General features: G+C 41.0%; 1 protein-coding gene across 1 annotated transcript; it reads right to left on the bottom strand.

Annotated features, from left to right (window-relative positions):
- Positions 1-29,601: 29,601 nt before the first annotated feature.
- Positions 29,602-160,827, bottom strand: mboat2b (membrane bound O-acyltransferase domain containing 2b). The gene is made up of 13 exons (XM_060853228.1): positions 160,689-160,827; positions 105,709-105,854; positions 95,053-95,130; positions 84,794-84,889; positions 83,453-83,508; positions 60,901-60,955; positions 53,861-54,044; positions 51,965-52,157; positions 49,491-49,594; positions 48,614-48,678; positions 44,203-44,335; positions 43,145-43,296; positions 29,602-35,432 (listed from the first exon to the last, which is right to left on the bottom strand). The coding sequence occupies exons 1-13, from the start codon at positions 160,767-160,769 to the stop codon at positions 35,246-35,248; spliced, it is 1,530 nt and encodes a 509-aa protein (XP_060709211.1). The 5' UTR covers positions 160,770-160,827; the 3' UTR covers positions 29,602-35,245.
- Positions 160,828-243,378: the final 82,551 nt, after the last annotated feature.

Here is a 243,378-nt window from a genome sequence, read left to right as displayed (position 1 = left end):
AATGACCTCTTGCTGGCCCCTCTCCCCCATGGGAATATTTTGCACCCTCTCTGAGACATGCTTGATCCTGGCACCAGGGAAACAACACAACATTATGCTTTTTTGCTCCTGGCCACAGAAATGTCTGTACCTTGGACTGTGGAATCCCCTAACACAATTGATCTCCTGGAAGCCGACATACCCCTCATTGCATTAGAGCCAGTATTTAGTACCAGAAACTTGGCTGTTCGTGCCTCTACATTTTCTAAACAGCATTCCTATTTGAAATGGGTATATCCACAAAAGACTCCTGCACTAGCTGCTTACCTCTCTTACCTCTCCTGGTATTAACCCAACTATGTGACTGTATCTGAGACTTCTCTCCCCTTCCTATAACATCACATACTGTTGCTGTTGCAAATTCCTCATTGCTTCTAACTGTCTCTCCAACTGATCCATTCGATCTGATAAGACTCGCATCCAACAGCATTTATGGCAGATGTAATCCGCAGTAACCCTTAAATTCTCTTTAAGCTCCCACATCTGACAAGAAGTACATATCACTCTATTAAAACAATTTTTACTCCTTCATAATCTACAGACCCAGAAAATAACACCATCTTATTCCTCTACAAACACTGCCCCAGGTTAAATTAATAGTTATGGCTTAAATTTTAAGTGTAATCAAGGGACATATCTCCAAAAACATATAATCAAGAAAGAATCCACTCACTCACTACTGCAGATTCCCTGTAGGCCACACTTAAAATAATGATTAACTTACCTGATTCTGTGCTTTGAACTTTGCCCAACAGTTCCTCCAAGATCAGTTTTGAATTTCACTGTTTGTTAATTTTCCCAGATGCGCTCCAATATCCAGCGATACATGAATTCAAACAGCAAAGGCAGTAACTGTGCAGGTTCTCTCTCTCTCTCTCTCTCTCTCTCTCTTGCAATGACCTCACCATATGTTTCTTTTGTCTGTTCTTCTCCCTTTTAAAACTACTGTTGTTTTGACTTTTTTTTCTCCAAAGTTCCAAAACAATGCAACAGCATATAAAACAGTCATTGCTGCTCCTGGAATTCAAGGAAATCAACTCCAGCACCTAAAATACTTCAAAAAAGGAGCAACTATTACACCCAGAAATTTTTCCCGTCCTCTGTCTTCGATTACCCAGAATTTACCTGTGTTTGGCCTATAACCCCCCCACTTCTATCCATGTACTTGTCCAAATGTTTTTTAAATGTTGTGATTATATCACCTCCTCTGGCAGCTCCTTCTTACCCGCACCATCCTGTGTGTGAAAAAGCTGCCCTTCAGATTTCTTTTAAATCTTTCTCGTCTCACCGTACACGTATGCCTCCTAGTTTTGAACTCCCTTACCCTGGGGAGGAGACCTTGGCTATTCACCTCATCAATGCCCCTCATGACTTTATAAACTTCTACAATGTAATGCCTCAGGCTCTCATGCTGCAGGGAAAAATATTACCAGTCTATCCAGCCTCTCCATCTATGTCAAACCGTCCAGTCTTGATAACATTCTTCCAAATCTTCTTTGCACCTTTTAATCCTGTTTAATAACATCCTTCCTATAACAGCGACCAGCATTGTAAGCAGTACTCCAAATGCGGTCTTGTTTTTTTACAGCTGTAACATGACATTCCAACTCCTATAATCAATGCTCTGACGGATGAAGGCAAGTGTGCCAAATGCCTTCCTCACAACCCTATCTACCTGTGATGTCACTTTCAAGAAACAACGTACCTGCAGCCTAGGTACTTCTGTTCAACAACACTCCCCAGGGCCCTACCATTAACCGTGGAGTCCATTGATCATCTTACCAAAATGCAACACCTCGCATTTATATAAATTAAACTCCATCTACCATTCCTCCACCCACTGGTCCAGTTGATCAAGATCCCATTGTATTTTAGATAATCTTCACTGTCCACTATACCATCAATTTTAGTGTAATCCACAAGTTTAGATTAGATTAGACTTTTTTTAGATTAGATTAGACTTACAGTGTGGAAACAGGCCCTTCGGCCCAACAAGTCCACACCGACCCGCCGAAGCGCAACCCACCCATACCCGTACATTTACCCCTTACCTAATACTACGGGCAATTTAGCTTGGCCAATTCACCTGACCCGCACATCTTTGTGATTGTGGGAGGAAACCGGAGCACCCGGAGGAAACCCACGCAGACACGGGGAGAACATGCAAACTCCACACAGTCAGTCGCCTGAGTCGGGAATTGAACCCGGGTCTACAGGCGCTGTGAGGCAGCAGTGCTAACCACTGTGCCACCGTGTTTTACTCACCTTCTATATTCTCATCCAAATCATTCAAATAAATGATGACTGACAGTGGAGTCAGCACCGATCCTACGGAATACCACTGGTCTCAGGCCTCCAGTCTGAACCACAACGCACTACAATCATATTCTGTCACTGACCATCAATCCAATTTTGTATACAACTGGTTACCTCTCCCTTCATCCCATGTGATATAACTTTGCCAACCAGTCTATCATGAAGAACCTCGTCAAAGGCCTTGCTAAAGTCAATGCAGACAATGTCTACCATTCTGCCTTCATCTACTTGGTCACCTCTTCAAAAAACCTCAGTCAAGTTTGTGAGACACTTTTCCCATGCACAAAGCCATTGATTATCCCTAATCAGTCTTCGCCTTTCCAAATGCATATGGATCCTGTCTCTTAGAATCCCCTCCAACACTCACCAGTCTGTAGTTCCCTGATTTTTCCTCGTAGCCTTTCTTAAATAATGGCAGAACATTTGTCACTCTCCAGATAGGAGCAAATTACTGCAGATACTGGAACCTGTACTGCAAACAACAAATCCTGGTGATCACAGCAGATCAGACAGCATCCAGGGACAGAGAGCAAGCTAACGGTCCATGTCTTGCTGATCAGAGCTGAAGTGAAGCTCAGATGAAAATTATAGTCACCCTCCAGTTTTCCACTATCTCACCCATAGCTGCAGGTGATAAAATGTTTCTGCAAGGGGCCTCTGCAATTTCTTCCCTAAAATGTCCTGGGATACAACTGATCAGGTCCCAGAGATTTATCTACCATTGTGTTTTCATAGAGTCATAGAGATGTACAGCACAGAAACTGACCCTTCGGTCCAACTCATCCATGCCGACCAGATATCCAACCCAATCTAGTCCCACCTGCCAGCACCCACTCCATATTCCTCCAAACCCTTAATATATATATAAAATATACCTATCCAGATGCCTTTTAAATGCTGTAATTGTACTAGCCTCCACCACTTCCTCTGGCACCTCATTCCATACACATACCATCCCCTACGTGAAAACATTGCCCCTTCGGTCTCTTTTATATCTTTCTCCTCTCACCCTAAACCTATGCCCTCTAGTTCTGGACTCCCCAACTCTAGGGAAAAGACATTGTCTATTTATCCTATCCTTGCCCCTCATGATTTTATAAACCTCTATAAAGTCCTGGGGGACTTTCCAATACCCAGCTTGTTAAAATGTTTTTCCTTGCACAAAAGGTGAGGATAGTAAACATTTTCTTCCTGTATGCATCTAGAGAAGGAAGATTTGGAAAGCTCAAAAGGAGAGACACTGGATCCAACCCAATCTCCATTCCCAAAATCTTTGCCAAGGCATTCACTACACTGTCCCAGTATCTACGAATCTTATGGCATGTCCACAAACAACGAGTGAGAGTAACAACTTCTATTTTACTTTTAGGGCACATTGGGGACACTCCTGCCTTAAACTTTGCAAGCCGCTATGGTGCTATATGAGCCCTATGAATTAACTTCAATTGAATAGATGGGTCCTAGTACAGATAGTGATCTTCCTGGCATTTTCCCAGATAAAAATAAGGGGTAGGCCTTTTAGAACAGAGTTGAGGAGAAACCTCTTCACCCAAAGAGTGGTGGGTGTGTGGAATGCTCTGCCTCAGAAGGCTGTGGAGGCCAAGTCTCTGGATACTTTCAAGAAAGAGTTGGATAGAGCTCTTAAGTATAGTGGAATCAAGGGCTATGGGGATAAGGCAGGAACAGGATACTGATTAAGGATGATCAGCCATGATCATAATGAATGGTGGTGCTGGCTCGAAGGGCAGAATGGCCTACTCCTGCACCTATTGTCTATGGCCTCCCACATCTCTAAGGAGACTTCCATCCCTAATTCTTGAGTCCAGGTTTTATATAGCCATTCCGTGTCCTTTGATACCTTATTACCTAGCGAGTGGTAGAGGGTGCTGACCGAGGGTACATCCATCGCCGAAGTACCCTCCTTTCCATATTTGATTTGTTAGGATTAGTCATCAACGTGGTCTTTTTTTGTACGAAGTCTTGTACTTGAAAATATTAAAAGAGATCTTTGCTAGGCAACCCGCACCTCTGACGCAACTGTTCGAAGGACATCATGACTTCCCCATCGAACAGATCTCCCAAGCAGGAGATTCCCAAATTTTAAATCCAGCATCGGTCAAGCCTGGCTGAAATCCCAACATTCCCACTATAGGAGTAAAAGGGAAAGTTTTTTTGTAAATTATCCTCACCCTGTCATATCATCGTCCATGCTCTGATAGTGTTTAGTACAATCCGGTTTTTACAATGATCTGTGATAATTCTCATCTTATCCATAAATAATAGATCGATGAGGGGGCATTTTGCTTGGGAAGCCTCGATAACCAGCCAAATTGATTGTGGATCACAAGAGACCCAATCAGCCACACGTAATAACAGGGAACTCAGTTGGTATTTCCTAAAATCCAGAAAATATAGACCCCTTACTTGTGGGAGTTGCAACTTTTCTAATTTAATAAGAGGCTGTCTATGATTCCAAATAAAAAAACCAAGCCAACCATAAAGCGTACGCAGTACGTGTCTCAGCAACATCAAAGGAAACATTCTCATGGGGTATAATAGGCGAGGGATAATATTCATCTTGACCAAAGCTATTCTTCCTAACCAAGATATCGGGAGATCTTCCCAACATTGGAGGTCCTGCCTTATTTTCTCTAATAAGTGAGTATAATTAGCTTTATATACCTGACCAAATACCGGGGTAATAAAAATATCTAAATAGAGAAAACCTCCCAGTGACCACCGAAAGGGGAAACGGGATCCATTCGCAAAATTGGATGTGCTGGTAAGACCTTCTACTGGCATGGCATCTGATTTCGTAAAAGTAATTTTGTACCCTGAAAACATACCAAATAAATTAACCACTTGAATGAAGTGGGGCACAGATGTCGATGGATCATTTAAGAAAAGAAGGATATCATCTGCATAAAGAGTAATTTTGTGTTTGCCCGATCCTACCTCCGGGGTCGTTATATCGGGGTCAGTCCAGATAGCTTCCTCCAGCGGTTCGATCACTATGGTAAATAGTAGTGGCGAGAGAGGGCATCCTTGATGACAACCTCTGCCAACACTAAAACTATCCGATCTTATGTCGTTGGTAATCACCGCTGTTTCTGGGTCGTTGTATAGCACTGTGACCCATTTGATAAAAACCTCTCCAATGCCAAACCTCTCCATAGTATAAAAAAAGGTATGGCCATTCCACCCAGTTGAATGCTCTCTCTGCATCTAGGGAGACAACTAATCTTGGTATTGCTCTTTGATGGCAGAGTTGTACCATATTTAACATTCTTCTGATATTATTAGTAGATCTGTGACCCTTAATAAACCCCGTCTGATCCTCGTTTATAATAAATAGGAAAACCCTCACCAATCTTAATGCCAGCACTTTTGAAAGGATTTTAAAGTCCACATTCAATAAGAATATATGTCTGTACGAAGTATAGTCATCTGGGGCTTTTCCTTTCTTAAGAATGAGAGAGAGATTTGCTTCTCTCAGAGAGGGCGGGATACTACCCTGACTATATGAATAGTTATACATATCTGTAAGTGGTCTGGCCAACTCGTTAATAAACTCTTTATAAAACTCACCCTGAAATCCATCTGGCCTGGGCGCTTTACCACTCTGGAGCTGCCTCACCACCTCCTGCACTTCCTGAGTTGTCGGGTGACGGGGGGGGGAGATTGGGGAGCCTTTTTCTTTCTGGAAAGGTGTGCTAGGTACCTGCCCGGCTTATCACCATGCTCATATAATCTCTGCTTCGCAAATAGTATCTCCCTCTTTGCTGTTTGAGTTAGTACAGTATTCAAAATAGCCCTGTGGGCTGTAACCTGCTGCAATTTAATAATGGATGGCCTACCAACATACACTGCCTCAGCTGCCTTCATGCGAGCCTCAAGCAGACGCTGTTGTTCTCCCTTTTGTCTTTTCCGTGTCGCAGAATATGAGATAATCAAGCCACGGCATATGCCTTCGCAGACTCCCACATCATCAATGGGTTACTGGCCGTACCTGAGTTAATGCCCCAGAACGCTTTAAATTCCTGTGAGAAGCAGTCTATGAACTTACTATCCTTCAACAGGAAAGCGTCCATACGTCAATGCCAGAAGCTCATCTTGTCACCACTAGCCTTGACCTCCATATACACTGCTGCTTGGTCGGAAATAGCTATATTCCCTATTTTACAAGGTATTATCGAAAGGTCAAGGGGACAAAAAAAATATCGATTCTGGCATGGCACTTGTGCGGGTTAGAATAAAAAGTAAAATCTCTACCCTCAGGGTGAAGACACCTCCACACATCTACCAGTCCCAACTCCCTATTCAGATCAGCCAACTGCTTCGATCTCAGAGATATACCTGCAAAGCTCCTAGGTACCCTGTCCACCTCGAATCAATAATACAATTAAAATCTCCCCATACAATCATGTGACGTACCCTGAGGGCCATCAACTTGGAGAGTGCATCTCTTACAAATTTAAAAGGATGTGCCGGAGGGGGGCAATATGCATTCAAAACCCCATACCCCTCTCCATATATTAGAGCTTTAAATATTACAACTGTCTAGACTCATCTTTTATGTGGCTTAACATTTGGAACGGAAGATTCTTCTGGATAAGAATGGCCACTGTCCTACTTTTCAAATAGAAAGATGAAAAGAACACCTGACCAAATCCTCGCTGCTGCAGCTTTAAATGCTCCTTATCAAATAGATGTGTCTCCTGTAAAAGGGCTACATTAACCCTCTCTTTTTTAAGAGTTGATATGCCTTTTTCCTTTTAATTGACGAGTGGATCCCTTTAACATTCCAGGTGCACCTTTTAAACGACTGGCTAGCCATGATCGTTCAAGAAAGTCTGAGAACACCCAAGCAGAAGAACCCCACTCAAAAAGCATCGAGTAGAGATCGTAAACAGTTCACATAAATTTAAAAATGCAACCTTTGAAACAGTTAAATTAAAACTACTAAGAACTACTCCTAAGAAATAATAAGACATCATTAAAAGGAGACTTTTCCCCTTTTGTCCACAGAGGGCACTCCTATCATCCAATAATCCCACCATAACTCCTTCGAGCTCGAGCCATGCCCTCGGCCCAGACATCGCAAAGTAAGAAACAAATACCAATGTCTTATAATGCAGAAATCAAAAGTGGGCAACCAACCTGCCGCCCACCCCCTCCATATTATTACCCTAGGCATTCTTAACAAAGTAGCAACATGAAATAAAATATATAAAATTACAATCCCAGCAAATATAAAAGGAAAACTCAAAAACAACCCCAAACAACCAGATAAACCAAGCAAGTTATAAATATGAGTTAAAAGAAAGATCCCCCCCGCCCAAAAGAAGGATGAAAAAGAGAAAGGGGGAAGGAGAAGGAAAAGAGTGGTAAAATAAAATTATTGTCCATATAATTCAAATCCTGCTGTCTATTTGAGAGAATCCAAAAATTCTTTTGATTTTTCCAGCAATCCAAAGTTATACACAGACCCTCTGTGACTGCAGTGCAGTGCTGCCGGGTATCTCATGGAGTACTCAATATTTAAATCCCTCAGATGCTTCTTTACCTCGTCAAACACCTTCCCCTTGCGAACCACAACTGGAGAGAAATCCTGGAACAGCATTATTTTGGATCCCTCGTATCCCATAGCTTGGGGATCCTTCAGCAACATTTGCTTTTCCCTGTAGTGATGGAGTCACACTAGGACTGGGCGGGGACGTTGCTCCGACCTGGGCTTGTGCACAGCAACCCAGTGGGCCCGCTTACTCCGTAGCTGGCCTAACTCAGACTCCAGCTTCAGCAGTTGTGGGAGCCATTGCTCCAAAAAGTCAACAAGCTGGTCTTCCTCCTCCCATTCGGGAAGGCCCAGCAACTGGATGTTCTGACAACCTCGATTTTCAAGGTCGTCGATCTGCTCTTCTAAGGTCCGGATTCAGCATTCCAGAGCCCAGACTTGACCCACAGAAGATTCAGCAGTCTCGGAAGCCGCGGCTTGTTGTTCTGACCCTCCAACACACTGCCTGAGTTTCTCGATCTCTCATCAGTCTCGCTCCTCAATCGAAGCGTCGATCTTCTCTCGGAGCTTGACAAACTCTGCGATCAGGGTCACCTCTGCAGTTAAGTCTCCTGAAGTGGCTGTGGACGCATTTGTTGCTGCTTGGAGGTCTCTGCCTGTTGTGAACTCAGGTGATTCTTTACCTTTAGTCATTTTATAATGTACCAAACCGCTAAAGTTTGGTGCAAAATGACTATAGCAACTAGGAAAAAACTAATTTCAACAGTTTAAAAAGTGAGGGGAGAGTAGGTACCCCACTTTGTCTGGGTCCTGAGCAGAGCTCAGCAGACTCCAATCTACTGGGTCACCACCATCTTGAATCCCCCCGATCCTTCCTTCATTGGACACTCAAATATCTTTCTAAATGTTCTAAATCTCTATAGGGATCACAATACCTGATTGAAATTCATTCTCACCTGGAAATTACTTTACTCTGAATTGCTTCTTGACTGTTTCAATGACTAACCAAAAACTTCTCCTATGATCACTGTCCTCTAAATGTTACTAGGTATTTTCTAATCAACCTGCTCAGAGATGTCATCACACACTCCTTGACCAGGTAGGACTTGAACTTGGGCCTCTCACTCAAGAGGAAGGGCACCACAAGAGCACCTCATCCAGTTCTGATGAAGGGCAACTGGACCCAAAATGTGGACTTGTTTTTCTACAGATGCTGCTAGGTCTGATGAGTACCTCCAGCAATTTCTGTTTTTGTTTCAGTCCTTCATTCACTCTGCCTTTTACATTATTAGGATAATTAAGATTCCTCAATCAAACTATAATTTTAGCACTTCTGCATAGTTTCCTTGAAAATGTTTCTCTACACAAATTGATCATCTATAGAATACACCCAGCAGTGTTATGGTAGTATTGTTTTATTTGGCCAAACCAAATCAGTGGTGTTCCTGACTCTGTGACACTCTCTGTCACCTTTCTTTCTTTCCTTCTCTGTCTTTTTGAATACAGATATTTTAATCAACCTGTTCAGGGATGTTATGACATATTTCTGGAGCATATGGGACTGGAACCCAGGCCACCTGGCTCAGAGGCATTGGACATTGTATCCAGGAACATTTAGTACCCCGCACTGTCCTTCTTTGAGCTAAGTACCCATAACAACATAATCTCCATTGAAGATCACCATGCTCCATGCATTTTTTATTAATAGATTATACACCGAATTTAGGCTGTATGGTATTCACTGCTACTCTGACCCCATCTAATCCTTTATTGTTTCTTATAGTAGGGTTGTCGGTCTCTCCTGCTTCTTTGTAATTTTAGTTCTCCTCTCTAACGTTGCCTCCCAGTTCCCATGCCTCAGCCAAGTTAGATTAAATTCTTCCTATTACCAGTTTATCCCATGAGTGCAGCATATCAGGTATCAGTAGATGAGCTGATGGCATCATCAGTAATTACATCAGTTTCCTGACATTCAGTGGAGAACACATACTCAAAGATGGTCATACAAGAAATCATCCCGACTCATCAGTAAAATGTTCTGGTTAACAAGATCTGCTCCATTTCCATCACTGAGCATACTTATGATAGTGAGCATATTGATCATGGCACTGTTGACGCACAACTTGTAAGTCTGAATTAGACTGTAAAGTTTCAATAAAGAAAAATGAAAGTGTAGTCCACGCTATATAAACTTTGGACAAGAAGATCCTTCTTCAAAGGGGCCAAACATTTGTGTAAAGATAGTGCCATTTCTGTATTCCTCGGAGTTATTCTAGCTAGCCCGAGAATACAATCTTGATGAAGGGCTTATGCCCGAAATGTCGAATTTCCTGTTCCTTGGATGCTGCCTGACCTGCTGTGCTTTAACCAGCAACGCATTTTCAACCGAGAATACAATCTTCCTACATACGCTTGAAATAAATGACTGAAAGTGTGTTCTCCTGTGATCGAGTATTAGAAGTAACCACAACAAACTCATTTGTTAGAATTGGTCCAAGGCACTGGAAATCTAAAGCTGTTCCAGCATGTATTCATTTGCTAAACCTTCTCATTTCCACTCACCAGCATGTGGCACCAGGAGTAACCCAGAGATTACTACTTACTAGCTGCTTGCTAGTCACTTCTCTCACTCATTAAAATATGCCCTGCAGAACCTCATCTCTCTTCCAACTATATTATTGGGATTAAAATGGGCCATGTCCACTAGCTAGTCACACTCCGCCTTCATCAGGTGCTCTGTAGTTACATCAAAAGTAGAACCTTCAGATGCTGAAAATATGAAATAAATGAAATACTCAGGATTTGTAGAGAAAGCAGAGTAAAAGTTCCAGGTTAATGATCTTTCACATGCTTGCCTGTTTGCCTTAACTATGGAATCCTCATTATTATTTGCTCACTCTTCCCCTACCCCCTCTCCCATCACCTTATCCCCATTCCTTTTAAATCTAAACTAGTTATGGTGCCATGAAGTGGATTCTGATTGAACTCACTGGAAGAACAATCACTGACCAGTATTCAGCTTTGAATACTCATTGCAGAATGAGGTACATTCAGGGGAATCTTGGCTATCAGCACGATCCTTCTTGGCTGCCTGCACACCCTCAACTTGTGGGGTTCCTACAGCAAAAACACATGCTATCCATGTGGCCCTCATCCTTGTGAAAGTACTGCAGTGACATTAAGCTGCCACTCAATCTTGCTCCAGCTGATAACTTTTCCTGCAAATATGGTGTTCAGGTCTAAAATAATGTCCTAGACTTCCCACATGTTACAGGATGTGCATTCTACAGAACTGAGGAACCATGTTATACTTTTGCCTAGTAGAGGATCAAATTGAGCAAAAATAAAAATGCTTATTGGGCCCTCCGTTTTGTTGAAAAATCTTAAATATTTTTTTCAACTTGTTCTCTGACACTCACGAATTCTGCCACTCTGCCCATAAAATCCTTCAGAAACATGGTCTGCAAAGATCAGACCCCATACCTAAATTACAGGATAGCAAGCACCAGAAATGTTCATGATGTTACAAGCGTGGTCCACTCAATATTCAATATAATTTTAACATAGCCTCTCTGTTTTTCAATGCTATCCATCTAACTTAATGTATCAGAATGCTTTGGTTGATTTTTTAAATGGCCTTACAAGTCTTTATAACTAATGTTAGTGATATGTAAATCAGTATCCTGATCCCTCTGATCTTCCATCCCACATATAGTGTTAAACTTTTAATGGGGGAGGGGGAGGAAGAGGAGGAGAAGGAGAAGTCACTGCAGACCTTTAAAAATTTGAACAACACAGAGATGCAGAATTGCCACCCCTTTTTCTTACAGATCTCATTTGACAGTAGAGGAAAGGTCGCAGGCTATGAATCTGGTCAAACTCTACAGATCATTTGAGCTCAGTGCTGAATTTAAACAGATCATATTTTCTCTATTGTAAGTTAGAACTGCTGTGTTGAAGTCTTAAATCTATTGAATGAATGTTCTTGAAGGACTGAGGCAAGGCCTTTTTAGGGATAGTTGACATAGCTTTGTGCATAGGAAATCATGTTTCATGGGCTTGATTGAGTTTTCTTTGAGGATGTGACTGATGGATGAGGACAGAGCAGTAGACGTTGTCAATGTGATCATTAGCAAAGCCTTTAACAAGAGTCCGTATGGTACAGGGTTGGTAAAGTTAGATCATGTGGAATTCAGGAAGAGCTTGCTAATTGGATACAAAACAGACCTGAAGGTAGAAGACAGAGGGTGGTGGTGAGGGATGTTTTTCTGACTGGAGACCTGTGACCAGCAGTGTTCCGCAAGGATTTGTGCTAGATCCATTGTTGTTTGTCATTTATATAAATGATTTGGGTGAAAATATAGGAAGCATGGTCAGTATTTTTGTAGATGGCACTGAAATATTTAATTTCAAGATAGCACTGGAAAATGGCAACATTTGATGAGCTGTCTACAACAAATCTTATTCTTAGATACATATAATTGTTCAGTTCTTCTAACTCTCAATTGTAAGTCTATTAAAATGACTAACAATGTTCTTATAAATCTACTTTCAGGTTTAAAATTTCTATGACTGATGAGACTTGAATACTGACACACAGAACAGCAAGGCCAGGGGAACTAAGGGCCTACCAACTTCCTGCAAGTCCAACCTCTTTGTGGAAACCCAGAACCGAGGCCTGAACAGCACATGAAGAAGATGTGATCCCACGGTGACCCGACATTGAGGAGGCCCCACTGAACCGGCCACAAGACCCCCTGGAATGTTCAAGGCTGTGGCCAGTGCCCAGGACCCCATTGGGAGCACACACTTACCTCTCAGAGCAGCAGCTTCCCTCATTGATACCTAGGGATCAGTTAGGAGCAGCCACCCACCCAGGGAGCATGGGAGCTGTGCTGGACTTGATCTGAGAATGAAACTTCAGGATTTCAAGTACCCCCTTCCTAGCACATTCCTGACGAACAGCTTATGCATGAAACATTGACTCTCCTGCTCCTCAGATGCTGCCTGATTGGCTGTGCTTTTCCAGTGCTACACTTTTTGACTCTGCTCTCCAGCATCTTCAGTCTTCACCTTCTCCCACTTCTGACAAATATCCAAGCCACTGAGAACAAAATGAATGAACTTAAAGCTAGATACACCTACCAAAGGGAATTGAGAGATTGCGGTGCACTCTGTTTTGGAGACATGGCCCACTCCTGCTACACCTGATTGTGCCTCACAACCTGAGGGTTTCTTAGTTCACTGAATGCACTGCTTGGTGTCCTTGGGCAAGGCAAGGGGTACTGGGGTCTGCCTCCTAATCAACATCTCCTGATGCTCAGACAGGGCGACCCAGGCACGTTACTACTCCATGGACCTCAAATATCTTACAGGAAAGTGCCGTCCTTACTACCTGCCTCGTGAGTTCACCTCTGCTATTCTGACAGCAGTCTATATTCCATCCTATGTCGAAGTGACGAGTGTGCTTGATGAAGTATACAATACCATAAACAGTCTTGAGACAGAATAACCTGAAGTCTAGTTCATCATAGCTGGTGACTTTAACCAGGTCAACCTTAAGAATGTGCTATCAAAATAGCATCAGCACATCTCCTGTTCAACCAGAGGTTTGATCATCCTTACACCATTACCATGCAACCAAAGATGTCTGCCACTCCATTGCCTGTCTGCATTTTGAATAATCAGATCACAAAGCTGTGCTCCTTCTCCTGACTTACAGCGTGACAACCCTACAAAAAGCAGTGCAGTATTGATCTGAGGCAACATAAAGGCTTCTATGGGACTGCTTAGAGCCATTGGGGTTGGCTAAATATTCAAAACTCAGCAACCAACCTAAACAAGTATGCAGTTACTGTCACAGACTTCATTAGTAACTGTGTAGCTGAAGAAGTTAATCCGATTGCTCCCTAAACAGTAACCATAGATGAACCAGGAGATCCATTCCCTACTGAAGGCTGGGTCTGTGATGTACAAGTTGGGCAATCATGATCTATATAGGAAACCCAGGCACAACCTTTGTAAGGAAATCAGAGATGCCAGGAGACAATACCAAGCTTAGCTCGAGACCCAGACCAACAACACAGACACCCGTCATTTTTGGCAAGGCTTACACAATGTAATGGGCTACAAAGTGAAGTTAGACAGAATTGCGGGCAACAAAACGTCCCTACCTGTTTGAATTGATGTATTGCTGGACACCAGAGTGCGTCTGGGAAAATTAACAAAGTGAAATTCACAATTGATCTTGGAGGAACTGCTTGGATGAAATCACAGCACAGAAACAGATAAGTGAATAGTTTAAATGTGGCCTACAAAAGGTCTGCAGTGGTGAATAGAGTGGGTTCTTTCTTGATTATATGTTTTTTGAGATATATCTCTTGATTGAACTTAAAATATAAGCCATAACTTTTATTTAACCTGGAGCAGTGTTTTGCAGAGGAATAAGACGGTGTTCTTTTCTGAGTCTGTAGATTGTGAAGGAGCAAAAATGGCCTTTAGTAGAGTGATATGTGCTTCTTGTCAGAGGTGGAAGCTTAAGCAGAGTTTACAGTTTACTGTGGATTATATTTGCAACAATTGCTGTTGGTTGCGAATCCTATCAGAGGCAATGAGGAATTTGCAACAGCAATGGTATGTGATGAATGACAGTTATAGGAAGGGAGAAAAGTTGCAGATACAATCACATAGATGGGTTAGCTCCAGGAAAGGCAAGAGAGGTAAGGCAGGTGTCTTCTGTGGCTATCCCCATTTCAACTAAGTATGCCGTTTTGGAAAATGTAGGGGGTGATTGATTCACAGGGGAACGTAGCACGAACAGCCAAGTTCTGGTACTGAGACTGGCTCTAACGCAATGGGGGGGGTATGTCAGGTTCCAAGAGATCAGTTGTGTTAGTGGACTCTCTAGTCCAAGATACAGACAGACGTTTCTGTGGCTAGCAGCGAAAAATCAAAACGGTGTGTTGCTTCCCTGGTACCAGGATCAAGGTTGTCTCAGAGAGGGTGCAGAATGTTCTCAAGGGGGAGAGGGCCCAGTAGGAGGTCATTATACACATTGCAATCAATGACATAGGAAGGGAAAAGGTTGAGATTCTGAATGGAGCTTATAGAGAGTTAGGCAGGAATTTAAAAAGGAGGTCCTCGAGAGTAGTAATATCTGGATTACACCCGATGCTACAAGCTAGTGAGAGCAGGAATAGGAGGTAAGATTAATGCATGGATGAGGAGCTGTGCATGGGAGAAGGATTCACATTTTTGGATCATTGGAATCTCTTTTGGGATTTGCTAGAGCTGCTTGGGAGGATTTAAACAAGTGAGTGGTCGGGGGGAGCCCAGGGAGATAGTGAGGAAAGAGATCAATCTGAGACTGGTACAGTTGAGAAGAGAAGCAATTCAACAGTCAGGGCAGGCAGGGACAAGGTAGGACTAATAAATTAAACTGCATTTATTTCAATGCAAGGGGCCTAACAGGGAAGGCAGATGAACTCAGGGAATGGTTAGGAACATGGGACTGGGATATCATAGCAATTACAGAAACATGGCTCAGGGATGAACAGGACTGGCAGCTTAATGTTCCAGGATACAAATGCTACAGGAAGGATAGAAAGGGAGGCAAGAGAGGAGGGGGAGTGGCGTTTTTGATAAGGGATAGAATTACAGCTATACTAAGGGAGGATATTCCCGGAAATACATCCAAGGAAGTTATTTGGATGGGACTGAGAAATAATAAAGGGATGATCACCTTATTAGGATTGTATTATAGATCCCCTAATGGTCCGCAAGAAATTGAGAAACAAACTTGTAAGGGGATCTCAGCTATCTGTAAGAATAATAGGGTGGTTATGGTCGGGGATTTTAACTTTACAAACATCGACTGGGACTGCCATAATGTTAAGGGTTTAGATGGAAGGGAATATGTTAAGTGTGTACAAGAAGATTTCCTGATTCAGTATGTGGATGTACCCACTAGAGAAGGTGCAAACCTGGGTTGAAAAGTGTGGTGCTGGAAAAACGCAGCAGGCCAGGCAGCATCTGACGAGCAGGAGAATCGACGTTTCAGGCATAAGCCCTTCTTCAGGAATGAGGCTGGTGTGCCAAGCGGGCTGAGATAAAAGGTGGTAGGGGGTGTGTGTGTGGAATTTGGGGGAGGGGCGCTGGGAATACGATAGGTGGAAGGAGGTGAGGGTGATAGTCCGGAGAGGGGGTGTGGGCGGAGAAGTCAGGAAGAAGATTGCAGGTCAAGGGGGCGGTGCTGAATCTGGGGGTTGGGACTGAGATAAGGTGGGGGGAGGGGAAATGATTTCATTTCCACCGCATCCAAACAGACCCCACCACCAGGGATATATTTCCCTCCCCACCCCTATCAGCGTTCCGGAGAGACCACTCCCTCCGTGACTCCCTCGTCAGGTCCACACTCCCCACCAACCCAACCTCCATTCCCAGCACCTTCCCCTGCAACCGCAAGAAGTGCAAAACTTGCACCCACACCTCCCCCCTCACTTCCCTCCAAGGCCCCAATGGATCCTTCCATATCCGTCACAAATTCACCTGCATCTCCACACACATCATTTACTGCACCCGATGTGGTCTCCTCTACATTGGGGAGACAGGCCGCCTACTTGTGGAACGTTTCAGAGAACACCTCTGGGACACCCGCACCAACCAACCCAACCGCCCCGTGGCTGAACACTTTAACTCCCCCTCCCACTCCCCCAAGGACATGCAGATCCTTGGCCTCCTCCATCACCAAACCCTGGCCACACGATGCCTGGAGGAAGAGCGGCCTCATCTTCCGCCTACGAACCCTCCAACTACACGGGATGAATGTAGATTTCTCCAGCTTCCTCATTTCCTCTCCCCCCTACCTTATCTCAGATGTTCGCAGGTAAAGGGACAGCTGGAAAATGGGAAGCCTTCAGAATGAGATAACGAGAATCCAGAGAAAGTATATTCCTGTTAGGGTGAAAGGAAAGGCTGGTAGGTATAGGGAATGCTGGATGACTAAAGAGATTGAAGGTTTGGTTCAGAAAAAAAAGGAAGCATATGTAAGGTATAGACAGGTATAGATTGAGTGAATCCTTAGAAGAGTGTAAAGGCAGTACAAGTATACTTAAGAGGGAAATCAGGAGGGCAAAAAGGGGAAATAGAATTAAGGAAAATCCAAAGAGTCTTTACAAATACATAAAGGACAAAAGGGTAACTAGGGAGAGAATAGGCCCCCTCAAACATCAGCAAGACAGCCTTTGTGTGGAGCGCAGGAGACGGGGGAGATACTAACAGAATATTTTGCATCAGTATTTACTGAGGAAAAGGATATGAAGAATATGGAATGTAGGGAAATAGATGGTGATGTCTTGAAAAATGTCCATATTACAGAGGAGGAAGTGCTGGATGTCTTGAAATGCATAAAGGTGGATAAATCCCCAGGACCTGATCAAGTGTACCCTAGAACTCCGTGGGATGCTAGAGAAGTGATTGCTGGGCCTTTTGCTGAGATATTTGTGTAATCGATATTCACAGGTGAGATGCCAGAAGACTGGAAGTTGGCTAACGTGATGCCACTGTTTAAGAAAGGTGGTAAGGACAAGCCAGGGAACTATAGGCCTGTGAGCCTGACGTCAGTGGTGGGCAAGTTGTTGGAGGGAATCCTGAGGGACAGGATGTATATGTATTTGGACAGGCTAGGACTGATTGGGGATAGTCAACACGGCTTTATGCCTTGGGAAATCATGTCTCACAAACTTTCAAACTGAGTTTTTTGAAGAGGTAACACAGAGGATTGATGAGGGCAGAGTGATAGATGTGATCGATATGGATTTCATTAAGGCATTCGACAAGGTTCCCCATGGGGGACTGGTTAGCAAGGTTAGAACTCATGGAATACAGGGAGAACTAACCATTTGGATACAGAACTGGCTCAAAGGTAGAAGACAGAGGGTGGTGGTGGAGGGTTGTTTTTCAGACTGGACGCCTATGACCAATGGAGTGATACAAGGATTGGTGCTGAGTCTACTACTTTTTGTCATTTATATAAATGATTTGGATGTGGGCATAAGAGGTATAGTTAATAAGTTTGCAGATGGTACCAAAATTAGAGATGTAGTGGACAACGAAGAAGGTTACCTCAGATTACAACAGGATCTTGATCAGATGGGCCAATGGGCTGAGAAGTGGCAGATGGAGTTTATTTCAGATAAATGCTGCATTTTGGGAAAGCAAATCTTTGCAGGACTTATACACTTAATGGTAAGGTCCTCTGGAGTTGCTGAACAAAGAGACCTTGAAGTGCAGGTTCATAGCTCCTTGAAAGTGGAGATGCTGGTAGATAGGACAGTGAAGAAGGCATTTGGTATGCTTTCCTTTATTGGTCAGAGTATTGAGTACAGGAGTTGGGAGGGCATATTGCAGCTGTACAGGACATTGGTTCGGCCGCTGTTGGAATACTGCGTGCAATTCTGGTCTCCTTCCTATCGGAAAGATGTTGTGAAACTTGAAAGGGTTCAGAAAAGATTTACAAGGATGTTGCCAGGGTTGGAGGATCTGATCTATAGGGACAGTCTGAACAGGCTGGATCTGTTTTCCCTGGAGCGTCGGAGACTGAGGGGTGACCTTATAGAGGTTTACAAAATTATGAGGGGCATGGACAGGATAAATAGACAAAGTCTTTTCCCTGGGGTCAGGGAGTCCAGAACTAGAGGACATAATTGTAGGGTGAGAGGGGAAAGATATAAAAGAGACCTAAGGGGCAACGTTTTCATGCAGAGGGTGCTATGTGTATGGAATGAGCTGCCAGAGGAATTGGGGGAAGCTAGTACAATTGCAACATTTAAAAGGAATTCAGATGGCTATATGAATAGGAAGGGTTTGGAGGGATATGGGCCGGGTGCTGGCAGGTGGGACTAGAGTGGGTTGGATACCTAGTTGGCATGGATGGGTTGGACCGAAGGGTCTGTTTCAATGCTGTACATCTCTATGACTATGACTATTGAGCTCAATGCATCTCTGCTCACTTTGAACACAAGGTCAGTAAAATGACAGCACTGATCCTAACAGCCTGGGATGCACCTGTACCCATGGTCGTCGCTGCAGACATTAGATCAGCCTTCTTGAGAGTGAATTCATGGATAGTGATTAGCCTGGATGGATTCCCCAGCCGTGCATACAGACTAACTGGCAGGAGTATTTACAGACATCTTCAACTTCTCCTTACTGCAATTTGAAGTCCCCACCTGCTTCAAGAAGACCACCAACATCCATAGCCAAAGAAAAACCATGCAGCGTGTACCTCAATGACAACTGCCTGGTGGCTCTGACCTCCATAATTATACAGTGCTTCCAGAGGTTAGTCATGGTTCACATCAACTCCAGCCTACCAAATACCTTGTGACCCTCTACAGTTTGCCTACCAGTGCAACAGATCCACAGCAGACCCCTCTCCCCAGCCCTACACGCATCCTTGGAACATTTGGATAAAAAGGATACTTGCATCATTGATTACTTTTTGACTACAGTTCCATTTTCAACACCATAATTCCAAAGAAATTCAGCTGTAAACTCTGAGATGGAGGCCTTGGCATCCCTCTCTGTAACTTGATCCTGAAGTTCCTTACCTATCAACCACAATCAGTAAGAATAGGCAACAACTCCTCCACTATAATCCTCCACACCAATGCCCTGCAAGGCTGTGTATTTGGGGGCTGAGTACACTTCTTATATGCTCAAATTGTGTAGCCAAATTCTGCCCAACTCCACCTACAAGTTTGCTGATGACACCACTGTTGCAGTTTGGACCTCCAAACAACAAAAAGACAGATTATGGGAAAGAGACTGAATGCTTAGCGGCATGGTGTAAAGACAACAATCTCTCCATCAATGTCAGCAAAACATAGGAACTGGTCATGGATTTCGGGATATGGAGTGGAGGGCACGCCTCTATCTGCATCAATGGTGCTGAGGTGAAGATGGTCAAAAGTATCAAGTTCCTGAAAGCAATGGGCATCAACAATCAGTCCTGGTTCCCCCACATTGATGTGACAGTCTAGAAAGCACATCTCCTTAACCTTTCTGAGGAGGTTAAGGAAATTCAGCGTGTCCAGAAATCTTTCTCATTTTTATAGATGCACCATAGAAACATCCTAACTGTATGCATAACTGTGTGGTATGGCAACTACTCTTCCCAAGACCACAAGAAACTACACAGATGTGAACACAGCCCAGTCCATCACAAACAAGCCCATCCATTGACTGCATCCATACTTCCTGCTGCCTCAGGAAAGCAACCTTCATAATCAAAGACCCCTCTCACCCCGGTTATGCTCTCTTCCATCAGGGAGAAGATATACAAGTTTGAGTACAGGTATGAATAGATTCAAGAACAGCATCTTCCCCACTGTTATCAGACTTTTGAGTGGACCTCTCAGATGTTAATTCTGATCTCTCTCTCTCTGCACCTTCTCTGCAGCTGGAACACTGTATTCTGTAGTTTGTTCTATAAATTCTGCTATAATTCTATAAATTTGTTTGTCTTATTCTCCACAACCGCCTGATGAAGGACCAGCGCTCCGAAAGCTAGTGCTTCCAAGTAAACCTGTTGGACTATGACCCGGTGTTGTGTGATTTTTAACTTTGTACACCCCAGTCCAACACCAACGTCTCCAAATCGGCACTCTATTCTGATGCACTTGAATAGTACAATCTGCCTGTATAGCGTGCAAAACAACATTTTTCATTGTTTCTCAGTATGTGGCAACTATAAATCAATCAATCAAAATTGGTGGTATAATGGACATATCTAAGTGGACAAAGGAATCTCACTCAACTAGGCCAATGAGGAGAGGAGTTAATGGTCGGGCCTGTTGTCAAACAGAGAGACCTAGAGGTTCAGGTACATAGTTCCTTGAAAGTTCTTCACCACCCTGGCTCCCTGTGATGCAAGATATTTGGCACGCTTGCCTTCATTGATCACAGCATTGAGTATGGGATTTGGGATATCATGTTGCAGTTGTACAGGATGTTGGTGAGGCCACTTTTGGAGAACTGCGTACAGTTTTGATCGCCCTGCTATAGGAAGCATATTATTAAATTGGAAAACATGCAGAAAATATTTACAGTACAAAGGAGGATTTGAGTTATAAGAGGCTAGATAAGCTGGGACTTTTTTCACTGGAACGTAGGAAGTTGAGGGGTGACCTTGTAGAGGTTTAGAAAATCATGAGGGGCATAGATAAGGTGAATAGCAAAGGTCTTTTCCCCAGGATTTGGGAGTTCAAAGCTGTAGGACATAATTTTCAGGTGAAAGGAGAACCTTTTCACACAGAGGATGGTGTACATACAACACGAACTGGCAGAGGAAGTGGTAGATGCAGGTACAGTTACAATGTTTAGAAGACATTCAGATAAATACATGGATAGGAAAGGTTGAAAGGAATTTGAGCCAGACACAGGCAAATGGGACTGTTTGGAAGCAAGATGGACTGAAGGTCTGTTTCATTTAGGAATGACCGATTGTGTTTGAAAAACTTAAATTTATCTCTGCCTTCACGTTATGATTGACAGTTTGAAGAAACTATTAAAAGATTAGGTGGAAGCACAGAAATTTGTTTTCTTAAAAACTTTTATGCTTTCAGGAATTGAAAAGTTCTTTTCTCACCATTGTGTTTGGACAGTGAAAGATGTACTGGATATTTAGAAATGTATTTCATTTTATTTCTCTATGGCTCCTGAAGTTTGGCCATGGTGAATACTGACTGAGTGATTATGGAGTTAGAAGAGTGGATATGACAAGAACTAGGGGATGGTTGTGGGGGTAAATAGATAAAGTCACAGATTTGTACAGGATGGAAACACAGATATCCTAAATAACCTAGTCCCATTTGCCAGCATTTGGCACATATCCCTCCAAACCCCTCCTTCTCATATACCCATCCAGATGCCTTTTAAATGTTAATATATCAGCCTCCATCACTTAGCTGTATTGAAGTTAAATTCCTATCACATCAATTCTTCAGCTTTATTAATGGTTTCCAATCTTTAATTGCAGTTTTTTTGTATTAATTACACTCTCTATCATTGGTAACATTGTAAAATTTTGAAATTATACTTCCAGAACCTAAACTAATTAAGTAAATGTCTATGGTACTAGGACCAATGCTGGTGGAACACCATTTCCTGACATTTGCCAAACTATGTAACAACCTTTAACACTTGCACTCAGTTTCTGTTTTGTCACCAACTTGAATGAAAATGTGGTGACAATGTAGAATTTGTTCTGGTAAAGAGCATGGATGCATTGAAGAGGAAGTCATTTGTGTGCAGGAGGGAGAAGATAGATATATTTGTTAGGCAAGCTAAAGTTTGGGAAGATCCAGCTAGTGTAGAGTATAGGCAACTTCCTTTTCCTGTTTGGTCAAATTGCTTGTTTCTATGCTTTAAAATTCGATGTAATAATGACACCAAATCAATCCTGGATTGTGACATTGGCAACATAATTAGGGTTATGATTTAGGTTAAGGTTGAGAGATTAGAGTTTAGTGTATTAGGGTTCAAACTGGGAATTAGCATAAATAATTGTGAATACAAGTCAGGACTGAGGAAGGTAGGTATTATTGTTAGCATTGGATGTTACCTTTTCACAGATATAGGGATTATTAGCACTGCATTGTGGCATATCCAAATTGTCATTTGAACAATATATTCCACGTTGTCTGTAGAAAATGAATCTATATTTATGGTTGACTTTTCATTTGCTGATGGAATGTGATCATTTATTAACCATTCCTAATTACCTTTAAGAAGGCAGCAGTGAACTGCCTTCTTGAACTGCTGCAGCTCTCTTGTTCAGGTACACACAAGGTACCATTAGGGAAAAGTTTCAAAATTTTGATCTAGAGATAGTAAAAGAATGGCAATAGTTACAAATCAGGGTTGGTTGTGACTTGGAAGAGAACTTAGTGTTTTTCCATGTATCTGTTGGCTTGACCTCCAAGATGGTACAGATTGTAGATTATCAAAGTGCAGGCAAAGAATCTTCACATATTACAGTGCAGTTACCCGCCGCTGACACTGAAGTAGTGTTGGTGTGAGTGAAAATTTAATTTTGTAGATGGTGGTTCGAATGTATATTACAATATCTTAAGGCAGAATCACTGACAAAGAGTGTATGAACAAATTTGTATTATGCTCACTGTTCCATTTTCTAACAGTGTTTAGTGTACTTGGAAGTCCTGTGGCACAGTGGATAGCTTCCTTGCCTCTAGTGAGAAGCTGTAAATACAAGTCTCACCTGAGGACTTGTTGGCCAAACCTGTTGATTACCACAAAAGCAAAGTACTGTGGATGCTAGAAATCAGAAACAAAATCAGAAGTAGTTCAAGAAACTTCACAGGTCTAGCAGCATCTGTAGAGCGAGAAAGTTTTTTTGTTTCCGAGATCAACAGGATTCTCCTTTGGATTATTAAAACACTACAAACTATTCCAACTCATGCTAATGGCAGATAGAGTGGGAGAGGTTCTTGGTCAGCCATATAAATGTAAGCCTCTGTCATCACTATCTAAAATTTCAGACTGCAACATCACGCACATGGTCCACAGCAACTTAGCTCATCACCAAAGTATATTTGGCTTCCCGAATATTGATACCAATAAATTTGGGCAATATGCTTCCCAAGGGGAGTCGTCACTTTGGCTGCTTACTTTGCTTTCACTGCTTTTTCTGCATCCCAGCATCCTTGTATCTCTGGAGTTGGAGTGGGCCATGGATTTACTGTTTTCCACATGCACCAGAAAGCCTGAAGTGTGTAACAAATTCAGGAGAAAACATAATTTAATTTGACATACTTTTTGTCATTTACATAAATGATTTGGATACGAGCATAAGAGGTACAGTTAGTAAGTTTGCAGATGACACCAAAATTGGAGATGTAGTGGACAGCGAAGAGGGTTACCTCAGATTACAACAGGATCTGGACCAGATGGGCCAATGGGCTGAGAAGTGGCAGATGGAGTTTAATTCAGATAAATGCTCGGGGCTGCATTTTGGGAAAGCAAATCTTAGCAGGACTTATACACCTAATGGTAAGGTATTAGGGAGTGTTGCTGAACAAAGAAACCTTTGAGTGCAGGTTCATAGCTCCTTGAAAGTGGAGTCGCAGGTAGATAGGATAGTGAAGAAGGCGTTTGGTATGCTTTCCTTTATTGGTCAGAGTATTGAGTACACGAGTCAGGAGGTCATGTTGCTGCTGTACAGGACATTGGTTAGGCCACTGTTGGAATATTGCGTGCAGTTCTGGTCTCCTTCCCATTGGAAAGATGTTGTGAACTTGAAAGGGTTCAGAAAAGATTTACAAGGATGTTGTCCAGGTTGGAGGATCTGAGCTATAGGGAGGAGCTGAACAGGATGGGGCTGTTTTCCCTGGCGTGTTGGAGGCTGAGGGGTGGCCTTAGAGGTTTATAAAATTATGAGGGGCATGGATAGGATAAATAGACAAAGTCTTTTCCCTGGGGTCGGTGAGTCCAGAACTAGAATGCATAGGTTTAGGGTGAGAGGGGGAAGATATAAAAAAAAGACCTAAGGGGCAACTTTTCATGCAGAGAGTGGTACGTGTATGGAATGAGCTGCCAGAGGATGTGGTGGAGGCTGGTACAATTGCAACAGTTAAGAGGCATTTGGTTGTGTATATGAATAGGAAGGGTTTGGAGGGATATGGGCCGGGTGCTGGCAGGTGGGACTAGTTTGGGTTGGGAATCTAGTCGGCGTGGACAGGTTGGACTGAAGGGTCAGTTTCCATGGTGTACATCTCTATGACTCTAAAGCTGGTAACCTTACACATCTGCTGCAGGAAATGTGGGCAAGCGCTTGACCACAGTGGGCAGGGGGGCGGCATTTTTTTTCAGAAGAATCGAGGACATCTGTTCTTAGTGTCAATGGATTAGTGTAGTGTAAATAAGGTGATACATTAGTTCACTTGTGGCAGTACTTCCTTCTCACCCCAGGGGCTGGAAGCTGTGCATATTTCACAGTTGGCTGAAGGCAAATTAAATTTCTAGTTTATGTTGACTTAACAAAACTCATAATAGAAAAATAATTTGTAATTTAGTACGCTGAGTGGAAGTTACGTGCAATAGAACAGTCTGATATATTTTTATGTATACTACACTGAGCAGAATTGAATTTATGAAGCTCAGCTTCCTCATCTTGACTGGTCTGGAATGTGAATGTCTCATAATCCCTACAAGCTAGGAAAACACACAGGTTGAAACTGATATAGAACCCTTAGGTCAGTGAATTTAATTCACAGGACAGAGACAGAGAGCACAAGACAGAGGGAGGGAGAGAGAGAGAGAGAGAGAGAGAGAGAGAGAGAGAGAGAGAGAAAAAACAAGACACAGAGTAGGCAGAGCATGAGAGAGAGGGACAGCATGAGACAGGGAAAGAGTCAGAGAGGGGAGGGAAGAGAGCACTAAAGCAAAAGACCTCATGACTTTTTCCACATAGTTTAGACTAGTCTCTCATAATGGTGTACCATAAAAAGAGGTTACCTAGCCAATGCCATTTGACCTGGCTTGATCAGGGTTCCCACATTGTGCATGTAGCTTAATTAATCAAGGGTACTCAGACCTGTCAATTAGTTTCTCTTCCTCTACAAACTTGTCATTTTATTGCTGCTTATCTGACTAAGGGCATGTGGTATTTTTGTAATTTTAATACCAATTTCTGTACAAAGACAGCTTGTGTGCAGCAATAAGTGGCCTGAGAGCGTTCTTCAAGGTAAGAGCTGGCATTGCTACTCCGCTAATGGTTTTAGAACCTTAGCTCAAGCCTGGCTTGTAGGTTTCTATTTATGGTGTAACATCGATGCCATTGGTAAATAAAGGTAATAACGGAAACTAAACTGTCTATAAGAGTTTTGTATTCCAAACTACCACATGAGTATGATCTCCAGGACAAACCAAAAGAGGCTTATATGTCGAGTCCATCAGGGATGTTCTGAGACATCTTGAATAGGTACTTTATAGATTAAAAAAAGAAGCTGTTAATGATTTGGGTTGTGTTATTTTCTTTTGCCTCTCTCAACAGGAAGGTCTTCTGTTAATTTTCTTCAATTTGATGCTCAGGTCATCAGGCAATCCTGGCACTTTAGGAACATGCTACTACAATGACACGTAAACAGCACCTTATAGTAGAAGTATCAGCTACTGAAGATAATTAATCAGAATTGGGAAAATTAACCTTACTGTTTAACTCACGACCAGGAATGTTATCTTTGAAGTTATGATTTTTCACTCCAACAGGATTTCTAACTATTTTACCTTGATCATATACATTTCAACATTTTGCCAATTCTCACTAAAAATCATTGATCTAAAATTTTTTTTTCTCTCTCTCTCGTTAGATACTGCCAGATTTGCTGAACATTTCTACCATTCTTCGTATTCCATTTCAGATTTATAGCAAAAAGTATTTTGTTTTGAACTAGTGGCTCACCTTACTTGACATACAGAATAACTTGAAACTGTGCTCGTACATTAATAGAGTCAATAGGATAACTGTTTCCACTGGCACAAGTCAGAATGAAAGAACACAGACTTAAGATAATTTATAAAAATAGTAAGATTAGACTTCCTTACACACATACAGAAATGTTCTGCCAGTAATAGTACAAGCACATCGAATAGTAAAAGAGAATGGCTAAATGCTGGAAAAGGTAACATTTGTAAGGCTGTAGGTGAAAAACAAGGTGATAGGACTAACTGGATGAGAATGTCAAAGAACTGGCAGACGTACAAGGGGCTAAATGGCCTCCTTATGACAGTAACGTTCTATGACTCTGCATTAACAACAATATTGCTTTTGGAAGTTAAAAAGTAGCTTTTCACCTTTCAGAATTCTTGAATTGAAGCCTGTGTCAAATAACAACTACCTAGCATGGAGCACATGTCTCAGAAGAAGATAATTGTTGACCTAGACACAATAAATAATTACAGTACTTGATCCATTAATATTGTAACCACCTGCCAATCAAGTTGTCACCTAGTCTTAGACAATAGGACAGAAGACAGAGGCAGACAGAGACTACTGGTGGTGATTTAACCTGATTGCCATTACACTTTAGGCAAGGGAAGAAGTTGGGAAAGAGAGTCCTTCATGGTAACCTACGCCAATGTGGGTATTGAAACCATGCTGTTGGCATCAGACTGCTTCGCAAAGCAACTGTACAGCCAACTGAGCTGAACCATTACCACCTTCCAATGTTTTATAAGTGAACACACTTTACTTTAAAACTCAAGTTGCAATTTCATTCCATGTCCAATGTTCAGAAAAATGGTCAAAAAAATCTTGAAATGGGTTACCATCCTTTAGCGCTTAAATAGTTTCCTGAACTACTCCAGCAATGAGTCCCAGGATATTGAATAGTAATAGATTCAACTGATAATGGTGATCTGGCAAGAAACATGACAGTGATTACAATCTCACATTACTGCACCTTTTCACTGGTAGGGGTTGGAGAGTAGGAGTAACAAGAATGAGCAATTACATTTCACTCAATAGATTGTACATACTGCAGTTTCAGTCTCCTTTCTGGGCGAGTGGTGGAAACAGAGCCAATGGTGATATTAATGTTATCCCCCTATTCAAAAGGGGATGAATCACAACTATAGGCCAATTTGTCTAATGTTGCTGATGGAGAAACTTTAGCAGACAATAATCCAGGATAAATCTAACTGTGACTTTGAGAAACATATTTATCGATGATGATTGGTACAACGTATTTTTAAAAGGCAGATTATATTTGATTAACATTATGAAGTGATGGGAGGGTTGACGACAGTTGTACATTCAATGTTTACATGCAATTTTAAAAAGTGTCTGACAGTGTCTGACTCCTTAGCAAAATTGAAGTCTGGTGCTTAGCCAGACAATAGATATGAAATTTTTTGTGAGGAAAAAAAAAAGTGAACAGTTGTTTTCCAGACAGAAGGGAAGTACTCCAGGGATTATTAGAACTGCTGCTGTAATGATCTGGATTTGGTACACATTGCATAATTTCAAAGTTTGAGGATGACACTAAATAATAGCTGAAAGAGTCTGGACATGTCAAGAGGGTTGTGTGGCTCAATAGATTACAGTGATAGGAGAAGCTTAGCTGTAGAAAGATTGAAAATAAAGATGAGAATTTTAAAATCCAGGCATGGTATTGCAACTTCTACAATCATCATTGACCCACACTGCATCCATTGTTTCACACACTCCTGCTCCATACTTCAACAGTTGTTCCTGGATGACTGGGATAGAAATAAACAAATAGCCACCTAAGTCAGCATTCAAAATTTTAAAGTACTTCAGCTAGAACACTGACATTCAGCAAAAAAAAATCAAGTGCTAATTAGATACCTATACACAAACTTTCTTGCATCCAGAATTAAGGTAAGGCAGGGTGTTCCAATGTATGAAGTGCATGCAGATATCTGACCTTTTGTGGGTCCTAAGGATTGGGCTTGAGCAGAGCACCCAAAATATTTCAGGCTGCAGCACTCTGACCCCTTCAGACTGCACTTGCATTTTCCTTAGTGGAGTTAGACAAAATTTAATAATGGATCAGGTCATGTCGCCTTGCCAGTGTTAACGATTTATCCATGATGTGGCCATATCCCTCTATGCCCAATTTGCAATCTACTTAATGTATCTTTCCATGAAATTTTCTACTTTTTCAATAACTTAGTGGTTAGCACTGCTGCCTCACAGCAACAGGAACCTGGATTAAATTCCAACCTTAGATGACTATCTGTAAAGTTTGCACATTTTCCCCAATTGTGGGTTTTTGTTGTCCAAAGATGTGCAAGTCAGATGGATTGGCCATGCTAGATTGCATGATAGTGTCCACTGATGTGCACGCTAGGTGGATTAACCATGGGAAATAGAGTTACAGGTTTAGGGAAGGATGCAGTTTCATGCAAGCATCCACAGATTGTTTTCTCAGTGACCTCCAGCCATTTTATTTAAAAGAAAACAAGCTTGTTGGCTTCTCTCCATCTATTGGGAGCAAACGTCTCCTTCTATTCTCTCAGATTGCAGGAGCACCTCAACTGAAGCATGAAGCCATACTTCCCTTAGCTAGATTCACTGGTTTACTTCTACTGCAATGCTTCCTCTGCTGTGTGCACAGCCTGTTTGAAGAATGCAAACAGATCTTTAAGAAAGGATTGCCAACCTACTCCTGCCAAGTACCAGTTACCTGCTGGCTGGATTCTCAAATGTCCTGCTGCTGCCCATAAGACCCACAAATGACCTCCATGTTAGGGCACTGATTATGGTAAACACTAGTTCAAATGTGTCAGATAAGCAGTCAGAAAATTAAATAACATTGGAGGAGTCAAGGGATCTGTGATATGGAGCTGGGAATTAAGCGTACATGTAAAAATTAACAATAGTTTTTGGCCATCCAAAACCCCAAAGTTCAAATCGTGAACTCTTAAAGTTCTGAAAAAGAAGGATCACTGGACTCAAAATGTGAACTTTGCTTTCTCTCCACAGATGCTGCCAGATCTGAGTTTTTCCAGCAATTTCTGTTTTCATTTCTGGTGCTTTTAGTTTTGTGAAAACATCCCATAAGAGACCTTTTTAAAAATGAATTCAACAGAATGAAACCCAACTCCAAAATTCTGTTCAAATTCTTTTGGAGACAAATTCTTAGCAATTATTTTAATCACATTTTGATAAACACACAAACAAAACAATTTATATGAAGTTACAATCACTCAAACAGCTGGCATCATATATCAAAACAATGAAAAATAGCATACATGCTATACAAAGCTGAAGAATCTTTTGAATGACATCAGTGCAGAACTTTTTCCCTGTAGTGTATCGTACAAAATATTTACACAGAGTTCAAATATTGTAATAATTTTACTAAGGATTAAAAACAGACATTGTGAAAATTGGAAAGGCATATTTTGGTGATTATAGTTTACTTCAAGCACATAATACGATTAAAAGCACACACAGTTACGAGACATTTATTTCAAAAGGGACAAAGCAGCTATAATTCCCTCTAAAGTGGTATTAATAGAAAAATAAAATTGCTTAAAAAAGTCTGCATTTAAAAAGGCTTTCTTCTCTTTGTTTAAACCATTTTTGAAACCAATCCAAGTTAGTTCGTGGCAGTCAAATCTAAAAACAAATTACAAGAGATCCAGAATTGTGTTTTCATTTTTTTCCTTCTTGAAGAGATGACCATCAGACGGAATTTAGATCATTAAGACTTTGAAGTAGAGTTGGCCATTCAACCCATCAAGTCTACAATTCAAGAAATCACGATCGATACGACAATCTTCAACTTCCCTTTCTTCTCAAAAACCCTCAATAATCCTCTAATACTTGTAGTATCTTGCCTACTGATAACTGTTTAAAAGACAAATTTTCCTATACTGATACAAATTTGTATTACTCTGAATTTTTAAATTCAATGCATTACCTTGAAAAGTTTGAACAATTTGTTTGTAACTTGTAAACTTGATACAACCAAAAAGTCATTACAGTACAAAGGTAAATGGAACAAAACTCTACCATAACTTTGCATTACATTGTCTTAATAACCATGTCACCCAGATCCAGTGCATTAAAACAAAGGCAACTGAAAAGCATGAAACACAGAACTAAGATTATGTTTGACCCTCTCAAAAGCTGTCCTTGAAACCAGTGCTAAACATAAGAAACAGATCAGATATGTCGTAAGTTTGTACAATACTGTTTATCCATATTTATAGAGAAATACAATTCTTGGCTTTTTCCACAAGGTGTCTTATTTCATTCATCAACTTCTACTTTGAACCAGACGTTCACTATTGGCCAGCCCTGTTGTGATAAATCTCAAATGTAAAGATGCTTCATGATAATTTAAATATTATTTCAAATTGAGATTAAATTTGAGGTTTATATATTTAACAAGATTTTAATATATTTAATTAATGCATAATTATGCAATTGTTCATTGTACTTTATCTGAAACGGAGAACTTATTTTAAGTGATCCTATTTATGGCCTGACAATAGTTATTTCCTGAACAAAAACTTGTGCTTAAATTTGTTTCAAATACACCACAGGTGAACGAGCTTCAATAAACTATTTCCCCATCAGAGCTGCAAACATCCAGCTTAATTAGAGGCTACCTGTGGTAGTTGACAATACTTCAATGATAAATTTAATTATTCAGGACCTGCATGCTACCAAGAGATCAAATTTTATTATGTCAGCAATATCAATTCAGAATAAATTTCCCATTTATACCAGAATAAAAATAGAGACTTCCACTTGCTCAATTAAAAAAAATTGAAAAACTTGTTTTAACATTTGAAACTAATTGACAAACATGTAAAATCTAAGGATTCAATGACAATGTTTATTTTCCAATATTTCCATATAGTTACTCAATTCTGTTAAAAATCTGAGCATCCAAAACAATTGTTCTGCTCCATTTAACCAGGTGATGCAAAACCCAAGTACAATTGGGATGACTGGGAAGGGCAACAGTCTATTCAAAGCATGAACAATCTATTCAGGAAAGACAATGCTAACTGACTGGGGCATATAATATTTGATGTGGACTTTTTTGTTTAAAGCCTGTTGCTACATTGTGTGTTATAAATAGAATTTACAAGACATTTCCCAAACTAAAGCTGAAAGTGACTGCAATAACTTCACAACTCTCTTGTATCTTTTCTAGCCTTTTCCCATAAATGTTGAACCTCTTATGAAATAGTCAATTTTGCAAATCAGTGAGAAACAAAAATACCCCACTATCCCAAACTTTTTTAAACCATAATGACTAAAAGTTCTGAAACCATTGCAGATACGTTTGCTTAAAATGTTGCTATCCTGCATTCTACTTATATTACAGATCTCACACTAATTCAATTACAGATTGCTGCTGAATGTTCAAACAATAATAAAAATGGATTAATTATTTGAGCATGGATTAAGGAATAAGTTCGTGACTGGAGAGCTGCATTCTATATCTGCTATCTCATACAGCAAGGTTCTTCTCAGCATGAATGTATGCCACAGCGTTGGAGCTAGCCAAATATTACCCAAAGAAGAAATCAGATAGCGCTAACTTGGACAACTATAAAATGAGGCGAAAGTAAGGACTGCAGATGCTGGAGATTAGGGTCAAGAGTGTGGCGTTGGAAAAGCACAGCAGGTCAGGCAGCATCCAAGGAGCAGGAAAATCGACATTTTGGTCAAAAGCCCAAATGAGTCAACACAATCTGTGAAAGGGATAGGCCAAGAGTGTTCAAGGATAAAATTGCTATGTATCTGGCTAATAGTAGTAGCTAAAACTATTAGGGATTTTAAAAAGGGATGTTAGTGCTTGACAACATTCAGAATACTGAAGAGATAACAGGTAGAAATTTGGGGAAAATCCAGTGGATGTAATGTATGTGCAGTTTGGGAAAGCTTCTGTCAAAATACTACATCTAAGCTCACTAAGTTTGAGAAGTTTGAATTATGGAACGGATAATGTGGAATAAAGATTGCTTAGCAGGATGAAAGCAGGACAGAGGGGCTTAGAGCAATGGGAAGAGATACTAATGCTGAAGATATAGCACAGATTCATTAGGATATTAGCTTAGTATGAGGAAATACAAAGACTTGAAAAATTCAGTATTTTTTCACTGGGATAATGAAAATTACAAAGTAATAAGATAAAAGTGCTTAAAATTCTTGAAGGTTGGGACCGGATGGTGAAAAACTATTACAAATTGAGAGCAATAGGTCAAAGATACAGGATTAAAACGTAAGAAATTTGGTAGATGAGGATTTATAAAGAGATGAGAGGTTGTGAAATTGACTTCTCGGATTAAATGGTTTTAACAGAATCTAAAATTCAACATTTTGAAATAGGTAAAAAAGGAAGTGAGTTGAAGAAATTAACAAGATGGATATAAACATGATTCTAGTCATTTGCTCAGAAGCATACACAGATACAGACTGGTATGCACTGTAATTTCTATGTGTCCACGTATTCCAACCAAAACACAAAAAAAAAGAGTTGCTACTCATCACATTCCCAGTTGAAACATGGCTTTTGTAAAGTTATTGAGGACAATATTGCAGAGATATTATTAGATGCAAGAAAATTCTTTATGGGAAGGGCAGACAAATTCCTCAGGTCCCTGTTTGGAAATATTTGTGTTTAAAAATAATTAAGCACAAATGATTGTTAGATTATCATCATGAAGAACGTCAGACAAATCAACAGAATAATGTGAAGCCTAGTAGGAAAAAGTGGTTACTGGAATCAGGGCAAACTATAGGCATTATTGAATAATCAGAAGTTTACATATGTGACTCCAGAATTAGTATGTGAAAATCAAATAGTATGCATTTGTGAAACAGTAATGACCTTAGTGGTCCTCCTGTATAAACTAAAACAAGCTGGACTGTTATTGATAGTATTTTTGATTTCCTGAAGAAGGGCTTATGCCCGAAACATCAATTCTCCTGCTCCTTGAATGCTGCCTGACCTGCTGCACTTTTCCAGCAACACATTTTTCTATTTTTTTTGCAATTAATTTTAGAGAGAGAAGTAACTTCTATAAAAAAGTGATTTACAAAGAAAAAGGCATCACAATGTAATTGCAGATTATTGATATGCATCCGGTTAGAATTAAAAACTAAATTTGTTGCTAACACTGCAAGTTGAAGACTGGTTTCTTACATCTTCCTGAAAACATTCCTGACAAAAATGAACCTGATAGTTAAATAGAAAGGAATTCTTAACATTTCAAGTGAAACCCTTCAATTCTCAATTTCTAAGCATGCACCTTTTAAAATGCAATGTGCAGTTTATGGTTTGGACACTAAATACAGAAAGACAAACCATGTCCCTACAAATTAAAAAAGAAACAAACCTCTCATCTAAAATTTAATTAATGAAAATTCTACACGTGTTATTCTTGGAACTAAAATTTCAATGTCCCTGTGCATGTTGCATACTGCAATTTTTACAGGAGCCTAATTTATTGCAGTGCGTAGTGCTTCATTTACTCTGAACATAGTGACATTGCTTAATGGGGTTATGCACTTACATAATTACACAAGACAATCGAAAGATTGTTACCCTGAAGTGCAATCGACATTGTATTGAATTGGATCTATCAAATAGGACAATGAAACAGATAAAACTTAAACCAATACTATCGGGTCAGGAAATCGATACTGTTAGTTTTACATTACTTTGTACCATTCAACACAATCTTTGCCAATTAGTGTATGTACCTGAAACCTAATACAATGGAAGTTCTGGGTACTGCAAATCCTATGGAGCCACAATGCTTTAAGTTCTAAACCACAATGCTACATATGTTCAGACCAGGCACTGAAAAAATAAATTTAAGAAAAATCTTGCTTTCAGATTAACCCAACAGGTTCTCATAACTATTAGCTGGTATCGAATAAGCAAGTTAATTCTCTTAAAGAGACAATCTTGCATCCTTTGCTCTGGATGTCAGTTCAGGCCCCAACTTTGGATTTGCACATCATCATGGTAACAGTTCTGTAAATACTGGGTCAGATGGCTTAAATTAGACATGGTTTTCCAAACTTTCCAAAATAAAAACTGGAAGAAGAGGGGAGATGAAATAGCTAGCTTTATTTTTAAAAGGAACTAATTAATCTTACCAAAATGTAAATTTTTAAAAATCACATAGTACACAAGATCACAGTATTTTTCAGTCAGTTGATTCATAAAAGAATACAAAGAACAAAACAGGGTCAACCAAGAAAACCTGCAAATTCCCAAGATGGAAAAAAATATGAAGCAAGTGGTTTGATCACCCCATTATATTAAAGTTATGTTAATTTTCACAGAAAGTGGTAGCTCTTTAGAATGAGTCATCGTCAGCAAGATGTATCCACCTCTAGCTATTTTAACTAGTATAAAGCGCCATATCTGGGATCACATACAATTTTGGTTTGTACAAAAGATTCTGACTGTAGATGACTTCATATAGTACAACTTCATGGCTTATCTAAAAAGTGTGGTTACAATAACCTCTCAAAGGCAACAATTCCATAAAAAGGTAAAGAAAACTGATAATCTCTAGACTGAAGTAGTGTGCATAGTAGCGATCAATTCCAACCAGTTATGGTCAGCGTCATGCAGCTGATCACATATTACATCCTTTACTCCTCCACTTTTCTTTTAGTTGCTTCTGTGCTGCCTTTCAAAAAAAAAATTTATATACTAGGTTGTTGCTTCAGAATACTTTGCATGTGTTCAACAGCACAATGCCCTCTTTAATATGCTGTCAGTAGTTAACGAAGGTAATAAGTTTAATTGCAGTCCTAACTTCCCCTTCAAATGCACTTGGTGTTCACGATGGTCTTGGTATCTGGTTCAAGTTGTTATTCATTGCAGAATGACTGTTTGGTGTCAACACATTTTCCACTTCTATCCATTTCTGCTTTGAGTGATTCTGTTCATTTTCTTTTCTTCTAGGCTTCATTGGCAATACAAATATGACCAACAGGGCAACAATATGGAGAACGTAATACCAAGATCTAGAGGGGGGGGAAATAGTCATAGTAATAGTAGGTGTGAATTAAATTGATTGAATATTCATTCAGTGGTAAGAAAGCTACCCGCCGAAGAACAATGTTTGTCATGCAAGGTATTGCAGGGCAAAATTGAGTGTCTAAAATGACCTAGAACATCAAAATGTATCCCTTCAATAACACTCCATCATGAAACACTCCATCAAGAATTGGTCAGAACAATGAACTCTTGTAGTCAGATGAAATATGTACATGTTCCACATTGCATTTAATCTTTGGTAAACATTCTTAGATTTTAATTCCTCTTTTCCTGAACCAGTTCATATTTAGAGGTCACAGAGAATTCAGTGACATTCCTGACTTATTTAAAAAGAACATATCTCTGAATAGCATCCCAGCCAATCCCTGTAATCCCGCATTTCCCATGACTAATTCAACTAGCCTCCATATCCCTGAACACTACGGGCAATTTAACATGGCTAATCCACCCAACCTGCACATCTTCGGACTGTGGGAGGAAACTGGAGTAGCCAAAGGAAACCTGTGCAAACGCAGGGAGAATGTGCAAACTGCACAGACAGTTGCCAGAGGATGGAATCAAACCTGGGTCCCTGGTGCTGTGAGCCACCATGCCACCCATCTTATAAGGCATTAACTCTTTTTCCGATGAAGAGGAATCTACAAAACTTAACTGCAGCATTAACATAAATTTAATAGGAAAATGTGATTTGCTTAAATTAATTTCATACAAAATTAAACTTTTCAAAAATGCAACTACAACTTTAGGATGAAGTTTTAACAGAATAGCTCTCTACAGGGAAGCATCCACAGAACTACCAGACAACTAGGGCAGCTACTTATTAGTTATAAAAAGTGAGAAATAAATTACATTGAGCTGCTTGTCTCAAAACGTGGTCCTAATTGAGTTGATAGGCTCCAGAAAATTGGAGAATTGCTCCAAAGAAACAACATCAATTTTAAATCCTGTGGCCATATGTTCTCAGCTTAGCTACAAAACAGATAAAGCAAGCTACATTATTAGGGCAACTCTGGAAAGCTAACAGATCCAGCTCAAAAGCTGCATTGCTATTACGTAGACAAAAGTTCGACACTTTGGTATGCCGGACGGATATTTTCAATCTCTTAGCAAACAAATGCTAGCACGTTACACAAAAGTGAAATGACATACAAACACGTTTGACTTGCAAGTGATCACTAAGTGCAATTTGGAGAAATGAACTGTACGTAGAGAGGAACGACGACTACCCGGCATTCGATTATCCAAATATTGGATTATCCAGCAAGATCACAAGGTCCCGATCCTTGGCTTAACTATGTTATCCGGCATTCAATAATCCAGATTCCGATTAACTGCTGACTGCATTGGGTGACTGCAGACACATGATCTGTACCTCTGCTGCAAGTACCTTTGTGTGCAGTCTGTAGCTACCATTAAAACACATCTGTTGAAAATGGCACTGGAACTGTTTGGATTTAAAGAGCCATAAGAGCCAACTATTGAAAAGGAGCAGCAAGGGAAAAGTAAAAACAGACTGCGACTTTGAATTACTGTGAGAATCAAAATGGTAACACCTTTTCCACACCCTACTGCACACTTGGAGGTTAAAATACAACTTGAACTGGTGCTAGTGGCATGCTGCTTGTGCTTGTGGTTCATATTCCATTGTGCTGCAGTCTGCTGTGAAAGAGCACAGCTGAGAACTTCCATTACACACAAGGTAAAAAAAGAAATGAAGTCTCTCTCTGATTGCAGTGATCAAGCTACACAGCCATGGTTGAAAGCAGTAATTGATGCAGATTTTACTACTGTGTCAAGCAAGACTAAGCAGATATCAAAGAAATGCACAGATGCTGCCAGACCTGGGGAGTTTCTCTAGCATTTTTGTTTTTATTTCAGATTTCCCGCATTTGCAGTATTTTGCCTTTGTTTGAGAAAATAATCAAGTCCAGTTCAGGGTCACTGCTTGTGTGTGAATGTACTAAATGTAGTAAATAAGATTAGGGAATTACAAGTGAAGATTGCCACGTAGAAATATGATACTGTGATGATAAGAGATTTGACTCAAGGAACAACAGAATGGATGTTAAATATTCTTTGTTCAAAAAAAAGGAAAGGAGGAGCAGGAGTGGTGATAATGGTGGAGCACAGCTTTGCTATGCTGGAGAAAGGAGGATTCAAGGACAGAATCAATTTGGCTAGAGCTAAGGAACAAGTGTGCAATTTACCCCTGGGGAGCAGCCGAGGTGTTAAACAAATACCTTGTGATCTTAACCAAGGAGGAAGAAGTGTCACATAGACTATCAGTACCTAAAAGGTTAACTACCCACAGAGACCTGATAAGTACATCCAAGAATGGGGAGGTAACAGGAGTGGAAATTGCAGGGGCACTGGCCTTAACCATTCAGTCAGCAAAGGTCATAGAATAAAATAAACGGTTTTAACAGGAAAACAAAATTGAATGAGCAACAGAAAACAGAGTGTAGCAGTCAACGTTTTTTTTAAAGCTAGAGTTCTCAGAGATTGAGACTGAACCCTTGCTTTTCCTGATATGTTAATGATCTAGAACTTGATATGCAGAGGACAGTTTCAAAGTTTGCAGATGATACACACCTTGGAAATATTGTAAATTGAGAGGGGCAGTACAGAAATTGGGGTGGTGAGCTTAACAACAATTAATGGGTCTTGATGGCATACATCTTTCTAAAATAAACAGGTAAAGAACACAAATGATCCTTTTATATTGGCAAAATGTGATAAAGCTAACCATAAACAAAGAATATTGGTGAGGCCACCTTTGGAATACTGCATTCAATTCTCGTCTCCATGCTATAGGAAAGATGACACTGTTAAACTTGAAAGGGTTCAGAAAAGACTTACAAGGATATGGCAGGGATTAGAAGGTTTGAGCTATAGGGAGAGGCTGAATAGGCCGGGGCTATTTTCTCTGAAGTGTAGTAGGCTGAGGGGTGACCTTATGGAACATAGAACATTACAGTGCAGTACAGGCACTTTGACCCTCAAATGTTGCACTGTAGAGGTTTATAAAACCATGAGGGACATGGATAGAGTGATGAGCAAAGGTCATTTTCCCTAGAGTAGAGTCCAAAACCAGAAGCCATAGCTTAATGGGGAGAAGGGAAAGATTTAAAAGGGACTGGAGGGGCAACTTTTTCATGAAGAGGAACGAGCTGCCAGAGGAAATGATGGAGGCTTTTAAAAGGCAGCTGGATGGGTACATGAATAGGAAGGGTTTAGAGGGATATGGGCCAAATGCTGGCAAAAAGGACTAGCTTAGTTTAGGATACTGGTTGGCATGCACAAGTTGGACCGATGGGTCTGTATTCATGCTGTACAACACTGACTAGGAAAGAGTAATGGAGAGGATGGGCCCATGGGCAATTGACAATTTAAGGAACCAAAATCAGTAAGTAATGGGAAGAGTGGTCATCAGATGACCATGAAACAAAATTTCACATGAAACTAATATATTATGTATCCAATCACAGACTAAGCATGAACTGTTCACACTCTGGCCAGGTAATGCATGCAACAATGAAGAGTCTGAGCATGCAATGCCTGGACCAATCAGGGTTGAGAGGTCCTTGATTATGTCATGAGTTGTAGCCTTCAAAGAGGTAATAACGCCAACCTTTCCAGCACCACTCTAATCTTGGCCCCCCTCGAAGATCAGCAAGGTAGCCTTTGTGTGGAATCACAGGAGATGGGGGAAGATACTAAACAAGTATTTTGCATCAGTATTTACGCAAAAATAAAACAGAAGAAAGCAAACAAAGTGCCCCTAGGAGAATTGAAGTCTGCAGACACGAGAGATCAGAGTTGAGAGTGTGTTGCTGGAAAAGCACAGGTCAGGCAGCATCAAAGCAGCAGGAGAATTGACATTTCGGGCCAGAGCCCTTCATCAGGAATGAGGAAGAAAGAGCCCCTAGCCCACTAAGCATCAGTATTTCATAGTCAAATGGCTGAATCCATTCAGATGTAATTTCTGTTGTACCTGTTTCGATAACAATTTATGAATTGGTGGAATTCTGCATGACTCAGGAAGGATTTGAAAGTTTTGGAGAGTATGGAACTTTTTTTTAAAACAAGAATGGTTCCAGGTATGGGAAACTTAAGTTCAAGGATAAATTAGAGCTTCGCACTGTTCGCCTTGGAGAGGAGATAGGCAAAAGATCTGAAGGTGTCAAACCATACAATGTCCGGATAGAACAGATAGAAAGAAACTGCTCCTGCTCATAAAAGGGCCAGAAAACATGATTATGATTTGAAAGTAATTTGACAATTAGCAAGTGTAATGTCATGTCTGGAAGGTACTGCCTGGAATTATGGAGGAGGAAGATTCAATTCAAACATTCTGGTGATCATTAGATAATTATTTCAATACACCGATGTGCAAGAGTATGGGGACTAGACCAGAGAATGGCAATAAGTCATAATGCTGTTTTGGGAAACTTATATCACAATGGATCGAAAGGACTCTTTCTGTACCATAGCAATTGTGATAAGAAAATACTGCTACATAATGGCCAGAGCTGAGCATTGCAGAGGTAGTCAGGGTACAAATATTCAACATGCTCAACAAAAGTCCACCCACATAGAAATTTGGGACCCATTTTTCAGCTCAGTCATGTGCAGTGAACCAAATAACCAAATGCATCACTGCAACGGTCGATATCTAATTACAACTACACCACATGCAGAGTACAGAAGAATCATCAATCCCAGGGGCCCTTCATTCTTCAGTAACAGAAATGGATCAGGGCAAAAGTTAAGACTATGGCGACAGTATTCTCAACACTACTAACAATCCTCGAAGGAACAATGTGAAGAACAAGTAGATATCAGACATCAACAACAATGCACATGTATATGATTAGGAGTCCTGCATGATGTAAACAGCTGTGTATGCAATTTGTCTGTAGTGACTGTCAAAAATGGAACTGACCGAGTTAAGGAGAATCCAAAAGGGTTTTACAAATGCATTAAAAGGACAATTAGGGAGAGAATAGGGCCTCTCAAAGATCAGCTAGGTGAAACAGAGAACTGCAGATGCTGGAGATCAGAGTCAAGATTAGAGTGGTGATCGAAAAGCACAGGTCAGGCAGCATCTGAAGAGCAGCATGAAGGGCTTTTGCCCAAAACATCAATTTTCCTGCTCCTTGGATGCTGCCTGACCTGCGGTACTTTTTCAGCACCACTCTAATCTTGGCCCCTCTCAAAGATCAGCAAGGTAGCCTTTGTGTGGAATCACAGGAGATGGGGGAGATACTAAACAAGTATTTTGCATCAGTATTTACTGTGGAAAAAGACATGGAAGATATAGAATGTAACGAAATAGATGGTGATATCTTGAAAAATGTAAATACAACAGAGGAGGAAGTGCTGGATATTTTGAAACACAAAAGTCAATAAATCCCCAGGACCTGATCTAGGTGTACCCTAGAACTCTGTGGCAAGCTAGAGAAGTGATTGTTGGCCCTTTGCTAAGATATTTGTATCATCAATAGTCACAGGTGAGATGCTGAAAGACTGGAGGTTGGCTAACGTGGTGCCACTATTGAAGAAGGTGGTAAGGACAAGGCAGGGAACTATAGACTAGTGAGTCTAATGTCAGTGGTGGGCAAGTTGTTGGAGGGAGTCCTGAGGGACAGGATGTACATGTATTTGGAAAGGCAAGGACTGATTAAGGATAGTCAACATGGCTTTGTACATGGGAAATCATGTCTTACAAACTTGATTGAGTTTTTTGAAGTAACAAAGAGGATTGATGAGGGCAGAGTGGCAGATGTTATCTATATGGACTTCAATAAGGCGTTGGACAAAGTTCCCCATGGGAGACTGGTTGGCAAAGTTAGATCTCATGGAATACTGGGAGAACTAGCCATTTGGATACAGAACTGGCTCAAATATAGAAGACAGAGGGTGGTGGTGGAAGATTGTTTTTCAGGTTGGTGGCCTGTGACCAACAGAGTGCCACAAGGATCAGTGCTGGGTTCACTACTTTTCATTATGTATATAAATGATTTGGATGTGAGCATAAGAGGTATAGTTAGTAAGTTTGCATACGACACCAAAATTGGAGGTGTAGCAGACAGCGAAGAGAGTTACCTCAGATTACAACAGGATCTTGACCAGATGGGCCAGTGGACTGAGAAGTGGTAGATGGAGTTTAATTCAGATAAATGCGAGGTGCTGCATTTTAGGAAAGTAAATCTTAGCAGGACTTATACATTTAATGGTAAGGTCAGAGGGAGTGTTGCTGAACAAAGAGACCTTGGAGTGCAGGTTCATAGCTCCTTGAAAGTGGAGTCGCAGGTAGATAGGATAGTGAAGACGATGTTTGGTATGCTTTCCTTTATTGGTCTGAGTATCGAGTACAAGAGTTGGGAGGTCATGTTGCGGCTGTACAGGATATTGGTTAGATCACTTTTGGAATATTGCCAGCAATTCTGGTCTCCTTCCTATTTGAAGGATGTTGTGAAACTTGAAAGAGTTCAGAAAAGATTTACAAGGATATTGCCAGGGTGGAGGGCATGAGCTGTAGGGAGAGGTTGAATAGGCAAGGGCTGCTTTCCCTGGAGCTTCGGAAGCTGAGGGGTGACCTTATGGAGGTTTATAAAATTATGAGGGGCATGGATAGGATAAATAGACAAAGTGGGGTGGGGGAAGTCCAGAACTGGGGGGTATAGGTGTAGGGTGAGAGGGGCAAGATATAAAAGAGACTTAAGGGACAACTTTTTCACACAGAGGGTAGTACGTGTATGGAATGAGCTGCCAGAGGAAGTGGTAGAGGCTAGTATAATTGCAACATTTAAAAGGCATCTGGATGGGTATGTGAATAGGAAGGGTTTGGAGGGATATGGGCCGGTGCTAGCAGGTGGCACTAGATTGGGTTGGGATATCTGGTTGGCATGGATGGGTTGAACCGAAGGGTCTGTTTCCGTGCTGTACATCTCTATGACAGGAGTTAGTATAGTTTTGTTAATGAATAGTAGTTTTCCTTGTGACCATGTATATTGGTAACTTGCAACTGCACATTATAGTGCATGCAATGTTGCTGCTTTTGTGAAAAGCATCTATTCTTCTATATGGAGAAATGCAATTGTACTTTGTGTACTGGCTGGCTTGCCTGCCATAGTCACATGATCGCTACCTCTTCTGCATGTGCTTGTGACTTAGCTGTGCCAACCATTAAACACATTACCTGAAACCACCCAAGTAACAACTTTAAATTGACTCAAACTGACTTTTAAAAATGTGCCAACTACCTGCCAGTTATTGGAGTAAAAAAATAGCAAAGTGATAGATTTTTAAAACATAATCAAAACCTTGAAACATATTCCCATTATTTTCTTCCCTCCTGAAGAGCTAGTTAAATTTTAAGTCTCCTCCAAGGCCTGCAAATGAGTGCAGTTAATGAAAACTCTCAATGATGAATTGAGCTTGATGGGGATCGAGTGGGCAAGAGTGGATACACACCAGAGGCTAGCCTTTCTAAATCTCTTTCGTGCATTAGTTTTTAGAAGAAAACGGTTTTTAAAAATCTGAAGAACTTTTCTAAATGCATACTTCCTGCAGTGCCATCTTTGACACTGGATGCTGCTTTCTGTCACTTACCAATGATAACTGGCTGCATACACGTGCACAATCTTTAAGAATCATACCCTTCTCAGCTTACCTGTAAAACTTTAATGATGACTCGACCGACAGCAAAACAAATGGCACAACTGTGTAACTTATTGCTATCATTGTTGCAATCCAGGTTATGACATCATAATACAATTTGACAGCTGGTGATTTGAGAAAGTAGGATCGAAAGTTGTTTCTGATCTACAAAAATACAACATTTGAGAATAATACTTCAGATTTGAGTGTCAAAGTACTGCTGTTGCTTATCGTGGGAAATGGTACTTATGAAGGTACATTACAGGAAAATCACAGATATGCACATTGATTTCTTTTCCGTTAGTGTTGGACAGAGAAGGACAGGATATGCTCCCACATTATAAAGGATGGAAGTACAGAAATGACCCCATAATACAGCAAACTTCATTTCAACTGGCATCTTACCAGCCTGCCTTCTTGGTAAACCAGCAAAAATTATATACTTCCCATATTGTGATGTCCGAGTATTTATGCTGTAATAAGGTATAACAGGTGTCTCGCCTCCACAGTACATTTCTACTACGTACTGAGTTTTTAATATTGGTTTTAGGTGGTGAGATGATGTTTTGACACTTGTTTGGATGGATGATGATGTCACAAAGCTTCACTTGGTCAGGGTTTACAGCAGTTATGCATACCGCTTGATTCTCTGGAATTTTTGACTAACTGGCACACTCCTGGTCCCATAGGTGTCCCATAAAATTTACTGTATTATTAAATGTGGCCACATGACCAGTCATAGCTTGCAAGGACTTTGAACAAAAATAAGGGTGGAATTTCTCCTCACCACCCAGCTCACATAAAACTACACCCTGCCAATTCATTAACCATGCATGTCAGTCAACTGCACGTACATGTAAATAAAAAATAGATTAAATAAGATGGTGTTGTCAAATTTATAATTTTAATTAAAGAAATTATCATTGCAGATGTTCAAGTTTCCTTTTTAATAAGAAAACTAATATCCACTGAAAGAGGTTAGCACCTCATAAGTAAAAGGACAAGCACTTGAAAATAGGTACAAGATTGCATCAATAAATACAGGGCTTAAATATGAAGTGATTAACTTACTGCACGGGCTGCTAATGTCATTGGTATTCCTGTTAAAAATGTCATGTAATATCCTGGATACACGCCATGCCACATTGCAGAGAGTACAAATGTTGCTGCTGTTGGATAATAATGGCAGCGGTCATAGCAAACTCTGAAACAAAAGGCATTTAAATTAATTCATTATTTGAAGTCAGTTCATGTATACAATTTTGCATTAAACTTGGAGTCTCCATTTGATCAACTTCTTCACAAGATTTAAAATGGCTGAAAATTAAAAGTTCCTAAGAGGGATAGTATGGGCTCAAGAAAGCAAACATGACTCTCCATATTGAGAACTTTGAAAAGCATTTCCCTTATCTAAAATTGCCCTGAGTAACAAATTTAGAATTACTGGGTATTTCTAAATGTTCAACCAAAATAAAGTAGCTGGCTTTTAGTTGTAGGTAAACAATTTCTCAAATTTGTAAAATCACACAAACTAATGAGGATTGAGGACAGAAAAAAATTCTGGCTGTAACAGCTGCTCCTTTATTGAGGTAGTTTAGGTGTTGGAGGTGATTTCCTCAAATTCCAGGAGCAGCAATTACTGTTTCATATGCTGTTGCATTGTTTTGAACTTTGGGGAAAAAAGTCAAATCAACAGCAGTTTTAAAAAGGGAGAAGAACAGACAAAGGAAGCACATGGTGAGGTCAGTGCAGGAGAGCGAGAGAGAGCGAGAGAGAAAAACTGGCACAGCAGTGAACCTGCACAGTTACTGCTTTTGCTGTTTGAATTCATGTATCTCTGGAAATCGGAGCGCGTCTGGGAAAATTAACAAACAGTGAAATCACAGCTGATCTTGGAGGAACTGTTTGGGCAAAGTACACAGCACAGAAGCAGATAAGTGTATTGTTTTTAAGTGGGAGCTACAGAAGGTCTGCAGTAGTGAGTAAAGTGGATTCTTTCTTGATTATATGTTTTTTGAGATGTGTCTCTTGATTAAACTTAAAATATAAGCCATTACTATTAATTTAACCTGAGGCAGTGTTTTGTAGAGGAGTAAGACAATGTTATTTTCTGGGTCTGTAGATTGTAAAGGAGCAAAAATGGCCTTTAGTAGAGTGATATGTACTTCTTGTCAGATGTGGGAGTTTAAGGATTACAGTTGATTGTATCTACAATAAATGCTGTTGGTTGAGAATCTCATCAGATCGAATGGATTGTTTGGAGAGACAGTTAGAAGCAATGACGGATTTGCAACAGCAACAGTATGTGATGGATGACAATTATAGGAAGGAGGGGAAGTCTCAGATACAGTCACAAAGATGGGTTAGCTCCAGGAAAGATAAGAGAGGTAGGCAGCTAGTGCAGGAGCTTTTGTGGCGATACCCATTTCAAACAAGTATGCAGTTTTGGAAAATGTAGGGGGTGATGGATTCTCAGGGGAATAAAGCACAAGCAGCCAGGTTTCTGGGATTGAGACTGGCTCTAATGCAATGAGGGTTAAGTCGGGTTCCAAGAGATCAATTGTTAGGGGACTCTCTAGTCCAAGGGACAGACAGGACATTTCTGTGGCCAGCAGTGAAAAAGCAGAATGGTGTGTTGCTTCCCTGGTGCCAGGATCAAGGATGTCTCAGAGAGGGTGCAGAATGTTCTCACGGGGGAGAGAGGCCAGCAAGAGGTCATTGTCCACATTGGAACCAACAATATAGGAAAGGAAAAGGTTGAGATTCTGAAGGGAGATTACAGAGAGTTAGGCAGGAATTTAAAAAGGAGGTCCTCGAGAGTAGTAATATCTGGATTACTCCCAGTGCTCCAAGCTAGTGAGGGCAGGAATAGGAGGTAAGAGCAGGTGAATACATGGCTGAGAAGCTGGTGTATGGGAGAAGAATTCACATTTTTGGACCATTGGAATCTCTTTTGGGGTAGAAGTGACCTGTACGAGAAGGAGAGTTTGCACCTAAATTGGAAGGGGGCTAATATACTGGCAGGGAGATTTGCTCAAACTGCTTGGGAGGATTTAAACTAGTAAGGTGGGGAGGTGGGACCAAGGGAGATAGTGAGGAAAGAGATCGATCTGAGACTGGTACAGTTGAGAAGAAAAGCGAGTCAGTCAGGGCAGGCAGGGACATGGTAGGACTAATAAATTAAACTGCATTTATTTCAATGCAAGGGGCCTAACGGGGATGGCAGATGAACTCAGGGCATGGTTAGGAACATGGTACTGGGATATCATAGCAATTACAGAAATATGGCTCAAGGATGGGCAGGACTGGCAGCTCAATGTACCAGGATATAAATGCAACTGTAAGGATAGAAAGGGAGGCAAGAGAGGAGGGGGAGCAACGTTTTTGATAAGGGATAGCATTACAGCTGTACTGAGAGAGGATACTCCCAGAAATACATTCAGGGAAGTTATTTGGGAGGAGCCAAGAAATAAGAAAGGGATTATCACCTTACTGGGATTGTATTATAGACCCCCTAATAGTCAGAGGGATATTGAGAAACAAACTTGTAAGGAGATCTCAACTATCTGTAAAAATAATAGGGTGGTTAAGATAGGGGATTTTAACTTCCCAAACATAGACTGGGACTGCCATTGTGTTAAAGATTTGGATGGAGAGGAATTTGTTAAGTGTGTACAAGAAAATTTTCTGATTCTGTACCTACTAGAGAAGGTGCAAAACCTGACCTACTCTTGGGAAATAAGGCAGGGCAAGCAACTGAGGTGTCAGTGGGGGAGCACTTTGGGGCCAGCAACCATAATTCTATTAGATTTAAATAAGTGAAGGAAAATGATAGCCCAGATCTAAAAGTTGAAGTTTAAATTGGAGAAAGGCCAATTTGGTTGGAATTACACGAGAACTTTTGAAAGCTGATTGGGGGCAGATGTTCACAGGCAAAGGGATGGCTGAAAAATGGGAAACCTTCAGAAATGAGATAATGAGAATCCAGAGAAAGGATATTCCTGTTACAGTGCAAGGAAACCCTGGTAGGTATAGGGAATGCTGGGTGACAAAGAAACTGAGGGTTTGATTAAGAAAAAGAAGGAAGCATATGTAAGGTATAGACAGGGTAGATCAAGTGAATCCTTAGAAGACTATAAAGACAGTAGGAATATACTTAAGAGGGAAATCAGGAGGGCAAAAAGGGGACATGAAATAGCTTTGGCAAAACAGGCAAGGAGAATCCAAAGAGTTTTTACAAATACATTAAGCACAAAAGGGTAACTAGGGAGAGAATAGGGCCCCGCAAACATCAGCAAGGCGGTCTTTGTGTGGAGCCACAGAAAATGGGGGAAGATACTAAACAGTATTTTGCATTATTTACTGTATAAAAGGATATGGAATACGCGTGCAATTCTCATCTCCTTCCTATTGGAAAGATGTTGTGAAACTTGAAAGGGTTCAGAAAAGATTTACAAGAATGTTGCTAGGGTTGGAGGATTTGAGCTATAGGGAGAGGCTGAACAGGCTAGGGCTGTTTTCTCTGGATCGTCGGAGGCTGAGGGGTGACGTTATAGAAGTTTACAAAACTATGAGAGGCATGGATAGGGTAAATAGGCAAAGTCTTTTCTCCGGAGTCGGGGAGTCCAAAACTAGAGGGCATAGTTTTTGGCTAAGAGGGGAAAGATATAAAAGAGACCCAACCTTTTACACACAAAGTGGTACGTGTATGGAATGAGCTGCCAGAGGAAGTCGTGGAAGCTGATCCAAATGCCTCTTAAATGTTGCAATTGTATGGGTATATAAATAGGAAGGGTCTGGAGGGATATAGGCCGGGTGCTGGCAGGTGGGACTAGATTGGGTTGGGATATCTGGTCTGCACGGCTGGGTTGGACCGAAGGGTCTGTTTCCATTCTGTATATCCCTATGGCTCTGTAACATAGTAGGCTAAAGCTAACTGATGGCTTAAACATTGACAGTGACCTTGAGAAAATAATTACTATTTTACATGCCTACATTATTTTCAAAATAGCAAAGTAAGCACGTAAAGTAGTTTGCACACCTTTGCTTAAAGCAAAACTAACTGGTTTATCCAGTGACTGGGCACTTCGTTTTGAGACATAGGCCAGCTCCCTGCATAATTTTCAGCAAAATATCTTGCCTGTCCCGGTTGCTTCTGTAAACAATCATATTTCATGAATAAACTAATAATTTAGCCCATAACAAAAAGTATCCAGTGTGATTGCAAACCAGATTTTGTCTGGAGAGTACAGGTAAGATACTTGGGAATGCTTCCAGTATAACTGAATCAGCCTCTTCCTTATGTAGCATGATGGAAGATCATCCGACGTTGCAGAACAGAAATACTACATGACCAGTATCCTCTAACTGCAGCATAGCAAACAATATGTTCTGTAGACTATCAATACATTATAAGAACCAACACAACCAAGGGTTGCTGTAGTGGTCACTCCTTAAGTAAACAGCTTGGCAAGACTTTTACCTTTTAAACCACAGCGCTGTCTGTATGTTCCAGTTGTCAATGAACATTTTAAAGCTTGTTGCAAACTGTGGGGAAAAAAACATGAAAATCGTAGAATCATAGAACCCCTTAAGTGTGGAAACAGGCCATTTGGCCAAACAAGTCCACACTGACCCACTGAACAGTATCCCACCCAGCCCCATTCCCTTGCCCTATTGCTCTGCAATTCCCATGACAATTCCGGAACACCATGGGCAATTTAGTGTGGCCAAATCACATCTTTGGACTGTGGGAGGAAAGCGAGCATTTGGAGGAAACCCACGCAGACACAGGGAGAATGTGCAAATTCCACAAATCCACTTGCCAGTGACTGGGATCGAAACCTGGTCCCTGTCGCTATGAGGGCAGCAGTGCTAGCCACTGAGCCACCATGATGGACATTATTTTTACATGTATAGGTCAAACGTGGGAATGGAAAGCCCTAAATAGGGTGGGGGACAATTCAGGTGAACAATGGAGTTTTCAATCTTGGAAATTTCTTTGCTCGAATGCATGTAAACAAAATCCAAGTTAATTTCAAATCATAGAATGTCAGCATGCTATGTCTCAAGTTGTCAAAATATATGTGTCACAGAAGATGAAGTGGAACGGACAATTATTGTATTATTCATATACATTTTTCTATTTCAAACATTGTTCCCGTCTCTTACTTTATATACTTCAGGGAGTACAAAAAGGTTGGTGAGCAACACACCCAGCCTTTTACTTACTGGAAAGAAATGTTTGTTGTGTGCGTGGGGTCAACGTGCAGTTGGTTAGTATACACATCTAACATGGGGATTGCTACAACTAAAGAATTGCCTAGTTTTAAAAAAAGGCAACTACAAAGAATTCTTACCTCAATGTTAACAATATTTAAATTTGAAATCAAGTCCCAACGAGCATTGCCTTTATCGTCATAGCCATTGAAGCCAAATCCTGCAGCATTGTTGATAGCATCAGCTGTTCAAAATAAAATTGCATGTGACAACAATAACTTGTTGTTTAAATAAGTTTTAAAAATTATTTCCAAAAGTTTTTCTTCACTATATACATACAAAAATTCCAGCAGGATGTAATTCTCTAACCTCATATTAGATTGCTTTTTTAATGTAGATATTTTGATTCAATCTTAGTGTGAGCTTCTAAGCAGACACCCTAGGTTAAACTCCAGCTAAGACATATTTTATTGCTGCTACTCTCATTAGACCACTGCTCAAAAAACTCTCCACCATTGCAGATTAATTCATTTGGGACTATATGACAAAAATATTTAAAGTTATCTTGCATGTGAAAGCCACAAACTACCAGGCAAGCCCACCTTCAGGAAATTCCAGGCTTTGTATTCAAATTATATTTAGGTTACATTAGATTAAATAAGATAACTTACAACAATGTAACAGGCCCTTCGGCCCAACAATTTCACACCGACCCTCTGAACAGCAACATTTATCCCTTCACCTAACACCACGGGCAATTTAGCATGGCCAATTCACCTAACCTGCACATTTTTTGACTGTGGGAGGAAACCGGAGAACCCAAAGGAAACCCACGCAGGCAAGTGGAGAATGTGCAAACTCCTGACAGTTGCCTGAGGTGGGAGTTGAACCCGGGTTTCTGGTGCTGTGAAGTAGCAGTGCTAACCACTGTGCCACCGTGCCCCCAGCTGTTGTGGGGGTCCGTCAGCCTAATCGTTTGAATGCATGGTGCAGAGCGATGCCAACAGCATAAGCTTAATTCCTATACCAGCTGAGATTAACACAAAGATCTCACTTTTTCAACCTCACCCCTTGCCCAAGATGTGATGACTCAGGTTAAAGTGATGATCGGTTGTGCCTCTCTAATGAGGGAGCAGTCTGATGGTACAGGTAGACTTTGATGATTTTGCCCAACTCTTGCCCAGTTGCTCCTCATGTTCTTTGAGCTCATTTTATCCAGCCTTATTGCTTGACCTCCATTCCCACTAAACTATTCACTATTCCCCTCCCCTGGCTGACCCCTTGTTAGCTGACATTAGAAATAACTTTCTATCTTCAACCTTGTTATCAAACCATCACCTCATTTCCAAGATCCCTTTCTTCTCAGTTATCCTATCCCTTCTGACAGCCATGTTAAGAATCTTGGCCATCTGCCCACTATAATGCTGCAATGGCAAAAATCAAAGTCACAGCTGACCATTTATGCAAACATCCCTTTCTCTTCCTTTTCCACCTCCTTATAATATTTCTCTAAAACTGACCATATGATATTTTCCCCAATGTCTCTCTTCTGTTATTCATAGATTTCATTCTTAACTCCCCAATAGAGGTAACACCTCCAGCAATTGCTTTTCTTTCTACCCTACTTCCTCCCAGTTTTAAAATCACTGGAACCACTGAAGACTGTCCAGAATTTTTAAAATATCACATGATTTTAGATAATTCAAACAGTTAATTTTGTGATGGACATTAATTTTATTAATAATGAATATTAATTTTATATTAGATGCAGAAAATTGGGAAAGTTGGAAACAAAGCAAAGGACTGTAAAATGTTAGACTTCCTCATATAAAGAGGCAGAAAATATTGAAAACATTTAGTCATATTTAATACCTAGCAGTGTTATCAAGTACTTCAGTAGTAGCAATAATATACTCAAGTCCTACATAAAAAGTACTAGATCAAGATTTCAAAATGTTTTTGATATTTATACAACATTCAAACCTGTTAAGTTTGAAACAAGTCAACTACTGATCAGACTTTGTTCAGAAAAGTTCTCATCTACTCATCACAACTAATTAAGATCGAAGTTAGTGGGCGGCACGGTGGCACAGTGGTTAGCACTGCTGCCTCACAGCGCCTGAAGACCCGGGTTCAATTCCCGACTCAGGCGACTGACTGTGTGGAGTTTGCACGTTCTCCCCGTGTCTGCGTGGGTTTCCTCCGGGTGCTCCGGTTTCCTCCCACAGTCCAAAGATGTGCGGGTCAGGTGAATTGGCCATGCTAAATTGCCCATAGTGTTAGGTAAGGGGTAATGTAGGGGTATGGGTGGGTTTCGCTTCGGCGGGTCGGTGTGGACTTGTTGGGCCGAAGGGCCTGTTTCCACACTGTAAGTCTAATCTAATCTAATCTAATCTAACCAATTTATGCTAAACAAGAAACCCAAAAGGATTAAAATAACAATTTATCTATTTTATGGTTGTAACCACTTGAGGTCACCATTACACTGTTCCATTCCTGTAGAGCTACACTATTCAAATATATATTCAGACTTCCACGAACAGAAAAAAGTGCTTTCAAGTATTTAAAACATTCACAATAGACAACGCCCACCAAAAGCATTTAAAAGGCTCACCAAGATTCCAAGCAAAATAATACTTTGGCCTAGCTGCTAATAATGAAAAATACAGGTAAAACACTCGACTAGTCAAGGAAGCTGTAGTCACAAAGGTTTCGTCAATATTGTATTCCACTGGAAATGCCTTAGTAACTGTCAGATGAAAGGACAAAGCAATCCCACAAACAAAGAGCTTGTACAGCACAGGTACCTGAAAGAAAACAGAAGGAAGTTCAACATTAAAAAATATTATTTAAAAGGCTATAGGAAAGGTGTTGTGATACTTGAAATGGTTCAGAAAAGATTTTAAGAATGTTGCCAGGTTTGGAGGGTTTGAGCTATAGGGAGAGGCTGAGGCTGTTTTCCCTGGAGCATTCGGAGGCTGAGGGGTGACCTTATAGAGGCTTATAAAATCATGAGGGGTATGGATAAAATAAATAGACAAGGTGTTTTCAGAGTCGGGGGTGGGGGGGTTCAAAACTAGAGAACATAGGTTTAAAGTGTGAGGCAACAGATTTAAAAGGGAACTAAGGGGCAACGTTTTCATGCAAAGGGTGGCACGTGTATGGAATGAACTGCCAGAAGAAGTGGAATAGGCAATTACACCATTTAAGAGGGATCTGGATGCTTATATGAACAGGTCGGGTTTAGAGGGATATGGGCCAAATGCTGGCAAATGGGACTGTACATATCTAGGATATCTGGTCAGCATGGACAAGTTGGACCAAAAAGTCTGTTTCCATGTTGTACATCTCTAGGACTCTAAAATCTAAGTACTGTATATCCAACAGTTTTTACAAAATTACATTTGCGGTACAGTTTCTAATCATTATTTCGAATAGTTTCAAGAGACAGAATTCTACAAGGATGGGCTAGAAGGAAAAAATGGCAGTTAGTGAACAGATTGAAAAAGCCTACAAAGCACACACTGTGCAGGCTACAGTTGGAGCAAAGTGAACCTTTCTCTCTGGTGCAGTCCCAGTTTTGGCTCTGCCCCTTCCTGTATTATAGGGGGCAGCTAGGTGGAGGGTGGAAAGGTGTTGGCCTAGCCATCTCTAATTTCTTTCCTGAAGTTGTCTAATCTGACAAACAATCCTCTTTTGTTCTTGAAAATTGAAAAAAAGGACAGATCAGCTGGTTGTTCAAGTGACCTCAATTTGGAAGTGTCCAATAAGTTATGCACATTATGCAATTTGTGGTAGAAGCTTCAATCGATAGACTCTTGTAGTGATGGGAATGTCCCTACCTTTAGGCCAAAGGTCTGGTTTAAAATCTCACCTGCTCCTGACATGGTATCTCAGAACATATTCAAACAGGTTGACTTAAAAGAGCTACAGATGCTGCAATCAGGAAACCCTAATAGAAATTGTTAAGAGATAATTAAATTGAACTTATGTAAAAGTGGAGAATTGTAAATTAAAATAATCAGAAAGTTCAATTTCTGGGCATTTGTGGCACTGTGATAGTGGCACTATTCCTCCCTCTGAGCCAGGAGAACTGGGTTCAAGCCCCATTTACTCTAGAGGTTATCAGTAACATCTCTGAAGAGGTTAATTAGAAAATATCAAGAATCTTCAACCGAACTACTCAGGCCATTTCCTGGCAAAGGGTGGGCATTTTGGATTAACAATGACATTTTAAAAATGGGCAAAGCAAATTTGTATAACAAAAGAAACACCAAGACTTTACTGAATACAGACCTATAGCAAACTTTTTAAATGTTTACATACTTACCTAGCTCTTAAACTCAAAATGTTAAATCATGCTATTATATCTAAAGCAGACTACAAAAACAGCTAACTGAACAGCAAATTAAATCAGGTGATACAAATAAATATAAAAAATAGACTAAGTTTACCAGTTTGTTGCGTTACAAGAGTGAAATTTTCTGACGAAATATCAGTTAAAACTTACCACAGGTGAAGGTTCACTTTTTCCACATTGTCCATTTACTTTTCCATTAACTTCTGTGCACTTCACATGTAATGTCCTGCCTTCAATGAAAGCCAAATAGTCTTTATATGTATATAATGGCCCTGCTAGGATACCCATGAAATTACAGTTGTAGCTTAAGTATTCCAGTAGACTTGGCATGGTTCTGAAATTCAGAATCAGGAAAAACAAAAGCTGAATAGCAGTGAGCAAACCCATATTTATCGCTACACAATACTTTCAACAACTTCAATAAAGGAAACTCAATATTTTCTTAAAGCTGAATGAATATTAAATAAGATTCTTTAAATAAAAACTGGTGGATGGAAAGAAGCATGCTGAATACAAGATTCTCAACTTGTCAGCTTTGTAAAGAATGTAAGTTTTATATTTCTAAAAATTTCAGAATTTTTCAAGTTTAATTTCAAATCAAACTAGCTTCTTTTGGGTCACATCATTTGCAGTATAACAGTTCATGCAAGCAAATTTTGTTTGGAGAATCCAAAGTGTGAACTTTGAGACTAATCAAATTGTGCCAGCAGCTACAAAAGGAGGAGATTAAGGCAGTATGAAACTTTAATGAAATTTAAAAGCAGTTAAAGAAGATACAAATTCAAATCAAGAATGTACAATGCTGGTATATAGAGGGATAATTTTTAATCTTCTCTATTAAAACCTGCTGAGGAAGAACAGTGTTTAGTATCTCAGTTACATGAGCAAGAGTCATAAATGGTCACACTAAATTTAACCATTTTACTGGTGCAGGATTGGGTATTAGCTGGAATAGGCCACTACCCCTAGAAACACAGTTTGGGTACAGAGGCAGCCGAAAACTGGCTGCTGGTTAAAAATCATTCTTCTGTTCTCCGGACATAATCCCAATTGTTTTATTCAATATTCAGACCTTGAGCTTTCACCTTTCCACCCACTCCCCGTTCATGCCAACGCTCAACAACCTATGCCATCACTTATGCCTTTTCTATCCTCCATTCCCACCACCATTGCTAAACTGCCCAAAATTTTTACTGCTATCCTTCTTGGAAAGTCATGCACCCCACCAACTTCCAATGGCCCCTCATACAAAATGCTATGATTTTCTATAGACATATGCACATTTACCCAAAATATATATACAGAACCAATGAATCCTGTAGGAACAAACGGCATGTGTGGAAAAGCTTGTCTAGTCATTTATATATTTCTTTAATCAAACTATTTCTTTTCTTATGTGTGCAGTTTCAACAGTCTAATGAAAAGCAGCTTTTCTCAGATTTTTATTTTGTCAACTACTCAGTTATTTATACAAGATAAGCAGGTAAGTAAAATGCTTGTGTAAAAAATGAGGTCTGCAGATGCTGGAGATCACAGCTGCAAATGTGTTGCTGGTCAAAGCACAGCAGGTTAGGCAGCATCTCAGGAATAGAGAATTCGACGTTTCGAGCATAAGCCCTTGCTGTGCTTTGACAAGTAAAATGCTTGTACATTCTTTTGATTTTTAAAAAAATGTCAGGTTTATTGGCACCTTTATATCATATAAAAAGCATCACACTTTTTAAGGATCCTGAAGAGTTTCTTTTTAAAGGTTTTCCACACTTGCCATTGGTTACTACAGTGGGTACATTGGTTCTACACAGGGTACATACTGGATGAATGGGCATACAAGTGCGATGAGTTGGTGTGGAGTGCATGATGGACCATTGGTGGGGGCATTGGATGGTTGGGAGATGTGGGTAAGATACTTTGAAGAATCTCTTTTTAAAAAAAAGTTCTCTTTTCAAACTATGGCTCATGATAGCTGAAGGGTGATGCACAAAGCCTTCAAATAGTTGGCCTGGTTCAACAAAACTTACAGGGAGGAATTTTGGAGAGATCTACCCCAAAATGGTGGCAATCAGATCCAGGATCAGGATGTGGGCTCAGGGAATCAGGGTGGTAATCTTTGTAATTTTAAATGTTTTCAAGTTACAGAATTCACCAACTCCATGAAAGCCCAGCACGGTGATCCTACATCAAATCTACCAAGCACAGATTCCAGGAATATCACACCAAACAAATGTATTTCAGCTGTGTTAAAGGTGTTTAAAGTTAATGTGTTTAATCTCAAACATTTGAACAGCATTAACCTCTCTTCTCTTTAACTTTTTTTTGCAGCTATCATGAAAACCTATGGAATTTCAGAGCTACTTTCAAAGCTAGGTATTGCATCTTGCGGGAAAAAAATCCAATACACTTTTACTGACTCCCTGCATGGATAGCAGGACTATTAATAGATGCTGTGGGCCAAGACATCCTTTTCCAGGGCCTTTTAGGTACTCCTTTCTCATAAAGCCAACTTCACAACGCTCAGGTACAACTTCAAATCAACCCATTCCCTTTCTTATTCTTTAGATTAAGATCGCCTAATAATTAAAAAAAAACAGACTATTCCCCTTATTGGGATATTTCTTGTTTGGGTTAGCACCACCACTGACTATTAGTCCTATCAACTTTGAAAACTGTAATTCTGGATTGTCGGAGAGCTGTCAGCTTTAACTCAAATAATAGGTTTATCACCAATGAAAAAAATGGTAACATTAAAAAGAGCTTTTCAAATATGCAAGCTACTGAAATTCAACCAGTGGAAAAAAGAAAATCAGCAGAACTAGAAATAGGAGCTGAGACACACAGACAGCTGCTGCTCTTTTTCATCAAACATTCATGATTCTTTAGCTTGACACGAATTCAGTTACAAAGAAGCAGCTACCAATATTGTAGCACAGACTAATATTGAGTTCCTAATTTTCCCAACATTCTCAAATTCTAAACAGGTGCTGATTCAGGGCTTCCATTGGCAAGGGAGGGAGATTTAGTAGTCTTGTCAATGATGCATATATGACTGGGAGAAAAGATTTGCTTAGGGATGAGTAGTTCAGCTAAAATTTTAAAAAGACAAAAAGAAATCTCGATTACTACCTGAGGCACAAGTGAACAATAATAGGATAAATAAGATTACAGTTGAATGTATGGTTCGAAAGATTGGTATAGGAAAAATGGTATCTCTGGCATCAATATTGACAAAAACTGGAGCTGTACTGTTGGGACAAACATATGAACCATACTGGGACCAATTTTCTGGTATGTTAGACATCTAGGCCATGTTCTTGACTACATCAGCACAACAGAATCTCAGGGCACGTAGGGATGTAAAATAATAAATCTGGGGTTCCTAGCTTCATCCACATCCCAAGAACAAGTTGTTGGTGGTGAAGAAATGAGAATAGCTTTGCTAACCTGGAGCTCTGAAAACCAGTCAAAAACTATTTTTCTATTTTAATTATGGTTGGTCCTTGGATGATATGCACGATTTGCTCATAATGTAGCTGTAATCACAAAACTCTGACCTAAGAAAATGAAGCACTTTTTGAACAGATTTGCACAAGAGTACACACTAGTTTATGGTAATGATTCATCCTCAAAATACAGGAAATTGCAAATTAAATTTATAATCAAGTCAATATAAAGTATCTGTTGCAACACTTAACCTTTTACTGCTAGAAAATGATATCAACATAGAAGTGTTTTTTTTAAACAGGTTGAATTCAGACAGTATTCAGGTTCAAATAAAGAGCTTCCTAATTTGTTCTTTGAGGCAAAGATGATCATCTTTATGATCAAAAATGTTGAGGAGACTTTGGTGTATATGTAGATTCGGCAAATCTGCACCAGAAAGCTCTGCCATAGGTAGGACAGGATATCACAAACAATTCTGGATGAGTTGCTGATCCTGGGTTTCTTCTCCTTGCATTTTCTCTCTGCCTTAGGTATGGTGATTGCTTGCAACAGTTCTTTCACTCCTGTGACAACACACCCCCTGACAGAAGCTTGCTATGGAAGATTTACTTTGACAATTGAGCATAAGAGTTCTTCACTACATGATCAGCCCAACTCAGTTCTGGAAGTCTCCATATGGTGTAAATTGTTAGCATGCAAGCTCATGTTTGCACTTGAGTCTGTCACTTAGTCCTTTTTTTTGAAAAAATTCATTCGTGGGAAAGACAGTATCACTGACTGGCCAGTGTTCGTAGCTCATCTCTAGTAGCCCTTGAGAAGTTGGTGGTGCACTGCCTTCTTGAACCATTGCAGTCCATGTGCTACAAGTAGATGTACAATGCTGTTAGGGAGGGGATTCTAGGACTTTGACCCAACAATTGTAAAGGAAGGACAATATATTTCCAAATTAATTGACTGGCTTGGAGGGGAACTTGTAAATAGTGGTGTTCTCATGGGTCTGTTGCTCTTGTCCTTCCAGCATTCATGAGTTTAGAAGGTCATGAGTTTAGAAGGCTCTGTCTAAGAATCTTTGATGTATTTCTGCATTGATTAGATTACTTACAGTGTGGAAACAGTCGGCCCAACAAGTCCACACCGACCCGCCGAAACGCAACCCAGCCATTCCCCTATATTTACCCCTTTTACCTCACACTACGGGCAATTTAGCATCTTTGAAACCGGAGCACCTGGAGGAAACCCACGCAGACACGGGGAGAATGTGCAAACTCCACACAGTCAGTCGCCCGAGTCGGGAATTGAACCCGGGTCTCTGGCACTGTGAGGCAGCAGTGCTAACCACTGTGCCACCGTGCCGCCCATATTGTATCTTGTAGACTATAGCAGCAGTGTGTGTTGAGTGTCAATGGTGGAGTGAGTGGATATTTTGAGGTGAGGTGCCAAAAACAAAAACGGTGCCTTGTCCTGAATGGTGTTGGAGCTGTACTCACCAAGCAATTGGGGAGTATTCCATCACACTCCTGACTTGTGCCTTGTAGATAGTGGACAGGCTTTGGGGATTCAGTGGTGAGTTACTTGCTGCACTATTCCAAACCTCTGACTTGCTCTTGTAGACAGTATATTTTATATGACGAGTCTAGTTGAGTTTCTGGTTAGTGGTAACCCCCAAGATATAGTTTGTGATGGTAACATCATTGAATGTCAAAAGGTCAATGGCACAAATGTTACTTGTCAGCCCAAGCTTGAACATTGTCCAGGTCTTAACGCATCTGAATATGGACCACTTCAGTATCTGAAGGATCATGAATGGTGTTGCACAATCAGCAAACATTCCCATTTCTGACCTTATGATAGAGAGAAAGTCAATGATGAAGCAGCTGAAGATGGTTGGGCCTAGGACACCTGATGTTCAGAAACTTCTGAAGACAGTTCAAGTACAATTCCCGTGAACAGACAAAAAAAAAAATGAGGAATGCCAAAACCTGGCTGGCTGTATAAATGGGAGGAGAGAAAGAAGAAAACAAAACCTAAAAGGCAAGATAAAAATTCTGTACCACTATCTGTACGTTGGTCTAAACTGTGAACTTATTTGTAATATATTTTTATGATTCAGTAAAGCAGAACTTGTGCATACATGAAAATATATGCAGACAACTCAGCTTTTCTTCAGTATTTGAAGAAAGTTATTAACTTAAGCAGCTGCAGTGCTAGGACAGTGAAATCATTTTAACGTATTTTAAACACGCTTATGTGACTGTTCAAATCAAATACCAATGGCATACATATTCCACCCGGACCTTAAGTTCATCTGGACCATCTCAGACACCTCCCTCCTGTTCCTGGACCTCTCCCATCTCATCAATGGTGACAGATTGACATCTTCTACAATCACACTGACTCCCATAGCTACTTGGATTACATTTCCTCCCATCCTATTCCTGTAAAAAGGCCATTCCCTTATTCCCAAATCCTCCGCCGCTGCCACATCTGTTCCCAGGAGGAACAATTCCACCACAGAACACATCAGATGGCTTCTTTCTCCAAAGACTGTGAATTCCCCTCCCAGGTGGTCAACAATGCCTTCCAGTGCATCTCATCCACTTTCTGCATCTCTGCCCTCGAACCCTAGCCCTCCAACCGCAACAAGAACAGAAAACCCCGGTCCTCACCTTCCACCCTACCAATCTCCATATACATTGCATCATCCTTCACCATTTCCAGCACCTACAAATGGACCCCACCACCAGAGATATAATTTCCCTCCCCTCCCCTATCCCCTTTCCTTTAAGACCATTCCCTCTGTGGTTCTCGTTGGGTCCACACGCCCCAACAACCCACCCTCCCAGCACCTTCCTCTGCCAGCTCAGGAATTGCAAAACCTGCATCCACATCTCCATCCAAGGCCCCAGAGGAGCCTTCCACATCCATCAGAGTTTTACCTGCACTCCCACACATTATTTACTGTATCTGTTGCTCCCAATGTGATCTCCTACTTGCAGGATGATGCAGAGAACATCCCTGGGACACCTGCACCAACGAACCCATGGCCGAACACTTCAACCCCCCCCCCCCCCCCCCACTCCCCCAAGGACATGCAGTCCTGGGCCTCCTCCATCACCACACACTAACCACCTGATTTCTGGGGAAAGAATGCCTCACCTTTCACTTGGGACCCTCCAACCACATAGTATCAACAGTTTCCTCATTTCTCCTCCTCCTACCTTATCCTATTTCCAACCTTCCAAATCGGCACCACCTCGTGACCTGTCAATCTTCCATCCCACATATCTGCCCCACCCTCCTCTCTGACCTATCACCATTACCCCCACCTCAGTCTACCTACCACACTCTCATCTATCTTCTCCCAGTCCCCACACCCCTTATTTATGCCTTCTTCCCCTCAGCTCCCTTCCTTCATTCCTGATGAAGGGCTCTTGCCCAAAACATCAATTTTCCTGCTCCTCGGATGCTGCCTGACCTGCTGTGCTTTTCCAGCACCACAGTCTAGACTTTGATCTCCAGCATCTGCAGTCCTCACTTTCTCCATATCTTATTGTACCCCTATGAATTAGAATCAATGCATAATTTCTCTTATTGGGCATTAAGTGTAAACATCACTTCCAGCAAGATATGCATAGGTTTCCTCCATGTTGTAAGAAACAGTAACTATTCTGGCAAAGGAATCATGCGTATTTCATAACCAACATTAACAATAGTTGCTCAAAACTGGAAAAACTAGTACTGCAGCCACTTACCGAACAGCTAAGGATTTTTGAACCGGTGTCAGATGCTCTTCTTTTCTTGCCATTCCTAAGACAGATGTAGATGAACTAATTAACAAAGAAACACTTGACACCCATTAATATCAGTGCATGATAGAGACAAAAGCAATCCAAGACAACTCGTGATATATTAAAGTCATATAAAATATACATTTGACCAGAATTTCATGGATCATTAGAAACAGTGACAATTGTATCAGTATTTACATCAATCTTGCTGAAAAATAACATACCCATATTCCTGCAAATGGCATTGGCATATGGAAGAACATTTTTAAAAATGTAAAACAAAACAAAATTCACATATATTCAGGGCCCAAGAAAATTGCAGAACATAGCCATCCTGCTTCTTTAAAAGCCCTCTTCATACAAAAACCATGAAAACTAAAAACGGAATCAAAAGGTCTTAGGTGCAATCAAGAACCAGGCACAATTCTCACTGCACATTGTAGTTCAAGTTAAAATTAAATTACATTTTGAATATTCACAAATTTCCCATACCCCAGCACAATGATGATGCCCAGTTTTGCTCTTCTTTACAGAGGAAAATAATGTTAGAATACAGAAATGGGAATATGGTGACATTTTATTTTAAAAGCTGGAAATAAAGAGGAGTTTTTGTTTATGAGAAAGACGAACAATACTGATCTAGTTGCTGGTTTCATTGGTATACAGTAATCAACATTTCAGGGATTTAATTTTTTTCTAAAACATGTAGAAATTTCTCAAATCTACCTTATTAACCCTACTGGTATCAACAAAAGATGACCAATTTGAAAACCTCCTCAGTAAGCAGATAGTCATAAATTTCAGACATTGCTGGAAAAACTCAGCTGGTTTTTTAGCATTTGTGGAGAGAAATCAGAATTAACATTTCAGGTCCAGTGACCCTTCTTCAGAACACCAGACCCAATTTTAGAACCCGAGTCACTGAACCTGAAACGTCAACTCTGCTTTCTCTCCACAGGAGGGAAATCTCTACAGTGGTGATTTTCAATAACTCCTGTACATACTTGAGGTTCAGGGGCTCCCAGATGAGGTTTTGAAATGAAACATCTGGGCGGCATTCAATCAACACCCAAATGCTGAATGGTAGATGGTTGCTGCAGGTTCGAAAATGTTTAAATTTTGGTGGTGATCAGTACCAGGACCAAAGCTGCATACTAAAATTCAAACAGATTTGTGTCATTAGCACAGGACCTAATTTCAAGTGATTTTTTCAAATAAGTAGCAATGAGAAAACTTAATAGTTGCAACTTATGGCTGACAAGCACTGCACCTGGGTTTTCTTCAGTGCCAGCAAGGCAATACATGGACCCAACATCTTGGCTTTCATCTGATGTGGAGTCAGGATGGAACCTTTTTAAGTTGCATAGAAAACATCAGTTTCCAATGGAGAGAACACTTCAAAAAGAATTCCTAAATGGGGACACAATCAGCAATGATGACAGGTTTGAGGAAATCCTCAACTCCCCAAAGATGATCTTGCACTTTGACCTTATGTGCCAGATGTTGAAGCTGCCATTAGACACAAAAACAACTGAAAAGCCACAGGAGTCGAAGGGATACCAGCAGAGATTTTCAAACTTGGAGAAGCACAACTTGGTTGTCATCTCCATCAACTGCTCCAGAAAATCTGGGACGAAGAAGAAATCCCTGCTCGCCATTTTCCACCATTTTCAAGAAAGGAGACAAATTGGGATGCTGTGAGAACCACTGAGGAATCTTTCTACTCTCCATCACTGCTGGGCTTTCAAGGAAAATGCCAGGAACACCAACCACTCTACACAGTCTTCAAACTGACCAAGGCTTTTGACTCAGTTAATTGGAAAGTGCTATAGAAGACCATGTCAAAGGCTGGCTGTCCAGTGAAATTCATCAATATCCTCAATCTCCTCCAATACAAGATGCTGGCAATGATCCTCACCAACAAAATGACAGAATCCTTTGAGGTCAAGCAGGGAAGTGTGTCATCAGCCCTAAGATTTCTCCTATTGTCATGTACAGAGGATGGGAGCTCCAACTGCCAAAGTTAATCATTTTTGCCCACCTCAAGGAAGGCACTTGAATGAGAGAAAGATAATAGAAGGATTTCAAAGACTCCCTAAAAACTTCCATCAAGGTATGCAACATCGGTCATTCAGAAGAAACCGACTTAGAGCAAATACCTTTACAAAAGGGACAATTCTCTGACAACACCCACCAAAAAGAGGAAATGCAGAAAAGGAACTTGAAAAAGGATTTAAGGGACAAGGACCAATCCCATTTCCTGGGATTTGTTGAACACTTATTGAATGTATGATCAGAGATGCAGCTCGAGGATTGGGCGCATCAGCAACACAAGAGCACATAAGAAACTCTGTACCACTGGTCATGGGTTCTAGGAGGACAAGCATACTCTTTAGCAAATGACTGTGCATGATCTTCTCGGACTTGAGTTTTAAACCATAAACATCCTTTCACCAAATAATCACTCCTACATGAAGGGAATCAATTGTGGACTTTTATTCCCCACAAAAGGCTAAACTGCTGATGAGAGTGAAATGTAGCTAAAGCTTATCATCTTGCATTCATCAGAACCAACAAGAACATCAAATTTCACATGACCACACAGTCATTTTTTTGAAAAGTGCAGGAGAGAAGAGGAATGTTGATTCTGATTGGTCAAAATGTTGCCCTGGAGAAAGCAACAGGGAAAAGAAGGCTCGAACATCTTCCTTCCGTTTGCAGACGACAGATTCTAGAAGATGGTTTAGGTCTCTTGTAGTGTAAACAAACCCATGTTATGAGCTACAGAATCTTAAATTGGTTTTCAGTAGAGCTATTTGTGCATTCAGACTTGTTCAGCCAGTGATGCCCAACTGAGCAATCAAATTTCACAATAAACGTTGCTTTTGATTTTGCAACCATAGGCTGCCTAACTACAGTCTCAGTAAAAAATGAGGTCTGCAGATGCTGGAGATCACAGCTGCAAATGTGTTGCTGGTCAAAGCACAGCAGGCCAGGCAGCATCTCAGGAATAGAGAATTCGACGTTTCGAGCATAAGCCCTTCATCAGGAATAAGAGAGAGAGCGCCAAGCAGGCTAAGATAAAAGGTAGGGAGGAGGGACTAGGGGGAGGGGCGATGGAGGTGGGATAGGTGGAAGGAGGTCAAGGTGAGGGTGATAGGCCGGAGTGGGGTGGGGGCGGAGAGGTCAGGAAGAGGATTGCAGGTTAGGAGGGCGGTGCTGAGTTAAGGGAACCGACTGAGACAAGGTGGGGGGAGGGGAAATGAGGAAGCTGGAGAAATCCGAATTCATACCTTGTGGTTGGAGGGTTCCCAGGCGGAAGATGAGGCGCTCCTCCTCCAGCCGTCGTGTAGTTGTGTTCTGCCGGTGGAGGAGTCCAAGGACCTGCATGTCCTCGGTGGAGTGGGAGGGAGAGTTAAAGTGTTGAGCCACGGGGTGATTGGGTTGGTTGGTTCGGGCGGCCCGGAGGTGTTCTCTGAAGCGTTCCGCAAGTAAGCGGCCTGTCTCACCAATTTAGAGGAGGCCACATCGGGTGCAGCGGATGCAATAGATGATGTGTGTGGAGGTACAGGTGAACTTGTGGCAGATATGGAAGGATCCCTTGGGGCCTTGGAGGGAAGTGAGTGTGGAGGTGTGGGCGCAAGTTTTACATTTCCTGCGGTTGCAGGGGAAGGTGCCGGGGGTGGAGGTTGGGTTGGTGGGGGGTGTGGATCTGACGAGGGAGTCACGAAGGGAGTGGTCCTTGCGGAACGCTGATAGGGGAGGGGAGGGAAATATATCCTTGGTGGTGGGGTCTCAGTCTCAGTCAAGCTCAAAATGTAGCTCACTTGTACATGTTTGAAGCAACATACATTCATACACAGGAATCCATTCTCTGCAAACAAAAGGAAAACTTTCAAATCTTGTAGCTTGGAATTATCAGAGAGCTCAGAATGTAAAGTTGCCTATTACCTTCCTGATTTGGAGGTGCCGGTGTTGGACTGGGGGTGGACAAAGTTAAAAATCACAACACCAGGTTATAGTCCAAAAGGTTTTTTTGGAAGCATTAGCTTTCGGAGCACTGCTCTTTCATCAGGTGGTTGTGGAGAACAAGACCATAAGACATACAATTTATAGCAAAAGCGTTACAGTGTCATCGAGCTGTAATGATATATTAAATACATTCAGATCAAGTCTTTGGTCTTTTAGAATGGCGTAGGTTAGTTCCAGTTCTTCAATATGTAAACCCCAGAACTCATTTTAAGTTACGTTCTCAAAATAGCTTTAGCTTCCCTAACAATAGATTAGATTACTTACAGTGTGGAAACAGGCCCTTCGGCCCAACAAGTCCACACTGACCCGCCGAAGCACAACCCATCCATACCCCTACATTTACCCCTTACCTAACACTACGGGCAATTTAGTATGGCCAATTCACCTGACCCGCACATCTTTGGACAGTGGAAGGAAACTGGAGCACCCGGAGGAAACCCACGCAGACAAGGGGAGAACGTGCAAACTCCAGTCAGTCGCCTGAGTCGGGAATTGAACCCGGGTCTCAGGCGCTGTGAGGCAGCAGTGCTAACCACTGTGCCACAGTGCCGCCCAAGGTGCCATCTCAGCCCAGAATGCCTTAAAAAGTCTATCTGTGTCCCAATGTTGAGTGAGACTGGTTCTAAAGTTGGACTTACAGAATCTTACATGCCCCTGTCCAGTTTTTGAGCAAAATAAAATGTAATTCTGCAAATATAAATTCACCCCATAAACTTCTGTGTGCGCGTGCAGGAGAGACAGTGTGAGTGAGTGAGTGTGCACATACACACATTCATATACACTCACGCGTGCAAGCTTGGTCAAGTGTGTGTGAGAATGTGATGGGTATAAGCCTGTAAGAGGGTGCATGCGTGCATGAGAGTGCAGGGGCTGCATGTGTGCTTATGGAGAGAGTGTTTGTGTGGGGTCTACATGAGTGACACAGTACGTAAGTGTGTATGCGTGCATGCACGAGAGAGAGAGCATAATGTAGTGGGGTCACCTGTAGTGAGACATGAACCCAAGATCCTGGTTGGAGGCCATACCCATGGGTATCAAACTTGGCTATCAGCCTCTGCTTGGTCACTTTGCGTTGTTGATTGTCCCAAAGTCTGCCTTGGAGAAAGATCACCCGAAGGTCCGAGACTGAACGTCCTGGACTGCTGCAGTGTTCCCTGACTAGGAGGGAACACTCCTGACTGGCGATTGTGCCGTGTCTATTCATCCATTGTTGTAGCATCTGCTTGGTCTTGCCAATGTACTATGCCTCAGAGCAACCTTGCCTGCAGTGTATGAGATAGACAATGTTGGCCAAGTCACAAGAATACCTGCTGCATACATCGTGGTTGGGGTTCCCACATGTAATGGTGGTATGCGTGTCAACACTCTGACACATCTTGCAGTGGCTGCCGTGACAGGGTTGCACGGTGTTGTGGTCCATGTTGTCCTGAAGGGTGGGCAGTTTGCTGCGAACAATGATCTGTTTAAGGTTTGGTGGTTGTTTAAAAGGAGGGAAGTGGAGGCATGGGGAAGTCCTTAGGGAGGTGCTCATCCTCATCGATAAGGTATTGCAGGCTGCGAAGAACATGGGATAGTTTTTTGGCTCCCGGGAAGTACTGGACAACGAGGGGTACCCTAAATCGGTTGCAGCCAGTGTCTGTCTCCTGAGGTCATTATGGTTTCTCACTGTGGCACATCAGAACTGGCAGTCAATGAATTGAGTGTCGCATCCTGTTCTTGAGGGCATCCTCGAGCACTTTCAGGTGTCTATCATGTTCGTCATCTGAGCAGACATTACTTTCCCAATTGCAATGCCTTGGCCAACTAGAAACAATTTGCCAACCAATCAGCACGCTCTTTCCTTTTAGGATAAGTTGTTGTAATCATTTGAAATTTGGCATTCTTGCATTTGTCAGCCTGAACTCAAGATGAAAAGCTTCAACCAAAATCTGAATATTTCAGTGTGCCACATGTTAAGATTTTGGGTCCTGGTGCTGCACAATTAGGGAAATGGAATGTCATTTCTGAACAGATACTTCATAAATGCAGTGACTTCATATTCTGTTCCTAAGTCCGTAACTGGCAGAGATTTGAGCACTATGTTTGATAAGCCAAAAAAGAAGTTTTGTCAGACCACTTCAGGGAAAAAAAAACTTATAAATGATAGAGGAAATTAATACAAACCAAAATGTCACTAAATACTAATCAGTAATAAGCAATTTCCTTTGGAACAACATAGCCTTGACCTTGTGACCATATTAGGTCAAAGATTTTCAGGAATGTCCAAGACACTGATTGGAATCAAGAGTGTGACTCTGAGTCATTATAGATTCATAGAGACGTACAACACTAAAACAGACCCTTCGGTCCAACTTGTCCCTGCTGACTAGATATCTTAAAATAATCTAGTCCCATTTGCCTGTACATGGCCCATATCCCTCTAAAGCTGAAAATGTGTTGCTGGTTAAAGCACAGCAGATTAGGCAGCATCCAAGGAATAGGAAATTCGACGTTTCAGGCATAAGCCCTTCATCAGGAATGATGGAATGCCTTATGCCCGAAACGTCGAATTTCCTATTCCTTGGATGCTGCCTAACCTGCTGTGTTTTAACCAGCAACACATTTTCAACTGTGATCTCCAGCATCTGCAGACCTCATTTTTTACCCATATCCCTCTAAACCCTTCCTATTCACATACCCACCCAGATGCCTTTGAAATGCTGCAAGTATACTAGCCTCCAATATTTCCATATACATACCACCCTCTGCATGAAAAGGTTGCTCCTTAGGTGCCTTTTAAACTTTTCCCCTCTCACCCTAAACCTATACTCACTAGCTCTGGACTCCCCCAATCCAGGGAAAAGACGTTGCTCTATTCCCATCACACTTCCCAATATAGGTACAAAAACAGAAGTTACTGGAAAAGCTCAGCAGGTCTGGCAGCATCTACGAACAGAAATCAGAGTTAACATTTCGGGTCTGGTGACCTTTCCTCCCAACTGATAGTAGCTAGGAAATATCAGTTTATATGCAGAAGATATTGGGAGGAGGGTGTGAGGAGTAAATGGTAGGTAGGGATAGAGCCCAAAGAGAGAGGAGAACAATTGGAGAAACAAGGGAGTGGATAATGATTTGATTTTGAGGGTGAATAGCTGTTAATGGAGACTGTTAGTGGCTAACAATAGGTAGTGTGAAATGGCAGACTGTGAGATAACAAAGCCTGGTGTGTGTGGTAGGGGACTTTACAGGGAGCAGGATGTGATGTATAGTCCAGGTAGCTGTGGGATTAGGTGGATTTTCAATGAATATTAGTGCCCCCCTCCCCCCATCCCACCACCACAGCTCAAATATGAGGGCCCAAACATATCTTCCACGTGAAACAGCCCTCTTCCTACATTTCACACAGCCAAATTTACTGCATTTGCTGCTCACAATGTGGTCTCCTCTACATTGGAGAAATGAAGGATAAAGTGGATGACCACTTCGTAGAACATCCCCGTTCTGCCTTCAAACAAAAAAAGGCTCTGTGTGCTTCCACTTCAACACCACCCTGTTCACTGGCCAACATCTCTGTCTGAGGCTTGCTGCAGTGTTCCAGCAAAGCTCAGCACTATCTGGAAGAACACTCGAGATGTCACTTTCCGCTTGGGGACCCTGCAGCCCTGCGGACACAATATAGTGTTCAAGAATTTTAGGGCTTGAATGCTCCCATGGCCTGGCCCTCTAGCACCGCACTGCTCCCCTCCCCCACCAACCCAAGGAGAGAACTAATAAATTAGGTTTCAGAAATAATTTAAATTTTATGAATGATTTGTAATTTAAATGCAAATATTTTCCTATCTAACTATCAAAACCAATGTTAAACATTCAAAATAATTTGCCAGAAGGGTGGATTTGGAAAATTGCCTCAATATAGCCGAGAGTGCTCATTATTTAAATTTTTCCAAGTTTTGCTTCTCAATTCTTCCAAATTACAAAGCACAACTCAATATTAAAAGCTACACTCCCACCAGGCATAGTTAACAAAGCAAAGCAATGTGAAAAATTAATGGACAAATCAAATATTTTGCATTTATGTACAAGAATGATTGCTATTAAAGAATGCACATACACCCATGTTCCCTTCCTTCTCACCATCCAAATAAACTATTTATGGCATTTATACAGAATGAATAATGCAGAAGCTTAAAACCCTTTGGGAACAAGCAAAAAACACCAATTCACTGTGGGACAATAAAAAGTTTCATTCAAAATACGTTTTTCAGAAGGGTTATTCAAGGCAAAGAGAAAAAAAATTTACAAAGTTGCAGAAAGTAGGACATAATTGGCTGAATGTTTTGCCACTTGGCAGGATAAAGAAAGGCTTGTATTTGTACAAAAATGAAAATCAACTTGTATTGATTTTTAGCACAGCAATACGTAGAGTCATAGAGATGTACAGATCCTTCGGTCCAACCTGTCCATGCCAACCAGATATCCCAACCCAATCTAGTCCCACTTGCCAGCACCTGGCCCATATCCATCCAAACCCTTCCTATTCATATACCCATCCAAATACCTCTTAAATGTTGCAATTGTACCAACCTCCACCACTTCATCTGGCAGCTTATTCTATACACGTACCACCCTCTGTGTGAAAAAGTCTCTCTTATATCTTTCCCCTCGCACACTAAACCTATGCCCTCTAGTTCTGGACTCCCTGACCCCTGGGAAAAGACTTTGCCTATTTACTATATCCATGCCCCTCATGATTTTGTAAACCTCTTTTAAGGTCACCCCCTCAGCCTCCAACGCTCCAGGGAAAACAGCCCCAGCCTTTTCAGCCTCTCCCTACAGCTCAAATCCTCCAACCCTGGTAACATCCTTGTAAATCTTTTCTGAACTTTTACAAGTTTCACAACACCCTTCCGATAGGAAGGAGACCAGAATTGCACGCAATATTCCAACAGTGGCCTAACCAATGTCCTATACAGCCGCAACATGACCTCCCGACTCCAGTACTCAATACTCCCAATAAAGAAAAGCATGCCAAATGCCTTCTTCACTATCCTATTTACCTGTGACTCCACTTTCAGGGAGCTTTGAACCTGCACTCCAAGGTCTGAAGATATTTAATAGCAATATGTCAGAAAAATAATTGACACAAGTCATCAGGAAAAAGAACCAAAGCTTCAATCAAAACATTTGCTTTTAAGGAGCATCCTGAAGAGGAGGGAAGCATAGACAAGTAGAAGTAAATTCCAGATCGTATAGGGAAGACATTTGAAAGGATGCTTGCCAATGTTGTGACGATCAGGAAAGCACAAAATACCAAAATTGAAGCAATGCAGAGATCTTGGAGACATGGATACCTGAAAGAGCTACAGTGTATATAATGTTTCTGCTGCTGTGTGAACTGGAGTTCAGCGCACTGCTGTGACTTCCCGAATCAAAAGTCACACCGATTGGTGTGCGTGAAACCTTTGAGCAGCCAAGCAGCTAAGTGGGAACACTGATACAGAGCAATTTCATGGTTGGATTTGGAAACAAGAATGAGGATCTTAAAACTCAGGGGTTGCTAGACCAGTAGGCCACTGAGCACAATGGTGACTAAGGCTTGAAAACAGCTAAGATATAGACAGAATTTTGAATGATCACAAGATTTATGCAGAGTAGAATACTGGCCAGGAATGCACTGGAATAGCTTAAGGCCTAATTGAGGGTTCAACAGAAGTGTAGCCGTTATATTAATATAAAGTGAGCAGTCTTAGTGGTGAAGCAGGTATATTGTTCTGAACTCCACTGAGGTCAAACAGAACATCAAGGTTGTGAATGGCCTGACTCAGATGCAGGCAGCTGCCATGGAGAGTTATGGAAATGGCAACCAGGAAACAAAGTCTGTGATGAAGGCAAAAACAATCCCTCCCTTGCACGTATATGAATTGTCATGCCACTTCTGCTTCTGAAAGCTGCATAGCTAAGAAAAATGCAATCTCCTAACAGATCTTGGCAGGTTAGTGCATTGTGTTTCAGTTTGGTGTACATGGACTATCATTGCAGGGTAAATCTAACTTTGTCTTGCCAATGCAAACAAATGAAGAGGTCATAATTTGGAGATGCCGGTATCGGACTGGGATGTACAAAGCTGAAAATCACACAGCACTAGGTTATAGTCCAACAGGTTTATTTGGAAGCACTAGCTTTCAAAGCGCTGCTCCTTCATCAGGTGGCTATCACAATCACCTGAAGGAGCAGCACTGCAAAAGCTAGTGCTTCCAAATGAAGAGGTGTACTAGTAACTGATGCCAATATATTACAGCACTAGATACACAGGAGTCAAATTAGCCCATCATGTGCTTGCGGAGCAGTTCAGCTAGGCCCATTCCTCTACTCATTCTCTTTCGCCCTGCATTTTTCTTTTTCAGCTGCTTCCACATAAGAAGAAATGTTATGGGGCGTGATGCCACATTCAAATCAGATATCAGAGCGATGCAAGCTAACCGGTAGCCTGGAAATAAATTGCAACCACAGAAATGACCTTCCATGCCTCCAGCAATAATGATGAGCTTTGAAACTGGGCCATCTAAAACAAAGGAACCAGAAATGTACAATTTCCACATGGAATGGGAAAATAAATTGATGTTCACAACTGTAAAAGGCAAGACATTTACATTGCATGTCTCTAATATATATTGGTAAGTTAAAAAAAAGAATTACACCATGTTGTGCAGTAAATTCATGTGAGGTTTTCTCTGAACAGTATGCTTTGGACAAAGAAAGTTGATGAGCAGAAGGCTGTTTTGAAAGCTCAGTCATTTTATCCTTAACCAACAACAAAAGGCTAAGCCTGCACTGAAGCTGGATTTCAAGTTTGGAATCTTCTGAGAAAACAAAAAAAAATTATATACAGATGGTGAACTAATCAAAGCAATAATTGTGACTGTTTTTTATTCAAAGACTAAAAGCAAAAGAAAAATGCAATCCAGAGCATGTCATTTGGCACTTCCACAGAGTCAAACATTTGTCCAAAGAATCTTTTCAGCAATTATAATCTGAATGACTGTAATGCTGCTCACTGTAGTTTGATGAATCGATTGACATGACCAATACAGCTCAGCTGATAGTCTATGAGCACAAAAACATAAATGACATAAGAACTAAAGTGGATCATATTAGGAGAATACAAAGGTGTCACTGAGGGAATAGTCCCTGTGGAACGCTGACAGCATAGGGAGGCAGCCATTTGTTCAATGCTGGCATCCCCGGAGACGGTGGAAAACAGAAGAGTATGATCTTTTAAGAGTGGAGACTAGCAAGATGGAAAGTGAGATCAAAGAAAACCCTATCTTTGTTCTGGGATGGAGGAGGAAAAAGTAGAAGAGATCAATCAGACACAGCTGAGGTCCCTGACAACCACAATACAGGAAAGAAGTCAAATCAGAAGTACATTGATGGAACTACAGATGCAAAGGTGGATAACTTGGAGAATGAGAGAACTTGTAGGAAGCAGAGTATGAGGTGGTGTATTTGAATTAGCTGTGGGATTCAGTGGCTTGTAATGGATAGTGGTGGACAGCCGATTCTAAGAAATGGAAAACAGTGAAGTCAGGAAAGGGAAAAGTCGGAAATGGACCAGATGAAGACGAGACGGATAAACATGTATCGAAAAGTACTTTAACTCAATCAAATCAAAAATTGCAAAAGTAGCTGGGAACTGGGATACGGAATAAATAATTATACTTTACAATGTGGACAGAAACAAAAAAATAAAAAGGCTGATGTTAAAAGATGCATTAATGATGTGAATTTAAAAAAAATTACAGCTTCAACACTTGTGTAAGAAAAAACAATTTACAGCTTTTACTTTTAATACAAATGATCTTAATCCTATTTAAAAAAAAGCTGCATCAACAAAACGAATGCCAACGATAAGTATCTTTCCATATGTGTATATATGAGGCTCAGACATACATGAGGCCTTGTATTGACAGATAAGCCTTGAATACCTGGTGATATTTCCTCTTTCCCATGATTGGAAGACTCATTTAAAACAAAAAAAATATAGACTGACATCTAACTTGACAAAATTAAACATGCTGTGCATTGGATTTTATTTCTTTTACGTCACAAATTTAAGTTAATACATCTATTTTTGCTCATTGTTCATTAACCACCTTCAGCCATGAACCATCTTAGCTGAATATATATGAATGATTTTTCATTTTGCTGGTGGCAACAATCATGCAAGCTTCATTCTTCAATTAACTCAGCATAGCTTCTTGCGCTCAAGTGCTGCAGAATGCTTCTACTGACAGCATAGCTGCTAAATGAAGCTTCTCAACAATTTACACATATGTAGCTCTCTTTCAAAAAGTGAATTCAAGTAGGATTGAAATCATGCACCATTCTATTTTGACATGCAACAACCACCAGCATGTCATGCATGCATAAAAAAAGCATACATTATATAATAAAACAATTAATCTAGGGTCAAAGAAAATCCATAGACTATGACAATTACCATATCGTGCTGAACTAATTCCAAATTGCTCATAAAGAGATATTATCGCTCTGCTTTGACCTTCTACTGGAAACTACAGAAAATAAGAAGGTATGTTATCACTTTAAGAAAGCCTTGTATGTAACCACATATCCATTTTATAGCAATCTAAGTTTAATTCAATAAATTATTTCCTTTAGTTACATGAAAGAAAAATGAAATGAACTCGCAAATTTTTACTGGTCAGCCTCCATAAAATATTTGACCAGTTTAGGCAACTAAATGATATTAAGCATCAATTCCCCATTACAGTGTTTGACAATCATATAATTAAGAATATTCTATTTACATTGCTAGTTCTAACAAATATAATTCCAACAAATACAATTCCCAAGACTAATTATGCTATCACAAAAAATGTCAATACTATTTTCTATTTTAAAACATAGATTTATAAAATATCCAAAGAATTGTTTCAGAATGTTTAAGGATCAGTAGCAACAAAAACACTTACTCAGACAGGCAATTGTTTTCTTGTCTTAGTGATTCGGCACACCTATTACTATCCAGGAGACAGCGCATTTCTTTGCGTTAGACACTTCCCAAAAAAATGTTCTCAGCAATCATAACAATAAATCTTTCAGATTAGCAAGAATACCTCACAAATTAACTCCAGATAGACAGAAATCCAATCTTCTCAAATCGAGAGTTTAGGGCAAGTAGTGTTAGCTGTTCTGAATGACAAATCTTGAGCTTTGGATAATAGTCTCTTTGTAAGCTGAGAGCAGTTATACACAGTGCTAACTGGCTCATAATATTTTGTTTTGAGAACATTAAGAGTGAAATTCATCCCTACTGAAAAGATTTCCTACATGGAATGGGGAAAACATCCTTTCTGCATTTGCCCTGTCAATCCCCTTAAGAACCCTATACGTTTCAAAGAGATCACCTCTTATTCTTCTGAATTCTAATATAGTCCCAACCTGTTTAACCTTTGCTTATAAGACAATCCCTCCATAGCAGGGACTATCCTACTGAACCTTATCTGAACTGCTTCCAATGCAACATCTTTCCTTAAATGAGGGGACCAAGACTGCTCCAGATGTGGTCTCACCAACATCTTGTCCAGTTGTTGTAAAACATTAATTTTCATAGCCAATTCACTTGAAATAAGGGCCAATATTCCATTAGCCTTCCTAATTACTTGCTGTACCTACGTGTACCTTTTGTGTTTCATGTACAAGTACTGCCAAGTGACTTTGCATTGTAGCTTTTCTCCCATGTAAATAGTATTCTGTTCTGTCTTCCAAAATGAACAAGTTCACTTTTTTTTTCACATTATACTTCATTTGCTAACTTATTGCTCACTTAACCAATCAATATTTCCCTGTAAACTATTTGTGTCCCAGTCGCAACTTGTCTTTTCTGCCTTTTTTGTCTGCGAATTTGGCTACAGAACATTCACTTCCATTCTCGAAGTCATCCATATGTATTGTAAACAGTTGTGGTTCCAATATTGATCCTGGAGGAGTGTCACAGGTCACCAAACTGAGGAAGAACTTCTTATCCCCATTTGGTGTTTCCTGCCCACTTTTCAATTCTCTACTTGTGCTAATATACTTCCCCCAATGCTATGGGCGCTTATCTAACAACTTAACTGTTTGAGAGGTACCTTGTGGAACACCTTCTGGAAGTCCACATACAGCGCATCCACTGGTTCTCCTCGGTCACACTGATTGACGCTAATAAATTAATTAGTTAGGCACGATTGTCCTTAAATGAAGTTATGCTGACCCTGCTTGATACAATTGTGATTTTCAAATGCTTTGCTTTTATCTCCTTAATAATTAATGGCAATACTTTTCCAACAATAGGTATTAGGCTAATTGGTCTATAGTTACGCGTTTTTCGCATCCCTCATGTTTTCTTTGAAGAGCAATGTCACATTGGCAGTTTTTTTAATCCTCTGGTACTTAAATTCATAGAGGTGTACAACATGAAACAGACCCTTTTATCCAATTCGTCCATGCTAATCAGATATCCTAAACTAATCTGGTACCATTTGCCAGTGCTTGGCCCTTATCCCTCTAAACTCTTTCTATTCTAGAATCCAAGCTTTTTGAGAAAATTACAACTGATCTAGCTATTTCTGTACCTACATCTTTTAGGATCCTATGAATCAAATCATCAGGGCAAGGGGACCTATCAGCCTTTATCCCCTCACTTTGTCTGATACTACGACTCAAGTGATGGCGATTGTAAGTAAGGTGATAGATGTAAGGGGTCTTAAGGGATGGCATGGTGGCTCAGTGGTTAGCACAGCTTCAGTGTACATGTAACTTTCCCAGCAAATGCTCCACTTAGATGGGCTGTTGGTGTGCAAGATTGAGATTTATTTAGAAGATAGGTAAAGAAAGCTTTTCACGTTGTGGTTCAAGAACTAGGAGATACAAATTTAAGGTTTGGACAAGGGACACAAGGTGAATGTAAGGAATTCTCGCCATCTTGGTAAAATTTGGGTTCCTTCAACTGAATGGTTCAAAATCTCTTTCAATGGAAAGGAAGTTATTATAACAAATGATGACAGGGCTACAAGACTAGCCCTCCTTTTCAAAATATGCTAAAGCTCCAAGACCAAACCTCTCCTAATTAAATCAGAACTCTGAAAGCATTTGCTTCCAATCAGAAGCAGATTTGGTTGTAGGAAGAGGCCAGAGTCCTAATTATTCCTCAAGAGCTAGAACTCGAAATTGGCAATAAGTTTCACGTTTTGTGACCTTCTCTCAGTCTGTTGTGGTGACCCAAGAACTTGAGAATTTAGTTAATCAAATCATCCACTATGTCCTTCTAATTATCTTTGTACAGCTTTTTATTTAGCTCTGGCTGCAAGCATCAATGTGTTATGAAATTAGACAAGCCTAAGTGACGAAATCACTTTTGTCCAACAGCTTAAAGTCTTCTGCATTAGCTGAGAGAATTTTTAAACGATAACCATATTGATATTGTCTCCAAGATCTGGTAAAGTAATTAAAATTCAGCACAAACTAGCCCTATTTAGACGTGGTAATTCCTGATGGCCTCAGGTATCATGCATCAACATGGTAAGATGTCGGCTGTAATTTTTTTCAGCTCAATCCAAATATGAAAGCATCCAAAATGATGAACAACTAGATACTCAAGTACCACTCAAGCCTTTTTTTTTTGTCTCCAAGTGTCACCTTTTTCATCGAATATACAACATTACAGCGCAGTACAGGCCCTTCGGCCCCCAAATGTTGCGCTGACTTGTCATACCAATCTGAAGCCAATCAAACCTACACTATTCCATGAACTTTCATGGAATAGGAGATCATAGGAACCAGAGGGTATAGTTTCAGAACAAAAGGAGTGCCAATTTAAGACTGAGGAGAAAATTTCTTCTTTCAGAAGAGAGTGTCCTTGGACATCCCTGCCACAGAACCGTGGGGTATGGTCCTTACATATATTTAAAGGCTGACATAGATTCTTGATCAATAGGGGAATCAAGAATTACAGGGAAAAGTCAAGAAGGAGGTCCTAAGGAATGTCAGATCAGCCATGCTCCGATTAAATGCTGAAACAGCCTTACGGAGCTGTACTTCCTTTCTTTTGAACTCTTCGCTTCCATTTATGAAGCCCAAGATCCCATGTGCTCTGCTAATCACTGTCTCAATGTCTTGCCATTTCAAAGATCTGAGCGTATATGCAGTTCCACTCTCTTTTGTCTTGCACATGTACTTACAGATTCCTATGTCCCTACGCACACTTTATCATCATTCCATTATTAAGTCTACGTTGCCTCTCAGTATGCTTTCTGTCAAAATGTATCACTCACCCATCTATGAAATGTCACCTGCCACTTGTCTGCACACTCCACTATTTCTACTTATGTCCTGTTGCAGTCAATTAGAGTTTCACACACCCCACCCATGTTTTTTGCCACACCTTTAAGTTTGGTACAAGCAGCAAATATTAAAATTTTACTCTGTTTCAATATCCAAAGTGACTTATAGTCATCAATAAAAAGACAATGATTCTAATATTGATTTTTGGGAAAGTATAAATTTTATTCTGAAAATAAAGACACTGTTTTGTCTCCTAAAGCATATTTTTGAAACCCAACTTGGCAATGATTTTCCTAAACAATGAGCCACAATTTTGTTAATAGTTTTTGTATGGATTTTCACTGCATTTCCTTCAATATTTTCTGATAATTCAATAAATTCAAACAAGATTTATCAAGCACAATCCATCTTTTAATAATCTGACCTGACTCTCTAACAAACTGCAACCTCTCCAGGTGCCCCATTGAGTATTCCCCACCCCCCACCACATTTACGGATTCTAAAACCATACTCAGCCTAACATCATTTATCTGGCTTACAGTTGATAAGACTATCCCTACACACTTTCTTATATGGAGTTGCAAATTTGCCACTCTCCAATCTCTTGCACTTCTTCCATATTCATTATTTCCAACCCCCAGATGTTCAGAAACCTGTAATGAAAACCCCCTCCAGATAAGCAACACAGCAACTCAGTGTTGATAGCATTTCCAGCCCTCCTACCTCTAAGCCTTCACCCCATCCATCACTTACAAAATATTGGAAGAAATAGAGATATTGAAAGGTTTTCTTTCCTTACTAGACATACTTTGCCCAAGAGCCCTAAAATGAGAACAATACCACTGGATCAACTAGCCAGAGACGTACTCAACAATTTAACTTTCATAAACCAGATGTAAGCTGTCCCATTGTTCTAGATTTGCCACTCTTTCAAAATCACTGGGCAGAAAACCTAGCCTAAATATTTAAATGTAACTATTCATTAAGTTTGCAACATGATGACTAAATAATTCTTAAAACTACAAGTGAAAGCCTATGCAAGACACAACCCAACTGATAATTAATGAATAATTGTACTGCCAAGGTTGAATTGCTTCACTGTTAAAAACCAATCATCTCAAAAGTGAGTCAGTATAAGTAAATGCCCAGACCACATGCTAAAATCCTGTTTTAAAAGTGCAATTTTGTTAAAATAAGAGACTTGCTAACATGCGTAATCAGAAAATGAACTACTTTTAAAAAACAAACTATGCAATTTAAGTATCTTGTGAAACACTCCACACACACCCTGTAATTAGTGCACTTTGTAATGTAATAATGCATAGAAAACTATGGCAACAAAATAGAGCCAGTGACATTTAGATTGTGAACCTTCAGTACGTACATATGAGGTGTCAAGGGTTGAGCAAAGAAATGCAACGTCAGTTTGCTACACCACCCCATCTATAAAAGTGGGGAAGATAGATAGCCTTAGTCTGTCCCTTTATATTCTCGTCTATATAAATTACTGTCAAGATTAGAGTGGTGCTGGAAAAGCACAGCAGGTCAGGCAGCATCAGAGGAGCAGGAAAATTGACTTGTCGGGCAGGAGCCCTTCATCAGGAATGCCTGAAATGTCGATTTTCCTGCTCCTCAGATACTGCCTGACCTGCTGTGCTTTTCCAGCACCACTCTAATCTTGACTCTGATCTCCAGCGTCTGCAATCCTCACTTTTGCCTATATAAATTACTGTGCCTCTTAACGGAACATCTGTAACATGGATTTTTTTCATTCATCATAAATGTAATAAACAAAAATGAACTGTAAAAACATCCACAGATATACAAAAAGGAAACACTTGGCTAAGATGAATGTGGATCCATTAAAAGCAGTCAGAATTTAGAAAGGGGAATATAGAAATAGCAGAGAAGCTAAATAATTACTTTTATTTTATTTATTTTCATAAAGAAAGGTACAAGAAATCACCAACTGTTACAGGTCCAAGTGACATGGAAGAATGAGTGGTTAAGAGGTAATCAGTATTAATAAGGCGACTGTACAGGAGACTTTAATGAAGGTTGATAAGTCTCCAGGACCTGAGTCTATATCCCAGAGTGTCCACAGAGTCTCTACAGTGCAGAAACAGGCCATTTGACCTGGTGGGTCAGCAATGACCCTCCAAACAGCATCCCAACCAACCTGCAACCCCACATTTACCATGACTAATCCACCTAGCCTATATCTCCCTGAACATTTGGGTGCAATTTATCATGGCCAATCGACATAAGATGCACATCTTTGAACTGTGGGAGGAATCCAGAGCACCTGGTTGAAATGCACACACATGGGGAGAATGTGCAAACTCCACACAGACAGCTACCCAAGGCTGGAATCAAACCTGGTCCCTGGCATGGTGAGGCAACAGTACTAATCACTAAGGCATCACTCCACCCTGGTGAAGGAGGTGTCACGTTGCTATGGTCTTTTCAGACCATAGGGGCTGCTCTCTCAGAGAGAAGTGACTAGTGGTGATTTAACCTGAGGGCCACCAGACCTCAGGCGAGGGAAAAGGTTGAGAAGGAGAGTCCTTCATGGTAACAAAGATTGGCATGACACAAAGATTGGTGGAGTAGCAGAAAGCATAAGGGACTGTCAGAGAATACAGGAGGATATAGATAGACTGGAGAGTTGAGTGGAAAAGTGGCAGATGGCTTTCAATCCAGACAAATGTGATGTGATGCATTTAGACAAGTCTAATTCTAGAGTGAATTATACAATGGATGGAAGAGCCATGGGAAAAGTTAATGGACAGGGAGATCTGGGAGCGCAGATCCATTGTACCCTGAAGGTTGCTGCACAGGTGGATAGAGTGGTCAAGAAGGCATATAGTATGCTTACCTTCATTGGATGGGTTATGAGTATAACAGCTGGCAAGTCATGTTAAAATTGTACAAGACATTGGTTGGGCCACATTTAGAATACTGTGTACAGTTCTGGTCGCCACATTACCAAAAGGATGTGGACGCTTTAGAGAGGGTGCAAAGAAGGTTTACGAGGATGTTGCCTGGTATGGAAGATGCTAGCTATGAAGAGAGGTTGAGTAGGTTAGGTTTATTTTCACTAGAAAAAAGGAGATTGAGGGGGGACCTGATTGAGGTTTACAAAATCATGAAGGGTATAGACAGGGTGGATAGAGACAAGCTTTTTCCCAGGGTGAAGGATTCAATAATGAGAGGAGGAAAGTTTAAGGGGGATACACTTGGCAAGTACTTCACACAGAGGGTGATCGTCATTTGGAACACGTTGCTAGCAGCAGGCACGGTAGATTCATTTAAGATGCGTCTGGACAGATGCATGAGTAGGTGGGGAGCAGAGGGATACAAATGCTCAGGAATTGACCTACAGGTTTAGACAGTACATCTGGATCAGCTCAGGCTTGGAGGGCCGAAAGGCCTGTTCCTGGACTATAAATTTTCTTTGCTCTTTGTAACCTCAACTGGTGAAGGGTATGACTGTGGAGATAGTCAATGTATTGATAAAATTATTCTGAAATTCCAGAAGGATTCTTGTAAATGTCACCCCACTAAGAAAGGGGCTGGGGAACAAACAGAGAATTACAGTCCCATCAGCCTTATATCAGTTATAGAGAACATGAGAGAATCTATCATAAAGGATATGATAAGTGGACATTAGAAAAACTAAACTGATCGGGCACAGCCAGGATGGATTTTCAAATGGAAAAGTCTATGTTCTGGCAACCTGGAATTTTTTTTTCAGACATTATTAGCAAAGCCAACAAGGGTGAGGGTGGCAGGATGGGGCAATGGATGTAGCATATTGAATTTTCAGAAGACTTTTAATAAGGTCTTAGCAAAATTGAAGTGCATATAGGAGATAATGTACTAACATACATAAAGTCAAGAGTGTGTTGCTGGAAAAGCACAGCAGACTAGGCAGCATCCAAGGAGCAGGAGAATCAACGTTTCAGGCATATGCCCCTTCATCAGGAATCTGACATTCTTAAATGATTGGCTAACCTCACAGCACCAAGGTCCCAGGTTCGATTCTAGCCTCGGGCAACTGTCTGTGGAGTTTGCACATTCTCCCCGTGTCTGCGTGGGTTTCCTCCGGTGCTGCGGTTTCCTCCCACAGTCCAAAGATGTGCAAGTCAGGTGAATTGGCCATGCTAAATTGCCCATAGTGTTAGTTGCATTAGTCAGAGAGGAAATGGGACTGGGTGGGTTACTCTTCGGAGGGTTGGCGGGCCTGTTTCCAAACTGTAGGGAATCTAATCCAATCTAAAAACAGGCAGAAAATTGTAAGAATAAAACGAGTTATTCTCATGTCCGTAGACCGTTACTAACAATGTTCCACCGGATCACTTCTTGGGCACCATCTGTTCACAACATAGATCAATAATTTGTCAATGGGAATTAAAAGTAGTATTTCCAAATTTGCAGAGGATACAAAGCTAAGCAGGAATGTGTTGTGAGGAAGGATTCAGGAGGATTTGTACAGACTTAGCGATTGGGCAAGGTGGAGGTAAATATAGAATGTGGAAATAAATCATGGAGGTTATACATTTCATGTTCGGAGAAACAGATGCACAGAGTATTTCTTAAATAGCAAGAGGTTAGAAAACTATGGTTGGAAAGTATTTGTCCAATCTCTTGCCATAGGCCTGTCCCGTGATCTTGGGAGCAAGTCCGGTAAACCTTCATTTGACTCCCTCTACGGCAGTAATATCTTTCCTTACATAAGGAGGCCAAAACTGTGCACAGTACTCTAGGTGTAGTCTAAGCAAGCTCCTGTATAACTGAAGCAGGCCTTCATTAGTCTTGTACTTAAATCCTTTGCAATACAGGCTAACATTTCACTAGCCTTCTAAATAACATCTTGATGCCTCTTTAGTGACTTAATAATGAGGACACCTAGGCCTCACACTTTATACAGCCATAATTTCCGATGTCTCACCATTTAAGAGATAATCCTGCAATCATCCACCTCCAAAGCCAATTACCAATCCATGTCAGAGTGTGACTTCCAGTTACGACTTCTTATTTTGTAAATAACTGTGTGAAACCTAATGAAATGCCTTTGGTGAGATCTATATGAACAACTATGTGGGGGCAATCTTAAGGTAAGGAGCAATGGTTCAGAGAGAATTTGAGGAAACACATTTCACTCAGAGGCAGTGGGAATGTGGAACTCACTGTCGAAAAAGTGTGCTAGAAATGGGAACCCTCAAGATATTGAAATAGTATTTAGATGAGCACTTGAAATGCTGTACCATACAAGATGGGTGAAGGAACTCTTTCAGTGTAGTTAAAAACTTGTCAACTCCATCACTTTATAGTTTCCTACTGTTTGTATATTAGTGACCTCCTCAAAAAACAACTAAACAGATTAATCAAGCATGAAGTACCATGCAGATGTTTTTGTGCTTTCTGAGACCAACTTATACTTCTCCAAATGCTCAGATGAACTAAACTAAGACACTAAAGTGAAACAGGAAAACCAAATTTGGATACAAACATCACTATTAATCAGAAATCAGGCAAGTGTTGACAGGTGGCATTAAGAAAATTACTCATGAACACAATCAAATGAATTATATATTTAGAAAGCTGATCAATGTAGTCAACATGTATGTGAAAACAAGTTTTGTTTAATTAACCTGGTGTAATTTTTTTGAAAAATAATTTATCAAGCTCCAGGTGAAGATCGTTGGAGATAGGACATATATTGGGATGCTTGCATCAGAACTGGCGGAAGTCCTAGATATGTGATCATACATGAGATATACTTGGAAAACGTCTGAAGTTAACACTGCTGCTAGAGACCCTCTTTGAATGTGTGTGTCCCTGGACTATTGGTGCAGATATAGTCCAAGAAATAATAGAGTCGAGGTGAGAGAGAGCAAAAGGAAAGTATCTTGAAAGAGATAAACACTGAATGTGGAGAAACTCAGCGGGTCCAGTGGCACACAGAGAAAAACAGTTAATATTTAGAGTCTGGCATGACCCTTTTTCAGAACTCTTGTTCTGAGGAGGACTTGTACCAACTCAAAGTTATACTTTAAATCTGCAAAAATAAACAAGAAACAGAAATATATAGATAGTTTAGTTTATTCAAAATGAGATTCAGTTAAACAATTTATTAAACAACTTGATATTTGCTTACCATCATGAATTTCAAAGGCCAGACTGGTTATCTTCTGTGTAATTATCATCATCGGACTACAGAACAAAGTAGCAGAAGGCGAAAAAATGTTGAGTCTTTTTTGAGTAAAACTGTTCAGAACATAATCTGCAGGCAGACTAAAATGACATTTTTCACAGGATGGAGTAATGCAGCGAGCTAAACAATGTACCTTTCTCTCGAAGCCAAGTCAAATCCTGCACAGTCTCCTCCTTCTGTCGTCAAATAAATTGGCACTTGCCACACAAGGCCATTGAAAATTTTAAATATGCTAACTTCATTTCTAATTAGTAAAAGCAAAATCCGAGCAATAGATAATAATCTTGAAATCACATCTTACTTAAGCAGTATACATGTACCACATTAATCTTTTCGTGAATTGGCTTGTAAAATGTCAGGACAGAAGCAGAGAGAAAGCAATTTTTGGTTATACTGAATGCATTACTTTCCTCATTCCAGAGTAGTGATAGTGATAGAGGTCTAAAATGGCATCATCATTGCCATATCATCGTATAAAGAGTACACCCATCTCCAATTTGACCAAATCGATCCTGTAACTTGACTGAAACTAAAGTACAAGCATGCATCGAGCAGAGGGCTGTGCTACTAGGAAAAACTTGATAAGGTGGAAATCTGGTCTTTAAAGCTATTCTTAATAAAATAAACAGATAGTTACTTGAATAACTTAGAAACTTTAAAGCCATTTGAGCAAGCTACAAAGTCAAATTAGTTAAAAACGGTAAAAGAAATTTGGACTATTAACTTCAAGACTATAGTCATGAGAGTCAAATCAAGAGGAGTTGACCTGGAAAGATTCTGCAAAGCAAAACCTCAAGTCGTGACAAAACTAAGAATTTCTGCAGCTTCTGCAGAAATCGAAACATTCACAAGCTGTCGGCAAGAGATACTAATAACAAACCACTAAGTCTGGATATGTAAACATTGAGAAGCTGCCCAGTTTTGGGGATATAAAAACAGCATGTACGCTAATTATTGATTTTAAGAAAAGGTTACCATGAAATCTATGTCCTGGGTTGTTTCACCAGAGCTCTGAACTTCTAAGTACCGTTTAGACTGAAATAAAATTATTTACGAACCTTAACTCGTGAATAATTTCCAGTGAGCAACAATTTGTATGGGAACATAAAACGAATTCAATCACAAATTTTCAGCTACATCAAAATCTCATACATTATATTAACAGCTCTAAAGTTCAGATATTAGAAAGCAGATTCTATTTTAAACATTTAGGGTCACTAGGCTGGCTTAGATTTCAAGTACTGTAATGGGTTTTCCCAAAATTACTAAGAGAAATACACTTACCCAGTAAAATCAGCTGAATACTGTCCATAGTCAAAGAGATATACTCTGCTAACTTGGCACAAAGTGAGGTATCCAAAAGCAATGACAAAACAAAACCTAAAAAAAAAAGTAGGACTTCATCACTCAAGAACCATTAGTGCACAAAGATACTTGACTACAACATGCTTAACTTTAGGAGGTTTCAGTTTGTTTCTTAATTTACCAATTTTCCCAAAGGAGAAACTATTCTCCATCAAATTGATTCCAGAGATGAGAAGTTTGTCTGAGCAGTTTAGACCTATTCTTCTAGACTCTAGAGAGTATGAGAGGAAATCCAATTGAAGTACATAAGATGTGAAAGGGGACTGACAAAGTAGATGTGGAGAGATGTTTCCTTATGTGGGGCAATCTAGAATGAGCAGTCATAGACTTAGGAGAAGGTGTAGCAGATTTAGAGAAAGGTGAAGAGAAATTACTTTCAAAAGGGTGGTGAATCTGTGAAATTCACTACCTCAGAGTATGGTGGAGACTGGCACATTTAGTGAATTTAAGGAGAGATTTTTAATTTGTGATAGGCTATTGACAGCAGGTATGAAAGCAGAATTAGGCCAGATGGAGATCAACCATGACCATAGTGAATGACAAAATAGGCAAGGGACTGAATTGCCTACCTCTACATAAGAGCGCAAGAACTAGCAGCAAAGTCAGAATATTGTTCCAAAAACATCAGCTAAAGGTAATTCTCAGATCACACTAAACATGATTTCTACTTTGTTTTTCATAAATTTTTTGATTCTTTCTTTCTTTGTTATTCTCGCCAAGGAACTCAAAACTTCAAGTACAATACAGAAGGGATGAAGTAGTGAGAATGTCTGAACACCAGTCTTAAAGACACAAGTTTAAATCTCAAATGCCAGTCATCATCATGAGTCAGTATTTTACTGGCTTCATTCACTGGCAATAGGAATCTACAAGGTGAGAAAGAAACCACCTTGAGAGTAAACTATAAGACAATTTCTCCAATTAACGTTCAGTCTATTTGAACCTATTTAAAGAATCAATTAAGTAAAAAGTTTTAACAGTGTTAACATTTTCTCCTCTTTCAATGCCTGTTTCCACATTGTAGGGAATCTAATCTAATCTTATATCCAAAGCATTGGATTGTGTCATTGGCTTTTAAGATAGTCAATATACTCAATTCAAATTGGGTTGGAGTTTATAGTTTTGGGGTATAATTTAAACTAATTGGCTGAATTCAAATTTGTGTTTTTATCTCATAGCAACTCAGCAAGTGCTGTTTGCTCTGAATCAATGTTACTTTGTAACTTCTCCAGCACTCTACGTACTTGCCAAGTCCTTCACTCTCAAAAGGTACACCCACATCTTCATAATGCTACACATCTCTATAAGATCTTTAGAATTTTCTGTTCCATTGCCAATAAGTAGTCTCTGCTTTCTTAATGTTTCATACAACTCAAGTAGTGGATTCCTGATATCATAAATCTTTATTGCATCCTTTTCAAAAAGCATTGGCAACCTAATTTAGGCTCAATGTTTAAATCATCACGTGTGTTCATATGCCTTCATGGATTAATTGCTTCCCCATTACTACGACCTTATACAGTCCAAAAGCCCCGCAAAACATTCCCGATTGGTATTTTGTTCATTCTGCAGCTTCCATGCCTTCAGAAGACTAGATCCTATACTCTAGCATGGTTAAAACATTGTTACTGAGACACCTTCTCCGCCTCGAAGGCTAAATCTCAAAATCCACTTTTTGAACTATAGCCTTTTTGTGGCTTTGATAGTTAGTCTGGTTATACTTGCTATGACATGTTATTTTTTTCCTTTTTTATAAAGGAAAGTTGTAAGAAAGAAAGTTTGTATTTGTTGTAAATTTTCTATAGACATTTTCCTTATCTACGTTCTGCATTATATTAAATGCCTATAATCTACTGACATGCATCCTCTTGCAAGTTATTTGGTTTTCATAACATTTCCACCATTAAGTTTTATCAGCTGTAAATATACCCAAATCCAAATAATGTGTACACAAAATCAATGGCTGTAACATTTGACCTCAGATCCACCATTGTGTAACTCCTTCCAAAATGCACCTGACTTTTTTTTTAATCATTTGACTAACATCTTGATGGTGCCATATTCATCAAAACCGTGGGCCTCAACTTAAAGTTAACATGTTTCAGTTCTGATCCTTTCAAAAATACCAGTGGTTGCAGGACTCCAGTCTGAAAAACGCCCTTCCACCACTGTCTGTCTTTGACTGAGCCAGTTCTATATCCATCTTATCAGCTCACCATGAATCTCATGCAACTCGATCTTTTGTATCGGCCTTCCGTGAGGGATTTTGTCAAAAGCTTTGCAGAAGTCCATATTGACAACATCTACTGCCCTCAATCTTCTTTGTCACTTCTTCAAATTAACTTTGAGACACACTACCTCCGCCACACAAAACTATGCTGCTCAAGTGCATATTTTTCCAAACATTAGGAAATCCTATTCTTAAGAATCTTCTCCAATAATTTCCCAGCACTGACACAATGGTCAAAGTATTCTCAAAGTAACAACATTGGCTATTCTCTGGTCCTCTGTTACTAAAAACAGGATACAAAAACTTTATACAAAATTTCCACTTCTGCATCCCTCAGCATTCTGGGATAGACTCCAGCACATCCTGGGGATTGGACTACCTTAAATGCTTTTCAACACCACCACCTTTTTTTATATTGACATATCCAAGAATATTAACCTACCTCCCCTGAGACTCTCTACCCACCATGTCCTACTCAGTTTTGAATGCCAGTGCAAAGTATTCATTTAAGAACCTCACCCACTTCTGGCTCTGTGCAAACATTCCCTCCTTTGTCCTTGATTGGACCTACCCTTCCACTAGCTACCCTCTTGCACCTTTTACATGTATAAAAAAAACTCGGGAATTGACTTAATCCTGTTTGTCAAACACATTTCCTGGCCCATTTTAGCCTTTGAAATACTTTGTTTGAGTTCTTTCTTGCTATCTTTGTATTCTGAGAGTTCTGTCCATCTTCAGTTTCAAATTTATGTTTGCCTTCTTTTTCTTTCTGATTACGTTCTCAATTTCTCTTACCATCCAAATCCTTCATTTTCATAGAAACATGATGGCCCTGAATTCTAAACCAACTGACCTTTAAAAGATTCCCAGATGTCAGATGTGGCTTTACCCCTCAAACAGCCACCCCAATCTGCATTCTTAGTTCCTGCCTTCCTCCAGTTAAGTATTTTTATCAGAGGACTACTCTTATTATCCATAATTAGCTTTAATTTTAGAATTATGGTCACTTTTTGCAGAAATGTTATCCCACTGAAACTTCAATCACCTGGCCAGGCTCATTCTCTAAATGGCCCCTTCCCCAGATGGGCTACTTCCATATGGTTTTGAAAAGGAAACGGTCCTGGTCACACCTATAAAATTCCTCCCAGTCCAAGCCCCTGGCACAAAGCAAGTCCCAGTCAGTCAAACTAGGGGAAGTTAACCATTTTTTAAAACATTTCCGTAATCTACACACACACACACACACACACACACACACAGTTGTGCCAAGGATTAATCCTAATCTAAAATAAAATAACCTAAGTTACTCACCCTTGAATTCACTGCTGTCCATGTGAATGTCCAGCAGTCGCTTAAATGTCCCTAATGACCCTGCTTCCACCACCCTGACTGGCAACTCATTCCATACATTCACAGCTCTCAATGTAAAGGACCTACCTCGGATGTCTCTCTATACCCTGTTCCTAACACCTTAAAGCTATGAGCCCTCGTGGCAGTCAACCCTGCCCTGGGGAAAAGTCTCTGGCTATCAACTGTATCCGTGCTTCTCATTACCTTGTACATCCCAATCAGGTAACCTCTCTTCCTCCTCTCCAGAGAGGAAAGTCCAAGCTTGGTCAACACCTCTTTGTAAGAGGAGCCCTCCAGTCCAGGCAGCATTCTGGTAAACCTTCTTTGCGCCCTCTCCAAATCTTCCGCATCTTTCCTATAATAGGGCGACCAGAACTGGACTCAATATTCCAAGTATGGTCTCACCAGGATTTTGTAAAGCTGCAGCAAAATCTCACGACTCTTAAACTCCATCCCGTTAACGAAAGCCAAAACACCATATGCTTTCTGAACAACCCTATCCACTTGGGTGGCAACTTTGAGGGATCCTATGCACTGGAACACCAAGATCCCGCTGTTCCACCCCACTGCCAAGAAGCCTGTCTTTAATCCCATATTCAGCATTAAAGTTCGACCTTCCAAAATGCATCACTTCGCATTTATCCGAGTTGAACTCCATCTGCCATTTCTCAGTCCAGCTCCGCATCCTCTCAGTGTCGCGCGGCAGACTGCAACAGCCCTCGATACTATCAACGGCACTTTCAACCTTTGTATCATCGGCAAATTTACTAACCCACCTCTCGACCTTCGCGTCAAAGTCATTTATAAAAATTACAAAGAGCAGAGGCCCAAGAACAGAGCCCTGTGGGACACCACTCACTACTGATATCCAGGCAGAACACTTTTCATCTTCAATCACTCTCTGCCTTCTGTCAGCCAGCCAATTCTGAATCCAGACAGCCAAATCTCTCTGTATCCCGTACCTCCTGACTTTAGTTCCCCATGGTAGGCTCATTCATAAAGTCCATATACACCACATCCACTGCCTGACCTTCATCAACCTGCCTTGTCACCTCCTCAGAGAACACAAAATTTGTGAGCCATGACCTGCACCTTACAAAATGTTGCTTTTAATCATGCTATGCTTTTCCAAATAATCATAAATCCTATCCCTCAGAATTCTTTCCAAAACTTTGTTGACCAAAGACGTAAGACTGGCTGGTCTGTAATTGCCAGAGATTTCCCTATTACCCTTCTTGAAAAGAGGAACATTTGCCTCCCTCCAATCCTCCAGTATGTCTCCTATGGGGAGTGAGGAAGCAAAGATCTTCACCAGCGGCTTAGTAACCTCCTTTCTCACTTCCCGGAGCAACCTAGGATAAATCTGATCTGGCCCTGCAGACTTACCAATCTTAATGTTTGCCAAAATCTCCAGCACATCAACCTCAATCTGGATTTGTTAAAGCCTGTTTTCCGGCTCTTCAAAGTTCTCATTCACAACAAAGTCCCTTTTCTTAGTGAAAATTGAAGCTCAAAACTCATTTAGGGCTTCCCCCTATCTGCTCAGACTCCATGCACAGGTTTCCTACACTCTCTCTGACTAGCCCTACCTTAGATTACTTACAGTGTGGAAACAGGCCCTTCGGCCCAACAAGTCCACACCGACCTGCTGAAGCGCAACCCACCCATACCCCTACATTAACCCCTTACCTAACACTGTGGGCAATTTAGCATGGCCAAATCACCTGACCCGCACATCTTTGGACTGTGGGAGGAAACCGGAGCACCCGGAGGAAACCCACGCAGACACGGGGAGGACATGCAAACTCCACACAGTCAGTCGCCTGAGTCGGGAATTGAACCCGGGTCTCAGGCGCTGTGAGGCAGCAGTGCTAACCACTGTGCCACCGTACCTTCTCCCTGATCATCCCCTTATTCCCCAAGTATGAGAAAAATGTCTTTGGGTTCTCCATAATCCTTCCCGCCAAGCCTTTTTCATGCCCCCTCTTGGCTCTCCTCAGTCCATTCATGAGTTCCTTTCTAGCAAGCATATAACTCTGTTGGCTGTTAGAAGACATTAAGTACACTCCCAAAGTAACTACACCCTTCCTATTTCTGAGCTCAATCCATATAGCCACGCTTGATGAGCCCTCCAAGGTGTCCTCCCTCAGTACAGCTGTGATATTCTCCCATCCCTCTTTATCTTGCTGAAAACATCTAAATCTTGGAATGTTAAGCTGCCCATCTTGGCTCTCTCTCAACCATATCTATGTAATAGACACATTGTTATACGCATTAATCTAAGCTCCACATTCATCTGCCTAACCTTCATATTCCTCCATTAAAAACAAATACACCTCAGCACATCAGGCCTGCCACCTTCAGTGATCTTTCCCTTTGCCCTTTCTCTTAGCCTTACTGGCCTTAGTCTCTGACTCCTCTTCTGGTTCCTGCTCCCTGCCACACTAAATTAAACCCTCCGAAGGGCAAAAGGAAACCTCCCTGTCAGGATATTGGTGCCCCTCCAGTAAATGCAGTCCCAGCTGCCCCAAAGACATCCCAATAATCCATAAACATGAAGCCTTTGTTCCTACACAGCTCCACAGCCACATATTTAACTACAATATTTTTCTGTTCTTCATCTCACTAGCATATGGCACAGGTAGTCCAGAGACTATGATCCTGAGGTCATGCTTTTCAACTTCTGACCCAACTCCCAAAACTTCCTGTGCAGACCTCATCTCTTTCTACCTTTCTAATTAGATCGAATATGGACCACACCCTCTGGTTGCTCATCCTCCCCTTTCAGAATATCTTTTGCCTGCTCAGAGATCTGTCCTCAGAGAGGATATCATTGCTTGTCAGCTTAGTTACACACATTCAAAAAATTGGAAAAAAGAAGGTACTGACTAGAGCACATGCACCCACTGTATTGTGTTAACTGAACAACTTTATAATTGCATTAGATTGTTTCCCTGCTTGGGTGATACCTTTAAATTACAAAGCCAGGAAGATTTTCTTTTTTAAAATCAAGACCTTCAAGTCTAACTGAAGTAGCTTCAGGCCAATCCACATCCAATAAACTGCTCTAAAAACTCTGGAAACATTGAGAGCTAACAATTTACCACATTTTTGAACAGAAAAGATCCCAGCATTAAACAAAAAAAAAACACCAACTAATGAAATCTTTAAAAAAATGCAGAATCCAAATCCTCCGAGAAAATGGATCAATTCCTCATTGGGCTGTATTTTTTTATATATAAGTTATTCATTTTGTGGGATATGGTCATCACTGGCTGGCCTGCATTTATTGCCTGTCCCTAGTTGCCCTTGATAAGGTAGTGCTGTTGCCAAGAAGTAACACAGGGCTACGTATCCCCCTCAATTCGAAATGGTGCTGAAAATAGTGTGAAAATGTCCCAATCACTTTCCAACAAAGACAAGTGATTGATCACTCCATCCATGACTGTTTTATATCTCTCACCACAGAAGAGTTGATTTTTCCACTAATCTATGAAAAATTGCATCTCATTGGTTTTAATCAAAAGTATATCCAAGTACTGTATTACATTAGGTTCTATATACCCAGAACTAATGCAGCAGTCGAAATATAACCATGCACTTACCTTCCCTCAACCCACAAAACCAGTTGCAATTTAGAAGTCATACTCAAAAGTTTAGTCAATAGCAACTAAGTTAGCTACCTTTAAGATCTCTGCTCATAACCACAAACAGAAAATAGGAACAGATGGAGGCCATTCAGCCCTTCAAGACTGATTTGCCATTCTACATAATCATGGTTGATCTTTTATTTCTACACCATACTCACTGAAAACTTTAGCTTCTGGATTTTTCTTTCCTTTAAATGTATTTGGTTACTTTGTCTCCACAGCCTTAGAGAAGTTCATCACCCTCTGACTTAAGAATTTTCTCCTTATCTCTGTTCAAAATTCAATCCTGAAACTATGACCCCTTGCTCTGGGTATTACTCCCTCTACCCCCAGACCATGGAAAACATCATGAAGGGCTTATGCCAGAAATGTCGATTCTCCTGCTCCTTGGATACTGCCTGACTTGCTGTGTTTTCCCAGCACCACACTCTCAACTCTAATCTCCAGCATCCACTGTCCTCACTTTCTCCATGAAAATCATCATCCCTACACTGAGTCAGTCAACTTTATATATTTCAATGACATTCTCAACTCCAGTGAATACAGGCCCCAACAACCCAATCTTCCCCTATGTTGCAAACCTGCTATCCCAGCAATCAGAAAATTGCTCTGCTTTCCTTCAGTGAACCTACCAGTTCACAAACAGATGCCAGTTGCAATTTCAAAGGCATTTAGACAAACACATGCTTTAAAAGTGTGCTTTAATGTTGATCTTTCCACACACTGCTCATTAAAGAAATCTTTCATAGAAGTGGACTTTGTCAATAACTGTATCTGGGAGTGGTTACTAGCACAACACAGATTTTCAGAAAAAAAAAGTTTTTTTTGAAGGAGCATATTCACTGATCAAACAGTGAATTGCAGCATGGTTCACAATAGAATTAAATGAACCTATGCACTGATTAATAAAGTTAAAAACACAAATATGGCAAACAAAAATAGACAAACAGATCTAGCAGACAACAGGAAAATAGTAGATGGGATACTAAAAAGGAAGAATATGTAGTTAAAATTATATTAAAAGGTACAAACCATACACCATCCTCATTATTACATCCACAAAAACACAAAGATTCACTAATGTCCTTTAGGGAAGGAAACTGCCAACCCCATCTGGTCTGGCCGACACATCACTCCAGACCAATGCAATGCAGTTGATCCTCAACCACCCTCTGGGCAATTAAGGATGGGCAATAAATGCTTACCCAGTAAGCAGTACCTGCATAACTTGAATTAATTTTTGAAAATAAATTTCTTCAATACTTTGAGTATTGATATCTTTCCATCCCACACGTTACCAGGTTGGGTTTAGACAAAGCTGAGTTGCCTGGATTTCTCTGGGTGTGGTGATGGCAACCAGGTGTGAAGTTGATTAGATTGTGCAAGGGAGCTCGCAAACATAGTGCAACACTTTATCCAGAGCTTCAATTCTTGTGACATGAAGGGTGTGATTGTATGACTGGTATGGCTAAAGATCATTCTAATGTAATGATGCTTGTTGTGTTTATCTGCTTGCATTTGTCTGTGTGTGTGTATAGGTGAGTTTTAGAATGGGTTAGAGCTTTAACTTGTAGAGTTATGCCCACAATTCAGAGTTGTTTACCTGCGATTAGTATTTGTAATAAAGAGTGTTATGGACCAGGCCAGACCCCCTCAAACATTTCAAGAAAAGTAGCCTAGACCCTAACTTTTTCTTATTTTAAAGGCAGATGTAAAGTTTGATGCAGCTGGTCAAACCACTCCGCTTTAAGCAAAATAGATTTTATTCAAACATTACAGTTGAAACACGAACAAAAAAACAGAATTCAGAATAACAACTATTTGAAAACCCAACCGACTCAATATCACAATTTAAATAAGCAGCTGTTCCAATTCCTGCAACGTCCCATAAACACACATTTTGGCAAAATGTAACTTCAAACTCTGGTTCTTTCAGTCAGGAGGAAACAACTTCCAAAAGAGATTTCAGAGAGAAAGTCAGTCAGGAACCATCTGCTGAAACTTGGAACCTCTGTGGACTGCAAGCAGCTTCTCACTATCACAGCTCAACTAAAAATAGAAAAAAACCTCACTGGGAGAACTGGCCACTCCCCTGCAATTGTTAAACTAGGCTCTAGCCCAGACATTTCAGTACCTCTGCCTTTACAATCTCTCTTGAAAAAAAGACAAAATAATTTTGTTAAAGTGACAACATTGTCACAATACAGTTAAACACAGAAACCTGGTCCACCTGGCACTACTACAGTGAGTCATGACACTTGAGAGCACACTTCTGCATTCTTTTGATTGGACTGATTTACACATATGCATTTCCAGTGCACCATACAGGTGACCAAGGGCCAGGTGTAGCTGGTACAGATCACAGATATGGGTAGGGATTCTGGAATGGTGAGAGATCTGAGAATAAACATTATGGGTTCTTTTTTGTAGCATACTATCCACTTAGTTAGCCAACATCAAGTCAGCCTGAACGTATATACCAAAGACTTTCAAGAAAATGCTTGGATGTAACTATCCAACTTTGTTAAAGGGCACATGCTCATGCCTACCAATGATTATTTGCATGGCAATGTTGACAGCTTCCTGAACATCACTTTGCAAACTAGAATCTGTGAATGTTGTGTCATGCAGCATTCGAAGCCAAAAGAAAGCAAGCATCATTCATAAGGAAAAGAATGGGTCTGAGCCAAGTGCCTCAACAGAAACACTGAGTTGAACACATGGAAACACAGCCAGGTTATCTGACAAAATGAGCATGGTCAGTGATATGGTCAGCAATCTATGGAATGAAAACTTCATGCCTGTTTAGCTTTACCAACTTTTTAAAGTTGCTCACATCAAGGACGAGTTTTTTTTTGAGAAGTATATTTACAGCTGTGTCACTTCAGAAATTCTGGATACAGTTAAATTAAAATGCAAGGAGGGTAGCATCCATTGAAAATACTTACTTTTGCATGTGCCCTGCTCCAACAATGATCATGATGTAGTAAGAAATTGCACTCTGCACAACAAAATGCAAGGCATACCTAGAAGAAACAGATTTAACATTAAGGTTAATGACGTTCTAAATGAAATACAGTCAGTCAGCACTAACTATAACTGCAGAGATAATTATATATGAAAACCAGATATACCACTTTCTTTTAAAAAGTATTATGGAAAAAATCAGTATGCTAAACAAAGCATTCAAACAACCTGTACATTCAACTGGGTGTGGACCATACCATCAAACATACTTTAAGCAATGGATTCTGGGTGAGAAGGGAACTCCTCTAGCCATAATACACATCATGCTTAAACAACAGACCAAAATCAACTTGCTACGACCATGTTGGGTTAATCGATCAGTTTGAGAGGAGATCACATGATGAGCCAACTAACTATTTGAAGAAATAATTGCTCTCTGGCCTGGAGAGAAATTAAGTGTGGAAAGAGGACCCTGGGTGAGCATTTATCACCCTTCTAGTTTGAGCCCTGTGTATTGTTCAACCAGCCATATCAATCAGAAATCCTTCATCAACATCTTTAAAACATCCTGATCCTGAACTCAGAATGTCTCATTGAGCCCTATCTGAAAAAAAACCTGAAAGGTACCAATCTCCTGAAGCGATATGCAACTAACTTTTGTGGGTTTTAACTGATCTTCCCATTTTATAACTTACTTGTCTGTGCACGTGTGAATCCTTGGATGTATAAGTGTGACAGTTGAAGTATTTTCATTATTCTCATTTAGATGGGGGAGGTGGGGGTAGTGTGGAGAAAATGGAGGACGGAAAGGAGGGTAGAGTGAGGAGTGACGACAGAGAGATGAGGGTTGAATGTTACACAAGTGTGTAGGTGGGCAAGGGAGGGATGTTTGGAGATAGTATGGGGAAGAAGAGATTCCTTTCCCAGATTGTAGGTCCTGCCTTCCTCTCCAAGTTCCAATTCCTTCCTCCCCTTCCCACTTGCAAATCCACCTGTATCACCTTCCTCTCCCAAGTCCTGACCACCTCCCTTCCCAAAAAACATTCCTGTTTGAGATTCTATCCATATCCTGCACCCTCGCTTCACATGTACAATTTAAAGCAGCACATCACACACATGTGCTGGGGTCAGCAAGTGCAGTCATTCGTGCGCACCAATTACTGAATTCGACAGTTAGAAAATCAAAAGGGCATATTAGCCTTTGCTGCAAGAGGGTTTGAGTATGAAGCAAGGACCTCTTATTGCAACTACCCAAAGGCCTTGGTGACATCACATCGTTAGTGCTGTGTACATTTTTGGTCTGCTTATCCAAGGAAAAATATATTTGCCACAGTGGGAGTTCAGCTAAGGTTCACTACATTCCTGTGAGGGCCGGTTTGTCATACAAGGAGAGATTGAATTAACTAGGTCTGTGCTCACTGGAGTTTAGAAGAATTTGACATTATCTTACTAACAAGTATAACATTCTGATAAGACTGGACAGAAAAAATGGGTCATGGTTTCAGGTTCGGTGGTAGCCCATTTCAGACTGAGATGAGGAGAGACTGAATTTATTGAACTCTTTCTCCACCGCCTTGTTTAAAAAGAATACGTCAAGAAATAGATGTCTAGAAACTACCGGTGCCAAGGTGCATGGACAAAGGAGTATGATATTGAGGATCGACCATCATTACCTTGAATGGCTGAGCAAGCCCAATGGGCTAAATGACCCACACCTGCTCCTAATTTCTAGCTTTCTATGTTAAGAACACGTACAACAAAGTGATACTTCTGTCATCACACACTATCACCTAATGCCTTTGGTTTTAGGAACAATTTTTAGATGAATCACTTCAAGATTCTATTAAATGGATTTCATAGGCATCATGCACAGGAGTTTTAGTGCTCCTTTCCAACAAAATGCTACCAGGAGACTAAACATGTAAATTGGTCACACTATTTAAAGTCATTTCTAATTCTGGCATTGCCTTTCAGCTCACTCACTGCTAAAGTCCTGTGATGGGTTTTGAAGGTAATCTCTTCTAGTTATCCTACTTAGTTAGGTGACAAAATTAAAAACCACACAACACCAGGTTCTCACTACCTTCATCAGGTCGTTGAAAAAGGAACGGTGCTCCGAAAGCTACTGTTTCCAAGTAAACCTGTTGGACTATAACCTGGTGTTGTATGGTTTTTCAACTTTGTCCATCCCAGTCAAACACCAGCACCTCCACATCATAGTTAGTTGACAGCACTAAGAAGGTCACATGGGTGTGTGCTGCCCTCAAGGCTGGGTGGGGAGCGGCCCAGAATATTACAGTGCTGCAAAATGTTCTATATAATCTGTTTTGCGTCATGTTTGCTCTTTGGAATCATGGTGGATAAAGCACAATGATTCACTTTGTTGACATTAAATTCATTTCAATATCATCAAAAGTTTAGAATTGATTTTTTTCTTGGCAAAACTGCTCTGATAAACTATTTATTTCATCTATAAAACAAAATTACAATGCAGACTTCAAAAATAAAAAAAAATAGCTTTAGTAACCAGTATAAAGATATACTATGGTAAAAACAATGACTGCAGATGCTGGAAACCAGATTCTGGATCAGTGGTGCTGGAAGAGCACAGCAGTTCAGGCAGCATCCAACAAGTAGCGAAATCGACGTTTTGGGCAAAAGCCCTTCACCAGGAATAAAGGCAGTGAGCCTGAAGTGTGGAGAGATAAGCTAGAGGAGGGTGGGGGTGGGGAGAAAGTAGCATAGAGTACAATGGGTAAGTGGGGGAGGAGATGAAGGTGATAGGTCAGGGAGGAGAGGGTGGAGTGGATAGGTGGAAAAGGAGCTAGGCAGGTCGGACAAGTCCGGACAAGTCATGGGGACAGTGCTGAGCTGGAAGTTTTGAACTAGGGTGAGGTGGGGGAAGGAGAAATGAGGAAGCTGTTGAAGTTCACACTGGGCGCCTCCTAGCAGAGCGCTTTAGGGAACATCTCCGAGACACCCACACCAATCAACCACACCGCCCCGTGGCCCAACATTTCAACACCCTCTCACACTCTGCCGAGGACATGGAGGTCCTGGGCCTCCTTCACCGCCGCTCCCTCACCACCAGACGCCTGGAGGAAGAACGCTTCATCTTCCGCCTCAGAACACTTCAACCCCGGGGCATCAATGTGGACTTCAACAGCTTCCTCATTTCCCCTTCGCCCACCTTATCCTAGTTTCAAACTTCCAGCTCAGCACCGTCCCCATGACTTGTCCGGACTTGTCCGACCTGCCTAGCTCCTTTTCCACCTATCCACTCCACCCTCTCCTCCCTGACCTATCACCTTCATTTCCTCCCCCAATCACACATTGTACTCTATGCTACTCTCTCCACACCCCCACCCTCCCCAAACTTATCTCTCCATGCTTCAGGCTCACTGCCTTTATTCCTGATGAAGGGCTTTTGCCCGAAACGTCGATTTCGTTGCTCGTTGGATGCTGCCTGAACTGCTGTGCTCTTCCAGCATCACTGATCCAGAAAGATATACTATAACCAGAACTTAAAGAGCTTAAACAAAATGAAAAATTTCCTACTCAAAAATTTCTTTTCCAATTTTTTTTTTACATGGAGTGTGGCTTTCAGTGGTTTTCCACCTTGCTTTTGTTTTGCTGTGCCCACATCTCACACCCAGAATCAATGAGCGCTGACTGGGATATGCTAAAGCTCTCCAACACATGAGTCAACAAATTGCTGCTGGAGATATCTCAACTTCAAAAGGAGTTACCAACTCAGCTGCAAAGGTATCAAAGTGTGAACAATACTTTCTGGGTATTTTCCACCCACCCACCCCTCTACCACTTCTGATCAAATTATCAAACAATCCCAAATCGAAAATTGAAAATCCGTTCTCGATCACAGGTCTGTGCTACTGACTCTCACTGAATCACTTAAAATTTAGGAAAATTTTCTTCTCAGCCTTGATATTATTTAGCAAACTATTCTACCAACTTGTTTGAGGGCTTCGCACAAGAGTAGCAAGTGGTCAGTTTTATGACCACCGTAGTGCTGCCATTATACTACCTCCACCAATAGTAAAATAAGCTGTCAGTGAGCTTACAACTGCCATCAACCTAAAATCTAAGTGCAAGCACCGACTGCAGCTTTCAGAGCACTATATCACTTCCACATTGTAGTTTTTTATAGCTTTGCATGAGAACAGAGTCACAATTCTCAGACAGCGACCTTAACTCCAAGGTTTCTCGAAGTGGGCATGACACACACCGGATTCTGGGAGGAGGATTAAAAAGTCCAGAGCAGCCTATTATTACCCACCGAGACTAGAGGCATCTGAACACAAGTTTAACATCGTTCCACCCTCCTATCAAGTGTAGTCCCTCGTCAGAAACACCAAGATAGGCAAAGTGCCCAGTGAATGTCAAAGTTACAATGGCACAGGAGGCAGCCCTAGTCAGCCAATTGCAACAATGTCAGTTCTACAGACTAACCCACTGACTCTCGTGACCACAATCTATTCTTGAAGGTATAATTGCTTTGGTGTCAACTTCCTTTTGAAATCTGCAATCCTCTTTGCTTCCACACCTTCACAGGTCATTACCACTCACTGCATAAAGAATTTCTTTCTTTCAGCCATCCTGCATCAGAATAGACTCCCTTTTGGAAACAGGCCATTTAGTTCAACAAGTCCACACCGACCCTCAAAAAAAGGATCCCTCTCATTTTTTCCTCCCCAATAACCCTAAATTTCCCATGACTAAAATACCTAATCAACACATTCCTGATCACTACAGGCAATTTAGCATGGCTATTTCACCTAACTTACACATCATTTACTGTAGGACAAACCTGGAGCACCCGGTGGAAACCCATGCAGATACAGGGAGAATGTGCAAACTCCATACAGACAGTTGCCATTGGGTGGAATCGAAGTCTGGTTGACACGATTTGGACAAAATCTTAAATCTATGTTCCCAACTCCTTGTCTTATCAGTTAAATTGAATCCAGCTCCTGTGTCCTTTTTAATCTAATCCTGACCTCTACCCCAATAAATCTGTCAAACACTATTTCCCTTTCTTAAAACTTGGCTAAATGTGTGCGACCATTGTGTTATAAAGCTGACTCCAGGTTTTCTAAAAGCTGTTCCTTTTCTCAAGGAGTCCGTGTCCTTAGTTTTTCTCACAGGGGTCATAAAACTCTCCTGGTTCCAATTAAACTTGTTTGGTACAGAGATTAAAGGGTATTGAGAGGCCTTTTTGTTTCTATGTAAACAGATGAGATCAGGCCAAGGTGATCATGTTTTAGAAGTAACCTGGAAATTAAAGGGGAGCAGTAAACTGAACACTTCAGTCCAGAATTAGCTGGGAGTTCAGCTGTGGACTGTGTGAACAGGCTCTCTCCTTCTTTCTGCCCTTCTAACTGCAACCCTGCAAGCATCTGTTCCATTTTTTTTTAAACTGTGTTTTAAGGGGGTTTGCTTAGTGGGATTGTTAATTATGCTGTTCCAAATATATACAAGTCGAGTTTGGATAGACTGAGGTCTGTAGGGGTTCTTTATTCTGTTCTTTGTGTTTCACTGTGTAATTTTGTGAATATATTTCTGTTTTAAAACCTGGTAGTCAATCTAACAAGCTTACTTCAGGTAATTTTCACTGTACACTTACCGAAATAAATTGCAAAGTTATGGTCTAGGTTGCCTGCTCAAGAATGTTTGAATGGTCTGGCCTAGTCCAGAACAATTGACTTTTTGATGTGCATTGCAAGACTTCTGCAATAATAGATTTGAGCACTGTCCTGACCATCAGATTAATTTTATGTTCCCGACTTTCGCTACCCGCTTTCTTAATAATACTGCTTTTCTAATGCCATCTCCTGGGATTACACTAGAATCAAGAGAACTTTCAGAAATCATAACTAGAGCATCTACTATATCTGTAGTTGCCTCAAAGAATGTAGTTGTCAGGTCCTTGGGATTTGTTGGCTCTTACCGTCTCCAGTTTCTCTTCGAATCACCTTTGGTTTGTCACTCTTATTAGGCCCTGGATTGCTCCTTCGTTTTGATACATTAGGTTCTGCGAGTTCCACAAAATATTTGTTCAATGTCCCTGCCATTTTCTCATTATAATTTCTTCTGTTCTACCTCCTAAAGCTCAAATTTTATTCTGCTATTCTCCTTTTCACTTATTTGTAAAAGTTCTTGCAATCTATTTTTTATATTCATGATAGGCTTACTTTCTTGCTTGTCCTATTCCGTTACTTTTTGATTGCGCTTTACTGGTTTCAAAAACACTCCCAAACCCTCTGGTTTGCTACCAGAATTCCCTTCAGCCTGTATGACTATACAGCCTCAAAAGGTTTCTGAAAAGGTTCTTGGCATTATCTTGCCAAGAACCAAATCAAATATGACAATCAAGAGCAAACATGCCCCTTACCATTCATTAGTTAGGTGACATGCAGATCCACCCTTGCCACACAACATCAAATGTGCCATTTCTTTTGCAGATCAGTTCAAAGAACAAAGAAATTTACAACACAGGAACAGGCCCATCGGCCCTCCAAGCCTGCACCAATCCAGATCTTCTATCTAAACCTGTTGCCTGTTTTCTAAGGATCTGTGTCCCACTGCTCCCTGCCCATATATCTGTCTAGATACATCTTCAAATGACACTATCGTGCCCACCTCTACCACCACCGCTGGCAATGTATTCCAGGCCCCCACTACCCTCTGCCTTATCTCCCTTAAACTTTTCCCCACTCACCCTGAACTCGTGACCCCTAGTAATTGAGTCCCCCACTCTAGGGAAAAAGCTTCTCATTATCCACCCTGTCTATTATTCTCATGATTTTGTAGACCTCAATCAGGTCCCCTCCTCAACCTCTCTGTTTTTACTAATGAAAATAATCCTAATCTACTCAACCTCTCTTCATAGCTAGTGCCTTCCATACCAGGTTCACCTTTCCTGGTGAACCTCCTCTACACCCTCTCCAAAGCATCCACATCCTTTTGGTAATATGGAGACCAGAACTGCATGCAGTATTCCAAATATGGCCGAATCAAAGTTTCATGCAACTGTGAAATGAACTGCCAACTCTTGTACTCAATATCCTGTCCGATGAAGAAAACCATGCCGTATGCCTCTTGACCACAATTGTCCTGCCTTGCCACCTTCAGGATACAATGGACCTAAACACCCAGATCTCTCTACACCAATTTTCCCCAGGGCTTTTCCATTTACCATATAGCTTGCTCTTAAATTGAATTGTCCTAAAATGCATCACCTCGCATTTTCCCGAATTGAACTCCATCTGCCGTTTCTCCAACCAACTCTCCAATCTATCTACACTCTGCTGCATTCTCTGACAGTCCCCTTGACTATCTATCTGCTACTCCATCAATTTTAGTGTCATCCGGAAACTTGCTAATCAGACCACCTATATCTTTCTCAAAATCATTTATGCAGATCACAAACAGTGGTCCTAACATGGATCCCTGTGGAACACCACTGGTCACAGTTCTCTATTTTGAGAAACTCCCTTCCATGACTACTGTCTCCTGCTGTGCACCCTGGACCCCATGCAACTTCACTTTCTCCATCAGCCTACCATGGGGAATCTTATCAAACATCTTAATGAAGTCCATGTATATGACATCCACAGCCCTTCCCTCAATCAGCTTTGCCACTTCCTCAAAGAATTCCATTAAGTCTGTAAGACATGGCCTTCCCTGCACAAAATCATGCTACCTATCACTGATAAGCCCATTTTCTTCCAAAATGTAGAGATCCTATCCCTCAGTATCTTCTCCAGCAGCTTCCCTCCCACTGACGTCAAGCTCACCAGTCTATAATTACCTGGATCATCCCTGCTACCTTTCTTAAACAACGGGACAACATTAGCAATTCTCCAGTCCTCAGGGACCTCACCCGTGTTCAAAGATGCTGCAAAGATATCTGTTGAAACCCCAGCTATTTCCTCTCTCTCTTCCATCAGTAACCTAGAATAGATCCCATCCGGACCTGGGTACTTGTCCACCTTAATGCCTTTTAGAATACCCAACAATCCCTCCCTCCTTATGCCAACTTGACTTAGAGTGGACTTAGAACATCTATCCCCAACGAAACATCCGTCACGTTCCTCTTCTCGGTGAATACCGATGCAAAGTACTCATTAAGAACGTCATCCATTTTCTGACTCCATGCACAACTTCCCTCCTTTGTCCTTGAGTGAGCCAATCCTTTCTCTAGTTACCCTCGTGCTCCTTATATATGAATAAAAGGCTCTGGGATTTTCCTTAACGCTATTTCGCTAAAGATATTTCATGACCCTTTTTAGCCCTCTAATACCTTGTTTCAGATCGGTCCTACTTTCCTGATATTCTTCGAAAGCTTCATCTGTTTTCAGTCACGTTGAACATATGTATGCTTCCTTTTTACTCTTAGCTAGTCTTACAATTTCACCTGTCATCCATGATTCCCTAATCTTGCCATTTCTATCCCTCATTTTCACAGGGACACGTCTGTCCTGAACTCTACTCAACTTCTTTAAAAGCCTCCCACATATCAAATGCGGATTTAACATCAAACAGCTGCTCCTAAGCCACATTCCCCAGCTCTTGCTGAATTTTGCTATAGTTGGCCTTCCCCCAATTTAGCACACTTCTTTTTGACTTGGTCTATGAGTATTCTAAGAGTTAATAAATTGTGATCACTATTCCCCAAGTAATCCCCTACTGAAACTTCAACCATATGGCTGGGCTCATTCCACATCACCAGGTCCAGTTGGGCCCCTTCCCAAGTTGGAGTATTTATGTACTGCTCTGTGAAACCCTCCTGGATGCTCCTTACAAATTCTGCTCCATCTAAGCCTCTTAACACCAAGTGAATTCCAGTCAATGTTGGGAAATTAAAATCTCCTATCACCCTTTTGCTCCTACATCTTTCCATTATCTGTTTACATAGTTCTACCTCTATCTCATGCTCATCTGTAGTATAGCCCCAATATTGTTACTGCACCCTGCCTGTTACTGAGCTCTGTCCATATTGTCTTACTGCTAGAACCCTCCATACTGCCCCTCCTTCAGCACAGCTGTGATATCCTCTGAGCAACAATGCAACTCCTCCACACCTTTTACCTCCCTCTCTACCCCACCTGAAGCATCTATTTTGTGGAATATACAGTTGCCAATCATGCCCTTCCCTCAACCAAGTTTCAATAATAGCAATATCATCATACTCCCAGGTACTAATCCAATCTCTAGATTAATCTGCCTTACCTACTACACTTGTTGCATAAAACAAATGCACCTCAGACCATCTATCCCTATCATCTGCTCCTTGCCTACACTTCCCCTTAATCATGCTGACTTCATTAGCTAGTCCCTTACAGGTTTTAGTTACTACTTCCTTACTGTCCACTAACCATCTCATTTGGTCCCTACCCCCCCGCCACATTAGTTTAAACCCTCCAGAGTTAGCAAAGCACTCCTTAAGAAATTGGTTTCAGTCAGGCCCAGGTGTCGACTGTCATATTTGTAATTGTCCCACCTCCCCAGAACCAGTCTCAATATCCCAAAAATCTGAACCCCTCCCTCCTGCATTATCTCTCATGCCACACATTCATCCTGCCTATTCTTTCATTTCTACTCTGGCTAGCACATGGCATTGGTAGCAATCCTGAGATTACTACTTCTGAGATTCTACTTTTTAAACTTGGCTCCTAACTCCCTAAATTCTGCTTGGAGGATTGCATCCCATTTCTTACCTTATATCATTGGTACCTATATGCACCACGGCAGCTGGCTGCACACCCTCCCCCTTCAGATGGTTCTGCAATCAATCTGTGACATTCCTGACCCGTGCATCTGGGAGGCAAGATACTATTTGGAAGGCTCATGTTCATCCACAGACCTGCCTATGTACTCCCCTTACAACTTAACACCCCATGACTGTAGCCCCTCCACTCTTTTTCCCACCCTTCTGTACAGCAGAGCCAGTCAAGATACCATGAACCTGGCTACTGCTGCCTTTCCTTGGTGAGTCATCTCCCCCAACAGTATCCTGTATGCAATGATTAATCTGCAATAAATTGGCAAAAGTCAGAAAGAAGCAGTCATGTTCTTTATTGGCATCAAAAAAAAAATCCTAGCCCTGCTGGAAGCTATTTAGCCCAACAAGTCCACACTGACCCTCCAAAGAATAACCCATCCAGATCTATTCCCCAAACCTACTATTCTACATTTATTCCTTCCTAATGTACCAAACTCACGCATCTCTGAACACTATAGACAATTTAGCATGGCAAATTCACCTAACCTGCACATTTTTGGATTGTGGGAGGAAATCCACACAAACACTGAGAAAATGTGCAAATAGACAGTCCACACAAACAGTCGCCAGAGGCTAGAATTGAAACTGGGTCCCTGGCATTGTGAGGCAGCAGTGCTAACCACTAAGCCACCATGGTTACATTATAATGAAAACAAGGCCAAACTGAATTACGACTCTAAACATCTAATTCAAATCAAATCAAATACTGGTCATTTTACAAGCAAACATGAGTTTTTAGATGCAAAATACCCATGAGGTTGAAGGACATCTTGCTTGACATGTAAGACTTTTTTTCCAAAAGCAAAAAAGCAAATTTCAGTGCAATACTTACCACCCAAAGCAGAACAATGCAAGGTAAAGTCCAAGAAGTGTAGCAACAGCATGCCTGACATAGCTGCTAGTTTTACTTGGGTGAAGATAAAGTCGAAACCATACACTTGCGAGCAAAGCAAACAACTGACACACTACAAAATTCACCTAGAAAAACAAAGAGCAGTTTTAGTGTTGCACACCAGAATTACAAATTATATATCACAGTCTATAATCTTAAAAATTAAGTCCTAGATATCAGATCATTTGTTAATTACACTAATTTAAGCGCATTTTGTTAAACTTAGATACCTGGACAACTAATCTATTGTGTCAATAAGTTCACTGAAGTTAACAGTTTGCTGAGGGCCCTCTTATGGCACAGTGGTTGTGTCCCGATTCCTAGACTAGAAGGCCCCGGCTCAAGTCCCACCTGATCCAGAGGTGTGAACAAGTTATTTAGAAAAATAAATAAAATTTAAAAAAATAATTTGCCAGAGGTCTCAGAAACCCATAAAAATCTAACAAGACTAAATAGGATAAATGCAGGAAGGGTGGCATGTTGGCTCAGTGGTTAGCACTGTAGCCTCACTGTACCAGGGACCTTGATTCAATTCTACTCAGGTGACGGTGCAGAATTTGCACATTTCCCCATGTCTGCATCCTTCAGGTGCTCTGGTTTCCTCCTACAGTCCAAAGATATGCAGGTTAGGTGAACTGGTCATACTAAATTGTTTGTAGCGTCCAGGGATGTGGAGGTTAGATGGACTGGCCATGGGAAATGCAGGGTGGGATGCTCTTCAGAGGGTCAGCCTGCTTCCACACTGCAGGGATTCTATGATTCTATGCCCCTATGTCCCTAATAATCAGGTAGTCCAGAACCAGGGACATTTAACTGTGCAATAAAAACAAATACAAAAAAGGAAAATGCATAGTATTCAATCTACATTAAGAATCCATAGTTATAACACAAACGAAAACACTTTGCACTGTTCCTTCATGAGTTGGTGACCATAGACAGACATGGATGTGGTACCAAGCATAAAACTGACCAAAATATTTTATACCAAATTGCCCCCAAGCATGGCAGCAAGAATTTTCCGAAAAATTACCCATTCCATCAACTGGAAAATAGATGAACCTGGGGCAAATGATACACAACTTTAATGAACAACCCACTGACTCAAAAATAAAGCAGGTCCCAGAAATTCTTTGAAGCAAATATGCCTCCAGAACACAAAAATTAGGGAAATTAAAAGAACATTTTTAACACATTGCTACTCTTCAGTCCCTACCATCTCTCCCTCAATTTTATTCTTAAAACAAAATCTTCCCAAGTATTAGAACAGCTTGAATCAACGTCACAAACAACACTCTCAAAACCACTGAGCATTCACTAACATGTATCTTTGTTACCCTATAAAGTAGAACTACTCTCACTGGGTTCCAGTGTAGGAAAAAGTGAGGACTGCAGATGCTGGAGAGTCAGTCAAAAAGGGTGGCACTGGAAAAGCACAGGTCAGACAGCATCCGGAGGAGCAGGTCAACATTTTGGGAATAAGCCCTTCATCAGGAATATCACTATAGCCCAATGAAAGAAACCACACGGGAGCAAAAATGAGCAGCGCTTTAAAATGGGAGAATGCAGAAAAAGCTCACTGCAACTTGGGAAGACAAAATAAAGCTAAATAAGGCATAGAAGACATTGTTCTTGGGAGAGTCCAGAGGATTTGGCTTGATGTATTGGGGGTTCAGGAAAGCTCTGCATGGCAACAACCCTCATGGTCCAGATGAAGCTTAAGACAGAGCTTGCAAGGGGAATGAGAACGGAAGCAAAGGAGTAATCTCCAGAAGCTGGCTGCATCAACATTTATCTCAGTTCCATTTCTCTAAAGTTGTTCAGGCTGATTCACTGTGGAATATAATTTACCTGCTCTTTCAGGGACACATAAATTAAAAGCACAAAAGAGAAAAGTAAAGCTTCTGGGTCCAATTATTCAACAAACTAAAAGACTGATCACTGCTATTCAGATAACATTAGGATTGAAGAAACAAAAAGGATCAAGAGAACAATCTGTGCAGTTTTGTACAAAAGACTGGTGATCCAGAATGGTATACTTCTCTTTATGTCTATTTGGTCTTGTCCATTTCTCCATGAGGGGGCATCTAAAAGGGATTAAAAACTTCAAAGTTGTGCAATAATAAAATTACCTAATCATTTTTTTTTCTTATCAGCAGTTACTATGATCATAAAATGAAAACTAAGAATTGCAAATGCTGGACATCTGAAAACAAAAAAAACCTTGATTAAAATAGAGTTCTTGGATTTGAAATGTTAACGCTGCTTTCTCATTCCAGATGCTGCCAGACCTGCTGAGTTTTGCCAACAGTTTTTTTTTGTTTTCAGATGTCCAGCATTTGCAATTCTTTATTTTCATTTTATGATCATAGCAACTGGTGGCAAGAAAAAAAAAGATTAGCTAATTTTATTATTGCACAACTTTGAAGCTTTTAATCCCTTTTAAATCCCTACTGGAGAAATGGACAAAGGACAAATAGCCAAAAAGAGAAGTACACCATTCTGGATCACCAGTCTTTTGCACAAAACTGCACAGATTGTTCTCTTGAGCCTGTTGCTATGCAGATATCCTTAAGATTGAAGAATCAATTATCAGCCATTTAGTTTGTTGAATGATTGGACCCAGAGTCTTTACTTTTTTTTGTAGTTTTAATTTATTTGTGAATCTGAAAGAGCAGGTAAACTATATTCCACAGTTAATCATTCCAAAGAGTCTGAACAGCCTGAAGAAAACAGAGTTAACATTTCGAATCCAATAACTCAATTATGACCAAGACTCAAAATGTTAACTCTGCTTTCTTCCCACAGAAACTACCAGATCTGCGGAGTTTCACCAGTAAAGATGATCACTTTCATTGCAGTAATATTTTTTTCATTAGCTGAAAAAACAAAAAACTTGGTGTTTTTCTTTTAGACAAGAGTTAGACGGTTAAGTAGATCGAGCATTTTTGATAGCTTAATTCAGTATTCACATTTGCAGCAACCTGAGTAGTAGGCTTGACATCAGCACTCTTCCCCCCAAGTGAATTGTGACACTATCCATAAAATAACAAATATACAGCAATTTTTTTTCTTACTCTTTGCAGGGACCAACATTATATGCTTGTATTGGGCACAGAATAACTTACTCATCTATACGCTGCCTTCGAAAATATCACCCAAAAAATTAAAAGCTCAGACAGAAGTGTATTCGAACACACACAACTCTTCACTACCTTATTTGATGGTTCCACTGCATGTGTAAAACAGACCATTTTTTTAAAAAGAAATTCAGTCATGGGGTGTGGACATAATTGGCTGGTTAACATTTCATTGGCCACTTCTAGTTGGCCTTCAGAAGGTGGTGAGCAGCTTTCTTAAAGCAAAGCAGTCCCTGATTCATAGATGGACTCTCAATGCCTGAAGGGAGGAAATTCCAGGATTTTGATCCACGAGTGAAGAAACGGACATATATTTCTAAGGCAGGATGGTGAGTGGCTCAGAAGGGAACTTGCAGGTGGTATTCCTGTTTAGTTTATCTGCTGCACTTGTCCTTCTAGATGGAAGTGGTCATGGATTTGGAAGGTGCTGTCTCAGGATCTTTCATGAATTTCTACATTGCATCTTGTAGGTAGTGCACACTGCTGAACATCAGTGGTGGAGGGAGTGGATGCTGTGCAGGTGGTACCAACCAAGCAAACTACTTTGTTCTCGATGGCGTGAAGCTTCTGTAATGTTTTTGGAACTTTACCCATTCAAGTACGTGGGGAGTATTCCATCACATTCCCAATTTGTGCCTCAGAGATGGTATACAGTCTTTAGAAAGCCAGGTGGGTAGTTACTCACCAGTATTCCTCGCCTCTGATCTGGTCTTGTAGCCAAGGTGTTTGTGATGAATCCAGTTGAGTTTCTAGTCAAGGATGTTGATAGTAGTGGATTCACCAATGATAACACCATTGAATGCCATGGCGATGGTCATAGCCTGGCATTCGTAGGGCACAAATGTTACTTACCACTTGTCAGCCCAAGCCTGGAAAATGACCATATCTTGTTGCATTTGAACATGGACAGCTTCAGTACCAAAAAGTCTGAATGGTGCTGAATACGGTGTAATCATTGGTGAACATCCCCATTTACAATGGCAGGAGAGTCACTGATGAAGCAGCTGAAGATGGGTAGGCAGAGAACATTACCTTGAGGAATGCCTGCAAGGTGTCCTGGAGCCAAGATGACTGACCTCTAACCACCATGACCGATTTTCCCAAGTGCCACTTACGACTCCAACCAGGGAAAAGTTTGGCCCAGATACCCATCGATTCCAGTTTTGCTAAGGCTCCTTGATGCCGAGGGCTCTCACTCTCACCTCACCTCCTGGAATTCAGCCCTTTTGTCCATGTTTGAACCAAGGCTATAATGAGGTCAGGAGCTGAGTAGCCCTGGCAGGAAGCAAACACTGTCAGTGAGCAGGTTACTACTGAGCAGCTACTGTTTGACAGCACTATGAATGTCACCTTCTATCACTTTACTGATTTGTTTTGAGGATGGAGGTGGTGGCTGGTTGGTGGTGGTGATTGGTCAAATTGATTTTGTTTTGCTTTGTGTACAGGAAATACCTGGGCAATTTTCCACATACATGCCAATGTTGTAACTACACTGGAACAGCTTGGCCAGGGCTGCAGCAAGTTCTGAAGCACAAGTTTTCAGTACTATTGCCAGAATGTTGTCAGGGTCTATAGCCTTTGCAGTACCTAGTGCCTCCAATCATTTCTTGATATTAATTGGAGTGAATCGAGTTGGCTGAAGACCAGTATCTGTAATGCTGAGGACCACTGGACACGCTGAGATGGATCACCCACTCGGGACTTCTGGCTGAAAATTACTGCAAAGCTTCAGCCTTATCTTTCACACTGATGTGTTTGGCTCTTCTGTTATTGAGGATGGGGATATTTGTGGAGCCTCCTCCCCCAGTAGGTTGTTTTTTTTGTCCACTACCATTCATGACTGGATGTGGCAGGACAACAGAGCTTTGATCTGATCGGTTAGGCGTGGGATCACTTAGCTGAGTGTAACACTTGCTGGTTATGCTGTTCAGCATGCAGAGTCCTGTCCTAATTGCTCAGTTAACATCAAGTCTTCATTGACTGCAATAACTTGGAAGCACAATACTAGAAAAGGTCTCACTTCAAATCCATTGCTCCATTCATCAATTACATTCCTCTTTGCTAAGTTTTAAAAGATATCTTAGAGCAGCTTACAGGGTCAATTTGATTCCTTTTGAATTAATGGCTACCCTGTTGATTTTTAAGCTTTATTTTGCAACTGTGCATTCTGGCCAAAATTAACTCCAAAGTCCATGTCAGGTCACATCACTTCAGGATCTTCGGTGCTGTTTTTAAGCACATTTCCTGGCACTTCATTGTTGCACTGATGAGAAGATGAAAGCTAGTCGATTAGAATTTGCCGTAGATTAATAAATATCAATACCTCATTGAGATAGGCATTCTCGTGCAGCCTTCAAAGCAAAACAATTAAATTTTCTATGAAACTATGAGATGGTAATAACACAGCAAGGGAACCAAGGCATGTTGCACCCTTGTGAACAGGAAAATCAACACACAATCTCCTTAAATAAAGAGTTCTAAGGATTAGAAAATAAACAGACACACAACAGGTAAATTATATATCACAACAGGAGGTGATTGGAGGGAGGGGAGGGGGGGGGGGGGGTGGAGAATGGTCTTGTAGTACCATGATAACATCTCTGTATCTGAACAAGAGACCTGAGTTTAGATCCTACTTGTTCCAGATGTTAAAAAGAAATTTAATCAACATGTTTAAAAAGTCTGGGGCAGTGGGTAGAAAGAGAGAGACTGGATTAAGAAAAACCAAACCCAGAGAACAAAACACATTTCTTTAAATTCTATCCTTTTGGCTAACACTCAAATCTCTATTAAAAATTCCTACTGCTTTCATTCAATACTGGTTCTCTGACTGCCTCTGAAGTACTCTGCTTTGCTTTTCTATTCTAAAGTGAATAGGTAAATGCAATTTGATATTTAAGTCATAAAAACAAATAAAAGGCAGCTTTAAAGTAACTGAGGGTGCAATAAATCTAGGATACTCAAAAAGAAAAATATTCAGAAAAAATTAAAATATATGTGCCTCATAGCAGAAACATTTGCAGACAACAATAATCCAGAAAACTGAAAACTTTGTGGGAGGAAAAATTAAAGTAGTTTATCCTTTTTAGTTTAGTATTCAGTTTTATTTCCTTAACTTTCAGAAATAAAATTGCAACATTGCAAAAAGAGAGAGACTGAAAATGTCTAGAAAGATATACTTTCAAGTCAGTGGGCACACAAATGACTTTAAATCCATCCACCTTGAAACTTCATTTATTCTCAGACTTTTTGAAGTATTCAGTTTGTGTGCACAATATGGAAACTTGCCAGCCTAGCAGGTTTTAATAGCATTGGTTCTAATGCAAGTACTATATGTAGACAAGCAAAAGGCTATGAATGATCATATCTTAAAAGTAGTGAGATAAACCCAGATTGACAGGAAGCATTGTGGTTCTGCATACTATTTAACTTGTGACAACTTTGGAAATAGCAGGGCATGATTTCTGGCACTCTACCTTGTTGAGGAGAGACAACTTAATTTCCAAAACTCTTAATTCTTATCTTGCAGAGAGCTTGGAATGTTAATAGCCACCATCAAGTCTTGAACATTAACTTTGGATTCTTTCAAATTATTTGCTCCCTGCCTCTTTATAATCCAAGCAGATCTCCAATTACTGCTATCATTGTAGAAGATGAATTTGCTGTCGTTCAAATTATAGGCTAAATATTCCCTTAAAGTCACTCAATTCCCAAATGCTTAGTCTTTGAGACTTCACTAAAGAACAACATTCCAATTAATTAAACCACTCATAAACCTCCACCTGATTCTCACTACAGTGTTATATATTGCACAGCTGCAAAACATCTGTCAAGGGCCATTAACATGTTGCCATCATTATAGTGGCCTGTGGGCCAACAGTTTAAAAGTTCAGTCTCGGGATCTGAGGCCTGTCCTCATTTCCCTGAAAACTGATTGAATGGTAGGGTTTGGGGCCTGGCTTTGCCATTCCTCTCCTTTGTAAAATTGCTGTTTTTCTGAATACAGGTGTTCATGTTTTGTAAACTAATCTGTTTAATAAAATAAATAAAAGCTCAGTCTCCATCTTACTGAGCTCTGTTCTCTTACAGCATGACATTGTAAGAAAACATGCTATAATACATCTAAATTGCTGAGCTTGAACCCAGACAAGGGAATACCTGTGATTATAGAATACATTTATAAAGAGTAGAAGTTCATTGAATTTTTCAGTACATGACCCAGGAATCATTTATGTTAGAATTAACGCCAGAGTCATAGTACGATAGCTGCAGATCACCTGTAGATTATGCCTTACTAATAAGAGACACTTCTGCAGGAAAGAAATTTATTTTTGCATTCTGACTTTCCAGAGCTGCAGAAGTGTTGGATGAGGATTCACAGCATTTCACCTCAAGATAGACCATCTCGTATATGGAGGCAAGAAATGTTTTAAAATAAGTATTCTTTTTGCAGGTCTGTGTATTTTGATATTTTATAAACCAACTTTGTGCTCACATTGCTTTTGGCAATCATTCTGGGAATGTAAATTAGAGGTGTAGTGAACAGCAAAGGTTACCGGAGAATAATGGGATCTTGATCAGATGGACCATTGGGCGAAGGGGTAGCAGCTGGAGTTTAATTTAGGTAAATATGAGGTGCTGCATTTTGGAAAGGCAAATTAGGGCAGGACCTACACACATAATAGTAAGGTGATGGGGAGTGAAGTGTTGCTGAACCAAGAAACCTCGGAATGCAGGTTCATAGATCCTTGAAAGTTGAGTCGCAGGTAGCTAGGATTAGTGAAAGCGGCGTTTAGTATGCTTTCCTTTATTGGTCAGAGCATTGAGTATAGGAATTGGGAGGACATGTTGTGGCTAAAAAGGACATTGGCTAGGGCACTTTTGGAATATTGCATGCAATTCTGGTCTCCTTCCTATTGGAAGGATGTTGTGAAACTTGAAAGGATTCAGAAAGATTTACAAGGATGTTGCCAGGGTTGGATGGTTGAGCTAAAGAATGGCAGAATAGGCGGAGGCTGTTTTCCTTGGAGCTTCAGACGCTGAAGAGTAGGCTTACAGAGACTACTATTCATATACCCATCACAAGGGGCATGGATAGGGTAAATAGACAAGGGATGTTCCCTTTAGGAAGTGGGTTAAAATGGGGAGCCCAGAACCAGAGGACATAGGTTAAAAGGAGAGAGGGGAAAAGATTTAAAAAGGGAATTAAGGTGCAACTAATGCATCTGGATGGGTATATGAATAGGTAGGGTTTAGAGGAACATGGGCCAAGTGCTGGCAAACGAGATTACATTAAATTTGTGATGTGTGGTCAGCACAGACTAATTGGACCAAACGGTCCGCTTCCGTGCTGTACATATCTATGACTCGATAACCCAAGCATTTTCCTACAAAAACCCATGTGAAAGCATTTTGAAAGGACACTATTTTGCTTGATGTGGTGATTTTTACGAATGTAACGACCACATTAAATCAAGGACTACTGCATTTATATGGCAGTTTCAATTCTGTTTCTCGTCAATAATAATCCTCAGGATATTGAGAGTGGGGAAATTCAGCGATGATAATGGCATTCAATGTCAAAGGGGAAAATGGTTAAATTCTCACTTGAAGCTAATCATTTGCATCAAACAAGTTACTTGCCATCTATCAACCCACAGAAAAATGCTCTTTGGAAATATCAAGAAAAAGCATTTACTGTACATACTTGTGTAAAAGTCAAATTTTTAAAACTATTATTAAAGGTTCAATTCATTGGGTCAACTAACACACAGGCACTAGTTTTGAGGGGCTGAAATTCGTGCTGCAGATCAAAATTCCATATTAGCAGAAGTTGATTTGATCACTCAACTAATTCCAGGTAAAGAAAAACTCTAGTAAAGGTAATTACTGGATAAAAGCAAGAGAAACAAGAACGGATTACAGTAAGTAAATTTTATTTATATTTACCAGTATGAAAATTTAACAAGAATCATTGAAATACTGCAAAATCATGCTGTTCAACATTGTCATGGCCTTGAATAATGGCATGCTTAAAATCAAACATTAAAATTCTGAATGTGTAAGCATTTTGAACTTGCCCGCCTCACTTTTCCATTTCCCTCCCATTTACTCTCATGTTATGAACCTCAGCAACATTAACAAATTTGTCAAAGTATTAAAGATATATGTAGCTAATATATCTCTCTTTTATTCAAATACAATGACACAAATAAAATGATTTTAACGATATTACCTTTTGGATGTATAGTGAACAAAGCGCAAGAAGGAAAAGAAAGGAGGAATGGAAAGGAAAGAAGGAAAGGAAAGGAAAGGAAAAAGGAAAAGGAAAGAAGGAAAGGAAAAAGGAAAAGGAAAGAAGGAAAGGAAAGGAAAGGAAAGGAAAGAAGGAAAGGAAAGAAGGAAAGGAAAGAAGGAAAGGAAAGGAAAGAAGGAAAGGAAAGGAGGAAAGGAAAGGAAAGGAAAGGAAAGAAGGAAAGAAGGAAAGGAAAGAAGGAAAGGAAAGGAGGAAAGGAAAGGAGGAAAGGAAAGGAAAGGAAAGGAAAGAAGGAAAGGAGGAAAGGAAAGGAAAGGAAAGGAAAGGAAAGGAAAGGAGGAAAGGAAAGAAGGAAAGAAGGAAAGGAAAGAATCAAAAGGAAGGAATCAAAACGTGCCATGGTAAACCAAATGGGCTACCGGTAAGTAGAGTTGTGAATGAATGAATAGAGATGCAACATAGTAAACAAAGACTGAAGAGTGGAGTTCCTGGTATGAACGAATGTGGTTTTAAGTGTGTTAATGGGAAGAGGTTTATAATATGATATAATAGGGTCAACTTTTTATACAAGATTTTTCTGACCAAAAGGGGTTAACATTTACATGAGACAGACTTTTACACGAGTATATTTGGTATCTCAATGTCCTGGTTAATGCTTATCCTGCAAGCACAACATTTTAATTACATCCCTATCCTATATTATGTACTCCTGCTTTCACAAATTAGCTGTAAATATTCCTTCCAGACATTACACGCAAGTATGTCAATTGAAATGGGAATAGCTTAATTGTGAAAGCTGAGTGGCATGGACAAGTTGAGCCTAAGGGCCGGTTGCCTTGCTGTAAACCTCTATGACTTTGACAATGAAGCACTCTGCAACATTCCAAGGATGAGAATGACTTTTCAAATTCCAGTACCTCCTACCTTGACCCTAGAAAAGGTCTCACTCAAGTTGTGCTTCTCTCTTCCAAGCTCATTAAAAAGTGTTCAAGACACACCTCTTATTTAGAATGAACTACTGACCGTCCATCTTCCACACCTGGCCACAATGCCAGATGACATGGCAACTGATTCACTCTCTGCAAGTCCAAATCTGTTATTTTCAGAACCTCACCAAACACTCAGATGTCTTAGTCTACGCAAACTACCACCATACAGTGACATTTCAAAACTTTAGCAAAACATTAGAGCAAATGCCTATTGAAATCTGACCAATTAGTGCTAACCAGCCACAACCAAAAAGTGACAATAACATTTCTTAGGATTGTGGTGCTTTATCCAATGTGTCTGTCATTAACCTTAGGAAATGGTTAACCACATGATATTTCTCCATTGCCCTATCTTTCCTGAGGTCCAGTTCAATGCTTCTACCGATTTCATTTTTCCAACACAAATATGGCCAGAAGCTACTGTTCCCAGACCATTTTCATCTCACTGCTCCCTTAAACTTATCTACGCACTTGCCTTTGAAGGCATCATCTGAAATCAAGAGTTAAATACCACATATGCATAAATCTGACTGTTTCACCTGTTCTCCCAATCCTTCTGATATCTCAAAACACATGAGAACTAAGAATCTTTGGGCACCCTCACTCCAATTAAAGATTAGGAAAACAAAAGCTATAACACTTGGCCCCTTCCATATACTCTAACTTTCTACTAATTCTAGTCACTTCTCCATTCCTTGTCTCAATTGTGGCTTCAGGTTCATTCTGAGACAGAGGATCACATTTCACCAAAAACAATGCTTTTGCTCTGGAGAATAGTTCTTGGATGTACCCTCAAGGTGATGGTACATGGATGGAAAAGAAAGAAATCACCAATAGGTGTTGTTAGATCTTTAACTTTTACTTTATTGCCAAGTGTGCAACCAAGCAAGATAGTCTCACAAACTTATCAATAGTGAGGAGACATTATAGAATGAGCAGGATAAGAAAAATATTAAAGATTGCACAGAGATCAATAGTCAGTGAGGAAAAAAAAGTATACTCTACCTGGGCAAAGCTCCCACTTTAAGAAGTGCAAATGACCAAACTTAAATCAGCCAAGTTAGTAAATGCAGAGAGAGATGGTGAGGGGGTTATGCAGGCAATATGATTTGCACAGCATCATCTGCAAATACTTGAAACAGGTAACTGTACTGGTTGAGTCTATTGCCAAGAACAAAAAGATGGAGAAAATTGCAAGTAGCTTGTTTATTTGTACATTAGTCTAGACCATGCAACCAGCAGGAGTCCATTTAGCTCCTTGATCATTAACTTAAAATCATATCCCTAAATATCTCAAAAAAACAAACCTCTGAATCTCCAAGATGGTGACAGAGTAGCAGGGTTGTTCGTGGGCTCTTGCCCAGAACTATTCTGCTCCCATCTGCTTTACTTCCTTTTACTTCTCTTCATCTTGTCATTTTTTTCTTTTGTTCCTCTTTTCTTTGCTGCCAACTAACCAGCCACTGCTGCAGCAAATGTGCAGAGTACCAGCAACCTCACAGCAGTCAATGGCAGCGGGCGATTGGGGACAGCAGCAGTACACTCTTCAAGATGGTGGCGCCAGCAAGACACATCTCAGAGGACAGCTGAAGTGGGACTCTTGGCATGGTGGGTGTAGGCCCAGAGTCGGGTCTCCAGGCCTGGCAGCAGAGCCAGAGATTGCTGGTTGCAACAGGCCAAGAGCAGGGACTCCTGGTGCTGATGAGGTGGCAACTGCAAGGCATTGGAGGGATGGTAGCGCAGGTGTCACTGATGAGCCAACTCATGGTGCAGATGACAGAAAGAGGACTCTTTCAGTTATACTTTTTAAACTCTTTATTCTTAAACTATTTGAAGTGGCACCAGTTTGGGATGACAATTGAAGCTCTTCACTATTATTCACTACAAAATTCAACTGACAAAACATTCAATGCAATAACACCTACCAATCTGATTTTAAAGCAAATTAAAAAACTAACTTACTCAGAGGATATCCATAACCCCAAGCTCCCCATGGAGAACATGCAATATTTGCTCCAAGTCACAATTACCATGATCACTTAATCCCATACCCCTCTTAACCCTGAAATCCTGTCATTCAACTGCCTTGCTTGGATTGTGTGTCAATCACAAGTGACAAGTATAAATCTCAAAATATTTCAATGCTCAAGTAAATTACAGAAGTATCAAAAAAGACAGACAAGGATTGGTAGCAATGGAACCAGGTTAAATGTAGTTCCTTCCCAATTCAGATTTCACATCTGTAACTATCAAAAATGGTAAGTTTTTTAAGAGAAAAAAAGTGTCCACAGCAGAACTAAGAAGCCATACCAATGAAGTGCAATCTTGAGAGCTTAAATTCCATTCTGGAATAGAAACAGCACTGATGTTCTCCAATGATCACTCACTGCCTTTAATACCATTTTACAATGCTGAGCTCTGGGATTTTAAAAACAATAGATAATCAGTTGATTCCACTACTGCAGTAAAGATGTGCATTAATTGCAGCCTTAAACTTTCACCAAACATTTTGTTGTTATTGGGCAAGCATCAGCAGCTCACATAGAAATGGGAGTAGACGGTTCAATCAGATCATAGCTGCTAATCTATCTCAATGCCACTTTCCTGCACTCTCTGCTTACACCTGGATATCTTTATTCCTCATAATCCTATCCATTTCTGAACACGTTCAGTGATTGAATTTCTATAGCTCTCTGGGACAGACTTTCATAGATTCACCACGCTGCATGAAGAAGTTTCATGTCTCAATCCTATCCCTTATTCTAAGATTGCATATCCTGGTTTTACACTCACTCAGTCAGTTAAAGGAGGATTAGTATTTTATCTAGAGCGATCTGACATGCCCTGTTGGAATTTTGTCAATTTCAATTAGGTCACCCCTTAAATCTACAAAACAGAGGTAAACAGATCCTATTTCCTCAAACGGGAGACACTGGTGTCATTCCAGAGATTGCTTTTGTGAAACTGTACTCACTCCCATGATGACAAGTATATCCATGCCTAGATGCAGGAACCAAACCTTTAGAGAACACTTGAGGTGAGGTCTCACCAAGGCTGTATTTAACTTCAGCACCACAACTTGACTCAAATCCCCTTGAAAGGAAGGTCAGCATACAATTTGCCTTCTTAACTGCTTCAGACTTTTAGTAACTCATTAACAAGAGTACCCAGATCATTGGACACTCCACTTCTCAAACACTCACCATTTAAAGAGACTTGCTGACTGTTTTCTATTTGTTCACATTATCCTGCATCTGACATGATCTAGTCCTTTCCCTTAACCTGCCAAGTCAGCTTGAAGCCTCTGTGCATTCTCAACTTGCGTTGCCATCCAGTTTGCACTACTAACAAATTTACAAATATTATTGGTTTGATAATGTCATCAATAATGCTACCAAGCAGCACTTGCTTAGAAATAATTTCACCGATGCTCCGTTTGGGTTATATCAGCTCCTGACCTCTTCACAGCAATAGCTTAAGCACAGAAAAAAAGAGCTCAATTCTAGAGTTGAGGTGAGAGCAACTGCATCTTGACAACAAGGATGCGTTTGCAGGACTGCGACATCACGAAGGCTGAAGAAAACTAGCGTCAACAAAAATCAGGATGAAAATTCTCTGCTGGTTAGAGTCATGCATTTTGGAAAAGCAAATCAAAGTAGGACTTATAGACTTAATGGTAAGGTCCTGGGGAACGTCACTAAACAGAGACGTAGGGGTGCAGATTCATGGTTCCCTGAAAGTAGAGCCGCAGGTAGATAGGATAGTGAAGAAAGTTGGTAGAAAGCGAGGACTGCAGATGCTGAAGATCAGAGTAGATGTGTGGTGCTGGGAAAGCACAGCAGATCAGGCAGCATTCAAACAGCAGGGAAATATATTTTTAAAAAATCGACGTTTCAGGCATAAGACCTTCATCTCCTACTGAAGCAAGCTTTTGGTATGTTTTGCTTTGTTGGTCAGAGCACTGAGTATAGGAGTAGGAGGTCATATTGTAGTTGTACAGGACATTAGTGAGGCCACTTTTGGATTATAGGGTGCGATTCTGGTCTCCTATCAGAAGGATGTTGTTAAACTTGAACGGATTCAAAAAAGATTTACAAGGGTGTTGCCAGGGTTAGAGGATTTGTACAATAGGGAAAGGCTGATAGGCTGGGGCTGTTTTCTCTGGAGTGGAGGCTGAGGGGTGACCTTTAAGATTTATAAAATCATGAGGGAGCATGGATAGGATAAACAGACAAGGTCTTTTCCCTGAGTGGAGGAGTCCAGAACTAGATGGCATAGGTTTAGGGTGAAAGGGAAAAGATTTAAAAGGGATCTAAGAGCTAACATTTTCCATGCATAGGGTGCTGCGTGTATGGAATAAACTGCTAGAGGAAGTGATGGACATTGGTACAACTACAGCATTTAAAAAGGGATCTGGATGGGTATATGAATAGGAAGTTTTAGGGGGATATGGGCCAAGTGAAGGCAAATGGGTCTAGATTAGTTTAGGATATCTGTTTGGCATGGACGAGTTGGACCAAAGGGTCTGTTTCCATGCTGTACATCTATGACTCTATAGGAGACTCAAGAAAAAAAAACAGCAGTGGTGGTCATGACTTCTCAGATACCGAAGCAGTCCATGCCCGTGCAGCAAGACTGGAGAATATTCAGTTTGGGCTGACCGGAAGGATCATGCTATGACATAGGAAAGGAAACTGTAGACTTGTATCTCAAGTCAACTAAGGGAGGGTACCAATAGTGCAATTGACAACTTGGTCTTTCCTTCCTTTCTTTGATCTAAAGCATACACAGCTTTACGAGAAAAAGGTGTGTGGAGTTTGCACATTCTCCCAGTGTCTGCGTGGGTTTCCTCCGGGTACTCCGGTTTCCTCCCACAATCCAAAGATGTGCAGGTCAGGTGAATTGGCCATGCTAAAGTGCCCATAGCATTAGATGCATCAGTCAGAGGGAAATGGGTCTGGGTGGGTAAGTCTTTGGAGGTTTGGTGTGGACTTGTTGGGCCAAAGAGCCTGTTTCCACACTGTAGGTAATCTAATCTAATCTAAACAAACTAAAGATTAAAATTATTCAATCTTAGTATCAAGTGATATTTTTCATTCATCCAAGATTACAAACATTCAACAAGAATATGCACACCTCCAATTGTACGTGTGCACATGGCAAAATGTACAATGCTCTACCATCTCTTCAGTCTAAAATGCTTGGTACCAAGGCATTTGAAGGTGTGAAAACTGAATTTAAATGTACCAGAGACATAAAAATAAGCAACAAAAAAAAAGTGTTAAAGAAATTGTTTTCTTTATCCAAATTTCTAGTTCACCAATGTTTCTTAAGTAGTGTCCTAAAATGATGCTGATAACATTGAGGAAATAGGGTGACCCCAGTTGATTGGGCATTAGCATTACTAACACTCAGTTACCACGACAAAACAGACCAACTTCTTTCTCAGAAAGATTAGCGATGTAATACCAGTGCAAAAGGCTTCTATTTTTGAAAGCTGATTTTTCTTCTCATCATCCATCTTGCCTTTCTCCCTCTTGTGCTGTCCTCTCACTGAAACATCTTCAGTACAGACAGTACCATTAGAAAAACAACAAGGGCCATCACAATCATTTTCATAGCTAGTTGCAGCACTGTATGTGAAAATTCCGAGAATAATGTTTCTGAATTCCCGGATCAGTGGGGTTAGTTATACTTCACTAATTGCAATTAGGATCCATTGCTTAGAGATAATAACAAAGTCATAAGTTTTCAAATCCAGTAATAAACGTCTCATTAGGAATAGGGAACAGAATTTCAGTGACATTTTCAACTTGCAGTAGAAAAACAGGAAACTTACAATGACTCTATTCAGCCTCAATTGTGGGATCATAGCTTCAGCTGAAGAAAGAACACATCTTATGCAGATATTTAAAAACTCATGAACTTCTGTCCCTCCAATTAAGACCATTTAATCAGCTGACCCTACTTCTTTCCTTCTTTTCACTAGCCCACCAGGCCAAACTTCCAAAGGTCCCTCTCATTCCCTAATCGTGAACTAATCCCATTTCCTTTCCTTTCCTTTCCCTGAGCTCATGCTGACCTAAAGATACACCCTTTCCTAATTGCTTACCATCCTTAACGTCATGTAAGGTGATTTTACAAAAGGGTTTTTTTTCAAATCTGCCATCAATAACCTCAACTTTAAAAACCTACACCTCCCAAACTTGTAAACTGTTTTATCTCCAATCTTTCACACTCCCTCTCAGTGACAGGGATACAGAAATTGGGACTATTTTTATCTCACCAAATTCATTCAGAAGATGTGGGGTTCACGGAATCCAATATTTATTGCCCATCCACAATGCTCCTTAACGCAGTGGTGAAATGCCCTTTTGAGCCACTGCAGTCCATTGGTATAGTTACACCCACAGCACTGTTAAAGAATGAGTTCCAGGATTTAGATCTGATGACAATGAAGACACTGCAACATAGACCATAAAAGACAGGAGCTGAAGTAGGCCATTCAGCCTGTCGAATCTGTTCTACCATTCAGTATTGTACTTTGCCTTTTCCACAGCAACCTTGGATTCTGTACCCAATTTTTAAAAAAGGCCTATCGCACCCTTGAATATTTTTAACAATGCACCTTTATAGCCCACTGCAGTAAAGAATTCCACAGATTCAGTCCTCCGAAGAAATTCCTCATGTCGGTCCTAACAAAGCAACTTCTTACTCTGAAATTATGTACTCTGGTCTTAGACTCTCTTACAAAGTGAAACAATGTCACCGCATCGGTGTCAAGACCCTTAAGAATCTTGCATGTTACAATAATTCTTCAAAACTGCAAACTGCAATAAGTGCAGGGCCAACCTATTCAACCTCTCCTCTTGAGAGGATTGCTCCTTACTCAGGATCAACCCAGTGAACCTTCTCTGGGCTGTCTCCAATGGGGGTCAATATATTGTTCCTTAGACAAAAAAAAGGACCAAAACTGTTCACAGTATTCTAGGTGTGGTCTAATTAATATCTCGTAGTCTTCACAAGACTTCCCTATTTTTATGTTCAATGCTTTATGCTATAACTTCTAATATTCATTTTGAAATAAAGGCTAACATTCCTTTTGCCTTCCCCATTACCTGAACTTAGTATAATGCCTTCTGCATTATATACGAGAGCTCCCAAATCCCTCTGTGCTGTAGTTATCTGCAGTCTTTCTCCATTGAGTTTTCAACTCCTCTATTCTTCCTAACAAAGTGGAGAAGCTCACATTATATAACAAACTGTTTTAAGTGGCACTTTATGAATTATACAGTAAACATCCAGTATTTAAGGTGTATTATCATGATCTCTATGACGTCCTAATAGTCAGCTGATGGAGTAACTGATGAAGTCCTCTGCCGCTAAGTTTTATTGAAGGGAAAGTTATATTCTTATTGGAGTGATTTATGCTAGAAATAAAAATGTATATCTTGAGTATTACATATGTTTTTACACTGATCAAGCAACACACTCTAAATCCCTCAGGTAGCAGTTAAAAAATTGCTACATTCCATCGAACAAGCTTTGGCCTACTCAATATAACTGTATGAATAATTTGTTTAGATCTTAGAACTGTTCAACATATATACACATTTCATTAAAAACAAAAAGGAAGAGCTTTCTGTAGCTAGCTAAACAGTTAAGAACAGCATTAAAAAGGGAAGCAGCTTACAATGTAATAAAGAATTATAGTAAAGTGGAAGATTGGAAGTGCATTAGTAATCAGTAAAAGGACAAACAAAGTTGATTTTAATAGAGGGAAACAATAGATTGAGCATTTATTGGAAAGGAATATAAAAATGGATTGTCAGATGTTATTGGCATGCATAAAAGTGGCTGAAGTAAACAGTGGTGTCTTAGAAATCTAAGAGGGGGAGGGACAAGTTTCTTGTTTTGTCCATATCAACAGCCCCAATCAGGATGCCCTGACTGACAGAAAAAAACAGGAATGTCAGACATCCTGTTCATTCAGAGCTGGATCACTGCCAGGAACTCTCCACATCGAAACAAAGGATGTCTTGGTGACAGGACACTGGCCCCTCGAGTTATTTCAAATGTCTTCACATCTTTCCAAATTATATTCCATTTTTTCATGTTCTTACTCAGTTAGCTTGTTTTGATCCCCTAGAAGCTCTTTTGCATCCTCTTCACAACTCACTTTACAATTTATTTTTGCTTCAACAAACTTGGAGTTGTTACATTTTATCCCAATGAAATCATTTATGTAAATTGTGAATAGCTGGAACCCAAGCACTCCACATATTAACCCACTACAATCTAAACTTGAAATCGACCCTCTCTCTTCAACTCAAATTTTCTTACCTATTAACCAATTCAAAATCCATGTAATATGCTTTTTGGTTTAATTTGATAACCTCTTGTGTGGGACCTCATTAAAAGCCTTCTAAAATCCAAAGTATACTACATTCACTGATTCTCTCCTGTTCATTTTACTAGCAGCATCTTGAAACAGGTTTGCCAAACATAATTTCCCTTTCAATATTTTGTTGGCTCTGCCCAATCATACTACAATTTTATTCCCATCCCCCGCCCCCCACCCCCCCAAAAGTGTCTGGAACTATTTTATTTTAGGATACCTGGTCAACAAGGACAAGGTGGACTGAAGGATCTGTTTTCATGCCTTAACACGATGTTAGCTGACACATCAATAGTTTTCTACTTTGTTTCTCCTTTCTTTCATACTGGGATTACATTTTCCCCCAATCTGATGGAACCCAGACCAAATTCTGCTCACTCTGAAGGTAACCACCATTGATCCACATTATCTTCTACCAACAAACTGACGTTCAGCAGGTCTGGGGGATCCATCAGCTTCCAATCCCACTAATTTCTCCAGAGCTGCTGACTTAATTTTTTAAAAAAGCTGTTTCCCATTCTCACTGGTCTGCTGGTTCTGGTAGATGTTATTGTATTTTCCTGTGAAATACACCAGTTTCTCAGCTATTTCCTTACTTCCTATTATAAATTCTCCTATTGAACAATCACATTATAGCAAATTTGCATTAACGAATCCTGCATTATAGCAGAATAATCTGTATAATATGCTCACTGTTTATTAGGTAAAAGATCTGTTTGCTTCCTGTCTGCCAGAGTTGAATCAGTTTTCAATCATTTCAGTACATGACTTCCAATCCCATGCATTTTAATTTTGCATATTAATCACTTATATGGGCCTTTAACAAAAGCCTTCTGAAGTTCCAAATAAACCCATCCACTGACTCCCTATCTATTCAACTAATTACATCCTCAAGATTCCAGCAAATTTGTCATGCACAACTTTTCATTCATAAATTTATGCAGACTCTCTCAGAACAAAACTGATAAAGAGAATAAACTGTTCTCAACTTTAAGGTTTGTTACTCTTTTGACAAATTTGTATACTTCTTCCTTGCATTTAATACACTATAATTTCCCTTATTTGCTATAGTCTGACCATATTTTCCCAATATTTTTTGCATCAGATTGAGATGAATAACGTTTGCAGTTAATCCAGACACTCTTTAAATGTTCATCATTGCTTACATACTGTCATCCCTTTTAATAACTTTCCCCAATTCTCATAGCTAGCTCGCACCTCATACTATCATAATTGCTTTTAAATTCAGTATCCTAAACCATGTCACTTTCCATCTTAATGAAAATTTCTATGCTTTTGTGGTTATTTGTCCCCCCCAAAGTGCACACACAACTAGAGATTGTCAGTTATCGCTTCCTCCTTACACAATATCCAATCAAAATAGCTTTTTTTTTAGTTGGTTCCTCAATATATTGATTCATAAAGTTATCCCATGTACATTCCAAGAATTGCTCCTCTACAGTATTGCTACTGATTGAGCAACTCAAGGTACATTTTTCCAAAGATGACAGCCAATTTATCCCTCATACCTTTCCAGTTTTCTTTGTTTAGAATGAAATCCCTAGGTTTGGATTCAACTACATCACTTTCAAACTTAATGATCACTAATCTCTGAAAGCTCCTTTGCAACGTGATTGTAAACTAGCCTCTTCTCATTAGGCCAAAATATTCCTAATTCTTCAGTTAGTTCGACAACCTACCATCTAAGAAAATCATCTTGTATACATTTCATGGTTTTACCTTAGAAAAACATTAAGTTTATCCAGTCGAAAATTAAACTGAAGTTACCCATGATCATCGCATGTCATAAAGATGAAGCAACTTGAAATTTCCTAATTTTGACGATGGCTGCCAACCTCATCCAAGAAGCTTTTGTGCTTCTAGACTGGACAACATCAATTTATTATTGTCCACTTTTGTGAACATGAAGTTATCTCCAATTCATTTGCTCATGCTCTAACCTGCATCTTTTCATCTATTTCTCTCTACTTGGCCTAAATTGGCTCCTGGTGCATGGTGCTACAAAATATTAACTACTATTTTTTGAATTACATTGTCCAATACAATACTTCAGACTTTAAATTGATAAAAAGGCAACTAGACATTTTCTGTAAAAAATTGGCCACTAAGACTGTCACAGCCATCACCTGACCCACACATTGGCCAGGTTACATGAAGGCAGTGGGAAAATAGAGAGGGAGAAGAAGGAAGACAGGTTTTATGAAGGCAAGTGGGAGAGATGGAAGGAAAAGAGAAACCAAGAAAGCAGTGTTGAAAAGTGGGTAACACTCAAAAGAGTAGCACCAAGTGACAATAATAAATTAAATATAAATAATTACTACCACCATGGTCTCAAGTGACTGACCAGGTCAGTGAATTGCGTACCCTGGGAATGATTTTCTTTGAAGGTTGTGATTTGAACTTTTTTCAACTGCTTAAAACTCCTTCCTCGTGCAAAAGGTTCCTTAAAATTGACTTTGGCTCAACATTTGGTCATTCACCAACACTTCTTTATGTTAATTTTTTTTTAAATAATCCTGCGAAGCACCTGGGAACACTTTACTACACAACAGTCATTATAAAAAATGTAAATTGTTCTTGTTCATCCAACTGCTTTGACTCATTGTCTGGAGCTGCATCAGAACAGGACTTTGTATTGAGGTGGCTAATGCTGCAACGGAGCATGCAAGTGACTGGTGCCCAGCGCAAGCACAGATAGTGGCAGCAGCCAGTGATACGGTGGTCAAAGCCTTGAATGCAACTGCAAAACCTGGCATGCCCAATGGAGGTCAGTGATTGGCAATGGAGGCGGCTGGCAGGTACAGGCAGGTTTTAGCCCAATGTGGGTGAAAGCATGCCTAGCACTGGCACAGCAAGCCCTCTTGGGAAAAACCCAGTTGGAGGCACCTGCAGACCCACAGCTTAAAAAGGATTGTAATGTTTGACATTTTAAAACTAACTTTATTTTCTACGCCAATCTTTATTTTTCTACTTTCTGTAACTAAGATTTTGTACTTGGGTACATTTGAACATGAGATGGTGCGGTGTGTGGAAACGTTGTACACTTTTCACTGGATTGTTGTATCTCATACTTGAGTACATGTGAAACTAAATCTAAATCATTTTATCTACTTCTTCATTCACTGGACACAGGGATAGCAGTGTTAAGTTTAAAAATCTTATACAGTCTTTTTGATTTTTCCAAATCCTACCTTGTATTTTGCAAGGACACGGAAAATACAAACACATACATAACTGTTCACTGCACAATTTCAAAACAAGCCATTGGAAAAAAATATGCTGGTGGCGCCAATCTAGTCCATTCAAGTTCCAGCCAGTGCTAGCTGGAAGTGTTACCTATGTATTACAGCATTTTTAAGTGTTCTGTTTTGAAACCTGGAGTATTCATTTCTACTTACCTGTAGAAAATTTGAGAAGAAACAATAGCCTAAATTTAACAATCACCCATAATCATAGACAAATTGAAATCACTCAATTTGAGCAAAAGGCAAGACTTAAAATCTTAAAGAAATGCCTTCTTTTGCACTCGATGCTTTTAAAAAAGTTGAACTACTATTGTTTGAAACAGAATTATGATGCATAGCAAAGTCCCATCAACCAGCAAGTATCACTCCAAGGAATAACGACATGCACAACTCCTCACATGCATGCACAATATTTGCCAAAAATGTGTTTTAACTTTGAAATGAACGTGCTCAAAAACATATCCGTCTTTGGAACGGATACACAGAGACACAGTAAAATCCAAGGTCATGGCCAATTGCTAGTCTGTTAACCTTTGTCCTCTAATCACTAGAAGAAATTAGCTAGTATCTCTTAGGTGGCAGCAATGTCTCAAGTTACTTTTGCTTAAGACTGGCTTACCTAATACCAATGTAAACAGTTGTCTTAACAATCTAATAAGTTACTTTGTATTTCAAGTTGTGCCTCTTCTATTGAAGATTTTAGTTGATAATTCTTTACCACTGAATACTAAGTGAGCCCTGTACACCAGTATTAAAAGGAGTGTGGGTAAAAGAATATCCTAGCAAAGCTAGTTACTGGCTGAGAACATCAGTAACATTGTATTTTGCTTCATAAAATGTCACATGTACAATAAGTTTGCATTGTAAACTAAGGAGTAGTTCAGACTAAGTAGTGAAGCAAAATTCATTTTATACTTAGCAAACAATTCACCATTAATACTCTTGCCATAGAAAAGTACCACCTTAAAGTGATTAGCTATTCGAATTCATAGAATCTTTGTAGTGCAGAAAAGACCATTTTGCCCATTCAGTATCCCACTCAGACCCATCCTATGCCATAACCCCCCATTTCCTATGTCTAACCCAACTAGACTGCACATTTCTGGACAAGTCCAATCCATCTAACGTGCAACGTTTGGACTGTGGGTGGATACTAGAACACCTAACAGAAACCTACACAAGCAGTCACCCAAATCTGGAAGTGAATTTGGGTCCCTGGCATGGTGAAGCATTTTTGAGATAGGAATTCTTTGAATGAATGTAATACAGCAACACTGGATTTCTCCACATGGTTTCACTTGCTTTAATTGTAGAGTAGAATACAGTTTTGACATCACACAAAACAAGTTTTAATAATTTATAATCAACGTTTATTCAGAGATAACATCTGGCACATCACACTTGGACAACTGACAAGAATACCTTGTACAATATCATTTGGGCAGATTACAGGAAGACAGACTAAAATATTGATCAAAAAAGGTGTTAAAAAGTGTGCTCAATTCAACAAATCAAAACATGTATTTATTATTATCATGGGTTGAAATGGGATCAAGTTTTTCATATTATGCATAGTTACTGCTTAAACTGTAAATACTCAAGTAAAAGTCAACATCACAAAAGTCAACCTCCTATTTTTGGCCAAAATGTCTGGAATTTTCCATTTATCTTGTGTAAAAGATCCTAGTTCTTCACAGAAAACAGATCAACATTTGCGAGTCAAGGTATTATCTGTACATAAATTGGACAAATGACAAACTCAATTTCGTTTTTCATGCTATTTTGATTTGATGTACAATTCACACCAATTCACCATGAAAGAGTCAGTTGACAACCAATCTCGTGGAATACAGTCATGTACTAGTTGATGTTTTGAAATTTATTCATGTCGTGTAAAAATACCATCCACAAAAAAAAAAGATATACAGCAGCATTTAAACTGAACGTTATTGAAGTCGCAGTGAAGATAAACAACTATGCAGTAGAGAGACAATTTGGTGTTTTGGAGAAACTGGAGAGATTGGAGCAAGATATTAAATCAACTCAGACAATGTCGAAACAAAAAAAAGTGTGCCAAAGGTAAATCTAGCAAGTGACCGCAACTGGAGAAAAAAGTCGCTGAGTAGGTACTTGAAAATTGTCAAAATGGAAAATGTGTTAGTCGTGAAGCCATCTGAATCCACGCACGAAACTAATCAAAGAAGTATGGAATTTCGGATTTTATGGCAAGTGCTGGATGGTGCACAAGGTTCATGAGAAGTCATGACTTAGTACTTTGGCAGAGAACTAAGCCAGTACAAAAGCTGCCTGCTGAACTAGATATTACAATTTTGCCAGCATGTAATCAGAAATCGGCAGTTGGAAGGCTACAAATGATCCTGCATTAGAAACATGGACAAAACACTGATTAATCTCGACAGCCAGAGAATCAGACTATGAACCAAAAAGGAGGACAAAAAAAAAAGTATTGGTGAAAACCACTGGCCATGAGAAAAGTAGGTTTACTTTAGTTCTTGCCTTTATGGCTAATGAAATTAAGTTAAAGCCAATGGCTATTTTTAAGAGAAAAACTTTGCCAAAGGAGAAATTACCAAAAAGAATTGTTGTCCATATGCATTCACAAGGCTGGATTGATGAAGGTGGATGCAGAAAATGATTAAAGGAAATTTGAAATTTACAACCTGATGGACTATGCAAGGGAGGGGAAAAAAAGTATCATCGGGGACCAGTTTAGAACACCTCTAGAGAAGAATGGATAACATCCAATCACATAGCACTGATGTGGCTGAAATTCCTGGTGGATTTACAAGGGTTTTGCAATCAACAGATGTTGACATCAAGAAGCCATTTAAAGACATGATGAGAATGAAGTGGAATAACTAGATGAGTGATGGAGAAAAAACATATGGAAGGAGGCAGTATGTGGGCTCCCTCACTATCTTTGAGTGGATTGTCGATTCATGAAAGGAAATAAAAAGTTGAGACTGTTTTCAAATCATTCAAGAAATGTGGAATTTCGAATACATCGGACGGCTGTAGAGGACGATTATCTATGGGAAGACACTGATAAAGAAGTGGATGATGTGTTACCGCTAACAAAAGACAGCAAAGATGGAGGATCCATACGGAGATATCATTCATGCTGATGAGTATGAAGCTTTTTCCAAGATCCTCAGCAACGAAGTGACATTTTGCAAGATTTTAATGAACTGTTGTATTTGACATGTTTAATTTAAGATGTAACATATAATTGTTATTTAAAGCCGTATCATGTTTATTTCATTTGTTGTATGTATAAATGAAAGCTTACTAATTCACTTGTTTCTATTTATATTTATTTGTTTAGATCAATTGGGCTTCTGCTAACAATACGGTATTTTGGACTGTAACATGAATTTCAGCCCCTCAAAAAGTAGCATCCATGTAGTAGTCAATCCCATACATTTAACCTCAAAACGTAGTCTAAAAACTTTGACTTTTACATGAGTATATACAGTATGTGTTAGTAGTCAAATTTGTTGCAACTTACAGGTAGAGGACAAATTTTATTTAAAATTGGACATCAGAGATATGGACACGTAGTGCACGGTGTCCAAATAATCAGTACATGACTCGTACAATTTTAAATTCAAGTTTAGAATAACCTGCTATGAAAATAATTTATATAACAAGAACAGCTAGTACAAGAGGTAACAGCATATAGATAACTTGTTTAGGAGAGCAGGAAATTCAACATGAAGTTGTTTGCAAATAACTCAAATTCACAGCGAGTATCATAACCTGTGCACGGTGTTGACATTCAAAGTTACAAAGATGTACAGCACTGAAAAAGACCCTTTGGTCCAATTCATCCACGCTGACCAGATATCCTAACCTAATTTAGTTCCATTTGTCAGCACTTGGCACATATCTCTCTAAACCTTTCCTATTTGTATACCCATCCAGATGTCTTTTAAAGTTTGTCATTGTACCAACCTCCACCACTTCCTCTGGCAGCTCATTCCATATATGCACCACCCTCCGCATGAAAAAAAGCTGTCCTCTACGTCCCTTTTAAATCTTTCCTCTCTCACCTTAAACTCTAGTTTTGGACTGCCCCACCCCAGGGAAAGACCTTGTCCATTTACTCTATCCATACCCTTCTGATTTTATAAACCTTCATAAAAGGTCACCTCTTAACCTCCGACACTCCCAGAAAAACAGACCCAGCCTATTCAGCCTCTCCAGACAGTTCTCACCCTGCAACCCCGGCAGCATCCAAATCTTTTCTGAACCCTTTCAAGTTACACACCATCCTTCCGATAGGAGGGAGACCGGAACTGCACAACATTCCAAAAGTGACCTAATCAATGTCTTCTATAGTCACAACATGACCTTCCAACACCTACACTCAGTGCCCTAACTAATATAGGCAAGCATACCAAACACCACCTTCACTATCCTATCTACCTGCGAGTCCACTTTCAAGGAACTATGAAACTGCACTCTAAGGTCTCTTTGTTCAGCAAAACTCCCCACGACCTTACCATTAAGTGTACAAGTCTCACCTTGATCTGCCTTTCCAAACTATAACACCTCACATTTATGTAAATTAAGCTCCATCTGCCAACTCTCAGCCCATTGGCCCATCTGGTCAAGATCCTGTTGTGCTCAGGAGATAACCTACTTCCCTGTTCAATACACCTTCAATTCTGGTGTCATCTGCAAAATTATTAACTTTACCTCCCATGTTCACATTCAAATCATTTATATAAAAATTACCAAAAAGCGCATCCAGCACCACTCCTTGTGGCACACCACTAGTCACAGGCCTCCAGTGTGAAAAACAATCCTCCACCACCATCCACTGTCTTCTACCTTAGAGACAGGTCTGTATCCAAAAGGCTAGTTCTCACTGCATTACGTGTGATTTAACTTTGCCAACCGTTTTACCATGAAGAACCTTATTAAGTACCTCACTGACTGCTATTGTTTATCTTTACCATATTGACCAGCCATATTCTACCATACTTTTTCTTCTAGAGCTGAATAAGTTCTACTCTCATGGACTGAGGCAGGAAATCTATCAGAAGATATATTCTGACTCACTCTTACTCTTGAATCATTAGCACCAAATGTAGCAATTTGCATCACATAGGAGCAGACAACGGAAGCTTGAGCATTCGTAGGAGTAGGCCATTCAGCCCTTCAAATTTTGTCAAATGTGATAATTGTGGCTGATCATCCAACTCAATAGCCTGTTCCTGTTTTGTTCACCCCTGCACCAACATTTCCTTTGAACCCCTTGTTCTCACTTTGCATCCTACTAGCCTGTATATTCAAAAGGTTCTATGTCGCCATTTCTACCATCTTTAGACACATATTCCTCTTCCCTCCTTTGTCAGAAATGTGCAGCAACTATTCCTTTCAGGACATGCTGGTCCATCCTTCTTCCACCACTCCCAACACATCCTCATAAGGGCCTTGATGTAAATCACAGTAGTTGTAATACTTGCCCATTTATGCACTCACTCCTCACTACACAAGGCCCCAAAACACACCTTTCAAGTGAAGCAGCAAGCTACCTACATGTCACTAAATTTACCCTATTGTATTCACTGTCCACAACACACTCAACTCTGCACTAGGGTGACAAAAACACAGACTGAATGACTGCACTATGGAACAGGTGCATTCTGTCCATAAAAATGATTCTAGTTATCTGCCAATTCAACATACCACAATTTCTGTCTATTTAAAGGGCTCCAGCAAGGTTATGATTACCACCCCTATCCCCAAGTCCTGTCATGACATGGGTTGCTTTCAGCACAGCCACCTCACCTTCACCCCCTCATAACTCACATCATCTATCTAGTTTTTCTTCCCTGGCTTACTATCAACAATTCTTTTGTTGATCTACTTTTGTTTTCTCTCTCTCTCTCTGGGCTCCATCTCCACCTATTCCACCCCTCCCATTAACAGCATAAATACCACCTTTTCCAATTTGTTTCCAGTTCAGAACATTACTGGACTCAATTTTAAATCTGTTTCTCTCTTCACAGATATTGGGCTTGAGTAATTTCCTGTTTTTCAACATTTCGGAATCAGGAAAATTTGCACAATAAGTTGCTTAGTGCAGAAGTGAGTTTGAACACCTACAATCTGGAAACAGAACAACAGAAATCCATCTTGCATCCTAGCTTTGCTGAACAGAGCAAAAATAAAGGATTTAGGGACCTAGTCTTTTACAGAAGATTCCTCTCTGTGCAATGCAGAGGAGGTTGCACAAGAGAGCTTAGAGACTACAATTTGAAAGAATACATCATCAGTTTGTGGAGTTTCAGCCAGTGAGACTGAGATTATGCCATTAACCCTTGAGCTGTGGCCGTTTCAATGGATGCAAAAGCTGGGCCACGCATACGGGAATCTGTGATATCATTAATAACAACAGTCAGAATGACCATACCACAACCGCCTTTTCCTCCTTGAGTAAACGGGTAATAAATGGATAGAGTTTAAAATCTGATTGAAGATTTGTAGCTCGGGTATCCGTTGTTGTGGTTCTGCTCGCCGAGCTGGAAGTTTTTGCTGCAAACGTTTCGTTCCCTGGCTAGGGAACATCATCAGTGCTGTTGGAGCCTCGTGTGAAGCGCTGCTTTGATGTTTCTTCCGGTATTTATATTGGTTTGTTCTTGCCGCTTCCGGGTGTCAGTTTCCGCTGCAGTGATTTGTATGTGGGGTCCAGGTCGATGTGTCTGTTGATGGATGTTCTTGCCGTTTCCGGGTGTCAGTTTCAGCTGTAGTGGTTTGTATATGGTGTCCAGGTCAATGTGTCTGTTGATGGAGTTTGGGGATGAATGCCATGCTTCTGGGAATTCTCTGTATTCTCTCAGAGAATTCCTAGAAGCATGGCATTCATCCCCAAACTCCATCAACAGACACATTGACCTGGACACCATATACAAACCACTACAGCTGAAACTGACACCGGAAACGGCAAGAACATCCATCAACAGACACATCGACCTGGACACCATATACAAACCACTACAGCTGAAACTGACACCCGGAAACGGCAAGAACATCCATCAACAGACACATCGACCTGGACCCCACATACAAATCACTGCAGCGGAAACTGACACCCGGAAGCGGCAAGAACAAACCAATATAAATACCGGAAGAAACATCAAAGCAGCGTTTCACACGAGGCTCCAACAGCACTGATGATGTTCCCTAGCCAGGGAACGAAACGTTTGCAGCAAAAACTTCCAGCTCGGCGAGCAGAACCACAACAAATGGATAGAGTCTCAGCCAGATCAATAATGTCCTACAGATCAATTTTAGAATGGATTTATACTCTTGAAATGATTAATTAAATTACTTAGTGTGGAAACAGGCCCTGTAGCCCAAAAAGCCCACACCGACCCTCCGAAGAGCAACCCACCCAGACCCATTCCTCTATGTTCACCCCTTCACCTAATACTATGGGCAATTTAGCATGGCCAATTCACCTAACCTGCACATTTTTGGACTATGGGAGGAAACCGGAGCACCCGGAGGAAACCCACGCAGACACAGGGAGAATGTGCAAACTCCACAGTTGCTGGAGGTGGGAATTGAACCAGGGTCTCTGGCGCTGTGAGGCAGCAGTGCTAACCATTGTGGGAATGATTCTACAACATTTAGCTCTCAGTATGACAGCTCACTTTGATCTTCGCAAACCCGTTACCAATGCACTTCCATTTTCCCAGATAAATAGGCATTAAGGGAAATAAATTCTAAAATTTGCAAGATTTTCACAATTTTTAAACAGAGAAATAACTTGGATGAGACTGCTTATTCTATATAAAATACATACTGTAACTTAGAGAAGCACGCGTTCGCAGCATTATTCAAATTATGCTATTTTGTAGAAGACAGTAAAATGTTGAAACAAAATCAGAAATTGCTCAAAAAAGCTAATTTGGCAACATCTGTGGACAGAAGGCAGAGTCAATGTTTCAGGTCCAGTGACCCTTCAAAAGATTCTGAAGAAAGTCAGCTGAACTTTTCCAGCAATTTCCGACTGTTGCCGATTTCCAGCATCCCCTGTTCTTTGTACTTAAAAGTAGTGTTTTGAACAAGAATTTCTCAATTACTTGCCTAGAATTTGTAGGCTTTAGTATTGTAAATCATTGGACAAGATCACCTTTAATATGTCTCACACTCTCTTCCCCTTCATAAAATGGCTGGTAGTAGTTACTCAAGGGTTCTTAAATACTAGCTGCTGTGGTTTTACTCAAAAGTAAAATAAATTGTGTGCCTATCTACAACGGTCTTTGTTGGTCTTCTACATTCTTTTGTTCTTGTGCTAGGACTATCATTCTCTTATGATACTCTCTACAGTTCACCATCTCTTCTACTTACCGTTCCTTTCTCCAACTTTCTGCTCCCTTCTGTATGTCCCTCTCTCTATATATTTTCCTTCCTCTGATTCTCCATCGCTCTGCAAGAATCCATATAGAGTTATTTACAGCCAGGGCAGAACCACAACTATGATACAGAACTAGACTCTCTAATTGTAGAGATAAACTGCTAAGGAGTTATAATCTGGCAAATAGGAGAACAGTTGAGTAAACCTACTCAGAACTGCTTCCAGTGCATTTCTATCTTTTGACATGATACAAAGTATGGACTATTGATTTTTAAATTCTGTTGTCTGGTTCTATAATTGGGACTTCCACGACTGAAATGGATTTTAAAAAACCAAACGGACTTAAAAAGGCCTCAGTGATCACAGGGTAGCCAAGATCCATAAAACCATGTGGAATAAACTAAACCATCTGAACTGAAATTGACATTTTATCATAACATTGGAACTAGTCACCCAATCAGGCACAGAAAAGGCTCTCATTGCCCATTTTAAATTGCATGCAAGAACATTTCATATAACAGATGAAAAACTTTACCTCCAATTGTCAAGCTAGGAGATAATGGAGACAGACATAAAATATGAACACCTGCTTGCATCTGGCAGAGCAGTAGACATAGATCTTAGACTGCAAAATTGGAACTAGCTACAGAAAATGCGTTTTTTGCCTTTCAAAAAGGAAAGATGTCTAGAATTGATTGGAGGGAAACACCAGGCACCACAAATTTTGAAAGCATATCATCAATATTTGCTACTATTGATGGCTCAAGACACCAACGAAAACAACTTTGGTCTCCAGTTAAAATCTCACACCTCAAGGATACAATTTCAAATGCTTGAGGGTATCTTCCTTAGTTACTTTGTGCACACATGCCTGCATTTGATACTGTGCCTTTAATCATCTTGTGAGGGATTAGCAGATGATGAAACTGCTAATAGTGAAATCCAATTCATTGTGTTAATTGGAGAAAGACATAGACCTGTGCTAAAAAGTAAATAAAATCTTTGTTGCATTCAACAAGGGAGTTGAAAAGAGAGAAACCAACTCATCCCTCCTCACCTGGTCATCACACCTTTCCCAAAGTTCCTTAAATCCTCCAGATGTGGTTCACCAATACCCAGTACAAGTGTAACAAAATTCATTCCTGTTATATTCCATTTTCCTTGCAACAGACAACATTGCATTTATTCAACAGTACACCTAGAACCTTCTGTGTACTGTAGGATGTCTACAATCTCCATTCAGTAACATACTGATTTTCTTTTCATCTTTATATTTAACACTGAAAACCTGATGAAGTCACCTCCCCATTTCAGTTGCTCAAGCCTCAAATTGACTCATGCTCAGATGGTTCATTAGACAAACATGAATATAGGTAGCTTTTAGTACAACAGTCAGGAAACGCAGAAAGAATGCAAGCAAAACATGAAGGAAGTAAGGAAACCTACACCAACTTTATTTTTAAAATCTTTTTTAAAAATGATATATCCCAAAGCACTGGACAAGATCACTATAAAACAAGGTAGACACAGTCATGAGTCAAAAGATTTTAAAGATATAGTAAATATGGACTATCAATTTTCAAATTCCATCAACATTTCTAATGCTACAAATCTTCACAGGATAAAGATATTTTGAAAAAGACAAACACTGGCTAAAAATGGCTGCTGTGGAAACCTGACCACAAGCTGAGACAAAATTGTGAAATCATTTAGAGATATTCAGATACACTGCATCGACTGTAATTACCATTTCATCCAAAGCAGACAAAGTTAGCATCAAATTCACATATTTGGTTTAATTCTCACTAGCACAAGTTCATTTTGGGAGGTGAAAGGACATGTGTAAACTAATCAGTTTGGAAGGGCAATGCAGCAGACTCAAGAATATACAAAAGAGACTGATAACAAAAGCCACATGTTTACAATGAAAAAAGAATGGTAAATTCTGAAGAATTTGGAAGCCCCTCTACCTCAAAGTCAATGCCTGCTTGATTTTAAGAACTTTAATTGCCTTTAGCTTCTTTCTCATGCTAGACAAACATTTCTCTCTATCCCTGAAAAAAAAGTCTGATTTCCTCCTCCTCAACCTGATCATAAGGCAAAAGGCATGGTCATTTGTTTCAAGAGCAAAGCCCCTAGTGGTCTCAGTGATGAGATGAGGATGGAGGTGGAGATCAGAAGTGACACCAAAGCTCTAAAGAGACCGGATTAATTTCAATCCTTTGCTACAGAGAGGAATGGACGTAGCAGCTTGGGAAAGAAGTTTGAAGTGGGCAATGAAAACAATTACTTCAGCATTCCTAATAATTAATTTGGAAAAGATCTGCTCAACCAATGCACAAGAGGAAAGTAGTAATTTTGAATCATTTATTCACTTTGCAAATTGTTAATGTTCAACTATACTTTATGTTTGTCGAGCTGGGAAGCTGATTGCAGACATTTCTTCCCGTCCAGGTGACAGCTTCAGTGCTTTGGAGCCTCCTGAAGCACTGCTGTACTGTGCCTTCTGGAGTTTATTTAGTTCCGTTCCTGCTGCTTCCTGTTCCAGTTATTCATTGTAGTGGTCTATATATTGGGTCTAGGTCAAATATGTTTATTGATGGAGTCCATTGGTGAGTGCCATGCTTCTAGGAATTCTCTGGTTGTCCTGGTTAGCTTGTCCTATTATTGTTGCGTTGCCTCAGTGAAATCCGTGGTCTTTGTCATCTACGTTTATGGCTACCAGGGACAGCTGGTCGTGGCGTTTAGTGGCTAATTGGTGGTCATGGATGCAGTTTGCTACTTGCCTGCCTGTTTGTCTTACATATAGTGTTTCATTTAGTCTTTGCATGGAATCCTGTAACCTACATTTGTCTTGCACATGATGGCACCCTCTTATCCTATCCTTGTAACCCTGCATTTCCCATGGCTAATCCACCTAGTCTGCACATTCCTAGTCTGCACATTACTCCAAACCTTTCCTAATCATGCACTTATTCAAATATTTTAACTGTGTTTGCATCCACCACTTCCTCTGGCAGTTCATTCTGTATTTTAAAAAAGTTTCCCTGGACACTATGGGCAATTTACCATAGCCAATCCACCTAATCTGCACATCTTTGGACTATGGGAGGAAATCTTCGAGGAGAAAGTGAGGTCTGCAGATGCTGGAGATCAGAGCTGAAAATGTGTTGCTGGAAAAGCGCAGCAGGTCAGGCAGCATCCAAGAAACAGGAAATTCGACGTTTCGGGCATAAGCTCTTATTCAGGAAGACTATGGGAGGAAACCAGAGCAACCAGAGGAAACACGCAGATGCAGGAGAATGTCTGTCTGTGCGGAGTTTGCACAGTCAAGGAAACCAGAAGTGCTATTCTTGGTCAAAAAAGTTTTAAAAGTGGTGTTCAACCTCAAAGCAATCATCAGTTAAATTCCAACTTGGGTCACAGCCCATACAGAGTAGTTTACTCAGATGCAAAATCAGAGCTCACCTCAACTCATTTTATATCAGTAGGTCAAATGCAAACATTCATGAAAATAACTGCTACAACATTGTAAAGAAAACTTGAAAAGTTTGTACTTTATTCACAGATATGTTTAGATAAAGAAATTAACCAAAACTCAATGTTTCAAGCTAAGGTTTTGCTGATCACTCACAGTCGTTGTTGAGGCTCGGGTCTGTGGACTCAGTACGAGAGAGGAGGTAAAGGTAATACTGGGCTCATCAGCTCCACCCCCTTATTCCACAGCCTTATATGTATGATCCCAGCACTTACATTTTCTTTTACTATACAAATGGTTTTCTTTTTACTCATGAGAACTGCTCACCTTGTAAACATTTTCAATTTTTGTGAACTTATTTCATCAGTCTCGAATAAATTTGAAACTAAAAACAAAGGCAGAATTATACTATACTTTAATAAAAGGTGCATTTTACATAATTTAAAAAAAGAATTTCCAGACAAAATGATAACTGCAGTCATCCATTAAGGGGGCAGGGTCAGGAGTGTGGGGCATTGCATCCTTCATGATCACAAATGGTGGCAGTGTCCCTTCCTCTGGGGTAGGAAGCATGGGTTCAGGCCCCTGTAACTTCTCTGAACATGCCTTTTGGAAAACCTCCTGCAAGAATGCATACTGAATAATCGCATTTACAAAAATGTGTTGGATATTTAAAGTTCACCCTCAGCAACATTCCTTGATCTCACATTGAAAAACCTTTCAAAGATTTGTTGCTCTGGCAGAAAAAATGTTCAATTTCTGTAAAGCGACCCCAAGTCACTGTTGAAATTTTTAGAATTTTATGTAGTTGCAGTCATACAGGATGGAAAACGATTCTTCCTTCCAACTAGTTCACACTGACCATGTTCCCAAACTAAATTAATCCTACTTGCCTGTGTTTGGCCCCTATTACTCCAAACCTTTCCTAATCACACACTTATTCAAGTATTTTAACTGTGTCTGCATTCACCACTTCCTCTGGCAGTTCATTCTGTATGAAAAAAAAAGTTTCTCCTCAGTTTTTAAAAACTCTCTCCTCTCACCGGTCTTGAAATCGTCCACCCGAAGGAAAAAAGGACACCCACTATTCTCATTATCTATAATCCCAAGATTGATTACACCCCTAAGAGGTCATCACCAACCTCCTACACACCAGGGAAAAGAAAAAAATCCCAGCTTATTTCTATAACTCAAGTCCTCCATTTCTAGCAACATCCTGGTAAATGTTTTTCTGAACCTTTTCCAATTTACTAAATATCCTTCCTGTAGTAGAGTGACCAGAACTGCACACTACTCCAGAAGAGGCCTCATCAACGTCCTGAACAACCTCAACAGGATTCCCAACTCCTTTATTCAAATAGTTTGAGCAATGAAGGCAAGCACACCAATAACCTTCTTAACTACTTTGTCTACCATGATGCAAATTTCAAAGAATTATGTACCTAGACATCTAGGTCTCTGTTCTACAACAATACTACCCAGAACACTGCTGGTCACAGGCATCCATTAATTGCATAAGTTCTGCCTTTGTTTTCCCAAAATGCAATATCTCACATTTATCCAAATTAAACTCCATCTACCACTCCTCAGCACATAACTCTTGCACAATTGGGCCAATCTGTAATCTGAGATAACCTTCTTCACTGTCCACCATACCACCAATATTGGTGTTATCCACAAACTAACCATGCTTCCTATATCCTCATTCAAATCATTTATACAAATGACAATAAAAGCAAACCCAGCACTGATCCGTGTGGAATACTGCTGGTCACAAGCCTCCAGTCCAAAACAAACCCTCCAACACCTTCAAGCCAATTCTGTATCCAATTGGCAAGCTCTTCCTGAATCCCATGATAACTAATTTTACTAATTAGTCTACCACGTGGAACTTTGCCAAAGGCTTCACTAAAGTCTATATTAACAACATCCACCACTCTGCCCCCAAATCAATCCTTTTGGTTATCTCCTTAATAAAACTCAAATCAAGTTTGAAACACATGATTTCTCTCACACAAAACCATGCTGACTATCCCTAATCAGTCTTTGCCTCTCGAAATGCATGTAAATCCTATCAATAACAACTTCCAACAACTTAACTACCACTGATGTCAGGCTCACAGGTCTCCAGTTCCCAGGTACTCTCTTTATTTAAGGGACTGCAAAGGCACATTAGCCACTCTCCAGGCTACCTAGACCTCATCTGAGGATATGGACGATATAGAATATTTCTTCAACAGGTTGGTAAGCTTTTTTGGTATAGGTGGTTTATTTTGCCATTTATATAGCCATAAAACAATAGGTTGATAAGATACAATTTTTCCAATGTTTAAGACTAAAATAAAAGGGAAGGAAATACTTAAGGAGCTAATAAGTTAGTTTTGGCTTCCAAGGGAAAAATGAATTAGAGCAAGAAACTAGTTTGTTTTAAAAAAAATAGTGTGACTTGATGTCGAACTATTAACTGGAGTTCATGGCAGATAGATTCAGGAAGAGGCAGAGTCAACTATTGTCAGGTTTAAACTTTGAAGTAACACGAATTAGTCATAGGTATACCAGGTTCTCTTACACATTAGATGAAGGTCTAATCTAATCTTCATTAGAATGCTCATTCTCTGAAGGCTCTCAAAAGCTAGCCCAATATTGTGCAGTTTGTTGTGATGGTATCCACCTTTGCCCACAATATGCTATTTATACTGGAAAAAAAAAACAAAATTTCTGGACAAATTCAGTACGTCTAACAGATCCAATAAATCTGTGAAGAGAAAGCAGAAGTAAACAGAGTCCAGTGGTCCTTCTCTCCACAGATGCTGCCAGAACTGCAGAGACATAGTCATAGAGATGTACAGCATGGAAACAGACACTTTGGTCCAACACATCCATTCCAATCAGATTTCCCAACCCAGTCTAGTCCCACCTGCCAGCACCTGGCCCATATCCCTCCAAACCCTTCCTATTCATATGCCCATCCAACTGACTTTTAAAATGTTGCAATTGTACCAGTCTCCATCATTTCCTCTGCAAGCTCATTCCATACATGTACCATCCTGTGTGAAAACGTTGCCCCTTAGGTCTCTTTCATATCTTTCCCCTCTCACCCTAAACCTATGCCCTCTAGTTCTGGACTTCCCCACCCCACGGAAAATACTTTGCCTATTTACCCTATCCATGCCCCTCGTAATTTTGTAAACCTCTATCAAGGTCACCCCTCAGCCTCCGACACTCATGGGAAAACAACCACAGCCTCTTCAGACTCTCTCCATAGCTCAAATCTACCAACCCTGGCAACATCTTAGTAAATCTTTTCTGAACCCTTTTCAAGTTTCACAACATCTTTCCGATAGGAAGGAGACCAGAATTGCACGCAATAGTCCAACAGTGGCCTCACCAATGTCCTGTACAGTTGCAACATGACCTCCCAACTCCTGTACTCAATACTCTGACCAATAAAGAAAAGCATACCAAACATCATCTTCACTATCCTAACTACCTGTGACTCCACTTTCAAGGAGCTATGAACCTGCACTCCAAGGTCTCTTTGTTCAGCAACACTCCCTAGGACCTTACCATTAAGTGTATAAGTCCTGCTAAGATTTGCTTTCCCAAAATGCAGCACCCCCCTCGCATTTATCTGAAGTAAACTCCATCTGCCACTTCTCAGCCCACTGGCACATCTGGTCAAGATCCTGTTGTAATCTGAGGTAACCTTCTTCGCTGTCCACTACACCTCCAATTTTGGTGTCATCTGCAAACTTACTAACTGGACCTCTTATGCTCACATCCAAATCATTTATGTAAATAACAAAACGTAGAGGACGCAGCACCGTTCCTTGTGGCACTCCACTGGTCACAAGCCTCCAGTCTGAAAAGCAACCCTCCACCACCACCCTCTGTCTTCTACCTTTGAGCCAGTTCTGTATCCAAATGGCTAGTTCTCCCTGTATTCCATTAGATCTAACCTTGCTAATCAGTCTCCCATGGGGAACCTTGTCGAACGCCTTACTAAAGTCCATATAGATCACATCTACCACTCTGCCCTCATCAATCCTCTGTTACTTCCTCAAAAAAGTCAATCACCTGCCAGCAATAGAATCATAGAGATGTACCTCTGGCAATTTCTGTTTTGCTTGTTTCAGACCTGCAGCATCAGCAGTTCTTTGTTTTTATTTTAGAGCTACTCATACTCATTGACCTGCACTTCAGTGGCATCATGCAAGGTTGCTCCAGGGTCCTGAAGTCCAAAGAACAAATTCAACACAAGCAAAAGATGAATAGAAAAACTAATTGAGAAACAAACAAACAAAGTCAGTTTAACTCAACTCTGAATACTGCATTCCTAATGATACAGGATAATTAAGAGGCTAAATTACAAGGAAATTATCCAGACCAAAGTTCACATGCCACAGATTTGATTGTCAAGAATAAGAACTGAGTTTGGAACTTCACGGAGCTACAGTCAGAGCAGGACACTTTTACAAAATATTGTCCTAAAACTCCCCTTCAAGTATAGTGTTTTAGTGAACGAATGGGAGGATAGGTGTGAGAAAGCTGGAGAAATAACCACCATTGTTGGATGGAGAAAAGTTCAGGAATAACAAGAAGTCAAAATTGAGAACATCCACTGTACTGATGGCTGTATGATTAGAATTGATTGTAGCAATATTGTATTAAGGGGGTGGGACAGAAAAAGGAATGTTAACACTAGGATAAAAATCAAGGCATTGATAGACTAGGAGTTAAATGCAAGTCAGCAAACAAAAGTCTGATGGGTGAATGGAATTGGATGTTGGTGAGTTACACAACAGAAAGTTTTGGATGAGCTCAAATTCGTGGAGGGTGAAAGCCTGAAGATGGGAAGGAAAAATTCAATAGGTAGATCAGTACACCTGGAGAGATTAAAGCATCAAAATGATAGTTTAGCAGCTAGAGCAATGAAGAAATAGAAGTCAATTGTTTTAGCAATGAAGACAATGAGGTCAAGAGCTAATCTTACGGTTAACTACAGTTGAAAAGCAGGTTTGGCCCCAGAAGTGGCCAAGATGGAGGTTAGATAGGTAGAAGAATTTAAATATGGAGGCAAATTTAAATATGGAGGCAAAAGAAAATGTTTCAGCTTTCTTGAAACTCAAGTAAAAGAAATTCCTGCTCAACGATGCTGGGCGATGGATAAGCAGGTTGACAATAGTGGCAGTGAAGGAGTTGAGAGAGCTGAAGTGATTGTGTTGTTGGCATTTTTCCTCTTTCAGGAGATGAGAGGGTTGCTGTTAAGTCCAACATTTAATATCCATCCTAATTACTGAGTAGATGACAATGAGTCACATTCTTATACCACTGCTGTGAGAAAAGGATATCTGGTGGGTGTACAGTCACAAATATCAATGCAATGGCACGAGTGGAAGTGCTAGAATTTTTTTTTAAATTTTACACAAAGGGTAGCAAAATGTTGCTGTTTGCAATAGAGGTTGCATCTATGTGCACTGCAAATAAAAAAGTATGCAATGTATTTGTGGGAATTTAGATTTTGAAATAAAGGCAAATTGATTTTAATTTTATTTCTGTGAAGGCAATTTTATATAAATAGGTCAGCAAGTAATTTGGAAAAAAGTGACCCAAAGACATGATTTCCATGAAATCATGTTACCAATGGTATTAACTGATGAAAAAAGAAGTGATCAGGCTAAGTTGGTTTGTGTTTTGTTCAAAAGAATCAAGTTTCAGTTTCATTCAGCAGAAGACTGAAGCTCAGTTCAAGGGAAGTAATAGCTTTTTTAAGCTTCATAGAATCTCCATGTTGAAAGAGTTTATCGAAACCTCTTGGCCAAATCAAAATGGAAAAGTAATCTGGATCCTCAGACTTGAAAAGGAGGTTCACAACAATAAATTAAACAAAGCAACTGGCAATTTAAGCTTTGAAATGGAGTATGTGAAAAAGAAATTCAATATATGTTTCTGCCATTTATATTATGATCTTTTTGCAAAATCACATCTTATATAAAATATTTCAATGTTTTGTATTTAATGCTGAAATGAACTTTAGCTGCTCACGTGACTATGTTCAGTGACTAATCACCATAGTGACCAACTGCAAAAATTAAACTTTTGAACAATTCAAGCAGGTTTCATTCTGAGATTGACTTGTCAAATATTAACATCAGTTGAGACAGACCGGACATGAGGGGAGCTACATCAACTATCTTCAAAAAAAAAAATTAAAGTTCAGGATAATTTTTACAAGAGAAAAAAAACTGGAAAAAAAAATTGGCCTTCTCAGCCATAGACTAAATTGTTGTTATTTGCAGCTTCTGAGTGATAAGGATAGGTAAAAATCTCACTATTTATACTCACAAGGGGTAACGTTCAACTATCATTCACTTTGTGGCCATAAAAACAGATGACTCGTTGGAGAGAACAAATGGTTATGTAATGTGTGCATGACCACATTTAAAGAAGTAGAAAGGCTTAAGGAACACTCAGGGTACAGTGGAGGCAAAGGAATAAAAAAAATTCAAACCAAAAATTAAAAGTAATGAAATTCATTTGCTATGTTTGTGCAGCAACCATAGGACTTGGTGCTCCAGGGAAAACCATTTTTTTTTAAAATGTGGAAATCCAAAGTCCTCTCTTTCCCTCCCTTCATTTGCAATAGGGTGAAGGCGAACAAGCTAATTGAGATATAACATTGATTTAACTTATCTCAAAAGAACTTGACTGCTTTACGCAGAGTGCTAAACCAGATATTGTGCAGAAGTTATCAACAGATGCAGCCAGCACAAAACACAACAGATATTCTGATGAACACCAGAAAAGATCAAACTGCTCATACTGAGAATTAATTAAAAAAAGGATGCTGATGTTTTACTACCAACAGGATTGGCATGATGGGGGAAAAAAAAGAACATTATAACATTATCCAAAGTGTAGTAAAGTATCAGGCACTTGGTAATTTGATGTGGGAGTTCAAAGAAATTCCCAGAGGAAACAATGTTATACTTACCAGAGTGAATACATACACAACAAGACCTCTAGTCCTCGACTAGTGAATCAACAACTAGGAGAAAATGAAGACTGCAGAGTCTGAAGGGCTTATGCTCAAAAGATCGATTTCCCCTGATCCTTGGATGCTGCCTGACCTGCACCACACTTTTCCACTCAAGTGAATCTTCTTTCGAACACGAAACAAAATTAAGGTTTTTCTTTTGCATTCACTAAATCAGCATTTTCAAATAGGAGTACTTATTTTTTTCTGTTCATACTTTAAGAGGGGATGAAAGTGCTAGAAAGGAAATTCAATATACCTCGGTGATTTAATACTTCAGGAGGACAGTTAGCTTTGCATGTGTTCATTCTTCCAACTCAAGATGATGACGACATCAACAAGAGATCACTAAATTATGATTCAGGTGTGAGGTGTGCACATGACTAAATCAAACCAAGTTAGAGTCACAGAATCAGAGTTACACAGCATGGAAACAGACCTTTTGGACCAATTCATCAATGTCAATGTCAGTCAGATATCGTAACCAATCTAGTCCCATTTACCAGCATTTGGCCCATATCCCTCTAAACTCCTCCTATTCATGTACCCACCCAGATGCTTTTTAAACATGTTGTAATTGTACCCACCTCCACCACTTCCTCTGGCAGCTTGTTCCACCACCCTCTGCATGAAAAAGATGCCCTTCAGGTCACTTTAATCTTCCCCCTCTCATCTTAAACCTATGTCCTTCAGTTTTAGTATCCTCTAACGTGGGGAAAACACCTTGACTTGGCTATTCACTGCACCTCATGATTTTATAAACCTCCAGATAGAAGATCACCCCTCAGTCTCCAACACTGTGGGAGAAATAGCACCAGCCTATTCAAACTCTCCATCCTTTCCTTTAGCTCAGGCCTTCCAATCCCAACAATGTCCCCGTAAATCTTTCCTAAACCCTTTCAAGTTTAGCAACGTCTTTCCTAAAGCAGGGAGACGAGAACTTAGCGCAGGATTCCAAAAATAGCGCAGCCAATGTCCTGCACAGCTGCAGTGTGACAGAGTGTGGTGCTGGAAAAGCACAGCTGATCAGGCAGCATCGGAGGGGCAGGAAAATCGACATTTTGGGCAAAAATCCTTCATCAGGAATTTCTGATATAAGGCTTTTGCCCGAAATGTCGATTTTCCTGCCCCTCAGATGTTGCCTGACCTGCTGTGCTTCTCCAGCATCACACTGTTCACTCTAACCTCCAGCACCGGTAGTTCTCACTTTCACCCTGCAATGTAACATCCCAATTCTTATACTCAATGCATGAACCAATAAAAGATAAGTGTGTCAAATGCCTTCTTCACCACCTTGTCTGGTTGTGACTTCATTTACAAGGAACCCTGCACCTGTACCCCTAGGCCCCTTTGTTCAGCAACACTCCATACAGCCCTACCATTAAATGTACAAGTCCTGCCCATATTTGCCTTACAAAAACACACACTCTCATTTATCTAAAATTAAACAGCATCTGCCACTCCTTCAGCCCTTGGCCCTTCTTATCAATATCCCATTGGACTTCAAAATAACCTTCTTCACTGTCTACTATGTTCAATAAATCATATCAGTTGCACAACACTATGATCATGGGCTATAAACTCTATCTTATGATCCTGCCAGTACTTCCAAATAAACCTGTTGGACTATAACCTGGTGAAGTGAGATTTTTAAACTTTGCCCACCTCAGTCCAACACCAGCATCTCATCAGCATGACCAATTTTGGTGTCAACTGCAAACTTACTAACCATACCTCCTATATTCACATCCAAATCATTTAAGCAGTAGACCTTGCACCAATCCTAGCTACACACCACAGGTCACAAGCCTCCAATCCAGAAAAACAATCCTTTATCACCACCCTGTCTTCTATTTTCAAGACAATTCTGTATCGAATTGGCCAGCTTCCCCTGGATTCCATATAATCTAACCTCACTAGTCTACCATGTGGAACTTTGAACACCTTGGTATGCATATAGACAACATCTAACAGTCTGCCTTCAATCATCTTTGTCACTTCTTCAAAAAAAAACTCAGTCAAATGAGAATTTCCTACACACATGCTGACTATCCCTAATCAGTCCTTGCCTTTCCAAATGCACATAAATCCTGTCCCTCAAACTCTCCCAACAACTTACCCACCACAGACATCAGACTCAAGTCTATATTTACCTGGCTTTTCCTTACTACGTTTCTTAAATAATGGCACCATATTAGCCACAGGGATAAGGTACTAGAAGACTAGAAGTCGGCTATGAAATGGTACAAATATCTCAGCAAGGAGCCCAGCAATCTCTTCCCTAGCTTTCCACAAAGTTCTGGGGCATACCTGATCAGATCTTTATCCATCACTAGGTATTTTAAGATGCCCAGCACCAACTCCTCTGTAATATGAAGATTTCAAGATATCTATTTATTTCTTCATGTTCTCTGGCTTCCATACCCTTCTTCACAGTAAATACTGGACACAATACTCATTTAGTACCTCAACCATCTCCTGTAATTCCAGACATGGATGGCCGCATTGATTTTTAAGGGACTCAATTCTCTCCCTAGTTATTCTTTCTTTCCTTAATGCATTTGGAGGATCTCTTTGGATTCTATTTCATGTCCCCTTTTTGCCCTCCTGTTTTCCCTCAAGCATATTCCTACTGCCTTTATATTCCTCAAGAGATTTACTTTACTGGCCAGATGCCTCCATTTTCTTGGCCAAAGATTCAAATTTCTGACGTCATCCATCATCCCCTTACCCTTCACACGAACAGGAACATATTAACATTTTTTAGAGGGCTCCCGCATCCCACCCACCCCTTTACTTGCATATAGTGTCTCCCGGTCAACTTTTAAAGTCTAGTTTAATACGTTCTGAATTGGTTTTCCTCCAATTTTTAGAAATAACTTTAGATCAGGTATGTCCTTTTCCATATTTCTATTAGTTTTAAAATAATTATGATCACTGGCCTCAAAGTGTTCCCCCACTAACCCCTCAGTTACTTGCTCTATCTTATTTCCTAGGAGAAGGTCAAGTTTTGCTCCTTCTCTTAAGAGGTACAACCACAGACTGAACATCAAAATGTTCTTCGATACACTTAAATTCCTCTCCATCAAAGCTCTTAACACTATGGCAATCCCAGTCTCTGCTCGAAAAGTTAAAATACCCTACTATTACAACCTTATTATTCTTAAAGATGACTGAGATCTTCTTACAAATTCTCCTTACAGCTGTAACTTTATCTTTAACCAAAAACAACACGCTCCCTTCTTTATTGCCCCCCTTCTATCCTTCCGCTAGCACAGATCCTGGAAAATTAAGATGCCAATCCTGCCCCTCCCTGAGTCATGTTTCCGTAACAGCCATGACATCCCAGTCCATGTTCCCAACCATGCAGAGTTAATCTACCTTATCTGGGCGGCCTCTTGCATTGAAATAAACGCAATTTAATTTAGCAGTCTTACCTCATTTTCTGCCTTGCTCTTGCCTACAACCTCCTCACCCATGATCCCAAAACATCAAGCCCTGCCCCTGTACCAGCTCCTCAGCACACAGTTCAAAGAATGCACTGCTGCTACAGAAGAGATGCTTCTGGCACTGAACATCCACTTAAAATGTTCCCAGTCAGTCAACATGTCTCTTTTTGCACCTTAGTTGACGAGACAGAAACAGAGCAGAGCAATCCAATATGGGAATCTCATATCTCTAGGTGATGTTGAAATTTTTCATTGTGTCCTTATAGCACTTTTTCCTGACCTCCATGAAAAAGCCGGCAAACAGGAGGCAGAAGATCACAACAAGCCAGGCAGCATCAGGAGGTGAAAACATCAACATTTCAAGCATAACCCTTCCTCAGCACTAGATGTGGGGGTGGGGGCAGCTACAGATAAAGTGGGGGTTGGGAAGAGTCACATAAGGGTGAGGCAGCCTATCACTACCTCAACCACTCCATCCCTCTTTCTGTAGTTCGCCCCCTTCTCCACCCATCTAGTCCTGAAGAGTTATACCTGAAACAGTGACTTCTCCAACTCCTGCTGCTGCCTGCTTGCCATGTTCTTCCAGTTCCTGTCTATCTACTTTGGATTCCAGCACCTGCAGTTTTTTTTTCCCTCTCTCTCCATCCATGCAAACATTGACCTTCAATTAACTGGCCAGGGGAAGTATTTTGGCACTCACCAGGCATTCAGAATTTTGTACAGAAAAACCAAAAGACAACAAAAAAAATCAATTTAGTGAGGAGAATAAAATAGATTAGTATATAGCTTTGATTAATATATAGGAAACAGGGGGCTGAATTAAAATATTAGTCATGGAGGCAGACAATGAAGCCACACAGTAATTTTGTGTATGAGATGTTGAACAAATACTGTGTCTTTTCTCATCAACAGAAGTCAAAATCTGTACAAGAAGAGGTAGTTCATAAAAGTAAGGAACTTAGTGTACTAAACATAGATAAGAGCAGGAGGAGGCCATTCAACCCTTTGAACCTGCTCCGCCATTCATCATAATCATGGCTGATCATCCAACTCAATAGCCCAATCCTGCTTTCTCCCTGTAACCTTTGATTCCATTCGCCCCAAGTACTATATCTAGCCACCTCTTGAATACATTCAATGTTCTGGCATCAACTACTTCCTGTGGTAATGAATTCCACAGTCTCCCCACTCTTTGGGTGAAGATATGTCTCATCTCCATCCTAAATGTTCCACCCTGAATCCTCAGCATGTGACCCCGCTTCTGGATGCACTCACCATCGGGAACATCCTCTCCACATCTACACCGTCAAGTCCAGTTAGAATTTTCAAAGTGTCTATGAGATCCCCCCTCATTTGTCTGAACTCCAGCAAAGACAATCCCAACCTAGTCAACCTCTCTTCATATGTCTGTCCCACCATCCCCAGAATCAGCTTTGTAAGTCTTTGCTGCACTCCCTCGAGAATAAGAGCATCCTTCCTCAGAAAAGGAGGCCAAATCTGTACATTGTATTCTAGGTATGGCCATACCAAAGTCCCTGCTCTTACACTTAAAAGCTCTCGCAATGAAGGTCAACATATTCTTTCCCTTCTTTACTGCCTGCTGCACTTGTATGCTTACTTTCAGTGATTTTTGCTCAAAGACAACCAGGTTCCATTGCACACTCCCCTTTCCAAATTTACAGCCATTCAGGCAGTAATTTGCCTTGTTTTTGCTTCCAAACTGAATAACCTCACATTTGTCCAAATTATACTGAATCTACCATTGATTTGCCAGCTCACTCAACCTGTCCAGATCATGCTGAAAGATCTCTGCATCCTTGACAGTTCACCCTCCCAACTGAGTAACATCTACAAAACTTGAGATGTTACATTTTGTTCCCTCATCCAGTTCATTAATATATGATGCGAATAGCTGTGATCCTAGCACCGATCCCTGTGGCATCCCACCGATTAGAAAAGGATCCATTAATTCCTTAAAGAGAAAAAAGACATCTTTAGCCAGAAGTTATAGTGACTGGTTGGAAACTTTAAAGAGGGCTTAAGTAGATGCAGAAACAAAATAAATAAAAATACTCAAAATTGGTCATGCTGATGATTTGGAAGTACTAGCTTTTGAAGTGCTGCTCCTTCATCTGGTAGCTAGTAAGGCGGGATCATAAGACACAGAATTTATAGAGTTCAAATGACATGAGTCAGAGGCAGTTGAGAGTCTGAACAAGGCAGTTTTTTTTTGGAAAGTTTGAATGCAGAGAATACAGTTGATGAAGGGATAATTTTCCTCATCATAGTTTGTTTTGCATGCCAGGTGCTCAGGCATCCTAATTAATATTGTGGATGCAAGTTACCCAAAATGATTATACTATTGTAATCCCAAGTGAAATTACACAAGTCTGTAGTCAACACATTCCACAGTGATCATGTCTTTTGTAAAGCTAATCAGTTCTTATTCCACATTCCACAATGATCATGCCTCCTTATGTTTCAAGATTGTTCTCTACTTTGTTTACAGTGATTATTTTTTCCAAGGTTTTACAATTCTCCACCCTACCTAAATCAGGTCCCCTTTGTTGCATTAAACAATGCACTGCAATCACTTCTCTACAGGAAGAAACAAATCCCTGCTTTGCACACATTGTAGTGGTCCTGTAAAGCAGGTGGTATTTTTAGTTAGAGACTGTCCTGACCTCTTTCAATCCCAACAGCTATGTGTCATTCGTATATCTGGCAATATGTCTCTACTGTACTTTACTGCATTTTTTCATGCAACGTGGGTGCTGCTGGCACATTTATTGTGTGGGGGAGAGACAGGGGAGGGAGAGAGAGGGACAGGGGAGACAGACAACACAGAGGAGAGACAGACAACACAGAGACAGATGACCGGTGACAACTTTAACCCAGGGGTCACCACTCCTCAGAAAAAGAGCGAGGTTAAGGATTCACCTCAGATGTTGCAGGCATATTGTTGGAGACACTCTGCATTGCAAATGAGCTATCCAGCCAATTGAGCTAAATAATCCCCTATCAAGATGCCATAAAGCAGTCTTCTTGAACTAAAGTGGTCCATATGTTGTAAGTACAATCCCAATCACAAATAGAAGGGAGTTAGAATTCTGACCCAATGAGAGCAAGTTATCCATGATACATTCCAAGCCAGGAAGATGTGTAGCTTGGAGAAAAATATGCAGTTGGTAGTGTTCCAATGCATTCGCTGGTCATATCCTTTCCAAAATGCTTCAGTAAGGCACAACTCAAAAGAGGTTAAAATACAGATTATGGATTCAGAGACAACGCTAATAGCTTAACACTGAAGGAGGATAGACTAATGGACCGGAACTAAAATGTTGGGAGAAAGGGAATATTTTCTATGATAAAAAACAAACTATGAAGGTACAAGAAAGCAAGTTATTCACCACAGACAGAAAATTCATGAGATGATTGATAATCAACAGGTAATGATTGCTATTTAAAATTGTATTTAAAACAAGGTATCTATATATACATTCCTTTAAAAGTACAAACACACAAAGGGAAAGTGAATAACTGTGGTTAATGAAAGTAAGACTGCAATAGATCAAAGGAGATGGCTTACAAAAGATGCCATAAAATGTGGTTAACCTCTAGATTGGAAGCAATTTAGAATGCAAAGGATTATTAAGGAATTGATAAAGGGGGAAAAAAATAGTATGTGAATGCAAATTAGTGAGAAATAAAGGCGGATTGCAAAAGCGGTTTTTTTAGGAATGTGACAAGGAAAGATTAACCAAACAAATGCAGGATCATTATAGACAGAAAAGGGAGTATTTAAAAACAGAATAGGGAAATGGCAGAGAAATTCCTCCATGAATATAGAGAATCTTCCAGAAACACTGGGTAACAAAAGGACTTGTGAAACTGTGGTACTGAAAGAAATCATGTTAGAAAAAGGAGATACAACTTGAAACAATAACTGGATGGAAGGGTGATTAATGCCCTGAAAGAGAGGAGTAACATCCCAGAGTTTTGGAGGTGGTAGTGAATACTTTCAAAGTTCTGCAGGAATTTTTCTCCGGATCTACAGACTGGAAAGTAACAAATGTAACCTCCTCATTTAAAAAAGGGAAGGAGAGGGAAAATGGAGAACTAAAAACCTATTAGCTTGATGTCAGAAGTAGAGAGTGTTAGAAATAAAAGAATTAATAACTCACCTTATAAAATAGATGATACAATGGTGCAATCAACATGGATTTATGAAAGAAAAATGATGTTTGACAAACCTATTGTGACTCTTATTTTGTTACTCGCAACACGAAAGAAAACCAGTAGATGTGGCAAATTTGGACATTTAGAAAGCTTTTAATAAGGTCTCACGCAAGTAGATAGTAAGCTAGTAATTAAAATCAGATCACATGAGACTGAGGGTAATATACTAGGGTGGACTAAGTATTGCCAGACAAAGCAGAGCCTAGGAACAAACAGATTCTCACGATGGCAGGCCGTTACTAGTTGGGTGCAACAAGATTCAATGCAAGGATTACAATTGTTTACTTTTCCAAACGTTCTAATGACAAAATGAAAATACAAATTTTGAAAGAAGCAAGAAAGCTGAAAAAGAGTGAGATAGACTACATGAATGGGGCAAGACCATGGCAGATGAAAAACAAATGATAGAAAAATAGAACAGACAATTTCTTAGAAATGGAGAGGGGTTGGAAAGTATTGCAGTCCAAAGGGACATCGATGCCATCCTTCATGAATTGATATAGTCTAAGTTACAGATCAAATCAGAGTCATAGAGATGTCCAGCACAGAAACAGACCCTTTGGTCCAACTCATCCATGCTGATCAGATATCCTAACCCAATCTAGTTCCACTTGCCAACACTTGGTCCATATCCCTCTAAATCCTTCCTATTCATATAAAACATTTAAAGGGCATCTAGATGGGTAACTATCCCAGCATCCACCACTACTTCTGACAGCTCATTACACATACACACCTTCTGTATGAAAAGTTGGCCCTTACGTCCTTTTAAATTTGTAATCTTCTCACCCTAAACTTATGCCCTCTAGTTCTGGACTCCCCCAACCCTTGAGCAATTAATCAGGCAAACATCAAAATAAAAGTAAACACTGTAGCTGCTGGAATTGAAGAGGAAAACAAAGTTCTGCAGAAAATCAGTATGTCTAGCAACATTTGTACAGCAAGAGTGTCAACACTGAATCCATTACATCTTCAGTCCAAAGAGTACTTAAGGAGAGTCACGGTGGTTTCAAACTGGACTAAAAGAGGTCAAGAATAACATATCCAAGTTAGCTGATTATACAAAGTTAGGTGGGAATATAAATTGTGAGAAGCTGCAAGAGATTAAGACAGGTTAATTGAATAGGCAATAAATGTGGCAGTTCGAAGATGCTGGGGGAGATGGGAGATTTTTCACTTTGATAGTATAAATAGAAAAGTAGCATTTAAAACAAAAGCATGGAACTTAAAATGTTTATCCTAGACCATTATGGATGTTCATCATTAGTATATTTTAGGAATGTGGAAAAGGGTATGAAAATGGAGTGAGACAGATAATCAATTGTGTCTATACAAATAATACAGCAGGATAAAGGGGATAACCATGTACTTTGACTACAGTTTCTTTTGAAAACTACTGTAAAAGGGAAAATAGATGCAAAAACATGCCTTTTCCCAACAGCAATTCCAGCAATTGCCTTTCACAAAGTGGAGAATGTAATCATATCTGAAATAAAATATTCTTGTTTACCACATGGAGATTCTGAAAACTCAACACTATATTTGCTGTATTCACACTTGCACATCTTCTTGAACCAGCATTTGCTTCTTGTGTCATTGTACAAGATAAAGAAGACGGCAATCGATATTTCTGTCATTTAATCTCTGACCTTTTACCTTGTCACCGACTTTATTCTTTGTTACATCCCAAGGGACAAACAGACAATAAACACTTTTTGACCTCTATTTACTTAAGACAAATTACATCCCAGCTTATTTCAATTCTGAAAATGCTAACTCAAGGTTAGAAAATTTGAATTGTATCCTGTTTCATTCAGCAGATGATGACTGAGCAGACTTTTTCCACCATTTCATAGCATTTTGGTTTCTGCATTTTACTAAAACTGCTTTGATAAGCATATCCACTATGTGCAGCTGAGTCAATAAATAGTCAACATGGTCATAAAGAAAAACTAGCTTCCACCCAAAACTATTATCTATAAAAAAGCTTTTAAAAAAAATTAATACACATATACAACAGTATAAACACATCAAAAATTGAACTGGAGAGCAGAATATCAAATACTAACAAACATCATGTAATCCAGTTATAGTTTGTGTAAAAATTACTTGTTTATCTCTTTGCTCAAAATTAATTATAATAAAATAGTTTAAAAAGAATGGCACAAGTAGAAATAATATTTTTCAGAGTGCAATTTAAGTCATTTGGGTTAAGGTAATCTGTCAGAGATCATTCTTCCTTTCTATTTCTTGCCCAATTTCTGAAGATTACACTTTTAGCTTAAAAACTTTCCCTCTATTACATACACAAAAAAAAGTCTCCACTCCAAATTGAAATTAATAGCAACTCCACTTCTGCTTTCTCCTATTCCTTACACTTAAGCTTTCATTGCACATTTTGCCTCTCAACTGATGTGCTGCTGACAAAGTCTATCTGCCCATTTGGCTGGACATGGAAATTTAGAATGGCAACATTCAAAAATACAGAGGAAGCTGATGTATTCTGGCCAATAGTTTCATTTAATGACTATCTCCAGTACAAATTAATTGGTCATTTATTTCAACTGTTATTATTTATTGGACTTGTTTCACTATTTGGCTCTCATGCTTGTCTCAACTCCAGACAATGCAAAGTGAGTTTCTCAGTTATGACCCCAATCCAATATCAGCTACTCCTTTCCCTTCATCTTATGGTCAGAAATACAAATGTTTTCTGATTACTGCGCAATTCTTCAGATAATGAAGCAAATGATGTCTGCATACAGTGAAATTTGAACAAATAGGTTTGAGCTGAGAAGTGACAATTAACTTGTAGCAAACAATGACTTTCTCCAACAAGAGAAAGTTTAAACGACTTGCTATTGCATTCAGCTTTGTGACCATTGGCAAATTCCCAGCAACATCTTGGTCCACTGACCAGGAATTTAGTTGGGCCAGCCACAAATACTGGAGGTGACAAAAGCAGGTCGGAGACTGGATATCCAGCAACATGATTCACTTCTTGACTCAATAGATCCTTTCATCCATCTCCATTGCACAATTCAGGAGTCTATTATTATTCCTTCAACAAATATAAAAAAGAAACACATCAATCAAACAGGCTACTTTGTCCTCTGATGGAGGATGTCTCACTTATCCGACATCCAGGACCAAAATAGTTAGAAACTTCCTCCAACTAAACATTGGGAATACCAAGCTGCTGCCTTCATTCCATGCTACAAACTCTGTTGCCTAGCTCAGGGACTTCATCCATCATCCTGGAACCCTTAAAGGCTGAACCAGGATGTTGACAACGTTAATGAAATATTTAACCAAGATATGAACTTTCATCCACATATCCATAGAACAACTAAGATTGTCTTTTTCCATCTCTGACACCAACCAATATTTGCCTTGCTTCGGCTCACTTGTTTCTAAACCCTTTATCCATGCCTTTATTATCTCAAGACTTGACTAATCCTAAATCTGTGGTCATCTACAATATCCTGCTGTCCATAAACTTGAACTCATCCAAAAAAATTGCTTCCCGTCTTCCTACTTATACCAAGTCTGCCTCACAGCGCCAGAGACCCGGGTTCAATTCCCAACTCAGGCAACTGTCTGTGTGGAGTTTGCACATTCTCCTCGTATCTCCTCGTTACTCCGGGTGCTCCGATTTCCTCCCACAGTCCAAAAACGTGCAGGTTAGGTGAATTGGCTGTGCTAAATTGCCCATAGAGTTAGGTGAAGGGGTAAATGGGTCTGGGTGGGTTGCTCTTTGGAGGATCGGTATGGACTTGTTGGGCCAAAGGGCCTGTTTCCACACTGTAAGTAATCTAATCTAATCTAATGAAGTCCCATTTACTTATCAGTTCCATTTTTGCTACCCTACATTAATGCTTGATCAGGAGTCAGTATATTTTAAAAATTCTCATCCCTCTTTCAAAGTCCCCCAATGCTCCCACCTCTTAAAACTCCTTCAGCCCCATAACCTCCAAATATTTGCACTCATCTAATTCTGGTCTCTTGAGAATCCCTAATTTTCTCTCCACCGCTTGCAGCTGAGCTTTGAGCTGGCTACATGCAACTCTTTCCTCCTCTTTACCTTTCATTCCTCTATTAGGTTGCTCCTTAAAACCTAGACCTTTGTGCAAGGTTTCAGTATCTATCCTCATGTCAGCTACATGACCACTTTTAGCTTCATAATGCTTCTGCAAGAAAAGGTGTCTTAAGACATTTACAGATGTGAAACCCCAAGTTGAAAAATCACAACACCGGGTATTTAGAAACACTAGTTTTCGAAAGCTCATGCCTCCAAATAAACCTGTCGGACTATAACCTGGTGTTGTGTGATTTTCAACTTTGTACACCCCAGTCCAACTCCGGCATCTCCAAATCATGAAACACAATTGGCATTGTTGAATATTCACTCATTGCCCCATCAACAGATTGGCAACTCCACAAGTTGACAGTACTTACCAAGCAAAATCTCTGCCATTTAGAACAGCAGCAGCACACTCATAGAAACACTAAAGTTTACCTCGGAGAAACACGGCAGATTTGGAAATAGTTCTCCTTTCTTTCACTATCACTGATTCATAATCCTGGAACTCTTATTCATCACAAGATATGTACCATCACATGGACTTTATAAAGCATTATTAGAGACAACAAATGCTGGCTTTGCAAGCAACATTTACATCCCCAAGAATGAAAGAGGTGTTTTTAATTAGTACAAGTATACCTATCAATAACTGGCAAAAAAATTGCAATGTTAGGCCACCATGTGATCAAAGCTTTTATACCAGCGTAATTTAATTTTCAAACAAACTATCTGGATTAAAACCAGAGGTGCACTTGTTGCTCTTAGTTTACAATGACTGTTGTTTCACCTGCAGCACAGTTGATTCCATCTCAATCACCTTATCAACTGTCATTCTTCCTCTAATACATAATCACTTTCCGAATGGCATCAACTCTGGGGCTTTTAAATAAAAATGGCAAAACAGTAAGTAATTGCTTAACACAATGTGGAAAATTAAGCCACCAATGCCTTTGGAATACGTGGTGCCAATACTAGGTGGAGAATGGAGGGAGCAAAAATAATTTCCCTGAACCTTCACATCACAAATATCCAAGCTGCCCTGGAAGTGTACAAATGCCCTATACTATACTAAAACGCTGAAGTATCTCATCTTTTTCAGTTCGCATGCACGTTTGAGTAGATCGCAGACGCAAATATCAGTACAAGTTCAGACAAATTGGGGGATGGGATAGGGGACGCCTTGTACTTCGAAATGGACCGCCAAACACTGTCCTGTAGTTCCACACACAAGACATCGAGGCAATAACATTCGTCCAACCTAAAAATCAGTAAGTTCGCAAGTAAGCTCGACAATCTGGACATCACACTTGCTGAAACTTCTTCAGAATCAAGTTTACAGCCAGCGTTGAAACTTCGCCGGTGCACCACTTTACATCGACGAGATGTTCGGAATCTACCGGGAAAGCTGGCTGGGGGGGGGGGGGGGGGGGGGATTCTTGCCAAGGCAATGAGGCAGAACGTTTACACAAACAACAACAACAACAACAACAACAGTGGAGTCCGCGGGTCTGCGACAACAACAGCGAGAGGACCGAGTACAGTGCAGGGACTCAGCAACTTGAGGGGGGCGAGTTCTGGTGTTCTGACAGGCAGATATAACTAATCTTCCTTTAACCGAGGCACAGACTTGGACACGGACATTGAGTGACGTGGGGTGGGGGGGAAGAAAGAGAGAAAAATAACTCACATCGATCTCACAAGAGGAAACAAATCACATCGAATTCACAAGAGCTTACAAAAACAGGGGATATTTAATGTTTTTTTAAAAAAAATAAAATGACAAGAGCTGGTTAGGAAGAGAGGCGTCATTAATTAAAATACAACAACAAATCACCCACCCACAGATTATTATGGCGGGGGGAGGGGGTGGAGAAGGGATCAAGTAACTGGCATTGATCTGGGGAGGGAAGCTACGGCAGAGACCTTGTACCCAGGGGGAATATTCGATCGTCCACTGCCTAGCTGGAGGGGGGGGGGGGGGGGGGAATGGTTGCTACGTAAATATTCCAGGAGCTGAGGGGGGGGGGGGGGGGGGGGGGAAGATGGTTATTTACAACACCATTACCCCTCCCCAACACCGGCTCGAGGTGGTGGGGGGGGGGGGAAGGTGAAACACTCCGAATGCGAATTCAAACTTTAACATGGCGGCGTCGAAGGCACGAGCGGTCGTAAAACTAAGCCACGTTACGGTACCTGATCAATAGAGAGATTGATCGCCTCGCTGAGGGGCAGCAGGAGAGTGGAGCCGGTGGTGCCGCTGCCTGCCGTAGCCATGTTGGTCGGACGGGGAGACGCCGCCAGCGCACAGCCATAACAACAGGGGAGACTCCCCGCCCCCTTCAGACCCCCGACGGCCAATCACATCCCGCGCCTCCGCCCTTCCGCCCGCCCCCACCCCCCCGGCCCGGTATCTCGGCTTCCATTGGCCAGCGGCGCCACACGGGGCCGCGCGAGGGCGGGGCTTGAGTTTTTCTATTGGTCTAACGCGCTGTCACTCACACGTCCCGCCCCTCGAGCTTTGTCGTGGGATTGAATGAATGAAAGGAGGCTGGGCTTTGGAAGACTAGTGCACCTTGAATGGACTCAGATACAAACTGTAACCATTGTTCCAATCACAGGGACACCAAACTCCACGTTTTCGTTCTACTGGTGTTTTACGTTGTATTTTATTTTTCCCCAAAACAATGCAACATCGTATTGAACTTTCAACTGAGATTAGGGTGTAATTTTACAAGAAACCCGCCCCCTCCAATAATGTTTATTTCATTTAAACATTTACACGCCACTCGAACGACTTAGTCCTTTCCCACCTGAAAACGAAAGGTGCTGGAGATCACAGGAGGCCAGGCAGCATCCAGGAGAAAGCAAGCTAACATTTCGAGTCGAGATGACTCTTCATCATTGTCTTTCGTGTTTCATTCACACTACTTTTGTTCCATTGAAGAATTTTCACCTGAATCATTAACCTACCTTTTTCACCAAATGCTCCGGGATAATTGGTCTTGCAATTTGCTCCAGTGAAATATGCCCGACTTGTGAGACTTTTTCCCCTCCTTGGTTTCAGCTATAAAAATATTTTGTGTCTTAAAATGCGAAGCCAGTTAAAAGATCTAAGGACAGAGAGTGACAGAACACACCAAAAGGAAATGAGGTGGTCCACTACTTATCGTCATTTACATAAATGATTTGGATGTGAACATAAGAATTATAGTTAGTAAGTTTGCAGGTGACACCAAAATTGGAGGTGTAGTGGACAGCGAAGAAGGTTACCTCAGATTACAACAGGATTTTGATCAGATGGACCAATGGGCTGAGAAATGGCAGATGGAGTTTAATTTAGATAATGAGAGGTGCTGCATTTTGGGAAAGCAAATCTTAGCAGGACTAAATGGTAAGGTCCTAGGAAGTGCTGCTGAACAGAGAGACCTTGGAGTGCAGGTTCATATCTCCTTGAAAGTGGAGTCGCAGGTAGATAGGATAGTGAACAAGGGGTTTGGTATGCTTTCCTTTATTGGTCAGAGTATTGAGTACAGGAGTTTGGAGGTCATGTTGCAGCTGTACAGGACATTGTTTAGGCCACTGTTGAAATATTGCATGCAATTCTGGTCTCCTTCCTATCAGAAAGATGTTGTGAAACTTGAAAGGGTTCGGAAAAGATTTACAAGGATGTTGCCAGGGTTGGAGCATTTGAGCTAAAGGGAGATGCTGAACAGGCTGGGGTTGTTTTCCCTGGAGTGTCAGAGGCTGAGGGGAGACCTTATAGAAGTTTACAAAATTATAAGGGGCATGGATAGGAAAAATAGACAAAGTCTGTTCCCTGGGGTGGGGAGTCCAGAACTAGAGAGCATAGGTTTAGGGTGAGAGGGGCAAGATATAAAAGGGGCAAGTTTCTCATGCAGAGGGTGGTATATGTGTGGAATGAGCTGCCAGAGGAAGTGGTGGAGGCTAGTACAATTGCAACATTTAAAAGGCATTTGGATGTGTATATGAAGGGTTTGGAAGGATATGGGGCCAAGTGCTGGCAGGTGGGACTAGATTGGGTTGGGATATCTGGTCGGCATGGACGGGTTGCCCAAAGGGTCTGTTTTTGTGCTGTACATCTCTATGATTCTATGACCTGGTTATAGTCCAACAGGTTTATTTGGAAGCACTAGCTTTCAGAGTGCTGTTCCTTCATCGGGTGGGTCATAAGCACCTGATGAAGGAGCAGTGCTCTGAAAGCTAGTGCTTCCAAATAAACCTGTTGGACTATAACCTGGTGTTGTGTGATTTTAAACTTTGGGTCCATCCCAGGCCAACACAGGCAGCTCCCAATCAAGAGGTGATTTAAAGTAGATTTTAAAAATGAAAGAATTGCGGATGCTCTAAATCAGAAACAAAAACAGAAATTGCTGGAAAAGCTCAGCAGCTCTGAACCAATGTCACTCCACGCGAAACATTAACCTTGATTTCTCTCCACAAATGCTGCCAGACCTGCTGAGCTTCTCCAACAATTTCTCAATTAAACTAGATGCAGAAAGAGATATGAAGAGGGGGTGAGAAAGATTAGATTAGGAACAAGCCAGCAAATAGATAGAAAAGAAATGTAAAAGAATTCTTTTAAAATGTTAAACTTCAAATATCTCCAAGCAAAATTTACTAGACAGGAATGAGTTCAGACAAGTTAAGGTGTTTCGCATCTAGAGAAGATGTGAGGTATTGTTGGAATTTACTCCAATGCAGTACAGTATGTGAGAGGGCTATATTATCAAAGGTGACACCCACTGGATGAGATTTTAAGTAAAGGTCCAACTCCCCTAACTACTCTGAGGAAGAGATACCTCTTGGGTCCTGACAAATTTGGGTACTGACAAATATTTATTTGCTAGCCAACATTTTAAAAAAGTCCAATTGTTATCTTAGTGCTGTTGTTGGGAACTTGCTATGTTCAAATTGGCTGTAATCTTTCCAATATTACAACAGCGCCCACACTTCAAAGAAAAACTCTATTGGCTGTAAAGTGTTTTGGAACATCATGACTTGCAGTACAGGTTCTTCATTCTTCCTTAAATTTCACGACGAAAGAGATACTTAGTTATGTGATTGCCTTTTCAGTAGAAAGTTTATTCATGTTAATAGCAAAATACAGCTCTGCCTTGAAACTCATGGAATGATTGACAGCAAGCTTCCATTTTTATTAGGCTAATGGCAAATTCCACAAATTGTCTAGCAACTGTGGCAATTTACAACTCACACCATATCTCTTACTTGCCACAGATTACTAATCATTTCCACCATGTGACTAAAAACTGTATGATTCTACAACTCACCATTACGTTCACAGGAGTCAAAATCATCATTTCATATAGGTAGCAACTGGATGCTTCTAGACCAGTATAACCTTAAGTTCATTTAAGTCTTTCTGCCAGTATTGTAACAGAGAATCTGCTGAGATCCAAAGCTCTGGAATTTCTTCCCTAATCTTTTCTGCCTCATTACCTGTTTACACCTTTGACATAAATCTCTCTGATCCAGCTTTTGGTCATATGACTTCATATTTTGACATCAAACTTTGATTGATGAACCACCAGTGAAGCACCTTGGGACACTGAATTATTTTCAAGCTGCTACAAAGATGCAGGTTGTTGTTTTACATGTATCTCATTTGCATTAAAGAGATGCTGGCAGACCAGAATTTCAAGTATGTCATTACTGAGCTATCTTACTTGTTTATTGTTTTGCCTTTATTCACATTACTGCTGTACTTAGGGAGAGTATTCCAGGGAATACATCCAGGTAAGTTGTTTGGGTGGAACTGAGAAACAAAAAAAGGATGATTACCTTATTGGATTTGTATTTTAGACTCTCTAATAGTCAGCAGGAAATTGAGAAACAGATCTCTAAGGAGATTTCAGTTATCTGTAAGAATAATAGGGTGGTTATGATAGGGGATTTTAACTTTCCAAACATAGACTGGGACTGCCATAGTGTTAAGGATTTAGATGGAGAGGAATTTGTTAACTGTGTACAAGAAAATGTTTTGATTCAGTATGTGGATATACCTAGTAGAGGAAGTGCAAAACTTGACCTACTCTTGGGAAATAAGGCAGGGCAGGTAACTGAGGTGTCAGTGGGGGAGCACTTTGGGGAGAATGACCATAATTTTATTAGTTTTTAAAAAGTAGTGGAAAAGGATAGACCAGATCTAAAACTTGAAGTTCTAAATTGGAGAAAGGCCAATTTTGACAGTATCAGGCAAGAACTTTCAAAAGCTGATTGGGGTCAAATATTTGCAGATAAAGGGACGGCTGAAAAATGGGAAGCCTTCAAAAATGAGATAACGGGAGTCCAGAGACGGTATATTCCTGTCAGAGTGAAAGGAGAATCTGGTATGTACTGGATGACTAGAGAAATTCTGGTTTTGGTTAAGGAAAAGAAGGAAGCACATACATAGACAGGATAGATCAAGTAAATCCTTAGAAGAGTATAAATGCAGTAAGATTATACTTAAGAGGGAATCAGGAGGACAAAAAGGGGAGCTGAGATAGCTGTGGCAAATACGGTTAAGGAGAATCCAAAGGGATTTTATAAATACATTAAGAACAAATGGGTAACTAGGGAGAGCATAGGAGCTGAAAATGTGTTGCTGGAAAAGCGCAGCAGGTCAGGCAGCATCCAAGGAGCAGGAGAGTCAATGTTTCGGGCATGAGCCCTTGTTCAGGAATGAGGAAAATGTGTCCAGCAGGGTAAGGTAAAAGGCAGGGAGGAGGGACTTGGGGGAGGAGCATTGGAAATGCGTTAGGTGGAAGGAGGTCAAGGTGAGGGTGATAGGCCGGAGTGGTGGTGGGGGCGGAGTGGTCAGAGAATAGGACCTCTCCAAGATCAGCAAACAGCCAATGTGTGGAACCGCAGCCGATGGGGGAGATAGTAAATGAGCATTTTGCATCAGTGTTTACTGTAGAGAAGGACATGGAAGATATAGAATGTGGGGAAATAGATGGTGACATCTTGAAAAATGTCCATATTACAGAGGAGAAAGTGCTGGATCTCTTGAAATGCATGAAAGTGGATACATCCTCAGAACCTAATCAGATGTATCCTAGAACTCTGCAGGAAGCTAGGGAAGTGATTGCTGGGCCTCTTGCTAAAGTATTTGCATCATTGATAGTGACAGGTGAGGTGCTAGAAGACTGGAGGTTGGCTAATGTGGTGCCACTATTTAAGAAAGGTGATAAGGCAAAGCCAGGGAACTATAGACCAGTGAGCCTGATGTCAGTGGTGGGCAAGTTGTTGGAGGGAATCCTGAGGGACAGGATTTACATGTATTTGGAAAGGCATGGACTGATTAGGGATAGCATTGTTTTGTGCATGGGACATCATGTCTCACGAACTTGATTGAGTTTTTGAAGAAGTAACAAAGAGGATGGATAAGGGCAGAGCAGTAAATGTGATCTATATGGCCTTCAGTAAGGCGTTCGACAAGATTCCTCATGGGAAACTGATTAGCAAGGTTAGATCTCATGGAATACAGGGAGAACTTGCCATTTGGATACAGAATTGGCTCGAAGGTAGAAGACAGAGGGTGGTGGTGGTGGAGGATTGCTTTTCAGACTGGAGGTCTGTGACCAGTGGTGTGCTGCATTTTGGAAAAGCAAATCAGAGCAGGACTTATACAGTTAATGGTAAGGTCCTGGGCAGTGTTGCTGAACAAAGAGACCTTGAACTGCAGGTTCATAGTTCCTCGAAAGTACAGTCGCAGGTAGATCGGATAGTGAAGAAGGCAATTGGTATGTTTATCTTTATTGATCAGAGCATTGAGTATAGGAGTTGAGAGGTCATGTTGCAGCTATACAGGTTAGGCCACATTTGGAATATTGTGTGCAATTCTGGTTTCCTTCCAATCAGAAAGATGTTGTGAAACTTGAAATGATTCAGAAAAGATTTACAAGAATGTTGCAAGGGTTGGAGGTTTTGAGCTATCGAGAGAGGCTGAATAGGTTGGGGTTGTTTCCCTTGAGCTTTGGAGGCTGAGGGGTCACATTATAGAGGTTTATAAAATCATGAGGGATATGGATATGATAAATAGACAAGCTCTTTTCCCTAGGGTGGGAGAGTCCAGAACTAGAGGGTTTCTGGACTCTCCTAAACATAGGTTTAGGGTGAGAGGGGAAAGACATAAAAGGAAACTAAGGGGCAACTTTTTCACACAGAGTGTGTGCATTTATGGAATCAGCTGCCAGAAGAAGTGGTAGAGCCTGGGACAATTACAGCATTTAAAAGGCATCTGGATGGATATATGAATGGCAAGGGTTAGAGGGATATGGGCCAAGTGCTGGCAAATGGAATTAGATTAGTTTAGGATATCTGGTCAGCATGGATGAATTTGACCAAAAGGTCTAGTTCCATGCTGTATGACTCCACACCACTTATATATGGTGTGACAAGGGGATCAGATGGTAATTTGTCTAACTTTGTAAGAGAGCTTCATTTCTATCTAAAGAGGCGTTTGGTTTTTGTATCCAAAAGGTGAATTAAATATTGAGCTATTAATGGTACTGGCAGTATTGTTCAATGGTGAAGGTATAGGTATCTGATTTAGTCATTCTCTTCAGTATTAATTCACTTGTTTCCTTGTTTATTAGGCTAGATGCTTTATATATTTTTGCAGTAAGGAATATACATGGCATGTATTGGTTGGCCACTTTTGACAGGCAAAATGAGGACTGCAGATGCTGGAAACCAGAGTTTAGATTAGAGTGGCGCTGGAAAAGCACAGCGCGTCAAGCAGCATCCGAGGAGATTCTCCTGCTCCTTGGATGCTGCCTGACCTGCTGTGTTTTTCCAGCACCACTTTTGACTTATACTGAGCAGTGCATGCTTTGGATCTAGCACTCCACTTTACTGCTATCAAAGACATGTAATCCACCCCATTAATCTAAAATTGACTCATACATAAGCCTTCTTGCTGCTGTGATGAGCCGTTGAAATGTATCTGCAAGTTGTGAGTGATGATTCATAGGAGTTCAGGAATTTCCACAAATAATATGCAAGTCAATCAAAACCACCTTTTGATATAGCAGCAAGCAAAATTATGTAGGACCCACCCAGGATGGAGGAGATAGAATAACAAAGAATTCCTGGGAAAGAGGAGAGCAGCACAGCGTGTTGGCATGGATCAGTGTACACAACTGAGTGTCAGCTTCATCTAGCAGGGAGGGAACAATTTGTTCATTATTTGATGAATTTTGAAAAAGTTTGAAGGACATAAAACATTATGTTTTTTATTTGCATCTTAAATTGAAAACATTGCTGACATTCAGCTACCTTCCTCCCTTCCCCCCCTCCCCCCAACTCCCATGTATCTCAGCACACCCTCAAGTCAGTCGCATTCCTCATGAAGGGCTTTTGCCCAAGACATCGTGCTTTCTCAGATGCTGCCTGACCTGCTGTGTTTTTCCAGCACCACACTCTCCACCCTAATCTCCAGCATCTGCAGTCCTCACTTTCACCTATTTGGTTAAACATACAAGATAAATTTTCAAAAGAAGTAGATTTATCACTAATATAATTATTTGCTTTTAAAATGCCTGTGAGAATGTTTTCCATCGGAGGTGCGTGTTTACATAAGCAGCATTGGACTTGAGTTATCTGCCCTAATAACACACCCTATAATTTCCTACACCCATCCCTGAAAGCCTTGCAGTTTTGTAATCATTGACTGACAATGAATCATGGCATGGAAGGACTGCTGATCATTTCTTCATGAACAACTTCTCTAAAATATTCTTTTTCCGGATGATTCAAAAACAAAAGATGCTCTGGAAATTTAGCTGGCATAAGAAATGCAGTGAAAAGATGTTTTCTACAGTTGCTACAATATCTGTTTTGAGATTATTTTATTACTATTTCCAGTTCATTTAATTTAAACCATCCCAAAATATTTCAACTGAACGTTTACTACAATCATATGTTTATGAACTGGCTGTATTCAGTGTGTATTGCCAGTTAATCTTAAATTTAATCATATTGTGGTCACTAATCCCCAAAGGCTCTACTACATGTAGATTATGGATGTATAATCACCCATAAAATAGATCTAGATGAGAATTATACATACTCATAACTAGGTCAAAACACAATCCAATAGTAAGAAATTATTTGTTCATTGAGATATAGTTATTAAATTAATTTACAGAATCAAATTCTAATCCTTGCTAAAATTACCAAAAAAAGGCATATGATTAATCTACTTTTTAATTAAATGACCAGACACATGCTGGATTCTGTCCCTACCCAGTGCGTCATGATACAGAGAGGGAAGTATTTTATTGTTGATCAATGGTTGCCAAGAATTATGACACCTCATTATTTCTGAGTTATCTTTTAAAGCCTGGACAAATAATGATCCTTGGACTGTATTTTTAGACTTAATATTCCAAAGAACAACTAACATTTAATGCAGTGCCACATAATTTTAATCCTTGGAAAAGGATGATTAACACAATGTTAATGTTCCAACATTTTATGCTGAAAATTGGAGGTATGTACACGTTGTGAACAGAATTAAATCAATCTCTAAATTCTAGAACATAATTGACGAAACCTTGTTTTTAGAACTTATTTTCAATGAGCCAGTGACAATTTGTATGACATCATCTATAAACTTCTGAAATGAATGACAGAACTTAAAAGATGTAATTTTAGACTTGAAAGCATTGGTATTCTAGAAATCAAACAAAATGTGGCAATACAGGGACTTTTTTTCAAAAATTAATGTTATAATGGTCAGCTTTCATTTTAGGGAAACTAGAAATTGAACTATCAGAATGAAGCAAAAGGTGAAAAAGGATTCACATAATTTTTACAACCGCTAGTATTTATAGAATGTCTTTTACATAATACAACATTCCAAAGCGGTTCACAGGGGCATTGTAAACAAAATGTGACAACATAATGAGATATTAGGGCAGATGGCTAAAAGCTTTGTCAAAGAGATTGGTTTTAATGAGCTTCTTAAAGAGAAGTAGAGGCAGAAAGGTTTAAAATTACATAGCATAAAGTCTAGGCAGTTGAAAACACAGCTGATGGAGTGGTTATATTTGGTAAAGTTAAGGGTCAGAATTAACAGAGTGCAGTTGGAATCATAAATCACAGAATGGTTACAGCACAGAAGAATGCTATTCAAACTGAAGAGTGTGGTGGCTCTGTGCAAGAGCATAACTGCAAGTTTCAGTCTCCACCTTTTCCTGGTTGTCTACATTTTTGTTCTGTTCATCTACTAATCCAAATTTAAATCCAAATTAAATAACACCAGGCTATCGTCTAACTTCATCAGGTAAGGTTGGGATACAGACAGACCTCACACCTTTTATGCATTTTCTGAGCTGAGATGTCACTTTTTTTATACTGATAAAACCTTAAGTTATCTTGGGACTGTGACTTGAAAGAAGTTCTGGGATTTACATACTAATAATCGAAACCTGTATCTCCATTCTAAGTGATTTAAGACTTAACAGCAATCTAGGTTTGTTCAATACATCGCATCAATTGTATGACACTTTGATTTTTTACTATAAATTCTGTGTCTTATGATCCTGCCCCACTAGTTACCTGATAAAGGAGCAGCGCTCCAAAAGCTTGTACTTCTAAATAAACCTGTTGTACTATAATCTGATGCTGTGTGATTTTTAAATATGGGTAAAAAATGAGGTCTGCAGATGCTGGAGATCACAGTTGAAAATGTGTTGCTGGTTAAAGCACAGCAGGTCAGGCAGCATCCAGGGAATAGGAAATTCGACGTTTTGGGCATAAGCCCTTCATCAGGAATGAGGAGAGGGTGCCAGGCAGGCTAAGATAAAAGGTAGGGAGGAGGGACTTGGGGGAGGGGTGATGGAGATGTGATAGGTGGAAGGAGGTCAAGGTGAGGGTGATAGGCTGGAGTGGGGTGGGGGCGGAGAGGTTAGGAAGAAGATTGCAGGTTGGGAGGGCGGTGCTGAGCTGAGGGAACTGACTGAAACAAGGTGGGGGGAGGGGAAATGAGGAAACTGGAGAAATCCGAATTCATCCCTTGTGGTTGGAGGGTTCCCAGGCGGAAGATGACTTTTTTAAATATGACCACATTTTCAGGCGGTGCACTCCAGATATAACTATTGGCAGTGTAGAAAAAGATTTTCCCTATCTTCCCATGAGTTTTTTTGTTATTCTGTATCTGTGTTCTTTGGTTCACAGCATTTCTGCCAATGAGAACAGTTTCTTGCTATTTACTTGGTCTGGTCACAATGATTTTGAACACCCTTTCAAAAATACCATTGTGCCATCCAGGGTGCCAAAATCATCTAAGCAGCCGAGGTTAGGGCTGTTGCACCTGTCCCACTTCCTTATCTGAACTCTCAGGTGTGAAGTCAGTGCCCACAGCCAATAGCTCAACAACTGCCACTGGGATGGAGTAGATACATCTACATGCAGATGAGGCAGGGCAAAAATCCAAAATTGTCAAGGTAAATCACACAAAGACTTGAACTGGTCAATGGCTGAGCCTGCATGACTTGCAGGTAGTGATTGTCCTTCTCTTGGGAGGTGAATGGGATCCATCCATCACTCATGTATCTCTTGGGGTTGGGAGGGACATGCTGGGTAATGAGAGATTGTAGGGTTCATCCAGATTGTCATAGTCATTTGTGTTTGTGTTGGGTACGCTTGTGGCTTAGCCCATTTTGGCATCCACAAGACCTGTTTGGCCTGATCAAGGACAGTGACAAAACCATTCCAACATAGGGTCACTGGGCAGTGGCACAGAGAGGAGGTTCACTCTGTCCTTCTCTGACTTTGGCAATGTATTTCTGTCAAATCATTTGACATTAAGGAGATGGTTCAGAGAGAAGAAAACAAATCAGAGGTTATCTCCAAATGATGGAATATCGATCATAGTGTAGGTATCGGCCAATAAAAGCATCAAATTTGTTTCACCATTGAATCAGGACTGGTCTGTTCTTTGGTTGCATCTACTGATGGTTTTGTATTTTGCAATACATGTACCTGTTACTAACAAGAAATTATCAATCTTGGTTTAGTTACTTCCAATTAACGTAGCTTCAACAACATTTTGGGCACATTTCTGATTCCTATTACTCTCTGACATTACTCAGAATGATCCTATTGTTCAAAACATGTTCCTCATTGTGAACTTCACCACCATGCTAATTATTCTTTGCTATCTACCTGTGGTGGAGTGGAGTTGGGAGTGAAATGGTGGAGATGGAGTCATACAGTATGGAAACAGGCCCTTCAGCCCAACTTGTTCATTCCAACCAGATAGCCTCACCTGAACTTTTGCCTGTGTTTGGCACATATACCTTTATTTTCTATCCATGTGCCTTTCCAAGTGTCTTTTTAATGTTGTAATTGTACTTAGTTCTACCAATTCCTCAGGCAGCTTTTTCCATTTGCACACCACCCTCTGTGCGAAAAAGTTGCCCCTCAGGTCCCTTTTAAATCTTTACTCTCTCATCTTAAATCTATGCCCTCTTGTTTTGTACTGTCCCACCTGGGGAAAATGCTTTAGCTATTCACCCTATCTTGTCCCTTATGATTTTATAAACCTCTAAAAAGTCACCTCTCAGCCTCCTAAGCTCCAGGTAAAATGTACTAACCAATCCAGCCCCTCCTTAGAACTCAAAATTTCTATTCTTGGTTCCATCATTGCAAATCTTTTTTTGCAACCTTTCCAGTTTAATAGCATCCTTCTTACAGTAGGGCAACCAGAATTGTATGAAGTACTCCAAATGTAGTCTTATCAATGTCCAGTACAGCTGCATCATGACATCCCAACTCCTGTACTCATTGCTTTGACTGTTGAAGGCAAGTATGACAAATGCCTTCTTCACCATCCAATGAAGGGCTTTTGCCCGAAATGTCGATTTTACTGCTCCACCGATGCTGCCTGAACTGCTGTACTTTTCAAGACATCACTATCTACTTTCCAAGTTCCCTAGCTTCAATGTCTTTCTCCACAATAAATACTGAAAATAAATATTCATTTAGGATGTCACCATCTCCCGTGGCTCCACACATAGCTGACCTTGTTGATCTTTAAGGGCTGTATTCTCTCCCTAGTTTTGCTTTTGCCCTTCATATAATGATATAATCTCTTTGGATTCCACTTTACCTTATCTGCCAAAGCTACCTCATGATCTCTGTTTACCCTTCTGATTTCGCTCTTATGTATACTGCTACTGCTCTTATACTCCTAAAAGGGTTAATTTTGTACCAGCTTTCTATTCCTGACATATGCTTTCTTCTTTCTCTTGACCAGGGTCTCATTATCTCTAGTCTTCCAGTATTCCAAGTTCTGCCAGCCCCGCCCTTCACACTAACAGAAACTCTTGCTATATTGCTTTGGGAAGTCTCTCACTTGCCAGATGTCCCTTTACCTGCAACGAGCCTCCCTCAATCAAAAGTTCCCGTCTAACACCACCTTGCAGCAATTTAGAACTTTAACGTCTGGATGGGGCACCCTGAGTTCCTGAACCCCTACCAAACTGCTGAAGCCTTTTTCCTGTTCAACAAATGAAGACTGCTGCACCCATCCCTGATCAACAGGTCTCATGTCCTCCAAGAAAAGTTTGAAAAATACTTTTGTACACTCATGGAAGTGAAAACCTTGTATTTGTGACCTGCCATTCTAACCCTTGGGTTGGATTTTACCAAAATTCATCTTGTGTCATTTTTGGGAAGCTTTATGAAGCATTTCCCAAACTATCATCTGCTGCTCCCCTCATCGTGTATGCATTTTGCCTCATAACACACTATTCTTGCACTACCTTACACTCGCCAATGGGGGAAGTACTCCTCACTGCTGAAACCTTTCAGGATTCATACCACTAGTGTAGTATTTGAGCCCAGCTGTGCACCAGAACAATTGGTGCAAGATAGAAGCTACTGTTGCAGTGTGGGAAGAATTGACCTGGAGATGGCCAACAGTAGCAAATTAGCATGCTGCTTCATTGAGAGGGCCTGGATGTCCTGGGAGATGGGTTGACTGAAAGGAGGGCCGTTGTCTTTCGTCAAGAGCACTAGACTCAGCCAGCCTCCTGGTACAGTTGCCTGTAAAGTCAGTGCGGTGTCCACAGTCCAGAGGAATACCTAGTAGTGCTTTTTTGTTCCAGACTTCCCTTGTCATCCATGGTTGCCTTGTCCTCACCTTAGCAAATTTCTTCTTTATTGGGATTAATTTCTGCTGTGACTCCAGTATTATTCCCAGAAACTCCTGTCATTGTTGCTCACTGTGTTCCCTGTGTTACGATGCAGTGGTGAACCCCTCCGTTAATTAAGCCAAACACCGAGAAGAGCTCACCTAGCCTCGTAATCTGTTAAAATATGAGTGACAGAGAACTCCCAAATTCCACTATTTAAAGACAATAGCATCAGTTTATTTTTTAACTTTAAAAGTGACCATTAAACAACAACTATTTACAACTCTAAGCCCACCCCCACCTTTCTCTTAACTGTTTATTATCTGCTTCCAACTCTATAACAACATGCCATTCCAATAAGATACTTATTAAAGTTACACCAACTTAATTTCAAAACCACACAGCTGCTGTTGTCTTCTGTGACGTCACTATTCCAGCTGCTGAATTCCTTAGGTCGTCTTCTTTCTTTTTACAAGTATGCTTCATCTGTAAAGGTACCTTTGATAGAGTGTGTTTCCTAATTTCTTGGATGTATTTCAATGGCACTTGCTCTCTCTCCAATTTTCAAAATGTCTTTTTTTTTATATTCCCAACATCAGAGTGTCTCGTTGGTTTGATGTTGCCAAAACAATAAGTTCAAACTTGATTGGATTTTAGTATCCTGGGGCATAGTTTTAACTGATTGGTTAAATTCGAATTGTTGTCAAAACAGCAACCAAACCTTAGATATCCATTTTACAGCCAAATGTTACATATCTTCAATTTTCCAGCGCACTCTGGGACTGCCATCTAGTTATATACACGGGTACTTGTAAGTTCTCCATTCAAAACAGAATTCACACTCTCTTGAAAGTACAGTACACACCTTCAACTTCATAACACCTGCTAGGCTCCCCTTTCAATCAACCCTGGCCTGCTCCTCCCTCATGTCTTTGTAGCTACCTTTACTCAATTGTAATGCCATTACCTCCCGCCCACCCTCTGACGACACCTTCTCCCGCCTCCAACGCACCCCATCCACCTGGACACCCCGTGCTGGCCTCTTACCCACCCTCGATCTATTTATAGCCCTCCCGCCCACCCTCTGACGACCCCTTCTCCCGCCTCCAACGCACCCCATCCACCTGGACACCCCGTGCTGGCCTCTTACCCGCCCTCGATCTATTTATAGCCAACTGCTGCCACGACATTAACTGACTCAACCTGTCCACCCCTCTCACCCACTCCAACCTCTCACCCTCAGAAAGTGCAGCCCTCCACTCCCTCCGCTCCAATCCCAACCTCACCATCAAACCGGCAGACAAGGGAGGCGCGGTAGTAGTTTGGCGCACCGACCTTTATACCGCTGAGGCCAAACACCAGCTCGCGGACGCCTCCTCTTATCGCCCCCTCGACCATGACCCCACCTCCCACCACCAAACCATCATCTCCCAGACCATCCATAACCTCATCACCTCAGGGGATCTCCCATCCACCGCCTCCAACCTCATAGTCCCACAACCCCGCACCGCCCGTTTCTACCTCCTGCCCAAAATCCACAAACCTGACTGCCCCGGCCGACCCATTGTCTCAGCCTGCTCCTGCCCCACCGAACTCATCTCTGCATACCTCGACACGGTTCTGTCCCCTTTAGTCCAAGAACTCCCCACCTATGTTCGGGACACCACCCACGCCCTCCACCTCCTCCAGGATTTTCGCTTCCCCGGTCCCCAACGCCTTATTTTCACGATGGACATCCAGTCCCTGTACACCTCCATCCCCCATCACAAAGGACTCAAAGCCCTCCGCTTCTTCCTTTCCCGCCGCACCAACCAGTACCCTTCCACTGACACCCTCCTTCGACTGACTGAACTGGTCCTCACCCTGAATAACTTCTCTTTTCAATCCTCCCACTTCCTCCAAACTAAAGGAGTTGCCATGGGCACCCGCATGGGCCCCAGCTATGCCTGTCTCTTCGTAGGATATGTGGAACAGTCCATCTTCCGCAACTACACTGGCACCACCCCCCACCTTTTCCTCCGCTACATCGATGACTGTATCAGCACTGCCTCGTGCTCCCACGAGGAGGTTGAACAGTTCATCAACTTTACTAACACCTTCCATCCCGACCTCAAATTCACCTGGACTGTCTCAGACTCCTCCCTCCCCTTCCTAGACCTTTCCATTTCTATCTCGGGCGACCGACTCAACACAGACATCTACTATAAACCGACTGACTCCCACAGCTACCTGGACTACACCTCCTCCCACCCTGCCCCCTGCAAAAACTCCATCCCATATTCCCAATTCCTTCGTCTCCGCCGCATCTGCTCCCAGGAGGACCAGTTCCAACACCGCACAGCCCAGATGGCCTCCTTCTTCAAGGACCGCAGATTCCCCCCAGACGTGATCGACGATGCCCTCCACCGCATCTCCTCCACTTCCCGCTCCTCCGCCCTTGAGCCCCGCTCCTCCAACCGCCACCAAGACAGAACCCCACTGGTTCTCACCTACCACCCCACCAACCTCCGTATACAACGTATCGTCCGCCGTCACTTCCGCCACCTCCAAACGGACCACACCACCAGGGATATATTTCCCTCCCCTCCCCTATCAGCGTTCCACAAAGACCACTCCCTTCATGACTCCCTCGTCAGGTCCACACCCCCCACCAACCCAACCTCCACTCCCGGCACCTTCCCCTGCAACCGCAGGAAATGTAAAACTTGCGCCCACACCTCCTCCCTCACTTCCCTCCAAGGCCCCAATGGATCCTTCCATATCCGCCACAAGTTCACCTGTACCTCCACACACATCATCTATTGCATCCGCTGCACCCGATGTGGCCTCCTCTATATTGGGGATACGGGCCGCTCACTTGCGGAACGCTTCAGAGAACACCTCAGGGACGCCCGGACCAACCAACCCAACCACCCCGTGGCTCAATACTTTAACTCTCCCTCCCACTCCACCGAGGACATGCAGGTCCTCCACCGGCAAAACATAACAACACGACGGCTGGAGGAGGAGTGCCTCATCTTCCGCCTGGGAACCCTCCAACCACAAGGAATGAACTCAGATTTCTCCAGTTTTCTCATTTCCCCTCCCCCCACCTTGTCTCAGTCGGTTCCCTCAACTCAGCACCGCCCTCCTAACCTGCAATCTTCTTCCTGACCTCTCCGCCCCCACCCCACTCCGGCCTATCACCCACACCTTGACCTCCTTCCACCTATCACATCTCCATCGCCCCTCCCCCAAGTCCCTCCTCCCTACCTTTTATCTTAGCCTGCTTGGCACACTCTCCTCATTCCTGATGAAGGGCTTATGCCCGAAACGTCGAATTTCCTATTCCTTGGATGCTGCCTGACCTGCTGTGCTTTAACCAGCAACACATTTTCAGCTGTAATGCCATTACACTCAATTCCAACTTTTCCCTCTCAAAACTGCAGGGTGAATTCGATGATGTTATGGTCACTGTCCCCAAAGGATTCCTTCACCTTAAGCTCCCTAATCAAGTCTGTCCAATTACTCGTCACCAAATGCAATGTTCCCTAGTCAGCTCTACTGCAAGCTGCTCCAAAATGACAGATTGTAGACATTCCAAAAATTCATTTCCTTGGGATCCATTGCCAACCTGATTTTTCCCAGTCCACCTACGTATTGAAGTGTCCCATGATTAGTGCAATAGTGCCTTTCTTACATGCCTTTTCTATCTCCTGCTTTCTTTTTCTGCCCACATCCTAATGACTGCTACAAGGCCTGTATACAATTCTCATCAGGATCTTTAATCCTTTATGGTCCCACACAGATTCAACAGTTTCTGACCCGATATTGCGTCTTGCTACCAATTTAATTTAATTTCATTCCTTCATAACAAGGCAACCCTTCCCCCTCTGCCCATCTGATTGTCCTTCCAATGGGATGTGTATCCTTAGATATGTTGTTCCCAGGCTTGCTCCCCTTGCGACCATGTCTTTATGATGCTCACATCACTGTACCTGCCAATTTTAATCTGCACTACATGTTCATTTACCTTGTTTATTTACCATAAATGTATGCATTTAAGCACAACCCCTCAGACCTGCAGAGATTACCCCCTGCTCATAGCTGTTCCCTTAGCTGCTGTGCCTTAAATTAGAATTATAGAATCTCTATTGTGTGGAAACAGACCATCTGGCCCAACAAGTCCACATCCAACCTCTGAAGAGTAACCCACCCAGACATATTCCCTATCATTAGTTAGGAGTAAATGTAGAGTAATTGGGTGGGACTCTATAGGGCATAGACTGCAGCAGTTGAAGAAGACCGCTCACCATCACCTTTTCAAGGGTAACTAGAAATGGCCAACAAATGTTGATCAGTGAATACAAAAATGAAATGAATGTAAATCTGATTTGCAGGAAATAACTTAAGATTCTTGTTGGCTTCAGTGGAAGAAGTGTTATATTGCAGATATACTGAATATCATGGTGGGTTTGACAAGGTTCCCCATGGGACACTGATTAGCAAGGTTAGATTTCATGGAATACAGGGAGAACTAGCCATTTGGATACAGAACTGGCTCAAAGGTAGAAGACAGAGGGTCGTGGTGGAGGGTTGTTTTTCAGACTGGAGGCCTGTGACCAGTGGAGTGCCACAAGGATCTGTGCTGGGTCCTCTACTTTTTGTCATTTACATAAATGATTTGGATGCGAGCATAAGAGGTACAGTTAGTAAGTTTGCAGATGACACGAAAATTGGAGGTGTAGTGGACAGCGAAGAGGGTTACCTCAGACTACAACAGGATCTTGACCAGATGGGCAAATGGGCTGAGAAGTGGAAGATGGAGTTTAATTCAGATAAATGCAAGGTGCTGCATTTTGGGAAAGCAAATCTTAGCAGGACTTATACACTTAATGGTAAGGTTGCTGAACAAAGAGACATTGGAGTGCAGGTTCATAGCTCCTTGAAAGTGGAGTCACAGGTAGATAGGATAGTGAAGACGACGTTTGGTATGCTTTCCTTTATTGGTCAGAGTATTGAGTACAGGAGTCGGGAGGGCATGTTACGGCTGTACAGGACATTGGTTAGGCCACTGTTGGAATATTGCGTGCAATTCTGGTCTCCTTCCTATCGGAAAGATGTTGTGAAACTTGAAAGGGTTCAGAAAAGATTTACAAGGATGTTGCCAGGGTTGGAGGATTTGAGCTATCAGGAGAGGCTGGGGCTGTTTTCCCTGGAGTGTTGGAGGCTGAGGGGTGTCCTTATAGAGGTTTACAAAATTATGAGGGGCATGGATAAGGTAAATAGGCAAAGTCTTTTCCCTGGGGTCGGGGTGAGAGGGGAAAGATATCAAAGGGACCTAAGGGACAACTTTTTCACACAGAGGATAGTACATGTGTGTAAAGATCTGCCAGATGAAGTGGTGGAGGCTGGTACAATTGCAACATTTAAGAGGCATTTGGATGGGTATATGAATAGGAAGGGTTTGGAGGGATATGGGCCAGGTGCTGGTAGGTGGGACTAGATTGGGTTAGGATATCCGGTCAGCATGGAAGGGTTGGACCGAATGGTCTGTTTCCATGCTGTACATCTCTATGACTCTATCTGACTGCAACCTCTAAACAGAGCTCCTTGCTGATCTGTGTGGTATTTCAGAGAAGACAAGCAATTGTGAAACCCTTGCATCTTTGCTTATTATAACAGTACCTCAATTATGGCTGCTTCACATCCACTAGAGGTTGATGTTTATCCAGGGCTTTCAGAAACATTTGTTCTTATCCATTTCTCTGGACCTTTTTAATGATGACCACAGAAATGACATAGCTTCTGTTCATATATCTATTGGTGATGATTCCAATGATCCCATGTGCGCAATATCAGAAACAAAGTCGCTGCTCAGTACTGTGATTATTCGGCAGCTGCAATATACACATGTAACATAAATAGCATCCTCAAAACACTGAGGCCAATGGAATGAATCTACATACACTTTGCACATCATTGACCTGATTCAATCATATGTAACCTTTTGGCATGCATGCATATGTGGTGCCAATAATTGGCATGCTTGCCCTAACAGCTCAGCCCACTGAGTATAGGAGTTGCAATGTCATGTTACGTTTACAGGACGTTGGTGAAGCCAGCTTTGGAGTACCGTGTACAATTCTGATTGCCCTGCTACATTATGAAATTGGAGAGGGTGCAGAAAAGATTCACAAGCATGTCACTGGGACAGAAGGATTTGCGTTATAAGGACAGGCTGAATAGCCTGGGACTTTTATCATTCAAGTGTAGTGGGTTGAGGGGTGATCTTATAAAAATTTATAACATCATGAGGAGTATAGGTAAGTTGAATAGCAAAAGTCCTTTCCTGAGGGTAGGGAGTCCAAAACTAGAGAGCATATTTTTAAGGTTGGAGGAGAAAGATTTAAAAGGAACCTGATGTCCAATTTTTCCACACAGAGCGTGGTTCTTATTTGGAATGAATTGCCAGAGGAAGTGGTAGATGCAGGTACAATTATAATATTTGAAAGATATTCGGACAGGTACATGAATAGGAAAGGTTTGGAGGGATGTGGGCCAAATGCAGGCAAGTGGAAAAGTTTAGTTTGGGAAACTTGGTCAGCATTGATGAGCATTTCTGTACTGGATGACTCTATTCTCCCTCGTCCCCAAATTACCCTCAAAAGACTCAATTGCTTATTGAAGAATGGTATGGATATTTTAAACAGCTCCTGCACTTTCTGCAGGTTATGGAACCATGGAAGATGATTGTATCTTTTGCAACTAACATACCTTGTTACAGCTCTGTACCATTCTGGTGAAATGTTTGTCTGGAACAATTAATAGGATTGGCAATTGGCAATAACTCAGGAAATGAGGGGAGGTGGTGTTACCAAGGAGAGAGGAACATTGGGGGATGAAGGAGACAGGATTGTGGGTCATTGGTTGAGTAGAACAGGGTCTGTCACTTGGGCATGGAGAGGTCCCCCTAGCAGGTCGAGTTCAAGAAAGAGGAAGATTGCTGTTTTCGCAGGACATTGGGGAATGGGGATTAAGAAAGTCCATGAAGTTGGGCAGGGATGGCTTGGTGATTTGAGCAAAATGAGAGACCTAAGGAAATGGGATCAGTGAGCGAGTGGCTCAGTATTTACTGCAGATTCAGGAATGGCAGCTGCAAAAATTAAGTTTATGAAAGGGGTGAGCTAAGTCTAAAGATCTTACTGTAGGCCAATAGTAAAAGATCATCTACCAGTGGAAACAAGTAGACGATAAGGGGGCGATTACCAAATATTACCTCTGGAAGGATCACGGATTGAGAAGAGGGAAAACTTGGGGGTACTACCTGCAAACTACAATGACTTGTAGCAGTCAGTTTCTGATTTGATAACATATATCCAAGGATTTCCTGATGAAGGGCTTATGCCCGAAACGTCGAATTTCCTACTCCTTGGATGCTGCCTAACCTGCTGTGTTTTAACCAGCAACACATTTTCAGCTAACATATATCCGAGTCAAGGTATTGTATGGTAATTCACTGAGAAAAAAAACAAATGAATGCGACCAAATGTCAAAAATGGTTTCAATAAAAGCAAGGGATCTCGCTAGCTTCAGCATAGCTGCCTGAATTTAGCACTCCCTTGCGTTCATTACGGTTAAAACACCTAGAGCGGTTCGTTTTTCTAGTGTAATAAAACGAGTGAGCAGCAGAGAGCAGTAATGCTGAGCCATTTAAAGGGGAGTGAACACAAACATCAAGTGCACAATTTTCCCCCCAAAACACACGACTTTTAAAACGTGACCGCAAATAATACTGATCATTTAGGATTGTCAATTTGCCATTATAACCGGAATGTAGTAACGCAATGTGCTAATAATGAAGATGAGGATGAGGAAGTTTAAGTCCAACAGTTTGACGAACGTCTTTTTACAGTCGTGGTGGACGCAAAATTCTGTATTTCTGTCCAGCTGAAGTGCATGAAATTTTAATTAGAGAGAATGAAAAGTTAGAAGTGGTTTGAGAAAATACTTTGTTTCACTGTGTTATCAAAGCTGATGAAAATACAGCTGGAAATGGAATTTACATCCAGGAGTTTGTTATATGTTTTTCTAAGGGTCTTTTCTTGCATTTGTATCAGATGTAAACTCCGTATTTAGTGCAGTTGAAGTGTAGTAATGTTGAAGTGAAGTAATGTTGAAATGATGATAATTTTAATAAGAAAGGATGAAAAAATGTCAAGAGTAGTTTTGAGAAAAGACTATGTTTCACTGTGTTAACCAGGCTGCACTGCAACGTCTATTCACAGGCGCGATCCGACTACTGATGGGCACGGGGGCTTTGACCTGCTCCGTTTCCGACCTGGGCCGATTCACCCCTCTTTACCCGACCTGGTGATCCCGGATTCCTCCGGGGACACCATATCGATGCCCAGCTTAGTGAGGACACCTGATCGGCATAGTCCGCAGCAGCCCAGAACTCCTGGTCTCAAGCAATCCGATAGCCTTAGCCTCCGAGTCGCCGGATTACAGGCGCGCGCCACCACGCCCGGCGAGTAACAACCCTGCTCAAAAGATACTTCTACCCAACGTCACAAAGCTTTGCGTATGATGTAGGTACGTCGTCTATCTATGAGGGCGGGGCCACGAACCAGGGCCCGCCCCCTACTATCAATATTCATGAAAAAAAGTCTCTTCAATTTTGGGTAACTTCTCGTACGGGGTGGGGAGGAGTGAGTTTTAATTTATCTCATTTATTTATGGTAAATATTCACTGTAGCTAAATTACAATGAGAAACGTACGCAGAATTAACAAAGGTTGAAAAAGAAATGAGTATTCTTGGAGACGCATCCTTCCTGTTCAGAAAGGAATAGTGAAGACTATAAACATATTTTGAAAAATGTTTCACAATAAACATGGGTATAGTTACAAGCACACATTCAAATTAAACACAACAATGTTCAATGTAGACGATCCTAAATACTTAAAAAAAAGACAAACATAAACAAAGCAATTACAACTAGCAAATTGTGCAGTATTGTATATCTTCCCTTATACCCAGAAGTAGTCAGATTCAAGTTGACTGAATAGATAATCTAGGAGAAAGTGAGGACTGCAGATGCTGGAGATCAGAACTTAAAAATGTGTTGCTGGAAAAGCGCAGCAGGTCAGGCAGCATCAGGGAATCCTGATGAAGGGCTCCTGTCCAAAATGTTGATTTTCCTGTTCTTTCGATGCTTCCTGACCTGTTGTGCTTTTCCAGCACCACTCTAATCTTAACTCTGATCTCCAGCATCTGTAGTCCTCACTTTTGCCTAGTGGTGAGAAACAGTTGCACCACACAAATGTCAGATAATAAGACAATTTTAATCACCACCCCTTAACATTCAATGATGTTTCCATCATTTAATCCCCAACTGTCAACATCCTTGAGGATACCATTGACCAGAAACTCAGTTTGACTTGCCACATAAACACATTGGTTACAAGAATAGGTCAGAGGCTACGAATACTGTGGCAAGTAACTCACCTCCTGACTCCCCAAAGCCTGTCCACCATCTGCAAAGCTCAAGTCTGGAGTGTAATGGAATACCTGCCAATTGCTTGGATGGGTGTAGCTCCAACAGCACTCAAGAAGCTTCACACCATCCAAAAAAAAAGCTTTCTACCTGATTGGCACCACACCCACAAGCATCTACTGCGACCAGCACCAATGCTCAGTTGCAGCAGTAGTAGAATCTACAAAGTGCATTGTAGAAATTTGCCAAAGTTCCTTAGACAGCACCTTCCAAACCAATAACCATTTTCATCTAGAAGGATAAAGGCAGCAGATACATGGGAATACCACCACCTGCAAGTTCCCCTCTGAGCCACTCACCTCCCTGACTTGGAAGTAAATCACCATTCCTTAACTGTTGCTGTGTAAAAATCCCTAAGGGCATCATGAGTCAACCTACAGCATTCGGAAGGCAGGACACCGCCGCCACCACCTTCTCAAGGGCAACTAGAGACAGGCGTAAAATACTGGACAGTCAGTGATGCTTGTATCCCATGAATGAATATTAAATAAAAATCCAATGAATGAAATGAAAAGAAAAGAAATTCCTAGCTGCTCACTTATTTAATGCCTCCTGTCTTTAGCACTCAGATCTCCCTCTCTCAGATCTTTTTATGTAAAAGACCAAATAATATTGTTTCTCTCACTACACTGAGTTCCCTCACTTACGTCATCCCCATTATTAAATACTGATCCTTGCTGCACGAGACAATAGTTCACTTTGGTTTTTGTCTTTGAAATGAGAATATAATAAATATAGCATTTTAGGATGTGGGCAATCATGTACACATTTACACTGTAGTATTCTCCATATAAACAAGTTTTTCACTGCCAGATCTATCTTGCAGTTCTGATTTCAGGACAGTGATCAAAGTGTGATTATCTTCTCATATTTCCATCTTGCTGTAAAGAGAGCCAGAGTATTCTGGAAATATATTGTTGCGCTCTGACAGTTCCAGCAATACTAATGTTCACATCATAATAATATGAACAAATGGCATATTGGTCGATTTATATACCTATACATTATGATGCATCATTGTATCAATTACTAGAACTGACTACTACTGCTGTTGATAGAATAGCCAAGATTTTCCTTCTTAAGACTAAGTGTGAAGGCAGGTATGTTGCTGTTGACTAATCTGCTCACACCACTGAGGAAGCTCAATAGATCATATGCCATTCACCTTGTTAATAGCTGAACTTATCTCTAACCAGGGCCTGCTGGTTAAATGCAGTCCAGTGACTCCACAGAGTTCAATAGTTGGTCTTTTCTTTTGCTTCTCATTAGCCCCCGGGGTTCATAGGGAGATCAGGTCAGGGCAAAGCCAAGGCTCATGGTCTTCAGAGGTCAGTCTTTCTCCCCATCTGTGCTTCCTACTATCCCCCGATTAGAGGAAATTGAGGATCCCCCTCGCCAACAAAAGGGCAGGACCCTCTAGTTAGCTGAAAGTGAAACCGGCCACTTTTATCACCTGCAGAAAGGCAGGTCATCAGGAAGGTGCAACTTATTAATCAGTTAAGGGTCTTAAATTCTAGCAAGCTACAAGTGAATCTTCCCACCCAGCATTAACTGCTGAGGTGGCACGAAAAATTGATTATCTCTCCAGGGCAAACTTGCCATATTATTTCCCCTTCTCACCACTTCCAGGGACACAACACATTTATTTCTCCTAGGAAAAAGGGATATTTAAGCCAAATTAGCAAACTTTTAATTTGATGAATTATTTTATCAAGTTTTAGAGAATTATTTATTGCAATTCATAATTGTAATAAAGGTGAAATGCACACAGTCTTTGTTGTGTGTTTCAGTGTTGATGGCTTTATGAGAGCTGAGAGCTTTGAGTCTCAATTTGAATTGTGCTGTGGTTGTTTAGTGGTGACCATTATTGAGTTCTACTTTATCACAGTTTCTTCTTCCAGCAGTGCGAATGTGCTAATGCTTTGTAAAAAAAGTAGATAAAGCAACCTATTTAAGAAGCCAGGGAAGTATAGAATATTATATTTTGCTCTGATGGAAAAGCACCAATCATTATATAATTTTGAACAGAAATGGCAGTGAATGGGTTATTTCAGAAGGTTTTGCAGTCAGCTGTGGTGATCATGGAAACAACAGATACTGATGGGTGGCTAGCCTGAATGATAAGCACTCCCTTGCCTCAATGTGCACTGAATGATAGTGCTGGATTGTGGTGATAATATTATAGCTGATGGCTCACTGCATTCTCCTTTTGTTTCTGTGTCTTATTTTCAAGTCTTGCTGAAAATGATTGAATGCATTTCTCCTTTCTCTGTGGTTGTAAGGATGAAAGTGTGTGAAATTTGTTTTTGTCAATTTTAATCACAGCAGCACACTACTCACAATGTATAACTAACAATAATAAGGCACTTTTACTCAGTTCCGCCTCATGAAGAGCTGGCTTGGGAAGTACAGATAAAATACATTATACATTATGCATTAATGTATTATCTTGCAGCTAACTGGAGAACATGTAATGGGAACAGCATATGAGTAGGTATGTTTGTGATAGTCAGTTCAGTAAACTGAATATTGAAATTATTTTCTTCAGTACAAGTATTCCAATGTTTGTTAATTGAAGGGAAATATGCAGGAAAAGAAGCTCTGAGACATGCAGAAGCATTTATTAACAGCAGTAAAGACTTTGAAATTTTTGGATCGACATAATGAGATCAAGTGCCTTGTGCCTGAATCCAATGGGAAGGTGAGATGTGTGGGAACAGACACTGAACCAGGTGCACCACTTGAAGTACAGAATTAGATGAGGGAAGCTGCTTAGGCTTTCCTTTATAAACATCTGCCATCACATTCCATTCTCTGTGAAAGTGATTCATTTCAGCTCATCTGCTGTCACAGATTTAGCTTTGGTCATCACTACTGTCAGCTACCAGTCGACAAGTTGCAGAATGTGACAGCTGCAGTCACATCTGAGACCCAAGTCCATCATTATGATGTGAAGAAAAACACATATTTAAGTCTATAGTGTCAATAATTCCTTTCCATGTGAAACTACAGAAATGTGCAGAGTCAGTCTCTTCCAATTAACCCTGCCAAGTATGACAGCTACTTATGTGAATGCTGCAATTGTGAGCCCCAGCATTAACATAAAAGCATCTGAAGTTCAATGAGCAAGAGAATTAATGTGATGATGAATTATGATAAATTATTTGTACAAATGCCCATCAGAAACAAGAAAAGGTTATCTAAGCAATTTGCTTAAGTTTACTTTAGCTGACAAAAGGAGGACTCCACACTCTCTGTCTGAGCTGAACTTCAATCGATAAACAAATGCATGAGTTCATTTGTCATTTAATGGAGGATTTCATACTTATAAAGTGATGCTCCAATTTACAGAGCAGCTAGTTAAAATGTATGTGCACTCATTTCAAATTTAAATAGGACAAGCTTTTCTGACTAAGAAATATGAGAAACATAAATTATACTCCTGACTGAAACTTCAAGTATATTCATACAAAAGAATGATTTGATTGGCTTTGTCTAAATGAAAGGCATGAACGCTAATCAAAGATAAGATCACAATAAGATTTTTTTATTAAAATGACATCGCTGTGTTGCAAATGGCCCTATCCCCAAAATGCTTGCTACGTGGGTCTGAAAATCTGTAGCAAAAATAAATTTGAAAAGTGGAGGCCAATCAGCCTGTCATGAAACATTCTATTTCATGTGTACTTCCTATACCCTGGCACTCTTTTGATTGACCTTATACTTCACAACCACCTGATGAAGGAGCAGCGCTCCAAAAGCTAGTGCTTCCAAATAAACTTGTTGGACTTTAACTTGATGTTGTGTGATTTTTAACTCTTTACTTCTTGTTCTTTATTCTGAGTAAGAAAACTAGGAGAAAGTGAGGGCTGCAGATGCTGGAGATCAGAATCAAGGAATGTTTCAATATTTCAGGCATAAGCCCTTCATCGGGAATGAGGCTTGTTGGCCAAGGGAGGGCTGAGAAATAAATGGGAGGGGGGTGGGGCTAGGGGGAAGGTAGCGGGGAATGTGATAGGTAGGTAGAGTTGAGTGTGTAGGTGATAGGTCGGAGAGGAGGGTGGAGTAGATAAGTGGGAAGGAAGCTTGACAGGTAAGTTAGTTCAAGAGGGTGGTACCAAATTGGAAGGTTGGTTCTGATATATGTGGGGGGGGGGGGGGGTGGAGGGGGAGTGGAGGTTGGAGGGGAAATGAGGAAACTGGTGGAATCCACATTGACCCTGTGTGCTTGAAGTGTCCCAAGATGGAAGCTGTTCTTCCTCCAGGCTTCGGGTGGTTAGGGTTTTGTGGTGGAGGAGGCCCAGGACCTGCATGTCCTTGGCAGAGTGGGAGTGGGAGTTAAGTGTTCAGACGTAGGGCAGTGGGTATGGTTGGTGCGGGTGTCCCAGAAATGTTCTCTGAAACGTTCCGCAAGTAGGCGCCCTGTCTCTCCAGTGCAGAGGAGACCACATCAGGACACAGTAGATCGCGTGTGTGAAAGTACAAGTAAGTCTCTATCGGATGTGGAAGGATCCTTTGGGTCCTTGGATGGATGTGGGGGAGAGGTGTGGGTGCAGGTTTTGCACTTCTTGCGGTGGCAGGGGAAGGTGCAGCAAGAGGAGTGTTGGGTTAGTGGGGGGGGGGTGCGGGGTAGCACGGATCTGACAAGGGACTCACGGAGGGAATGGTCTCTCTGAAATGCAGATAGGGGAGGGGAGGGAAATATATCCCCAGTGGTGGTGTCTGTTTGTAGCTGGTGGAAATGACAGAAGGTGATGTGCTTGTATGCTGGGTGGGAATCCTGCTGGAAAAAGTAAGCCTGGATGCAGGGGAAGAAGTGTTCAGTATCACAACGTGTGTCGAATTCCTTGATCCGGGAGCATAATGGGATGGAGGTGAGGCCTTTGCTGAGGACCAGTTTCCCCATTTCCTCTCCCCCCCACGTTATCCCAGTCCCAACCTTCCAACTTGGCACTGCCCTCTTGACGTGTCCTACCTGTCCATCTTCCTTCCCACCTTCTGCTCCACCCTCCACTCCAACCTATCACTTTCACCACCACCTTCATTTACCTATCACTTTCCCAGCTACCTTCCCCCCCAGCCCCACCCCCCTCCCATTAATCTCTCAGCCCCCTTGGCCTACATTACCAATGAAGGGCTTATGTCTGAAATGTTGACTCTCCTGCTCCTTAGATGCTGCCTGACTGACTGTGCTTTTCCAGCACCACACACTTCGACTCTGAGTAAGAAAAGCCTGGTAAAAGCTGTCAGGGGCTGGTTGCACAACACATGCGTATCAGGAGTCGAAAAGTGTGGCACTGGAAAAGCACAGCAGATCAGGCATCATCCGAGGAGCAGGAGAGTTGACATTTCAGGCACAAGCCATTCATCAGGAATCCCTAATGAAGGGCTTATGCCCAAAACATTGACTCTGCTGCTCCACGGATGCTGCCTGACCTGCTGTGTTTTTCCAGCATCACATTTTTCAACCCTGCATAGCATTGTAAAGCAGAGAGACCTAAGGGTTCAGGTACATAGTTCTTTGAAAGTTAAGTTACAGATAGACAGGATGGTTAAGAAGGTGTTTAACATGTGTTTGAAGGGCTTATGCCTGAAATATTGACTGTCCTGCTCCTCAGATGCTGCCTGACCAGCTGTGCTTTTCCAGTGCCACACCTTTTGACTCTGATCTCCATCATCTGCAGTCCTCACTTTTGTCCATGCAAAGACTGTCAAAAATAAAAGACAAAGAGAAATGAATGTAAAATTGAAGGGGCTGTATTTGATGGTGAATTGAAGTACCGTGTCGATATCGAGGCAAATACCTGTTTTATTTGTTGTGGGCGTTTGATGAATTAGCATGGGCAAATAGATATTTTTGCTGTGGTAACTTAGAGGGGTGAAGGGGAACATAGGGAAATGCAATAGGATGTGAGAGACAACCTAGCTACCAGTGAAGGGAAGGGGTAAAAGAAGGTGTAAAAGGGGTAAATCACAAATTAAAATCCACAGCCCAGCGGATTTAATATTAGCTGCCATTGTAGTTCTTCAAAACACCCAAGAAGTCCAAGGCTTAAGTAGCTATTTAAAATTCAGCAACAAGGGAAATTCTCAAGCCAAAGGAATTATGAGCTATTGACTGAGTCCATATGTATGTGCTGGCCTGTAATTGAGTAACTGTTAGGGTTTAGGGTCAATGTAAAAGACTGACCTGAGGATGCAATATCCGGATGTAGAAGATGCAAGGAATGAAGGCATGATCCTATCAGAGATTCAATGGGCAACAGAACTCTTAATTGTTCCTTGTAAATTCAGCTCAAACAATCTGTATTCATATAAAATCAACAAATGGCAGATGCTGGAAAACTGAAATAAAATAAAAGATGTTGAAAACATTCAGTTTCATTGAAAAGAAAGACATGTTAGATTGATTATCTTTCATCAGAACTATGAATATCTCAATCTAAACCATAACTGTTAACTACATGGAGCTGAAAATGTGTTGCTGGTTAAAGCACAGCAGGTCAGGCAGCATCCAAGGAACAGGAAATTCGACGTTTCGGGCCAGAGCCCTTCATCAGGAATCAACTGTTAACTATATGGAGTCAGTTTTGAAATATTAGACAATCTAGAGGGATTATTAAATATTACAATAATGACCCTCTTTCTCAATGTGCATTTGAACCACTTTCCAACATACTAAAGCAACAGAAAGTGCAATCTAATCATGCTGTTTAGGTCTATTTTCTTTGCTGTTACTGATTGAGAGGAATGTACAAATGTACAGACATCATTATAGTGATTTGTTTTGAGTAAAACAAAATTCCATTATGAGTTACAGTGATGCATTTTTCATCAAGATTATGTCATCCCATTGTAAGTCATGTCATCATGTTTACCTCTGCTTACTTAACAAATGGATTGTTTTGAAAAGTTTATAAAATGAGGAGCTATTTTTCAACATACATATATTTGAACAAATGTAGTTAAGCTATAAAATGGTATAATTGTTCCCATTCATTCACCTTCCCATTTTATTCACAGTGTCGCCATCAAGCAGCTCCAGGTGAGGTATACTGTAACTTTGCCCTGACAATGCCGTTGCACAAGAACTCTACTTAAACGACCGTACCACTTCTGACATCATGTGGTTTCACTGAGCTAGATGGTCAGTTTACTCTGTGGTTAATATTAATCAAGAACTGTATTAGACTAGTTCAGAATTGTATTTTGGAAAACATGGATAACTGGCAGAGAGAGAAGACCTTTATCTTGTCATCAGAGCCAGCTTTAAGCCTATATATCCTTATGTCATGTAGTTTTCCAGAAAGGAAGAATTATCAACTCAGAAAAATTAGAACTGAAACTAATAATGTTTATACAAGATTTCCTTTGACCAAAGTATACTGTATTCCTCTTGTGAGAATCACATTGGGTGTGTATAGTTACATGCAAAAATTGTAATTATGGTTGTGCCATCAGGTAAAATCATATGTTTCAACTCAGAAGCAGGCTAGTCAGCCATCAAATCTGTACTGCTGATCATCTCCGTATAAAGCAGCTCTTTAATCTAATTTCATACTTCTTCTGTTCCCTGTGATATTTAATACTGTTGTACATTAATACATTAATACATTAATTACCTGGCATTTGTGTGGCATAAATGTTACTTGCCACTTATCAGCTCAAACCTGGATATTATCCAGATCTTTGGCATTTGAACATGGACTGCTTCCGTATCTGAGGAGTTGTGAATGGTGCAGGACATTATGCAATCATCAGCTAACATTCCCATTTCTGACCTTATGATGGAGGGAAGGTCATTGATGAAGCAGCTGAAGATGGTTGGGCCTAGAAGACTCACCTGAGGAGCTCCTGCAGAGATGTCCTGAAGCTGAGATGACTGACTTCCAACAACCACAACTGTTGGCTCAGTGGTTAGCACTGCTACTTCACAGCGCCAGAGACCCAGGTTCAATTCCCGCCTCAGGCGACTGACTGTGTGGAGTTTGCACATTCTCCCCGTGTCTGTGTGGGTTTCCTCCGGGTGCTCAGTTTCCACCCATAGTCCAAAAATTTGCAGGTCAGGTGAATTGACCATGCTAAATTGCCAGTAGTATTAGGTGCAGGGGTAAATGCAGGGGAATAGGTCTGGTTGGGTGCACTTCGGTGGGTCGGTGTGGACTTGTTGGACCGAATGGCCTGTTTCCACACTGTAAGTAGTCTAATCTAAAAAAAAGAGACAATTTAGCCAGTGTTGATACCATCAACGTTGATACCATCGCTGAATCCAACAACATCCTCTGAGGTTACCATTGATTGGAAAGTCAGTTGGACTCACCATATAAATACAGTGACTACAAGAATAGATCAGAGGATTATGTGGAGAGTAAATCACCTCCTGACTTCCCAAAGCCTGTTCACCATCTCCAAGGCACAAGTCAGGAGTATGATAAAATACTACCCAATTGCCTGAATGAATATAGCTCCAACAATACTCAGGAAGTTTGAAAGCATCCAGGACAAAGCAATCTGCTTTGGCACAACATCCTCTACCTCCACCACTGATGCTCAGCAGCAACAATGTGTACGATCAACACTAATGCTCAGCAAACATTTGCCCAAGATTCTTAGACAGCACCTCCCAAATCAACAACCACTTCCATCTGGAAGGACCAGGCAGCAGATACATGGGAATTGCTAAAAAAAAGCTTAGCAAGCTCCCACAAGTTCCCCTTCAAGCCACTCACCATTCTGAGTTGAAAATATATTGCTGGTCTTTCAGTGTTGCTGTGTCAAAATCCTGGAATTCCTTTCCTAATGGCAATGTGAGTCCACCAACAGCACACAGGCTGCAGTATGTGGGCAATTAGGAACAGGCAATAAATGTTGGCCAAACAGTGACACCCGTGTGCTACAAGAGAATGGTTAAAAGGAGAAGCTCAGGGTCATTTTTGTGGACAGAACGTTGCTTTGCAAAGCAATCACCCAGTCTGCATTTTGTCTCTTCAATGTAGAGAAGACCACACTGTGAGCTACAAATACAGTAGATTGAGTGAAGTGTAGGTAAATCATTGCTTCATCTGGAAGGTGTGTCTATAGCCTTGGGAAATGAGGAGGGAGGAAATAAACCGGCAGGTGTTACACCTTTTGCAATTTCATGGGAAGGTGCCGTGAGAGTATGGGAAAGTGGACCAAGGTCTCCCAGAGGGAACGGTTGTTGTGGAAGGCTGACATGGGAGGGGAGGGAAATATGTGTCAGGTGGTGGCATCCCACTGGAGATGATGAAAATGATGGCTAATTATCCTTTGCATGTGGACGCTGATGGGGTGGAAAGTGAGGACAAGGGGGACTGTATTGGTGTGGTGTAAGGGAAGAGAAGGGATGAGGGCAGAAATGCTGGAAAATGGGTCAGATACAACTAAAAGCCCTGTCAACCATGGTGGTGGGGAGTCCTTGGTTGAAGAAAAAGGTGAACATTTCTGAAGTCCCCCTTTGGGATAGGGCATCATCAGAACAAATGCAATAGAGATGGGGAAACTAGAGGATATAATGGAATCTTTAGAGAAATCAGAGTGAGAGGATGTATTGTCAAGGTAACTGTGGGAGTTGGTGGGTTTGTAATGGATATCAATGGCCAGTCTATCCCCAGAAATAGAAACAGAGATATTGAAGAAGGGAAAGAAGGAGTCAGAGATGGACCAGGTGAAGATAAGAGCAGGGTGTAAACTGGTAGCAAAAATTGATAAACTTTTCCAATCCCCAATGAGAGAGGGAAGCAGCACCAATGATGTCATTGAAGAACCAGAGAAAGATTTGTGGTGAGGGACCTGGGTGGGATTAGAATAAAAAATGTTTCACATACCCCACAAAGAGACAGGCAAAACTGGGTCCTGTGCGGATACCTATGGCCACACCTTTGTTCTGAAGAAGCTAGGAGGAGTTAAAGGAAAAGTTGTTCAAAGTGAAGATGAACTCGGCCAAGTGAAAAGTGTGGTGGTGGATGGGAATGGTTCAGGCCTTTTTTCCAGGAAGAAGTAGACAATCCTGAGACCATCTAATGGAGGACTGGACGTGCAAATGGATTGTAAATCCATGGAGAGGAAGACGTAACTTCTGCTCAAGAGATGAAAATTCTGAAACCGATGTAAGGTGTCAGAAGAATTGTGGATGTCAAGTTCAATAATTTTAGAACCTAAACATCTTCTGTGTTCTTTATTCATCCCCACACCCCAGCCCTGACATAACATAGGCTGCTTTCAGCACAGCCAACCCATTTTCACTTACTTACAGTCCCCATTATCCATTTTTCTTTCTCCTTCACACACTATTATCACTTTGTCTGCCTAACTGTCATTCACTCGCTGGGTTCCATCTCCACCTATCCATTCATTCCTTCCTCTCTTCAGCTTCCATTTATATACCACTTTTTCCCAGCTACTAATCGTTCTGAAGAATGGTCATGACTCAAAATGTTAACTCTATTTTCCCTCCATTGATACTGCCAAGCCTGCTGAATTTCTCCAGCAATTTCTATTCTTTTTACAGTTCTTTAGGATAAGATGCATCTTAAAGTTTTTGCATCTTGTTTATAGAACAGAAGATAGAATGGGATGAGAACAGCCTATTTTAATATATTAATGTTCATTTCACAGGCAAATTTAAAATTGTGTTAAACTCAAGCATTGCGAGAGATAATTGCATAACTAATCATGAGTAGTACAAAAGTTCAAACTATGGATATATTGTAAGAATGTCACATTTCTTTGAAATTTTTATATCAGGTTCAATCTATAAGGACAATCAAGGAGTAAACAAAATGGGGCTGCCTGTTTCTCAGGCTACTCAAACTGTAAGTAACCTATTACTAACATAGAAGCTTATTTAAATATAATGGAGCGATGACTGGTTGCTGATATTGTTGACATTGGTAAGGAGTCTAGTTACTTAACCATAATGAACTCATTTGTCATGGAAAAACATACTTCCCTAGCATAAGGAGCAATTACCATGGGAAGATATTTAATTGGGGAAAAGGAAATTATGGCGCTATCAGACAGGAGTTGGGAGGTATAGTTTCAGAGCAATTGTTCCACAGAAAAGACACAACAGACACGTGGAGACTATTTAAGGAGCAGTTTTGTGAGTGATGCATAAATTTGTTCTACTGAGACTGGCAAGAAGGAGCCTTGGATGACGAGAACAGAGGAGCTTCTCGCCAAAAGGGAGAAGGCAGCTTACGTAAGGTGGAGGAAGCAAGGATCTGGCACAGCTTTAGAGGTTTGCTAGAAAGGAGCTCAGAAATGGACTGAGGAGAGCCAGGAGGGGACACGAGAAAGGCTTGACAAGAGGATTAGAGAGAACGCAAAGGCATTATACTGATACGTGAGGAATAAGAGAATTGATCAGGGAGAAGGTAGGGCCAGTCAGGGATAGCGTACGGAACTTGTGCGTGATGTCTGTGCAGATAGGGGAAGCCCTAAATTAGTTTTTTGCTTTGGTTTTCACTAAGGAAAGGGACCTTGTTGTGAATGAGAACTTTGATGAGCTGGGATATAGGCTTGAACAATCAGGATTGAGGGGGTTGATGTGCTGGAAATTTCGGCAAACATTAAAATTGATAGGTCCCCAGTGCCAGACCAGATTTATCCTAGGTTGCTCCAGGAAGTGAGAAAGGAGATTGCTAAGCTGCTAGCAAAGATCTTTGCTTCCTCACTCTCTACAGGAGTCATACTGGGAGGATTGGAGGGAGGTGAATATTGTTCCTCTTTTCAAGAAGAAAAATAGGGAAATTCCTGGCAATTACAGACCAGTCAGCTTACAGCTGTGGTCAGCAAGATTTTGGAAAGAATTCTGAAGGATAGGATTTATGACTTTTTGGAAAAGCAAAACATGATTAAAGGCAGTCAGCTTGGCCTTGTTAGGGGCAGGTCATGCCTCACAAATTTTATTGAGTTCTTTGAGGAGGTGATGAGACAGGTCGACAAAGGGTGAGTATTGGATATGGTGTACATGGACTTCAGCAAGGCATTTGATAAGGTTCCCCATGGTAGGCTCATTCATAAAGTCAGGAGGTATAGGATACAGAAAGATTTGGCTGTCTGGATTCAGAATTGACTGGCTGACAGAAGGCAGAGAGTGGTTGTAGATGGAAAGTATTCTGCCTGGAGGTCAGTGGTGAGTGGTATCCCACAGGGCTCCGATCTTGGGTCTTTGTTCTTTGTAGTTTTTATAAATGACTTGGATGAGGAGGTTGAGGGGTGGGTTAGTAAATTTGCCAATGGCACAAAGGTAGGAAGTGCCATTGATAGTATTGAGGGCTGTTGCTGGCAGCAGCATGACATAGACAGGATGCAGAGCTGAGCTGAGAAATGGCATTTGGATTTCAACCTGGATAAATGCGAAGTGATGTATTTTGGAAGGTCAAACTTGAATGCTGAATATAGAATTAAAGACAAGATTCTTGGTAGTGTGGAGGAACAACACGATTTTGGTGTTCAAGTGCATAGATCCCTCAAAATTGCCACCCAGGTGGATAGGGTTGTTAAGTAAGTATATGGTGTTTTGACTTTCATTAACAGGGGGATCAAGTTAAGAGCCGCGAGGTTTTGCTGCAGCTCTACAAAATCCCGGTGAGATCATACTTGGAATATTGTTTCCAGTTCTGGTCACCCTATTACAGGAAAGATGTGGAGGCTTTGGAGAGGATTCCAAGAAGGTTTACCAGGATGCTGCCTGGACTGGAGGGCTTGCCTTACGAAGATAGGCTGACTAAGCTCAAACACTTGTCTCTGGAGAGAAGGAGGAAGAAAGATAACCTGATCAAGGTATACAAGATAATGAGTGACATTGATAGAGTTGATAGACAGAGACTTTTCCCCAGGGCTGGATTGACTGGCCCAAGGAGTCATAGTGTTATGTAGAAGGTTTAGAGGAGACGTCAGAGGTAGGTTCTTTACACAGATTTTTGAGTGCATGGAATGAGTTGCCCACAGTGGTGGTGGAAGCAGAATCATTAGGGACATTTAAGTGACTGCTGGACATGCAACATGGACAGCAGTGAGTTGAGGGGTGCATAGATTAGGTTATTTTATTTTAGATTAGGATTAATCCTCAACACAACATCGTGGGTTGAAGGGCCTGTTCTGTGCTGTTCTTTTCTATTTTCTATGTTCTAAGTATGCTTAATGAGGTGAACTGATAACATTGTTTTTTGATATTTTAGCTCAGCTAAGCTTTAATGTGTGCAAAGAAATTCTTAGGCAGCACCTTCCAAACCCATAACCACCATCATCTAACAGGACAAGGCAGCATATACATGGGAAGACCACCACCTGCAAGTTCCACTCCAAGCCATGTATCATCCTGACTTGTAAATATATCGCCACACCCTCCTTATTGTTTGTAGAGGGAGGAAGAGAGCTTCTTCAAGGAAGGCATCCTTGTAAGAGGATTCGCAGTAGGTTAAAATCTTCGAGTAAAAAATGAGGTCTGCAGATGCTGGAGATCACAGCTGCAAATGTGTTGCTGGTCAAAGCACAGCAGGCCAGGCAGCATCTCAGGAATAGAGAATTCGACGTTTCGAGCATAAGCCCTTCATCAGCTGAAAATCCTTGTAGAGGGAGGAAGAGAGCTTCTTCAAGGAAGGCATCCTTGTAAGAGGATTCGCAGTAGGTTAAAATCTTCGAGTAGAAAATGAGGTCTGCAGATGCTGGAGATCACAGCTGCAAATGTGTTGCTGGTCAAAGCACAGCAGGCCAGGCAGCATCTCAGGAATAGAGAATTCGACGTTTCGAGCATAAGCCCTTCATCAGCTGAAAATCCTTGTAGAGGGAGGAAGAGAGCTTCTTCAAGGAAGGCATCCTTGTAAGAGGATTCGCAGTAGGTTAAAATCTTCGAGTAAAAAATGAGGTCTGCAGATGCTGGAGATCACAGCTGCAAATGTGTTGCTGGTCAAAGCACAGCAGGCCAGGCAGCATCTCAGGAATAGAGAATTCGACGTTTCGAGCATAAGCCCTTCATCAGCTGTGATCTCCAGCATCTGCAGACCTCATTTTTTACTCGAAGATTTTAACCTACTGCGAATCCTCTTACAAGGATGCCTTCCTTGAAGAAGCTCTCTTCCTCCCTCTACAAGGATTTTCAGCTGATGAAGGGCTTATGCTCGAAACGTCGAATTCTCTATTCCTGAGATGCTGCCTGGCCTGCTGTGCTTTGACCAGCAACACATTTGCAGCTGTGATCTCCAGCATCTGCAGACCTCATTTTTTACTCGAAGATTTTAACCTACTGCGAATCCTCTTACAAGGATGCCTTCCTTGAAGAAGCTCTCTTCCTCCCTCTACAAGGATTTTCAGCTGATGAAGGGCTTATGCTTGAAACGTCGAATTCTCTATTCCTGAGATGCTGCCTGGCCTGCTGTGCTTTGACCAGCAACACATTTGCAGCTGTGATCTCCAGCATCTGCAGACCTCATTTTTTACTCGAAGATTTTAACCTACTGCGAATCCTCTTACAAGGATGCCTTCCTTGAAGAAGCTCTCTTCCTCCCTCTACAAGGATTTTCAGCTGATGAAGGGCTTATGCTCGAAACGTCGAATTCTCTATTCCTGAGATGCTGCCTGGCCTGCTGTGCTTTGACCAGCAACACATTTACAGCTGTGATCTCCAGCATCTGCAGACCTCATTTTTTACACCCTCCTTATTGCTATGTTAAAATCCTGGAACACTGCCCTAACAGCATTGTGGGTGTGCCCATACCACATGGACTGCAATGGGTTAAAGAGGCAATAAAAATGGGCAATAAATGCTGGCTAAGCCAGTGATGCTCACATCTCCTTATTGAATAAATAACATCCCTTTGCGGATTTAAAACTTGACTTTCAGTTTCACCTTAATTGCTGATGCTTCTAATTCATTTGAGCTGCTTAAGCTGCGACAAAATTTCTCTCATTCTCTATTTCTCTCTCTGTGCTAACAACAACTTCCTAATAAAGAGTAGCTTTCCAAAAATGACTAAGGCTATACCTTACTAATCCCTAATACTAGATTCTATGGCAACTCAAAACCTTTAATATTTACTTTAGTCAATATATTTTTTTATGACCATCCTTAAATCTGTGATAATTGTTTTGGTCATTGCAGGGTTTTCATAGCAATTCATCAAACTGGGACAAATACCCATCGACTGGCAAAGTCCTTTGCAAATGCGAAATCCCCAGAAAGTGCCTTACTCACCCCAAAAGCTCCACCTACACTCCCACATGTATTCTGAAATAAATGCTATCCTTTGATAGAATAGAAAAAAACTTAGTAGCACACCCTTGTTTTTCTACTGTTTTTGACTGCAACTTTGTAACATTTAGCCTCTGCCCCCTAATTTGATGAATTACTATATTTTCAAAGCTTTTTTTAAATACATACTCTTGCTCCTATAGGATTCATTGGTTTGAAATACGGTAGTGGCTGAATGGATATGGGAATATCAAAACGGAACATTTTCAGAAGATAACTATCATGATCAAAGGAAGTCCTTTGTACAGGGACTTAGGATTGTCCAGAAATACTTCTCAACCCATTCCCTCCCCAGCTCTTGTTTTTTGCTTTAAATAAAAAAATGTAAATTGTTTATTTCTTTCTGTTTAGCAGCAGAATTGCCATTTTCTTCCATCAGTAATTGTCAAATAGCTGTATCAGGTATTCACATCATTCTTTAATAGCCCTTGTTTCCTAATCAATCTAATTCCCTAGTCTTGTATTACTGCAGTCCACTGCTGTCAATAATCAGAGGCAGAAGCTACTTTAGTTCTCCTTCTTACTATTCAAACCCCGACAGACTAGTATTTAGTATTTTTCTTGTGAAGCTTTAACTTCTACTTAATTAATAATGCTGGAATGTAAGAACTCCCTCGATTTATTAACTGCCCTTTCTCTTTTGCTATTTTTGGCAATCTTCTGAGCTTACTTACCAATTTATGCCTACTTTTCTTTCTTTGGTGCCATCTTTTCCAGTTCTTTTGAGGTTGCTTCAAATTCATGAACATACCTCTTCATCAAATTGAATTCTTGTACATCTCTTTTCTTTTTGACTACTCCACCCTCTGTAGCTGTCCCTTTGCATCACTTTTATGCCACGGATACCAAAAGAACAGATGCTTCTTATCTCCAAAACAGCTTTGACATCCAATAGTGATCTGAGTCTTAGCTTCAAGCCTCTTGTTATATTTGATTGTTTAACCAAACTCCTCACTTTTTTTTCCCTCTGTGCTTAACTGCATTCTGGAACTCATTTGATATTCTAAATTTGTATTTGGACAAGTCCTTACCAGTCTGGGTTCAATTATTTTCCACTTTACTATTCTGTTTAGCTTGAAAAAGCACTTTTTCTTGACTGTCATCAGGCAACACCAAAGGAGAGTGACTAGTCTTTTTTTAGATTCTTTTCTTTTTGCTGTCTCTTATTTTCCCAATCATTGTGCAAACATAAATATTTGGCAAAACCTAATCTCTTCACACTGAGGGTGGTGGGCGTCTGCAATGTGTTGCCAGCAGAGGTAGATTCATTTAAGATGCATCTGGACAGATGTATGAGTAGGTGGGGAGCAGAGGGATGCAGATCCCTAGGAATTGGGTGACAGGTTTAGACAGTAGATTTGGATTGGCTCAGGCTTGGAGGACCGAAGGGCCTGTTCTGGGGCTGTAAATTGTCTTTGTTCTTTATTCTCTTCTTTGTGAATATTTAGTCCAGACTAGGCAACAGAATTCCTAGAGTTCGAAAGAAATGTCACTGGACCTGAAATTTTAATTCTGCTTTCTTTCCACAGTTGCTGATGGAGATGTTGAGTTTCTCCAGCAATTTCTGTTTGTGTAGCAGAATTACTTCTTTTGATTTCCATTCTTTCCCTTCCCATTATAAGTTATCCTCTAACTCTTAGAAGAGTGTCTCTAATAAATTTCAGAAAAGCTTTATTGCACTAGAAGCTGAAATTAACATTACCCTGTTAACATTACTTCATTTTGATAACGATAAATCTCTGAACATTGAGTTCTTTTTAATGGCAGTAAAAATTGCATATGACCAAATTCATTCACTTTTCACTATTTTATAGATTACAGTCTGAAGGGTTAAACTGAAAAGTTTGACCTATATACACTCGTGATACACCACTGCGACCTGTTGAAATGTTCAACACCTCAAATTGTAAGTTACAGTGAATAGATTTAGTTGTAACATTATTTGCTTGGAACTATAGCTTAGAAAAAATTAAAACTGAACCAAATATGCACTGATTTCAAGATTAACAAATGTAAGCCTTGTTTGTGCTTTATAAATCCCAAGTGCTTTATCGCAAAAATTACTTTTTAAAAATATTTTGAGAAGGAAACCTAACCAACGCTAGACATTGTATCACAACTTCTCTACTTTAAATGGTTTCAGCACTATTATCTGCTCGAACTTCATCTGTAAATCAATACCTGCAGTTTGTGGGATAGATCACTAATTTGAGCAGCTGTTACTGAGACAGAAATAATTGATACTGTATCTTCTTCCTCCAACATAATACCAGATGCCTCATATTAGTCTGGGATCCCTACAGAGCACTGAAGATCTTCATTACTTCTCTGTACATAATATTTGGTCAACACCACTCTATTAAAGGAATTCAATGGGGTCAAATAATTTCAGTACTTGTCCTTTCTGAACTGTATTTAATAATATTAAATTCAAGAATATCTCTACACAGAGAAAAATTTACATTGAAAGAGTAGGGTAGAGGGCTGGCTTTGGGTGGGATGCTCTTCGAAGGTTAGGTGTTGACTTGATGAGCCAATTGGCCTCTTTCTGCACTGCACTATGATTCCATGATAAAATACTTGTCACAAACTTGTTGATGTTTATTCTATTGGTTGTCTTTCATTGACATTATCCTCCACCATTTCTGCCACTCACAATCAGACCGAAGCACCAAAGGTACATTTCCCTTCCCACCCCTATCTGTGTTTCACAGAGACCATTCCCTCCGTGGCTTCCTCATTAGGTCCATACCCCCCACCAACCCATCCTCCACATCTGGCACCTTCCATTGCCACCACAACAGCTGTACAACTTGCACTCCACAACTTCCACCTCCCCCCCCCCCCACCCCCACCCACCACCCCACCCACCTCCCTCCAAGGCCCCAAAGGATCTTTTCACATCCGGCAGAGATTTTCCTGTACATCCATCCACCTCATCTACTATGTCTGTTGTTCTCGATGTGGTCACTTCAACACCAGGAAGACAGGAAACCACCTCGTGGAGCATTTCAGGGAACACCTCTGGGACACACACACCAAACAACCTTACTGCCCTGTGGCCAACCACTTTAACTCCCCCACCCACTCCCCCAAGGACATGCAAGTTCTGCACCTCCTCATCAACAAATCCAAGCCACCTGACAACTGGAGGAAGAATATCTCATCTTCTGCCTTGGGACCCTTCAACCACATGGCATCAACGGCGTCTTCACTAGTTTCCAAATTTCCTCTCCTTCCACCTCATCCCAGATCCAACCCTCTAACTTGGCACCACCCTCTTGAGCTGTCCTTCCTGTCCATCTTCCTTCCCAGCTATCCGGTCCACCCTCCCCATGACCTATCGCTATTACCTCTTCGCCCGCATCCACCTATTGCCTTCCCAGCTACCTTCCTCAGCCCCACCCCCATCCCCCTATTTATCTCACAGCCCCCTTCCTAATGAAAGGCTTATGCCTGAAACATCGACTCTCCTCCTCAGATGCTGCCTGACCTGCTGTGCTTTTCTAGTGCCACACTTTTCAACTGTGACTCTCCAGCAACTGCAGTCCACACTTTCTCCCAAAATACTGATTGTGTCCATTTAGCCCATGCTTCAAAAGTTAAAACATAATGTCAATTTTGGATCTTGTAACCTTGTGATTTTGTCCTGATGACCTTAGTGGTAAGGTCCTAGGGAGTGTTGCTGAACAAAGAGACCTTGGAGTTGCAGATTCATAGCTCCTTGAAAGTGGAGTCGCAGGTAGATAGGATAGTGAAGAAGGCATTTGGTATGTTTTTTTATTGGTCAGAGTATTGAGTGTAGGAGTCGGGAGGTCATGTTGTGGCTGTACAGGACTGTGGTTAGGCCACATTTGGAATATTGCATGCAATTCTGGTCTCCGTCCTATCGGAAGGATGTTGTGAAACTTGAAAGGGTTCAGAAAAGGTTTGCAAAGATGTTGCCAGGGTTGGAGGATTTGAGCTATAGGGAGAGGTTGAATATTAGATTAGATTCCCTACAGTGTGGAGACAGGCCTTTCGACCCAACAAGTCCACACTGACCCTCTGAAGAGTAACCCACCTATACCCATTTCCCTCTGACTAATGCACTTAACACTATGGGCAATTTAGCATGGCCAATTCACCTGACCTGCACACCTTTGGACCGTGGGAGGAAACCAGAGCACCCGGAGAAAACCAGGCAGACATGGGGTGAATGTGCAATCTCCACACAGAGAGTCGCTTGAAGCTGGAACCAAACCTGGGACTCTGGTGCTGTGAAGCAGCAAATTAACCACTGAGCTACCGTGCCAACCACGATGGGGTTGGGGCTATTTTCCCTGGAGGGTCAGAGGTTGATGGATGACCTTATTGAGGTTTTTAAATCACGAGTGGCATGGATAGGAAAAATAGAAAAAGTTTTTTTCCTTGGGGTGGGGGAGTCCAGAACTAGAAGGCATAGGTTTAGGGTGAGAGGGGAAAAATATAAAGGAGTCCCCTAAGGGGCAACTTTTTCATGCACAGGGTGGTGCATGTTTGGAATGAGCTGCCAGAAGAAGTGGTGGAGGCTGATACAATTGCAACAGTTAAATGCATATGAATGGGTATATGGATAGGAAGGGTTTGGAGGGCTATGGGCCAACTGCTGGCAAATGGGACTAGATTAGATTGGGATATCTGGTCAGCATGGATGAGTCGGACTGAAGGATCTGTTTCCGTGATGTACATCTCTATGACTCTATGATTGCAAGATGTAAATCTTCACCAGCTTTTCTCCTTTTCTCAGCAATTCTCAAAGTCTACGTTGCCAAGCAAATATTCCTGATGAAGGGTTTTTGCCCGAAACGTCAACTTTCCTGCTCCTCAGATGCTGCCTGACCTGCTGTGCTTTTCCAGCACCACTCTGATCTAAACTCTGGTTTCCAGCATCTGCAGTCCTCACTTTTGCCTTGTTTCTCCATCTGTCTTTTACACTAATGCAGTTGACTGGCTACAATTGGCTGGGGCATGTTGTCCGCATGACCAACATGAGACTCCCCAAGCTGATGCTCTATTCCCAGCTGTAAAACAGCAGGCGAGCCCCGGGTGGACAGAGGTAGCGCTTCACGGATACCCTCAAGGCCTCACTGGTGAAATACAGCATTTCCACAGACGCTTGGGAACCACTGGCCCAGACCTTCTAAAGTGACAGAAGAGCATTTTGAGACTTGCCATCGGAAAAAGTGGAAGCCAGGCGAAAACAGTAAACAAATGCAATGCTACATCAATGGCCCACCTATGCCTTCCTGCAATCACCTTCTGCCCCAAGTGTAGAAGCTGCATCAATCTGTGCAGCCACCTATGGACTGAAAGTGGAAAAGCGCCATCCTGATCTACGAGGGACCGTCCATGATGATGATGGGATGATGATGTTACTGCACCCCGACAGCTACATGATTCAGAAAATGCCAAAGTTTTCAAAAAGTTAAGGATCATACAGCAAGGAACCAGTACGTATTTTTCCATCATCAAACTCTTCAGTACACCCTCTTGAAATGGTTTATTTGAAAGTTGCACTTCAATCTGTTTGCAGGCATTATTGCATGATTAAAGTACTTCCATTGTTTCTTCCCACATCACTTTATATTAAAAGGAATATTATTTACTGACCCTTTTCTCTCCCTCTAGGAAAATCGATCTTAAACGTGCTGCCAGTTTACATTTCCAGATGTTGCTTTCACTTGGGATTAATCTTGAAGATCTGTCTACCCCAGTGACCTGTGCAGTTCAGAAGGTGGAAGGTGAAGAATGTGCACCAAAGAAAGAGGAGCTGATAAAAGAAATGCCTGTGCAGGTAAATTGGAGTTAAGTCTTGAGCAAATAGCCAGTGTTAGCATTAGGACCAGATTCTGATTCATCTTTGATTACGGGATGGTGCAGGATAGAAGCGTTCTGCTTGTTTCTAAGACTTCCATGTTAAAACTATCTAAACCTTCTGTAGATTTCTCCAAAATTGCCCCCTACCTGCCCAGATACACTGTACATTTAACTCACGTAAATTAGAGAAAATATAAAATGGAGTTAAGTAGAATTTGCAACAATAGTCTTTTATTCCCCAGGTGGCCATTGATCTATAAATAAATGGCATATACAGTAAATGCTGGATTTATATCTATGGTCTACTTATGTTTCTGGTCAACAGTGAGCTCCAGGATATTGATAAAGAGGGGTTTTGTTAAGTGGACATCAGCCCCTCCAAGTTAGCCATAAACCTGACTTGAAATTGATCACAGATTTGGCCAGTGGAACATCCATGAACTCCCTGCCTGATAGTACTGCTGTTATACCTACACCACACACTGCAGTGATTCAAAAAGGAAGCTCATACCCACCTACTCGAGCAATTCGAGCTAGGAGAGAAATGTCCTGTCTTACACATCTGTGAAACAAATGAATGAGAAAAAAGATGGACCGCAAATCCTGCTTTTATCTCCTTCACATATTTTCTCTCCCTCACCTCAGATTGTTAGCAAAGCTGGACCCAGTCAGCGGGATGTGATTTCAGTCCACTCTTCTTCATGGCCAGCCCAGAGTTCTTTCCACTGAGAGAGGGATTTCACAATCTTGGGGAATGTTACACTGGCAGCCTGCAAAGTGGTGAAAGTTCTTGGGGAATCCTGGTCCGATGTGAAGGGATTAGTGATCCCACTGATCCTGGTCCAGGAACACCTTGCCAAGTGTTGCCAAGGACTATTAGCAGCTCATCACTAACAAGTATTAGTGAGTAAAAAGTGCTATTACCAGCTCTTGTCTAAGGGGGCAGTATTTTGTTTCCCAATTTCCATGATGGTAGAGAAACTACTTTATTTGAGATAGAGATATTGCTCTGCCACAGAAGGCACTGGGAAAAGAGCTTCCGATTTCTTCCATTTGCTGCCAGCTCACATTGACCACCGTGACTTGCGTGTTGTATTCTAAAGTGACTTGGTGCATTGCTACAGAGTTTGAAATTTGACAGTATTATGAGTTTGAGGTGCAGCCTGAATTTGTTACAGTGGAAGCTTTTGGGACCACTATATCAACAAGTTCTTCTGCTGTCACCGTCTCAAGGTTATCTTGTTAGATTTACTATGACTCCAATATGTTACTGGTATTAGTCTGGGCATGATTCTTTAATTCTGTGTATTTACTGAAACTGATGCTGTTTAAAGGTGAGAAACACTCATTCGTCCAGACATTTTGTTGTCCAAAACTGTTGTCTGATTGTTTTTCAAACAGTTTGTAATATTAATATTGGAATCTTTTATAGGTGGCCACCACCACGGATAGCATGATTTTACATCCTATCTGGTGTTTAACCTGATGTGTAATGGTTGTGTTATCTCTTGTAACATGGAACATGGATGTTGCAAGTTTGAAGAATCTTACAAGCATCTGTTATAACTAACAATTATGTACTGTTATTACATTCTTGAGACACATAAATGTCTAGGCTAATAATAAGCTACTGGGGTTACAACACAGGAACGTGTTTCCAGTATGTCATGTTCAAGTGATCCAATGTAAGGTGACATATGAGACTTTCACAGCCTTAGGTCAATGCTATGTTCGGTGATTAAAAACATAGACTAAAACCTGGGAAGCTAATAAGTGGGGAAGAGGAAGTGGAGAGGCTTCGTGGTGATTTAGGCAAAAGGAGTGAGTGACAAATGCAGTATAACATGGAAAAGTGTGAAATTGTTCACTTCAGTCGGAAATACTGAATGGCACAATATATTTAAATGGTAACAATTTGGGAAATGTTTAAGTACAAAGAGACTGAAGGTAAGCATAGAGGTGCAACAAGCGTCAGGAAGGCAAATAATATGTTGTCCTTCATTACAAGAGGGTTTGAGCACTTGAGCAAAGAAGTTTTAATGCAGCTTTACAGGACTGTGAAATGTCCACACCTGATTGTGTACAATTTTGGTCTTTGTACCTCAGAAAGGATATAATTAATTGAATTAATGATTTATTGTCACATGTATCTAGGGAGTTACGTTAAGTATTCTGTTACCACAATTTAATGCCATTTTGAGCTACAAAAGAATGAAAGGTATAGTACTTAAATAGAGTCCATCTTCATTGGCTGGGGTTCCAAACATGGCTTGAGGATTTCTGCAAGGTCCCTGCTCCAGGCTACCATAGTTAGGAGCCCTTGCTCCAGACACTACCACCGCTGCAACGATGACCAGCCACCACCGAAAGTGTCCATGCTCTGGGCCTACAGTAGCAAAGAGTTCCTGCTCAGCCAATGCCCCATTGCCATTCCACGCATCTGGCCTGCTGATACCGGTCTGGTCAACTCAACTCCAGTGAAATATGCATGAAGAAATTGCCACACAAGGGAGACTAGTGAGCATTCACTGGACTGATTCCTGAAATAGGAGAAAGTGAGGACTGCAGATGCTGGAGATCAGAGTGAAAAATAGTGGCGCTGGAAAAACACAGCGGGTCAGGAAGGGCTTATGGCCAAAATGCACTCTCCTGTTCCTTGGATGCTGCCTGACCTGCTGTGCTTTTCCATTGCCATACTTTTCGACACTGATTCCTAGGTTTGTCTAGAAGCTGAGATCGCATTGATAGAGTCTATGTTCACTGTTGTTTAGAAGAATGGGAGGGGATCTCATTGAAACATTTAAGTTCTGACAGGACTGGACAGACTGGTCGCAGGAATGATGTTTCCACTGGCTAGTGGTATCCAAAGTATAGGGTCATTATCTCAGGGCACAAAGTATACTCTCTCAGATTGAGATGACAAACTTCTTCTCTCAAAGAATGGCAAACTTGTGGAATTCTCAATCACAGAAGGTTGTGGAGGCCAACTTAATAAAATACATTTAAAAAAGAACTAGATTTCTACACAGAAGTGTCAAGGTGAGAGAGTGGAGGAATGCCATTGAGACAGAGAATCAGCCACAATTACATTGAATGGCAGAGCATGCTCAATGGGCTGAATAGCCAATTCCTGCATCTATGTTTCCATTATCAGCCTTGACTACATTTCTTCTGGTCCAGTGACATATCCTTTTCCAAGGATGCTGCATGTCTTAATACTTTTTCCTTTCAATTATTTCCTCTTAATCAAAAATTCACTCTCATCCTTTTTAAATACATTATCTCCTTTTTTACCTCCCTCTCAGCATGTGGGAGGGTTTGAAAATACCACACAGTACTGCTTTAGGACCAAATTCATGGCTTTTGTCTCCACACACAGGTTATTTCTAATTCCAATTGACCCTATCCTTAGCTATCTCTTTGTCCTTTGTGATTTTCTTTGGTTATGTTCACCATTTTCTCCCCCACTGGACCGTAAATCCCAAACTAGCATGGAGAGGATCATTCTACTTGTGTTTTATGCAGGATCCAACACCCACCACTTGTGTTTCAACAAACCAAGTGCAACACAAGCGTTCGGCTGAAACAACAAACAGTGAAATCTCATCTAAAAGGTTTGATTCTATCTTTCAATTCTCATCTTGAGACTTAATATTGAAAGCTGTTGAAAGATAAAGTTAATAAAGTACACGTTCATTGGAACATTTTCAGTTTTGATTGTTGGAAGCATTTATTTTAATTATACCTAATGAATATATTTTAATTTTTATATATTCCGAACCTTGTTACATAATCAGAGAGGGGCAAATTTGTGCCTGACAAGGATGCCCTGTACATTAGCAAAATTGAACTTTATATTTGATCTGATAGTAAGATACTCTGGAGTCAATATAAGGTTTGTATCAGAACCCGAAAATAGCATTTCCATTCCTCTCATTATCATGGTTTTCACCATGTTCCCTGCTCACCTGTGTGAATGAATTTTATAGCTACTGATGAAGATCTGGTTGTTCTAAATCTGTTTTAACATTACTAACTCCTCTTTTATGTCTATAATAATCGAAGACTATATTTATGTCCTGAACATCATGTCAATAATATGATCTGTTGGTCTTATAATAACTTTAATGTTAATATTCTCATGCTAATGTTGCACAAGATAAAGTATTGACTGTTTGTATTTCTTGTCATTTGTTATTGAAAAACTATAAATATAATTGTCACAAACGTTTGCAAATGTTGTGTTCTGAAGATCTTAAAAAAAAGTCTCGTAACAGGCTACAATAAATCACCTAATTTTGACTGGTACTATTTTACAGAGGACTGAAAGAACGATTACTACACACGCCTGCTACAGGCTGTACAGGTTTGATAAATGGTGGGCCTGTATCTAAACGGATAAGTACTGGTCATTTCTCAGCGTGGGGGGTTGAGGATGATGAAGTCCTATACTACATGCAGGTAATACTAGAGGATAGTAGCTGAAATGGCAATCGACTGTTTCACCTTGTGTGAGATGATAAGGCTCAATTTAAAAGAAGTTGCTGCTTTTTGTGCACCTGTGCTGCAAGCCACAAACTGACAGTTTATTCTTTTCAAAACATGCAGCTTGGCTAGGAAAGTGAGTTCTTCCTAATGTATTGAAAAGTATATTAATTGCTATCCTGACGGCTTTGTGATTTCACAAGGTGCTGTCTGTTTCTGGTAAAAAATGAGGTCTGCAGATGCTGGAGATCACAGCTGCAAATGTGTTGCTGGTCAAAGCACAGCAGGTTAGGCAGCATCTCAGGAATAGAGAATTCAACGTTTCGAGCATAAGCCCTGATGAAGGGCTTATGCTCGAAACGTTGAATTCTCTATTCCTGAGATGCTGCCTAACCTGCTGTGCTTTGACCAGCAACACATTTGCAGCTGTCTGTTTCTGAGCAAGAAGGATCAGAGAACCCTCATGTTTAGACAGTGACATGAGCTGAGTCGGCTAATCTCAGCAAATCAAGGTTACTACAATTGGGCACAACAAAAAGTAAAATCAGCTTTTCCTCTTTTTGTTGTGGGGCAGCCAACCCAAAGGCAAAGGACAAGTGAGATTAGCATCTGACAGAACTGAGCTGTTCTCTCTTCTGTAACTAGCTGGTGTTTGCTGCTGAGCAGCATGTGTCACACAAGAATAAGTAAAGATAGACAGCACTTGGGAGAGTTACCGCTATATGTTGAACATTCACCAGTGGCAATGTCTAGAAATATTTATACTGTTTAAAAAGTAATGAAGCAAAGATTCTTTCAGTTTACATAAAGTTGTGATCCTTAACTGCCAGATTCTAATTTGAGTACATATATTTCAAATTACGTATTGTTGAAAGGTAGGATTTTACACAACTCCATCAAGGATATTGTATTTACCATGACGACAGAATATCAAAAAAAGAAAACATCCACATTGGGGGAATAGCCTCACCACACGGATTACAACAAGTCAAGAGCAAGGGATATCAGATTATTTTCAAAGGCAGCTCGGGATGAACAATAAATGCCATGTTTGTCAGTGATACTAACATCCCACAAATTAACTTCAAAAGACTACCAATGATCCTATGGGGTCAGACGACATAAAAATTGGACGTGTGGAATTGATGCAATTGGGAACATGCCACACCAGGTTGAGAGCGGAAACAGTTCTTGCTTACGATTGTTTTGGTACATAGCATGAAAATATGAAGAAAATCTCAATTCTTACTGTGTAGCTTGCATCAAGATATTTAATACTGGCTGAAAGTTTATTCGGGAAATGGAAATCTGCTGATCCCTAAACAGGAGCCATTAATAAAACATAACAGATTAAATAATAGAGTATAAAAGCAAGAAAATGATGCTGAACTCTACAAATCATTGGTCAGACTACAATTGGAGAATTGTGTTCAGTTCTGGGCACCTTATTAAAGGAAGGATGTTAAAGAGATTGCAAAGGAGATTTACTAGAATGATACTAGAAATTCAAGAGATTTTAGACACAAGGAAAGATTAGAGAAATTGGGCTTATTTTCATTGGAGCAGGGAAGATTAAGATGTGACCCTACTGAAGTGTTCAAAATTATGAACCATTTTTACTTGGGAAAGAAGGATATTTTGTTTACACTAGTTGGAGATAGGGCTGGAGAATGAGACTAGCTGGGTAGCTCTTTCAGAAGTTGATGCAGACACAATGGGCCACATTGGCCCCATCTGTACTGTGAAATTCTATGATTCTATAAAATTTTCAAAATAATTAATATTTTAAAAAAGGATAAAATGTGTATGTAAAATGAACAAATTTTAGAAGAATTTGTTACAGGTTATCTCTACAGCAAGCTGGTATGTATCTGATGGACTGTATGGTCACCTTAACTCTATTTGTTTTTACCAAAGGCCCTGCTGCCATACTCTTAAGGAAAGTATTGTTAGTATTGAACAAAATGTTTGGTTCCATGAAATATTAATCAGATGTGAAATACATAAAAATGGAAATTTGACAATGATCTGCTGAAGGTAAATCATGACAGCTGAGATAACCAAGATCATTTCATTCTGTTTCTTTGTCTTGAACAGAAAGATAGTCAATCTGCAGATCCGGTATCTGTTCCAACATCTTATCAAGAAGGTAATATTGACTCAACTCAAAAGTTATTGAAATCTTCACAATAATCCTTAAACTTACGAAACTTATAAATGAATGGAATGTTGAATTGTACATATTGTTCTGGATCACAGACATGTTTCTTTTCACTAGCATTCTTAATACATTCTAACTGTATAATTGAAAGTGTATCAGAATCACTTCTTACTGAATTACTTTGTGAAATGTCTTAAAGTGTGGGCTATCAGGAATAATTTAGAATAACAATTTGATCAATTTGTCTGAAATTCTATGTTGTTTTTTCTAAGAGGTAATGGGTGGAATTCTATCAGGGTCTGAACAACGTGGACTAATGGACTATGGGGATTTGTGGCAGTACTAGATGAGAAGCCTGGTGAGGCTGATCTTATGCAACCTTTTATACATTTTGATGAGAGGCATTTGGGAGTTTCTCACCTTGTTAATGGCCCAACCCATCTCATTATTTACAGCTTCTTACCTTATGCATTAAAGCTTGACATGGAAATCAGAGCGGGTACCTGGCGACTTCAGTTTGCTGTTTGTTCCAAAGGACCTTGGGTTTTTCACCCAGTATGAACATCTCAGGACACATTCCATAGGCACTGGTCACATGCACATGCACTGGTCACATTAGCATCCAACATGTGTCAGCTCTAAGAACCCACATGGTGTATCTTCGATTTACACACGGACTGCTTCTGCACTTAAAGCTGTACCTTCACCAACTATTATTGTAATGATGTAGCAAAGCTGCTGTGTGGTCAGGGAAATGTACTTGGCTCACAGAATGGACCAGGCTGCATCTCTGGGCTCTTCGCCTACTGTCATAGTACTCACTCACTCTGTACCTACCTGGATGCTCAGAGCATGCGTGCCTTGCTTTGCCTTGCCTTTGTGCACTTGGTCCTCTCAGCCAGAAATACCAGACTTGTATTGCTGCTGTCTTGTCTTGCTGTTTAGTCCAGACACAAAATCAGGAAGCTTGCCATGGTTGTGAGCAGGCCTTAATCAATTCAAACAGCATGGGCTTTGCTCAGGAGTTCCCAGCACAGTTAAGTGAATGGCACCTAGCTACCAGTGTTGGCCCTGTACAGGGCAATCAGAGTCAGGATTCTCTCCTTATTAGGGGTGAGGAGCTAAATGCCACCACTATCTCAACTCTTTCTGCCTTATTAGTGGCTATTTTCCTCCTGGAATGAGAGAGAGGCAAATTTTAAGGGATCAGGTCAGATCCCTCTCTCAGCCTCGTCTGCTCCAGGGAAAACAAACCCAGCCTATCCAATCCCTCCTCATAACTTTCCAACCCAGTCAACATCCCAGTGAATCTCCTCTGCACCCTCTCCAGTGCAATCACATCCCTCGGATAGTGTGATGACCAGAACAGCAGAATTCTGTCTATGGTTTAACCAATGTTTTACAACATTGTAACAAGACTTCCTTAGTCCTATATCTATGCTCCGGCTAATGAAAACAAGCATAGCATGTGTATTCTATCCATCTGTGCTGATACCTGCAGCGATCTATGGATTTATACACCAAGGTTCCTTTGTTCCTCAGTCCTTGTTAGGGACCTACCATACATTATGTTTAGACCTCCTAAAATGTATCAGCTCACACTTTTGGAATTAAATTCTATCTGCCATTGTTCTGCCCAATTTACTGGTTGTTCCATGTCACACCATACCCTGAGATTATTGTCCTCACTAGCAATAACCACCATGTCATCTGCAAAATTACTAATTATATCTTCTACATTCATATCTAAGTTGTTAATGTATATAATAACGGTGCCAGCATCGAAGTCTACAGTACACCACTGGTCACAGGTATTCCAAGCGAGTGAGTTGGCAGTACAGAGTGCATGCAGAGTTAATGGTGGTGGGGTTTGGGGCGGGTGAGAGTGAGTGAGGGAAGATGCTGCAGACAATGGTGAAAGTGGTAGCTCATGAGAATTGGTGGGGATGGGTACAGTAGCAGAGACAGAGTGAAAGTGGTGACACCAGTGTTGGTGGAGTGCAGAAGATCACCAATATTCTTCTTGCAGCTCTGTGCATTCCTTCAGATGGCTGACATGATCTAGTGTCATGTCCTCCCCTGGGCTGACAGGAAATCCTGTTGGACCTGGGAAATTGCCACGTCCAACAGGACCCCCAGATTCCTACCCACACAATGGGATGCAAATTCCCAGGTCTGGGGCAAATGTCTAGAACCGTGCTGATTTGATTTGATTTATAATTATCACATGTACTGAGATCCAGTGAAAAGTATTGTTTTGCGTGCTAAATTGTGGTTGATAGCACCTTTTAGGAATGACCAGGAGACACAGAGAATTCCTCAAGATGATAAGCTTTTATTTGCAAACAAAAGCTGTGGCCATCAGAGCAGACAATCCTGAAAGCCCACAAACAGTGAGAGTATTCTAATGTTTATGCTGTTCGAAAAGCTATGCCTGTACATTCGCATAACCAATCGCGCTCAGCCTATATTATATCTCCTTAACCAATCAGACTCTGCCACAATTGTCTTCTGGATTGCAGCAGACCATCACATTGTACCGTGGTCATCTTTCTTCACCTTTTGTCACATGACAGGCTACAGTCACGCAAGGCTGACTCGAGCACACAACCCAGACCTTACACTTATGCAACATCCCAACATTATTATTTTGTAGTTATATGTTCATATTTACCATACTAACCAGACAAATGACACCTCGCATAAGTACATCAGGGTAATAGAACAGACTGCAGAACATGGTGTTACAGCTACAGAGAAGGTGCAGAGAAATATATGAGAGGTCCATTTGTAAGTTTGATAACAGCCAGGAAGAAGCTGTTAGTATGTGTTTCAAACTTTTGTATCTTCTGCCTGATAGAAGAAAGTGGAAGACTGTATAACTGGGGTGACAGAGGCCTTTGATTATGTTGGCTGCTTTCCTGAGGTAGTGGGATATATAGATGGAGTCAACGGAAAGGAGGTTGGTTTGCCTGAAGGACTGGGCTGTGTTCACAACCCTTTGTAATTTCTTACAGTCTTGCACAGATCAGTTGTCATACCAAGCTGTGATGCATATGGATAGCATGCTGTCTATTGTCCATCTATAAAAATTGGTAAGAGCCATTGTGGAAATCCTGAATTTCCTTAGCCTTCTGAGGAAGGAGAGGTGTCAGTGTGTTTTTGTGACATTGATATGGATAGTCTAGGATAGAGCAATTCTGGAATGATAGTGCCTATTCAGGTGCAGAGCTTAAAAATGTGTTGCTGGAAAAGCGCAGCAGGTCAGGCAGCATCAAAGGAGAAGGAGAATCGACGTTTTGGGCATAAGCCCTTCTTCAGGAATGAGGAGGGTGTGCCAAACAGGCTAAGATAAAAGGTAGGGAGGAGGGACTTGGGGGAGGGGCGTTGGGAATGCGATAGATGGAAGGAGGTTAAGGTGAGGGTGATAGGCCGGGGGGGGGGGAGAGGTTGGGAAGAAGATTGCAGGTCAAGAAGGTGGTGCTGAGTCTGAGGGTTGGGACTGGGAAAAAGGTGGGGGGGAGGGGAAATGAGAAAGCTGGAGAAATCTGCATTCATCCCGTGTGATTGGAGGGTTCCTAGGCGGAAGATGAGTCGCTCTTCCTCCAGGCATCGTGTTGCCATGGTCTGGCGATGGAGGAGGCCAAGGACCTGCATGTCCTTGGCGGAGTGGGAGGGGGAGTTAAAGTGTTCAGCCAAGGGGCGGTTGGGTTGGTTGGTGTGGGTATCCCAGAGGTGTTCTCTGAAACGTTCCGCAAGTAGGCGGCCCCTCTCCCCAATGTATAGGAGGCCACATCGGGTGCAGCGGACGCAGTAAATGATGTGTGTGGAAGTGCAGGCGAATTTCTGATGGATATTGAAGGATCCCTTGGGGCCTTGGAGGGAAGTGAAGGGGGGAGGTGTGGGCGCAAGTTTTGCATTTTTTGCGGTTGCTTCAGGCTTTTCAAAAATGGCATGGTTGTAAGGGAGGCTAATCTTTCTGTGACTATCCACTGAGTGGTGAGTTGTCTAGGAACAGCGTGTGGTAATATGGGGGTAGAATCAGATGTGAGGGATACTATAATAGGTAGTTAATGGTGCATATGGTAAGGTGTGGTGAGAAATCTCACTGGGCCTTACTGCAAGAACCCGTTTCAAAACCTTAACGCAACTCACACATAGCAAAAAAATGGTTCAGTCCAATCAGTTTTTATAGAACATTCTGTGAACAGTTACTTGTGAAGAGGGTACAGATGAACTCTTCGTGATGTTTTAGCCGAATTCATAATAATATTGAATTTCATTTAAATGCAATCCCCCACCTCCCACTAAGAAATCTAAAGGCTAAAATATGGGAATATGTGTCCAACCCATTGCATCTCCTTATTTATTGTGATTGACGTAAGAGTGTCATGTTATGGAGTAATGGGATACTTAATTATTATACTTAAATCAGGTTTTCATAGCTCAAATGGGAAACCAAATTAGGATTTATAACTACTGTCTGGGTTTCACAAATGTTCAGAAACTTGGCACTGTTGGAAGTGGGGTGTTGCTGACTCCACATTGTGTCATTTTCAGCATTCTTTGCACTCCATGAGGTAACCACTGGCTCATCAATGAAACCTTTGGTCTTTACATTGCTGCTTGTAGCCTTCTCCATCCAGCCCCAGTCACCACAAACTTCTGTCCCCGTTGCTAAGCATTAACCCCAGGCATAGCCCCATTGTTGCCATTCCCTCCTAGCTGGCATTCTTTCCTTCTTCTACACAATACAACAATCGTACAATAATGGTCTTACTGGTATATTGTGCTGACATAGAATACATGGAGAAGTTCTAAAAAAAGTGCATAAGGGACAAAAAGGGTGGTTAAAAATACATTAGAGACCAGCATAACAGGAATCCAAACACTTGGTAAAATAGGAATCAAAGAAAGGATGGCCAAATTAGGGTCCAAAGAAAATATTGTGTAAGAACAAAGCATGGTTGAACTCTTAGATGAATACTTAGCATTCAATAGAGAAGGATGCAGCCAGTGAGACAGTCAAGAGGTGTGGAGTAATAAGGGTGCATTTGGAAGTTTGATAGTTCTCCAAGCAGGCCAATGAGGGTGCATTTGGAAGTTTGATAGTTCTCCAAGCAGAAAAGTCACCCAGTCTGGTTGGCTTAATTCTCTTTTGCTAAGGGAAAGAAAGATGGATATTCCAACATGCTTATATAGGGATTATGCCAACAGACAGGAAAATTGCAAATGTCGTATCTCTGAGAAAACAGAAGAATGATTAACTCAAGAGCTACAGGTCAGTCAGTTTAGTGCTGATGTAGGGTAATTCTTAGAAATGATAATCCAGGACAAATTCATAATTCCTTGGTTTGAGAAGAAGAATGCTATCAAATGAAAGTCAGCACAGATATGTAAAGGCAGACAAATAATATTGCTGGAAAACATCAGCAGGTCTGGGCAGTATTAGTGAAAACAGTTTTTGGGTCCAGTTCTTCCATACACTGCACTAAGTTGTTTTATTTTAATTTGGTAAAGACAAATTGTTTTTCAGTAACTTTATCGAGTTCTATGATCGAGTAACAGAGCGATGATGAAGGTAGTGTTGTTTTTATTATGAAGGACTTTCAAAAACCATTTGACAAAATACTGCACTTTGTTAGCAAAATTAAAGCCAATGTGACTAGAAGGACAGGGATGGCATGAATATTAAATTATTGAAAGGACAAAAAGCAGAAAGTAGTGATAAATGTTTATTGTTCCGACTGGAAGGAAGTATACAGTAGTGTGCCCAAAGCTCCATATTGGGCCTGCTGCTTTTTTTGATATATTAATGATCAAACTTGGGTATAAAGATGTAATTTTGAAGTCAAAAAATTCAGAAATATAATCAATAAGCTCAGTTGGAGCTTAATTTATTTGTTTAAATATAGGAGTCGGTTGCTGATTTTAGCAAGGCACCTTTGCACACCACTGTATGCGGGTCAGCTCAGGGACGAATCGAAAGTAGTGGACTTTCCTGCATCATACCACACACACACACACACACACACACACACAAATCCACTGCTTCCAATGGCAGATATATCATTAACTGAAGAACACAGATGAAAGATGATTGGTACATTAACCAGAAGCAACAAAGAAAAGCATCATTTTACACAATGACTTGTTATCATCTGGATTGTACTGTGTGAAATGGCGACGATGCAGAATCAATTGTAATATTCAAAGAGAATTGGAGATATAGCCAAAGGAACAAAAATCACATGACTGTGAGGGAAGAGCAAGAATGTGGGACTGAACCAATTGTCATCATTGATAAGTTTTACTGGATTTCCTCTTTGCCTTATTTTTCTAATTGCTTTTAAAGGTTTTGATAGATTCACACCCTGGCATTTGAATATATTGTTACATGCTCTGGGAACAACTGAGGTTATGAAAAGTGCTATACAAATACAATGACCCCATTTTGAAATTACAAATTTAAAATCTGTGATTGAACATTACAATGTGTATTAAAGATAGCACATTTTGACATTACTTACTGTTTATTTTTAGCATCCTTACAGAACCACAACAACTGTGCAAACCAAATTGACAGCTATACCATCTCCCCATTTAGAGCGACCCAGACCAGCAAAAAGTGTAAACACTTTGCAACCTGGATGAGATCTAACTCAAAAACGAGCCCAAAGACTTTGCTTTATTCTCACTTCAGCTTACCCAAAGGATCCAGTAACTGCGATGAGAATGATTCTCCCAATTCAAAGGAGACATGGATTTGTGACACTTGTTTGATAACAAATAAAGCTCCAGCAGTTAGATGCAGGGGCTGTGAGGTACTAAAATATGGATTATCACTGCAAAGAGAATGGATTCCAGATGCTGATGTGATTTTACCCACAAATTTTAAAGGGATCCAGAAAAATGGTAAATATTATTACTCAGAATTTGCATTATATATACAATTGGTTTTCTTAATAGAGTTATTGGAAATACCTGTTTTAATATTGCTAATTGATCAGCCTGATAAATTATAGTAGCTCTCTCATGGCACAATAGGAAGCATCCTGGCCTCTGAGTCAGAAGCTCTGAGTTCACGTTCCAAACTACAACTCGATTGGCCAAAGGAAGTGTGTTCATGAAATTACCGAACAACTATTATGAACCTTTCTATTAGGCACCAAAAGAAGGTATCATCAATGTGATTGGACAAATTTGAATCCACAACCATCACCATGCCTGATTCCATGTAAAAGTAGGAGAAAGTGAAGACTGCAGATGCTGGAGATCAGTGTCGAGAGTGTGGTGCTGGAAAAGCACAGCAGGTCAAGCAGCATCCAAGGAGCAGAAGAATCAACAGTTCGGGCATAAGCTCTTCCTGATGAAGGGTTTATGCCTGAAATATTGATTCTCCTTCCCTCGATGCTACCTGACCTGCTGTGCTTTTCCAGCACCACACTCTCAACTCTGTGTAAAAGTGAATGTTGCCACAATAATGGACTCCTGGTAAGGAGTTCAGTTGTCAGTTGATTGGCAGTGTAGCCCGTTGGTGGCAAAAGCATGGCATTTAACCCAATTGGGTGGCTTCAGGACCTGACTCCCTGCCCTGTCCGTGGTGGAAATTGTGACTTTATGGCCCAGACCTGAATTTGGGCAGAGATCTCAAGAAAGAGATAGGGTTTTGGTATCTAAGTCAAACAGCAATATTAGACTCAAAAATGGGGTGCAAGGTACTGTACACTGATAAGAGTATGCAGAACTCTAAATTGGTGATTGTGTATGTTGTGTCTATGGACCACTGGCAACATGACAGAGCACCAGGGGCATGACATGAAGCTTGAAATTACCACAGCCATTTTCATCACCTAGAGTTGAAGTCTTAGAGCCCTAAAGAAGTATCTTAATGGCACAGTGGCTCAGTTCTCATGAAATGGTGTATTGAACAAATTGAACAACATTCTAAGTTTGTTCAATATATCATTTCAGTGGCATTATATTGTAATCTTTTGTTATAAATTCTGTGTCTTATGGTTTTATGCTCCACAATCACCCGATGAAGGAGCAGCACTCCGAAAGCTAGTGCTTTCAAATAAACCTGTTGGACTATAACCTGGTGTTGTGTGATTTTTAACTTTGTCCACCCCAGTCCAACATCAGCACCTTCATATCATAGGTCATGTTTGACCATGGATTGAAGGGTCATGTATAATAGGATCCAGCTCCTAAATCTGGACAAATTTTACTGAAAGTCAGACTTTATCATAAGGGATCAGAAATTTAGATTTAGATTTTATTGTCACGTGTACTCAAGTAGGGGGTACAAAGGTACAGTGAGAAGTGTACAAAGTCATCACACATGGCGCTCTTTTAGGTACAAAGTACCTAGTACAACATCTTAGTTACAGAAGTGGAAAAATAAAGAAATAAGTTGAAAAGTTTGGCACTGCTGTCTTCTTAGTATAAAAGTGAAAAAGATAAAGAAATAAAGGGAAAAATCAAAAATAAAGTTAAAAATCATTGCTAAAATAATGATAGTCTGACTTTCACTGATAGTTGAACATCATGGTTACATTTCCGAGAAAACCTATTGATTCCATGACTTCTTATTCACAGAAATGAGCACTCAGACACAGAGACGTACCTATATTTGCAAAGTGGAAAGTAACAGAACAACAACCCCGCAGATCACCAGCAGCGTAGCAGAAATGTTTACATGTTCACCAAGCTTGACCACTTCTTCTCAGATGACTGATGCAATTTTTGTCACACAAATGGACCCTTCAAGAGACTCATTAGATGGCAGCCCAGATGAAATTCTTCCAACTGGCACAGCTTCTCCAAATATTCCCTCACCCACTGGAATAAACCCTTCAACTTGCTTTCTCACTGTGTCCCCTGGAACTGGCCTTGATGAAACTGTTCCCTCAGGAAGCTGGAAACTATCTGATAGTATGGATGAGCATAGAGATTCCCAAGTCCAAGGTAAGTGAAAGAATAGTGCTCTTCATCAAAAATGGCACTGATGATCTTGGTTCAGGAGATCAGGATGTAGTGTCAATGCTGGTGGAGATGAAGAATAGGAAAATACATCACTTGTAAGAATGGTCTTCTGCCCCAGAGGTAACCCCAAGGTAGGGTGAAATATACAAGAAATATCCAGTGATTGTGATAAAGGGAATGCTATAATTGTGGGTGATTATAAATATACATTAAAAACAGGAAAAGTTAGATTGACAACTTAGTCTGGAAGAAGAGTTCTTAGAGTGCTTTTAAGATAGCTTCTTGGAACAAAAGTGTTCTGGACCCAAGCAAGATCTAGACTTGATATTGTGTAATGAAACAGGACTAAATAATAAGTTCAGAGTAAAGGTACCTCTAAGTAGCAATGACCTCAATATGGTTAAATTTTACATTCAGTTTGAAAGGGTCTAAGATTAGTAAAGATAATGTCACCATAGTCTTACTTGACAATAGGGCTGCTCTCCTGTTCGAGAGGGATGAGTTTTGGTGGTGCAATCTGAAGATCAACACACCTCCGGCAAGGGGAGAGGTCAAGATCCTTCCCAGTAACCTCAGCCAATGTGGGAATTGAACCCACGCAGTCTGTTGTTACTCCAAATTATAAATCAGACTGGCATGGTCTGTTACCATGGCCTCCACTGCTGACCTTGGAGAGGGTGGGTGGAGGGAGGAATTCCAGTATCAGCGCCATCTGTCTAGTAGCTCCCCCAGGTTCCTGTCTGCAAAGTGAGACATCAATTTCTCCAATCTGTCATGTCCAAGCCAAATGTCAGGATAAAAATGGAATATGAGAGATGCCTTAGGGGTGTGGAAGGCAACTAATGAGGTGAACTTGGTGAGAAAACACATTGGGTGTAGTGGTAAGAATCACTCCACACAATTCAACATGCAGTGCACTTTGCCAAAACAATGTAAGATTCAGCATTGATTTTCTAGAGAATGAGAATGAGGAGTTAATAATAAATAAAAAGGAATTGAGGGATGAAATGAATAAATATTTTGCTTGTGTCTTCACTGTAGAGGATATAAAAGACAGTAATTAGTGTCAGTTAGAAGTTGGAAGAAAGTGTGTAACTTGGTGAAATTAAAATCTTCTTTGTACTGAACAAACTGATTGAACTGCAGACTGAAATATCTCTGCATCTATGGTATCCTGATGGATTTCATCCTAGAGTCTTAAAAGAGGTGGCTACCAAGATAAAATATTCTGGTTAATTCTCTAAAATTCACTTCATACTGGAAATGTTCCATCAGACTGGAAAGTAGCATATTTTATCCCAATGCTGTCATGTACTTCGATTTCCACATGATGTTTGACAAGGTGTCACATAAAAGGTTATGATGCAAAACGGCAGTTCATGATGTAGGGCTAGCATATGAGCATCAGCCTGGATCTCTGGATTACTAGATCAGTGACAATACCATTTGACACAGTTGCCTCCTCCTTGCATGTCACACCAGTTGGCCATTTTCTTGATCCCCCAAGAGGAATTCTGTTCCCTTAACGTGTAGCTGGTTTGTGACCATAGGCATCACAGAATGAGGATAAGTGCCTGTTATCACAACTCCCCTATTCTGTCACAATCCTCTTTACCAGTTGTTTTTGTTCTACCACAATGAGTTTAAGACTGGATTTGGGTAGAAAGGATTTTCCACCGGGTACATAGATCAAGTCTCTAGTTCAGAAATTTTGTGTATGTGTACAACAGAGCTACACAAGAGTCCTGCTGACACAGGGTACATTATAGAACATACATCAGACTGCTTACATGTCCTGGCCCATTTTGGAGCACCATGCAGTAATATACTGCATTCGAAACAACATGGCCGATATGACGGAATAGCCCTTGCCATCACTTGTCAGGTGAAAGGCTGAAGAGCAACTGTACAAGGAAGTGGAGGGAAAGGAAGAAGTGGAGGAGGTGCTGGACAGAGAAGATGGGAGATTACAATGTAGCCTGGTATGTAGGTAATGAGGCCTGGTTAAAGATTTATAAGCTTTTAAAAGTAATAAAAGAATTTGGAACTGTTACCTCCTGAAGACAGAACCCTCTGCAAATACATTCAAAATCCTTCAGGACATGGGTAAATTGAAATCCAGAACATGGTCAACGTTTCCATATCCCTGGAACTGTGAATGTGAGAGTAAACTTAAATCAAGGAAAGTACCTGAACAATTTTGATTTAACTATTTTATCTAGAGAGCTCATTGAACATTAAAAGTGATTTGATTGCATTTATTGTACTGATCGATACAAATAGATTATGCATTTTATATTTGGATCAATATTCAGTGTTAAACTGCTATGGCTGATTTAGGAGCATCAAAGAATCAGAACACAGTAAATGGTTTCATATTTTCGAATTGTGTCCTCAGCTGAAATAGTTACCTACTTGGTATATCCTACAAATAATCTGTCAAAGTTACACATTGTCTCATTAAAATTAGAGCAAAATACTGAGGATGCCGACAATCTGAAATAAACTCAGAGAATGCTGGAGAAAGTCTGGCAGCATGTGTGGAGAGAGAAAACTAAACTCAGAGAATGCTTTGAGTTTAGTTGTGATGTGACCCTTTAAAACTGAAAAGGGTTGGAAAATGTTAAAAAATGCTTTTTACAGAAGTGGAACAGGGGTGAAGGGAACAGATAGCATAGAGACCCAATGCAAAAGACAAAGGGGTTGCTTCCGGTAGCGAAAGAGAAAAAGAGTTGTAAAATAGGTGTAAATTAAGGTGTGAAAGGGAGACTGTTAAAAACATGATGCAAGCAAGACAAGACTATGAATGTGTGTGTTAGTGGTAGGGATGGGGGTGGAATGTAAGGAAAATGGACACCAGAATTCATGCAGTCATAGAGTCATACAGTCATACAGCATGGAAACAGACCCTTCGGTCCACTCATCCATACCGACCGTGTTTCCCAAACTAAACTAGTCCCATTTTCCTGCGTTTGGCCATATCCCTCTAAACCCATATACCTGTCCAAATATTCTTTAAATATTGTAATTGTACCTGCATCTACCATTTCCTCTGGCAGCTCATTCCACATACGAACCACCCTTTGGAGAAAAAAGTTGCCCCTCGGGTTCAATAGTGCCTAAGCAGAAAATGACGAGTTGCTCCTTATGCTTCAGTGGAACATTGCAGCAAGTCCACACTGGAGAGTCAGGATAATTTCTGCAATTGTATGGGAAGGTGAATTGGGGAGTGAAGAAGTGTTCAGAATGATGGAGAAGTGGACCTGGGTATTATGGAGGGAACAGTCCCTGTGAAATGCCAAAGTGGAGGTAAGGGGAAGATATGTTTGGTGGTGGCATCCAGCTGGAGGTAGTGGAAATGGCAGAGGATGATCCATTAAGTGAGGAAATATGTTGGATGGAAAATAAGGACAAGAGGAACCCTAGCTTTGTTCTGTAAAGGAGGGAAAGGGTGAGGGCAGAGTGTGGGAGATGGATCAGTCACAGCTGAAGGTGTTGTCAACCACAGTAGGGGAACATTGTCAGTTGAGGAAAAAGGAGGTCATGTCAAAGGCAGCCTGGCAGAAGGTGGCATCATCAGAATAGATGTGGTAGAAATGGAGAAACTGGGAGAATGCAATGGAATCCATGCAGGAAGCAGGGCATGAGGCAATGTAGTTAAGGTAACTATGGGAGTTGGTGGGCTTGTGGTGGATAGTGTTGACAGTCTATCCTCTGAAATGGAAACACTAAAGTCAATGAAGGGAAAAGAAGAGTCATTTTCCAAAACTCTATAGTCTCTGGAGTAGTTCTTACAGATTGGAGGGAGATAAATATTTGTAAGTGGAAGGGGAGAAAAGAAAACAAATTAGTCTAGTTAGCTTAATACCAATATTGGAGAAAATGCAAGAGAAAGACATGATAACAGAACATCTGGAAAACATTAATGGATTTAGACAAAGCAAGCAAGGGTTCATGGAGGAGAAATTGTGTTTAACTGATCTACTAGAGTTTTTTGATGATGTAACTAGTCATAGAATCATAGACTCATTGAGTCATACAGCATGGAAACAGACCCTTCGGTCCAACCAGTCCATGCTGAACATAATCCTAAACTAAACTAGTCCTACTTGCATGCTCCTGTCCCATATCCCTTGAAACATTTCCTATTCATGTACTTATCCAAATAAGTAATTGTGCTCACACCCACCACTTCCACAGGAAGTTTGTTGCATACGCGAACCACCCTCTGCGAAAAACAATTGCCCCTCATATCTTTTTAAAATCTCTCTCCTCTCACCTTGAAAAACAGGCCCCCTACTTTTGAAACCCCCATCCGAGCGAAAACACATCTACCGTTAACCTTATCTATGCCCTTATGATTCCATAAACTTCTATATGGTCACCTCTTAACCTCCCACACTGCAGTGGAAACATCCTAATCTAGCTAAACCTGTAACCAGAGCACGTAGTGCATTTGTATTTCATGAAAGCTTTTGGTAAGCTCCTACTTAAGGGGGTGGTGGGGAAAGTTAAAACACATGGGGTTGGGGGTGATATACTGGAAATGGATTGAGGATTTGGTTGTGGGTGAGTGGTGCTGGAAGAGCACAGCAGTTCAGGCAGCATCCGAGGATTAGTAAAATCGACGTTTCGGGCAAAAGCCCTTCATCAGAAACAAAGGCAGAGAGCCTGAAGTGTGGAGAGATAAGCTAGAGGAAGGTGGGGTGGGGAGAGAGTAGCATAGAGTACAATGAGTGAGCGGGGGAGGGGATAAAGGTGATAGGTCAGGGGTGGGGTGAGGGAGCGGCAATGAAGGAGGTCCAGGACCTCCATGTCCTCGGCAGAGTGGGAGGGGGAGTTGAAATGTTGGGCCACAGGGCAGTGTGGTTGATTAGTGCAGGTGTCCCGGAGATGTTCCCTAAAGCGCTCTGCTAGGAGGCGCCCGTCTCCCCAGTGTAGAGGAGACCGCATCGTGAGCAATGGATACAATGAATGATATTAGTGGATGTGCAGGTAAAACTTTGATGGATGTGGAAGGCTCCTTTAGGGCCTTGGATGGAGGTGAGGGAGGAGGTGTGGGCGCAGGTTTTACAGTTGATGCAGTGGCAGGGGAAGGTGCCAGGTTGGGAGGGTGGGTTGTAGGGGGGCGTGGACCTGACCAGGTAGTCATGGAGGGAATGGTCTTTGCGGAAGGTGGAAAGGAGTAGGGAGGGAAATATATCCCTGGTGGTGGGGTCTTTTTAGATGTGGCGGAAATGTCGGCGGATGATTTGGTGTATGTGAAGGTTTGTAGGGTGGAAGGTGAGCACCAGGGGCGTTCTGTCTTTGTTACGGTTGGAGGGATGCGGTCTGAGGGCGGAGATGCGGGATGTGGATGAGATGCATTGGAGGGCATCTTTAACCACGTGGGAAGGGAAATTGCGGTCTCTAAAGAAGGAGGCCACCTGTTGTGTTCTGTGGTGGAACTGGTTCTCCTGGGAATTTGTCCAACCTGACCTTAAATTTAACTGGACCATCTCTGACACCTCCCTCCCCTTCCTGGACCTCTCCATCTCCATTAATGACGACCAACTTGATACTGACATTTTTTACAAACCCACCGACTCCCACAGCTACCTGGATTACACCTCTTTCTACCCTATCTCTTGCAAAAATGCCATCCCTTATTCCCAATTCCTCCGCCTTCGCCGTATCTGCTCCCAGGAGAACCAGTTCCACCACAGAACATACCAGATGGCCTCCTTCTTTAGAGACCGCAATTTCCCTTCCCACCCTCCAACACATCTCGTCCACATCCCGCACCTCCGCCCTCAGACCCCACCCCTCCAAACATAACAAAGACAGAACGCCCCTGGTGCTCACCTTCCACCCTACCAACCTTCGCATAAACCGAATCATCCGCCGACATTTCCGCCACGTCCAAAAAGACCCCACCATCAGGGATATATTTCCCTCCCCATCCCTTTCCGCCTTCTGCAAAGACCGTTCCCTCCGTGACTACCTGGTCAGGTCCATGCCCCCCTACAACCCACCCTCCCATCCTGGCACCTTTCCCTGCCACCACAGGAACTGCAAAACCTGCGTCCACATCTCCTCCCTCACCTCCATCCAAGGCTCTAAAGGAGCCTTCCACATCCATCAAAGGTTTACCTGCACATCCACTAATATCGTTTATTGTATCCGCTGCTCCCGATGCAGTCTCCTCTACACTGGGAGACTGGACTCATCCTAGCAGAGCGCTTTAGGGAACATCTCCAGGACACCCGCACTAATCAACCACGCCGCCCTATGGCCCAACATTTCAACTCCCCCTCCCACTTTCCCAAGGAGACGGAGTTCCTGGGCCTCCTTCAGTGCCGCTCCCTCACCACCAGATGCCTGGAGGAAGAACGCCTCATCTTCTGCCTCAGAACACTTCAACCCCAGGGCATCAATGTAGACATCAACAGTTTCCTCATTTCCCCTTCCCCCACTTCACCCTAGTTCTAAACTTCCACCTCAGCACTGTCCCCATGACTTGTTCTACCTGCCTATCTTCTTTACCACCTATCCACTCCACCCTCCCCCCGCCCCCGACCTATCACCTTCATCCCCTCCCCCACTCACCTATTGTATTCTCTGCTACTTTCTCCCCACCCCCACCCTCCTCTAGCTTATCTCTCCACACTTCAGGCTGTCTGCCTTTATTCCTGATGAAGGGTTTTTGCCTGAAACATTGATTTTACTCCGTCTCCGTCTGAACTGCTGTGCACTTCCAGCACCACTAATCCAGAATCTGGTTTCCAGCATCTGCAGTCATTGTTTTTACCTTGAGGATTTGGTTGGCAGACCAAAGAGAGGGTTGGAAAAAAAGGGGCTTTGACATCGTGGCCACAGGCTCAGTGCTTGCATCCAGCTATTCATGATATAGTACATTACTTGGATGGGGGAACCAAATGCAATATTTCCAAGTTTGCTGACGGCTCAAAAATAAGTAGGATGGAGTTATGAGGTGGATGCCAGAAGTCAGGTGATCAAGACAAGTTGACAATGTGGGCAAACACATGCTGGCTGCAGAATAACATGAATCAGTATGACATTACACAGCAAACTTTGGTTTCACCAGCATTTTATGAAGCGACACTCTCAATAAACCAGTATAACTTATATGCCCTAAATACCAGCAGTTTACTGTATTATCATGAAGACTCTTAGTTGGCAAGTTTAATTTAAGGCAAAGTTGCATTATTATTTGAGGGATTTATGCTCTATATAAAGTATAACAGGTACTTGTATACCCCCAGCGTTATGTTTCTGTTACTCAGTATATGCTTTAACATTGATTATGTGGACCTCTTAATCAACTGGAATATTTGATCAGTTGGTACACTCCTGGTTCAATTAATACTGATTAATAGAAAAAGTTTGCTGTACACTTTGGTATTAGAAGCAATTTCGTCATATATTGGGAAATGTGTGTGTCCTTCTACAATCAATGAAAATAGGCAGTTGCAACAAGCAAATAGGAAGATAATTTAAAAGGGACCTAAGGGGCAACTTCTTCATGCAAAGGGTGGTGCATGTAGGGAATGAGCTGCCACAGAGGAAGTGGTGGAGCCTGGCACAATTACAACATTTAAAAGACATCTGGATAGGTATATGAATAGGAAGGGTTTAGAGGGAAATGGGCCAAGTGCTGGCAAATGGGACTAGAATAGGTTAGGATATCTGGTCAGCATGGACGTGTTGGACTGAAGGGTCTATTTTCTTGATTAGTGGTGCTGGAAGAGCACAGCAGTTCAGGCAGCATCCAAGGAGCAGCGAAATTGACGTTTCGGGCAAAAGCCCTTCATCAGGAATAAAGGCAGAGAGCCTGAAACGTGGGGAGGGTGGGGGTGGGGAGAAAGTAGCATAGAGTACAATAGGTGAGTGGGGGAGGGGATGAAGGTGATAGGCCAGGGAGGAGAGGGTGGACTAGATAGGTGGAAAAGGAAATAGGCAGGTAGGACAAGTCCGGACAAGTCATGGGGACAGTGTTGAGCTGGAAGTTTGGAACTTGGGTGAGGTGGGGGAAGGGGAAATGAGGAAACTGTTGAAGTCCACATTGATGCCCCGGGGTTGAAGTGTTCTGAGGCGGAAGATGAGGCGTTCTTCCTCCAGGCCTCTGGTGGTGAGGGAGCAGCGGTGAAGGAGGCCCAGGACCTCCATGTCCTCGGCAGAGTGGGAGGTGGAGTTGAAATGTGGGCCACGGGGCGGTGTGGCTGATTGGTGTGGGTGTCCTGGAGATGTTCCCTAAAGCGCTCTGCTAGGAGGCGCCCAGTCTCCCCATTGTAGAGGAGACCGCATCGGGAGCAACGGATACAATGAATGATATTAGTGGATGTGCAGGTAAAACTTTGATGGAGGAAGGTGGGAGGGACAGGGACTTGCTGGGTCTGTACTGTCTGCACTTTTGTATGTAACAGTATTGTCTAATGTACAAATGTCATTGTCACTGTCTTGTCATATGTGGAACTGGGATTTGAGGTTTGTCCTCATCTCCCTGTAAAATGGTTGAACAGTAGGGTTTGGGGCTGAGCTTTGCTGTTCTTCTCCTTTGTAAAATTGCTGTCTCTTGTATACAACTGTAAAAGTAACTGTTTGTTGTCAACTGTTTTTGTAATTTGTTTAATAAAATAACAAAAAACTTTGATGGATGTGGAAGGCTCCTTTAGGGCCTTGGATGGAGGTGAGGGAGGAGGTTTGGCGCAGGTTTTACAGTTCCTGTGGTGGCAGGGGAAGGTGCCAGGATGGGAGGGTGGGTTGTAGGGGGGCATGGACCTGACCAGGTAGTCACGGAGGGAACGGTCTTTGCGGAAGGCGGAAAGGGGTGGGAGGGAAATACATCCCTGGTGGTGGGGTCGTTTTGGACATGGCGGAAATGTCGGCGGATGGTTTGGTTTATGCAAAGGTTGGTAGGGTGGAAGGTGAGCACCAGAGCGCTCTGTCCTTGTTACGGTAGGAGTGGTGGGGACTGAGGGCGGACATGCGGGATGTGGATGAGATGCGTTGGAGAGCATCTTTAACCACGTGGGAAGGGAAATTGTGGTCTCTAAACAAGGAGGCCATCTGGTGTGTTCTGTGGTGGAACTGGTCCTCCTGGGAGCAGATACGGCGGAGGCGGAGGAATTGGGAATACGGGATGGCATTTTTGCAAGAGATAGGGTGGGAAGAGGTGTAATCAGGTAGCTGTGAGAGTCGGTGGGTTTGTAAACAATGACAGTGTCAAGTCGGTCGTCATTAATGGAGATGGAGAGGTCCAGGAAGGGGAGGGAGGTGTCAGAGATGGTCCAGGTAAATTTAAGGTCAGGATGGAATGTGTTGGTGAAGTTGATGAATTGCTCAACTATTCCATGCTGTGCATCTCTATGACTCCAAGTGATATGTTTGCCTTCATTACAAGAGGATTTGAACTCAGAAGTAGGGTTTTCTTACCGCAGTTATGCAGGGTCTTGGTAAGCCCACACCTGTGTGCAGTTTTGATCTCCCTATCTAAGAGAGGATATATTTGCACAGAGGAAGTGTAGCAACGTTCACAAGCTGGTGAAATGACAGGGCTGTCATATGAAGAGAGATTGGTTTGACTGAGATATAGTGACCTCTAGTCACATAGAATTGGAAACTAATGTTACAGAACTCTTGATAAGATGATCTCATTGTATATACTTATGTTTAATGAAGCCTGTTGCTGTTCACTCACAACGTCGTAGACAGGAATACATTTTATACACAATTCTTGCATCCTGTAATCTAGTATAACAATGAAACCCTATAGCAGTATTCAAATGCCATTAAAGCTGGAGTGACTGCAGCCTCCATTTATACAGCATTTAATCACAGAGTGAATGGTGAAGAATGATAGTCATATACTCATAGAGTTGTACAACACAGAAACAGACGCTTCAGTTCAATTCATCCATCTGACCAGATATCCTAACCTAATCTAGACCCAATTAGAATATATCTGGACAAACCTTATTGAAGGACAAACATTTGCAAATGAATGAGAAATTTGAACATGGCAGAAATGCTACGGTAGGTGAGAGCCTTCCATGGATAGTTGAATAAGCACAAATCACAGTGATTATTCAGAAACTAACTACTGAATCTATGACTTCATGATTTACAGATATAAGCACCCAGACACGAAGAAGTACCAACAAAAGCAGGGTGGAAAGCAGTACAGTGGAAACCCCTGAGATCATCTGCAGTGTAATAGAAGTATCTATATGCTCACCAATCTTAACTACTTCTCAGATTCCTTGTGCAATTTGTTCTGTCACACAAACGGATCCTTCAAGTGACTCTTGGAGTGACTCTTCAAATGTCAGTATAGATGAACCTCTTTCAACTAGCACAGAGAGTGCAAATACTCCCTTACCCACTGAAGTAAACACTTCTACTTGCTCACTCTCTGCTTCTTCTGGAACTGAGCTTGGTGAAATTGTTCCCTCAGAAAGCTGGAACCAATGGGAAAGTGCGGAAGAGTGTAAAGATTCCCAAGTCCAAGGTTAGTTAAATTCTATTTCACTGCTCAGTTTGATTTCAATTTTGCAATTTGCGCTGTCAATGTTTTAGTCCATTGTGCTAAGCAAAAGTATGGGATGTGATGGGTTTAAAAGGGTAAACTATTTCCTGGCCTGCTTGCACTGCAGTCTCCCAAACCAGTCTCCCACTGCCATAAATTTAACTCTGAGTTTTAGTGGATAGCATAGGTCCCCACTACAGATGGCTTAGCCTTTCCTAAATTTGTAAATTTAAATCCTCTGATGCAATTGTATCTGATAGTGAATTGCCGACACCTGCAGTAAAACCTGCCTGCAAAAAGGGTTTAGGATGAGGAATTAACTTTCCTTTTGTACTTTTAAGTGTAGATCCTTTCACTATGAAGATGCACACTTTCAGGCAATTCGTCCAGGCAATTTTTGTTACTAACTTTGTAAGACAATAACTTGGAATATATAGGGACAACTTGGGCTTTCCATGCCCTTGTCATTGTCAGCGATCACTCACTAGTGAGTATGATATCCACCTAGGAAATTCTATGTCACTGGTCTTGGCATGGCTGACATGAGATGAACCTGGTCCTTTCCCTTGAGATTGCTGGCATTTCTTACCCCTGTTCCTTTTCCATACTTCCTTTTCCTTCCATGTATTCTTGAAGAACTGAGCCCCTTCACACAAGAACCAAAAGAGAAAATGCTGGAAAATCTCAGCAGGTCTGGCAGCATCTGTAAGGAGAGAAAAGAGCTGATGTTTCGAGTCTAACTGACCCTTTGTCAAAGCTCTGACAAAGCTTTGACAAAGGGTCAGTTGGACTCGAAACATCAGCTCTTTTCTCTCCTTTACAGATGCTGCCAGACCTGCTGAGATTTTCCAGCATTTTCTCTTTTGGTTTTCGATTCCAGCATCCGCAATAATTTGCTTTTACCCTTCATACAGGAGTTATTTCTAAGCCTCTAAAGTCAAATACCCAGCTAACACTCATTGCCTTGACTTGGAATGAACAGTCTTTTGAGTGAAGTGTTGGAGGGAATTATTGGAACTATAATGAAGCTAGAAGTTAATGTCAGCAGAAAACTGGAAGGGATAAGAATTGAAAAACAAATTAAACTTTCTTACTCATTGCGCATTGAATTAAGACAAATTCAGATGCATGTATATACTGAAGGTTAAAATACAGCTGGAGTTTCATCTTTAGAGCTCCAATAAAGCTTTATCCTAGGACAGCACACATCCATAATGCCATCCATTAATTAATGTGTTGAAGTTTTTGAGATACTTTCTAAAGCATAAACCTGTTGTGTATCTAACTTGGTCTTGGTTAAGCAAGGGAAAAAATAATGATGTGGAGATCAATTTAAGGAGAGATTTAGAGCAGGTGAGAATCAAATCAAGATCTTTGATTAAAATAAAAAATATAACTTTTAAATGCAATCTATTAAAAAGAAAGTATGTGGTGCAACAAATGACTGATCAGTTTGGAACTGGGATAAAATTAGAATCTGACGTTGCAAATTCATCATGCTCATTTGTTTTATTATTCTTGATAAAATAAACGTAGACACTGAAAATAAGTATTTTCTGTCCATGAATAATGTATCAATTTTTTGAAATAATAAGAACTTTCCCATCTATGTGCAGATAAACCTGTAGCAACAATGTCCTACTGGATCCAAGATCCACCCATCTCTATAACGTTCCCACGTATTTTTGACCCACCTGTCTACGCAACAAGCGACTCAGCAGTACTATCTATGATTAATATGCCTCCATCATCCAGGTCAGATATGAACACAACAGTGGTCTCCACCACACCATTTCAGGCCCCGCCTTTTGTTGTTGGATGCTCTAATGAAACAGGCAACAACAATTTTAATTCTGGAATGGATGGATCCTCTCTCAACTTCCTTCCTGTTTTTGGACAGGCACCTAACACAGAAGTGACTAATGCTTACATTACTGAGAATCCTTCACCATACCAATTTACAGGTATGCACTGCAATGTGAAAGTTTGAAAATTTTCTGGATATTAAGATTTCTTAAGACTTGGAAAAAGGGCTTCTTCAAATTCCTTTTCTTAATTTTGGCACAGAATAAAGTAAAATAAATATTGAAAAGAATATTCAAGGTTTACAGCCTAAATTTAATAAAATTTAAGTCAGTTCACCAGAATATGCTTACGGACTATCTGGTCATTATTACATTTTTAAAAATTAATTCATGCGATGTGGGTAATACAGTCTATGCCACCATTTGTGACCCATCTTTAATTGCCCTTGAGAGTGTGGTGATGATCTACCATTTGGAACCATTGCAATCTGTGCTGTTAGGGAGGGAGCTCCAAGATTTTGATCCAACTTATTGATGACTGTGGGATCTTCCATGTACAAAATGTTTTCCACTTCTGCCATATTACAACAGTGGCTTCAAAGTTTTTAACTGGCTGCAAAGCACATGATTGGTTATGCTGGGAGTGTGAAAGTTGCAAAATTTTGTCTTCATATTGAGTCAAAGAGATGTACAGCATGGAAACAGACCCTTTGATCCAACTTGTCCATGCCAACCAGATATCCCAACCTAATCTAGTCCCATTTGCCAGCACTTGGCCTATATCCCTCTAAACCTTTCCTATTCATCTACTCATTCAGATGTCTTTTAAATGTGGTTAGCATCATTAACTTTTCTTGTTATTAAATACTCACATGCATTATTGAATTAGTTTGCAATATTCATGTAATATAGTGTTTAAGTAATATTGAAAATTCATTGAATCTATTAATATTGGAATTCTTTTGGAATTCATTTGGAATATTGCATGCAGTTCTGGTGTCCTTCCTATCGGAAAGGTGTTGTGAAACTTGAAAGGGTTTAGAAAAGATTTACAAGGGTGTTGTCATGGTTGGAGGACTTGAGCGATAAGGGAGAAGTTGAATAGGCTGGGTCTGTTTTCCCTGGAGCGTCAGAGGCTGAGGGATGACCTTATTGAGATTTATAAAATCATGAGGGGCATGGATATGATAAATAGACAAAGTCTTTTCTCTGGGATGGGAAAAATGAGGGACATGGATTGGATAAATAGACAAAGTCTTTTCCCTAGGGTGGGGAGTCCAGAACTAGAACGCATGGGTTTAGAGTGAGAGGAAAAAGATATAAAAGAGACCTAAGGGACAACTTTTTTTAATGCAGAGGGTGGTATGTGTATGGAATGAGCTGCCAGAGGAAGTGGTGGAGGCTGGTACAATTGGAACATTTAAAAGGCATTTGGATGGGTATATGAATAGGAAGGGTTTGGAGGGATATGGGCTGAATGCTGGCAAGTGGGACTAGATTGGATGGGGATATCTGGTCGGCATGGACAAGTTGGACTGAAGGGTCTGTTTCCGTGCTGTACATTCTTTGATTCTATGACTCTAATAGTGTAATAGAAATGCTTTATACAATGGGCATTTTGTGGAAATAACTGGAAATATGGCAATGTTTGCTATTAATGTCATTACAGGAGCTGGTTTCCACTTTTCTAGTAACTTGGTTCCAAATTGTACTTTTGGTCGTCCAACCAATAACGTCTTTCAATTTGTTGCAAACAACACGAATCAGTCAACTTTTCAGGAATCGTTCAGTTTCGCACCCAACTCCAACACTTGGTAAGTTCAACAAATTAATGAATCACTTCCCTTTTACCCAGTCTCAATACAACAGTTACACACTGCTGCTATATTGACTTTTCTGATGAGACTTCTATCACCAAGTTCCAGAGGTCCAGTTTATGTTGGATGTACAGTATGGAATTTTCCCATTTGAAGTTAAAGTTGAGTTTGTTGAATGGTATCATAACCAGCAAGGCTTGGAGTATATTATGTCAAGCAATCATATGCTTCTCAGTTCCTTATTTATATGAGTGAGAGATTTTGCAGGTTATTCTGCGAATTTAATGGTGTGTAAGCTAGACATTTATGCCACCAATAGAACTTTCCAGGATCACAAGTTCTGCTGCTATTTTAAAGGCCAGTTGAATATGATTGCACTCGCTAGAAGCCAGGAACCTCCCCTGGGCCAATTAGCCCAGGAATGCTTCCTAGGATGTCTAAGATGGCACCAAGGTTTTCTGATATTGCCCTCCAGATGCTACTAGACAGGCTGACCAAAGGAAGTTCCATCCCCTCTCCGGGAAATCGTGTTGAGAGACCATCTTTTCTCTGCTACCTTGCAATTACAGGTACATTATCCAGTCTCACTCTGCCAACTGCACAAGCATCGCACAGTCCATGAACCTTAGCATCATATGCATGATGTGTACTCAAGGCTTACAACCACCTCATCACTGAAATGACTGAACCCTGCCACCCTTCCCTCCAAACCACTCCCCTCTCTCTGCCTCTCCCTCCAAACCACTCCCCCCTCCCTGTCCCCACTCCCCTGTCCCAACTCAACCTTCTTACTGGGAACACCCTCCCACCTGGTGGGATTATGCATGCTCACAAACTGCTTTTACTCACATTTCCCATCACACCATCAGTCTTTCTCTTTATCTCATTGCAGGAAGAACTGGCTCATAACTGGGCTGAGAGGGCCAAGACCTGCAGTTATTGCCAACTGTAAAGATTCTCACTCCCACTCAGGAAGGGGCTGTCAAACCAGTTGGCTAATACTAGGACCATTGTTGTGGTGATGGGAAACACCAAAAGGCCACCAACTCAGCAAGTTGGTCTTCTGCTGCTCTTCTGTGATGGGAAGAAAAGAAAACCATATTGCTCTGTATAATGTTTTCTGAATCTTCACCAACTCATTCTTTCTCTTGCCTTTCAGAGGTACTAGTGGCACCCTCCAATGGAGCCCCTCTGCATCAGCACCATCTCTGAGGAGGAGGACAGAACCCTCGGAGGGTATAGTGGCAAGACATTCACTTGCACTTTCCACCAACTCAGAGGCGTTCCCCTCAGTGGATACCTTAGTGAGAGTAGATATAGGGATATAGCCTGGTGAGCACATCATTGGCATTTGTCCACAGCAGAAGATGTGCTTGTGTACTCCTAAGTCACTTGTTTCACCTGTAGTGGGTGAGGCAGGGGAACATTAGGCAGCTATGTCAGAGGCCCCCAGTAGGTTGGAACCAATAATGGAGGAGTTTGTTCACATTCTCAGAACTACTGTGGGGCTTGCTGCCTCCAGGAAAGGATGGCAATTACCATGGAGACCCTGTTCCTGCAGAACACTCAGCAGTGGCCAGATGTGAACACAGACCTGAACTTTAGCTCTGGGTACTAAGCAATAAAGGGAAAGCAACAGGAGGACAAGGCACTCACTCGAGGTGTCCTTTCTCAAGGCAACACGGTAATGCCAGCAGGCTCCAAGAAGAGGAACGACAGATTGAAAGACTGACAGGCAGTTACCCTGGGTACATCCTCTCAGGATATTTCAGTGTGGCCTACCCCTCCACTTCGTCTCTGCATGTGAGCCCATTGGCCCCAGCAGGTCAGACTGAGAGGATGAGCCTACATCTGTGCAGGAGACTCTCAGCAGACCAGTAATTTCTAGGCCCCGAAAGGATTTGTGCTAAAGTCTTCAAAATGAGCAGTGTGCATTAGCAGCTGTGGGAGTCAACACTACACCAAGACAGACTTAGAATGAGAGGAAAACGTCAACCTTCTGAGGACACGCTGGTGGTACAGGGGGTGTTCAACATTGAATATAATCTGCAGATTTATAAACATATATTCATGCACTGTTATAACATCTGTTTCAGTTTTATTGGCTTAATAGGGTGAGAGCATCCGACCTGCTGTGCTTTTCCAGCGTCACACTTTTCAACTCCTTAATAGGATGAGATAATGTTATTCAATGTGAAAGATGGAGAGCATCTTCAACCAGCAAAAGGATGTGCTACATCTCAAACTCACTCAGAATCAGAAGTGTGTGATTGGAGAAAAACTGATCCATCAGGCAACCACACACTGAGATATTGGGGATTGTGGGCAAGGTATTACAGATTACTCTTGGGGATATCAACATCAATGAGAATATCTGGAAGAGGAGCGAGGGCTTAGGATGTCCCATTAGCAGACCTTGCATGCATAACTTGTGGGTGATCTTTCCTTCCTCCGTCTCATCATTATCCAACATAGCCCCACTTTGGTCACTAAGACCCTGCATGCATATCTTGTGGGACTGACAGTGAAGTCTCGCTAAAACTACTCAGGGCATTAGTCAGACCACAGCTGGAAAACTATGAACAGTTTTGGTCCCATTAGGAAAGATATACAAGGATTTGAGGGAGACCAGAGAATGTCCATGGTGCTGATGCTGGGTATGGAGGGATTGTCTTATGAGGAAAAGTTGAGCAGGTCAGGCCTGTAACTCTGTGGAGTTAAGAATGAGAGGCGACTTTACTGTAACATTCATAGGGGTTGTGATAGGTTGGATATTGAAAGATTGTTTCTACCTGTGGGAGAGTCTAGGACCAGTAGGCATAATCTCTGAATAAAGAGAGAGAAGAATTTCTTCTTTCAGAGCACTGTGAATCTGGAATTATTTATCATACAGAATTGTCAAGGTGTGTCATTCAATATATTCAAGGCTGAGATAGACAAATCTTTGATCAGTAAATGAATCAAAGGTTGAGGGAAAAGGCAGGAAAGTGAAGTTGTAGATGAACAGATTAGCCGTGATCTCATTGAATGGGAGAGCAGATTTGATTGGCTGAATCTAGATTAGAGTGGTGCTGGAAAAGCACAGCAGATCAGGCAGCATCTGAGGAACAGGAAAATCGATGTTTCAGGCGAAAACCCTTCATCAGGAATAGAGGCAGGGAGCCTCCGGAATAGAGGCAGGGAGCCTCCGGGGTGGAGAGATAAATGGGAGGGGGGATGAGGCTGGGAAGAAGGTAGCAAAGAATTTTGCTACCTGACCCTGTGGCATGGGGAAAGGTTTGAATTGATGGGTCTCTTGTAAAGAGAGGATTAGTGACTTGCCATATGAGTTATGTCTGTGAATTGCCTCAGAGATTCCGAATAACTCCCTGAAATAGTTGGCTGGCTAATAATGGCGAGGACAATGGTTCCATTTAGGGTAACTAGGGTGGCATTGCCAGTCAGTGTAGGAGCAAATCACTGCAGATGCAAGAGTCTGAACTGAAAACAACAAATGCTGGAGATCACAGCAGGTGAAGCAGCATCCATAGAGACAGTAAGCTAACATTTCGAGTCTAGATGACTCTTCAGTAGAGCTGAAATGAACTGGAGGGTCAGCATTTATGCAGTAGTTGAGGGGGAAGGGTTGGAGTGATGGGGGAGAAAGAATATTGCCCACATGTCCTCGCTGCAGCAGCTGGCATAAGTGTGATATAATGGCTCATGACATCTAAGTTGTAATCTGCATTGGCTGTCTGTCATTTACAAATAGTTAATACTGTAGATAGACTGTGTTCTGTGTCAGAGTTTTCTTCCTCCTGGGATCTTGTGGTGGATCTTGTCTTGCTGTATTTCCCTCTGGAGGCTATGTATGACAGGTGGTGGTGGGGACTGTTGATGCTTCTTTCCATCAGTTGTCTCTGTCATCTTCTGCAGCAGTCCCGCTCTCATGGTAGGACATTCCCAACCAATCACAGCCCACCCTCGATCTGATCTTTAAAATAGGAACTGGACTGATTTTGCTTGACTGTTGGTACTGACCACTAAGCCAGGGACTAGAAACAGCCCAGCAGCTGTACTGACTGTGAAGATTCCCTGGCTAACTGTAATCCACCCTCACCTCACTGAGCATGGTCCTTTTCTTTTGCCTTTCACAAATCACATTGTTCTTCAAGCACATGCAGTGTGTTTGGGATGCAAGCTACTGATACAGGTTTGATATTGCTCAAGGTCTGATATTGATGCAGCACCAGGCCTTGCACTGCCATGTCAGCCTCTTTACTGTTTCCTACAGGCAGCAGCTGCCTGCCTGTCCTGTGCTATAATGCAACTTAGAAGAAGGTGGTACATTGAGATTGGCCAGTTGAGTGTGTGACAATCTTATGGCTTCAATTGGTGTATTTTATCCTGGTGTTTTTTTATGAAGAATGATTGAGACAGAAGTGCCAGGTGGTCTGCTCAAACAAATAAAGTAAACAGCTTGAGAGGCCTTGGGTTATTTTTTAAACTTGGAGTAATAGAAGCAGCATGAATGGATGGAGTCAAGTTATCATAGAATCAGGGTTTTTTGTTAAGCTTTCAGTCACAGTTGCTGGGATCTTGAAACTGGATGTGGAAGCTCTTATTCCTCTCTCTGTTATCGCCAAAACCTCGGGTTCTCTTCCTGCTTCTAGAATTGCATGTGAAACAATCTGAATTTGCCTTTGCTAAAGGTGTGTTTATGGGACAATATTACGTTGGATCAGTTAATTAGCAGTAGTTTATATATTGTTAAGCATTTTGATATTGTTACAGTTAAGCCAATTCTTTTCCAGTTTCATTTTATCTGTATTTTAACTGTAGTGTAAAAATAAAGTGTTTTTGGTTAAAGTTGAGTGGTTTAACCAATCAAATTACACCTGGAATGCAATGCCTTTATAACACTTACCTTTAAAATAAGAAAAGGTAGGGTCTAGACAATCTTCTTAATACATTTTGAGGGGTTTGGTCTGGTCCACAAGAAGTGGAATAATCATCCAGGGAAACATTGAGCCTCAGTCACCATCAGTGTGTCTACTGCAGTTCCAGTGATTCCAACAGAATCACAGACTTATTACAGTGAAAAATGAAGCCATACTGCACCAACTCTTCAAACAAGCATCATTACCCAGAACCAATCTTCTGCCTTCTTCTCATATCCTTGCACAGTATTTCTATGATGCAAATGTGATTGTGCCCTCTTCGGAGGGAGGACTTAATTGTGACAGTTTAACTCAATGGCAAGAATTAGATTTTTGGACTCTTTCCCCATTAAGTTATCTTGCTCACCATTCTTAACAAGACCCAATAGAGGGGAAAATTCCACCCACTTGATTAAAAGTCTCTAAATCTGAGTAAGGGATGCTTTGGCCCATCGATTCTACACAGTCTCTTTTAAATAGTAATCCAATTGGTCGCACTCCTCATTCTTCCCCACAGCCCTACAATTTCCTTTTCTCTCCATGAATTTACCTAGTTCTCTTTTGACAGCCACATCCACCATGCAATCAGGTAGAACATTGCAAATCCTAGTCTCTCATGCAAGTAGGTTTCTTGTCGTGTTACCTCCAGTTCTTCTGCCAATCACTTAAATGTGTACTCTTTGGTTAATGATCCTTCAGCTGTTGGAAACCATTCTCTTTTCATACCCGAGCTAAATTCTTCATGATTCTAAACATCTCTCTGAATTTTCAACTTGACCTTATTTGTTCTGAGGAGCTGTTCCAGCCTATCCATGTGACTGGAAGGCTACATCCCTTGAGCCATTAAAATAAATCTCCTCAGTATTTTCTTCAAAGCCTTCTTGCCTTTTTGAAAATGTGATCCCACTTTCCAGTTGTGGAAATGTACTTAGACTCTTTCCTAACTTAAGAATAATCCATTGTTCTTTTATATTCCTGTCCTCCTGTCTTTCACCCCAATTTAACAAGATTGGATGCCTTCTCAATTCATTGAGATTAGTTATCCTCCAGGCTAAATATTTTATTTGAGATTGCTTCTTGCTGTTCTCCATAATTAGTCTACACCATGTGGAACAATGAACCTGTTCCTCCGATGCTCTCCATCACGATCTTCTCCTCTTGATCCATTTCATTTCTCAGAATGAAATCCAGCACTGCCTCCTTCCTTATTAGAAACATTCTGACAAAGAAAATTCTCTCAAATAAATATCAGAATTCTTCCCTTCTTCCTCTTTAACATAATCAATGTCACATTCTATATTATCATTCACTAGTTCTTGCACCTTAATAATTTCCCTGCACATCTGTTTCTCTACATCCTTTGCTGCTAATTGGCTGAAAATATCTATCAGTAAAAAGTGAGGTCTGCAGATGCTGGAGATCAGAGCTGAAAATGTGTTGCTGGTTAAAGCACAGCAGGTCAGGCAGCATCCAAGGAACAGGAAATTCGACGTTTCGGGCCAGAGCCCTTCATCAGGAATGAGGAGAGGGTGCCAGACAGGCTAAGATAAAAGGTAGGGAGGAGGGACTTGGGGGAGGGGCGATGGAGATGTGATAGGTGGAAGGAGGTCAAGGTGAGGGTGATAGGCCGGAGTGGGGTGGCGGCGGAGAGGTCAGGAAGAGGATTGCAGGTTAGGAGGGCGGTGCTGAGTTCAAGGGAATCGACTGAGACAAGGTGGGGGGAGGGGAAATGAGGAAACTGGAGAAATCCGAGTTCATCCCTTGTGGCTGGAGGGTTCCCAGGCGGAAGATGAGGCGCTCTTCCTCCAACCGTCGTGTTGTTATGTTCTGGCAATGGAGGAGTCCAAGGACCTGCATGTCTTCGGTGGAGTGGGAGGGAGAGTTAAAGTGTTGAGCCATGGGGTGGTTGGGTTGGTTGGTTCGGGCGTCCCAGAGGTGTTCCCTGAAGCGTTCTGCAAGTAGGCAGCCTGTCTCCCCAATATAGAGGAGGCCACATCGGGTGCAGCGGATGCAATAGATGATGTGAGTGGAGGTGCAGGTGAAGTAAGGGAGGAGGTGTGGGCGCACGTTTTGCATTTCCTACGGTTGCAGGGGAAGGTAGTGGGGGGTGTGGACCTGACGAGGGAGTCACGAAGGGAGTGGTCTTTGCGGAACGCTGATAGGGGAGGGGAGGGAAGTCACAAAGGGAGTGGTCTTTGCGGAACGCTGATAGGGGAGGGGAGGAACAGGAATATAAAAGAACAATGGATTATTCTTAAGTTAGGTCCCTCGTCAGGTCCACACCACCCACCAACCCAACCCCCACTCCCGGCACCTTCCCCTGCAACCGTAGGAAATGCAAAACTTGCGCCCACACCTCCTCCCTTACTTCTCTCCAAGGCCCCAATGGATCCTTCCATAACTGCCACAAATTCACCTGCACCTCCACTCACATCATCTATTGCATCCGCTGCACCCGATGTGGCCTCCTCTATATTGGGGAGACAGGCCGCCTACTTGCAGAACGCTTCAGGGAACACCTCTGGGACGCCCGAACCAACCAACCCAACCATCCTGTGGCTCAACACTTTAACTCTCCCTCCCACTCCACCGAAGACATGCAGGTCCTTGGACTCCTCCATCGCCAGAACATAACAACACGACGGTTGGAGGAAGAGCGCCTCATCTTCCGTTGGGAACCCTCCAGCCACAAGGGATGAACTCGGATTTCTCCAGTTTCCTCATTTCCCCTCCCCCCACCTTGTCTCAGTCGATTCCCTTGAACTCAGCACCGCCCTCCTAACCTGCAATCTTCTTCCTGACCTCTCCGCCGCCACCCCACTCCGGCCTATCACCCTCACCTTGACCTCCTTCCACTTATCACATCTCCATCGCCCCTCCCCCAAGTCCCTCCTCCCTACCTTTTATCTTAGCCTGTCTGGCACCCTCTCCTCATTCCTGATGAAGGGCTCTGGCCCGAAACGTCGAATTTCCTGTTCCTTGGATGCTGCCTGACCTGCTGTGCTTTAACCAGCAACACATTTTCAGCTCTGAAAATATACAATGAGCCAGTGTAATAGATCTATGTTTCTTAATTCCAATTAAAAAGCAGCTGTCTTTGTTCATTGCAAGATATTCTGTCTGATGCCAATATCGTAGTCAATCAAAATTGCTACCCTGCTACTTTTCTCTTTTCTAATCTTTTCTGAATACTTTATAGACTGAAATAACAATAATCTCCTCTTTTTTGAGCCAGGGCTAGAGCATTGTCACTACGTCACATTCATTTGTGACCAAGGACTTACAGCTCACCCACCTTAATGTATACATTTTCTGCATTTACGCACCTCCCCCTCCCCCGCATCCAGCCCTTACTTTGATATTTATTCAGTCAAAGCTGAATATTTGCAAAATCTTCTATAGATCTACAACTAACTGCAATCATTCTTTGTTTTATATATTTTATACATTTGAAATATATGTTTATATTTGTGAATATACGGAAGAGATAATAACAGACTAATTTCAGAATCTTGATCTAATAGTGGTCAGCGATTCATATAGAGAAGGCTTGCAAGTGAAATATTTTTATATAATTTAGGGATGAGATGATGAAAATTACCACTCCCCCTGTTTATCAGAATGAAGAGGGCTGTTAATAAAAATCTGAAGAAATCCCCAGTACAGGAGGAACCACTAAATTATATGACATAAATACAATCCGAGACTGTCATTTTCAAAGGTTCTTTAAAACAATAACTTATTCTTTCATGAGATGTGGGCATCCCTGGCTTGGTCAGTATTTCTTGTCCATCTTTAATTGCTCAGAGGGTAATTAAGAATGAATGAAATTGCCACAGGTTTGGAGTCATATGTATGCCAGGCCAGATAAGATTGGCAGATCAGTGAACCAAGTGAGTTCTGACAATTGACAGTAGTTGCAGGATATCTCTTCAATCACTTTTCTTTTGTAGAATATATTTTTCAAATGTTAACATGCTAAGTGTTGGAAAAGGTTTAATTAAATATTTCAGCCATTTATTAGTTCTGGTGAAATGAAGTTGAATCTGGCATTCTTTGTAAGCAACTGAGATTTAACAGCTGTTTTGTGAGAAACAAAATCTGGAAGCAAATAACTAAGTTTGGAACATAAAAGGGATTACTGAGGACCAGTTCGATGAAATCAATATTCTCCATATTTTCTCTTGTGACAGGGCACCGACACTACCGAACGCAGCTCAATCCAATTGCTACTCCCATCGAAAAATAAAGACAGCCGTATACAGACGAAGATGAAACAACCAGTGCATCTTGGTAGCTAGTGTCTGATGTTACATCGCACACACTGTCTTGCAGTGTTGCATCCATTTAGCTTGTCCTCT

Source organism: Hemiscyllium ocellatum, chromosome 3 (genome assembly GCF_020745735.1).
Source record: "Hemiscyllium ocellatum isolate sHemOce1 chromosome 3, sHemOce1.pat.X.cur, whole genome shotgun sequence".
Lineage (NCBI taxonomy): Eukaryota > Metazoa > Chordata > Chondrichthyes > Orectolobiformes > Hemiscylliidae > Hemiscyllium > Hemiscyllium ocellatum.
This window is presented reverse-complemented; position numbering and strand designations above follow the sequence as displayed.

Bases quoted from the DNA above. Each gene is read 5' to 3' on its own strand.
- mboat2b (XM_060853228.1), bottom strand. From the start codon at position 160,769: ATGGCTACGGCAGGCAGCGGCACCACCGGCTCCACTCTCCTGCTGCCC. The intron at 44,336-48,613 runs GTAAAAGTCTTG...CTTTTGTTTCAG, and splicing joins ACAGCGCTGTGGTTTAAAAG to AGTTTGCTATGACCGCTGCC. The intron at 35,433-43,144 runs GTAAGCTGAGAA...CCCCCCCTCTAG, and splicing joins TCATCATTAAAGTTTTACAG to ATCTTGGTATTACGTTCTCC.